The sequence below is a fragment of the Rhodamnia argentea genome, chromosome 2 (assembly GCF_020921035.1).
Source record: "Rhodamnia argentea isolate NSW1041297 chromosome 2, ASM2092103v1, whole genome shotgun sequence".
In the NCBI taxonomy this organism is placed as follows: domain Eukaryota; kingdom Viridiplantae; phylum Streptophyta; class Magnoliopsida; order Myrtales; family Myrtaceae; genus Rhodamnia; species Rhodamnia argentea.
The window spans coordinates 7,971,842-8,244,986 of NC_063151.1; the positions used below are offsets into that span (position 1 = coordinate 7,971,842).

General features: G+C 41.7%; 34 protein-coding genes, 3 long non-coding RNA genes, 1 other non-coding gene and 3 pseudogenes across 70 annotated transcripts in view; 23 read left to right on the forward strand and 18 right to left on the reverse strand.

The window, feature by feature from the left end:
* The first annotated feature begins 4,372 nt into the window (after positions 1–4,372).
* On the forward strand, positions 4,373–4,640 carry LOC125313888. The gene is made up of 2 exons (XR_007197585.1): positions 4,373–4,420; positions 4,460–4,640. It is a non-coding gene; the product is annotated as an uncharacterized LOC125313888 (long non-coding RNA).
* Positions 4,641–13,314: 8,674 nt separating this feature from the next.
* LOC115738639 (auxin-responsive protein SAUR72) lies at positions 13,315–14,019 on the forward strand. Its single transcript, XM_030671319.2, has one exon. It carries the CDS (start codon positions 13,376–13,378, stop codon positions 13,790–13,792), a length of 417 nt encoding a protein of 138 aa, XP_030527179.1. The 5' UTR covers positions 13,315–13,375; the 3' UTR covers positions 13,793–14,019.
* Positions 14,020–21,345: 7,326 nt separating this feature from the next.
* On the forward strand, positions 21,346–24,999 carry LOC115738637. Its single transcript, XM_030671318.2, has 3 exons — positions 21,346–21,350; positions 23,078–23,352; positions 24,172–24,999. Exons 2-3 carry the CDS (start codon positions 23,110–23,112, stop codon positions 24,691–24,693), a joined length of 765 nt encoding a protein of 254 aa, XP_030527178.2. The 5' UTR covers positions 21,346–21,350; positions 23,078–23,109; the 3' UTR covers positions 24,694–24,999.
* Positions 25,000–26,023: 1,024 nt separating this feature from the next.
* On the reverse strand, positions 26,024–28,400 carry LOC115738714 (putative Peroxidase 48). Its single transcript, XM_030671426.2, has 4 exons — positions 27,915–28,400; positions 27,634–27,831; positions 27,125–27,290; positions 26,024–27,019 (listed from the first exon to the last, which is right to left on the reverse strand). Exons 1-4 carry the CDS (start codon positions 28,254–28,256, stop codon positions 26,526–26,528), a joined length of 1,200 nt encoding a protein of 399 aa, XP_030527286.2. The 5' UTR covers positions 28,257–28,400; the 3' UTR covers positions 26,024–26,525.
* A 1,217-nt stretch (positions 28,401–29,617) lies between these two features.
* Positions 29,618–29,690, forward strand: TRNAR-CCG. Its single transcript has one exon. It is a non-coding gene; the product is annotated as a tRNA-Arg (tRNA).
* Positions 29,691–30,712: 1,022 nt separating this feature from the next.
* Positions 30,713–39,174, forward strand: LOC115738632. Its single transcript, XM_048275407.1, is given in 11 exon segments — positions 30,713–31,021; positions 31,793–33,058; positions 33,061–33,334; positions 33,377–34,603; positions 34,693–34,773; positions 35,719–35,871; positions 36,073–36,236; positions 36,487–36,634; positions 36,716–36,838; positions 37,684–37,771; positions 38,729–39,174. Coding segments are annotated over 10 exon segments (3,687 nt in total). The 5' UTR covers positions 30,713–31,021; positions 31,793–31,832; the 3' UTR covers positions 38,932–39,174.
* Positions 39,175–39,805: 631 nt separating this feature from the next.
* On the forward strand, positions 39,806–42,046 carry LOC115738635 (nuclear transcription factor Y subunit C-2). Of its 2 annotated transcripts, none has more exons than XM_030671310.2 (2): positions 39,806–39,975; positions 40,992–42,046. In XM_030671310.2, exon 2 carries the CDS (start codon positions 41,044–41,046, stop codon positions 41,839–41,841), a length of 798 nt encoding a protein of 265 aa, XP_030527170.2. In that variant the 5' UTR covers positions 39,806–39,975; positions 40,992–41,043; the 3' UTR covers positions 41,842–42,046. The 2 variants fall into 2 exon arrangements, with proteins under 2 accessions (XP_030527170.2, XP_030527175.2); XM_030671315.2 differs by lacking the exon at positions 39,806–39,975 and adding an exon at positions 40,107–40,882.
* A 624-nt stretch (positions 42,047–42,670) lies between these two features.
* On the reverse strand, positions 42,671–45,566 carry LOC115738634. The gene is made up of 7 exons (XM_030671308.2): positions 45,110–45,566; positions 44,944–45,003; positions 44,560–44,808; positions 44,317–44,393; positions 43,892–43,968; positions 43,509–43,641; positions 42,671–43,417 (listed from the first exon to the last, which is right to left on the reverse strand). Exons 1-7 carry the CDS (start codon positions 45,507–45,509, stop codon positions 43,262–43,264), a joined length of 1,152 nt encoding a protein of 383 aa, XP_030527168.2. The 5' UTR covers positions 45,510–45,566; the 3' UTR covers positions 42,671–43,261.
* A 1,222-nt stretch (positions 45,567–46,788) lies between these two features.
* On the forward strand, positions 46,789–50,103 carry LOC115738633 (phosphoglycerate kinase, chloroplastic). Its single transcript, XM_030671307.2, has 6 exons — positions 46,789–47,497; positions 47,856–47,933; positions 48,031–48,291; positions 48,716–49,033; positions 49,130–49,288; positions 49,648–50,103. Exons 1-6 carry the CDS (start codon positions 47,060–47,062, stop codon positions 49,855–49,857), a joined length of 1,464 nt encoding a protein of 487 aa, XP_030527167.1. The 5' UTR covers positions 46,789–47,059; the 3' UTR covers positions 49,858–50,103.
* Positions 50,104–51,291: 1,188 nt separating this feature from the next.
* LOC115738636 (DCN1-like protein 2) lies at positions 51,292–67,955 on the reverse strand. 2 transcript variants are annotated; one of them, XM_048273595.1, is made up of 12 exons: positions 67,937–67,955; positions 57,335–57,389; positions 56,852–56,913; positions 56,021–56,157; positions 55,635–55,693; positions 55,427–55,450; positions 54,760–54,842; positions 54,604–54,668; positions 54,449–54,498; positions 53,636–53,737; positions 52,201–52,260; positions 51,292–51,759 (listed from the first exon to the last, which is right to left on the reverse strand). In XM_048273595.1, the coding sequence occupies exons 2-12, from the start codon at positions 57,335–57,337 to the stop codon at positions 51,628–51,630; spliced, it is 777 nt and encodes a 258-aa protein (XP_048129552.1). In that variant the 5' UTR covers positions 57,338–57,389; positions 67,937–67,955; the 3' UTR covers positions 51,292–51,627. The 2 variants fall into 2 exon arrangements, with proteins under 2 accessions (XP_048129552.1, XP_030527176.1); XM_030671316.2 differs by lacking the exon at positions 67,937–67,955 and having other exon boundaries at positions 57,335–57,591.
* Positions 57,910–58,822, forward strand: LOC125313937 (annotated as a pseudogene).
* Positions 66,380–68,945, reverse strand: LOC115738778. The gene is made up of 5 exons (XM_030671509.2): positions 68,129–68,945; positions 67,978–68,035; positions 67,786–67,869; positions 67,545–67,680; positions 66,380–67,215 (listed from the first exon to the last, which is right to left on the reverse strand). The coding sequence occupies exons 1-5, from the start codon at positions 68,763–68,765 to the stop codon at positions 66,943–66,945; spliced, it is 1,188 nt and encodes a 395-aa protein (XP_030527369.1). The 5' UTR covers positions 68,766–68,945; the 3' UTR covers positions 66,380–66,942.
* Positions 68,946–71,905: 2,960 nt separating this feature from the next.
* Positions 71,906–75,233, forward strand: LOC115738572 (E3 ubiquitin-protein ligase RGLG4). The gene is given in 12 exon segments (XM_030671199.2): positions 71,906–71,939; positions 71,942–72,129; positions 72,244–72,328; positions 72,414–72,554; positions 72,658–72,771; positions 72,860–72,957; positions 73,249–73,328; positions 73,544–73,649; positions 74,023–74,150; positions 74,317–74,440; positions 74,911–74,967; positions 75,057–75,233. Coding segments are annotated over 12 exon segments (1,239 nt in total). The 3' UTR covers positions 75,141–75,233.
* A 3,595-nt stretch (positions 75,234–78,828) lies between these two features.
* On the forward strand, positions 78,829–84,669 carry LOC115738571 (CTP synthase). 2 transcript variants are annotated; one of them, XM_048273574.1, is made up of 22 exons: positions 78,829–78,986; positions 79,286–79,406; positions 79,501–79,580; positions 79,729–79,815; positions 79,916–79,966; positions 80,131–80,248; positions 80,316–80,372; positions 80,463–80,527; positions 80,658–80,741; positions 80,823–80,873; positions 80,952–81,014; positions 81,122–81,168; positions 81,285–81,354; positions 81,442–81,504; positions 81,934–82,023; positions 82,146–82,184; positions 82,311–82,538; positions 82,639–82,724; positions 82,890–82,938; positions 83,040–83,120; positions 83,280–83,373; positions 83,936–84,669. In XM_048273574.1, exons 2-22 carry the CDS (start codon positions 79,289–79,291, stop codon positions 84,115–84,117), a joined length of 1,803 nt encoding a protein of 600 aa, XP_048129531.1. In that variant the 5' UTR covers positions 78,829–78,986; positions 79,286–79,288; the 3' UTR covers positions 84,118–84,669. The 2 variants fall into 2 exon arrangements, with proteins under 2 accessions (XP_048129531.1, XP_030527058.2); XM_030671198.2 differs by having other exon boundaries at positions 78,831–79,000.
* A 1,343-nt stretch (positions 84,670–86,012) lies between these two features.
* On the reverse strand, positions 86,013–88,061 carry LOC115738573. Of its 6 annotated transcripts, XM_030671203.2 has the most exons (4): positions 87,965–88,055; positions 87,420–87,563; positions 86,998–87,229; positions 86,013–86,672 (listed from the first exon to the last, which is right to left on the reverse strand). In XM_030671203.2, exons 3-4 carry the CDS (start codon positions 87,188–87,190, stop codon positions 86,104–86,106), a joined length of 762 nt encoding a protein of 253 aa, XP_030527063.1. In that variant the 5' UTR covers positions 87,191–87,229; positions 87,420–87,563; positions 87,965–88,055; the 3' UTR covers positions 86,013–86,103. The 6 variants fall into 6 exon arrangements, with proteins under 6 accessions (XP_030527063.1, XP_048129533.1, XP_030527066.1 ...); XM_048273576.1 differs by having other exon boundaries at positions 86,998–87,563; positions 87,985–88,061; XM_030671206.2 differs by having other exon boundaries at positions 86,013–86,633; positions 86,998–87,563.
* Positions 88,062–92,930: 4,869 nt separating this feature from the next.
* Positions 92,931–96,853, reverse strand: LOC125313709. Its single transcript, XR_007197301.1, has 3 exons — positions 95,172–96,853; positions 93,278–93,331; positions 92,931–92,979 (listed from the first exon to the last, which is right to left on the reverse strand). It is a non-coding gene; the product is annotated as an uncharacterized LOC125313709 (long non-coding RNA).
* A 3,123-nt stretch (positions 96,854–99,976) lies between these two features.
* On the forward strand, positions 99,977–101,157 carry LOC115738575 (protein RADIALIS-like 3). Its single transcript, XM_030671210.2, has 2 exons — positions 99,977–100,329; positions 100,947–101,157. The coding sequence occupies exons 1-2, from the start codon at positions 100,061–100,063 to the stop codon at positions 100,969–100,971; spliced, it is 294 nt and encodes a 97-aa protein (XP_030527070.2). The 5' UTR covers positions 99,977–100,060; the 3' UTR covers positions 100,972–101,157.
* Positions 101,158–102,673: 1,516 nt separating this feature from the next.
* Positions 102,674–105,572, forward strand: LOC115738574 (PHD finger-like domain-containing protein 5A). Of its 3 annotated transcripts, none has more exons than XM_030671209.2 (2): positions 102,674–102,749; positions 105,176–105,572. In XM_030671209.2, exon 2 carries the CDS (start codon positions 105,198–105,200, stop codon positions 105,528–105,530), a length of 333 nt encoding a protein of 110 aa, XP_030527069.1. In that variant the 5' UTR covers positions 102,674–102,749; positions 105,176–105,197; the 3' UTR covers positions 105,531–105,572. The 3 variants fall into 3 exon arrangements, with proteins under 3 accessions (XP_030527069.1, XP_048129534.1, XP_030527068.1); XM_048273577.1 differs by having other exon boundaries at positions 102,691–102,749; positions 105,148–105,572; XM_030671208.2 differs by having other exon boundaries at positions 102,726–102,749; positions 105,172–105,572.
* A 4,663-nt stretch (positions 105,573–110,235) lies between these two features.
* On the reverse strand, positions 110,236–118,957 carry LOC115738607 (DNA-directed RNA polymerase II subunit RPB1). Of its 3 annotated transcripts, none has more exons than XM_048273698.1 (15): positions 118,642–118,957; positions 118,262–118,525; positions 117,442–117,741; positions 117,202–117,360; positions 116,883–117,044; positions 116,540–116,760; positions 116,316–116,457; positions 115,877–116,212; positions 115,486–115,772; positions 115,014–115,272; positions 111,850–114,932; positions 111,608–111,679; positions 111,027–111,080; positions 110,752–110,891; positions 110,236–110,491 (listed from the first exon to the last, which is right to left on the reverse strand). In XM_048273698.1, exons 1-14 carry the CDS (start codon positions 118,723–118,725, stop codon positions 110,783–110,785), a joined length of 5,532 nt encoding a protein of 1,843 aa, XP_048129655.1. In that variant the 5' UTR covers positions 118,726–118,957; the 3' UTR covers positions 110,236–110,491; positions 110,752–110,782. The 3 variants fall into 3 exon arrangements, with proteins under 3 accessions (XP_048129655.1, XP_030527133.1, XP_048129656.1); XM_030671273.2 differs by having other exon boundaries at positions 110,752–110,897; positions 118,642–118,956; XM_048273699.1 differs by lacking the exons at positions 118,262–118,525; positions 118,642–118,957 and adding an exon at positions 118,116–118,261 and having other exon boundaries at positions 110,752–110,897.
* Positions 118,958–121,808: 2,851 nt separating this feature from the next.
* On the reverse strand, positions 121,809–126,112 carry LOC115738694 (sugar transporter ERD6-like 6). The gene is made up of 18 exons (XM_030671403.2): positions 125,801–126,112; positions 125,342–125,404; positions 125,158–125,247; positions 124,974–125,033; positions 124,813–124,878; positions 124,664–124,729; positions 124,478–124,553; positions 123,840–123,904; positions 123,654–123,746; positions 123,484–123,564; positions 123,289–123,373; positions 123,150–123,196; positions 122,979–123,041; positions 122,838–122,897; positions 122,650–122,715; positions 122,507–122,566; positions 122,245–122,359; positions 121,809–122,136 (listed from the first exon to the last, which is right to left on the reverse strand). The coding sequence occupies exons 1-18, from the start codon at positions 125,990–125,992 to the stop codon at positions 122,024–122,026; spliced, it is 1,461 nt and encodes a 486-aa protein (XP_030527263.2). The 5' UTR covers positions 125,993–126,112; the 3' UTR covers positions 121,809–122,023.
* LOC115738758 (zinc-finger homeodomain protein 5) lies at positions 126,097–151,477 on the forward strand. 3 transcript variants are annotated; one of them, XM_048273796.1, is made up of 2 exons: positions 126,097–126,114; positions 150,264–151,477. In XM_048273796.1, exon 2 carries the CDS (start codon positions 150,306–150,308, stop codon positions 151,230–151,232), a length of 927 nt encoding a protein of 308 aa, XP_048129753.1. In that variant the 5' UTR covers positions 126,097–126,114; positions 150,264–150,305; the 3' UTR covers positions 151,233–151,477. The 3 variants fall into 3 exon arrangements, with proteins under 3 accessions (XP_048129753.1, XP_048129752.1, XP_048129751.1); XM_048273795.1 differs by lacking the exon at positions 126,097–126,114 and adding an exon at positions 144,892–144,904; XM_048273794.1 differs by lacking the exon at positions 126,097–126,114 and adding an exon at positions 149,629–149,934 and having other exon boundaries at positions 150,170–151,477.
* On the forward strand, positions 129,266–133,764 carry LOC115738669 (alkylbase DNA glycosidase-like protein mag2). 2 transcript variants are annotated; one of them, XM_030671365.2, is made up of 2 exons: positions 129,266–130,651; positions 133,442–133,764. In XM_030671365.2, the coding sequence occupies exons 1-2, from the start codon at positions 129,282–129,284 to the stop codon at positions 133,461–133,463; spliced, it is 1,392 nt and encodes a 463-aa protein (XP_030527225.2). In that variant the 5' UTR covers positions 129,266–129,281; the 3' UTR covers positions 133,464–133,764. The 2 variants fall into 2 exon arrangements, with proteins under 2 accessions (XP_030527225.2, XP_048129750.1); XM_048273793.1 differs by lacking the exon at positions 133,442–133,764 and having other exon boundaries at positions 129,325–129,437; positions 129,478–132,147.
* Positions 136,934–139,026, forward strand: LOC115738715 (long-chain-fatty-acid--AMP ligase FadD26-like). Its single transcript, XM_030671427.2, is given in 2 exon segments — positions 136,934–138,446; positions 138,448–139,026. Coding segments are annotated over 2 exon segments (2,079 nt in total). The 5' UTR covers positions 136,934–136,946.
* Positions 151,478–154,528: 3,051 nt separating the features above from the next.
* On the reverse strand, positions 154,529–156,437 carry LOC115738759 (protein RADIALIS-like 5). The gene is made up of 2 exons (XM_030671482.2): positions 156,021–156,437; positions 154,529–154,671 (listed from the first exon to the last, which is right to left on the reverse strand). The coding sequence occupies exons 1-2, from the start codon at positions 156,299–156,301 to the stop codon at positions 154,647–154,649; spliced, it is 306 nt and encodes a 101-aa protein (XP_030527342.1). The 5' UTR covers positions 156,302–156,437; the 3' UTR covers positions 154,529–154,646.
* Positions 156,438–162,440: 6,003 nt separating this feature from the next.
* On the forward strand, positions 162,441–167,594 carry LOC115738658 (pentatricopeptide repeat-containing protein At4g11690). Of its 2 annotated transcripts, XM_048274100.1 has the most exons (4): positions 162,441–162,568; positions 162,786–163,970; positions 164,789–164,872; positions 166,313–167,594. In XM_048274100.1, the coding sequence occupies exons 2-4, from the start codon at positions 162,876–162,878 to the stop codon at positions 167,357–167,359; spliced, it is 2,226 nt and encodes a 741-aa protein (XP_048130057.1). In that variant the 5' UTR covers positions 162,441–162,568; positions 162,786–162,875; the 3' UTR covers positions 167,360–167,594. The 2 variants fall into 2 exon arrangements, with proteins under 2 accessions (XP_048130057.1, XP_048130058.1); XM_048274101.1 differs by lacking the exons at positions 162,441–162,568; positions 164,789–164,872.
* A 709-nt stretch (positions 167,595–168,303) lies between these two features.
* LOC115738769 (proteoglycan 4) lies at positions 168,304–170,792 on the forward strand. Of its 2 annotated transcripts, XM_048274103.1 has the most exons (2): positions 168,306–169,784; positions 169,854–170,792. In XM_048274103.1, exons 1-2 carry the CDS (start codon positions 168,549–168,551, stop codon positions 170,643–170,645), a joined length of 2,028 nt encoding a protein of 675 aa, XP_048130060.1. In that variant the 5' UTR covers positions 168,306–168,548; the 3' UTR covers positions 170,646–170,792. The 2 variants fall into 2 exon arrangements, with proteins under 2 accessions (XP_048130059.1, XP_048130060.1); XM_048274102.1 differs by having other exon boundaries at positions 168,304–170,792.
* Positions 170,793–172,059: 1,267 nt separating this feature from the next.
* Positions 172,060–177,358, forward strand: LOC115738676. 2 transcript variants are annotated; one of them, XM_030671374.2, is made up of 4 exons: positions 172,060–172,150; positions 176,370–176,482; positions 176,618–176,724; positions 177,017–177,358. In XM_030671374.2, exons 1-4 carry the CDS (start codon positions 172,099–172,101, stop codon positions 177,126–177,128), a joined length of 384 nt encoding a protein of 127 aa, XP_030527234.1. In that variant the 5' UTR covers positions 172,060–172,098; the 3' UTR covers positions 177,129–177,358. The 2 variants fall into 2 exon arrangements, with proteins under 2 accessions (XP_030527234.1, XP_030527233.1); XM_030671373.2 differs by lacking the exon at positions 172,060–172,150 and adding an exon at positions 176,124–176,288.
* A 3,376-nt stretch (positions 177,359–180,734) lies between these two features.
* Positions 180,735–183,008, forward strand: LOC115738612 (phenylcoumaran benzylic ether reductase Betv6-like). Of its 2 annotated transcripts, XM_030671281.2 has the most exons (6): positions 180,735–181,023; positions 181,147–181,281; positions 181,568–181,805; positions 182,251–182,454; positions 182,557–182,730; positions 182,797–183,008. In XM_030671281.2, exons 1-5 carry the CDS (start codon positions 180,841–180,843, stop codon positions 182,721–182,723), a joined length of 927 nt encoding a protein of 308 aa, XP_030527141.1. In that variant the 5' UTR covers positions 180,735–180,840; the 3' UTR covers positions 182,724–182,730; positions 182,797–183,008. The 2 variants fall into 2 exon arrangements, with proteins under 2 accessions (XP_030527141.1, XP_030527140.1); XM_030671280.2 differs by having other exon boundaries at positions 182,557–183,008.
* An 812-nt stretch (positions 183,009–183,820) lies between these two features.
* LOC115738614 lies at positions 183,821–184,666 on the reverse strand. The gene is made up of 2 exons (XR_004015132.2): positions 184,474–184,666; positions 183,821–184,384 (listed from the first exon to the last, which is right to left on the reverse strand). It is a non-coding gene; the product is annotated as an uncharacterized LOC115738614 (long non-coding RNA).
* Positions 184,667–187,280: 2,614 nt separating this feature from the next.
* Positions 187,281–190,893, reverse strand: LOC115738613 (protein RER1B-like). 2 transcript variants are annotated; one of them, XM_030671282.2, is made up of 5 exons: positions 190,747–190,893; positions 190,482–190,559; positions 189,889–190,262; positions 187,824–188,004; positions 187,281–187,665 (listed from the first exon to the last, which is right to left on the reverse strand). In XM_030671282.2, the coding sequence occupies exons 3-5, from the start codon at positions 190,236–190,238 to the stop codon at positions 187,612–187,614; spliced, it is 585 nt and encodes a 194-aa protein (XP_030527142.1). In that variant the 5' UTR covers positions 190,239–190,262; positions 190,482–190,559; positions 190,747–190,893; the 3' UTR covers positions 187,281–187,611. The 2 variants fall into 2 exon arrangements, with proteins under 2 accessions (XP_030527142.1, XP_048129513.1); XM_048273556.1 differs by lacking the exon at positions 190,482–190,559 and having other exon boundaries at positions 190,747–190,891.
* Positions 190,894–194,987: 4,094 nt separating this feature from the next.
* LOC115738716 lies at positions 194,988–196,489 on the forward strand (annotated as a pseudogene).
* A 1,785-nt stretch (positions 196,490–198,274) lies between these two features.
* On the reverse strand, positions 198,275–201,626 carry LOC115738680 (proteasome subunit alpha type-1-A-like). The gene is made up of 2 exons (XM_030671385.2): positions 201,124–201,626; positions 198,275–198,980 (listed from the first exon to the last, which is right to left on the reverse strand). The coding sequence occupies exons 1-2, from the start codon at positions 201,472–201,474 to the stop codon at positions 198,510–198,512; spliced, it is 822 nt and encodes a 273-aa protein (XP_030527245.1). The 5' UTR covers positions 201,475–201,626; the 3' UTR covers positions 198,275–198,509.
* Positions 201,627–208,037: 6,411 nt separating this feature from the next.
* LOC115738536 (auxilin-like protein 1) lies at positions 208,038–214,551 on the forward strand. 5 transcript variants are annotated; one of them, XM_048274099.1, is made up of 9 exons: positions 208,038–208,592; positions 209,633–211,179; positions 211,279–212,777; positions 212,864–212,930; positions 213,166–213,263; positions 213,349–213,414; positions 213,523–213,618; positions 214,056–214,232; positions 214,401–214,551. In XM_048274099.1, exons 1-9 carry the CDS (start codon positions 208,234–208,236, stop codon positions 214,437–214,439), a joined length of 3,948 nt encoding a protein of 1,315 aa, XP_048130056.1. In that variant the 5' UTR covers positions 208,038–208,233; the 3' UTR covers positions 214,440–214,551. The 5 variants fall into 5 exon arrangements, with proteins under 5 accessions (XP_048130056.1, XP_048130054.1, XP_030527005.1 ...); XM_048274097.1 differs by having other exon boundaries at positions 209,633–212,777; XM_030671145.2 differs by having other exon boundaries at positions 209,633–212,777; positions 213,523–213,612.
* A 3,547-nt stretch (positions 214,552–218,098) lies between these two features.
* On the reverse strand, positions 218,099–220,535 carry LOC115738539 (dihydroflavonol 4-reductase). 3 transcript variants are annotated; one of them, XM_030671152.2, is made up of 7 exons: positions 220,341–220,535; positions 220,024–220,193; positions 219,503–219,694; positions 219,218–219,377; positions 218,639–218,831; positions 218,336–218,526; positions 218,099–218,302 (listed from the first exon to the last, which is right to left on the reverse strand). In XM_030671152.2, the coding sequence occupies exons 1-6, from the start codon at positions 220,456–220,458 to the stop codon at positions 218,346–218,348; spliced, it is 1,014 nt and encodes a 337-aa protein (XP_030527012.1). In that variant the 5' UTR covers positions 220,459–220,535; the 3' UTR covers positions 218,099–218,302; positions 218,336–218,345. The 3 variants fall into 3 exon arrangements, with proteins under 3 accessions (XP_030527012.1, XP_030527011.1, XP_030527010.1); XM_030671151.2 differs by having other exon boundaries at positions 218,099–218,298; positions 218,332–218,526; XM_030671150.2 differs by having other exon boundaries at positions 218,099–218,526.
* A 2,930-nt stretch (positions 220,536–223,465) lies between these two features.
* Positions 223,466–228,207, reverse strand: LOC115738537 (glucose-1-phosphate adenylyltransferase large subunit 1). 3 transcript variants are annotated; one of them, XM_048274250.1, is made up of 15 exons: positions 228,102–228,207; positions 227,251–227,477; positions 226,919–227,041; positions 226,658–226,831; positions 226,466–226,558; positions 226,293–226,376; positions 226,157–226,212; positions 225,868–225,961; positions 225,535–225,720; positions 225,316–225,396; positions 224,899–224,985; positions 224,720–224,824; positions 224,129–224,235; positions 223,951–224,011; positions 223,466–223,870 (listed from the first exon to the last, which is right to left on the reverse strand). In XM_048274250.1, exons 1-15 carry the CDS (start codon positions 228,190–228,192, stop codon positions 223,769–223,771), a joined length of 1,671 nt encoding a protein of 556 aa, XP_048130207.1. In that variant the 5' UTR covers positions 228,193–228,207; the 3' UTR covers positions 223,466–223,768. The 3 variants fall into 3 exon arrangements, with proteins under 3 accessions (XP_048130207.1, XP_030527009.1, XP_048130209.1); XM_030671149.2 differs by lacking the exon at positions 228,102–228,207 and adding an exon at positions 227,724–227,962; XM_048274252.1 differs by lacking the exon at positions 228,102–228,207 and adding an exon at positions 227,578–227,596.
* Positions 228,208–240,762: 12,555 nt separating this feature from the next.
* Positions 240,763–241,590, forward strand: LOC115738717. The gene has a single exon (XM_030671428.1). It carries the CDS (start codon positions 240,763–240,765, stop codon positions 241,588–241,590), a length of 828 nt encoding a protein of 275 aa, XP_030527288.1.
* Positions 241,591–248,257: 6,667 nt separating this feature from the next.
* Positions 248,258–252,441, reverse strand: LOC115738556 (abscisic acid 8'-hydroxylase 4). The gene is made up of 11 exons (XM_030671179.2): positions 252,329–252,441; positions 251,800–252,162; positions 250,616–250,937; positions 250,277–250,426; positions 249,863–250,043; positions 249,461–249,540; positions 249,276–249,356; positions 249,084–249,162; positions 248,878–248,984; positions 248,635–248,756; positions 248,258–248,558 (listed from the first exon to the last, which is right to left on the reverse strand). The coding sequence occupies exons 2-11, from the start codon at positions 252,099–252,101 to the stop codon at positions 248,435–248,437; spliced, it is 1,548 nt and encodes a 515-aa protein (XP_030527039.1). The 5' UTR covers positions 252,102–252,162; positions 252,329–252,441; the 3' UTR covers positions 248,258–248,434.
* Positions 252,442–253,387: 946 nt separating this feature from the next.
* On the forward strand, positions 253,388–255,331 carry LOC115738557 (protein HYPER-SENSITIVITY-RELATED 4-like). The gene is made up of 2 exons (XM_030671180.2): positions 253,388–254,539; positions 254,715–255,331. The coding sequence occupies exons 1-2, from the start codon at positions 253,580–253,582 to the stop codon at positions 255,063–255,065; spliced, it is 1,311 nt and encodes a 436-aa protein (XP_030527040.1). The 5' UTR covers positions 253,388–253,579; the 3' UTR covers positions 255,066–255,331.
* LOC115738554 (putative bifunctional dihydrofolate reductase-thymidylate synthase) lies at positions 255,198–259,297 on the reverse strand. Of its 3 annotated transcripts, none has more exons than XR_007197535.1 (11): positions 259,011–259,297; positions 257,955–258,496; positions 257,498–257,882; positions 257,344–257,391; positions 257,063–257,128; positions 256,760–256,812; positions 256,609–256,677; positions 256,335–256,500; positions 256,120–256,243; positions 255,697–255,961; positions 255,198–255,584 (listed from the first exon to the last, which is right to left on the reverse strand). XR_007197535.1 is itself a non-coding variant. In XM_048274614.1 (11 exons), exons 1-11 carry the CDS (start codon positions 259,221–259,223, stop codon positions 255,513–255,515), a joined length of 1,845 nt encoding a protein of 614 aa, XP_048130571.1. In that variant the 5' UTR covers positions 259,224–259,296; the 3' UTR covers positions 255,198–255,512. The 3 variants fall into 3 exon arrangements, 2 of the variants coding, with proteins under 2 accessions (XP_048130571.1, XP_030527037.1); XM_048274614.1 differs by having other exon boundaries at positions 255,855–255,961; positions 259,011–259,296; XM_030671177.2 differs by having other exon boundaries at positions 255,855–255,961; positions 256,609–256,665; positions 259,011–259,295.
* Positions 259,298–259,306: 9 nt separating this feature from the next.
* LOC115738559 lies at positions 259,307–263,403 on the reverse strand (annotated as a pseudogene).
* A 3,717-nt stretch (positions 263,404–267,120) lies between these two features.
* The window catches only part of LOC115738558 (phosphatidylinositol/phosphatidylcholine transfer protein SFH8-like), an 8,234-nt gene continuing 2,209 nt past the window's right edge, over positions 267,121–273,145 (reverse strand). For 2 of the 3 annotated variants that reach the window (XM_030671182.2, XM_030671181.2), the window contains 12 exons: positions 272,579–272,678; positions 272,122–272,388; positions 271,939–272,016; positions 271,710–271,811; positions 271,561–271,610; positions 271,315–271,414; positions 271,104–271,202; positions 270,870–270,983; positions 269,275–269,404; positions 268,393–268,790; positions 268,044–268,118; positions 267,121–267,935 (listed from right to left, as the gene is read on the reverse strand). In XM_030671182.2, the coding sequence (XP_030527042.1) occupies positions 267,903–267,935; positions 268,044–268,118; positions 268,393–268,790; positions 269,275–269,404; positions 270,870–270,983; positions 271,104–271,202; positions 271,315–271,414; positions 271,561–271,610; positions 271,710–271,811; positions 271,939–272,016; positions 272,122–272,388; positions 272,579–272,678 (1,546 nt within the window). In that variant the 3' untranslated portion in view covers positions 267,121–267,902. Of the gene's footprint in view, positions 267,936–268,043; positions 268,119–268,392; positions 268,791–269,255; positions 269,405–270,869; positions 270,984–271,103; positions 271,203–271,314; positions 271,415–271,560; positions 271,611–271,709; positions 271,812–271,938; positions 272,017–272,121; positions 272,389–272,578; positions 272,679–273,145 lie in introns of those variants that run through there. The other variant, XM_048274843.1, reaches the window with a different exon arrangement.

Below are 273,145 nucleotides of genomic sequence, written 5' to 3' on the forward strand. Positions count from 1 at the left end.
ACGTGTTCAATCTTGGCGAGAACCTCACTCCAAGATGTGTGTTTTCCGTGTTCCAACATCTGTTGTCTGCACTGCATTTCGCCATTGGCCATGTTTTGTTTCTTCGGTTTACGTCTTTTGGATTTAGCTTCTTATCTTTTTCGAGCTTCGGTAGGAATAGTTTTGTTCCTCTGCAAGTTGCTCATTCAATAATGCATGGGTTTTATTTTCTCTATTTTCAATCTTTTTTTTTTGTATGACTTTGTTTTGCCTGTTAAAAAGTTGTTAATCTGCGCCTTTCGTTCTGTCAACTCGTCTTCTCGTTGTATTGAAATAGATGAGGCAGGCAAAACCACTTGGTTTTCATTTTGGCCCTTTTGGGTATTGTAAACTGAGGTCTCAGGGTCTGGTCTGTTGTCTTCCGAGGTCCTGTGTTCGTTGATTTTGTGATTTGTGTTGTAATATCTGCTTATGAATTTGATTTGGCTAAGTTCTGGATTTTTTTAATTTTTGGATGGCTCTTCTACTTCGCATGGAATAACATATAGGGGTCCTTCTTCGATTCGATCAATATGTTGTGTCACATATCTATTTGTGTTTAGATCGACCTATTTCGAATTATATCTCGAATTTTCTTAATTCCATGGGCCTCAGGGGTAATCTGGAGTTTAACTCTTTTATTTTGTGGCATTGTCTCTTAGTGGGTTAGTCCTAATTTCACATGCAATTTTAATGTGCAACAGATAACATATTTAGCAAGATGGGTGAAGATTAGCCGGTCGAGAGCTCCTGCTGTCCTCAAGATATTTGTTATTGAGATTCTGCTTGCATCATTCAACATTGTGGTAGTGCTGTAGGAACATTTGGGCGTGTCTTGGAATGTTGGGATCGCCAAACACAATAATTGTGGCTGTTAAGGTTGTCCGAAGTATAAGGAAGCATCGCGCTGCAGCAATGATTGAAGTGGATATGCTTCAACACATCGCCAAGATGATAGGGGCAGCTCTCGGTATTATTTATGTGGTTTTGGCTTTCTTGAATTGCTGGATCAGATAACATGGTCTACTTATGTGCATCTTAATCGCTCTCGGGAATTTACTAACTAACGAGGAAAAGTTTCTTCACCTTGCCGATGAAACTGTCGATTTTGAGAAAGCATTGATCTTCGAAGTCTTGGTAAATAGCCTTGTCTCGGTGGAGATTCAAAGACACTTTCGTTTGGGAATCTCTCTCATGCTCCCTCATTGGCTGGACAGTTGCTCTACTCTCTTCGTTTTGCAGCTCGTGTAAATGCTTGTGAGATTGAAATTCACAAACAATGACAAACAAGTACACTACAGATTCATATATTAGACAGCATCACTCACCTAGGAATGCCCACAAGGTAACTATACGTGGCTTATGATCTCGTAATCTCTGACAATTAAACAAGTATCGTTGTCAAAACTAAGTAAAATACTACAACAACTACGAATCCCCTAAACTAAGCGCAAATACTAATAAAGCAACTCTTAAGCGCCAATAGATCGCACAACCAAAAAGATAATTTAAGCCGTTCGCAAGGAACTCACATGCGAAAGTCTAAAACTTTGCTCCAACAAAACCGTTTTCTCCAAATTGACTCGCATCAAACCCCACGGCTCCACAAAGACATAAACCACTATTTCCACGAAATTCCATAGCTCGACAACTCAAAGATCGGACATTGCGACTCGAATTTCACATAGCTTTAAGCCCTAACCCCAAATATTACTCCAAATTAGATTAAAGACTTATACGAGCACTTACCGGGCGTTGCGATTTGGAGTTGAATTGCCTTGGTGAGGACCCCGTGACTTGTACATGTAAAATCCTCTCTCTTGTCTTCTTCTTTCTTTTTCCTTTCCCTTTGCTTTCTGCTCTACTGTAGCGCAAGCTCTCTTTTATTGTTGAATGTATCTTTTCAACGTTTTTTTTTTTTTTTTTTGCCCATTTGACCTGTTGACCACTGCTTGTTACAACAAATTTGTGAAAATCAGGATGTGAGGGCTTTGTGGCTATTGTAGATTTAGTTGCAATTATTGTACACGTGCTTAAGTTGATAGTTATCTTGGACATACAATGGATTGGGTCGTGTTTACCAAGTGATGAAGAAGCGTGCGGTGGCGAAGATGTGTTGGCTCAAGAAGAACTCCTTCGTACGAAGGAGATGAAGGAGCATAAGGAGATGGCGATGAAGCCATGCATGACAAAGACGATTACCGTGAGTTCTTCCTTCGTGTAGAAGAAGGAGAGGACAGAGGAGACGGAGATGGCGATGAAGCCATTGATGACGAAGACGAAGGAGCAGAAGCAAATGGCGATGAAGCCATGGATGACGAAGACGATTACAGTGAGTTCCTCTTTCGTCTATCCGAAGGAGACGAAGCCATGGATGAGGAAAACGAAGGAGCTTAAGGAGATGGCAATGAACCCATGGATGAAGACGATTGTCGAGAGTTCCTCCTCCGTCCATACGAAGGAGAGGAAGGAGCGGAAGGAGATGGTAATAAAGCCATGGATGACGAAGATGATTACCACTTAAGACTTGGAGACTTCGGTGAAACCCGGCTGAAACAAGTACGCCTTCTCCTCATCATCGCCGCCCACATTAACTTTTGCTAGGTCATGGTTAGTCCTCCCTCTATGCGTCCGATAATGTGAAGCATAGGAAGGCTCGTCCCCGTGATCGTCCATGAATCCATCTCTTCCAACTTAATTATGTTGCAAAAGAAATTAAGATAATAATTAGGTTATATCTTAGTCATTTTACCTTTTTGTCTAGCTTTATTACCAATAAAAAGGATAGATCCATTACAGCAAAACAGAAAAAAAAAATGACTTAATAGTTTTTTCATTTTCTATGTTTTCAATTTCTTGTATGGTTACTGATGTATATGATTTTTTGTATTCCGGCAGACATAAGAGTGATGAACAAAGTGGAGGTATACGTACAGAGGGACTTTAACTCGATTGTACAAAAATTTGAGTTTCTCATGGGAATAACTAAATCGATATCAATCCTTAGATTGGCAATGGCACCTTGGACCTGCCACAAGTGTAGCTACCACTTATGTAGTACCGACACAACACGCAACACGAAAAGACACGGCATGCGACACTTGATTTCTAAAAAAATGAAGAATTTTGATACGTTAGACCACGTTGTACATTAAATGTATATTTTTATATATACATCATAGATTATCATTTGTATGATTTCATAAATAAATAAATAATAAAAAAGAGCCTATAATGAATTTACAATAAAAATAGCGATCTACCATTTGTTAATAGCAATGTTTCAAATTGAAAAATTCAACCACATCTCATTCCAATAATCTATAAAACTTGAAGAAAAAAAAATATGCAATCCACATTCCACTATTAAATTTAACATTTAACAATAAGCCAAAAACAAAAAAAAAGTCCCCATTTCACCATCAAATATAACAAGAAGCCATTCATCTTCATTATTTGCTCCTTCTAACAAAACAACGGACTCCATATCCAGCTCATTAAGTGAAAGACTCGCAACTTTAAGCACCCCAACATCTCCAAACTTGTCAAATGCATCTCCACAAATATCCCACATCTTGGTCTTTCCTTCTAAATATTGTGAGTTTTTTCTTGATATAAGACGAAGATTACTGTGAATGAAAATCAATCTTCTACGTGTTTTGGGACATCTTAGTTTTTCTCGTCTAGTGCACAAAGGAGAAAGTACTCCAATTCCTCTCGACACACGATGAAGAAGAATGTTGTGCAAGAAGCTTGTCTATGCTTTGAAGCATAGGTGTACATGCACCATGGTGAATCCACGATGCCTTAGGTTCCTTAAAATACCAATCTTGAATGGGATCAAGTTCTTGAAAACCCCCTACTTTTGCACACAAAATATACATACTCCATTTCACCTTGAGCCGCTCATCCATATTGAGAAAGTATTTCCTAACACATTTCTTTCTTTCTTGATTGATCTCATAATCCTTCTATGGAGAAACTCGAGTAGGATCTTCATTGAGCCATTGATCACTATAATACCTTGTTTAACAAATCAAAATAAGTAAAAAGAGTATTATATCATCATGTCAAAGAAAGAATAACCAATATAGTGGTAATCTCATAGGCTGTATTTGGTTATCCAGATAAAACTCGGGAAAGGACATGTAAGCTATCATGCGTTTGGTAGTTGTTCGGAGCAGGATTAAGGGGTATAAGGGGATAAAATAATCATAGGGAAAAGGGTGGGATAGAGATGGATAAGATTTCTATTATCCATCGCTCAAGTCACCCCCTTTTCGCCACGCCCAACCGCCTTTCCGGCGGCGGGTCGCCTCTCCGGTTCTAGGCCGATTCTCCAGCAGCGGTGGACAACTTCTCCGGCAAGTATTACGAGCCATAGACATCCAACCTTGAAACCGTCCAAGGGCTTTTTTGTGGCATTGGATGGATTGCTCAGAGGGTTCCCGGTGGGGCTCCTAATTGAACAAGGAAGAGGAATCTCCAGTTTTCTTAGGTATTTGCTGGAGTTGGATAAGTGAACACTCCTCTGTAAACAAACAAATTTGTAGATTGATCCTCTTTGATTTGCCTTCTGTAACTCGAAATGACAGATTTGTTTCATCAAATTTTTGTCATGGGGAAAATTTGCTGAATGAAACTCACGTTCCAGTATGTGAATACATTTTGTATTAGCTATCCATAGCTGTGATGATGTATGCATCTTAATTTTCAACTATTTTTGCCTGTATGGTCCGTTTCTGATCTCGACATTATTGGCAACCATACTGCTTGTACTGCCAGAAATTATATCCAGCAGAGACCACGATCCAGGTAGAACAAAATATATGCTTACAGCTTCATGCCATCCTTCTGCAACTCCATGCCTTTTTATGCCATTGCCAAAATCCATGTCTTCTGCGTTGCCGCTATTTCCTGTCTCCAGAATGGTTCCGACAGCAGAGTTGACCAAAGGGGCACCACCAAATAAAGCGAAGTCGGTCTATATCTCTATTTTGGCACAGCTCACTGAGGGTAGTTTGATCGATCTTGAAGTTGCCCTCTCTCGAATATGTACATTCCACGCTGGTGCTAGGATGTTCATGCGAAGAAGTATCTTTTAGGGAAGCTGCAGAAGAAGGATTTACGCCAATGTTTGGCGTTGCTAAGGGTGGCAGCTGCGAGTCTGAGAGTATTTCGATGCCAGATCACGTTTTCAAAGCAAGCGCCTTCATCAGCTTGTACTCTGCCGGTGCTCTCTTCAACGGCTTCAGGGTAGATCATCCATTCGCTGATCTTATAGTGAAATGACGGCAGAATAGACAGGGAACGGCCAAAACTGGCCCTTTTCATACTCAACAGTTATGGCGAGATCGAGCTTGATCCTAATGATAAGGATGATCTCAATAGCCAATCGCGAGCCTTCATTGAGCCTTCTTTTCATTTCACAACCCCCAGCAATTCAAGTATATTAATATGCAACTTCTTCCAAACAATGAATATGATATGATATAAAAATATCCGACTTTAAATCCGTAGTTCACCAAACGAGAGATAGGATATGATCAAATCCTTGGATTTCCTATCCAATCCTATCCAACTCTATCTTGACTAAAAATCTAAACGACCAAACGCAGCCTAACAGCATATTGCTGAAGCATATCTGCTAATCATACTTCTTGTTCTTTTTAATTAATTTATTTTATTTTTGTGAGTTATTGGCATTTTAATAACATTGACCAAGTAGCTCTACTTGTTCAGTTCATGGCACTTTCTTATTTTATGTTTCTACGATGTTTTTCATGGAAAAGGAAAATGTGTTTTGGTTTTGCATATAGAATGGGGGTCGCAACTTTTGAAACTCGAGCACATTTCATAGCTGCTTCCACCTCTCTACATCCATGTTCCACGATCCCTACAGAGCAAAAATTCTGGCCAGTATTTGTAAGTGCTACTCTTGCGACAGTGGTGGGAAGTCAAGATATAATTTCAGCAACATTCTCAATCATTAGTCAGTGCAGGGCCCCTAAGATGCTTCCCTCGTCTGAAGATAATATACTCCTCAAATGAAGTTGGCAAACAGATATACATCCCTGAGGTCAGTTGGATGTTGATGATGCTGTGCCTCACTGTCGTTGTCCGGTCTAGAGACACCCATAGCATGGGCGATGCATATGGTTTGCGCTTTTCATTCATGAATTCTTTTTAAAGACTTTCTCTAGGAGTCCTAACTAGATGGGGGGTTTGATCCTTTGATTTGCAGGTTTTGCTGTGATAACAGTCGTGTTGGTTACTACCTGTTTGATGTTTCTGGCCGTTAGTACTGTTTGGAAGCACAGAATTGCGCTAGCGTTCTTGTTCATAGCAGTCTTTGGCTCGGTGGAGTTTGGTCTATCTCTCTGCATGTCTTGCTAAAGTGCATAGACGCGGTTGGCTTCCTCTCACCTTCTCTTTGTCCTTCTTATTCCTGATGTCCATATGGTACTATGGAACTATTCAGCGCATGCCTATGAGCTTCAGAACAAGGTGTGCTTGAACATCCTTTTGAGCCTTAGGCCAAGCCTCGGTCTAACCTAGGTGCCTGGGATCGGCCTTGTATTCTTAGACATAGCCATTTTGAGGTTCCCTATGAAATGACGCATGTAACGAAGCCACTACGAAGAAGTTCCAGGAGCCTTTGGAGTTCCCCCAATGTTTGCCCATTTTGTCACCAATTTTCCTGGTTCCAACAAATGCTCATCTTTGTTACTATCTAGTTCTTGATGGTACTGAGAGTACAGGATGAGGAGTGATTCCTCATTGCTAGGGATAGCTGTGCTTTTATTAGGGCAGTGGTAAGGTAAAACCAGTGGTGGTGACTCTACATGGATCAAATTCGATAGAATAACATTAAACCATGCCTTCATCTAACGGTTTGAGTAACAATTGACAAGTGGCACAAAAAATCTCACATGATATCAGAGCGGGAGTACTAGGCAAAAAGGTAAGACTAAGCGTGAAGGGGAGAAATAGAATACTTAAATAGTAACTCACGCATTTATATTACAACTTGAGCTTTTAGAACAGTTGGCGAATGATCCACAAAATCGTAATCCCGAAACCAAAAGTTTGTGTTGGAAATATATCTCTTTTGACAGGTGGCCTGGGAATCATCAAGGCGAACTGCAGGTGACCGGCAATCGCACTGGGAGTTCCCCACACATGCTTGCTCGAAGTGGGAATGGTATATCTTGCGTGATTCTAAAAATGCACTGCGTAGGGACTGGAATAAAAGGCAAGAAACATAGGACGCCGCCGAGCGGTCAACTTTTAGATCAAAGAAATAAATGGCACCAACGGGACATGATCGGGCGTCGGCATACCTGATTGGCTTGCGGTAGATTTCAACGGACTACCACTCAAAAGTGAACAAGGATACGAGAACGTATCATGAACAGGACATGGATATCAGCAGATGAGTAATTTGTGACAGTTAATGAATGTTAACGTGGTAGGTGTGGAAATGAAGGGTAGCGTGGGGTTCTGGCTGCCTCTTTGGGGGCAAAAGCAGCAGCAGCAGCAGCAGCAGCCAGCTTACACAGGACCGAAAAAGAGAGTGAACAAAAGCTTCGACCCAAACGGATTGAAACCTTTAAGACCAATCCATTAAGATGAGGGCCTTTCTCCTTGGTGGGTGAGATGTAGCTTTTCCATATGAAGTTCGTAGCACGATACGGATGAACGAACGAATTGGAAACAGACTAAGGCGTCTTTCATTCTCGTTCGGGACACAAACTCGAGCAAAGACAAAACTCCCGTGACTCGTCTTCCCATCGGCCATGCCGATGCTGCCAAACATCGTTCCATCAAAATGAGAAGAACTTGACTTGTACGGATGCAGAAAACCCCTGCTAAAACAATAACGAAAGGAGGGGGCACAAAAAAAAAAAAGAGAGCCTTGATTGGTTTGAAGGCGGCGAAATTTTTGCAAAGTTTGGAGATGAAAATAAATGGGGAAGATGGAGAGGAGTGGCCTCTCGCCTCTTTCCCCTTTCGCTGTCATCGCCTCCTTCTCTGCACTTTCTTTCGTTGCTTCAGGCCGCACCGTGGGCTTCCAGTCGATCAAAGATGCACATCAGCGTTAGGGAAGCAAACCTCGGAGATCATCTGACCAAGAAATTGTCGGGAAATTACCTACGATCTGGACATTCAACCGATCCCGTTTCAAGGCTGTCAATCCACTCGTAAGGAAAGATCAAATGCGGTGATTGGTCATGTATTATTTCGCAACAACCACCCCCGTTGCGGCCTTAATATATCAATCTTCACGCTTGATTTTCACCCCAAAGAGATATTTCCATTTTCATTTTTCCCCTCCAGATCTTTATCGAGTCGATGAGATACGCCGGCTCGATACTCGGATTGAGCTCAATCGGGGTTCGATTGATCAAGTTCGAGCCCGACCTCGATTATTGCATGTGGGACCTGCACAACCTGACCGATGGATGTGAGCTGAATTTCCCGAGGCCTCCAAATCAAACCAAACAGAAGCCCAACGAGATCTTTTATCCTGGTCGGCGAAGAGATTGCCAAATGTCTTTTTAGGTGGTGGTCCGCAGCTATCTAAGAATCGAGCCCCAAGCAAAATCAATAATCAGAGGAGCAAACGGAGGGGGAACGTGTGGGCCCCAAGAAACATGGTGGGACGACATGTCGAAACACATTGGGGTCACGTCACGTCAAGTCAAGTCATCGTCCTTCTTTTCTTCTGTACGGCTGTACGGCGTTGAAGGAAAGGACCACCGCCCCCACTCCTCTCCTATCTCAGCAATTATTGCACCACCAAACTTATTGACTTCAATTTATTTATTATGTCCGATCATATACGATCCCTTAATTAATAAATATTTTATATAAAATATATAATGATGATATGTGAATTTACGATTAAAATTGATTTATTCGAAAAGTATTTTTCTACAAAAAAAAGGCAAAACAAAAAAATTTACATTTGATCCTGTTCGCGAATTTCAATTTCAATTTCAAACTTTGCGTGCCGTCCGGAGAGTAACCTTGACAGAGCAACAATTTTTGCCAGAATCAGAGCACGGCGGTCGTTCCGAATGTGACGGGATGATCTTATCTCATCATCACCCATCTACATATTCGGCGGAGGAAAAAACATGTTAGAGTGACAGAAAAATGATGAGGTCCCCACTTGCCAGACCACGTGCTGCTTCGTGAGACTCGAGAGGTCATCACCAAGGCGTCGTCACGAATTTCCCAAAGCTCCGTGTGCTCTTTCCAGGAAATTTCCCGGAAGCAGTGCTTCCTCGGTTCAATCGCCGAAGCGCCCAAGTCCCCCAAAGGAAAGGACGACTTGTCCCAGAAGACGAATTCTCTCGATCCTCTCTCGTTCGGCGGAAAGATAATTTGTACGGCACGCCCGACGCAAAGAATTCTCCACACGTGGATTGACTTGGGACAAACCAACCGAACAAGGGTGCCCCGAGGACTAAGACGCTGGCATCATCTCTTTTTGTTTTTTTTCCCGTCTTGATCCTTCTTGTGCATCTGGCTCGAGCTAGACATTCTAGACGTTTGGACATGGATTAGTCCCAAGACACTCCTGGACAAAACTATAACGCTAAATATTTTTCCCAAAAAATACGAACTTTCTTGTGGAGTGCATGCCAAAATTCAAAATAGTCTATACGAAGAGAAAGATCTTATCGGATCTTTTAGCTGCGTATGGTAACGTTTTTGTTTTTTGAGACATTTTTTTATAATTCTGTTCCCGGCTACGATTTCGAGGAATAAAAACGCGTTTGGAAAGTAAAAAAAAATAATTTTTTCACCAAAAAGAAGGATCTGCAACCGGCGGCGGCGGCAGCTATGCTTCAACTTCTCGCCGACAATGGTGGGCGATGGTGGCTACACGAGCTCGCCTTGGCATTGTTTCTAAAAAGTATTCTAAAACCCGGAAACAAGTTTTTTTTGTTTCTTTTTTTGGCTTAAAAAATGTTTCTTTTTTCAAAAGTTCCCCAAAACACTTTTGAAACATTTTTCAACCATACGCGTTTCTATTCCGAAAATGTTTCTGAAACATTTTCGGAACGTAAACACTTTTCGAAGAATATTACCATACAGGCCCTTTTGTGGCCGTTACGTAATTGCCTTACGCCTTTAATAGCTTTTTGAAATTTCTCATCACTTTAATATTTTTTTAAACCAAACTTTCATTCGAAGGCGAGCACCATCTTTGTGATGCATCTAATCTAACAAACAAGCATGATCCGACTGCGTGATGCGGGTGTTTTTTTTTTTTTTTTTTTGTGCTTTAGTCGAAGCTTCTAAAGTTTAAAACTCGGGGTTGCTTTCATTTCATGTGTACTACCAAACTCCCTCCAGCTCAGCTATGTGCCATTATTCTTCTTCTCTCTTCTTCGGTCTTAGCATTGGAGTTTGACTAGACTTATGCAGTTCTATATGTGTCTGGTTGTGGATAGCACATTAGATGCTCCATAGTCAATCTTGAACGCACTAAGCACCTAACACCAATACTAAGTGGGGGAATTCCCTTATTAAAGCACGTACGAAAAACTCGCACTACAAACTTGACCACATCACTTATAACAGGCCGTCCTTTTTTTTTTTTTTTCTCATGGATGAGAACATGGGGATTTCAAGTTCGTTTGTTCACTCTAGCTACTGCAATCGGGTCAAAAATCGAAGATCATTGTTAAGCAACTTCTGCGATGTCCATATGATCAGACATGAGTCGTGTTCCGACATTTTCAATGACGTTCATGTATAATTTCGTCGGGTAGCCACCGACTATTTCAAATTTGAAGAATTCGTCACAATCTAAAACTTCGGATTGGAATCTCTTGTGGGTATAAAGGCAAGGCGAAAAACCGGGGCGGGGGAGAGGAAAAAACCGAGGTGGAAGAAAGCCGAATAACAAGAATGCGAAACGGGATTGGACTAAAGACACGAGGATTGGGATGCCCCGGCAAGATGCTCCGATTCCGAAAAAGGAAAAGAAACATCTTTCGGTCCCTTTCCCAGCAACCCCCACGCCCACTCTCCTTTTTCCGGAGCGTGCGCTCCACCCGCGTCGATCGACGGCGATGCGCCGAAGCGTGAGGGTGACGCTGAGGGGGAGGAGAGTGAGGTGGAGAGGGGAAGTACATTCCGAGTCACGGAAACTGTACTCGCAACGGCAACGCCACGGCCATTACGGACGGGGACCACCCATCCCCGAATCCGTTGATTGCGCTGCCAAACATAACCCGACCCCGACGTTTTTTCCCCCCAAACTCTTGTCACTTTCCAAAAAAACAAAAAGTGGCCTCTCTACGTGTCCAAAAAATAAAAGTAAAAATGCCGCCCCCACCTTTCTTCTCTCTCTCTCTCTCTCTCTCTCTCTCTCCTATTTACTCTCGACTTTCTCTTTACTTACTATTACCATCATTGATATTACTCTTAGCTCTTTAGAACGAGTCATTTCACCGATAAAAGAAAAGGTTAGTACCACGAAAAATTTCAAATCGATATACTTATGATAAATTTGCTCTAATATATTTTCTGATCATAATAAATCTCAAATTAGTATGCTTATGACAAATTTACTACAAACTATTTTTTTACTCATCAAAAATCCCAGGCCGATACACATATGATCAATTTTCTTCAAATTAATTTTTTGATCGCTAAAAACCTCAAACTGATGTACTTTTGGCAAATTTATCATATGTTACCTCCCGTTAAATTGGGTTAATACAACGAAAAATCTCAAATTGATACACCCGTGACAAATAGATGATAAAAACTCCAAACGGATACACCGGTAATTGTTGTATATAATCTAACTAGGCAATTTGATGGTAAAAATAAACGAAAATTGACAGAGGGTAAATTTGTTGGGGTCTTTTGTGGTTAAAAAAAAATTAGTTCTGGATAGATTTGTCGTATATATATCGGTTTGGAATTTTTTTATGGTTAAAAAAAATGAATTTTAATAAATTTATTATATGTGTATCGGTTTGAAGATTTTTCGTGATATCAATTCCTAAAAGAAGAAACAAAGTAAGGGAATGGATTCTCGAGCTTATCATAGTAGACGGTTTAAAGTTATGCTCGGGACGAAAAATCGATAGAGGTAAGTCGATTCACTTGGAATATTCGTTTATACCATCTTTAAACTCGTATATTCTTTTTTCCTTTCCTTGGACCTTTCCAATAATGGGTACAATCCCATGCAAGGGAATCGAAATCGATTCCCTTGCATGCGTAATAGTGGAAAAGTACGTGGAAAGTCAGGGGCGGGTATTATATTGGAATTAAAGTTTTGGAGGCTTGGACTGTTCAAGATTTGCGTGAATACATGTGGATTTTGAATAGTCAAAAGGAGCTTCGTCGGTTATTGCGATGATTTAGATAAGATTACGCCTTTTGTTATCTTCTTCCCTTAATTATAATATCGTTTTTGAAGATGGCAATCTTGACATCAGGCCAAGAGAAGCTGGGCCCCCACCATTCCAAAAATTCATTACAGCTTTGATCGTAGGCTGCTGCTGGGTTGTCACTTCATTTTCAATATTTATGTCGTCACCGCTTTCTTTCAAGCTCGGGAAAATTCGGCACTGCTTATTGAGCTTTGGAGATCTCTCTTAAATGAGAAATGAGCTCTTTGATCTTTCTGGGATCTACTATTATTCGAACATTTAACGATGCCGGCGGTCCTCTTTAATGGGCGATCTGTGAAATCCACCACGAGGTTTTCTCCAAACATTTAATATGTCTTGTCATCGGCATGGGGTGCCAAGATTAAACTGGCAAATTGTGTGCAGTGCGAATCGGATCGCATCGAGAATTGGTTGCCGGCCTCAAGTGACCGAATTATAGGAATTGCAAGAAGTTTCGTGGATTTTGAGGTTGTTGGGTTATTAAATTAGAAAGGAATTGATGTAAAGAAAGAGAGGAGAGAAGCCAAAGGAGGAGTCTTCACCCCGAATCCGATCCCAAAGGACAAAAAGAGTAAGGAAATAACGCCACGATGCCACCATTTAAAAAAAAAAGGGAAATAAATTAAATCTTATATTTTTTTTTTTTGTAAAAAAAGGAAATAAAAATAAAATGAAAAAGAAGGAATAATATAATGAAGTGAAGGGGAGTGTACCAGCCAAGTACGCCTGCCTGTACCTCCTCCTCGTCACTGCCTTTCCATGTAATTTTTTAACTTCCACCTTTTTTTTTTCTTTTTCGTTTATTTTAATTCCTGATTTTGTTTCCGTTTCTTTATAAGGCTCTCCCTCCCTCCCCTGCTCTCCTATCTTAATCTCTCCGCCCCTTCACTCTCTCTGTCTCCCTTCAGAAATCTGAAGTACAGAAGATGAAAAGGCTGATCCGGCGGCTGTCCCGAGTGGCCGACTCCTCCGAGTACTGCCTCCTCCGCTCCGAGCCCAAGGCCGCGAGGCGCCCGCCGCGCAGGGCGGAGGACTCCTTCAGGGTGGCCGCCGCCAGGATGCGGCGGTCGGGGACGGGGGCGGCGGCGGTGCCGCAGGGGCACGTGCCGGTGTACGTAGGGGAGGAGATGGAGAGGTTCGTGGTGAGCGCGGAGATGCTGAACCACCCGGTGTTCATCGGGCTGCTCAACAGATCGGCGCAGGAGTACGGGTACGAGCAGAAGGGCGCCCTCCGCATCCCCTGCCACGTCGTCGTGTTCGAGCGCGTCCTCGAGTCTCTCCTCCTCGGCCACGACTCCCTGGATCTGCTCAGCGCTCTCTCCCTCGACGATCCTTGCTTTTGACCCTTTTGTTCCTTTTGTGGAGGATAGACCGATGTAGGAACAGAGGAGAGATCTGGTCATGCATATACAGATCTCGTTTTTTCCCTTCTTGTTTTTTTTTTTTCGGGGGGCTGGGGTGGGGTGGTGTGTGTTGGTTCCTCGTATGTACACAAACCTGCAATGTTAAAGGCAAATCTAGAGTAGTCTGATGAACGAGCATTTGGAAACTCTCTCGTTTCCCTCAATTTTAGTTCTTGGCTTGTTGGTGTTGGGGCGGATCTGCATGTCAAAAATTCATAGGCCGGAGAGGGCGGAAGAGTTGCGACTGCAGCTCCCCGACTTTCGTCATGCGTCTCCGTTTCTTCTTCTGTGTTTTGGTGTAAAACTGTGCGAATTATCTCGAAAGAGGGCATGGTTTAGTAGAGCAGAGTATGCTCATCAAAATGACAACTATTCATTTTCATTCGTCACAACCTATCTCTGCTTTGGAATCTTGCGTTATTCGAGTGGAAATGCGGCATCTTTCGAGAAATTCCCACTGGCATATCATAATCCATATGGGGGACTCTGATACTGTGCTAAAATGGGTTGGTTCTTTAGATGATGACGATGATGAAAGAAGAAGAAGAAGAAGAAGCAGAGACGGCTTCACTAGGAGCCTTATCAAAAATTGCGTATCCAAAGTAATCAAACACTTACCCACGAAATCATGCAAGAAGCACGCGCCTTTTCCAATTTCAGATTACTTGCTCTGCTGTAACAATCACAGGGGACTTTTTTTATATGGTGATAGGTAATAGATCCAGATACTCAATATGGGTTTTTGGTCTGAGAGGGAGGTCTGGTTTTAAGGGATATGCTAATCAAAGCAAATAACCCGCCCCCAAATTAATGGAGATTACATACATGCACCTCGATTAAACAAAGTATCCATTTCCTTCCCCCCCAGAACGATTAACGTCAGCCCACCTAATGCGGGTAGGTGGGCGGCAGTTGTGAGATTTGAGTAAATCGTGTGGCTCGTTGGAGCAGTTTTGTGCTGCTGGTGATGACCCTGTTGACTCTTAGCCGCACTCCGCACGCATGTGTTCAAAGCTCGGAGCTGAGAAGAGAAGACTGGCTTCGTCGGAGCAAAGACAACGGAGAGGGTTTCCCTTGCTCGGCGACGAACAAAAAAGCCTGGAATCGCTTGGCGTCGGAGTGCTGATCCAGCGTTTGGATGCGATTCTCCCGGAAGAGGACGCGTGGGACCGGACAAGTTCGAGATGATTGAGGAGCGGGCCAGCCACTTTAGAAAATGCTAAAAGGGTGCGACGTAGGGGGGGTCGGGCCACCCCTCAGCATCGACGACAAAGGGAAAGCGAAAACGGACCCCTTAATAGTCAAACGGCGTATGATTGTGCCTAGCGTCATTTGGACGTCTTTACACGATGGCCGACCCCTCTTCTTGGGCTGAACATCGACAGGGAATATTCCTGTACGCTTCTCGAATTGACATGGTACCAAAAGAAAAGCATCCGACACTAAATTCTTGAGGGAAGCAAACGCTGGCCCGGAAGATGATTAGCCACTAAGAATCGGTTTGCGACTAATCAGCTGCCGAGCCATGTTCCGAATCCTTACAACGATTTTACTTAACCTTGGCCGAAACAATGTCCCCAACCCACTGGCTCCTCTCTCTCTCTCTCTCTCTCTCTCTAAAGTTTTGCAAACTAGCATGAGACTTTTGACTTCGAGGTGGTTCATCATGTTATGCGGTGTTTGCCCGTACGGACATCCTGAAATAATGCGTCGCCTTTTGTTTCTTGTCTGCTTCAAAGTCTTCATCAAATGGCGAGCGACCGTACCAATCATATTTTCATAACCCTCGTTGGACCCAACGAAATCTCATATTCCATCGGAGAATCTCGAAAAGAAAATAAAAAAGTAAGCGTTAATGCAGTTGAGAGGGAGTACGCGTGCTAGCTAAAGCTTGGATCTACAACTGGCTCGTATGCATTTTAAAAATATTTGATGAGGCGTGACTCGACATGGATGAGATACACAAGAATGACATTAGAATCTAAATCACGCCCACCAACCACATTATTAACAGATTGTTATGGGTTGGAGCTAAGCTAGCGAAAGGCGTCGAAATGCAGTCCCCTTGATTTGCGCAGCAGCGAGCACATGCCAACATGCCAACTGACCACGACGACGACGAAGACTCCTTTTTCGTTAAATGATCACTCCTAATCCGAGGATATCGATGTTGAACTTAAACTAATGGCGGGGCATCTGTGCAGCCAACCAATGTTCGAGGGTTTTAAGGTATTTCTGCTGCCATTAGGTATTCTTTTTTTTTTTTTTTTTTTGTCGAAAAGAAAAGAGCTAGCTAGACGGAGAACCCTAATCTTGTTTAGTGGGGTTGCCCTGCCGTACCTAGGAGGCCACGTCACATGCGTCCCATCTTTCAGAATCTCAATCATTCTCTCACCAATCTGCTGATTCTGTCCTCGCCTCTTCTCTTCGCTACTAAAATCCCAATGCTTGATGTAGGAAAAAGGGACACTTTTAACGGTAAAAGGCTGTGTACATAAATCACTTGATGTCAAAAATTTTCGTCAAATTACTTAAATATTAAATCAGTAATAAAATGATCACTTTGATATTTTCGATGAAAATTTTTGACCTTTCTCAATATGTGGCATTTTTAATTTTTTCTAAATTTTGAAGTCTACATGGACTTCTTTTTTTTAAATGCCAATCAAAATTCAAAAATTAATTAAAAATGGCACGTATAGAGAATAGACAAAATTTTTCGTTAGATGTACCAAAGTGATTGTTTTGTGTCCGATTTGGCCCTTAAGTAATTCGGCGAAAACTTTAAATACCAAAGTGATCTCTATATATAATTTTTGACACTAAAAGTGTCATTTTCTTACTTGATGTCCCATGTCTTCTCCATTTGTGGTGTTACCAAGAAGAACAAGGAGAGAGGGAGAGCGGGGGGGATACCTCTGCTCCGCCACTCACACGTTTCTTCTTTGTCAGTTGACTTCCTAACAATCATTGCTCTCGGCCTGAGCTGAGGGATTTCCCGTTCAAGTGATGATTAAGAAAAGCATAAGATAACGGAAGGTTTATGCTCTTCATGCATTGAGGTGAAAGGGCAATTTTTATGATCCATCGAGAGACGGATTCTCCGATCACAACGGTTCGTTACCCATTGTATTTTATCGTAATTTTTTTTTTTCAATTAGATAGTGTAACGGACAAAGCTTAAGGCGTTTATGATCAACGGACGGTTATCGAGGGGTTAGGAAGTTATTCTCGAAGATCCTCAAGAAACACAACAAGATCAAACGAATGATGAGTTACTTTTCTCTTATTTGGCTTGGACGCTCCCTAACATCCGGAGCAAAACTAGCCGCCTTATAATTAGCAGCAACCTATATATAGGGACCCAGATACCTCAAATTGCATGATAACGTACGTAAGCAAACAATTAGAGACGCTAGTCGGCTATCGTTGCATATGCATGCCTACCTATCCCCTCATCTTCAACGTCATTTCTCGCGTAGACTCCCTTGTATCATTTGGTTGTAGGTGACTCGATTCCTTCAATTGGTTTCCTTTCGTATATTCACATTTCCTACCTTTTCATCCTATCCGATGTTTCAGACCTATAAAGATCCTCGTCAAATGACAGAGACGCAAGTACTTAACAATGCATTTTGATAGTCACGCCCTTCCCTAGCTTCTTGGCGCCTTCCGATGCCACAATCCCAGTTTTCTTACTTGATCTCCACCGACAAAGTTCAGGCCATTACATTCTTCGTTTACTTGTGCTTCTTCTCTACTCGTAGAGAGCTTCCGAATCATCTTCTTTCAAGTCATCCACTCGCGCGACATGCCTTGACTAGCGTACACAGATTGAGATTATCACATTACCTGCATACCGTTTCTACAGTATATTATGGGGCTGCCTTCTCTTTTCGCGTGGGAAAGGAAGCCGGCATAGTTGAGGCTGCCGTTAGCTACCCGCAAGTCCTCATCAGAAACCTGGAATTCTTCCTCTGATACCTCCGGCAGAAGGTCCGGCGGTAGTATTATCTCCTGCTTCTGCTTTCCCATTTCCAACTCAAACCAAAGGCGAGAACTTTTTCGAGCGTGTGCGTCTTTTTCCCCGGGCCCGGGTTCGCGCCCTGCCAGAAACCGCAATCGGGAAAAAAGAAGAAAAAAAGAAAGCGCACAAAACCACAGAAGTGGAGCGATCCTTTCAAAGAGAAAGCCCAACCTCAATCGTACCATGTGGAGCCTGGAGGTCGAAGGTCCTCTCGGTGGTTGGTGTGGCGGTCACGTCGATCGGACCGGTGGTCCTGCGAGAGGCCCAGTGTGTCAAGACAGAAGAGAAAGACCCGTGAACTCGATCGTCACTCGTGATGGAGCCTGTTTGAGGGTGTGTGTGTATACTTTTTGTCTAATTCGAATGAAGAAACAAGTTGAACCTCTTCTTTCTCTAAGGGGTGGAAAAACCGGAACCGGACCGGCTTGCGAAACCTACGCCCCGAAATAAGCAGTTCCGTATCCTTCTTCATTTTCGAGCTGGGCTGGGCTTTCTTTCGGGCCACCAATGGTGAAGCCCAAATAACCCCGACTAGCCCAGAGATGGCAAATCTTACAGTCAATATCCCTCTCACTAGTCTAAACTATCTCCAACTTAACTCACCATCTCTCGCCTGTCACTTAGCCACCACAACAAGCCGGAACCGTTTGCATCCCTAAGTTAGAGGGATAACCAGTTAATTAAGGAACACACAGGTAAAGAGTCCTGCTATGTTTGGTAATTTTCTTAAACGTAATGTTTACTAAACCCGTTTTCTACTGTTTCCCATTTCAACTCGTGCGGAGCAATAATTTTACGGTTATTACAATTTTTTTGAAAAAAATAGAAGAAAACATCAAGCAAAAAGAATATCTACTCTTTAGCACGCAATAACACTATTGTCGACTTGCATTGCAATATCAAACAACTTACACGCCTTGTTTCACAACGATTGAACTTATAACGAGCAAGAAGAAAAGGCTTCTTCTCTCAATCACACGATTGGGCTACGAGATATCAGATGAGCGGGACCTCCCCTCCTACTCGGAAAGCAATTTGAGGATGGTGGGCAGCCGTCCTATGAAGAAGAAGTGGCTACAAAGCTTCAAAAGCAACTCACCAATCACCACCATCCAACACTCTTTTTCACTTTCAACCCCTCCCAAAAGCCGAAGGCAAGACGAGGGTTGCTTTTCCTCAAAACTCGCAAATCTCTAAATTTTGCTCCTAATCTTGGTGGTGGCCCCCGGCTCGCAATTAATTTAGGGTTTGAACAACATGAATTGTATGTGTATGTGTGGGAGTCATTAAATGAATGGTGGGGGAGAGGCTCTTTTAATTGTAGTTGAACCACTCTTTAATGGCGATGTTGACCAACCCAAAGCGATTGGACCACCCCACCACTCTAAACCAAAGCCAGCCCCACCCTCATTCATTTCCTCATTTAATGTCAGCAATTGTCAATTTGACAACCTCGTCCTCCCCCCTCCCAACCCAACAGTACTCCCTTTCATCCTAAAGCTAATCTCATACTTACATCTACACATGAATGCATGCTGATAATGGGAAGGTTTTTTAACTTCCCAATAGCCCCGCGGCACGTGTTCCTCGTTGACATGGTTGGGTCCATTAACCCCCCAGACGGGTATACCGGGTCGAAAGCGGTTTTTGGATGGACGAGCGACGACGTCCACAAGTATGGAACAGCGCCGAGATGGACGAAACCGAAATTCACGAGCTCGACGTAAGTGAAAGGAAATTGAGACATGTCGAAGTTGCGCAGATGGTGGAGGTTCTATGTTGACTTTGAAAAACGGAACCGTCGGCTAGCTGATCCGCCCCCCACACATTTTGGTTGAATCAAGAAACTACTACGAATTGTATTTCTTCGACGCCCTTGAAACACACCATCATATGTGCGACCTAGGTATCCTCAATATTAGTAATAACGGGTTAGTTATAAATTAGGATTAAGGAGAAAAAAAGGATTTCGTTAACAGGCCGGCGCCTTCTGGACACTTCTCGAACACCCAAAATAAGGATAAAATTATCGTTTCCCACGCGCTATTTCTCCGGAGGCGGCCACCACGATGCACAATGGTCATCTATCGAGGGTGGCTTCACTTGTCAACGGCGACCACCACAAAACGTAAAGACAAGGGAGGGAACAGAGAGTCTGAGATCCGGCACCACCACCGCGAGAAGGTGGCCGCCGCCGGTGTGAAGAGAGAGAGAGAGAGAGAAGAGAATGAAAGGGGCATTAATGGTTTCGGTTTCGGAGCATATCATATCCGAGGTTAAGAAAAGAGTTTGGGAGGGTTGGGGTTAGGTAACCCAACTCATGACGATTGAAGAGAAGACCATTCAATGAGTCTTTTGCCTCGGTGGATGAATGACATCAATTTATGGGTTACGTCTGCTTGGGACAATTGACCGCTTTAAATGCCCGTTTTTAATCACTTCCTCGACCGGGGTTTGGAAAAAAAAAATTTGGTCCCTTTCCCACCCTTCATTAATTGATGAAAAAGCTTAGCACGTTTCTCATTCATTCATTAAATGCGCCTGCTTCGAGTTTAATTGAAATGAGGATTTGTCACCACTTCACCCCCCACCTAATCCATGTCATTCATTTTCGACCGCACAAAAAAAAAAAATAATAACAAAAAAATTCTAAGTCATTTATCATCCGATTATCTTATACATACATATGTGAAAAGAAATGCGTGTTACCATAAACACCGTAAATAAAAGTGATCGGAGATCGCTCAACCCAACCCAACCCAACATGAATCGAGTCCCATGTTTCAATTGTAAGGACGAATTGGAAAGTCATGAACGACAAATGATTCGTGCCCATTAGTTTACTGCGAGAAGTGAAAAGAGAAGAAGGAAAAAAGATTTGAAAACCAGAATGGAGTGAGGAGATGAAGATAAGGTAGGGAGAGAGAGAGAGAGGGGGTTTAATTTAAAGAGGCTAATAAATGACGGCAGTGAATAGAGATTATTAAAGAAGAGTCAAGGTGCCTAATTTGCACCGGGTCGTGTATGAATGAGCGAGCAGCTGGTAATACTTTTTATGAGTGGCCCATTTGTAGATTGACGCAGTGAAAACATTTAAAGCATAGGGTTTACCAAAATAGCTCTGGTCACTTCATCTTTTCCAAAACATTTATAGTAAACCTTGAACGAGCTAAATCCTACATCGCCATCCGTATTCAATTTCATGCAATCTCCTCCCTTAATGCAATGATATCGAGATCGAGAGAGAGAGAGAGAGAGTTGGTTAGAGAAAGAGACAAGTGAAGGAATTAATGGCGAGTAGGCGGTCCAAAGCATTAAAGGAGAGCATTAAAATTGCGTGGGGTGGATGATCCGGGTCTCGTTTTGGTTCGACCGGCAAGTTCCGTTCCCCGATAAACCTTTGTTGAAATCGATCCTCCTATCGACTCCCATTATGAAATAAATGAGAGCTTGAAATAGGCGAGTCGAGACGTCGAGCTCAAGAAGAAAAGGAGCTATGAAAAATTTACCCCCCGCTCTGCCCTTTTAAGATCTTCAAAATCACATTGTTGCCGGTCGATTCATGCCTAAATACGACGGTCTTTTACTAGTTCCCGACCATAGATAACATTAGAAGGAAAGAAAAAAAAAGCCCCCAAAAAAGTTACAAGCGACGTTTCCACTTGAAAATCGATCGAGGAGGAGAAGGAGAGAGTCGCCATTAAAAGCAGATAAAGAAGGTGGGTGGCCGTGGCTCGACGTGAAATCTCATTGAAGAGGCACCCCAGGTGCACTGGGCTTTCTTAATTTAAGGACCGTAATTAATGGCCAGGGTCTACTCCCTGGCGAAGGAGCTGCCCCCTTCTGTTCCAATTCGTTTCTATTCCTGGATTCACGAGAGCAATTTCCTTTAGATGAGAACGCCATATCTTTGCAGTTTTTAGGGTTTCGTCCACAGCTTATCGTGTTTTGTGTGGGGTTGGGGGGGGCTATGGCGATGGTGATGGGGACGTCGAGGATCAGAAGCAACACGTACATTAAGGGGCGGGGGAGTGCGTATGGTCCCCAATTTGGGTCCTTAATGGGATGTGAACGACGCGCGAGCGAGCTTGTTGAGCTTTGAATCAAATAAGGACGAAGGTGGCATTAAAAGAATGGGTGGGGAAGATAAGAGGGGGATGCGTCGGGCCAATTAATGCGCGGTGGAATTCTGCATGTCCATCCATCATCGTCATGGTCATGGCCACAATTTTTTATTTTTTTTTGGCTTCTCTTGCGTGTCAAACTTTGTTGTCTGTCCGTTGTTTGTTTTGCACGTCGACCCCACCTCGGGTTCGAGTTTTCAATGGTAAGCCCTCCCACTTTTTACCAAACCTCGCCTCTAAACTCAGACGTGACTTTTGCTAATTGGGGAATAATGAAGCTCCGCAGCAAACGTTTTCAAAAGCAAATTCAAATTTCGAGATCGAGTTGCAATTAACAGTAGTAATCTCCATTAATTGTCTCTGGAGTCGTGGGAGGACTCCATTAATGTCGAATTGGTGTGATTATGTTGAATCTTCCTTTCTGTCCAAATGAACGAATTCGGTGGCGTGGGCGTGGGGGTGGGGTGGGTGCGTACGTGGGACGGAGACTTAAGCGTTTTGCTAGTATGGACAGCATTAAATGCTGGCACATCATATTTACCGACACCTGCCCGGCCCGCTTCCCTTGAATTCCTCCTCCTCGTCCTCCTCTTCCCCGCGTATAAATGCGTCGACCATAAATGAAGCATTTAATAACCCCCTAATTGATTAAGTGGGCATTTAGAAAAAAACTAAACACTCCCCCCTCCCAAAAAAAAAAATTTATTATCTCTAATTACATCTATTTATTTATCATGGGTTTTTGTTAAATTTCGAAAATTTCCTCTTCTTTTTTTCCTGATCAACATGCCTTGGCTATTGACGAGCATTCGGTGAGGCTCTTGGGTCTCTCTCTCGACCGATACATGTGTACGTACTACGTACAACAGCACCTGGTATTTTAGTAAATGGTGCTGACAAGCTTTGACGCACCTCGTCTCTGTCTCTGTCTATCTCTCTTCGTCTCTCTCCCAAGCACCTCGTCCCAGTCCCAGTCCCAAGCCCATATAAAAGCGCGGAGGGTGTGAGAGAATCTGGCCATTTTCTTTGAAGTGGGGGGAACGACGAGAAGAGTAAGAAGAAGAGGAGGAGGAGGAGGAGGAGAGGAGAGCGACGGAGGGAGGAGGATGGCTGCGGACGTGAGCATGAGCAGAGTGGTGGAGTACTTGAAGAATACGAAGAAGAAGGACGACGATAAGCCGCAACCGGTGCCGGTGCTGATGCTCCACCACCACGATCACCCCAGCAAGGAATCCACGCCGCCTCCCATGACTCGAGACCTGCTTGGCCTTGAGTTCCAGTCGTCCCAAGAGCTGGTTGACCTCGACTCCCACGTCCCTTCTGGCTGGGAAAAGCGCCTCGACTTAAAGGTTCCTCCTTCACCAATTTCTCTATCGTCCTGATTCCTGTTCCATCCCCTCCCTTCCGTCTCATCGGCTTTCAGCTCAAGTTTGCATTTTTTTTTTTCGCTTTTTTCCCCTTTTCTTCATGTTTTTTCCGTGTTCGCCATGTCTTCTGGGCAATCAATTCTCGGGCTGTGTCTCGTGGCATCTTTTTCTTCTATTACTGGGAATTTCCTTAGATGGCCTCAGGAATATACACGAGAGAAGAGAGGCTGTGGAGGGTCGAAAGAAAAATCGTTTATATTTCGCAACTCATGTCATGTGATCCCCGAAAGAAAGAAAGAAGAAGAAGAAAAACCCCCGATCGCTCCTTAATTCACGGCTTGTTTCGTCGGTTGGGCTTGAATTTCTCCGCCCGTTTCTGCCACCGACCGGACCCCAAATTAATGAATCTTTGGACGCGTTTCATCAATGGATTTGAACAGTAGACCGAGTTGGCTTTCTTCTTATCTTCTGCAGGTGGGGTGGGGTGGGGTGGGGTGGGGTAGATTTGATTAACTCTGCAACTCTCCCATCTTTATGTGGAAAAACAGGAAAATTTTCTTAATGGGCGTCACTGTATGTGTAGGCCTTCACTAGTTAATTCTCAGTCTGCTGCTCCGTTGCCCCATTAAACCTGTTCATCCCCTGCACCCCCCATTTATGCAGAACTCGGTTGCAGTGCTGATTAAGGATTGAATGGAAATCGAACAAGGGCCGCCGTAGTTTTGTTTGTCATCAACCGTTTTAAGTGTTGTTAAATGTTGTTTATTGATTTCAAATTTTGGTTCTGCGTGACTTGTACAGTCAGGGAAAGTCTATATCCAACGTTGCAGCTCCCAAGCTCTGCCCGCCACATCGAGCCTCAAGCATCATCAACCCATCAATTCAGCGCCTCCTCACTTTCAGGACCTGAACTTCCCTCCTTCGCCCACCAAACTTGCTTTCAACGGTTCTGATGACGCGTTCTTGGACCTCAAGCTACTCACCTCTTCTTCGCCGTCTACGTCCTGCAATTACCAGAGCGTCTGCACTCTCGATAAAGTCAAATCCGCGCTCGAGAGAGCGGACAGAGAACCGTCCAAGAAGAGATCTCCGTTTTGGAAATCGCCGCCGTCGTCCCCTTTGTATTCGCTGGCTTCGTCTTCGATCAAGGAGACCCGAGAGGAGGACAGCAATCAAGAGATGTCGGCAATTGCTACCTGCTGCCCCAGCTGTCTACTTTACGTGTTGATCTCCAAGACAAATCCCAAGTGCCCCCGTTGCAATTATGTTGTTCCATTGCCGAGCTCGAAGAAGCCTCGAATAGATCTCAACATATCCATCTGAGAGATGAATGAGCAGTCGGTGCTAATGATCAGATTGTTCCCTTCCCGGACGACCCCACCAGGGCCACCACCCTCCTCTTCTTTTAATTTTGTAAATGAGATTTGAGAGTTTTTAAAAGATAAGATTTGTATCAAGTAAAGTGTAGGATGTACATACATTTTAAAGGGCGCTGACCTCCTTAGTGAAGTACAGCTGATAGCAGATCTTTTCTTCTTCAGCTTTTCTATATGAATGATAGGGTTTGTTGCATGAACAATATAATCTTGAAGACTTACTGATGGTAACAGAAATTAGTGATTACTGCCACTGATTCTTTTCTCTCTCTCTCTCTCTCTCTCTCTCTCTCTCTCTCGGGCATGCGTGCTTGAACGTGCGGGCACACGCATACACCAGCGAAATAGCCTGAATGTTGCGCCCTCCTCAATTTAGTTGAGGCCGGACCTTCAGGAGTGAATCCTGCTATTGTTCTTCTGGTATGGGATACAAGATCTGACTTTCTGCACAAGAGGGAGTTTACAACTTCTAGTAAAGAGATTCTTTGGCACCTTAGAATCGAACTGGGTGTTTGGGTGTGTGGCTCAGACTTAGATTCTAACTATAAAAGTGCCACCAACTATTTGATTGAATCTTCACATTGTGGTGCAAAATGCAACTCCAGTGCCGATGCTAACGAAGATGCTTGCCAAATGACTTGCTGTAGAACAGCAAGCAGATGAGAAGATGGAATGGCACCTCTAATTGGTTCCGATTATTGTCCATGCAGCACAAATAGGAATTTTTATGAACATATTGAGACAGACAAATTTGTTTCACGCTACTCTGTTTTTCAGCAGTTGCCGAGGACTTCAATCATGTTTGCTTCGCTCTACTTGGCATCATCAAGCCATGCTGCAGAAGCCTATTGTCAAACCCTTAAAAAATAGTTTTGCATGTTGACTCTGTCATTGCCATCGCATACATGTCTTGCTCGTAGGCACAGATAAACAAATGAGATGACCAAACATATCTCAAAGCTATTACAATTGTTCTCGATATTCACTCAAAATGCTGCATCAAGTTTCACAAGCTCCTTGGAAGATGTAGTCTATAGCTAACTCTTGATAGACTGTAATATCAAGATACTTTTAGAACTGTAAATCTGAAAGCACCCGATTCTCAAGCAAGTATTTGAGAAGTTTGGGCATACCCACTCACAAAATACATGTCCAGATAATAAGAATGCTAATATTTATATGTTTTTCACCTTAGTTGGAAGAGGTTCCAGTGAATTTTGCAAATTTTCCGGTCAATTTATTTCGATGTCCCTCGTTGGATGGCAAATTTTCAACTCCTCAGACTTTGACATTCCTCATCAAATAGAAGAGATGATAAGAAACGACTTGGCAAAATTATCGGTTTTGAAGTATCCATTAGCATTTCTATCTAATCAAAAGACACTCAAAGTGCACATGTGCAAAGCCAGAGAGGTGTCCTAGATTAAAAAGATGCTAAGCAGACAAAGGTCACTGTTTAACAAAATTGACTGGTTCTTTTCTGGCAGGATACATTTGTGATGCTGAGAAGAGAAAGTTTCACGGGTTAGAGATTGTTTACATTGCATAATAAGAGCACACAATGCTCTGAAGCATTATGACACAGTTTGTCACCGAAATGGCTGCGTATTGTTGCTGAAAACTTCGTTACCACCGCTTGATGCTTCAGCTTAATATTGGGATGGAGTTGAGGTTGTTTGTGTAAAACTTCTTGGTGTCATCAATCTCGGGACCTGAAGATGCCGAGATAACCACTGAGAAGATTAAAGAGAGCACAATCTGCCCAAGTAATATTTTCTCTCAATTGCCGTTGGCGATAAACGAGCAATTTTTTCGGATCTGACCATCTGATCCGGACAATATACCTAGACTTGACATTTTCATCATAGCACGAGCAAAGTCCAATCTGAAGGCTGATCCATCATCTGAGACATAAGCCCTTACAACACTTGCAGTTCTCTCATCAGCCATCAACTGCTGATCAGCATATAGAAGACCTCTCCCTCTAAGCAAGCTCTGGTAATAATGTGTGTCAAAGCTTGATCCGGATGATATTGAAGTCACTAACTGTGGGAAGTATGTCAAACCCAAACCAGACTTAGTGAGGCTCCTTGATTCCAGGAGCAGTGGAGAGCTGCTGGTGCTATTGCTGCTGGCCTGACTGTCTTCACAGTCGCGTCTCATCTCACTGAGAAAATCAGCAGATATGGTTGGGTCTGGCTGACCTGTCCCCAAGAAATTGTGCAAGCGTTCTAGGATGAACTCGCAACCAATCTTGCCAATATTGTGCCCTCCTTCATATTGAGATAATTTATCAATTCAGCGCCCGGTTATCCACTCACAGTTACAAATCAAGTTGATCATAAAGTAAGATAGAAGGATGGGCTTAGTTATAATACCTAAGAGACTGACTGTTTCTCTCTCGTCAAAACCTCTGAGACCGAATAGGTGGAGAGTCCGGAAAACATTATCGTCTGGGTTAGGAATTTCAGCCATTGCTTCAGCATAATAGGACTGAATACTGTCTCTCCTGCCAGTGAAAAGAGGATAGAATGGGCCACCAGCCTGTGGACTCGAACATCAGAAAAAGGGGTGAAAAGGATAAGGAGTTAAAAGGAAACGGAAACAAAGATTCTTAGGAAGCTTGAGCAAGCTAATCAAGTAGCTGTCCCAGCTGCAAGCCTGGAAACATAGAGGAAAGAAAGAAGTTCCTAGACATGGAATAGATTAAATCTTCTCAAATGCCAAGCTGACTTTCAGAATCGTTATCAAACTTTTCCACACAGAATGCCAATTCAACGCCAATAGGAGAATACTAAATTTCATCCAAATCCGCAGGAGCGAATGGCAATGACGGTGGATATGATAGTTTCTAGAAATTGGAGAGGGAAATGAGAGAAGAGTGTACCAGGACAATGCCCTCCCGGGTGGCGAGCACGAGAACATCAGCACAAGAAACAACCCCAGGGCAATGGTCTTCAAGCTCCTGCTTAATGGTATCGATCCGTTCGAAACCCTTAAGGGTCCGGTTGGGGATAGCCTGCCTTTCTATGGAATGGCTTCGGTTTCCACGGCTATCGTCCAGGAGAACTGAAGCATCGCAACCCTTTTTCAAGAAAATACACAGACCAAATCAGTCTCTAAACGAGGAATCCCCTAAACACAAAAAGAAGAAGAAGAAGGAGTAACCCTGATGAAGCAATCGTGGAAGAGGAGACGGAGGAACGCGGGGGCAACTTCGGGGTGTTGGGAGTAGATTCTGGCCATGGACGACCTCACGATCTCTTCAGCAGCGGGGCAGGTGTCGCGGTAGAAGTCGTACTGGAGGCCAAGCGCGGGGCCCTCCTCGTCGACCGCGCCATCGTCGCTCCTCTGGAGCAGGACGGGCGAGAGGGAATCCAGAGAAAAAGGAGGGTCCAAGGGCTGTTGCCCATGGTGGTCTGCACTCGAGGCCTTGCGATTCCTGAGCGAGACGAGGAAGGAGACGAAGAGGACGAAGATCACGATCCACCCGTTCAGGTACTTGGGCATGGCGTCGAACCTTCCGATCTGGCCCTTCCTTCTGCGACGTTCTGCAAATGGCGGGGGAGAGAGAGAGAGAAAGGGAGAGTTTTTGGAGGGAAAGTGGGGGGGAAAGAGAGGGAATCTTGATAACTGAATTCCACGGGCTTGCTTTGCAGAAGCCCCGCTGACCTTTTTTTCAATATCGTCGAATCGCTCCTTCGCCTTCCCAACCCAAATTTCCTCTTTCCATCTTTGGCTTTTTCATATTTGAATTCTTAAGAGTGCTTGCAAATTCAACATGAGGGCCCAATTTCCATTCTTAAGCAACCCGTGTCAATTCATTTCTAGACCGATATGAGTAACCTTGACTTAACATTGTGTCCGATATTGACTTGTTGAGTTAGAGTAATTTCTTTAATGCTGTATGATATTTGTAGTTCTTAATAGGCCTTTCATTCGATTGTCTTTCGGTATGGATATTGTTATTTCTAAACCTTTCGAGGATGGAAAAGGCCTTTAGGCATGAGCATCGGAAGCGTTGAGACATGTCCCGTTTCTTGATTTGAACATGCCCACTCTTGTCCGAACGGAATTGAACGGATAAACATGTAGAGGACCCAATCGTTGTGTTTGATTGGGACATTCGCGTAAAAACATCGCTTCCGTCTCCTTTCAGAGTAGTGTAATCATGCTGTGTTGACTAAAAAATTTTCCCCTAATTAAATCTAGTGTTATTATTTGCGCCCAACTCCATCGTCATGTATCCGAAGTTTAGAGGCAGGAATTGGTGAACTGTGATTGCGGGTGCTCGCGTAAGTTCTATGCTTTGAGTCAATTCGTGGACAGTCCTTACTTCATTTTCTACAATCAAGCTACAGCCTTTTGCGCTTTGTCCGTTATGGCTCATTGTTTAAGATAAGTAAAAACATTACGTCATACGAGTCATAATGGTATCGATGGAGAGAAATATGTTCGTATGCACGTGTGTGTTGTGTTGAGAAGTCTCACATCAAAAAATCGATGTGGTCTTGATCAATCAATGTATTTTAGTTGGCCCATAATTCATCTCGGACTAGCGATGCCCTCAGATGAAGGTATCGGTTTGGGATTATCATTAAAAATTGAAAGCTGATGGCTCCTATGTATGCATCATTGGGAGGGATAGCTTCGTGTCGTTTGCATTCAGTTATTCCGGATTCCAAGCAACCGCATATAACGATAGTGATCTTCTATTGATTCCAAAAGTGTAGTTAGGTTTCCTCTTAATTGTTAAGAAATGAACAAGTAAACAAGGAGAAGAATAGCGGGGGCGGTTGCTTGGTCAAGGGTGATTTAGCTTTAATGTTACATTAACTAATTTAATTTAAACTAGAGAACCAGACGTGTGTGATCGCGTGGCCTAATGGATAAGGCGCTCGCCTCCGGAGCGGGAGATTGTGGGTTCGAGTCCCATCGCGATCGCTTTTCCTCTCTCTTTTCCCTCTTTTGCTCTATTTCTTTTTTATTTTTGCAGGTACGCCATTGATTACATATATGTATCAAAATTAATGTGGAACGTAGAGGAAAAAAGGGTCAACTTGGAAAGCGACCCTGAATTCTTCAACTACAAAACGGACCGACCATCGCAAAGCAAAGTAAGTTTTGTTGGTCCAAGTAAACCCCATGATTAATTTTTGCGAGGAAATCGACTTACCGGTCAAACTCTAATATTAATTATCTCCTTACTTTCCTTGAAAAATTGAGGTGCTCCTCTCATTAAATGAAGCTCGCTATTTTAATTGGTCAAACTTTAATATTAATTATCTCTTTACTTTTTTTTTGATGGATTGACGTGCTCCTCTCATTAAATAAAGCTCTTGGATGGATACTTGCTTACATACATTAGATAACAACCCCATAGAAAATTGAAGACTTGATTTAAACTCTCCATTAACTTCATGTCACATTTGGTTTATTAGCCTATTCGAAACTTAGAAAAGACCTTATACATTAATTATTCTTTTGCTTTGCTCCTCTCATTAAATAAAGCTCTTGGATGGGTAAGCCCTTTGCTTTCCTTAGAAGGTTGACGCGCTCCTCTCATCAAATACGGGAGTTGATTTGGTGTCCAATCACCTTCACCTCATTTAAACTCATCGGGCTTTGACCTTGAGTTAAACTCATCAAGGCCTGGGCTCTGGGTCGGAGATGTCCATGTGATTAGAGTGGTTTGGGGCTTTTCTTATATTAAAAGTTAGTTCAAAGTATGAGACTTTTTCTCACACTTATAAATCGATCATTAGTCCGTTTCGTAATCTACGTGGGATAAGCTCAACAACAATTGCTCAACTACTCCATTCAATACAAGAGATGAAAATTACGAGGACGTACAAATATGGAAGTCCGGTAATGTTTAAAATGGACCTTTTAAGTAGCCTTGGTAATGCTCAGTATATGCTGAAGCGAAAATCCTTCGGATCAAAAAATTGGGGAATTCTACTTCCAATTACAACACGGTGCATTTGGGGGTTGGGGTTTTCGCGAACTAACGTTGGGCGGAGATAGCTGGAGAACCAGGTGGGACGTTTAAGTCTAATCTGTCCGACGAAATTTGAAGTTCAATCCGCAGCGGAAAGATGGAGATGGAGATGACGTAACTGCAGCAGGCGACGCCATCTTCGCTACTGATCAGCCGCGAGTTAAGTGAAAAGGTGGAGTCTTTGAGCTTTCGCACGCTTCCCTCCTTTGCAGTTACAGAAGTGTCCGGCTGACTCAGAGGCCCTCCTCAGCCTGGATCGGCGCTCGCTCCCCAGGTAAGAAGACTTGTAATCTATGCATTTCGCCTCTGCATTCTGAATCGCTGTTGATGTGGGTCCTGCGCTTGTCTCGAAATCGAAGCGGCTCCTCCTCTCTTCGGGCGGTTGCCTGAAGATACGAGATTAACCTTTCCAAGCTGTCGTGCGATGAAGTTGTTGTGGATTTTAACTATTGCTGGGTGCGTAGTTGTCCTCGTGAGCTGAGTGGACTTACTACCCTTTGCTCAGTTCTCGTCGTTCCTCTTCCGTCTCTCGTGTTTCAGAAAGTTTTTGTCTTTTCCCCACCCACCATAGCGGTAGCCCGGGAGAAGAAGAAAGAGGAATATCAAAATTCATTTCCATCGAGGTCGAACATAGAGATGCATTAACAGGCCGATGAATTTGAGTTCAACACCCGTTTCAGACTAGTATGGCTGCCCGAGTTCAGCCTCAGCTAACTCAAACTTTTGTCATGCCATGAATTTTCTTCAATACACTGCGAACTGTTAAGGTGATTACGCTTTAGCTTCACCCTATCCCGTCCACTTCATATCTTGGATCTTTCTATGCTCAACATGAAGTGCATCGAAAGGTCTTGGTCAGTTACACAGTAAGTTGCTGTCTGAAAAATGAGTGAAGCTTTTGGATCTCTCCAAGTCCAACCATCTCTCGGCATGCCTCCTTAATCAATCTAATAATTCTCTTTAAAAATACTACGCAACTGTGGGTATGATTGGATTTTGATGCATTGCATTGTCTAATTTGAATGTTTTCTGTGCTATTGTCCAGGTTGTTTTGGCTGGATTTGGATTGTGCTCTTTAGGATACGATGGATAAAGCGGTGAATGACGGTCTCATGGACAAACCAACAACATATGGGCAGTTCTATCACGACACAGGGCAGCCTGGCCAGGAAAACATTCATCCTGTATCTCAATCATTTCCTCTGGGAGTTGCAAGCACTCATGTAGAACATCTTGAGATAAGTACTTCCGTAGCTAAACCTGTTCTCAATTATTCCATACAGACGGGTGAGGAGTTTGCGCTTGAATTTATGCGTGATCGAGTAAATACCCGGAAACCTTTTGTTGAAAATGCAGTAGGTGATTCCAATTCAACGTGTTACCTGGAACTAAAGGGCATTTTAGGCATCAGCCACACAGGTTCAGAAAGTGGATCCGACATTTCAAAGACTAACATCACCGCGAAAGGTCCTAGAGAGCTCGAGAGGAACTCCTATCTTCATGAGGGTTCAAGTACTCATCCCTCAATTACATCAGTTCCTCGAATATCAAGCTGTGCAAGTGCACAGCAGTTCATCCCAAGGAGCACCTCTTCAGGTGCCTCTGATAGCTCATCGATGAGTATGAAGGTCCTATGCAGCTTCGGCGGTAAAATTCTGCCTCGTCCAAGTGATGGAAAGCTCAGGTATGTTGGGGGGGATACACGAATCGTACGCATAGGGAAGGACATTTCGTGGCAGGAGCTTGTGGAAAAAATGCTGACAATTTATGGCCAAGCTCATGTTATAAAGTATCAGCTCCCTGGAGAAGACCTGGATGCCTTGGTCTCTGTATCTTCTGATGAAGATCTGCTGAACATGATGGAGGAGTGTAAGGAGCTAGATTTTAGAGATGGCTCAGATAAGCTTAGGATTTTCCTTTTCTCCATGAGTGATTTGGAAGATGTTGACTTGGGTCTCGGGAGTACAAATGGTGATTCTGAGATGCAGTATGTAGTTGCTGTGAATGGAATGGATATTGGTTTGAGAAAAAGCTCAATGCTTCATGGTTTTGCTAGCTCTTCAACGAATAATTTAGATGATTTGGATGAACAGAATATCGAAGCAGAGGTTAATGCAACTGGAGTCAGTGTTTCTCCTTTGGCTGGAATCATTGTTTCACCATCACAAATTCTGTCTTCAGCGGTTCTAAGTGAGTCCTCCTATGCCGGTCAAAATGTTTCCCAGTTCTACAATGGCCAGATTTTGCAAAATGGAGATACAAAGCAGTACTACTTGCCCTATGGGCATGACCAGTCAACTTGCTCTTTTTAGGAGAAACTTTCACTACAGTGCCGTTTCATGTTCTTATGAATCAGCAGGGAGGTTTGATGGAAATGCATCAGCAGGATAGCTTGCGTAAGGTGAACTCCGAGTTATCATTAAGGGAGGAGAAACCAAAAAATGAAAACTTTGTCCAGCAAGAGGGTGACCCTAACGAAACATCTACCTTGAAGAAAGATCATTCTGTTGTTTCACAGTCATTCGAGATTGATGAGACGGGATACTTGCGGATTAACAAATTATCGGCAGCAATAGGTGCAACTGAGCAGGACACGCCCTATTTTCCTTCAAAAATTGTGGGGAAAAATAAGGATCCTGAAGAGGTTTCCATGTCTGTTGATGCTGTTCTAACTTCAAGGCAGGTTCCCAATATCAGTAACTATGACAACTGTTCCACAGCAAGTACTGTTATTGCTCCAGATGAAGGTAACTCTCTATCCATTCCGAATGGTTTGGGAAATGTTGAGACGACTGTTCTTCCTCCGAGGGTTTATTGCTCTGAGAGGATTCCTCGTGAACAAGCAGAGTTACTTAGTCGGTTTTCTAAGTCAGATGAATCACTTGGTTCTCAGTTTATGGTATCTCATTTGCGTTTGAACCTTGCACAGCCTGGTCCAAGTGCAGAAGTCAATGGCAATTTGCAGAGAAAACAAATGCCTTCCGATGTTGAAATAGAACAGTCCATTTCCAGTGAAAATCCTCCATGTCCAGAACCTCAGACAATTACTGATGGACTTGCACAACTTGAGCCGTATAGAGAATTTGCAAATGGTATAGCTCAAATAACTTCAAGAGCCACAGACTATGGGCTGGACAGTGAACTTAGGTTGCCAGAGGCATCCTTTGGTGATGATAAAGGCGTTACAAAAGAGACTACCACTCTCAACATTAATCACGCAAAGAATGCTCATTTAGATGATCACAAGCAATTCCCAGTTGTTGAGACTGTCGAAGCTGGATCTGAAGTAATTTACACTAGTTATAATGACGATGGCATATCTGTTCTTCCCGAGCATAAGTTGAAACCAAAGGAAGGAGACATTCTCATTGACATTGATGAGCGGTTTCCTCGTGATGTCCTTTCCGACATTTTTGCCCAAGCGATATTTTCTGAAGATTCATTTGACTACACTCAGCTGCATAAAGATGGGGCTGGTGTGAGCTTGAACATGGAAAATCATGAACCTAAGCGTTGGTCATACTTCCAGAAGTTGGCCCATGTTGAATGTAGGAGAAATGATATTTCTCTTATAGACCAGGATCATCCTGTTTTCCCTTATGATGTTGGAAAGGCTCGACAGGGTGATGATAGATCTCATCACTTGACACAGATAAGACCAGATGAAGATCCCATGGCCAAAGTTAATTCCCCCGTCATTTGTGCTCAGAATGGCCCTGAAGAATCACCCGAAGTTTCTGGTACCGACACATCTGCTTTGCACATGGAATTTGGTCATTCCCAACTCAAGAATTGTGAAGGGTTGCAATTTGATTCCGTTGCTGAGAATTTGAAGATACCTGAATCAGAATATGAGGTATTCTTCAGAGGACGCCTTCTTGTGATCAATCTTTCAAATAAATTTTTATTGTTATGAGCTTTCTGATTTTCTTTTAATTTATTCAGGGTCAAATAGAGTTAAGAAGTACGGGTCTGCCGCCTCTAGATCCTTCTTCTTTGGGAGGTGTTGATATCAGCACTTTGCAGGTATGATGCTTGAATAAGTGGTACCACCGTCGAACATTTTTGTTCTCCCGACCAAAATCCTCTGTGCTTGTCCATGATGTTAGAGCTACGTCTGTGGGGTAGATAACATTCGACCTGGAGCTGGTTTGCCCACCCTGATGAATAGATAGGGTTTCTGAGATATCAGCTCCAATCTGAACCTTTTCCTTTGCTTGGCAATTATGAACACTGGGTAGGTGGGATGGAAGCCCAAGACTTATTGGTCTTAATACGAGCGGCTGTCTCTCCAAGACTCTTGTTCCCCATTCAAATCAGATTCTTGTTTCCAAGCTCATATTCCCTGTAAAATTTTTAGTGACGTGAAGCTAAAAAGTCTGGTTGCCTTCTGAATTCCTGCTAACTCATGTGGCTCTAAAGATGAATCAGGTTGCCCCTTTCATTGGGGAAAGGGTGTATTGGTTATGGTGGAAGTTATATTAAGTGTGTATCTGTCTTTAGAATCTTCTCGGGTAGGCTTTTGACATTAGCTCTAAGTATTCAAAGAGTAGGTAAGCCCGAATTCCCAATGGCATAGTTGATGTGGTGGATCCCTTTTGTTGTACCGCAGTGCAAGAGTGAAAATTATGACGCTTTGTTGATAAGACAATGCTGTACGACCAGTACTGACATCCGTAGCATCTGGGACTATTTGCAATAATAGTTCCTATAGATATGACATGCATTGATCTGTACATGCTTCATCTTTTCAAAAGTATTAAACAAAGTGTCTCATATACTTCAGATCTATCATTTTACTTTGGACGCCGCCACTGGGCTTGTGTTAATTGTCACCATTTCACACGTTTATCGTTTCTTTGCTGGGTGTTCTTCTATAAAACTTTTATTTTTGGACTTCCTTTCACCTGATTTGGTTTGCCAGCTTTTGTTTTTGTCCTTTTGGGTGACCCCTCCAAATGCTTGTTGTAGGTAATAAGGAATGAAGATCTTGAAGAGCTCAGAGAACTGGGTTCTGGTACATTTGGAACTGTTTATCATGGGAAATGGAGAGGGACAGATGTTGCTATCAAACGGATAAAGAAAATTTGCTTCACAGGTCGATCATCGGAGCAGGAAAGATTAGTGAGTCCCCTTATTCAAATGATAGATTGACTCAATTGTGGTCTTAATATGGTACTGTACACGTGCTTCCAGAATGTCGCTCTGTACTTTTAAGATTACTGCTGATAGCATTCTTCTTTTCTTGTCATTTTTTCCATCTTTCTCTGGATGCATCTCTCATGCTCTATCCGTTTACTAACTAAGCCAGTTCTTCCTTTTTAGACAACTGAGTTTTGGCGGGAAGCTGACATTCTATCAAAGCTTCACCATCCAAATGTTGTGGCATTTTATGGTGTTGTGCAAGATGGACCTGGAGGAACCTTAGCCACTGTGGCAGAATTTATGGTTGATGGCTCACTAAGGCATGTTTTGCTCCGCAAGGATAAGTAAGATTTCCAGCCTCATGCTTTTCAAATATGCTGATGCATTGAATCAATAATTTTTTTTATGGTTGGTACCATCGGCATGATTAAATATGAGACCTCAGAAGGATAGAAAATGTCATTGCACAAACAGATAAGTAATTTAAATGTGTTGGCAACAATAAGCATGCCATCTTGCTAGTTCACTTCATTCCTTCATTCAATGGTCATTCCGTTCTGCTTCTCTCCAGCCTCTAACCAGCATGCTACGTAGGCATCTTGACCGTCGAAAGCGCCTCATAATTGCAATGGATGCTGCATTTGGGATGGAATACTTGCACTCAAAGAATATTGTGCATTTTGATCTGAAATGTGACAATTTGCTGGTGAATTTGAAAGATCCTTCACGGCCCATTTGCAAGGTAAGATTGCAGTTTGAATGTTGCAGCAGCAGCGAACTGTTTACTTACTATTTTTGCATAATAAGCAATGTCCTTTTTCAGGTTGGTGATTTTGGCCTGTCAAAAATCAAGCGAAATACCTTGGTTTCTGGTGGAGTAAGGGGAACTTTACCGTGGATGGCTCCCGAGTTGCTAAATGGCAGCAGCAATAAAGTCTCTGAAAAGGTATGATGTTGTCATCAGCATCTTCTCTAAATGATGACATGGGTAGATTATTGAGGGTTATCTGTTCTAAATTAACTTGATGGGATCGTGATCAGAGTTGCACAACCACTCTATTCTCTCATGATCTGTGTACATCTACCTTATTCTGGGTACGCTTGTATCCCGGATTGTGAAGTTTGGGAAACCAATTGATCCCACCATACACTCGCACAATCAAGAGATATGGTGGCACAGATTTAATAGTACAACCTCATTTTACAAGAAATATTTATCTCGAATTCTACTTTGGTTGAGCTATGCTAGCACGTCATTTTGACATTCTGGTTGATGTTGCAACTTCCCTGTAATTGTGGAAGAAATACCACCCATAAGTAATGGTGGAAGATGTACTACTAAAACGCTATGTTATTCTCATAAGTTGCAGTGAACAACCATGAATGAGAATGCTCACTAGTTTACAATGACCCAAATTAGCAGATAGCTACTCTCATCTTTATTGGCAAGTTGTGCACCCTCTTCCTATTTCTGTCTTATGTCCATAGCTTTGATGATGTGGGTATTTGTGATTTTCTTAGTTGGACATTCTGAGAATGTGTTAATTACAGTTTAAACTTTCATTGATTGACCTTTTTGAAGTGTCATTGCTGTTTATTGTTTGACTTATACAATTTTTATGATATATATTTTTTTTCTTTCTGGCTCATTTTGATAGTAAATTGGAAAGGCTACACCTAAAAGTTAAGAAGCTATGAGCATCACCTAGTGACAATTTCCTTCGATGTGTACCGTAAAATTTGTGTCCTTGCCAGTGGCTTTTTTCATCGTTGTGGATTTTTAATTTACAGGTGGATGTGTTCTCCTTCGGTATTGTATTGTGGGAGATTCTCACTGGGGAGGAACCATATGCAAATATGCATTATGGTGCAATTATAGGTGTGTCTCAGTACTCTTCTCATGACTTCTTGTTCTTTCTGTTCATTTGAGGGAGCTTTGATGGAATGTGAATGGGGTAGTGTTGCTTCTGTTCTCTGTGTTTCATGATGATCTCACTGATCAGTAAATGAAACTGATTTTCCGGCGTTGAATGGACCCAACAATTAGATGATGACAAAATTATCAAAGATGGGCATTCCTTATTTTTATTTAATAACGTGCGAATTGAATTTGGTAATGAATTTGATTCAAATTCATTGGAATGCCTTTCGGTTAAATCTTTATTTTGCACTATATGTCTAGCTAAAGCTAATTTTCTATATTAAGGAAGTGAACATGTCAATTTGGTACAAATACCGTGATTTATTGGCAAAGATGGATAGAAGCAGAAATATAGCTCTAAGAACTGATTGCCAAAGAAGTTCATGTTGTCAGGATGAATTAATCAGTCAGAAATAGATGGATAATAAGACCACTATAGTTTCTTTCATTCTGTTGAAAGTTGGCTGTCTAAGTGACTATGGTTGAGAACTTGGATTTGCTAGAAATATGGATGTCAGTGAAAGTGTAGAAGACATTTTATCAGTATTTAACGAGCTCAAATCGTTGTTGATAGGGTTATTGGCCAAGCTAAGTTATGAGACCTTCCTGTAGCCTTCATTGCATTAATTTAAGGATTACTGATGTCATTTGTAGAAACTCTTGTTGGTTATGATATGATATTGTCATGCATTGTCATCGACCTCAAGATTTTTGTGCTGTGTTTGGTTGAAGCATCTTTTTCAACATGGCCTGATGGTTTTAGTTTCTGAGAAATTTCGTTGCTATAGAGAGATAGTTGTATTTATATGTGAACGTCGGCTATTTCCACTGGGTTCTCTTTATCAGCTCAAATGTTAGATTGTATCCTATATGTAATACATGGTTGTGTCCTCATGATTTTATATTGCGAAGCAGGAGGCATAGTAAGTAACACATTGAGGCCGCCCATACCAAGCTTCTGTGATCAGGAATGGCAGAGGCTAATGGAACAGTGTTGGGCACCCAATCCGACTGCTAGGCCATCCTTCACAGAAATTGCTGCCCGTTTACGAGTCATGTCTGCAGCGGCAGCAGCAGCAAGCCACGGGAAAGCCCATGGTCCTAAAGTATCCAAATGATGCCAATCGTTGATGGCGGAACAGTATTTTTTTGCGCTCATCTGTTCTTGCCTCTATCCGTCGAAACAGAAAATTCATTTATTCAAACTCAATTGCATGGTCTTTGGAGAAAGATAGCTTGTATAATGGAGAATTTGCTGCTCCATATGTTTGGAGTTGGCAAGGACCTTGTTGAAACTGTCAAGACAGATCTACATTGACCTTATGTACATCATGGGTGAACAATCAATGGTTCTTCCATGGCATATGCTTGCTTTTGTGAATTTCTGTCTCTGAAATATGCACGCCGATTCATAGGTCGCGGTGTTATCTTCTCGTGGCATTGCTTTTCAGATGCTGATTGGGTTTCCCAACTTTTTATTTGCTTTGGTTGGGTATTCCTATCATGAGATTCAGTCACAGTGGCGACAGACAAATGAGGGACGAGTCAAAAGTGATCAAGTCGGGTGATTGATGGAATTTCATTGCTCATACGGAGCACTTGGTGGCGATCAAAACCTGTGCGGCAGTTCTGTAAGGCTGGTCATCGGTTTTCAAGGAATGAAGATGTTTTGTGGTACACTGTTTTGACAACTTCCTTATCGAGTTCGAAACGCGTTCGTTGTCCATGTCCAATCCAAACGGTGGAAGTAGAAGTGAAACAGTTTGGAAGTTGAACGAACGCCTGAGCTAATAATTTACGCCATTTTAACCCACACACAGCCTTTACTTCACCTGTCCCCTCCACTCACCTACATCCTTGTCGTTTTGTTTCCTTCCTCTGCTCCCTTTTGTTTCATGTTCCTCCAATGGATGACGCCCATGTGTGCAACTCCAGCAGCCCTCAAAGTCAAACACTTGACATCGGTGGACATTTGTCACCCCCCACCTCACCCCACTTACTGCTAGAAACCCCCCTTTCTCTCTCTCTGTCTGTCTGTCTGAAACCCATTTTTAGAGCTACTGCGGTTGCTCTTCAAAAACAAGAACTCTCTCTCTCTCTCTCTCTAGGGTTTCATGCAACTGAAGAGCACAGGACCTCCAGCTCTGCTGAATTTCTTTCCGGTAATGTTAGCTTGCTCCTCATTGTCACTTACCTCTTTCCCCTTCTTCATTTTCAAATTTTTTTCTTTTTGAAATTTCTTGTGTCTGTCTCTTCGTGTTCCCCTTTCTCCCTTTTTCGGGGAATGACAGGTTCAAAAGGGTTTTTGTAGTCTTATTAGTCGGAGGTTTCCAGATGCTCCTCAGTGTCGTGTCCAACACCATACGCTTCCATAAAGGGACTTGAATGAAGTTTTAGGTTTGGGGAGGTTATTGAATCCCCTTCTGTTCAATCTCCTTTTGCCTCGTTGAGTTTGCTCTCTTGATATCGCTTGTTTCCTGCACTTGCGTTTTCTATGTTTTTCCGGCATTTTGCTTAGTTGCTCTACATTTGAGGGGAAATCTCAGCTTTTGTCCTAGTACATGTACCACTGAATGTTTGTTTATGCATACACTAATTATGCAATATTCTCGCAATCATATATACCCGAGCCGTACAATAGGGTGCACTTAACATGACTTCCCAAATCTACCATGAATTCCTACCATTGCATCCAATCTGCTATGAGTTCTAATCTTTCATTTGGTTGAGAACCCGTAATGGGGCAGGTGGCTGTTAGTTCATATGTTCATTCGGTAATACACACTTAACTTCTCATGGAGCCCACATATTACAACAATACCTGAACAATGATAATCTTCTGCAAAGTCGCTCTTTCCTTACCAAAATCTCTTGGTGCCATGATGTTCAAACTAGAGCAAATAGCATGCATTCCAAAGATCTAGACGGTGATGCCTGCCTTGTGGATCAAAGTTATTTCGCTTTCTTTGTTAGGATAACGAGTGTTGACCACTTCGTGCATGCATTAGTCAAAGGATCAGCAGCTCCAATTACCCTGTTACTGGTTCAGCAATACTAAGGCATGAAATTGTGAGGAAGGTTTCAATAGTTGCTATGCAATGGGCCTTTCGCTTACTGTAATGCGCTATTTGAAATATTCAGACAGGATGTTCTGATATGTTTCTGGTCTCCCTTACAGCCATTGATGATAGGACACTCAGAGTAACAGGAGATATAAAACTATTCTTGTCATGGATCAGACAGAACAAACACAGCAGCAGCAGCAGCAGCAGCAAGTGGTCGGGGTTGTGGCTAGCACAAACCAAATGGCATATGCCCCTCCATTTCCAACTGCTCCAGCAGTCGCTTCTGGCACTCCTGCTGTACCCATACCTTCGCCGACTCAGGCACCCAGTACTTTCCCAGGCTCTCCTCATCAGCTTGCATACCAACAAGCCCAGCACTTCCATCACCAACAGCATCAACAGCAGCAGCAACAGCTTCAAATGTTCTGGGCCGGTCAGATGCAAGAAATTGAGCAAACTCAGGACTTCAAGAATCACAGCCTTCCGCTTGCCAGAATCAAGAAAATAATGAAAGCTGATGAAGACGTACGAATGATCTCTGCTGAGGCTCCAGTCATATTTGCAAAAGCTTGTGAGATGTTTATCTTGGAGCTGACTTTGCGTTCTTGGATTCACACAGAAGAAAACAAACGGAGGACACTGCAAAAGAATGATATAGCAGCTGCCATCTCCAGGACAGATGTGTTTGACTTCTTGGTCGACATAATTCCAAGAGATGAGTTAAAGGAGGAAGGGCTAGGAGTTACTAAGGCTACCCTTCCTGTGGTTGGCTCTCCAGCTGATATTCCATATTATTATGTCCCAACACAACACCCCATGGGACCTCCAAGTATGATCATGGCAAAGCCTGCTGATCAAGCTGCGCTTTATGCTGCCCAGCAGCCTCGACCACCAGTTTCTTTCATGCCATGGCCACATGCTCAATCCCAGCAAACCCAAGATGATCAGCAAACGAATTCATGACTTGGGTCATGCAAATTCTAGCGCTGCTGCTTAGTATCAATGGATTTCCTTTGCATGTAATTGAGAGGTAGCAATTGTCGCGGATTGCAGAGTATTGATATTTGATACTATCATAACTTGTTTGGATTTTGTAGTAGCTCCTACATCGACACATTTGGCGTTAGGTTGTTTTAATTGCACATTAGTGCTTACTTCTTCCTTTGCATGAGGCCCTAGTGAATGATTCCAGTAAACAGTGGAGTGATAACTTTGTTCTTGAAGCATTTCAACCGAACAGGATCTGGCAAGGGTCCGAAACAAACTGAAAAATGGCGATTGTCTATCAAGATCACAAGAAATGAATTGACTATTTGGTATGAAAGCCTTATGTCTGGTTATCATGTAATGAATGTCACCATTCATTTCCGAATTAAAAATGCAAGCAAATCAAACACTTCACATATTTTAGCAACTCTATCCCGGTCTCCATGTCATTAAGTAGAAGTTTGCAGAAGTACCAGAGTTGAAGGCATTTTAGGTACGACTAGCACAGTAATCATATGCTAGGCATTAGGTTCACGGCTAGCACCAAAATCGTATGCATGATCCCAAATGACAGATGATCGTTCCTGGCAACAAATCTGTTCATTGACTTTACATCCTCGATGAGATGCAACAATGAGTGCAGTTTCCTTGCAGGAGCCCAGTTTAACCATTTTCTATAGAAGACCGCACCTGATTCTGATTCGTGCTAAGTGCCTGAGATCATGCATAATTCTCTATCAAACCCTATGTGTTATGATTTATGCGTAAGAGAATTAAGCATCTCAACATTCACTTGCAATTTGTCTTTGACAACGTCCCTTGACTTTAAAATATCACAAGATTTGAACTCATTAGACAAACAAGACAATAGTCAACGTTACATGAAATGAAAGTACTGCCGAAAGGAGGTTATGTACGCTGCACCAGCCTTTTCTCCAACCAAATTTTAGTACAATCCAAGGTGGTTTTTAGCTAACAAGTAACCAACTCTAGACACTTGCTGGTCCAAGGAACAAATTTAGAGGCTTATGCAGCTTTATCATTTGATTTATCTTTTGAGAGTGCAAAATCCATGTCATCGGTCAAGCATCCCAAAGAACGCGTGGTCAGTTTCACAAAGCAGAGTTGCTCCCAAAGGCTTTGGGTGACCGAAATTGCATCTCTACAACTCCCTGTCAGACTGGCTTTCATCCTTGAGCGCACGATACGCATTTTCACTGATGAAGGTTTACGGCATGCCCATTATGTGTCCGCAGTCCGGACTCTCAGGCTTATCACTGAGACAGTGGGTATCAATAGGCCCATCAAGGAAGGCAACTGTCGATATCTTAGGGTGCCGACATGAGTTGATGAGACAGCACCACAAGTCAATGCACTCATCTCCACAGCCTTATTGTCATTTCTGAGAAGACATTGCTTCCTCAATTTGCCTGATTACCATGCTAAGACTATAGCCACTATCCAGAGCATTCACAGCAGCCCGATGGGCTTGTTTATGCCATTTGAGCAGATTATAAGACTGTAGAACCGCCCACCTGGCCTGATTCGACATCTATTTAAGTCGTTGGAGCAATGAAGCATTTCAGTGACTGAAAGATTACAATACTCCTTCATGAAAGCAAGTTTGTTCATTCAAGAAGTACCTGTGAAACTGACAATGGGGGTTCCAATAGGACACATAGGCTCCTAAACATATTCTCGTCATTTTCTCCACCCTCAGCATCACCATAGATAAGAGCTTCAGCAGCGATGCCAGCAAAAAGCACCATGGAATACCTGTCAAAACACATCAATCGCATAACTCATTAAACTATAAGTTAGAGAGAAAGCCTTGGACTAGCGGGAGTGCAACCAAACAGAAGCACAACAAAGTAAAGCATCATTTTTGGTATCTGCTCAAATCATATCATCTAGCGTTTACTGACACTCACGATTGTTAGGAATTTATTGACAGTCAAGACTCAGGATTGTTAGTTGATATCTTCTTTGGTCTCAAGATCTAAAAGAATATTTGGACGATGCAAACCTATCAAAGGCAGTGCCGCTGAGCCGCCCCTCAGCAAGTTCTTTGTCCATCTTGTCATCCCAAAACTGCGTTCCTGCCTGTATACATTTTTAGCATAGAATCCTTCTTCTGGGTTATTGATGCTAGTTAAATTGAAAGTATGCTAGCAATGCAATTAGGGCGAGCTTAAAGTTGTCAAGAAGCAAACTTCTCAATAAAGCCACAATTAACATAGTCATCAAACGACAGCACTAGCGAAGTAGCTTATTTTCTTCTGAAATTGTGGACTAGACTGCTCCCAAAATCCAGAGACAGAGAATACCCTTCCAGGGAATTAATCATCATGACATGACCTATTCCCTCCAATGTCCATCAAGTTCTCATGCATAACTTACGGAATTGGAAACACAAGCCCACTAAGCAAGCATGAATGAGACTAGCAGTACCTGTCCCTGAATGCCCATTTGCATTGCAACGATCGGATCCAAAATTACGCCACGAATTGGGCAACCCATCAGGTATGCTGCACATTCGAAATATATCATTTCATTAAGCCCAAGCTTTAAATAGCGATGCTTGGAAATGATAACGTGACAAACAAAGAGGTGATCAACTGGTGGGAAAGTGTTTGCAATGTGCTCCAAATAAGTAGTGGTGAAGCAGTGAAGTGTATTGGCAATTTGGCATGCCTGTAAGGAGATGGCCAGCTTCGTGGACAAGGATTCGTCGGCGATATGGAGGCCAATAGCTTGAAATTTGAGCTAAACAAGAGCCACCGAGGAACACCGAGTCCACGAAAGCTAGTCCAAGTATCACCGCCAGATTAGGTCTAATATCAATCCCTTGGGAGAGAAGAACAGAAACCCCGCCGAGAAAAGCCACCAGGAGTGCACTCGAGGTTCTATCAAGGCCCCACTTCTTCGGGGAAAATCTAGTGACTATACAAAAGTGGGGGGAAAAGACTCAGAACATGAATTGAGCAAGAACCGTAATGTAGTAGGATCAAAAAGGCAAACTTGCACCGGAGAAAATGAATTAGAAATTGAAACTCAGAAGAAGGAATGCTATTGTACCTTCCAACCCGGTGGAAGACTTGAGCACTGTGGGCGTAACTTCCCTCGGTCCCTCTAGAACTGCACGGGGTGGGAAGGAAAAGGCGAGTGCTTGTCATAACGTCAACGTCGGAGTCGAATTTGACAAACGATCAGCTCGAGAATCGAGGGAAGCACGAGAGATTACCGATGCTCCGGAATTTGCCGAAATTGGGCAAGAAACCCCTGTCCTTGAGAAGGGCATAAGCACTGGTGACGAGCTTCATATCGTCCGCGCTCAAGCACGTATCCAGGACCTCCCAATTCCTCTCCTCCGATTTCCCATACGGGTACATCCCCACCTCGTCAAAATCACCGGGCACGGATTGGGACTTCAAGAAGCGGAGAGCAGAAGCGAGGTCCTTGCGCTTCACCGCCTCTTCGTACTCCCGCCATTCTCGAAGAGCTCTGGAAGCAGGAGGCGCTGCTTTCCCACGTACCAATCGTAGGTAGGAGGCCCGCGAAGATGGGCGAGAGAAGGTTGGCGGCGAGAAAAGGTTCGGCGGAGGGATTGCTTTGAGGTGAAGAGAGGAGGCACAGAGCGCCATCCTGACTTGACGAATGAATTTCTCGTCTAAACAAAATCTTGTGGCATGTCCTTTAAACTTCCACCAAGCAAGAACCTGAAACAGGCATAAGACTGCCTTGAGCTAACAATTCCCAAATGAGATCTATAAATTATCTTCCAAACACATTTGCAAAGCATCCGAGGGGATAAACGGTTTTAGATTTCGTATAGATTTCATCTGGAACCTAAATATATCTAATGCTACTTTCTAACCATCTAGAGATCTTGTGGAAGTTAGAATTGCTATTGGTTGAATAGAATCCAGCCAATAGGTGGGATAGGAAAGGCGGTAGTTGTAGTCTTTCTCTAAGCCTTTTTACTTGCCCTAGGACTCTAACTATGTGTGTGTTAAAAAATGAGCCAACGACTCATAGACAGTGGCTTAGTTAAGGGAATTTACATTGTCGAAACATGTTTATCATTTTTTAGAACCTTAAACTTATCTTATATACTTTTGAACTTGAAACTTATCCGACCCATGTTCTAGATTCGGTTCAGGGATCTATACAAGTTTCATTTATATTCTTAATTGAACGATTGTAGTGAATCATCATCTTTAATGACCACAATTTACTACTACAATCCATTGACTATGAAATATTGATGAAGTAAAAGTCTCAGTTACAAATATCACCGAAAATGAAATCTCAAATTAGTAATTTCAAATTACACATTCATCACTGCACGCCATGGAATATGTAGGATCGTGCAAAAAAATATACCAAGAAAAACACATAAAACTTGTTATATGTTACGTTATAGGTTTTAGGCTCCACCTATCTGGAAATTGAACAGGTTTCGTAGTCTCTAGAACCTACAACCGGACAGATTTCCCGGTCCGTTTTTAGGTTCGAGGGTAAGACCCGGAACCATGCTCACCTTTAAGTGCGTGTTGATCCAGAGTGATCCCAAGCTGCTTCATGGGCTGCACCAAACTTGGTTGGGTATTTTTTTGTTGGGCCTGAAGACCTCAAATGAATAGAGCGGAAAACTATCTGCAACTTCAAGACCAGATGCTCGCTTGCTCGGGTGGGAGTGGGAGACAGAAATAATCTACGCATTTGGCATCAATTTGTTGGAGGTAGAGGAACCATTGGGTATTGGGGACGATTCTTTGATCTTGCTTTGTGTTGCGGTGATGCTATCGCCGGGGATCTAAACCGCAGACAAGGATGGGAGGGAGTAAAGTAGAACGAATGGCAAGAAAGGGGGAATTTTTATCAAATTACTCTCTCGGTGATGCTACTGTCGGATGTCACGGCCCCCTTTGTTCTGTAATGGGAGTCTGAAAGTCATCGAAAATCTTGGACCTCTCCTCGGCGATAAGAGACATCCAGAAAATCTCCCACTCATTTCCTTCTTCGATCTTCACGTCCACATCTTTCCCCCCCTCCCCAGCCCAGCCAGCCACATAGAACTAAACGCCAACCACACTCCTCCTTTATTCCAACCCCCAACAGAAGCGCACTCATCGACTGTTGGCTTGGCGACAGTTTTCTGGTTTCTTTCCAAGCAGGTCAAGGGAAGTAAATGGCGTCGGCGGCTGCACCCACCACATTTTCTCTCCTATCCTCTTCCTCATCCTCCTCCTCCTCCTCCTCATCCTCGTCCTCGTCCTCCGCCTCTCGCTCCGCTCTCCTCCGCCTCCCCGCCTCCGGCCTCCGCTCCTCCGGCCTCCGCCGCCTGGGCTTCGCCGCTGCCGACCCATTCTTGGCCGCCCATGTGGCTTCCAAGCTCCGATCTTTGAGGGGGAAGGGAAGCAGAGGGGTGGTGTCCATGGCCAAGAAGAGCGTGGGCGACTTGACCGGTCCTGCCTTGAAGGGGAAGAAGGTGTTCGTGAGGGCCGATCTTAATGTGCCCCTCGACGACAACCAGAACATCACCGATGACACCAGGGTCCGCGCCGCCATCCCCACCATCAAGCACTTGATCCAAAATGGCGCCAAAGTCATCCTCTCGAGCCACTTGGTAATTGATCGAGCATTTGGCCTCGCCGTTGATTCTTTTCTTGTTTTCATTTGTGGGTCCTTGTTAATTCTGTCTGCATTGAATTGTCGTTGACTTTTCATCATTTTGCTCCTCACTTCCTCCAAATTAACTACCACTGATACGATCAACATCAAAGTCGGCGGCTCATATTCACTGTACTGATATGAAACGTGAATCCCTTTAGCTTACACCCGGAATCAAGTCACCAGTTTAAGATTAGTAAGCAACCACTGTGAAGATGCTGTCTGAAAAAAATCCATTCTAGGACTAATCACGAATATGTCACATAAGAGTTCTTCAAAGATAATTTATTATTATTATTATTTTTTTTTTGCAGGGCCGACCCAAAGGGGTGACACCAAAGTTCAGTTTGGCACCTCTTGTTCCAAGGCTATCTGAACTCCTTGGCATTCAGGTAAGGACATCTTTGTTGAATACAAAAATGGTTGGACAGGAAAGTTGAAAAATTCAATTAATGACTGTTTTCTTGATAAATATCCTCACTTGAGCAGGTCATAAAAGCAGATGATTGCATTGGCCCTGAGGTTGAAAAGTTGGTGGCTTCACTGCCTGAGGGTGGTGTTCTTCTTCTTGAGAATGTGAGATTTTACAAAGAGGAAGAAAAGAATGAACCTGAGTTTGCCAAGAAGCTGGCGTCATTGGCAGATCTGTATGTGAATGATGCATTTGGAACAGCACACAGGGCTCATGCTTCTACTGAGGGGGTTACTAAGTTCTTGAAACCCTCTGTTGCTGGCTTCCTTTTGCAGAAGGTTTGACTTTTAACTTGTTAGCTATTTTGCTAAGCACAGCATCTAAGCAATAGTAATTACTTGCCGAGTTTTACGCATTGACCAAGTTCTTCACAAGAACTGATATTATAGTCTGCGGAAGATATTGGTTTACCTCTTTCTTGGACTTTTGCATGTATGGTTTCATTCTTGTTAAATGTAATGCATGGAAATGCTGGTTCTTAATTTTTATCATTATGAGCGGTTGGTTCCTTGAAATAATGCATGCAAAACTAAAGTGAACTTGAGTTTTGTACATCAAGATTATTGCTCTCCACACTTTAGCAAGATCTTGTTTTGGTATGTGCGAAGGCTTTGAATCTTCTTAGGCATCTTAATTTATCCTTTGCTCTTTGTTACTTAGTTCTTCGGTATGGACCTTCAACTTGCCTTTTTCTTTCACCAGGAACTAGACTATCTTGTTGGGGCTGTGTCTAACCCCAAGAGACCATTTGCTGCCATTGTGGGCGGCTCAAAAGTCTCATCCAAGATTGGTGTGATTGAATCTCTTCTAGAGAAGTGTGACATCCTCCTTTTGGGTGGTGGCATGATTTTCACCTTCTACAAGGCGCAAGGTCTCTCTGTTGGTTCTTCCTTGGTGGAGGAAGATAAGCTGGATCTTGCAACATCGCTCCTTAAAAAGGCCAAAGCAAAGGGAGTTTCTCTATTGTTGCCTACTGATCTGGTTATTGCAGACAAGTTTGCTCCAGATGCAAACAGCAAGGTTAGCTGCTTCGGTTCTTCTTCCTAGCCTTCTCACATTTGAAAATGTGTGCCACGATATGTGCGAGTGAAAATGCAACTGCTTCGAACATTGCAGATTGTGCCAGCATCTGCCATTCCTGATGGCTGGATGGGATTGGATATTGGACCAGACTCTATTAAGACATTTAGTGATGTTCTGGGAACTACCAAAACTGTCATCTGGAACGGACCCATGGGAGTGTTTGAGTTTGACAAATTTGCCAAGGGAACTGAGGTGAGATGCGCATGAATTTGATTTGTTCGTTCCTCGACTCTTCGCTTATTCATCAGTTTTATGTGGCTGGAATCATCTGTTCTGGCTTACCGCTCTATTACCTGTATGTGTGTTCGGTCTATTTAAGCTTTAGCATGAACTCTCTGGCCCTTCCTACCAAGGTTGTGCATGTAATTTGTTTTGAATGAGTCGTAGACAAGCAGTTAAGACTTCAAGATAGCTTCTCATTTGAGGAACCTCCAGTGTTTAATTCTTCCATTTACAGGATATGTTTTGATTTGTTCGTGGGTTCAGCCTTTGGACAGCATGGTTAACTAGGACCAATGCAAATTTTGATGACCTTGTACTTCTGTGTACAGGCCATTGCAAAGAAGCTAGCAGAGATCAGCGGCGTGGGAGTGACGACCATTATTGGAGGAGGGGACTCTGTCGCAGCTGTGGAGAAAGTTGGAGTTGCTGATGTGATGAGCCACATATCTACCGGTGGTGGCGCCAGTTTGGAGTTGCTGGAAGGCAAAGAACTTCCTGGTGTTGTTGCCCTAGACGAAGCCACTCCAGTTCCCGTGTGAGATTAACCTGAGGTTAAATAATTTTTTGGGCGGCCCACCTTTATTCAAGTTGGAATAAATTCTTGTAAAAAAGCAATTTCTGTAGGAAATGTTTTCTTTTGACATGAATAGAGTCACATGGCCTTCAGGACTCGAAATTCTCAGCAGTCGTATGTACCAATGAATGAGTCATCTAAATTGGCGAGTATCATGAACTTGTGTCTATTACATCATCAGTGAATGGAAGTGCTTGAGCATATGCTTATCCTTTCCTCTGCGCGCAAGTCCTTTGTACGAGGGACCTACTGAAAACTGGATGCCTGGCCCTGGGTGCTGCTGAATAAATCCAACCAACTCAGGTTGCTCCAACTTCTGGACAGTTGAGGAAGTAGGACTGACCATCTCTCTCTATGCTCGAAAATCTCATCGTTTGTCTCTGAAGTTGTTGATGGCAACACCCTATGGTGGACAGTGGGCACAAAGCGAACATTAAGAGAGGACCTTATAGTAAATTCTTAGTGATCATATTTTCAGGCCAGCCCCAGCAGTAGACGAAGGCTTGTGGAGTGAGATCATCAAAGGTGTTGACCAAAAACTCACGCGTGACTAGTGACTGCTAATCCACTCTTGATGAGTACGAGTAATACCCTGTTCACGTCAACCTCATTTGCTCACTTGCTCATTAAACTGTCTGACGGAATTCAAGTGTAGTTGATCAGCTGAAGAACTCACAAAGCAGATGATCGTTGACCGCTCCATTCAAAGAGGCGTTAAGGCAATTATGTCAAGCGTCATTCAACCGATCCTTAACCTCAATGGAGATAGTGGGCTGTGTGATTATGGCATGGATTACATTGCATGTCATATCACCTCTTTCATTAGACCTGCTTCATATCCCGTTGAGAATAGTACGTGCAAAGCTCAGTTGCTTGCAGAACCTGAAAGAAAGAAGCCTGCTTCCCTTCCTCATTATTTAGTTCCTATGAACTGGTAACGGTGCAGTCAAAGGCAATTTGCAGTTCCAACTCATGTAAATTCATCAAGGCCGGTGTCAGTGACGCTTCCTCGTATACCTTTTTACTGCCATTTGGGCAGATCACTTTTGGCTTCATAAATGCATCGACAAGTGCCTGCTGTCAAATAAATCAAATTTATGAAGAATACGCAAGTTGCTAACTCTTATAACATCGAGAGGTGCACAACACACTCACTGAAACAGCAAGAAGAATCCTCTCAACAAGCCCAAGAAGTTACTCAGACAATCCTGTGGCTCTGTTCTGACTGATTCACCAGCCATTCACTAATATCTCTCGTTGGACACCCCAACGATTTTCTTTTTAGCAAGTCTAGTTAACAAATGACAGCCCCACCTTGAGAACTCGAGGCTACAGTGATTAACAAAAGTAAAGATATTTCTTGACAAAGGATGCCTCCCGCATTGGTTCTACCAAGAAATTTTAAACATAATGCCAGTCATAATTCACATTATCTCACAAAAAAATTGGACAATATCAAATCTCCCATATCACATCTTCCCATCACTGCTAATGTATGGACATCAAATGGGTTTCCAAGGAAAAGAAAGTCACTTTTTCAGGAAGTGATGTCTTTCATCTCTCTTCCTCTCTCTAACTACTTTGTGTATGGGGGAAGAAGGAGACTGTAGCAGGAGAGGAGAAAAGGAGAGAGGGCTCCAGTTGGCTTTATAAAGGAATTCAATCACAATCTCACATAGCTCAATCCACAAGAAGATTAAAGATCAACCCGCACAGTCTGCACCACAGCAACCCATCATCGTCGGGCAGGATCCTCCATCTGACTCTTCTGGACAATGTTATTTTCGTTCAGGTATTCAACGAATTCATCAATAAGATACGGCCAAGCACCTTCAGCATCATAATTAGATAGGGTTGGGTCCACAGTCTGCATAAGAGAAGGGTGTCTGTCAGTTTCATCTCTGGGAAAGATACAGATTTTAAGATGCCTGTGAAGATAACAAATGCATTCTCTGGCTAGGTAAAAATTCGCAGTGAATTTTTCACATTATCTATAGGTTGAAAATTTCCATTCCCACCAAAGTTCTATCTCAGATATGTGCAATTCTTGCTCACCGAGACTACACACTCATAAGCCAAAAGCAACTTCAACCCTCCTAGATCCAAACACCAGAATAAATAACAGCCAGATTCTCCAGCAAGAAGAGAGGGACGAAAGCAAGGATGTAAAACTGACTGTGATAGGAACGAAGACATCTCCCTGTACTGCTACAAGACTTCTACATACAAGACCTAGTCCAGTAAAGACTCACATATATGGAAGAGGATATATAATCAAAAAAGAATATTTTCATTCATCATAACTTACCCTGGCGAACTCCAATAGTTGAGACCATGTGTCCCTGGAGATTGCCTTATTATGACGGGCCTGTGTTGAATAAGAGAAAGACAATAATTAATCCCATTCAACAGCCATTATATGTCAAGACAAGCTTACATTTTCCAATTGTGTTTCTGAAACAGGATGAGATAACTATTTGTTGCATTCTGACAAAGATAAATTTGCATGTGATGTCCCTACTTTTGTATTCAACCAGAACAGTCTAGCTACAGTGCAAAGGGGACAGCATTTACAGGAATGGAACCAACATAAGTGACACTGACCATCCCTTCACTAAGCTGAGACCTCAAGATGAAAATGAACAACCTCTATTCCCCACCTTGCCAGTTTATTTAACTATCAATTTTGTCTACTCTATTTAGTTTTCATTGTTCAAACATAACTATTTTCTTCTTCTTTTTTTCGGCAACAATACAGATATGTATTTTGAACATATTTCCTCCTGAAAAATAGTTCAACTCGCTTCTATGTGCCTTGAAGTGTAGATTCATCCCAATTATAGAAGAAAGATGATACTCGGGGAAACAAATACATGAAGTCCAAAGGTTCCAAACGTGCAACTATTAGAAGTGCATCTGGTCTTAAAGAAGTTCTTCAATTTCCCAAAACTGCTTCTCATTTTCAGCTCTCCACTTTTTTGGACCTACATTTGATGTTAAATCCTCGTTATTCTTCCTTGCATTTTGATCCACACAGCATTGCAAATTATTTACCTAAGTTGCTTTTCTTCTCATTTAAGTGGGGAAATGAAAAAATCTCCTCTCCTCTATTTTGCCAGAAAAATGTTAAATTACTTGGAAATATCGAAAGCCCCACCAAACGTATTTCCGAGCAATTCTCTTCTTACTAGATTTTGTTGCTTTTTTCATTTTTTTGGAGGTTGCGCGAGAGGGGGTCGGGGTGGGGGGGTTGGCGGGGTGGAATATACATAGGCTCTTTGGACTGAAAATAAAATTTAAAAAACAGAAAATATTTTGTAAGCCAAATATACCCAAAAATTTCCACAAAAAGTATGTCCAGTAATTTAGCCAAGTTAAAGTGGACACATCCTTCCCTTTTTCGGCGTAAAGGGGCTATGCTAGGATTCCTTTAGACATGCATTTGTGTGCTTGAGGGAGGTATGGCTTTAGGTTTTGACTTTTAAGCTGAACTTAAGTGTGAATAATTTTGACACTCAGACATCTCAAAATTTCAAGAGTTCAGCTTATGACCTTTATGTCAGAGATATCTTTTTTTTTTTTTTTTGGGGGGAGGCGAAGAGGCCTCCCGAACGTGCACTAAACAATAGATTCTTGGATCTACTTAAGCAAAAAATCAGGACAGCCATACTCAGAGGTGAGGACGAATAATTAATAACTCAAAACAAATTATTATGCTCAATAAGTACACAAAACAAAACTACCTGTAAAAACTGACACCAGTGATCAACTAATGGCCATTGCTTTTCAGCAAAAAGCAATTGCCACATCCCAATTGCTGTATCAAGTGCCAAGGATTTCTGACCCTGAGGTAAGTGGAGATGACATGAATAAAAGAACTGAGGTGAAAATGCTCGTGGAAGGCCCACGGAGAAAAGTAATCAGAGGTGGATATGAAAAGGATATGAAACATATTCTGGGCCCAATGTAAAAATTCCAGCACGAAGGCACTCTCTACAGATGCAAGTCAAATTCTTTCAGGAGATTGAAAGTGTAAATAATATCATACAGAATACCACATAACAGTAAGTTTTTTCGATGATATAACATTTATTACCTTCCTGTATTAATCTGTCGAACCATCAGATTTTCCCCTTCAGATTTAAACGTCAAACGGTTGACTAAGATTTATACCAACTTAGACTAGAAATTGAAATAGCGTAAAAAAGTCAGGTATCTTTAATCAACAAAGTAACTGATCATTTTAGTAGATCACCCGATCTTTACTAGATATGATTCTAGGAACCTTAGGTGCTACAACCTGACCCTAGGTTTGCAAAAGTCGAGGTGCTACTGGCTGCAAAAGGAATCTAAAAAAATGCTCTTAAGCTGCCATAATAATCCAACAAGATTCAATCAAACACATTGATAAAATACGAGAATCTAAGCTGTTGTGTATTTTACCATCAACGTGCAAAGCCAACTTAATCAGTAACAATCTTATCCTGAAGCTGATCAAGCATTATATGGCTCAGAATTGAAAATTTCCATTTTAATGTCACTCCTAAGATGCATACCTTTTCTTTTGCCCAACCAAAAGCAAAGTTATATATCTCCCGGAACTTTTCTGCTCAGTGAAAAAAAAAAAATCAGAGATAAAACAATAAGCGCTAGCAAGCAATTGTCATACTTATCAATCAAACTGTGGTAATAATTTCATTTAATTGCATACGCTCATCTTTCAACTCAGAGCGCATATATTGTATCCTTTCACGGAATTTCTCCAGGGAATCTATTCTGCCAAGAAAGACCAGCCTTCAGAATAATGCATGAGGGCAAACAGTGGGGTATCAGGAAAAGCAGAAAAAAGACAGGCAAGGAGAACTACCCAAGTCCCTGCAGTCCACTTATGAACTCCTGCTTCGAAAATTCACACATGGTTGCAGCCTTCATGTGCCATGAAAGAACCAGCTGATACAAATGAATCTCATCATTAGAAAAATCTCAACCAAGACCACAATACACATGATGCAGTCTCTAGAATAAAAAGAAAATACAAGCATTGCTGAAACTTGATTTTTAGCTTTATCTATGAACAACCTCTATCAACAATTTTCATAGGTTGCAGCCATGTTAAAGTACCTTGACACAACCTTCAGATTCCCTGACCAAAAACAAACTTTATATGTAGAACAAAATGGCAATAGCTTACGTGGAACAGAAACAGCCATTCCTAGTTGATACATGAAATCCTATTGTTTTAGTCTTCTGAGGTTCAAAGGTGAATTTCTAACTAATAAAGTCTTCTAGCTGACTAATGGAATGTTGGACTAATTTTCCTACCAAACCGAAAGATATTAACCAGAAAATTGAGGAAGATAAAACGGCAGAAAGAGATGAAACATGGAAGTACACAATCTTCGCCTTCAAGCGATTAGGTCAAGCAAAGCAGTCACAGCAGTGCATTTTTTTGTATCAGAATGTTCAAGTAAACAATAAAGCGAGTATCCTCATCCTATGACAGCGTACTGGTACGATTACGCATGTTCACTTACCATGACAATATCTTGGGGATCCACCTGCAAAATAAGATCCTTGTGCGTCATTTAACTAGGAAACATACAGAACAGGGAGAAGGTTCCCAAGCATCCTAGGAAGATGAAAGAAAATGGTAGAAAGAGAAAACTCAAGGTGCATTCTGGAAATTCAAGGAGCTGGTGCAATATAATTGAGATTGTAACTGAAAGAATCACGACTGGCCACCTGAAGATCATTGCAAAGAAGAGTAATCCCATCGACAAGTATCATATCAGCATAGGAATCTGCAAATTCAAATACATCTGCTCATCAGATAGCGTAAAACAGAACAATATCTCCAAGGTGTTATAACTCCAGTACATAAGCTTTCTTTTAAAAGTCGAACAACCAGACTTATGACACTGTATAGAACTACAGAACTGGTAACAAATCCAAAAGAAGGATCATTGTCCTGTAACTCCTGTTAATCTGCATAAGAAGAAATTCCATCCAAGAGGAACCCCCCTCCCTCCACCCCCCCAACCCCCCACCCCCCCAACAACACACACACACTGAAAAATAAAAATAAAAAAAGAGCTGTGACAATCCAGGAATTCAGAAGCAAGCCTTGCCTTTATATCTCTGATAAAGCTCCTCCAAGTGTCTTGTATCAGTATAAGTTCTTATATGTGGCTGACTGTAAAATACATCAAAAGCACCTTCAAGATGCCAGTCACTGGCCTTCAAAGCCTGAAGGGCAACTTTTTCACTGCAAGGAAACAAAAAAATTTGTATTTAAAGAAACTGATTGCAGCCTGGAGGGAGGTGGGGGGTGGTGAAGACAGCTTGTTTGCGTGTCATATACACAAATGGGCACAGCAGAAAGAAAGAGTAGACGAATAATCAAACTAAAAATGACAAGATCTACATAATTCCTGAGAAAGAGCGCCAGCACAATCATCATGGAATAAGTAACAAAGGTAAATGGAAATCAGGCATGTCAGGAGTCAACCGCTACAGAAATGTATAGTCAACAGATTACACTAATTCCCCAATAAACCAACCATCATAGAACAAAAAAGGGGAAGGGTTTCACATATGCACTTTTATGCTGCACTTGTCAGTTCAACTTTTAGTTATGTTTGTCATCAACAAACCAAAAGTGTATGCACTTGTTCCTTTAATGGCTTTGCTTATATTACCACAAAACACGATCTATCCCAGGATAAGATCACAAGCCAACAAAGAAGCCAAAGCCAAAAGGCATAGAAAAGATGTACATTGAATCCAAAATCTGAGCAAAAAAACAGCTTTCTTGAGAACCTTCACAGAATTCTCCCTTCATTCATTTCCAACAACTTCAAAATTGCAGTAAAAAGTGAAATCTATGGCCCCAGTAGACCAATTCTCGTGCCATGCTCTTCCATGGGAACGTGCTTTCATTTGGAGGATTGGGAGGCTACCTGGCTCCAGTAATTGCCATGACCTGCTGCACTTTGTCACGGTGGCTCCGTCCCAATTTGTGCTGCAAAATCGGAAGGAATGAATTAGGCATGGAATGAGCTAAAGATGGAACATGGATACTCCACGGAAAGGAAAGGAGGATACTGTCTCTCCGCCATAACTCTACGCGGCTCAACAAAGTTGGGTTCAAGAAAGTGTAACAACATCCACCGGAACAGAGATTGCTTAAAGATCAATTTGGCTATACTACCATATCATCTGATAGCGTAGTCTAACAACTGAACTAGCCATAAATTGCGCTTAAAGAAGACAAAATTGAACTAAGCCGGTAGCTTGACCGGCAGACCTACGATTCCGAAGCAAGAAAGACTCGCGTTTTCGATGATCCGACGTAAAAGCAAAGAACAACAGCATCAGCTTTCCGAGGAAACAAGAAAAAACAAAAGGGTCCAACAACAGTGCGGGGGACAAGAAGTACGGACCATCGTGAATCAGTAGCGAATGGAAACCCCCCCAAGATGTGTAGAGAGAGAGAGACAGACAGAGAGAGAGAGGAAGCTCCGAGATCTTCAGGGTCTTCGAGAATTGGAGAGATAGAAGAAGTAGGGTTTCTCGCCACTCTCTCTGTCGCGCGAAAAGCTTCCTTCTCCTCCCTCCAGTCCCCCCAGAGGCTCTATCACTCAGCAGTTGGCACCCACTTGCCCAAACTGCCTCAAAATCTCTCCTTTCGCCCTTGCCATGATACCGCCTCGTCCATGATAACCCCTGTTACCGTTTTCTATTTCCCATTTCTTTTATGGCTTTATTATGGGTAATGATATAAATAGTCCTGAACTTTGATCAAATATAATATAATTTATAAATTTTTAATTTGACTAATGTAATTTTTAAATTTTAACCTAATATATAATATGATCTATGAACTTTTGATTTAAACAATATGATATCTGAATATTTAGAACATGTTCAGTTTAGTCCATGAATTATAGAAAAAGATAAGTAGGTTCATTTTCGTTCTTGGTATTCCATTTCGACCACCGTTGTCTCAGCCAATCGCATGTGTGAGTGCGATAGTGAGCATCCGAAGCCTAACAATGGTGCCAAAGGCGACACTCTCATTAGATACAAAGTGGCTGCTATCGATGCCATCCTCCTTGCAGGAGTTGTGTGGGGGGAGCATCCCATTGTTGGCCAGGAAAATCCCCAGTTTGAGCCTGCAAAATGACGCTTTCTTCCTGATCAAGGCCTTCGCCGCCAGTGTCATCCTTACCACCGGCTTCATTCACATATTACCCAAGGCATTCAATAGCTTAACTTCACCGTGCCTCAATAAAAATCCATCGGTACATTCCCATTCGCGAGGTATGTAGCTATGTTGTTCGGAATCGGGACACTGATGATTGACTCCTTGGCGACCAGTGTTCTTGAGAGGAAGCACTCTCCACATAAGCCTCAGCAAGTGAATATTGGGGACATCAACCTGACCAACGCTGATGACCACGATGGGGATCACGGGGTTAATCGAGAAGTTCTTAATGTGAACTCTGCACGCAGCCATGCTCACACCAAACATCTCCCCGCCATGCTTTCAGGGGAGCCAGGCCACTCAGAGCTGATCCGACATCGTATCATAGCCCGAGTAGGTGGATTGATAGTGTGTACTCCATATCATGTGGTTGCCATATGTGTATGGTTTCCGCAAAGAAAGGCAGCGACTCTATATATTTCGGACCTATTGGGATGGTTAATTATCGGTTTGTTACTCCCAACACACAGGCGCTAGAGCTTGGAGTACTGCTTCATTCAGTAATCATTGGAGTGTCGTTGGGAACTAGGGAACGTGCTAAAACAATTAAGCCTCTTCTAGCTGCTCTGTGTTTTCACCAATTCTTTGAAGGCATTGGGCTAGGCGGCTGTGTCTTGCAAGTATGTTTATATGCTTCAATACGGAGGTAGGGTCTGCATAGTTACTGTTAGAATATATCTCGAGTTTGAGCCGGAAGCGAAATTGTGAATATTTCGAATCAAATATTTTTACGGACGTCCGAGATCTAGCAAAATATAATACACGTGCGATGGATATCTTTTGGCAAGAGGATAAGATTTTGTATATTTCTTGTTAGAGTCCAAGTCACATTGGATTCTTGCTTCAGATAACAACAAGAAAAAAAAAAAAAAAAAGATAAGTCCAAGGAGAGTTTTTTGTTTGACAAGTCAAATTGGGACTTCTTTTTTCTTGGCTAATTTTGGACTCTCTAGGCGGTGCATATATACTCCAAAAGAGAGTGCATCGTAGTTTTCCATGCGAAGTTGATGGGTAGAGGAGAATTTCTGGTGGGCTTTCAAGTTTCGTTAATTACATCAAAACAGTGAGTGTTTCAAAAGCCGATTAAATCTTGTCGTAAGATTTGTGTTTAATTGCTTTGTGAGATTAAGAGATTATTTCACAAGGAATTATGAGGCTAAACACTACATGAATTCTTGGATGTAATTGGAGCCGAGAAACACCGAGAGTATTTAAGTGACTTGAGTGTGGTTTGTAATCTCCATGTATCGCTTGTTCTATAGTGGAATTCGTTGCTGCTTTTTCCATGGACGTAGGTCTCTATGACCGAATCACAAACATCTGGTGTCCGATTTATTTTCTTATTTTGTCTACTTATTATTAGATCGTTTGTTCCGTGCAATAATTGGTATCGGGGTTAGGTTTGCTTGAATTAAAGCTAATCAATGGCGACAAGAAAATCGACAGATTTGAGGGGAAGAACTTTGATTTCTAGAAGATGCAGATTAATGACTATCTATATCGGATAAAGCTGCACTTGCCTTTGTCCGGGGAGAAACCAGAGACGATGAAGCAAGCTGATTGGGAAACACTGGATAGTCAAGCGATAGATGTTATTTGGCCGATGTTGGCTCGTAACGTTGCATTTAATATCGTAAAAGAGAAGACCACTAAGGGTTTGACAAAAGCACCGTCGGACATGTACGAGAAGCCCTTTGCGATCAACAAGGTCTATTTGATGCGATGTTTGTTTAATTTGAAGATGAGAGAAGGCGCATCAATTGCTAATCATATCAATGAATTCAATGTAATCGTTAGTCAATTGAGTTCAATTGATATTGACTTTGAAGATGAGGTATGTACTTTGATTCTATTATCCTCATTGCTTGATAGTTGGAATACTATTATTACTACTGTTAGTAATTCTTCTAGGTCAACAAGTTTGATATTTGATGGGATTCAAGAATTAATTCTAAGTGAGGGTATCCGTAGAAAAGAATTCGATGAATCTATATCTACTGCTTTAGTAGGTGAAAATAGAGGAAGAACTTGTAATCATGTTAGCAAAAGTAGTACGAACTAGAATAGACTCGGTTAGTCTAGGATTGGTGGTGCTGTTTGTTGGAACCGTGGCAAGATAGGACATCTTAGAAGAGATCACCTTAAGCTGAAAAATGAGAAGGGTAAGGAAATTAGAGTTGAATTTGCGGATGATGTTGTACCTATAGCTAATAATTCTGATAGTGTCGATAGTGTCTTGTCTATCATTGTGGATTCGTCATTTGATGGATGGATTATGGATTCTGATTGTTCGTTTCACATTATACCAAATAAAAACTGGTTTACTAATTATCAATGCATGGGTAGTGGTAAAGTCCAATTAGGAAACAACGTTGAATGAGATGTTGTGAGTGTTAGTAATGTTAAAATCACAATACATGATGGTATTGTGAGGACATTGACCTGAAATAAGGCACGTTTCGAATTGAAAAATGACTTAATTTCCTTTGGTGCCATAAATTCAGTTGGTTGCGGGTATTCTTCACAAGGTGGAGTTCTGAAGGTTGTTTGAGGTGCCTTGGTGATAATAAGAGAAATCAAGCATGGTAGCCTTTATGAACTTCAAGGTGAGATATTAACGGGTTTCGTTCCGGAGACGTCGGTATTTGTTCAAGAGTATAACGATTGCTCGAGGAAGACTTGGGTATTTTTGTTGATACACAAGTTTGATGATGTTGTCAAGATCACGCGATTAAGAGCTTTGATCAAGACAGAGACTAGTAAGTCGATCAAGCATGTGCTAACCGACAATAGCATGGAGTTCTTATCGGAACCGGTAAATAAATTTTGCATGAAAAAGGGCATAGTGAAACACTATATTAGTGCTAGTAAACCACAATAGTTTGCAAAATTGATAAGCAGAATATTACTAGAGACAACTCGTAAAATGATTCCTAGTGCTAGTATGGGTAGGAGAATTCTAGTGGATGTAGTATGGCGAGTTACATGATGAACAAATTTTCATTGACTGCGATCGAATATCAGATTCCCGAAAAAGTGTGGTAAGGTAACATTACTGATTATTCTATTTTTAGAATATTTGGTTGCCCATGTTATTATCAAGTAAGTGATGATAAACTCGATGTGAATGCAAGGTGCATATTCCATGGCTATGCACGAAGTGAGTGGGGCTATCGGTTGTGGTATCAAATATAAATTCAACTATTCACAGCTAGAAAGTTACTTTTGACAAGTTTCTAATACTTTTGGCTAGGAGTGTTTGTGGTAGTATTAAAATGGATTTGGACGGTGTTCAGCTTGAGATGAAGTTGCAACCGGAAACTCTTGAGATAACGAGTACTAACGAAGCAATCGACACAAATAATGCTTGTAGCGAGGTGAAACCCGTAGAACCAACGGTTTGTTGTAATCGTTGATATTGACAATGTACTATTTGGTCTCTTGATAGATATGGACGCAATGGTAGTTTTGTTTTATCTGTGGTTGAGGAGGTTATGTCGGAAAGTCCTTGTGGAGTAGTTAAAGGTGCATGTACAGTTGATGTTTTGATGAGGTCCACAATTATGGCGAAGTTCAAGCGTGATTGGACTTGCGAGACATATGTGGCGGTTGAGCCCATTGGAGGTGTTGGGAGAGTAGTAGCGAAATTCGGATTCTAGGGAAGCGATTGTGACTTGGCTCAAACGTTGAGCAAATGTGAAGATTGTTAGAATATGTCTCAAGTTTGAGCCTGAAGTGAAATCGTGAATATCTCGAATAGAATATTTTTACGAACGTCCGAGATCGAGCAAAATATAATACACGTGCGATGGATATCTTTTGGCAAGAGGATAAGATTTTGTGTATTTCTTGTTAGAGTCCAAGTCACGTTGGATTATTGCTTCAGATTAGACATGGCCACATTGGAACCGGGGCCCGAACCTGGGCCCTTGACCGGGCCCAAAACCAGCCCGTTGACCGGGCCCACGGTTTTGACCCGTTTATTATATTAAAAAAAAAAGGCCCCGGATGGGCTGGTTGGGCAAAGAGCCCCTAGGCACACCCACCCCCCAAAAAAAAGAGCAACGGCTCTTTGGGCAACGGCCCAAAGAGCCGTTGCTTCTTTAAAAAAATAAAAATAAAAAATTTTGATTTGTTTTTAATTCTTCTCTATAAATACTTATCCTCTCCCTTTCATTTTTTTCAAAAATTCTCTCAACAATTCTCTCAAATTTTCTCAATCCGCTCAATTCTCTCAATCCCGCCTCAATTCTCTCTCAATTGGATTTCTGATCAATTCTCTAAAAAATGGCAAGTGGAAGTAGAAATACTCGAAATGGCAAGACGACTATGGGAGATTCCGAGTATCCCATTCCCGAATATATCCTTGTGAGTATGCATGTTGGAAAGACAACGACGATAATATCAACGTTGTTCCGATTTCGAACGTTGAGCACATCTCAATACAAGAAATTCTTCATCCTCCTACTCGTGTAGAAGAAACATCGACGGCAAATGAGCTGGAATGGAAGGGCCGAGATAATACATCCGACTTGTGGCTGCACTTCGACAAGGTACATGATAAAGACGAAGGTAAGTATAATATAAATTGTAAATATTGTTTGCAAACATACAAATTTATCAAAGGATATGGTTACGGAACATTCCGTCGACATCCGACGAAAAAACATCCAACGCAAGCGGGGATCGACACTACGCAACAACAAATTTCTGGGTACACCAATCCTAATCCTCATCCGTTATTCCGTTATACCGACGCATTTTATAAACAAACATTAGCTGAACATGTTGCCCTTGATCATGCTCCGTTTACTACTGGTGAAAATTTTAATTTGAAATATTTGATAAATACTGCGTTGGTTCCACAAGCACCGACTATTTCAAAAAATACTTTTAAACGTGAACTTTTTCATCTTTATAAAAAAGGAAAAAAATCTTTAGCAAAATTTTTTACGGAATTCAATGGACGTGTGCATTTAGGTAGCGATATTTGAAGTAATCCTTGACAAATTCATTCTTATATGGATGTCACGTGTCATTGGATAGGTGACGACTAGACCATTCAAAAAAGACTTATTACATTTCGAGTTTTTGATGAAAAACATTCGGCTCATAATATTTATAGAATAATTAGGCAAGTTTTAGAAGAATATAATTTGATAAATAAAGTATTTTCAATTGGTTTTGATAATGCCGCCGCAAATACCACGTCCATTCCCGAATTAGAAAATATTTGCAAACCCTCTTTTGGCGGACAATTTTTCACATTAGATGTGCTTGCCATGTTTTAAATTTATGTGTACAAGATGATTTACGAACTCTTGACACTTCTCTCCCTCCAATAAAGGGTGCAATTAAATTTTTATGGAGTCGTGCCCATTTTATGAAAGCATGGGGAAAATTTTGTAAACAACATGGGAGAAAGGCAAAAAGGTTTCCAAAAGATATTCTGACTCGTTGGAATTCTACCTACGAGTTGTTTTGTCAAACTTTTAAATACAAAAATTTATTATATATGTTTATTTTGCAAAATATTCTCGAAATTACTTTACTTCCACAACATTGGGACGTTTGCAAATTTTTTTTAAATTTTTTGAAAATTTTTAATGATGTTACTAATACTTTATCGAGTATTTATTATCCTATTACGCATTTATTTTTAATAAAGTGTGTTAATATTGGTAGCGTTTTTAGTGAATATGAAAAAGATACTGAATTAGATCGGACTATTTTAGTAATGTGAGAAAAATGATTGAATTATTATTTTCAAATTCTTCTTGTCTATTTAGTTGGTATTGTTTTTTATCCACATATTAAATTAGACGGTTTACTAGATTATTTGAATGTGTATTATCATGATTGTTTACATTTAGAAGATTCAATAGATATTTCAAATATACAATGACATGTTAAAGAATCTATAATAGTATTATATGGAGAATTTTGTAGTAGATATGGTTTAAGTGATTCTGGATCTTTACAATTTATCGCCTCACGTAGCGAAACCGGTAGTTCACTTAGTAGATGGTACAATATGCTCAAGAGTAGGCAAAAAATAAAAATAAAAAGAGGCAACAAGTAGTATTTCTGAATTAGAAAAATATTTAACCACTCAATTTGAGTTTCGTGATGCAGAACATAGTACAGATTTCGAAATCCTAAAGTGGTGGAAGAGTCACCAAATCGATTACTCGGTTCTCACTCTCATCGCTTGCCGGATATTAACAACCTCTTCTTCAACGGTTGCAGTTGAATAAGTATTTAGCGCCGGAGGACTAGTTTTGGACTTTCGTTGTTCAAGATTAAGCCCGTAGTCCGTGGAAGTTCAAGCTTATGTCGACGATTGGACGAAAGCTAAATATCGACACCAAGAGCTGGATCGATAACACGAATTTTTTAGTGAGGATTGTGGAGACACCACCGCGGTACCACAACGAGTAGCGACGATTAACGATGAGGTAAGTTGGGGTTATCAAGGTAAAAGAACTACATGTACTTTGATTCTTCTATCCCCAAGAAGATATGTAAGCACTTAATGATAATTAATTAAATTCAAGCCCATTCCTCCTCTCTTTTTTTCCCCCCCATATTTTATTATAATGTACAATTTGATTATAATTTTTAATTTATTATGTTCATTTTATTATTTGTTATTTTAAAAATTAAAATTAAAAAACAGAATCGGAATTGACCCGGAACCGCCGGTTCCAAATCGGAACCGGCCCGGAACCGCCGGTTCCGATTCCGCCGGTGAACCGGCCATGTCTACTTAAGATAACAACAAGAAAAAAAAAAGGGATAAGTCCAAGGCGACTTTTTCTTGTTTGATAAGTCAAACTGGGACTTCTTTTTCTTGGCGAATCTTGGACTCTCCAGGCGGTGCATACATACTCCAAAAGAGAGTGCGTTGTGGTTTTCCATGCGAAGTCGGTGGGCAGAGGTGACTTTCTCGTGGGCTTTCAAGTTTCATAAATTACATCAAAAGACTTGAGTGTTTCAATACTCAATTAAATCTTATCGTAAGATTTGTATTTAATTCCTTTATGAAATTGAAATATTATTTCACGAAAAATTATAGAGTTAAACACTGTGAAGTTCTTGGATGTAATTGGGGCCGAAAAATATTGAGATTATTTGAGTGACTTGAGTGTCGTTTATAATCTTCGTGTATCGCTTGATCGAAATTCGTTGCTGCTCTTCTCGTAAACGTAAATCTCTACAATCGAACCACATATATCTAGTGTTCGATTTATTTTCTTATTTTATCTATTTATTGTTCGATCGGTTGTTCCGCGCAATAGTTACTATTATAGGTTCGTGCTCAAAATTGATACACACGATATATATCGGGTGGAAGAACATTCCCATAGTGAAAGGTGTCAAATGGGAAACTGGGTTCCAGTTTCCATAATTGGACAGGCTTCACCGTCAAGTTTGTGTCGAAGACTTGATTTGGCCCGAATGCGGATACTGACTGACATCCTGCAAAGTGCAAACGAGCTTTGCTTTAGTTTTGCGTGATTGCTTCGTCAAGAAGCTCCCTTTGAACCTGCTACGGATCCCACCTCTCTAATCCCGTTTTCTTGAGGTTCACGTGTCCATCTCGGCCCGATTACTTTCCCACCACGCAAGCAATCAAATTCTGTTTCAGAGAGGTGTATCTGTTGCCGCCTGAAAAGTAATCCTAGTGAATAATACGGTTGAGGTTCGTTTAATTCGATCTCCTCCAACCATCAGTGTGGTTTCATCAGTGAAGGAGCAATCATAGTAAGGCGGCGGTGAAGTGCCTCTGCAGTGTCTGGAAGTTCCTGTTCTCTCTGTTGGTTCATCGAATACGCAATATAGCAGTACCTGAAATGGACATGAAGTGGTGGCAGTACCTGAAATGGACATGAAGTGGTGGACAGTATGATCAATTAGTATGCTGACCGAGACGTTTGAAGGAACCGGCACAAACTGCATTGAGGTTACGATCCGTCTTGCCTACAGCGCAGCACTCTTACCGGAGAATGTGGAGTGCGGACAGGACTAGAAGGGAAAAAAAAAGGCATGCGAATCAAGTGGGCACATGGAGAAGATATAAGATGTACCTGTATTGATGTATCTGTATTGCCCGTTTGTTTTAATAAGGGAAGAAGCATGTGCAGAAAGTAAACAGAAGTGAAGCACATGGGGATGGGGGCAAGCAGCATCATGCCAACACTTTTAAGCACACCAAATCCAAACATCTTTCTTTTCTTTTCTTCTCTTTTCTTTTGGGGTGGGAGCAGGATGTGATATATTCATCCCCCCTCAGCCCCCATTGGGTTAGAACTTAGAAGTACAACTCAAACTCGCTCAACAAAAAGCCAGAATGCAGAAAAAAGTTGAAAGAGATGAAGATGGAAGAGAGTGGTGACTGGTGAGGCTTGTGGCCCTACTCCTCCACATGGAATACAAAGTCTTTTGGAAAAAGAAAGAAGTGGGGGAAGAATCAGACAACTTCACAACACCCACACATGACATGCCTCCCAAATTGCAGTTGCACTTCCCACTTCCACTTCCACTTGCACATGCACATATTCTTTTCTCCCTGTCCAGATCTTATCCATCTCCCACCTCTAATCATGATACATCACCATTGACAGAATATCTAACAACTCATCTTCTCCTCTCTCTCTGTCTAACTATGGCTACTCTATACACACCACCAATCTTTAATCAAATTAAAGCCAGTCGCCGATGAAGTAAACAGGGAAATTACAAGTTGGTTATAAACGGCGTTCAGTTTCTTGCGTTGACGGATCAAGCGGTGGCCTGTTCTGCTAATGCCGTGCACTGAAGGTGGCGATGGCAAGTGATCAAGTGATCATTGGTGAGGCCAGCAGCTTGCATGAAGGAGTGAACTACAGTTGGACCGACGGATCTGAATCCCCGCCTTAGCATGTCTTTGCTTATGCTCTCTGATTTCGACGTTTTCACCGGAATCTTGTGGCCCCATTTGTATCGCGTAGAAATTGGCTTGTAGTTGACGAATCCCCATATGTACTTGTCAAACGACCCAAATTCCCTCTTGATCTGCAGTATTTCAATTCCCTTATCGATGAGATTTCACATATGTGCCTATGTTACTCGTCCTAAGTCTGGTCACGAATTTGTCTAGTTCTGGACTTGTGGGGGCTAGGTTTACAATCAGATCAAACACATTTCTTCCCCGAAAAAGGAAGAAGTGAGAATAGGGAAAGTCTCTTCTGAAGAAAAGTGTCACGATAATGAATATTGTGCAATTAACAAGGACATAACAGGCGTTTCCATTGATGCCTTTACACATGCACTTGTCATCTACTTTCTTAGTGCATACATTACTGGTATTGAACAGTGAAGAGTAGGTGGTGGAAGTGAATTACCTCGAGGATGCGAAGGGAATTATCAACAACACCGCGAACTCGGGTTATGTCCACACTGTACTTAGAGCTAATCCATGTGATCTGCTTGTCAGTGAAGGTGGCGACTGTTCCTGCTTCAAATCCTGAAAAGGCATTCCTGGATGTCCATAGGAGGAAGAAGGAGAAATGAGTGTTCTGCATAGCTGCAAGTTTTAGACGTTAAATTTCATTGCTGGATTGGTTGAAACTTTGTCATTCTCACCTAAAATCTTGACGTTTCCGCAAGATTGAAGTCCAGTCTGAACCCACCTGAGCGCCACTCAGCACAAGCAATTCGAACAACACCCTACAGTTAGCATCAACCTTGATTTATCAGGATCAGGATTTTAACACGCACGCAGCACATACAGCGAGAGAGAGAGAGAGAGAGAGAGAGAGAGAGAATGGGACGGACCTGTCATCATGTACTGGCACTCCCCATTCTTGGTCGTGATAAGCGATATACAGAGGATCTGCAAGAAAATATGATAATTCCACACGATTCAAAACTAGGAATGTCATCAGCAGGAATATGTACACGAACGAACAGACACAACAGAGCAGACCTGAATTGCTGGTGATGAAGCTGCACCGCCTGTCTTCCTCCATAATCGCCATTGCTGTTGGCGGTGGAGAATCGAGAGGGACAACTCGGGCATCGAACTTAGCTGACTTACATCTCCCATAATGTGCAACCCGCATCTTGCGCTGGGCTTGTTGGAGGGCCATCTGTTCCCTCCTCCCGGCTGCTATGCTTCCGGGGCTCTCCAGGATCAGCGATGATGAATAAGACTCGACCACTGCAACATTACTCCTACCGTTGAAACTCTTCGACTTCTTTCTGTCAAGCAAAGTAGGAGTGGTGCCTCTGCCACCGCTTCTCAGTGCCGGGTCATCATCAATAGAACAAGAATTCAAGGAAGGCCGCGATGATCGGTCGGAAGTGGGAAAGGAACTGGGAGGCGGCAGTGGAGGAGGAGAGGAGTTAGTATGGTAACCAGTGGGTACCGACAGGAACACTTTCTTAGCGGTTGGAAGAGAGACCGGAGTCGGACCGGTACTACTACGATTGCAGTTGGGTTGGAGGACGGGCCTTCCGTTGATCTTGGCGACAGCAGCCACGACAGGAGGAGGAATGCCAGCGCAGGTTTCCGCGGCAGTCGCCATGGCCACCTTAGGTTTCGAGGTGTACATTGGTTGCATAATATAGGTTGTCTGCTGCAGAATGAGCTGGAGGAAGGAAATGCAGAGAGAAAAGAGTGATGGGATGAAGAGGAAGGGATGTTATATATATATATAAGAGGAAGGGGAAAGGGTGGTGGTGGGGTAGAGGAGATGCTGTAATAGCATGTGCTGAGGTTCGGTGGCAAGGGTCTCCATGGAAGGGCATGGCCTTTTTGCTCGTTCTTCTGACAAAAAAAGGATCTTATTCCTGTCAATGATCGCTTCGATTCCTCAAACGACAACCCGAGTAAGAATTATTAGATGATAATTAGGATCCGTAAGTAAGAGATTATGATGATGTCCCCTCGCCTTTCTGATGATGCCCGTTTGATTTAATTTCAGCCGTGGTTGAAAAGTCACGTGCTGTTCATAACTTGGATGTTTCGTAATACATTTCGGTCAAGCCGCAGAGCCGGGATTAAGGGATTTTTGCAAAAAGCTGTAACCGCTGCAGTTATGAGATGCTTGGCGGAATTAGAAGTTGGAGCGCGCCGAAAACTGTTTTAGAAATAATGTACCAAATAACTCCAAGGTGACAGCAATCAAGATTTATTTTTAACATGTGGCATCAAAGGCTACTTAGAATTTGGCAAATCTAACATTCTAAATTAGAAAAAAATTTCAAATAAGGACTTGAAGTGTCATTATTTTTTTCAAATAAGGTCCTAAAGTAGACATTGTTTTAAATAAAGGCCTCAAGTACCCTTATTATTTCAAAGAAAGGCCTGACCAAATAGCAATTTTCGTTATTTGCTTCTTCTTCCTTTTTTTTTTTTGAATTGTTTCCTTTTTTCTTTGCTTTTTCTTTATATTTTTCCTCCCTCATTTTCGCCGGTGGCCGGTCCCATGGCTAGCTACTGGTGAGCCACAACCTAGGCGAGGCCACACTTGAGGGCCATGTGGGACGACCTCACCTCGCCCGGGCAAGGTGGGGCTGTCAAGGCTAGGCTAGATCTAGCGAGGGCCGGCCTCACTTGTGGCCGGCGAGGGCTCGCCTCGCCCGGACAAGGCCATCCCCTGCGACCGTTAAGGGCAGCCTTGTCGGTGGCCAATCTCACGTCCAACCGCTGGCGAAAATGAGGAGAACAAAATAGAGGGAAAAAGAAAGAAAACTAGAAGGAAAAAAAATGACGAAAATGCCTTTGGTTAGGTCTTTCTTTGAAATAAAGACAGCAGCCTTTAATTGAAAGAATGTCCACTTCAAGCTTTTTTTTTTTTAAAAATGAGAACAAATCAGGCTTTCATTTAGAATTCTCCCTCCTAAATGAGTGAATGCGTGGGGGAGAGAAAAGGTAAAAGGAACATAGAGACATGACAACCACTCAGAGCCTATGAAGAAGGACATGATGAGAGGGATTTTAGCTATGCACCTAACTAGCACCCGCAGCATTAACCAAATGTCTAATGAGTGTTTGGGGGTGAATTTTGCTTTAAAACGTTCTTATTCTCTTGTTAAAGATATTTAGAGTTCAACATTTGCGGAAAAATTAATCCTTAATGCGTTTATTAATTACTATGCTTCGTACTCTTTACTTGGACTTACTGGTTTCGGCTATTAATACCTTACTTGCACTTCAAGGGATTCAAAAAGTGTTCTCAAATGCCTTCTCATTTTAATTCAAGGGCGATGCTTTACACATTATAAATACAGAGATAATGTCATATAACATCGATAATTAATTGAGAGCTGGCAAAATTTTCGACCCCAAAGAGGAATTCTCGCATACGAGTTTCCGCGCGAGCGGACAATTTTAGTGCTCCTTTCCAAAAAAAAGTGCTGGTAGATTTCTGAAACAATTTGTAAGTGTTAAAAAATGAAAAATAAAAAACTGCTGGAAAAGAAGTTACTGCTCACATAATTTTCAGTATCTTGTCATTTACCAACTTTCATATGGAGTTACCACTTTTATACTCAGTCATTTTCTTCTGTTGAGTTGCTTATAGATATTTATATTTTGTTTTTGTCATTTACCAACTTTCATATCAAGTTACCACTTTTATTTCCCTTACTTGCCAACTCTCTCAATTTACCAACTCTTAGAGATTATCGACCTCAATTTCTATGATTACCAACTTTTCTTCGATTATGTTACCAACTAATTTTGCGTCATCAACTCCTATTTGAGTTACTTCATTTGTCCTTTTTATTTTGTTTTGCACTTACCAACCTTTTTATCTCTAATTTTTTTATTTACTTTTGCTCACAACACATTAAATTGATCAGTTATTATATTAGATTGTCAACATCTTTTTTTTTTTTTTTTTTGCGACTTATCAACTTTTCTTCGATTAAGTTACTAACTAGTTTTAAGAATTGGTAACTTAATTCAAAAGTCAGTAAATTTAGAGAAGGAAAAAATAAGCAATGTTTGGTAAGTAACTTAAATGAGAGTTGATAATATAAATATGATCGGTAATTTAGTTTGATAAAAGTTTGTAAATCACTCTGAATTATGTTGGTAATTTCACGTAAGGATTAGTGAGTTTGAAACCTTGATATATTATAGAAATAAAATTTAATGAGTTAGTACAAAATATTGTTAATTTGCAACCTATCAAAAAGAAGTTCGTAATTTCATGAAAGTGTTGGTAAATTAGCAACAAGTTATCCGGAAGTCGCTCATTTTCTCGTACCAACAATTTATCTGCACTTACCAGCATCTATTGAGATTTAGTTGGACTGAGATAAATCCGTATTGTTTGGCATTGTGACACACCCAAAGTCGAAAGATGCAAATTACCAAGCTGCTAGAACTCCATGGAGATCCAATGACAAGGGAAACGAAAACCGAGATTTGCTTTATCCGATATCAAACAAGAGCTACGAGCTTGAGCTAAGTTGAATCGGACCCAACAGAAATAAGAAGCAAAGCTCATGTAAATTCTCAAGGTAGTGTAAGCCTGCGGATCTCCGACACAACATCCATTACTCGTCTTCGTACAAATAATCATACAAGGACCCGAAATACAGTGAGCCGAGGTTAGACTCTCAGTGCTAGCGTGAGCGTTAAGCCGGTTATTTTAGTTGCTGTGTGAATGTGAAAAAGGCTAACAAAGCGGGAAAAAGTCGTTTGTTCCTTCCTTTGCCTTCACGCTCACCGTTAGCCATCATCACGATTATGCCTTCAGACTCTCCTTCTGGGCAAAGTCTGTGCGAGATATGGGCAACTTCTTCTCTTTTCTCAAGAGCGGCTTCCGCCAGCAACCCCGCCGTCCTGCCACCACCCGAAGCACGAGCATAACCAGCAGTAGATCTCCTGACCATCTGACAGAGGTGAAAATGGATTCGTCTGCCAAGCAGAGATATGCCTTCATTCCGGATCGCTTCTCGTCCCTCGATCAGGTACGTTTGGCCCTGCCGAGACGACCGACTGCCATACCCCAGTAGTAAAACAGTAGGGTGCAAAACATTGATTTCTCAGTGTGCGGCGCTAAACTAAGGATGTTTCTGGTATAGGTCACGACGGCCTTAAGAGAAGCCGGGCTGGAGTCCTCCAATCTTATCCTCGGCATAGATTTCACCAAAAGCAATGAGTGGACAGGTTTTACAAGATGTGTTGAGCCTTGAAATTCGTTAATTTAGTTAGAACCCGGTTTCCATTATCTAACAAAATCGAATGCTATCAGGCAAGGTCTCGTTCAACAACCGGAGCTTGCATCGCATCGGAGACGTGCCGAATCCCTATGAGACAGCCATCTCTATCGTCGGCAAGACGTTGGCTCCATTAGACGAAGACAACTTAATTCCTTGTTTTGGCTTTGGGGATGGTATGATTATTCATCTCCTATATCATGGTTATTCGCTTCCTAAATCCTGTCTGGTGTCTCTGTATCTCACCATCTTAATCTCCCCTGCCCCCAACTCTCTAAGTCACGACTCATGATCGAGAAGTATTCAGCTTTCACAGCGATCATTCCCCCTGCCATGGATTCGAGGAAGTTTTGGCCTGCTATAGAAGAATAGTTCCGAGCTTGAAGCTTGCAGGTTGGTGGTTCCTGGCATGTTTATAGCTGTCACTTCCCTTTCTCCCTGGACTAGTCTTGAGTACCTAGTTTTTCGCTTTGTTAATTAGGGCCGACATCTTACGGACCGATAGTCGAGGCCGCCATGGACATTGTGGAGAAAAGTGGCGGCCAGTTCCATGTATTGGTTATCATTGCAGATGGCCAGGTTTGAACATGAATCGCCCCCTTCTCTCTCTCTCCTTCTCTCACCTCCTGCATTCACGCCATGATAAAAGTTGAGGCATCAATACAAATGCGATGCCCCGGCGTAACTTCAAGCCCTTTTCTAGATTCGGACATGCGAATCTTACCAATTACGCGGTATAAATTATGTGATACAAAGGTTTAACCGGTCTTTTATACGATCTTTGTATTTCCGATAGTGTATATCACAGATGACAGACCATTGAAAGATTTTCATACAGATGAAGAGCAATAACTGAAATTAAACACACAGGTCACAAGAAGTGTGGATACAAGGGATGAAGAGCTCAGTCCACAAGAAGAGAGAACAATTGGCTCCATTGTGGAAGCAAGGTAGAACTAGAACTTTGCCGCTTCTTTTTTGCCAATTGAGTCCGAAACCTTTTGCGCGAAAGGTATCGGCCCAAATTCTCCGTTCGGCCGCAGCAGAGATTTCTGCAAAATTAGTGTACAGTTTCTATAAATCCTGCTTATGGTAGAGCCTTATGCTACGTAGAGAAGTGAACGCAAAATTAGTGTCCGTTCTGATGGAGATTCTCGTATCCTAGCTTGTTCCCGCTTGCAATCGTCCTTGTTGGAGTTGGAGACGGGCCTTGGGAAGACATGCAAAAGTTCGACGACAGGATTCCTAAACGTGAATTTGATAATTTTCAGGTTACCCCTCTTCTCTTTCTCCTACTACTCCTACTCCTACTCCTACTCCTACTCCACTCACTTCTATGGTTGAGAGTTTAAAGCCATGGGATTGTCGCAGTTGTGGTTGAGGGATGGATTTCCAGTTTAGGAGCTGGAGATTACCCGTTCGGATCTCACAAACTGTGTGCAAACTACTTTAAATTGGGGCCACCGGTACAGGCAAAAAATTTAGATTTAATCGATTTACAAAGTATGCGGAATATTTCACGGGGTCTCAAGTAGCCGGGTCACCATGCCCGTGGCCCTCAAATTATTAAAAAAAATAACAATATTAAAGAAGAAATTTTCGGACTGGACACTTCATTAAAGAAAATTTTTTGGGTCTGAGCAGTTTGTGAATTTCACTAGCATCATGTCTAAAAGTGGAAGTCCATCGGAGAAAGAAGCGGCGTTTGCTCTTGCTGCTCTCATGGAGATCCCCTTCCAGTACAAAGCCACCCTCGCTCTTGGACTGCTTGGGTATGTATGTCTGCGTCCCAGATCTTCTCTCCCCGTTACCAACATTCAGCATCTTTTCACTCCATTCAATAGCAATGCATCGACTTCACTGAATCTAGTAATTTATCTATTGTTCCCTGATCCCACCGAAATCTGAATGTTCAATTCCTCTATTGAACCAAAAAAGGCATGCTAGGGGCAAAGCAAAGAGGGTGTTTCCACGTCCTCCGCCACCAGGAGGTCCGCACCGGGATGGTGGAATCAGAATGCCTACCAACCTCTCAGCCTCAGCTGATGACCAGCAGAACCAGGTAGCGAGTTTTGCTTTCTCATCTGTTAGTTTTTTGAGCTGGAAGGTACTGCACTGCTGTGCTGGGCTAGAAAGGTGAGAGGCACATTAGTAGTGTAATCTACCGGTTCGAATGTTTGTCGGTTAGACAGACCAGAGAGTAATCTGTGATATCGAAAGCATTCTGCCAAATCTTTCCAATATAATCCATCACGGGTATTCCGTTACATGAATGCAAGTTGGTCCTGCTATGAACCAAATTCACATGAAGTTATTTGAAGAAATAAACCCAGGAGTTACTTCCTTTCACAGTTGTCTATGTATTCCCTGGCTCTAGCGGATAACTAGATTCAGTAAAGACTCCTACAACATGATTTTACCTAGCAACTGGACTAATTTGCAATGTCTTACACTGCAACACTACAGATGGGCTTTCCAATACTGAGTAATTTGCTCACTACGTCTTTTCTCCATCTTCCTCTCTCTGTATAGGTGTGCCCTGTTTGCCTGACAAATCCCAAGAACATGGCGTTCGGTTGCGGTCACATGGTGAAGCTTCTCCAAAGTGTTCTTCGCTGTCGTTTAACTAGAGCTCTCCTTGATAGGATTACTGATGCAGTGAACATGATTAATTGCAGGCTTGCAGAGAATGCGAACGGAGATTGTCCAGTTGTCCGATATGCCGGCAGCCAATCACCAGCAGGCTCAGACTGTACACGTGATTACTCCACCAGGACTGAAAAAAAAAACACACACACACACACTGGCTGCACTTCTGTTGAGCCTCAGGAAGATACTTGAGTTTAGAGAGACTGTTCAATGTACAAAGGTGAACACAGAGATTTTATGTACGTATGTATGAGTACTAGATGCTGGCCCATCCCCTGAAACCCATTGCATGGCAGAGGAAGATCCCTTCATGTCAGTCTATTCATCAAAAAGAATTGATTCCATACATTCATCTCAACTTAGGGCATTTTCTCCTGTCATCAACGCGTTAAGTGTAAAGATCTTGCGAGGGACGCATCATAAGAGTCCAAGGACAAGGATTGGAAATAAGGGTAAAACTCACGGGATGATTTATAACATGCCACAAGGCTGACCAAGTTGATCTAATTTGTCGTTCGAAACCTTCAGTCTACACATGACACCACACAGATCATAGTTGATGAAATCCTGTTCCCCCTTCTCATGTTAGCTTCACAGTTCATAGTTGAGTGAACAAAGTTGAGGCAAGGAGTGTGAAACGGTTAGCGGAAAGTGTACACAAATGAATTGACAAGTGATCGTATCTGCATAACCACGGACTAACCTGAGATTGTAAAACAGATGCAAGTGAAATGACCTTCATGACAAGAGAAAAAGTTGATATACTTGAAAGGTTCACAGCCACTACATAGGCCAAATGTTCTAGCCATATTGTCCGGAAGACATTTCTCGATAGATTAAAGTTGATACAAGAAGGTGCATGAACCAAAACTGATCATTTGATCTCCATATAGTAAGTAGTACGGACATTAACATTGTACACAGAGCAAAGGCAGCGGCGGGATTGCGGCTAGTGCGGAAATTCTGATTCTCATCCTTATCCTTGGCATGATGAATCCTAAATCTTGCAAAATCCATCATCCACTGAGAACAGATGAGAGAGAAAGAATTGGGTGTTCGGGGTGGGTGGATGGGGGGGTGGAATTGACCATCAGCAGCCCCTCTTCGGGGTCACCGCAAACGCAAGGGCCTTCTGCGAAAGGGCAAGGGACTTTGACGGAAGTAAAGTTGTTTTGTCACTGTATTTGGTCAAGCAAACGCAAAGACTCAAATAAATGCATTGACTTTATAAGTTTCATGACTAAAATAAACAAACTCACATCGTAAGGGCCTGTATAGAAACTATTTTGGTTCTCAAATTTTGTTTTTCAAAATAAAAAAAAGGTGAGAATCATATTTTGTAACGTAAATGAGTCTGATTATAATTATGTTCCCAAAAATAGTTTTGGGGCAAAAACAAGAACAAAAAAAAAAATTTTGGTTCCGAGAAAAAGAATCACTTTTGAGAATCACAAAACAGAATGAAAGTTATTTTAATCGGAATCATTTTTTTGGATCGGAATGGTTACCATACAGACCCTAATTATCCCAATTAGTATGAGGGACCAAGACCAACACGAAGTTCTATGTACCTTTTTTTTTTTTTTGTATTTTTAAAGTTTAACATGCGCTAGTCATGTTGCATGTGTTACATGCGTAATTTTGTATTAATTCAGTTTTAGACCTTTTATATTTGTATCAATCCAATCCTTTCGATTAGTTTTGGCGAGTTGATGCTGATGTGATAATTTTTTATAATAATTTAACATTTTTCAAATTATTTGTTTCTTGTTTTTCTTCAATTTTCTTTTTTTCTTTCTTCTTCTTCCTTCAGGTGGTGGCCGGATCGACAATCGACTAGAGGCGGGCGAGGGAGAGGCCTTGGACTGGTTGCCAATCCGGCAATCAGCTGAAGGAAGAGGGAGAGTAAAAAAATAAAATAAAAATTCAAAAAATTAAAATATTATTAAGAATTATCACGTCAATGTCGGCTGGCTAAAATTGATCTGAAAAAATGAATTGGCGCAAAAAAAAAAAAAGAATTAGGACTGAAGTGATGCAATTGCAATAAATTTATAACTTGTTTAGTAATTTTCTAAGTTTTTTTTTTTCAACCATGTCACAAATGTGATCTTCATCTTTCCTTGTGATGTCCATTTTTAACTTAATTTTTTCTTTTGTGATAACTTTCTCGGGATAAACAATTATTGGTTAATTGAATTGGACTATAATAAAAGCTTTTTCTGCGTAGAAGTTTCTCTCCATGGACAAAAAATCAATTGCGGACTAATGTTGCACAAATAATGAAGGTATACTTTTAATGAATTTTTCTATCATTTCCCTACATTACATATTGCTCTAACTAAGAACACGTATAGTGAAAATGTATATTTTAAAAAGGAAATGAGATGAAGCGATGTTGTTATCTACCTCGCTCTGATGCATGATACGATGTCACGATCGGGATGAATATTCGAGAATTTTTTTTTTATATTTATTGCCAAAACACGTATTTTTAATATATTTTATTGGTAAAATCTATTCGAGAAAACCCTTTTTTTCCCCCTACGTACGTACTTAAGTTGAACAAGTGAGAGGAAGTTTGAGAAGGACAAATTATTGAAATAGCGCACGAGCTCTGTGGCTTGGCACGTGACAAGTATAGTCAAATGTCACGTGGGTGAGAACGTCAGCGAATATTCTTCGACTGTAATTATATAAAACAGATAAGTGGGGAGGGTAAATAGAATTACGAAAAGAGATTAAAAAATGTCTAGAAAATTAGGGAAAATTTTAAATAAGGGCTCGAAATACTATCATTGTCTCAAATAAGAGCATGTAGTGAACTTTATTTCAAATAAGGACATGAAATGGTATATCAATTTCAAATAAGGGCTTGAAGTGATCGTGAAATCTCAAAAAAGGCATAGCCTAAAAAGTATTTTTATCATTTTTCCTTTAATTTTTTTTATTTTTCTGGTTTTTTGTTAAATTAAAAGAATTGAAAAAAAATAGGAATACACACAGGCGAGAGGGCTAAGGCCATCAGGATCCCCCACACCTCGGCAAGGGCTAACCAAGGCAACCCTAGAGACCAATACCCACTGGCGACGGGGGGCGCCCACAAGTGAGGGTGTGTATTTTTTTTTATTTCTTTTAATTCTTAAAAAATAGAAGAATGAAAAGACAAAGAAAAAAATTAAAAAATAGAAATAACAGAAATGCCCTTAAAATCAGGTCCTTTTTTAATACTTCATGGCCATTTCAGATTATTTTTTAAAACAAGATTCACTTTAGGCATTTTTTTGAAATAATGTTCACTTCAAGCTTTTATTTGAGAAAATGAAGGTGCTTTAAGATCTTATTTAAAATTTTTCGAGAAAATTATAAAGTGCGAAGATTAATACCTTCATAACGTTTCAAGGAACACATGAAAAAAAAAATCAAGGAAGGGGGGAAATAATACAAGATCTTTAGGATGCGCATAACAATATTTTTAGAGCATAAATTCATTTAGTAACGTATCTTTTAGAGCAAAAATTCGTTTAATTACATAACTTCAAATTTTTTTTGCTACAAGAATAATTTCATAATCACTTGAAGAAATAAAAAAAATTACTTCTTTAAAAAAAGAAATCAACTTCTACTACAAAAGAGAAATTGCAATCAAAGTTTGATTTTTATAGCCGAAGTGTTGCCCTGCGGCCTTATATTACGGTGGAGACAAAGTCCACCCTCGCAATTTCGCAGGCACTTCGTGGCTTCTGATTTTCCTTCTGGAGAGTGGGGGCGACTAGGGGAGTCTCGTCCCTCTAAATAAGAAGTTGGGAGGAGGGACGCAACGCTCTCCCATCCCCCGCCGCCACGACAAGGAGCGAAGCCCAGCGCCCGAGCGAGCGAGGGAGAGAGGGTGTTGACTTCCTCCGCCGACGCAAGGCGGAGCAACGGTCGTCGGAAGAGGCCTCGTATCAACCGCCATTGTGAGCCGAACAAGGTTTCTTATCATTCTCTCCGTTCCCCACCCAACAGCGGCTTCTTCCCTGTCCTTGTGTTTTTCTCTCTGTCTCTGTAAAGATTTGGCATTCATATCCATGTCTACCCACTTTTGTTTCTGCCTTGTCCTTTGGTTTCTGTCACGCCCAACAAACCGCTCGCTCCACTTTCCCTCCTCCTCGTCTTTTCGACTTGTTAGTTCATAGTTCATGCCTTCCGTTCCGCATTTGACAGAGCCTCGACTGACATTTTTGGCACGCCCCATGGGTTTTTGCCTTTGCCGCAGACAATGAAGTACGTCCTCGTCACCGGTGGGGTCGTCAGCGGCCTCGGCAAAGGCGTCACCGCCAGTAGCATCGGGCTCCTCCTCAAAGCTTGCGGCCTCCGCGTCACTTCTATTAAGATTGGTAATCCCCGCTCTGTCTGCCTTGCCGTATCTTTTCCTCTTCTTTGCCTCCTTTGGCTCTTGATTGTCTCTTGTCGTTCTGTGATGCTTTTTAGATCCTTACTTGAACACGGATGCCGGGACTATGTCCCCCTTCGAGCATGGCGAGGTGTTTGTCTTAGATGATGGTGGCGAGGTAACAGTCCTTCCTTGTACGTGTCATTCGACCTTGCACGCTTGCACTTGCTTATCGAGCATACGCGCGCTCTTTGCTTATCTGCCCATGTTCTCGAGAATTTTCTCCTGGTAATGGAGTAAAAGGTCCATCGATATTTTTTTCTTAGGTGGATTTGGACCTCGGAAATTACGAAAGATTTCTCGACATCACTTTGAATAGGGATAATAACATCACAACTGGAAAAATCTATCAGGTATGCAAACTCATCAACTCTTGCATTTTGTATATGGGTTCCTTTGACAATCAAGCAATGCGCCTTCCTAAATTTAACATAAATCTTGGTATTTTAACAGTCGGTTCTTGACAAGGAGAGGACAGGTGATTATCTCGGAAAGACTGTCCAGGTCTGTTTGGCAATTTGATCTTGTAGAATGTAGAGCTTTGCAACTATTGCCTACTCCTATTCAACTTGACTTAGCATTGTCTGTGGTTTAATTTTACGTTCACTTTCAGGTTTTCTTTAGTGCTGGGTTAGATTATTATTTAACCAGATTTTGCTGTTTTCTAGGTGGTTCCACACATTACGGATGCCATTCAAGAGTGGATAGAACGTGCAGCCATGATACCGGTTGACGGCCAAGAAGGCCCAGCAGATGTTTGCGTCATTGAACTTGGTGGAACTATAGGTAAATCGCATCGGTAGTGGCTATCATTTTACTGCTTCTGGGTGGACTAAAATCATATCAAATGCAGGGGATATCGAATCTATGCCATTTATTGAGGCACTTGGTCAGTTCTCTTACCGAGTAGGTAAGGTTACACCATGTTTGCTATAAGTACATTTGCTCCTGAGAGTTTTCGCCAAAACGTTGTTCTTTACTGGCCTAAATATTCTTTCAGGAGCTGGTAATTTCTGCTTGATTCATGTCAGCCTTGTTCCTGTACTCAATGTTGTTGGTGAACAGGTATCTTTGTCAGAATCAACTTGTCAATTGTCTGATTTCTTAAGATGCTAGATATGGATTCAGTAATGAAGAGTGTTCCTGAATTTTGTCCTTAGCACGCTAACCATCATTTTATGATACTGTCCTGCAGAAAACAAAGCCTACCCAGCATAGCGTTCGAGGTCTTAGAGGACTGGGGTTGACCCCAAATATTCTAGCTTGTAGAAGTGCAAAGGTTTACCTCGTCTTTCACTTCTGTACTTCTTTTAATAATTGTGCTGATAGTAGACTAAAGTTGTCAGGTCATCTGTCACAGGTGCTTGATGAGAACGTTAAAGGAAAGCTGTCTCAGTTTTGCCATGTGCCGGTATTGCTCTTAAGTGGTTATAAATTTGTTGGTCTTTTTTGACCAATCATTAATCATTTCTAAGCAACTTGATTCCAGGTAGAAAACATCTTGACTCTATATGATGTCCCAAACATTTGGCACATTCCTTTGCTGCTAAGAGTAAGTAGTTTAGGGACTTCAAAATTCAAACCAGATGCCTTCTATATTTGTTTCATAGCATAAAGCTCAATATTGCTTGTTCGTACCTTTTTTTCAACTCATAATAGGACCAAAAGGCACATGAAGCAATTCTGAAGGGACTGAACCTAATGGGGTATGTGGTTTGAATCGATTCTCCCTTGCCTTTTGTTTTTTCATTCAATAAAGGAATGCTTGCCCCTTTGTTCTGCTTTCTTGGGCATCACTCAATATGTCGCCATTTCTTTCTAGCATTGCAAGGAACCCGGAGTTGGAGGAATGGACTGCTCGCACAAAAGTTTATGACCAGTTGTGTGATACGGTAGGCCTTGAACTTCTTTTTGGGCTGTTTGGGTTTATTTATCCGTGTGATATCAGTTGTCATGCTTTTATTTTGTGCCCGTTGCAGGTACGAATCGCTATGGTAGGAAAGTACACAGGGCTGTCAGATTCTTATCTCTCCGTCCTGAAGGTGAGGTTGGCTCACTGAAGAGTCACATTTTTGCAGGCATTTTGTATAATACGTCTCTTGGATGATTCTGCAATGCTTGCAATTTGATTACTTGCTTTAATGCCTTTCCTTTTTTTTTTTGGGTTCTTGGTGATTGGGTTCACATTTTACCCCTCAAGTCTGATGCAACCACTTTAGTAGTGTGAAAATTTTTCAAATGAGTCTCTATTTGAAAACAACTAGAATCTCATTTGTTTCCATTTCAAAATCTTTTTGGAAAATGAAGTTTCTGGAACACCTTTCTGATTGGCATTTTTTTCTTTGTCACATTATGCCATCCGTCCATAATGACAGATTTATTTGTCAAAAATATGCTCGCGGAATCTCTGTGTGCAGTGTAGTGCTTAGAAGTTTTATTGTAAATTATTCTTACAGTTTGGGTCACGACAGGCTCTTTTACATGCTTCTGTCGCCTGCCGAAGGAAACTTATTGTAGACTGGGTTCCTGCGAGTGACCTGGAGGATATTACTTGGAAAGAGGTGAAGCTGAACCTCATTTCTTACGGGACTTATTATTGTTGTTCTGCTGTATGTCGCGAATAGTAGTTAGGTTGTACACTATCAGTAGACAATAGTCTTTGACTACTTAGTTTTCGTAGCAGTCTCCTGAGGCGTATAAAGATGCATGGAATTCATTGAAGGTACATTTTGTTTTATACTTTACTAGCCTTTTGGCCCAATATGCAGTTTTGATTTCCTCATCTGCTGATACCAGCTAGTTCCATGATCACAACTGATTGAACAACTGAACTATTTTTCGTGCACAGGGTGCTGATGGAGTGCTAGTTCCAGGAGGGTTTGGTGATAGGGGGGTGCAAGGGAAGATTCTCGCAGCAAAGTATGCAAGGGAAAATAATGTCCCATTCTTGGGCATTTGCTTGGGGATGCAAATTGCTGTTATAGAGTTTGCAAGATCTGTGTTGGGCTTGGATGACGCAAGCAGCACGGAATTTGATCCTGAGACGAAGAATCCTTGCGTCATATTTATGCCAGAGGCATGCAGTACTTTCTACAATATATTACTAAAGATGATGATTATTATCCCTTCTGGCTTATTAATTTACTTTTCATCCATTCATGGGCTACATTTATCAGGTTTCAAAGACTCACATGGGGGGAACGATGCGTTTAGGAACAAGGAGGACTTATTTCAGGAACACTGACTGCAAATCTGCAAAGTTGTAAGGAATTCGAAGATTTTTAAATTTGTTTCACGTTCACGAGTGTTAAACTTGGATAAACAAGTGCGTAAGGCTTAATTTTATTCTATGTGGTCGTATCATACTTCCAAGATATGATGTATCATGAAAAGATTCGGTGTATTCATAGAAATTTTATTCCTTTAGGTATGGCAATGCGAGGTTTGTTGATGAGCGACATCGGCACAGATATGAGGTGAACCCATATCAGCATAAAACTGCTTATCATATCAGTCCTGAATAATCTTCTTTTCCTTTGCTGCTTGGTGATTAACAAGGTTAGTTGATATCACCTAGGTAAATCCAGAGGTAGTACCACAACTGGAAAAGGCCGGCCTGCGATTTGTTGGCAGGGATGAAAGTGGGCAGCGCATGGAAGTAAGTATTCGTGGTACTTTTATTATGTTTTCGGATACATTTCATGTACTTCCATTGTAGTTTGTTCATAATAATTGTGGCAGTACCAGATCATTTAGTACCATTAAGTACTTCTGCTTTCTTGTTGATTCCATATTTAATTCTATACGTCAACTGCAGATTGTGGAACTGCCTGATCATCCGTACTTCATAGGTGTTCAGTTCCACCCAGAGTTTAAGTCGAGGCCAGGAAAACCTTCTGGTCTCTTTTTAGGTAATGCATTGTTAAATATAAATTGTTTGTCGTCCCTGTTCATGCACGTCAATGTCTCCATGGTTCTCTACTCATTTGTACATTTGTCTTTCTTTCACTGTAACCATCCTAACCACTATCTAAGAGAGAAAGTTCCACTTAATTTTGCATGGGAACTTTCTTGTGCTGATGCAACCAATGATGAACCTAAATGATGACTTTCTGAGAAGCATCCACGATCTATCTGGAATAGTGCCACCGCTCGTGAATTTGCTTGGTCTGTTCAGTTGTGTTTCCTGTTTGATGGTGTGTCTTTGCCAAGATAATGCTTGGTCTCAGAGTTTTATTCCGTTAGAGTCGGGAGAATTCGTTGGTTCCTAGACCCATTTAGGTGGTGGAAGTTCCTATATTATCAGTTTGAATATTTAAATTGTCTTAGGCACCTAGTTCTACCATTTTATTTGGGAGTGCCAGTAAGATAGATATCATAATCCAGTTCGCTCTTGTTTGCTTTTAGCAGAATTTTTGCTTTCTTCTGATTAACCTGCCTTAGTGTTTTACCGTTGACTTTCAACTGCAACAGGACTTATAGCAGCTTCATGTGGGCAGTGGGACGGAGCCTTATGCCATGGAAGCAAGGCAATCACTAATGGCATGAGTAATGGATCCTCAGTCATGAAAAGTTACATGAATGGAAATGCATCCAGGTTTTTAAATGGCTCATGCAAAGCCGTACCTATGAATGGTAATGGCGTTCACTGTTGATGCATTCTGTGGCAGTCTCACTAAGGAAGTATGGTTCTCTAAGATTATCATAGCTTAATCGCCAGTTTTAGAGGGATTTGAGTCCGTTTGTAAAGCAAACAAGCATAAATACCACCATCTTGTATGGTTGAGTGAAGAGAAGGCGGCAAAGTCATAAATTGCCTCTTCATTTGATGCACTGGATTGCTGGAGAACTCCAGCTTGGAATGTGCGTAAGCTGAGGGTTCTTGCATAATTAAATGGGAATTGGGGCTGGTGACTGCTCAGCATTTTGCTGCCTGTCTGGATACAGCACATGCGATCATCAAGGGATTGCACCTGACTTGAAAGGAAAAGTTTTGTTGGCTGATGATGAGGGTTAATGAAGTTCACATAATACTGAAGCTTCTGACTACACGGAAAAATGAAATGTTTGGTAATTTAGGCTATGTTCAAGGGATTTAATCCCTCCTTTTGGAAAACCTCGAGACTACTTGATTCGTTAATGTTCTTTTTTCTTGGTTCCTAACTCGAGAGCTGTAAGTTTTCATGGAAATGTTCCTGAACGATCTACCCTCTCCTTTGTACTTTCATGTTGCATTGTAGACTTTCTTAGCTTCATGGATTCTCCAATGTTCTCCGGAAGTTCATCTGTTGATGACTGAATTTGGGCGGGATTAATAAACTGGATCTTTTACTTTTTGTTTTATACTTGGATTGATAAACACTTCTATGTATCATAGTTATTGGAGTTGTGTGTTCGTAAACATTATCCCGTAATAGGAAAGAAAAGCCAAATTACGGTTGGGCAGAATGAAAGGATGTGGAGATGGAAATAGTGCCATCATAATGTACACATGCGGATGATTATGTGATTCATGACTCTTGTTCAGATGATAGAAGATTTTTCTAAGTAACAAACGCACAGTACATTGCACTTGCTTGAGTTTTTTAACCATCAAATTAGTTCACCGAACCAGAAAAGCCACCGCCACTACATATCATGCTAGATAACACGCAAGTGCACAAATTGAGGAATAAGAATTTTATGGGAAGCTCCTCCAGCAGGCGGGTGAAATTAAGTCAAGATGGTCTCCATACACAATCTTACTATTGCAGGTGCAGGGGCCTAGTCTGGTATGAAAGAGAGAGATGCTTCGATGGCTTTACTGGCTTATAGGGTCGCTATAGTTTGTGTCACTGTTTAATATAAGGAAGTCATCCTGGAGCTTGAATCTGCAACCGTAGCAGATCTTCTGCAATTGTGAGGTAGCCATACTTCACCTCCACGCTGTTTTGATAGGAAGAATCACACCTCATTGCCTACAATTGACAGTATCAATACTGTCACAACATCACAGATGAGAGAAAGGGGAATGTGAGCACGGATTGACCTGCAAACCACATTCTTGCCTCCCACTCAGTTTTAATTCCGCAATTCTTTGCCTTCTGGTCTTGCAATCAAATGAGCATGTGAATGATGCGGAAATCTATCACTCGTTTCATTGTAATTATATATCGGGAAGCTGGGGCTCCAATCTTGAGATAAGATAGGTTTCAGTGACCGCAACGTCCGATGAATGCGTAAAGCTCCATCAAACTCTGATAACGAAAGATATTTGATTGTTTGACATAGCCCTGCTCCATTAAAACTACTGCTTAAACAATCTCTGCTCAATTTACAACTTCCATAAGAATTTGATGACACGCCATCATGAGGAGGCGCTCCATCCAATGATTTAACTTTTGCAAGACGACGATCTTAAAAGTGTGGCTAGTTCTGTTTGGACTGGGCAACTTCCTGTGAGGGTCACCCTCTTCTTTACCAAACATTTAATGTGTGATTAGATTCACGACAAAGCTATTCCCTCGGTTTCAAGAAGAGCGAATAACAAGCGAAAAAACCAAGCAACCAATTAAAGAACCTGACAAGGTCAAACCAGAGTAGCGGATCCACAGGAAACAGACAATTTTGCCAATGAACAAAAAAATTTCAGCGAACACTCTTCAAAAGTCGACAGGTGAAGCATGATGGACACAAATGAACCATTGACCATCACTTCTCTCAAACACATTAGTCACAAACTGCCCTCCCCAGCTGCTACCTTTGGTTTTAACCAATTCCACACAAGTAACGTAGCCCAAATCCCCTCTAACATGAACTCTAACTTCTCGCAGCTCAATCTCCAATGGGAACTCATAGTTTCCCCATACATGAATCCAACTATCCATAACTGATTCATAACCAGATATGCCAAGGACACCTGGGTGTCCACAACAAACATGATCCCCTTTTGACCAAATAGCTTGCATGGCAGATAAATCACCACTTTTAAATGATCTGTAAAACTCAGCATTTGCTGCTAGCACGGATGCTCTGCTATCCTCTTGAATACTATGAAGCGTATCCCTGATTTTTGCAGCTTTCGCATAGTTTTCCTCCTTAATGGCGACTTGCAGCTCCTGCTCTAAAATTTGCTGATCTAGTATAATGTTTTCGCCAGTAAAAGCACTATCCCCTTGTTTCGCTTGACAAACTGTTGAAGAGAAGAAAGATGAATGGCCTCTAGGAAAGACTGCACCAAATATTGGCAAGGTTAGAGCTGGAAAGAACTGTTCAAAAATTGAACAATATCAGCTGTAACATGCAATTTTTAATAAGCCATTTGCCAAACACAAAATTTTTATAGTCAAGGTGGTGCAAGAAACAACTAAAGAGTTTTTTTTTTTGTTTTTTAACCTTTTACCTTATTCAAGAAAAAAAATAAAAAACCTCCAAGATTAGGAACAGGAAACTACATAGCTAAGGTAACTACCACGACTTCCTGCGGGGGATTTATTTGGCTCATCTATTTTTGCAAACTTAGATGACCATGATAATGATGAGGCAGGGGAACTTACTTGGCTTACAAAATTGTGAACTCAGCCGACCATGATAATGACGAGGCTGGTAACAGGATACTACAATGTCCTCCATCTTATGAGTACAAGAAGAGGCGTAGTATCCTAAGAGGACGGAACGCTTTGATGTGCTGCACTTCCTTGTACAATTAGTACTAGTACAAGGAGAAAAAGTCAATACGACACTCACCATTGAGCTGAACGACTGCCTGACTGTCACTTCAGGTATCTGCTGCCACAAAGAAGACAACTCAACCAGCTAAAGATCTGATTTCACTGCAATCAAAAGTTCAGAATAACAGTTGCTTGGCAGCACACACATGGATACTAGCGACCCAGGTTTTGTGTGGGGATAAAATATCAGATATTGATCGACAGGAAATAGTGGATGGAAAAGGTAAGGCCAAGGGGAAACTTGTCTGTTCACGCTGTCATAGTGGAGAGACGAATTATGTTGCATTAAACATACTCCAGCTAGTTAACATACTTCACCTCTTGGCACGAAACACTAGTTTTGCCAATAACTGAGATATTACAAAACCTCGAGGCGAGCATATAGGAGAAACCTGGAGGATCACTCGTCCATCAGGAATCCAGAATTAACACGTGTACATAGACTAAATTCAGAGAGTTAAGAGAGTATACAGTATCAGTACAAACAGAAAGATGTAAAACTTAATAAGGACCATTCCAAAGCAGATGCTTTCTGGAATTTCATCAAGCAGGTGGTGGAATTGTGAGGGCGTGGGTTTTCATGGACCACAATGTCATCACCCGCTACTCAAGAAGATTCTATGGAGTGTATCAACTGTGCTATTTCATCAGAAAGCAAAAAAATTGAAATTTCTCGAATGGAAAACCGTGGTGTCTTTCTTGACACGGGGGGTAGTGATCTAAACCCAACCAGTAAAAGCGAAAAAATTGAAGAGGAATCAACTGCATCAACCATACAAGCTAGAGTGCATACCGTCAAGTCATACAAATCACTTGCTGCTAGATGGGGGTGGGGGTGTCCTCAAATCCAAGAAAAACTGAGAATATGGGTGCGCTGCAAATCGAAATCGAAATCGGAAGAAGAAGAAGAAGAAGAAGAAGAAGAAGAAGAAGAAGTTATTGCAGGACCACCAATGAAGAAGAAGAAGTGGAAAGCGGAAGGGAACGTTCTCTGCACAAGCAGAAGAAATCGCTTCGGGATGGCAAGTCAAACTCGCTAAACTCGTTGGAATCCCGAGTTGACTCGCGATGTCATCAAGTTTCTCAAATGCTGGGCCTTTTCTCCTCTTCTTCTTCTTCTTCTTCTTCTTTTTGGGCTGATCCAGAAAATCCCCACATAAAGCGAAATTTTTTGGTCACTATACTTTCACGTTTGTTCAGATTTAAGTCCACGCACTTTTCATTTGTCCGAAAAGATTATTCCATTTTCACAAAATTTTATAATCAAGTCCTTCCGATACCAAATCCGGCCAAATCCAGCCATTATGGTCATCAGACAACATCATCGTGTGACGTGAATAACATCTTACCAATGTAGATGTCCATGTGAGCATCCATGGTGTTTGAATTTTATGCACGTCATAGTTCGTGGTTATCCATTATATGTATATCCTCATCCAATGTGAATATGAAAAAAGTATCTTGCACCAACAATGGATTAAATAATAGTAATCATGATTATTTTTTTGTGGAATTCTGTAGTTTACTTACTATTAGAGACGGGTTAAACTCGTGTAGTGCCCCTCTGGCAATTTTGTTTCTAACTTAAGAGAAATAATACGGTACTATAGCCAAATCGTGGCCTTGGAAGCCATGGTTCCCAATTATATGGACGTGGCTATATAGGGTCAAGGCTCCGTAGTGTTAATCAAGTAAATAAAAAATCGGATAAATGCATTGGACGTTCTAAAGCTAGTCATGAAATGCAATTGAGTCTTAAAATTTTCAAAAAAATACAATCACGTTCCTCCGTTAACTCCGTTCAATAAAACCAGTGGAAATTACTAATTTGACCTTTTTTTTAAATCATTTTCTCTCTTCCACGTGGCGTTTACATTGCTAAAAGTGAAACTCATGACTAGAACATTTTAGTCCTAATCATAATTTTTTGGCAAATATATTACCGGGACTATATTTAAAAAAAAAAGGCTATGTTTTGAAAAAAGAATACAAAAAAGCAGAAAAATGAAGCGTCAACGCCCCATCGTAGCTGGTAAGGGCTGGTCTTATAATAAGTTTACCGTATTTATAGCCAATTCAGCAATATTTGGGTTCTATTCTTTTTATTTATTTATTTTTTTGTATTTTGTCTCGCGCCCGGTGCAAACGTAAGAAAGAACCTCGCAGTTTCCCATCGATTACTTGCTCTATTTGATTGCAGAGTGCATCCGAAAGTCACAAGGCCGGCTCTCTCACCGACACTTCGCCGGCAAGGGCCTGGGCGAGGTGAGGCAAGCTCTCCTTGGGGGAGTCGAGGTTGTCATTCACCGGCCTAGCCTGAGGGTGGCCTCGCCCGATCGAGTGAGGGCAGACATCACCGGTCACAAGAAAGCATTCAACTTTAGATTTCTCAAAAATATGATGATTTGAAATCCACCATCAACCATGAATTAAGTGCAAAAGTTTTTGCAAACATAACACTACAAATAAATCTCTCATGTTCTAAGAAGTCCTCTCATTCTTCTTCTAAACAGAGTCCTCATCATAAACCTAAAATTTACTGTTGTTATGAATCGAATGAGTGTTAGAGTAATTAAAGTCGTTTGCTAAGATCACTTACACTTGTAGTGTATGTTGTTTTTAGACTGACAGAAAATGGGTTCGATTCCCTAGAATCTGAGAGTCAAGATTTCGAGTCAACAAGTGTGCCAGGCATCGCATTCACCCGAGTGATCACCACCATCACCGTGGACGTGGCTGTAGGAATGGCCAACCGACAGTACAAGTTCGTTGCAATCTTCATCAACATAGATAGTCAGCGGGAGGGACCCATTCCCCAAGACATGTTTGACGGTGTGAATGGTAGTGATGAGGACGACGGACCAGATGACGGAGAGCACGGAGGTGGCTCGACCGCCACGGCAGCCTAGGATGGGGTCGGGAGCCAGGGAGGCGTTGGGAAGAAGTCCGCAAGTTTAGAGTCCTTGCGGCATTTTGATATAATACGTGGATAAGGAAGGTTCATGTGACCTTGTGCGTGCATAATTGGATCTAGGTGATCCCAGTTTAACCGTCCCTATGTATGATTTTGGGCACACATTTATATAGTCAATGCGCTTGGGATTTTAAGGAAAGGATTACTATGATTTTGGGTGACTCGAGGCCGTAGCACTCCCACTCTGGGTACTACCAGCAGAGCCGTGACGTCTAGATCGTTATGCTTAGCTAATTTCATTCGGTAAGAGATTATTATCATACGGTGAAGCTTATGTCGCATAAAGAATAGGGAGATCAGGTTGTAACACACCAAATACTAATATTCATATTTCACATTAGATTAGAGCCAACATAAGTCTGGCACTACACGTTAAGCAAGGTCGGCACCACATGTTCAGTTTCAGAACTACACTGCTGTATGTGCCCAGAAGGCTATCACATTTCAGTCATCGCCCAGGCATGAAAATGTCATTAAAGACTAGTAGTTCATCATCTAAACCAAAAAAAAAGACTGCAAAACGGGTTGTCGATCCTCCAAAAAGCACAGAACGCCTTATTTATGCAACAACTGACCAGCGTCATCGCATTTTTTCGCACTTCAACGACATCTGAAACCAAAAAGAACGATCCAAGAGGAAAGAAGCCACTGCCGATTCACCGAATTATAAGTTCCAGAGTAAGCTGGTAGAGCAAGCGAACGCGACCGGTCAACGAATCAATAAACGATCAAAGAGGAGCGTAAATTAGATTCCTGCAACTAGCCGGATGCTTCAAAAATCATCCGGAGAGAACAATAGAGAGCGAACGAACAGAATAGTGAGAGAGATTAATGCAACCGATGATGACCAGCTTGCTAATCCACAAGACAGCACTACAACCGAAGAAGCCTCCCGAAGAGCACAAGAATGAACGCACGACAAAGGAGAGAAAAAGGTATGACAAGGACGACATTGAATAGATAACAAGCAACTGATCTCTCTAGCCGTAATCCGATGCATTAAGACTGTAACCTGCGAAGGAAAGAGAACTCTCATATCTGGAAAAGGACGGAACAGGAGGACAAACTTCATTCAAACTACTAACCGTCTAGAATCCGAGAAACGGTAGCTTAGCCAGATTTCAAATAACTCAGCCCCAGAGAAAAAACGCAGTAGGTTACCACCTCATAGAACCCGCACCAGACAATAATCATCTCCCCACTCCCCAAAGATAATAAACTGAAAGAACAAATTTCAATCAAAACCGACAAGTGCCCAGAAGGTTTCGGTCTCGTCGCCCGATGATCAAATCCTAGTTCATCAACTCAACCAAACAAGAACTGCAACATAGGCCATTAGTCCTCCAAGATATGTCTTATTTCATGTAACAAACTGACCAGTTTCATTGTATTTATCGTCCTTAGACAGCATCCTCAGATGAAGAGATCACTCCAAGAGAACTAGGCACTGCCTTAACTGAAAAATAACAGAACTGGAGAACAAACTCTAATCAAGAAGCGGCAGCTTATCCAATTTCAAACAATCATCAACTCCGATTTCAAACAAAAATTCGAACCGTTCTCGATTGTGCTCGATTTTTTAGATCCCCTGTCACAAAACTTTTCTCATAAATTCACTGTGCAAAAACTTTTCTTATAAATTCACTGCTACACCGACCATATATCTAGTCGCATTTTACTGTATGCAATTTTTTTTCCTTGTAGTTTGTCTCATTGGCTAATTTTTTCCATCGACACATGCGATTATTTTTTAAAATTGTTTCTATTTATTTGTTTCACGCGATACAAAACCTTGCACCACAAACCTTTAAAAAAATGAAAATTCCAGTGTGTGAAGACCTTTTTGCACTTAGTGTCATGAGAAATCGGTTGGACATATTTGAATGAGCTTCGTTTTCATATTTCTTGTTCTATTTGTGATTTCTAGCTCTTGCATAGGTACATCAAGCAATTCCCGGCATGTGCTTTCATATGGGATCCCTCAAATATAGTTTGATCTGTGCTCCGTTTGTTCGATTGGGCCTCGCATGGTTCTTTCACAGAATCTTGCTTCTGCTTCAAATTTTCAAAGCATCTTTCTGGGTACTATACGTTTCCGAAACGGGGAGTTTTGAGGCAATTCCGCATCAAAAAGTGGGAGTTGCAACCATATTTTGGAATTCCATCGAGTTATGTGCTCTTTGGGTCGATAATCACCGTCGGCATTCACTCGCTCACAGAATAGTTTGATCCCGAATACAAAGCATCACCACTCCACTGCCTCATTCTCAAGTCGGACATGCTTAGAGTTAGTTATGTTTTTACCCGGTCGTTTGGGCACGGAGTTTGTAAAATCTTCAGTTTCAATTTCCATGCCTATGACCGTATCGATAATGTGTACAGCCGATCTGACCTGCAAGTCATCCTGTTCTACCGTATAAATTTTCAGAGTCAGCCAGCTTCTTCTGCATCGTGGATTAAGTAGAAAAGGCCCAACAAACATCGACTTTGAGCTCCTGTAGTTTTGCTCATGGCTTCAAAGATGTTCCATCATTCAACATGGTTGGCTAGCAACTATGAATGACCAAAATTTTTATAGGAGTACCGTTGCACTTCATCAAAATTTTCAGTTGCACATCATCTGTGATCTTTCGAGTGAAGAAAAGGATGGTTCCTGAAATTCCAACCTACCCATCAGGTCAGATCTGAAACCCCAATTCACAATTTCAACAACCTCAAGCAGCGGTACAAGGGCGAAAAGAATATCTGTTCCGTGCTTATATTTACCTGCGTCTTGTCTGATGCAGATCGAAAGGTTAGCATACCACTCCACCAGCCAAGTTTCCAACTCGAGCCTCCATTCAATTGAAATAAACATAAGTTTGGTCCTCATAGGCAGTTGGTGCCATAGCACGTGAAGTTTACAAACCAATCCACTGTGTAATTGATGACCCTTCATTGAGGCTCATATTTTTTCGTCATTTGTTAGCTACGATTTTCATAATGCAATATTATACAAATGTCCTTACTAAACTAATCTCAAGCATCAACTTTCATTTTGTAACACTCCGTGGGTGAGTGATAAAAAATTCATATTGTCAAGGAATATTGTCACGGTAAATATTGTGAGAATGAGTTATTGGAAGTGCAAACCTAGGTATCGCCTCGACAAGCAAGAATTGTCCCCATTTGGTCTAGACTCTGCACCTGAAATCACTATACAAGATGTACGTAGCTAGTTTTGATAAGTTAGCTAGTTAATCTCCAGGCACACTATGCACCGCATAAACATCACTGTCCATCCAAAAGGCATAGAATGTCATAAGGAACAATCTTATGGAGCCCAATATCAAGTTACGAATTCAAAACCAATAACTCCTTAATGCAGCCCGAAAATTTATTATGTTCCATTTTCATGTCACCTGGCTCCTCGATGTTGCTCTTCTTGTTGTCTTTTGCGTGTAACAGTTCAATGCACCTGATCAGCATAATATTAGGGCACAAAAAGATCAGTGGAACGCATAAAACACAATGCAGTTCTACTTATGGCAATCTTTCAGCTGATTACTTTACCTCCTTTTGATCCTTTGTAAAATTACTGATCTCACCATGCATTTCGAATGTGGACTTTCATGACACCAGTACCAAAGTTGGAGGAAAGTACTGTTACTCCATCACTCAGCAAAGAAAAGATCTCTCATCCTGCATATTCCTTGAGATTTGGTATCATGACAGGATGCTTCCTTTCTATAAGTAGAATAGACATAACATTCACATTCTATTCATTCATGGTTTCACTTTTTCTTTTGGAAATTATTCCAGCATAACTTTGTTAAAGGCTGAAGGTACGCAATAGGTCCCTGTAAAGAACTTTCCCATTAGTAAAGGTTGTGGCATCAGTTTCAACGGCGTCAAGTTATAAGGAATTGTTGACTGACCCTTCCCTATCATGATAAGAATCTAAGCTGGCTCATCTACCTATCAGGAGCCAAAGATGGGTTGCTCCAACTTGTAGGGAAAGGACCACATGACCAAACAGCTATATCTCTCAAGCTCAATCGACTTTATGCCATATGCCTTTTCTAGGATGATAAGGATTCGAAATATCGGTAGCATGATGGATCACGACCTCAATCGACTTTATCGAGGTGATAGGTTATTTTGACCAAAAAAAAAAAAAGTTCATTGCAGGTTGAACAGTTCCCTGATTGGCAATCACCATGGCCATTGAAACTGATGCCACAATGCTCTTACAATTGTTAACAGAATAAGACAAGCAATGAGAATTTGAAATAAGTACTAAAGTTCTTGCATAGCTATCACTGAACTTAAAAAAATCTTTATCAAAGACAAATTAACCTCATCAAGCAATGCAGAGGGATTCAATGGAAGCTCACTTTAGAAGAAGATGCAGGAAGGGGCAAAAATTGGGTACACAAAGGTGGATTAATAAACAGCATGAACATTCCTCTCTTTCCCTTGTATTCTATTTTCTTATAGTCTTGGTGAAATTTTCAAAAGTAAAAAGCTGATTCTCTTATATAGATGATACGATCAGAAAATATGAGACAAATTTATAAGTCCTGAAGTTGCCATAGCTTCTTTCTGAGCTGCATTATTTTCTAATTGTAAACACAGAGGTATCATTTTGAACCATATTATATTGGACAAATTACATGATGAAAGGCATTCTTTATTTATAAGATTTGACCAGGATGCTTCCAATGAAATTGCCAAGAAGGTTATTCTTGTTGACAGGCTCAAATGCTGACTACATGTTCTTAATCATGTTACACCTTCCCTCCAGCCTTTTTATGTACCCTATTTTTAATTGTGAAGTGGATTAACAAGAGGGGGTTTATTATCACCTCATAAGTACTCTCCCAATATAACTTTCTTCCAACATTTCCCTTTGTCAGCATCACCCCCCACCCAATTAACTTCTTTCATCTTCCATTTAAATATTGATGGATAACTAACTTGCTTGATGCATTACTTGCCTACAACAACATTTTACCAAAATTAATGGTTCTCACTTTGAACTTACACACGACACTACTTCCTCCATGTCAATTTCCAGTCATGTGATTTCAGTGCATTTGCTAGGCGTTGTTATGCTAGATCCTCCCATTTATGAACATTCCGTGTGGCACATCAATCAGAATATGAGTGCACAGACAATTGGCTTTATTGTGGAAAAGTGAACCACAAGAACATTGGACAGAATCCTTAAAGCTCAGGAGAGAGAAATGAATTGATTCTGTGACGATCAATTTGTATACTTTCTTTGGATTATCGATAAGGATTTGAAATGCAGTACGATTTATCTAGAAGTATCGCCTTTCACAGGGGCCCTTATCAGAGTACAGAAGTCACTTTCATCAGAAACCAACTTTTCCCATGGCCTGTACCAGGATTTTCAACTGCTGAACATTTTACAAGTAAAATTCTTTGCCCCTTCCCTATGAGAATACATGGAAATAAGCACCATATGAAGGATCTAAAAAGCCGGCCACTCAGTAATGTTGAACGAAACAATCAGAGGATTCTAATTACAGGAAAAGCATATGCATATGAAAAACGAATACCAGTTCATATATAGACAACTGTTGTGAAACACCCACTATCTCCAATTACTGTTGAACTATAAGGGGAGCCCATCCTGTTCGATACTTGATCTTGGTGGCTAATGTATCAAAACTTTTATTATTCAGGCAAGGGATGATTGCCTACAAACTTGTTTCAATGTTGTGTACAAAGAACCCTCTATCCAAATCCCTTAATTAACATCCCAATTGGAGCTAGCTACTTGGTTTGGTTATACCACATCTGATAATCGCAGGTCCAATCAATCTAAATCACTCTCAATGAAAAAGAAGGAAAAGGGATATGGATTCCCACTCATTATCAAGTGTTCGTGATTGAATGCATTCAGAATCTAGTCTCAGTCACGAAAAAACCACGGCAATCTAGGACATAGCTTTTGGGCTAGCAAGAAGGCGAACCAATGAGTCTCCAACTAGCAATCCCATGGCCACCCGCCACTGACAATGATAGGATGGAATCAAAGTATTGGACGAGAAAGGAGCATGTTGAAGGATCTTTAATGGATAACGGACGTGGATGATAAGTGTTCTAGCACAAGCATTTATCCAAAAGGCTCGCTCCTCTATCCTAAAAGTTGCAGGTGTTAGTTTCAACAATGTCAACCTCAATCCTAAAAGCTGCCAGTGTTACTTTCAACAATGTCAACCACGGAATTGGTAGCAAGAGAGTTCATAGGCTCATGCAAATGATTGGCCATGACTGTTATCTCAGCGAAAATCGATTTCCAAGTGATAATATTTCCTTTCTAATGAATTGTCAATAACAACCAAGAACTGATTGAGGAACAACTCTCTTCTCTTGTGAGAATCAAATCATCAAACTGTTCATATTAAATACTTGCAAGAAAGTACACCAAATACGCCAATATCAGAATTTTCTTACTCCAACTGTCAATATTGCATTTTTCCATGGCCTGTGGCCACCATCTTTTTTCGAGTGTTAATATAGAATTTTATTTTTCGTTTTCCTTAATGCTTCTTTGTTTCAGCTTGATCACAATCGATCACTGCAATTAACAGAGCAACGGACAATATTTTGGACACAGGAGGCGATCGCAGAACTAATGACTCGATTTCCTCCCAAATCCTCATCCACAATCATACTGATGGAGAGCAAACTCAATAAAAAATAAAGGAACAGCCATGAATGCGATTCGACCTGCATTAACCCATGGAGCTAGCTAAACAGCGATGCAGGTAAAAACTGAGTCATACTTCGAAACAGATCCATCCAAAACAGTCCAGAGGAACTTACTTGCCGCATTCGCTTCTTCTTCTTCTTCTTCATAAAGTCCGATCGTTCCATCACGTAATCAAATGTTGTTCTCGGAGATTCGGTGAGTCTCTGCTCGCGAAGGTTTTCAGACATTGTCGCCGTCGTTCACCTGGTGCGAGGGTTCTCAAGTTTGTACGGTTTCCTTTCCGTGCTAAAAAGATCCGGTACAAAGGAAAAAAATTAACTAACGATCAATTGCAATGATAAAAGTTCATGCAATTTTTCACTTTAGTCCCTGACAAGTAGATTTTTCACATTTCAGACGCGGTGCAATTTAGCACAGTATCTCATAACCAAGGGTACTAGGCTGATAAGTCGATTAGCAAATACTGTGCAAAATACAGATCAGTCTAGCAGGAAACTGAAGCTTCCTTTCTATGACTCTAAGTGCGGGAGGCTATTATATCTACTTACCTCTATCAAAGGCCTTTGAGTTCCCTTCACTTAATTTTCGTCCTTGGAGAGAAGGAATACAGAGAGAACTTATGGAGAGATCCCTCCATCATATCGAGGAATTCCTTCCCTATTTTCCCTTGAGCCTTTGAAGGACCGGCTCTAAGTCCGAGGCTTTTCAGACATTGTCACCGTTGTTCACGTGGTGCAAGTGTTCTCAAGTTTGTACGGTTTCCTTTACATACCAAAAAGATCTGGTGCAAAGGGAAAATCAACTAATGGTTAATTGCAATGATAAGTTCATGCAATTTTTCACGTTAGTCTCCGATAAGTAGATTTTTAACTTTTCAACCGTATGAACCATCCCGGATGTTTGGCAATGGTTTGCCTTCTCAATTTTGTAGGGTGCATTTGTTTAGAGGAAATGAGTGATTTAAAAAAAAATTTCTAAAAATGATCGCTTTTAGCACTTATAAAAATAAATGAACAAAAAAATCTTTTCATTGCTCACGAAAATATTTAGATATGAATTATTGTCAATAATAAAAATATTTTATATTCACCGATTACTACAAGCGATCATTTTTAGGAAGATGCTTTTCGAATCATTCATTTTTTATGAAATTAATGAAGGAAAACAACAATTACAAACTTTTAAAATGAAGATATTATATTAGTACACTTTATATAAGGGTACTATTAAAGTTGGAAAAATATTAATACAGTAAGGTTTAAACCACAAGAAATCAGACAAATTAGTTTTAAGGCTTTATGTAGAAACCAATGCCATCAATTACACAATTTTTTTTATTTATTGGGTTGACCAAGTTCTCTTCAATTTCATTCTAACTTTTACAATCACTTTAATAAATTGTACAGGTAGAAAAGTAAACTAAGTATGAGAACTTTCTAGTACTTGACCCGTCAACTTTTTTTTTTTTTTTGTGGTTGAACTTGACACGTCAATTAAGAGTAATAAAAATTAAGATCCTTAATACCACATTTATACAATTTTTTTATATTTGAATTTGACGGGGTTGATTGTCAAATAAAATCATCTGTACATAATACAAAGAAAAGATAGGCCTCCTACTTTTAGGAGATCTCAAAAAAAAAAAATTGTCCTCAGTCACTTTGTGCGACATGTGTATTTTACCAAATATTTCGCTTTAAATACTTTCTTCAAGTTTAAAAGGTATATTATGCAAATTTGATCTAAATGTTATATATATCTCCATAAGGTTACGCTTTTCACAACTCTAGTATTTCTGGAATACTACTTTTAAGTTGGTGATATAAAGCAATGTGACAATTATTGGGGGAAGCCCTTATCCATCTAGATATAAATTGAATCTATGTACTTAGATAATGCTATCTTTATAGTAGAGAGCCTCAAAATGTATGAATGTGCAATTAGGAGATGGGGTCGACCCTAGACCTCTGATTCTCTATCAATCTAAGGTATTTTTTCTTAAAAGTTCCATAAGATACAGATTAGAAGATACCCAATACTACATTAGGAGTTAAATATAAGTCGATGCTTATCCAATTGAAAGTGCCTACTCTTGGATTCTATGGCTAAAACATGTCTATTCCGCTGCGAGTAATTAACACTTCGCTTGCACCGGCTTCGACCGCATCCTTACATCATCGATCCCATCGAGAAAGGTTCCAGCTCCATCCCTGAACTTACGTACATGCATGTACTCTGCGTAAAGAATGCGAGTATCTGATTAAATTACTACTCATTTTACCCGTAGTTTTACAATTTTTGTGACGTGCTTGATTTAGCAAAGAAGGAAGACCCTCTCGAGGGGGGGTCAAACCTCAAGAAAACCCTGCTCGAGCTTTCGTTCAAGTATTGGAGAAACCGCCATTGAATCCAGTTAAAGTTCGATGTAGTTCTGTGGCTCGGAGACGAAGATCACGCGCAGCATGTTCTTTCTCACGTTAAAGAAATGGCACAAGTTGCGGTTAAAGAACTAAAATGAATCCGCATTAACTTCGAGAATCCCGATAACAGACCCTTGATTAACGGTAACGGACGCGTTATTATATCTAAACCCCAACTCCAGATAAGGAGCAGAGAGATAGAGAGAGAGGGGCGAGATTGTCGTGAACGTATTTTTGTCGGTTAAAAAGGAGATTTTCTAGGAGTTCAAACCTAATCCTCAGAACCCAACGACGTAGCATTATTATTCTCTGCAAAAGCTAAGCAAAAAACCACGTAGGTTTTAGCGAAAGGAAGCTCCCCCTTTTTTGCCATGAAGAAGCGAATCAACCGGTAGGGTTTCAACTCAGCTGTCAAATGGAAAAAATTTCAGCATGGTTGCTGTCGCTCGACGCGTGTGAAGATCCAATGCAGAAAATGACTGATTATTTCGAAATTCATTGCTCATTTACTCTTTTTAGATTTGGAATTTCTAGTGGATGTGATGTTTCTTGATTCCTGTATAACAACCCATTTTTTCTTTTTCTCTTTTTTTTTTTTTTTGACCTTTTGAGCCTAATATTTCTCAATACAACTAGTATATAAAGGGAAGCGATGAACCTGCGGTAGCATCACCATCTTTCCCTTCTTCACTAGAGCTTCAACTCATAATACCTCTCTTTCCACCCAAAACAAGAAAAAAGATAGAAAAAAGAAGGGAGAGATAAGAGATGACTTCGGGCTCGACATGGACGGCGAAGCGGAACAAGCTGTTCGAGAACGCGCTGGCGGTATACGACAAGGATGCCCCCGACCGCTGGCAAAATCTGGCGAGAGCAATCGGCGGGAACAAGAGCGTGGAGGATGTGAAGAGGCACTACGAGATGCTCGTCGAAGATGTGAACCAAATCGAGTCAGGGCAGATCCCCTTGCCGAATTATCGGAAACTCGGAGGACCAAACAGCAAGGGGTGCAGTGCCTTAGTGGACGAAGAGCAAAGGTATGTACATGAATATGTCTTTCAGGGTTATTCCTCAGTTGTTATTTCTAGTACCTGCAATGCACACATTGAGTCATATACGATGTTCTTTTGGTTTTAGTCTTCTTCCTTTTCAATCCAGTGATAGATGTATGCTTTTGAAGTCTAATTCGTGGACATTATTTTAGCTAGATATCTTCATTACTTGTGACAGGTTTTATCTATTGGCAATTTTTTTTAATCTTTATTGGCAATTGAAGGTAGAGAGTGGATTAGAATCAGAGGAGTTTTTCTTGGTGCTAATGTAAAGTTGCATTTTGCTTGGAAGCGGGTGCATTTTTTTTTTCGCCATTGACAAACGATTTGAAAACATTATCCTGAAAATATTTACTTATATTTCTTATAAGTATGAATAAATCACAAATATCTTCATAATTAACAAAAATAGCCATGCGTAAATTTGTTGATAAAGGAAAAAAAAATCAACCAGATCCAATTTTTCTAAAAGAAACATACAATATCAAGGAAAAAAAGTTGTTTAAAGTGGATCGCCATTCATTTCTCGCGAAACAATGGAAGCCGAGTTTAGTTTCGTTATATTTTGCAGTATATTTTCTCACTATTGTCTTATGCTCCAGGTTGAAGAGCCTAAGGATCCAGTGAAGTATTAGGGAAAAAGCCTGGTGATATTTCGGGATGGAATGATGTTCAGATGATGATCGAGCAAAGAAAAGAAATGCAGAAAAATATTTTCTTTTTCCTTTTGTATTTTCATCTGTGTAGTTCCCATTTATTAAAATAAAAGACCATGCACTTCTTTGGGTGTCATGTTGCAACTTCTAATCAAGAAAATTGCCGTAGGTTACAGCCACAACTCATTTTGAGTTTAGATCTACAAAATGCCTCCTCCTTTGCCCAAATGAAAAGACATGATCGTAAGAAATTGTGCTGAATGAATGTTAAGGATCTGAACAGATGTTTTTCTCGTTACCTGATAGCATGTGACGGTCTGGAAGCACCGCAGCTCTTTGGCTAAAATCCGGCACTCCAATGGTGTGGTGCAGGATCCTATTGGAGCCGTAGTCGTTCGTGTTCGGCCCGCCGACGATGCAGTTGATGGGGAGGTTCTCGGTGTAGGCCCCCGTCTATCTCGTTGAGAATGCTAAGCCCGTGGACCGTGAAGGTGACGACACAGGTGCCGACGCTGTGAGCCTCCACCTAGCCATCGGTGGCGTACCCGGCATTGAGCTCGTTGCAGCACCCGACGTTGTTGAGCCCGGGCTCGGCGATCAGGTGGTCGAGGAGGGTGAGGTTGAAGTCCCCCCATGGGCACGGAGAACACGTCGGCCACGCCAATCTCGACGAGAAGGGGGCGTGGGAGCTCTGAATGACAGAGGAGCACTTGCCGCTCTTCTTGGGGGGACAGCCGACGACGTGTGGTCGTTGACGTCCGGGGTTGCACGACTCCATCGGAGGAGAAACCTGATGCAGTCCATTGTCTTAAAATCAAGAGGAAGAACAAAGCTTCGAGGGAAGATAGTGAGTGCTTTGTGGAGAACACGAAGATGGTGTTTGTGTAGAGGCAGTTGCAGAGTTTAGGCGGCAGATTAGGAGAGTCTTTGGATGGCAGTTACGTGGGCTTCAACTTGTCGACTAATTTGGCCGGTTTGGAGCTACGCAAGTATTCAAAAGTTAAATCTTTGCGCAACAATTTAGATGCTCGATTTATTTCTTAGCTAAGACGTTTTTATATATCCATGTTTCTTAGCATTGACATTAATTTTATTTATTTTAATCTATTCTATTTTTGAAAAATATTTGAAAATACCAAAAAAATTTACAAAATTTGAAAATCAATTTTGAAAGCCCTGACCAAGCCTTGAGAATCAATTTTGAATAAAATATATATATTTTTCTGAATTTTTCGAAATTATTGGTATTTTTTATTATAAAATGCTTCAAAAATATAAAAAAATAACATTTGTGACCAGAAAAATATGAAATAATAGCCATTAGTCTTGTTTCTCACTTTAAATCCTAAAAATTTAATTGAGAACCCTAAATTTAAAAAAATTTGCATTTAGGTCCCTGTTTATGTTGTACGGATATTTATGTGAGAGTATTTTTCGCATGTCCGGCGCGTATCGGTATTTTAAGGGCAAAAACAATTTTTCGACACGCCGTCAACAACTGGACACGCTGGGACTCGCGTGTCCCAGGGGTAATTTGGGGAAGTTACAGTCTTTTAGGGGCGAAAGCCAAAATCTCCCCTGATCTCCGTCGCGTTCCCTTCTTCCCCCTTGCTCTCTGTCGCTCCCATATTCTCTCGCTCTCAGCTCTCTGCTATCACACAACGACGACGCCTCGACATAGCCTCGCCGCCGCCTCGCCCGAGGTCCCTCCTGTTGCCTCGCCGCCTCTCTCGCTCACTTTACCTCAAGGTTAGTATCCTCGCTCTCCTCATCCGAGTCGCCTCCCCGGTCGCCTCTTGGCCAGCTTTAGATTTGTCGTGGTGACTCTCCTTTACCCTTGAGATTCCTGTGAATCTGCCTCGAGGACTGCCACCTCCGAGATCAAACCTTGCAAGCCGAAAAGGCCTTCAAAAGATGGCAGTAAAGGAAAGAAGGTGCTCCCTGTTTCGTTTAGTACCCCGCGAACTGACAACTGAGGAGAGCTCCGAGCAATATTCTGAAAATGTGCCGACTCGATCACCTCAACCCGACGAACTTGTGCGAAGGAGCTCTGTTGATTTTTAGCGAAGTAGGTAAAGGAAACTAAGTGGAGTTCTTTAGCGGTTCTGGGTATTTTGTGGGTTGAGTGAGTTGAAGGGGCAAAGTGGACTGGTTGGTCCTATTGATCGACAACCAACAGGGCAGAATCTTTCGGGCAAAAGGGTTTATTTGTTGTGTTTGGGCCAATGCCATGTGTGTCGTGATTGTTTCATTTCTTGCTTGTGTAATTACTATGGGCTTTGTTGTGGTTCTTGACTCAAGAACGCACAGACATATTGATTTGTTTGTGATTTCTGCTAGTTTTAAATCACCAAACTGTCTGTCATTGCTTGATATCAGCTTGCCATATGAAATTGGATGATATATCACTATATTTGACTTCTACAATTATCTATTTCAGGTGATTTTGGTGAAATCATAAATATGATAATTTATCATGTATATATAAAAATATACATATAATAAATGTGTATTAACCTGTCGGAATTCTCTATTTTTTTAGAATTCATGTGTCGGCGTGTCGTGTCACGTGTCCCTTGTTGTGCCATGTCGGGTGTCCCATGTCGTGTTGGTGCAAAATAGGTTGTAACGTCTAGGTTTGTGTTCTTTGAGCTCGTTGCACTTTTCACCATTGTTCCAACATAATAAGATTAATCTGCCTCACGAGATAACAACTGCTCTTCATTGGAAATAGCTATTGATAGTTCACACGGGTCTCTATCTCAAATTTTTTCAAGCTCCTTTTGGTTTTCTACTGCTGTTCTGGTCCATTCCTCTCTTGTTCTTTCTGCTTGCATCTCTCACCTTGTCTTTCTACAGCTCTTGCTGGGAATTATAATAACCTCTTTCTGGATATGGAACAGTTTGCCCTTCAGGCAAAACTTAGTGCAGAGAAAGTTGAACCATTAGAAGGGAGAGCTGTATGCGTTACATTTTCTTTTTTTCTTTTCTTTTTTTGGTCATAGGTCTGAAGATTTTGCTTGTTTGATTTCTAGAGCTTGGTGACTCAAGACACTCCATAAAGTGTTCATCTTTTCTGTTGCAAAGCATTCTTGCATTTTACTTGCCTTTAGTCTTTATGGATGAATCGGTCCCCTCTACAATGCCGAATCCAGGTCACAATAAAACTAATAGGGGCATGGGGCAAGGGTGGTCACGGCCTAGCTTCACCTCCTCCCTGTTGTCGTCCCTTGAGGGAAAGACTTATCTAGTCTCCATGTTCTGTCACTTTAATGTCAAATGAATTTACGTTGCATATCTGTTTAGTCCATTTCACATGATTGAATCAGTTTACATTTGGCAACTACAATTTTTTCGCGGCATTGTGGCTTTGTCTTTCTTTTTCTATTGGGAGGATGGAGGGTTGTAGGGGAACAGTTGTGTCCACATAACTGAAGATTCTGTTAATTTCATTTTAATGATGTGTTTTTTTTTTTAATGGCATTCATTGCAGAAATAAGAAAGAACCTCATTTTTGTTGTCTAGCTTAGTTTGCATTATGTTGTTTCACCTAGTTTCTATCTGGCATTCTCACCTTTTGCAAAACAGTTGATGGTCACTAAACCAACTAGAGTCTGGATACCTTCTGATTGCCAAAAGCTATGTGGGGAAGACAAAACGATTCAGATAGCACATCCCATGAGTTTGAAGACAACCTCTTGAAAATTTGTGGGATTACTTCTCTTAATGCTTATTCTGTCCACATCAAGATCTAGAAGTTCAAACAAAACCTTTAGTATGTTAATTTTGGCACTATTCCAAAAATGGATTTGGCATATTAGACTGATTTGGCCACTGGTCTGGTTTAATACGCTATACAATTGGAGGTCAAAAACCAGCTGAAGTAGGTGTTTTTCTGGTTCAACTGGCAAATCTGTTTCAGTTTGAACTGGATCTTGACTTTTATATATGTTTAAGTATAAATTGTCGAATGATCAAATTAGTTTAAATTTGCTTTTTTGTCCTTTTCTATGGTAGCCTGTTCATTTTGTAGTGAATCATTGTTATTGCGTCCTTTTTCTGGCACAATTCTGCTGTACTCAACTGATTACTGATTATATGTTCAATGATGAGGAAGTATAACTTTGCATGGCTCTGATATCTGCAGCTTCCTACCGTCTGTGTTTTGCAGCTAGCTAGAGGATCGTTGCAGGGAACATGGCCAAGCATCATCCTGATTTGATCATGTGCAGGAAACAGCCGGGAATTGCCATTGGACGACTCTGCGAGAAATGTGATGGGAAGTGTGTCGTTTGCGATTCCTACGTCCGGCCATGCACGCTGGTACGCGTGTGCGACGAGTGCAACTATGGTTCTTTTCAGGGCCGCTGTGTCATCTGCGGGGGAGTGGGAATCTCTGATGCTTACTACTGCAAAGAGTGCACGCAGCAAGAGAAGGACAGGGATGGGTGTCCGAAAATCGTCAATCTAGGAAGCGCAAAAACCGATCTCTTCTACGAACGCAAGAAGTATGGTTTTAAGAAACGGTGATGGTTCTTGGATTGATGTGAACCCGTGATATTGTTCAGGTACCGGCTTCGTATTTCGCCAGAGAAAAAAGAAGCTGTGGATCTAAGCAATGTTATGATATCAGCTCTCTGCAACTATGTCTAGCCTAACCGCAATTCGATTGGGAAAGAACAAGTTTCCTGTTCATGGGAAGCGTTTGATGGGTATCCTTGGATCCCTCTACTTCCAATGTACCTAGGTTCTTCTGAGAACATATTCAATTGGGTCCCACTAATATTTAGCTATTTCAAATATTTCTCTTTTCTGAAAACGGGGACAAAGAACCACCATGGCTTCACTTTTATTAATGAACCTTTGCAAGAAAGTCTCAGACTTTCTGTCACTGATGAATCCGATGTTCCAGAACGGGACCACATTACATCCTTAATCAAACGTTCGTCAGAATAATAGGGAAACTTGGTGCCTAGAGTTTGGTTTAAAGATTCAAAAGGACTTCATTACTACTTTTTTTCGATTGCACTGCTAAAAAAGACTTCATTAATTCCCTAAAAAGGGAATTAGGCCCAGAATGATAAGGAAACTTGGTGACTAGAGTTCGGTTTAAAGATTTTTGAGATCAGGGTTCAATTAGGGATATTTGGAAAAAGAGTTAGGATGACTTCAGGCGAAAATGTCTAGATTCATGGCGCGAATAATGGCACATGACGTGTAATGGTTTGTTGTATACATGTTTTAGAAACATATTGTTTTTGAAATTTATAAGAAACAAGTTTTCCTAAATTGTATTAAATATGAAAGTATTTTAGCAATATGGGTTTGGTCGGGTCGAGTCTAAGTTGAGTATGATTTGGGTCGGTTTGGGTCATTAAACTTGTATTGAATAGAAATGAGTCAAAATGGGTTAAATCATTTTACTTGTGTCGGATCATTGGGTTGGCCCATTTTCCATCCGACCCACCCGTTTGACAGGTCTACCCTTAAGTTCCTTTTAACTCTTCAACTATAAATATAAGATATATAGGTTTAGTAATTTTTCATGCTACGTATAATCGTAGGGAAAAACCATAGAAAGTCATAAACCTTGCATGAGAAATGCAATCTAAGTCCTATACCTTTCAATTGATTCAATTAAGCCCTAAAATTTCTCAAAAGGAGTAATGAAGTCTTTTTTATTAGCAGTACCTAAAATTTTCGAGCTTCACAAAAAAAAAAATTGCCTATAATGATATTTCTAAGGTGCACTTTTCGCACTACGTTTTAATTTTTTTACAGCATTTCTTTAGTAAAATAGAACTTGATTGAACAAATTGAAAGATTTAGAAGTCAACTGCATTTCATATATAAGGTTTAGGATGTTGTGCATTTTTCGCTATAATTGTGGCAACAACATATCCAAGTTTAAGTCATAATACAATGGAGAAATTTTCAAATAAGAGCTCGAAATTTCCTCATTTTCTCAAATTAGAAACTGAAGTAATCATGGCTATTTCAAATAAGGGCTTGACCTTGCCAGCCGGCTATATATTCCTACCGATCAAGGACATTTTCGTCCGAAGATAATTTTAACCTAATTTTTTATTAAATTAAATTAAAAATAAAAAATAATTTTTTAAATTAAAAAAAAAGGTGGGAGGGATGCCCTCCAGCCTGGCTTTTTTTTAATCTATTTTTTTCTTCAAATTTTACCATTTTTTATTTTTTTGAATTTGTCTTTTCTATGGTTTTTTTAATTTTTTATTACGTAATTCAACTAAAATTTTGTGTAAAAATTAGGATTCAAATCACAACGACGTAGTGCCACATATGATTTCACGTAGGAGAGATAGAATAGTAAAAAGAATCACATGAACATTTTATGGTAGATAAATTGGATGGAGTTAGCAAAGAATCAAGCCCTGCGCGAGAGCCGACCTTGAGCATGACCGGTGAGGGCTGGCCTCGTGGCTTTCGAGGGAGGCCTTGCCCGGCCTTCTCCGGGCACGGTGGTGGCTGGCCATTGCCCGAGACCGGCCACCACTAAAAAGAAAGAAAAAAAATGAAAAAAGAAAGACAAAAATAAAAATAAAAAAATTAAATGACTAAAATGCTACTAATCGGCTAGTGAGGCTGGCCCTTTTTTAGATTGACATGGCTACTTCGGACCATTGTTTGAAATAAAATCCACTTTATTCCCTTATCTGAGAAAATGATGAAAATTTTATGTCCTTGTTTGAAACAAGGTCGGCTTCAAGCTCTTATTTAGAATTTTTTCTAACACAATGTAATCTAGGACAATGCAGTTATTTGAAGTCGAGTTCCCTTAAGGATTTTTCAACTTTGTATCGAGCGCCCATCAAGTTTGTATCGTCCACGGGTCGATCCGCCGATCGATCCTCCGTCAACTCAGCATCGTTGGTACATCGATCGGCCGGTTGAATAGGATCGATCGAGATTGATCCTTGTGGCCGACCATGGATTGGCTTGGGGAATGCGTCATCGCATGGTCGGTTGTCGGTGTCGCGGTCCATCCTCGATCGAGATACATCGTTGGTACATCGATCTACCCGGACCGTGATAATAGCACGTGAGATTTTATGGAATCTTTGTCAATCATTCTAAAAACTTAAATTGAGTGTGCGATTTAATATGTAAACATTCTAAAATGTTTGGCTTTGAAGATGAAATATCAAACACATGGCCTGCGTACAGGGAATATCCTCCTGATTCTTCCCCATTTTCACCGACCCCAATCTGTTTGAACAAAATGAGAATGAAGGGGCTCGTCGTCTTGGAGCATCGTCGGTTTTATGTTGCTTTTGCAAATGTGGATCTCCGAGCAAATGAGAGTAAAAAGTGAGATTTAGTAAATTCGGAGATTACGGTTTAGCTTAGAGAGTTTGGGAATTAGGGTGTAATTGGGGAAATTAGGCCTCTGCCCATAGCACAAAAAACGGCACGTGCCACACACGTGGTGGTCATCCGGCAAAAATTTATGCCGCTAGTAAAATGTAAAATGTTCTTTAAGCGCTTTTCACTAAACACTCTTCCCAGAATTTCCTTTCTTGAGTGCTAAGACTTAGTAAGGCGATTCAAGATAGAAATGTCGCACCCATCTGTGCTCTCTATAGAAAATTTTCCCGAAGTCTCACGTGTTGTGGCAACTATCTTTTTTTTTTTGTCGTAGTGGCAACTAAATTAAAAAGTTCTTTTCAGACTTTATAACCAGATAATCTCAATCTCAGCAAAGGTTTCCTTATCTTTGCCATAAGCAAGCTAGCGTTTTCTAAACAAATAGTAACTCCAAAAGATACCGGAAAATTATCAAAAAAAGTCCTAAAATTATCGTACTTTTGTCAATTCAATCATAAATCTTTTAATTTTATTCAATTCAATCATAAACATTTTGTATTTGTGTCAATTCAGTTATAAATATTTTGCATTTGTGCCAATTCAGTCCACTCGGCCAACCTTGGCCGGCCGGCGCAGACGTGTAAATTGATCGGCACCGACATGGTAATTTTTAATGATATTTTAATATTTTTTGTCAAATGTTTTATTCCTCCTTTTTTTTTTTCTCCTTCTTCCTTCAGTCGTTAGCGACTAGTCACGATTGGTCAGAAGGATTGAATTGACACAAATACAAAAGCTTTAGAGCTGAATTGGAATAAATACAAAAGGTTTAGGACTAAATTGACAAAATTAAAAGGTTTATGACTGAATTGGCAATGTGCAATAGGTTTAGGGCTTTTTTGACAAATTTTCCTAGAAGATACAATTTAATTGGGTTATGAGGTTCAAAAACAGAATCTACAATTGGCAATTGTTTATTCGAGTTGATACATTGATTGCTTGAGGCAATCAAGATTACAAGAAGACATTCTGTCACTCAATACAACAATTATAAACTCTCAAACGGTAAAAGAGTATTCAAGCTGGAATGTTTTTTTTTTTTTTGTGGGGGGGGGGGAACCCCCCCCAAGGAGGAGGGGGGGAGAGACCCGGGGAGAACCCCCCCCCCCCCCCCCCACCCACCCACCAAAAAACCCCCCACAACCCCCCGGCTAAAAAAAACACGACCATAAAGGGGGGGGGGGGGGGGGAAATAGTTAATTCCTAAAAAGTCATAAATCTGTTATATTTTTATCAATTTAGTCATAAACCATTTAATTTTTTTGTTAAATTTAATTGTGCCGATTGCATTTTGAACATTTTCACGTTTTGTCGATTGAATCCATCTAGCCAACTTTGGCCGAAAATAGCTAAAGTGGAAGACAGTAATCGTATGTGACACAACTTATGTTAACATGGACAATTTTTAGTAATATTTTAGTGTTCTTTTGAACTTTATTCAATTATTATTTTCTTTTTGTCATTTTTTTATTTTCTTTCTTTTTTCTTTTCTTTCATTTTTGATAAAAATAGGTCATAGACCCATTTTTTTGCCCATATTTGATTTTCGGGAAAAAAAAATCACATTTGATAGGTTTGATTGTTATATGGGCTAGACATATTCACTAAATGAATCATAAATAGATTTAGAATGATAAAATATAAATAACATGTATGTTAAGTGGATTCACAAATTACTTAAACTCAACCCACCTCTATAACTCTTTCATGGCTCTCTCACACTTTTCGATCTGGCACACGCACTTTGTGCTCTCACCTTAATTTTGGTATAATTTTTTCTAGAGTGTTTCAACAATATGAATGGCCTCAGGTGTGAGTATAGTTTTAGTTAAGTCAAGTCAAGTGTGGGTCACTAGATTTTTATAACATTGAAATGAATCAAAATGCGTTAGATGAGTCAATTTGGATCGGATCATTTTCGATCCAACCCACCTGTTTAACAGAGCTGCTCATACTAACAATACATGTAATTCCATATGCAAATTGATGCAATTATAGCTGATGGAACCAAAAAAGGTTTCACTGTCAACGATTTCCACTGCCTCGCCAAAATTCGATGACCAGACGCTCTCTCCAGCGAAGGTTCAGACCACCTGCAGATCGATCAAATAAACAAAGCTTACCATCAGCTTTGGAGATACATTTACTGATAAGCCGGAAATTCTACGCATTTGCTTTTAACTCTTTTTGAGATAATATTTTGCAAATGGATATGCCGGCATCTTTAACTTCCAAAAGTATGTCACTAGCAACAAAATGATGAAAAAGGAAACCAAAAGCCACCGCATATGGACATTTGTCATCCACGGAAAATCATTGCAAACCTCATTTGTACTAAGGAAATAAACATCACCTATTTTGAGCTTTCGTAGAAATAGTTCGCATCAGCCACTACTCCTGTCATCCTTCTTACTCCTGTCATCCTTGTTGCTCGGAGTGTACTGGCTGGTAGAAGCCGGTGAGTAGCCAGGTGCACTTGGAGAATATCCAGCACTCGGGCTGCAGATTAGTCAAAGATTAATCTAATTAGGACCATGTGCTATCCACATTTTGCAATACCCGATTACTCGGGTCTGTTTTTTTCCGCATAATAGGTCCTGAGCCAGCACCCTAGGCTGGTAAAATCACCTGTACTGAGGAGAACTTGGGCTGTAATCTGGGCTGACACCAGAATTGTATGGGCTGAAGGAAAAAAATCAATTAGTTGACTCATTAGACAATGGTGCATGAACTATGCATGTGCCTACTCAACCAAACTCTTTTGGGAAAGAGTACTCGACAATAGCATAGCATCAGATAAGCACAGCAGACCATTTGAATGGACTAAGGCTTCGTTTGTTTCGTGAAAAATACATGATTTGAAATACATCTTCCTTGAATTAATCACTTGTATTGCCTGAAATAATTAGTCAATGGAAAATGTTTCATTGTCGACAATAATTTATGTCTAAAATTCTCACAGAGGATTAGAATACTTTACATTCATTAATTTTTGTAACTGATACAACCGATCATTTTTAGGAAGATGTTTGTCGAATAATACATTTTCTGCGAAACAAAAGGAGCCAAACCAATATTTAATTTTCGGCAAGAGTATAAATATTAGACAATTTGACTTTCACATTGAAAGCAGACAGAATGCCATGTCCAGATATTATTACTACTTGATGATATCCCAAAGACCGAAGATTGAAAAGAAAAATCATTACCTGCTAGGACTGTGTGTTGGGCTTGATGGAGAATATGACGGAGATGTTGGTGAGTACGACGGAGATGTGGGGCTGCAAGAAGACAGACATATTCAATCATACTAAACATAAATCCTGCATTAACAAAGAATAGCTTGACTGATACGACTACAGGAAAGGCACAATGATAATATGTCGAAAACATGCAAAAATTAATAAAATCAGAGGAAAGCTTCTCCTGCATGCGTGCCAACATAGTTTACCTGTAGTTTGGGGATGTAGGACTGTAAGGACTGGATGGTGACAATCTTGGACTGCTTGGCGAGTACGCCAATGAGGGGCTGTATTTCGCCGACTGAGGGTTGTAACTTGGAGAAGTAGGGCTGTAGCTCGGTGAAGTTGGGCTGTAACTTGGTGATGTTGGGCTGTAGCCAGGAGATGTGGGGCTGTAAGCTGGCGAAGTTGGGCTGTAGGAAGGAGATGTAGGACTGTAAGAAGGTGAAGTAGGGCTGTAGGATGGCGATGTCGGGCTGTACGAAGGGGAGGTTGGGCTATAAGAAGGCGAGGTGGGGCTGTATGCAGGGGAGGTGGGGCTGTATGCAGGTGATGTGGGGCTATAAACAGGAGAGGTTGGACTATAACTAGGCGACGTAGGGCTGTAGCTTGGAGAAGTGGGGCTGTAGCTGGGAGATGTAGGGCTATAAGATGGGGAAGTGGGGCTATAGCTGGGAGAAGTGGGTGAATATGAAGGGCTTGTTGGAGAATAAGCAGGACTTGTTGGGCTATAACCAGGAGAACTGGGACTGTAAGTTGGAGACGTGGGGCTGTACCCAGGAGATGTGGGGCTGTACCCAGGTGATGTGGGGCTGTAACCAGGTGACGTTGGGCTGTACCCTGGCGATGAGGGACTGTATCCAGGAGAAGAAGGGCTATACCCCGGAGATGAAGCAGGCGAGAAGGCCATACCGCCAACATAGGGAGAAAACTGGGCATCTGTAGTTGGAGAGAGCCGGAGGTTTGGGCTCAGCAAATAACTTGGAGACATCATACCCTCATGGTAAGGAGTTCCAGAGATTGGTGAACGTGCAGGCGTCATGCCAAAATCAAGACCATCCATATAACTAGGGAGCTGAAGTTCAATGGCATGCTTCAACATCTCATCATTGAGGTACAATGCGCAGTCTCCTGTGCCAATGGGTGCAAGCTGACCCAACATAATGTTTTCTGTAACACCCCTCAGATGATCTGATTCGGCATAGACAGCAGCATCAAGAAGAATGTCCACAGTTTCTTCAAATGAGCACCTCATCAGTGGCCCAGTATCATTTCGATTGATGCCATGACGTGTAATGGCCATCAAGTGGCCTCGATAAGTCATGGTATCACACAAAATAGCCAAATGCCGATAATTCACATAAGATCCATCAAATGATATGACAACACGCAGTTCATCCAGTAAGGAGCGACGAACTGCCTCAATACCAAGAACTTCAATGATTTCTATTAGATGATTGCTCGTTGTCCTTGTGGCATCAACTCCTTCATGACACATGACAGCTAATAGGTTAACACCTTCGGTATCTAACATCCACTCAGTTTCTGGCTTGAAGCCATCATTCTCATTGAATTTGTTTACTTTGCCATTCTTGATAAACACCTTGTTAATATCCGGGATCCCTCGAAGAGCCATTTCTGTGAGCATGTTGCTCTCAATCTTCTTCAAGAAGACATCATCTTCTGCAGATTCATCATTGAGCTCCCCTTTCGGAGCTTCATCATTCATGATCCGAATGCGAAGAATGAGCTTATCAGCATTGTCATCATTGAATATACAGTTCAAATCATCATCAAATTCCAAATTGATCTTCCCCGCAATATCAGCCATGCTGAGCTTCTTATCCACCATCATTTCCCGATTCAACTCTATGCGAAGCAACCAAGGAGAAATCTTTTCCGGGGCGATCTCTTCATCCGGCATTTCATAGTAAGATTTGACAAAATCAACATCCTCTTCAATTATCGTGCTCGTAGGGTCTGGATCATACCATACTTCAGTGGCTTGAGTTACACTGCGGAGAGTAGTGTACTCTAAGGCACATTGAACACTCTTGGCAGTTTCCTTTGTCTTGTTTACCTCAGGTTTCAGATAGACAGAGAGGGAGGGCGTCTTAATTTTTTTGGCAACGTTAATGATTTCTCTCAACCTAGGAACACCAAGAGTGACGTTCTTCGCACTCACACCAGCATAGTGGAAGGTATTGAGAGTCATCTGGGTGGCAGGCTCACCAATAGATTGTGCAGCAACACAACCTATCATTTCCCCTGAAGCCACTAATGATTGCAAGAAACGCGATTCAATCTCACCAATTACCCAGTCAAAAGCTTCACGAGTAAGCCTATACTCCTTCAACACTCTCTTGCTAGCAAAAGTGCTGCGAAGTAAGATATTAAAAAAGAGAGTTGCATTCTTTTGAGCTTCAACACTCAATGGATCCTCACCGGGAACAACCTTAAGCCTCTCTTGAAGCTTATCAATAGCCTCCACAACCTCCACGGGGTGAATATCCGAAGGCCTCCTTAAGTCAATTTTAAAAGTCTTCTGGGCATTCCAAATAAGCCTCTTGAGGTTGACAGGTAATGGCCAAGTATTATCACCTGTAGTTGCAATCTCTGTTCCAAGCTGGAATCTATCAGCTTCAAGTTTTTGAACTTCAGCATCAAAGACATCTCTCAATTCTCCGATTGATCTCAGATCCTCAGCATTTTCAGGCAACATGTAATCAGGGTTCCAGTTCTCATCATCTATCTCATATCTGAAAAGTCTATCAAATTCTGACTTCTTCATCTTCAAAGAATCCAATTTCTGAGATTCAATCCAGACAGAATCCATACCATCTTCACCATACAAAAACTGTATAACATCTCCCAAAGAGTTCCTCACCGTACCATCATATTTGACCATAATATCCTCCATAGCCTTCACTAATCGCCTCTGGATATATCCAGTCTCAGAAGTCTTGACAGCAGTATCAATCAGACCTTCCCTACCACCCATAGCATGGAAAAAGAACTCCTGCGGAGTCAACCCACGAAGATACGAGTTCTCGACAAATCCACGACTTTCTGGCCCATAATCATCTTTTGTGAAATGGGGCAGGGTTCGATCTATGAATCCAAACGGGATCCGCTTACCCTCAACGTTCTGCTGACCAACACAAGCAGTCATCTGAGAAATATTGATGAAACTTCCCTTAGATCCAGCAGTAACCATTGCTTTGAGATTGTTACTCTCAGATAAACTCTTCTGAGCACTACTTCCAGCATCATCACGAGCCTTGTTCAACACCTGAAAGATCACAAGTATGTCATTGTTTGACTTATAGAGCCTAAAAAGACAAGAATATGGGTGGGGGAAAAATATAAAGACCTGATTCACTTTGTTTTCAAAGGATTCCATCATTGTTCGTCCAGGTTCAGGCTCTAACTTTTTCTCCTGAGCATCTTTTATAAGCCTTTTCACTTCATCTTTAGCTGAAGATATGGTCTCATTGATTTTTTCCATTGTTGCTGCATCAGCGATTGTGTCTCCAATACCAATGCTGAAACCATTCTGCAAAAGCCAGTAGTTGACAAGCCACTGAGTATGTCCCAAGAATTTCCGGGCTGCATCTGGGCCAACCTCTTCCCTGTAAAGACAGATATTGCAATCAATACTAAAGAACTAGCCAGCTGAGTCTTCAAAGAAGTTCTACTGTGGACAGAAAAAGGAATTTGAGTATCTTGAACACAAACATTATAGCAAATCCAAGTTCCAATAGCTTTCACGCAGGTAGAAATTTTCAAAGAGAATTCATCTGCCAATAAATCATCCAGCTGAAACAAAAGTTGAGAGTTTGCACCAGATGACATGTATGAGACTTCCCGTAGATGTCCCAAGCGCCTTCTTGCAAAGAGTTCCTGAAAGTAACTCCCCCTTCTCAATTCGAACTTGGGTATCTCCTGGAGTTATAAATCCCGTTTCAGACTCTGAGTGCCATGCAGAATTTCTCAAGAGATTGATCTGTTTGGGGATGATGAGATTGAACACTTGCTTTCCTGTCCAAAGAGGCCTGGGCTTCAAAATAGCAGGAGTGGGAACTTTCCCATCAAAATCCTCCCACCACATCAAGACGTTCATAAAAACATCCTGTGAGAAAAAAAGGCAAAGGAATTCCAAAGTCAAACTCAAACAGGAAAAAAAAAAGTACTGATAAATTTGCAAAACTATCACAAGGCATTCTGCAAAATCACCTTCTCAATAAAAGTATCCCTCTTTGTGATTTTACGACAACCTAGGAGTGTATCCTGGACAATTCCCATTACTGGTCGATTAGATTGAGGCGAAACAATACACTTCGGCACCATCATTAGCTCCAAAACTTCTGCTCTGGTTTCAAAACACTGAGGCACGTGCATGTTCATTTCATCTCCATCAAAATCAGCATTGTAGGGTGAAGTTACAGATAAATTCAGACGAAAAGTCGAGTATGGCATGATCTTAATTCTGTGACCCATTATAGACATTTTATGAAGACTAGGCTGGCGATTGAACAGCACAAAATCTCCATCATTCAAGTGTCGCTCCACCTGCAAAAGAGTATTCAAGTTAGATAAGCTGTTTAAATCACAAAATCCTTCTTAGTTATCCAAAACAAAAACCATGAAGAAGAACAAGGATAAGGGAGGATGCCTTGTAGCCTAGTTCCAAATGATGATCACTACTTTTCTTCAAATAGCGGAGATCAAGTCTCTGTCCATCATCCCTTATAATATATTTAGCCCCAGTTTTACCAGGTGGCGGATGAGGCCCATATTCAACAAGCTCCTTCAACCTGTTTTAAGAGAAAAAGTCAATATAGAAGAACAAGAAGAACAAGAAGGAGAAGGAGAAGGAGAACAGCTAAGTCTATGAACCTCTCAATGTTATAAGGAGTCACGGTTTCTGGATATGTAAGATTCAAGGCAATACTCCAAGGGACGCCTAGTTCATCAATATTAATAGTTGGATCAGGTGTAATGACTGTTCGAGCAGAAAAGTCGACTCTTTTTCCCATGAGATTCCCTCTAATCCGACCTTCCTTTGCCTTAAGCCTGCTGCAGATTGACTTGATAGGTCTCCCAGACCGTTGGGTAGCCTGAGAAGTAATAGAAGAAATGCATGCATAAATAACTTTGACACTTAAGGCATGATACAGGATAAAAGACAAAATTATTGCCATCTACAAATTCCACAAATGTCTTAAAAGAGTCAGCAGACCCTTGGCTGTCCAGGCAACTCATTGTCAAAGTATGTAGCGATGTGGAATTGCAACAACTGTGCAAACTCTGATATGATATGTGCTGGTGCACCATTCCTCTCCTGTTGCCTTAGATTCTCATTATGTCTTATAATCATTGCCAATTGATGCGTTAGATCATCCTGCATGCAAAAATGGGAAAGATGTAAGTTATATCCTTCTGTTTGCATAAGAGTTAAAATCATCAACTTGATTCCAACAAAACATCCAGAAAAGAAAGAAGCAAAATGTTAGATAATTGTACATAAGGAAGCCCAAAGATGAAGAAGAAATGCTTGCCTCACTCCTGGAAGAGGTATCCATCATCACAGAGGGTCTCACAGGAGGTGGAGGAATAGGTAGAACTTGTAAAATCATCCAATCCGGACGAGCATATTTTGGGTTCAAGCCTAACAGCTGGCAGTCTTCATCGCTTATTCTCTTGAGAACGCTGAGTACCTAATTTTCATAATAACAGTCTTTAAAGCTTGTCAAAGTAAGAGAAAAAATTAGTTCTGTTCATGCAAATAAAAATATTACCCTTTCAGCAGAAAGTGTTTGTTTCCTTTCCACCGGTTCAGGAAGCGGATCCTGATCATCATTTTTCTTCCGCTGGGCCTTATACTCGGCTATCATTTTCATTCCTTCAATAGTAAGCTTTGGCTGCTGGGCACCACAGCCTCCGCGACTCTTTTTCACCGGCTCTTCTGAGCCTTGACCTTGTACATCAATCTCATCTCCACCTTCACATTTTGATTTGTTTTTACAAGCATCTAGTATCTTCTTCAGCTTATTTTTAGGATTTCTTATTCGAAGGGCCTGTTTGAACTTGTGGTCTTCCTGCAAGAAGTCCAAAAAGTAAATACCAATTACCATGACATAAGCTTGTATTTTTGATAGGTTCATATGTTCTTGAGACAACATCAAATTGGCATCCAGAGTGGTGTAAAAGCAATATTCATCTATAAATATAACTCCATTCAACCCTGATTTGTCCAAAACTCTCCCACTAAGATCCACAATACTACAGCTTCAACATTCACATGAATCTGAAAGCTCCTCAGCTAATTCTTACATACACTTAGAGTTGTTTCCACGTCAAGAAATAGTTTCCGCACGCCCGCCCCCAAAACAATAATGGATCAATTGGGAAAAAAAAGAACAAGTTGCAATTGTAATTTCAACATTGAAACTTGGGGAACCTTAGCATTTACTTTTTCTATTTGCAAGTCCAAACACTACAAATCTCAAGAGAATAAAAGTAAGTTTCAGATTGCCTAGTATTCCACTAATTGGGATTGGATCCGCAGATGTTTGGCAAAAAGAGCATGTGCTTAATAAGTCTCCCAGTCCCAAGTACCTCATCTACGAGTATTTTGGAGCAATTGAAGCAAACGCAGCGCATGATACTCAACACGGTCTTCAGGAACCCAATATGAAACATTGGCTTCGCCAGCTCCAGGTGCCCAAAGTGCCCGGGGCACTCGGCCATGTTTGCCGTGCACGTCTCGCACTTCAGTTTCCTATCAATCGTGCCGAGACGAGGATCACTCAGCCCAGCAATCTTCGGCTTGCCCCTCTCTGTCGTCTCGCCGTGCTCAATCTGCACCACAGACATTTGCCTCTGCACAACCAAACGGAACCAACAGCACGATCAGAACACACAGAAACCCCAAAACCATGTGGCCCCGAAAACAAACGGAAAAATCGCTGAGAAAGTTGGAGGGAGAGGGAAATTACGATCTCGTCGGGGCTGAGGATGCCGAACTGGACCAGCCGGACCTTGGCGACCTCCGCCGGAGAGAACGGGAACCGAATATCCATGGCCGATCAAACTCCGCCACGCGGAGGCCTAGGGTTTTACAGTAGCCCTAAAAATTTGAACTGAAGAATTGAGGGTCCGATACAATTCAAGTTCCAATTAGTTCGTTCTTGACCTTTCCTCTTTTAAAATTTTGGCGGTTGCAGTTAGAAGAAGAAGAAGAAGAAGAAGCAGAGGGCGCTCAGATCTCCCCCTGTAGAAACTCTCCGTGCAGAGAGCGATTTGAGAAGAGGGTTAAACCAAGGGGGGCTGAGGAGGTATTTATAGAGGAAGATGCAACCTTGACTTCGACGAAACCGCCTAGGCTTAGCCAACGACACCGAGTTTGTTTGGGAATTGGGTTTACACTATCCCTGTCCTGGTGGAATGCCAGAGCTTGCGCAAGCAGAGACCGAGTATGTTTGGTACGTTGTTTAAGCAATCGGAGATCGAATCTACTTGGCACTCCGCTCTCAAGAGTTTCTATTCCTGATCCGGCTGGGCCAAGATTTTTATTTTTTTTGGTCTACCGGCTGGGCCAAGATGAAAAGTTGGAAAATGATGTAGGCTCGGTGAAATATTATTCGAATTTTTCAGCATTCGGTTCACCAAAAATAAAAGAATCAAGAATAACATTTTCCATCCTTGAAAAAAAATACTTTCATTTGATAAAAAAAATACTTCCGAAAGTAGAAAAAATGATTTCCTCTTTTTGGAAAGAAAAAATTTTTTTTTTTATCTTCCCTTCCTGTACTCTTTCACATTTATTTTTTAATTATTTTTTATTTTATAAAAAAATTGAAATTTTATTTTTTTATTTTTTATTTTTCTTTTTTTCCTTCTTCTTTGGTCGTTCGGTGACCACGGTCACAGTCGGCAACCAACCGCAAGCAAGTGAGGTGAATATTTTTTGTATTTAAAAATACACATAATAAGGAGTAAATAAAAAATTAAAAATCAGATCTATTAAAAGGAGGGCATAGAGGAATATCAAATTCAATTTTCCATACCAAATGGGGAAAAATAATTTCCGACTCATTTTCACACTAGAAAATGTTGTCATTTTCTTGAAAAAATGACTTTTTGAAAAGTATTTTTCAAAAACACCTCATTTTTTCACGAAATAAACGGAGCCATAAAATAGGAAAGTTTTGATATTCTAGTGGACAAACTAATTTCCTAAAAAAAAATCCAAATTTTAGGTCTAGTCCAAAATCTGCCTCAAACTGTTTTTCTAAAAAAAAACCCTAAACTTTATATCCAGTCCCAAATCTATCAAGAACTTTTTTTATCTCAAAAAAAACCTTTTAGGTCTAGTCTCAAATCTACCCCTAATTTTATTTTTTCTAAAAAAATTATAAACTTTCAATCTATTCTTAAATTTACCCATGTAATCCAATCCCAACTTGAATATGAGACCAAAAAAAAAGTTCGTGGTAGAATTGAAATTGGACCTAAAGTTTGGGGATTTTCTGAGATACAAAAAAAAAATTAGGGCAAATTTGATACTGGACCTAAAGTTAGAGATTTCTAAAGCAACTAGCCATCTAGTTGACTAAAGTTATTTTCATGGAAAAAATGTTTTCTAATGAAATATTTTCCTCCAAACAAGCAGAGCCTAATCCAAGATAGTCATGTATTGAGGTTCCTTTGAAAGATAAATATGATCTACATTAATTTAATTAATGATAGAGCCACAAATCATGAACAAAAAACTAAGAACACGACTAAGATCACAATTTCAAATTAATGACAAAGAACTTTAGTAAAATAAAGGGATATGTTCACTTGAAATCATAAAATTTATCACAAAAGTGCAATTGAGTCCTAAAATTTTTAGAAAATGCAATTAAATCCCGAACTTATCAAATTGGTGTAATCGAGTCCTTCCGTTAACGTTGTCTAATTAGGCTAACGGAAAATGCTGATATGTCATTTTGTTGTTTCTTTCTCTCTCTTACATGGCGTTAACGTGGCTAAAACAAGAAATATAAACCCAAAACGATGTCGTTTTTTATTCAAATGTGTTTTTTAATATATATTAATTAAATTATATTTAAAAAATAAACTATAATAAAAAAAAATCAGCAACAAAACTAGCTAGGGCCATCGCCGCCCCCACCACCGCAAGAATATCGATGATGGTGTGGCAAGGGTTGGCCGGGACTCGACCAATGGCCTCCGACCCTAGCCGACGGTAGGTGAGGGCTTGCAACTAGGCAAGGATGCCGACCCTTGCCCAAATCGGGCTAAGGGTAGGTCTCGCCGCCCCACTCCAGCTAGCGGCAGCCCTTAGCCTGATTTGGACAAGAACCGGCGACCCTCGCTTGTCATGGGTTAAGGTCGCCAACCACTAGTCGAGTTGCGTTGACCTTGGCCGTTCCTTGCCCAACCATTGCCGGCTCGTTTGGCAATGTTGAGGGCGACGGTGGCGAGGGCTTAGAGGGCCCTCCTTGGCTTTGCTGCTGAAAGTTTTAGGACTCAAATGCACTTTTATGATATATTGAAAATCAAATTTGGATCAAAACGACATCGTTTTGGACTTATCTTTTCTATTTAAGCCATATTAAATAGGCGAGAGAAAGTAATAAAAAATGACATCTTAGCATTTTCCATTAGCCTAATTAGACGGAGTTAACGGAAGGACTCGATCGCACCAATCAGACAAATTTGAGAACTTGATTGCACTTTCTGAAAGTTTTAGAACTCAAATGCACTTTTGTGATAAGTTTTGAGACTTATGGTGGACATATCCCTAAATTAAGTTATTAATTATTTAAGGAGGAAATATAATCATTTATTCAACAATAGTGTAACTCATTTCAGTGCACTTATTCCGAAGATAACATTTATCTTTTCATGATTCACATTCCAAAGCAATTGAGAAAAACTCTGTTTTTTTTTCTTTTTATATTGGGAGCCGAAACTCTCTTAAACATGATTCGATAAAATCTTGTGTATCGCCCTATCAAATAGCACCCTTTGATGAGATATATGAACGAGAGGCTTCGAGAAAACTAGTGTTTTAAGGCTAAAGATTATGCTAATAATAACTGTTAAATGAATATAAATAAAAATAAAAACTAGTCATAGGCAGTTAGGCACGGAGAAAGTAGTCACGAGGCCATATTTATGGACACAACTTGTAGAGGCCAAGTGAGGAATGGAGGCAAAAAATGAACATAAAAGGAGGGTCTATTAGGACATGATCAGGAATCCAGAAAATGCATTTCCCCTTTGGCAAGAACCATAATGGCCTCTCATGACTAGGCAAATACATGGCTAACAGTTGCTGAACAGAGTGGGAAATGAAGCAGAACATCATCTGAAGGACCATTGGATTTCTTCCAGGGTTCTTCCTTTTGTCTCAGGGACCCAGAGGCACACAAATGCCAGAGTGAAGGCGCTCACAAGGGTGTACATGGTGAAGGTACCTAAATACAAAGTGAGATTTGCCATGAGAGATGAGTTGAAAATTTCACCTAATTTCAGGGGAGGAAAACTTTTCAGTAGTTTTTGCTCTGAGAGAGAGAGAGAGAGACCTGCAGCGCTCCAATGTAGGAGCAAGTTCGCCGTCATGGTGACGAGCCAGGCGACAAACCAGTTGGCAAGTGTGGCTGTGCTTCCAGCAAGTCCCTTGATGTTCATTGGAAGGATCTACAAAACAATCAATAATAAAGAGTAATCGGAGACGGACCCAATTCATGATGTTGGAACATGAATTGTCAAACAAATTTCTGCAGGTTTGGTTATAGCAGGTGAGTTGCTGGTATTTGATGCTTTTGCAACATGGGCGAGCCTCACCTCGGACATTATAACCCATGGGATGGATCCAATGCCAAGCGAGAACGAAGCTCCGAAGCCCTGAAAAAGGTAGGGCAAGTATGATTATGGAATGGACATGTAACTGAGTGTCACCTGCCTAATTTTCGAGATTTTGAGCATACCACGACTCCGATGACCGATACAATCCCAAGAAAAGCATGCATATCAGAGCCCTCCGTTACAAAACCCTGAAACCGTTTAACAAGGCACCAAAAGTTGATTGAGAATACTCAACCGTTACCAAATGTGTTCATAGGTTTTGGAGCGCGTAATCTGAATTGAAGCTGGTCGAGAAAGTCCACTTCAATACCTTTACATAGAATGCTACAGCGACTGTGAGGAGGCTAGCGGTCATTCCGGAGCTAGAAACCTGCATGCTCAATTATCTGCTTAAATTTTTTTTCTTAAAAGCTATGCAATCACCAAGTCTAGAAATCATTCTCAAACTCACAATGAGGAGAACCCGGCGGCCTGCTCGATCCGCCAACCAAGTACTAATTCCAGTGGCTACAACCTAAACAGCACAGAGTCTTCGCTATCACCATGCCCTGGGCACATGATTCATTGACATCCATTTAAAACAGATACTATCCACTTCACAATGAGTACTTTTGAGCTTTACCTGAATAGCACCGAGTCCAAACGTTGCTATACTGGTCGATGAAACCCCTATCGATGATTACACCAAACCAAAAAGTTCATCATGTCAGCAATTCAAAAAATAGAACTGTTCAAGTGCAATTACTTGCTTTGAGGAGTACCTGCATCTTGGAAAATGATACTCGCATAGAAGAGAACGCCATTTATTCCACTAAGCTGTTGGAGACCTAGTAATCCTATTCCAATCTGCAGATTTTAATTTTGCAGATAATTAGGTCCGCTGTTAGCACTACCTGTCAAACATGCCAACTGAGATAGAGGGAAAAAAAATGAAGTATAAAGAAAAGGAATGGTACCGTCAGAGGAAACCAATATCGTTTCTGTTTAAGCTCTGCAAATCGAATTGCAGTTCTTTTGGTACTTGAGGCTACAGATCTCTGCAGAATGCACATTTCGAAGGAATTACCAAACCCTAGAAAAAATAAATTCGTAGCACGTCTACAGACCAACTGTTCGAAACTCTTACCTTGATCTCATTCACTTCGCTAGTTATATCAGTCTCAAAACCTCGGAGAACTTGCAAAGAAGCCTCAAAATCATCGGTCATGCCCATTTTTGCCTGAATAATTTAGGGGCATATAGCATGAGAATGAATACGGTATCAAAATGTTGGAATAAGAACATGAGGGGCCGTGCACTATAAGAAGTTTACCAGCCATCGCGGAGATTCCGGAATGAAAAACAGACCAGGTATCAGAAGCAGACAAGGTAAAGTTCCTGGAAAATTGAAGAAAATGAAGTTATTATCTCGTTGTGATGCTTGTTCTGACTTCTGAGATGTTTTAATAACCTCTCAACATCAATCTTAAGATACTATTGGCAATCACCATCCAAATCTGGCATCTGGACTGAAAAAAAAAGGAGAAAAAGAGACCTTGAAACACTAATCAACATCGACCAGTTTGGTGTCAGTGAAAAAATCAAGTTTAAAGTTAGGCTTAGTCAAGTTACAAAGAAGTTTCGACAACCCAAATGTTCGTAATACAAGTAGACAATCCAGAATAGATTTAAGAAGGCAAATATTACAAAAGTAGTAATGCAAGAAATCTACATGATTCCTCTATACATGTAATCCCCAGTTCTTTATTGTTGATCCTTTCGAAAGTCCAATCTCAGCAATCTTTACTAAAATGCAGTTTGTTATACCAGCAAAGAATCACATGCCAAGATTAAGCAAATGATCAACTTTGCAACTAGAATCACCTCTTTGGAGTGATCCCTGCAAGAAACAAGACCACTAAAAAGCAAGCAAACAACCTACGAACGCGAGTCGCATAAGATGTAGAGTACCTATAACTGCGAGTGGCCTCCACTCAACGAATAGCCCCAGCAGATAAGCAAGCATTATACCGATAGTCACAGAGAGCTGTACCGAATAACACATAAATTCAGAACCAATTCTCATAGTAGAAGAGTTTAAGGTTTCATTATATAACAACATAACTCGAAAGACGTTTGTTACCAAATAAAATTCACCTGATTCACTGATCCCAAGCTTCCCCTCATGTTCTGGGGTGCTATCTCCGATATGTACACAGGGACCTAAAAATCATTTAACAAGTTTTGCAGATGGCCCAGGAAAATGTAAGAGCAAAGAAGGGTTGGACAAGGTTCGGAAACCATACCGTGTATGATATAACCCCCACACCAAAACCTTCCAGCAGCCTTCCCAAATAGAGAAAAGAGTAATCCTAAACAGACAAAGACATAAGGTGTTTATCTTCCTATGTATTTGCCTTAGACATGAGCTGATTTTGGAGGCCTTAGGATGATAAGGAACACTCACTTTGGCGAATGATACGGCCAGCCATCCGAGGATGTTGGGAATGGCAGCAATCATCAAAGACTGTATAATTGAATCAAGAAATTACAGAAACACAGCCAGCTCAACTTGAACAGATAAACATGGAAATCAAAAGAGCAATCCTTGATTAGCATTTATAAGAGAAACAAACTGAATTCTTGCCTACCCCTTTTCTTCCAATGTATTCGGAAATCTGACCGCTTGCTATAGCCCCAACCATCGCGCCAACATTGGATAAAGAGCCGAACACAGAGAACTATGAAACACACAATTTACGAGCGAGGATGATGAAACTAAGGGCAGAAAGCAAAGAAGAGAATGGATCCTTAACAGAGATGTGAATGCAACACCTCGGAGACAGAGAGCCTGAGATCCCGTGTGATTGCAGCTTGGCAAGGTGAAGAATAGCCGGACTGTCAGCAAGACAAACGAATCAACAACAGATCATGTTCCCATGAACGAACCTATCTATTTTGCACAGCCCACCAGGTCACACAAGGGTAATTCAGCAGCTTTTTTTCATTTTTCTGATGAATTTCAAGCACCATTGCCCTGAGAAATCAAATAAACCACTAATGCACGCATCATTTCATGATTCCTCTGTTCCACTTTGTGATCCCTTGGCTTATTTCATCTGAGCGTGTCATTTAAACATGCACACAAGAAGAAAACGAGAAATACTTCTGGTGTGTTCACAGGATGAGACTCTTGCACGCAGTAGGAATTGCGTATTCGTGTATTTCCACATCGAGTGGATATAAATTAATGAAAAAAAAAAAGGACAGAAAGGGGAGGAGGGTGGTGGCTACGGTGAATCCGAATTGGATGGGGCCAAGGGCGACGATGAGGACGCAGGCAAGGACAGAGACGGAGGAGTCGCGGATGGACTGAGAAGACGCCGTGATGATCGACTGCCGCGAGCCGAGGCGGTACCAGCTGCCCGTGTGCAGGAAGGGCTTCTTGAGGTCCCTCCCTTCCTCATTGTCCTCCCTGAAACTCATCTCTCTGTCTCTCTCTGTCTCTCTCTCCCTCTAAGTTCTGTTCGGACAGAAGCCAAACCAAGATCGGAAAAATCACTACGTGAATTCTCCCCGCAAGAGAGAGAGAGAGAGAGAGAGAGAGACGGAATGAGGAGAGATCAACGACGCATGACGTGGAGAAACCAATAATAGCTATTTGCGAGATGGAATGGCGGTAGAGATACTGAATCCCCTGTTTTCGGGAGGATGTGGCTTTGAATGAACCTTTAAAGCTGGAAAAATTGGGGATGGTGCTGACGAAGACGACGCTGCATGGTTTGCTTTTGGCACTTACGTACGTGAGAAGCAGCGATGGACTAAGGTATTGCTGCATCCGATGCATAAAAATTGAGAAAAAAATTACAAAGAAGAGCATAAAAATAGAGAAAAAAATTACAAATAAGAGCATAAAGCGTGATTGTTTTCTCATACAAGATTGTTTCAAGAAAGAATTTCAAACAAGTGCATGAAAGACTCTCATTTTCTCGGATAAGTGTTTAAAGTGAACCTTATTTTAAATAAAGGCTCGATCAAAAGCATTTTCATCATTTTTTTTTCATTTGTTCCTTTTTTTCTTTTCTTTTTTCTCATTTCTTTTCTTTCGCTTTGCTTCGACCAATGAAGGTTGCCGCCCTCGCCGGCTGCGACGAAGTGACCCTCACCCAGCCATCGAGGCGCCCCTTCTATGGCTTCTTCACTGTCTCTGGGTTTGGGCTTGAGGATGATTTTCTTGAGCCTCTCGGACTGCTGCATTTGCCAGCAAAGAAGCAGCTTTCCCTTGAAGAAGAGCTCTTTGGCAGTCCTCATCTTGTGGAGGGAAAATTTCAAAAAAGAGCCCCAAGTACTCTTATTTTCTTAAATAAGGATATAGAGTTGACTTTATTTCAAATAAAAGCATGAAATGCCCTCATTATCTTAAATAAGGGCTTGAAGTAGCTATTATTTCAAATAAGGACCTGAAGTGGTCATACCAATCTTAAAAAATGGCTCGACTCACCATTGAGTAGGGGCATTTTCGTCATTTTTTCTGTATTTTTTTTTTTTTTTTTCTGTTTTTTCAAAAAGTAAAAAAAAAAATTGGGAGAAAGGAGATACATGCGGGAGGGGCCTCCCTTTTTTTTTTTTACTTTTACATTTACATTTTTTATTTTAATTTAGTTTAACTAAAAATTAGGTTAAAATTGCATTTTGACGAAAATGCCCTTAATCAACCAAAATTTTTAGCCGATCGATGAGGTTAGGTCCTTATTTGAGATAAAGAAGGCACTTCAGGTTATTATTTGAAACACTGACCACTTCATGCCCTTATTTGAGAAAATAATGGCATTTGAAATCCTTATTTGAGATTTTTCCTCTTGTGAGGGCTCATGTTGGTGGCCAAGAACTCAAACTCACCATTTCTCGACTTCTTCTCAAGGTCCATTGTTGGGGTTTCTTTGGCTTTGGTTTCTTGGTCATGGGAATGGAAATGGCCATCTAGGTTGATGGAGATCAAGTCGCTCTCATCAAGAAAATTTGTAGAGAGTGAGATCTTGGGGCCATCACTACCGCGAGGGCGGTGTTGCCCTACCCAAGTGAGGGTCGCCTTGCTTGTGGCCATCGAGGCGAGCTCTTGCTGACCAAAACATAGGAAAAAAAGAAAAGAAAAAACATAAAAATGAAATGACGAAAATGCCCTTGGTTAGGCCCTCTTTATAACAAAGAGGGTACTTCGAGCCCATATTTGTGAAAATTAAATAAGGGTCCGACCAAGAGCATTTTAGTCATTTATTATTTTAATTTTTTTCTTTTTCCCATTTCTTTTTTTTTTCCTCTGTTAGGCCGGTGAGTGCCCAACGACCCTCGCCTATTGCCAATGAGCGCATCCCTTATCAGATTGGGAGAGGCCAACCCCGACGACCACAAGTAAAAGTCTCCTCACTTGGGCGAGGCGACCATGGCCTTCAACGACCACAACCGAGAGTGGGGCCATCAAGGGCAACCTTGCTCAGCCCTTGTTGGTGGCTAGCCATCACTTGAGACCAACCACTGGCGAAAAGGAAGGGAAATAATGAAAAAAAGGCAAATGACAAAAATGCCATTAGATAAGCTCTTCTTTGAAATAATGAAGGCACTTTAGACCCTTATTTGAAATAATGACCCTTATTTGAAAAAAATGAGAGCACTTGAAAGCCTTATTTTGAACTTTTCCTAAAAAAATGGGTTAATATCACAAAAAACCTTAAATCGGTATATTTGTGACAAATTTATGGCAAACTAATTTTTTGACCACCAAAAACTTCGAACTAGTACATATGTTATAAATTAACCCTTTATTATATTTTACCGTCAAATTGATGAGTTAGATGACACGTAATAATTAAATGATGTATCGGTTTGAGATTTTTATTCTACGTTTGTCACAAGTGTACTAGTTTGAGGTTTTTCATGATAGTAACTTAATTTAATAGAAATTAACGAGTGGTTAATTTGTCATAAATGTACTAGTTTGGGATTTTTGGTGATCAAAAAATTAATTTGAGGTTAATTTATCACATATGTACGGATTTGGGATTTTTCATTGTATTAATCCTAAAACTATATATGTCAATCGTTCTAGATCGCCTAGGTTTCATGTGGGCCCACTCTATCGCGCAAGAGTTAATTGAGGCGGAGTGAGCTCGCATGCTTCAAAACCGGAAGCACACTGGAATTTTTTTTCAATGAGGATCTTGTGGTCGTTTCAAGCACATGTCCTTATTCATTCAAGATATTGAACGGAGCCCATGTCACCGGCATGCTAATAGCCCAAGCCTAGTGCTTCACAGGTTTGTCATGCCGCGGCCGCGAGGGCGAGGGCGGGTCGGGACGCCGAAATCGCTGTCTCTATCTCTAGCATTTCGTAGGGATGCTTAGTTCGTAATGTCTAAACTATTATTTAGTCAAGGAAATTCAAATCGCTTGGTCTAACTCCCCGTTTATTTTCGCATTTGTATTGAATTTCTTACTGCCACTGGTCAATAGAACTGTCGACGGGGAACAGAACCGTCGACGGGAATTTCTTCGTCGGCAATTGGATGAATTATGACCGTTGATTTTTTCGCCGGCGACGCGTAAAAGCTCTGCATATGTGGGTCCCGCCCGATGCTGTTGTGATTCGCTTGATCCACTGGGCCGAGCCCAAGAAAGTCTTTTTCCCACGGTCGACGCTCAAGGCCCCTCATAAAAGCCCAAGAAGGGAAAAAAAAGAGTGAATCCGCACGCGAGGCACGCGCCATCGAGGAGCGTGAGGATGGCTCCCCTCCCTGAAGCGCTTCATTTTCTCCTCGGCAGGAGAAGAAACGAACCAACTGATAGAAGGAAGAAAAGCCAGGCATGGCGGCTCGTGCAGTCTCTCACACGCACAGTCAGCTTCTTCTGTAGTCCACGCTTGCCCTCGATCCCTCGCTCCTCCAGACTCGGTACCACCTGGGAACCGCCCCCCTCTGCCTCTCACGCCACCGTCGCATCACTCGTCCGCTGTGTTACTAGTCTCACCTCGAGTCCCGAACTTATGAGCGACCAAACCCAGACCCAGACCCAGAACCACACCGAACCCCAGCCAAGCCATGACCCAGCCTCCTCCTCATCCGCCGCCGCAACCACCCCTGAGGTAATCAACGCCCCGCCGCTGCAATCCGCCTCTCCTCCGTCCAAAATCCCCCTCCGCCCGCAGAAGATCCGCAAGCTCTCGCCCGAATCGTCCACGCCCGACCCGAAGCCATCCGCCGCCAGTGCTAGCGCTAAATCGAAGACCGCCAATGCCTCCTCCTCCTCCTCCTCCTCTTCCGCGAAGCCCTCCAAAAACCGAATCGTCACTCCGCGAGCCCTCGCTCTCCCCCGGATAGTCGCTCGCTCCCTGTCCTGCGACGGTGAGGTCGAGGCCGCCATCCGCCACCTCCGCGACGTGGATCCCCTGCTCGCGACGCTCATCGACCACCATGCGTCGCCTACATTCGACTCCTTCCTCACTCCGTTCCGTGCCCTCACGAAGAGCATTCTCTACCAGCAATTAGCCTACAAAGCCGGCACCTCGATCTACACGCGCTTCATTGCTCTCTGTGGTGACGAGGCTGGGGTCCTTCCCGAGACTGTGCTCGCGCTAGACCCGCACCAGCTTCGGCAAATCGGGGTTTCGGCTCGCAAGGCAAGTTACCTTCATGATTTAGCTAGGAAGTACCAGAATGGGATATTATCTGACTCCGCAATTGTAAATATGGATGATAAGTCGCTGTTTACGATGCTCACCATGGTCAACGGAATTGGGTCTTGGTCGGTTCACATCTTCATGATTTTCTCGTTGCATAGACCAGATGTTCTGCCGATAAATGACCTCGGAGTGCGGAAAGGAGTACAGCTTCTTTATGGGCTCAAGGAATTGCCCAGGCCATCACAGATGGATCAAATGTGTGAGAAATGGAGGCCATATCGTTCAGTTGCGTCGTGGTACTTGTGGAGGTTTGTGGAGTCGAAGGGTGCACCTTCGAGTGCTGCAGCTGTTGCAGCCGGTGCTAGCCTGCAGCAGCAACAGCAGCAGCAACAGCAGCAGGTAGAAGAGCAGCAACAACACCACCCGCAGCAGCCACAGCTGCTGGATCCTATAAATAGCATTCTTAATCTTGGGTATAATGCGTTTCACTTCAGTTCCTAGTGTAGCAAATGCTGCAATGCAAATTATTAGAATTGTTTAATATGTGTGCTTTTATGAAATTATCTGGTTCTTGGTTAGAAACAGATCATTTCTTTGTTTATAAATGTCATTTGTCATGCTTTGTCATTATTGGTCCTGGTGGATCTCGAAAGCTGAAATACTGGGGGCAGTGTGCGCTAGTTTGTTTGTTGAGGTGGTTTTGTACAATGCAATTGTATTACACTCCAGTATTAGTCTGAAGGAGGACCTTTTATATTTTAAAAAGACAAGTGTGTTCTGTTGATCTGGATGACTGTCGGATTTTTTAAGTTTGTCGAGTACATGCTGTAGTGTTAGCTGTTATGTTAGTATCTCTCTCGATGGTGTTGGATTAGTAGCTAGATCTGTACAATCGTGCTCTTTGTACTGTTAAGCCAATGACTGCAGATTTGAAATAGGACCCAAGAATTGCTGGGTTGGTTCCTATCTTCCCCCTTCCCCTACTTGCCTATTGAAGGATGAAACTGGAAAGCTTGTTGTATGCACTCATTGTACATGATTTTTGACAATATATCTAGATCATCTGAGCATATAAATCATCTTAAATGTATTCTAAGTGCCTATGTCATCATCCTATAATTTTTTTGTGTTCTTTGTTTCGCTTTAAGGTAATTATGCTTCTGTGAGTTGGTTATCACATTGGGCAATAGATACGATTTTCATCAGATGCTGTTTTGCCAAAGCCTTAGATTGATGGTGGAGATTTTCTGGTAGTGAAATTTTGGCTAGTTAAGAATATGCAGGTTCATAACCTGCTATTTTTGCACAGGAAGGGGAAACAATAAGGATTTACACATTTAGTGTTGAATGTGTTAATTATCTTCCATGACTACTTATGTATGCCCATTGCCATATCAAGTAGGCGAGAAATCCTCCTCTGGAACTAACATATGATGTTTTGTCTTACGGTTTTAAGATGTGGAAACCGCAATGCGTGGCAGATGTTGAAAGGTTCAGTATATACAGTTTGGGCTTTGTCCTTTTTCAGTTGGTTATAACTTTCTTAAGTCTGTTGCCAACTGGTGATATAAAAATGTACTTCAATGTGTGGTGTTTGATAAGAACGGTCTATGTGTACCGAGTGTCAATAGAGTTCTATGGTGTTTCCTGAGATTTATGTTAGGAAATGATGTGTCCACAAATTGCTCTGTGGTCATCCTGCATGGGTTTTAGGTAGCATGCATAGGTGTACCTTTGTGCTGCCTTTTTTAATATGATGCTTCTTTTGTGCTCATAGCCATGCTTTTGGTCTTTTATGGTTGCACATGAGGTTTATTTGAGTTCTATATGCTTTTTGTTAGAAGTACGTGATTGTAATTGATTTTTGTCAACCATGCTTTCCAGCAAGCAATCCTGCTATAAAAGATACAGGTGCTTAATTCTCGGGATGCGTGCAAGTCTGTGGGACAGAGCTTGCGTATAGAAAGTTTCAACTGTTTTGGAGTTTTTGAAGTTGGATGTATACTATAGTTTTTATGGAGGAGGATAAGACTTGATTGAGTTTTTGAAGTTGGATGTATACTATAGTTTTCCTTTTGATCAATGGAAAATTGAATTCTAAATCACTATAAGATGATGTGCTTGTGTTATTTCTTAGAATGGAGAATGACCGTGTTCTAGTATTGTTGTAGCATAGGTTACCACTGAGTCGAGCTAAATTTGACGCAATACATATAAGTCAAAAATTTGAGTCAGACCAATGGTTGCTGTCAGAGTATCAACTGAGAACTAATCATTTGGGGTAGCATGTACGTGGTTCGCCTGTATGAAGTGGTCTCCTGATTATAAGATGCTTAGTGCAAGTGCAACCTTGTGGATGAGATGGACAAAGTGCAATGCAAAGTGGTTGAAGTGTCTCATTTTTTTACTCATTAAACGAACCCGTGAATGATAAAAATTGTAGAAGATGATGCTCTTTGAGTTGAAAATGGAATTCCATGTGGTATACCTATTCCCCCCAGTTGAAGGAACTAGGATACCTTCCACCCCTAGAAGTAATTGTGACTCCTTGGCCATTTTTTTTTATACATATTCAAGCATGCTTTTGGTTTTCCCTTGCTCATTTATCTCCATTATAGCATAACAATTACGATTTGTGTCCTGTTGTCTCATCCATTGAACTTAAAGAAGCTTGTCGAGTTCAACTTTTTCGTATGCCCAATGCCTTAGCAATCACCATTATGATATTCATAGAACCAATTGATCTGCCAATCTACTAGAGCTTGAGTTGCTTGCATAGAGATTATTTGATTTTTAACCATTGTAGCGAATCTCATCTTCCATTGTAAAAGGAAGTGGCAAAGCCAAATGTGGATATTTTCCCTTGCCCAACATGGGACAGTCTTTAATTGATGCTACTGCTTGGTTAACAGTCTTTAAATGATGCTATGCATTTCCAAATATGTTCTCTTTCCTTTGTAATGAGTTTTGGGTATATACTACATCTTTTTTGGGGTTTGTTAGCTTTTTTGAGTGTTGGTGTTTGTTCCAGTTGGTTGGCGAGACTCTACATCTTAATTTTTCCTTGTTCAGTTTGCACATGCATATATCCAATAATTTTCTAGCTTTGTGCTTTCTTCATCTATGAATTTTATATTTGTGCGGCCTCATGCTGCTAAAGTTCAGTGCTTTTGCATTATTCATAAATCTGTTGCTACATGAATTGAATTAATGCGCTATGATTGTCATGATCTCTTAGTTATAACACAGCTTCTTGGATTTAGGGCTTATACTTGGGGACAATGACTGGGGAGGTTTCTTTGTGGTCTCTTGTCCATCAATTGATAAGAGTTGAGATCCTGGAAAGCAACTTGAAGGTACTCAACTCGGGTGCCAGAAGCTTGAATTTTTCTGAGTCTCGAAAGATGAGCTTTCTGTACCTTGTAAATTGTCAGTGCAGTTCCATGAGATCCCCGCTCAAATTCTGTTAAATATTGCATGATAGTGGTTCCTAGGTGTTATATCCCATCAGTCATAACTGGTGGAAAGAAGAAAGAATTGAATGTTATTGTTCAACAATTTATCGTCTGACAATTTCTTTGCTGCATCTTTTTTCTGCATTCTCCCCATCCCCCTGGGGCGAACATTGAAAAACATGACAAGGAATTGTCCTTTCTGTGTGCATTTTTGTACTTCTGCTGCATTCTGGCCCTGGGTGATCATCCGCATGAATCATGGTCTCCACATCTGCGGTAGTGCAGTGGCGTGGTGGTGAAGCGTATACATTACTCTTCTTTCTCTTGGACACGTTGCAGTTAAGTTGAATCCAGAGTGAACTGTGCAAAATGTTCCAATCGAGCTTTGCTTTTAGGGGTTCATGCCGGGTCTCAGCATGCTGTTAATCTCCATACTGATACTGATGGATGAACCTTTACCCTTCTTGAAACTGTGATTTGTTATGCCTTTATTTTGGGAAACTAGCTTCAACCTGCCTAGTCCGTCGTCATTTGGCGAGATCACTGCAAAGAACGGGTTTCTTTGATGTCACCCTTTGCGCTAATCCTGTGTCATTATGACGAGATGGATACTGGGAAGGTGGGTTGGGTTTCCCCTGGTTGTCCTCGCCATTTCCAAAGCTGAAAGCTGTGCATCTCAACTCTATTAGATTTCTCGTGACATCTAGAGTTGTCCATAGTTTTGCGAGTAAAGAAAGTAGAGCTGCTTTGTTGTTCGATGCTTTCGCTGGTCAGTCTAGAGTTGGAATGTTATGGCACTGGGAAGTAATCTTGCTCATAATTGAAAACATTCCATAAGTGGGAAAGAGGAGACGACCCTACAGCCGTTCGGCAATGAAGTGGTAGTGCCATGTGACTGTGAAGTGCCGATATAGAGAAAGAAAACTAGGCAATGACATCCGCTGTGTCCACAAAGAAACGGCTTTGCGGAATGCAGACGGCCCCGGATACGGAGTCCATTCCTTTGTTCTCTCGGCCAACCTCATCCGTGCGCAGCTCTATACCTTAGTGATAATCTGACTTCCAGTTTTGTATTCTAGCACTAGATTATCTGATTGATGAATATGCGAATCTTTATTATCAAGCATCGTTTTTTCGTCGAAACACGAAGCAAACGACCCAAAATGATTGAAAATGGTATTAGTCCAATCGACACTATTTCTGAGGTAATACATAACTGTTTGCGAGGACGGGATGGCCGGTGGAGTCTCCTCTACGAGACTTTCAGTCGAATATTTTTGTTTGCTCGAATCGAGTCATCGCGAACATGTGATTTCTGTATAAATGGGTATAATCGTTGAGAGAGGTGATTTGACAAGTTCGTATCTTTTTGCGATCGCGCTAGCATCAGCACTTTCATTATTTAATACCACGGCAAAGACCGAACAATCTAGTTAGTCTCATGCGAGGTTTCCGAATTTAATATTGTCTTTGCGATAGATCATTAACGACCTATAAAGTTAAGCACTCTGTTATTGTGTAGCGATGCAAACCAAATGCACGAGTACTTGGTGAAAACTTTCTTTCCCCGTTTACTCCGGATTAGCGATGCAATTGCTCCGTTTATGAGAGAGATGCCTTATAAATTCGCAGCGGATCCTATGACACAACACTCCATGGTCAACCCTCGAAACCTTGGGTAAAAAAGAAAAAAGGCGCACGGGAGCCTTAGCGGGAAATCGCTTGGCGGGGGGGCGGGGGGGGGGGGGAGAATTAAGCTATGCTTTTTTAAGGCAGTACTTTTCCTTGAAGATTTGACTCCATTCTTTCAGTAATTTTCTAATTGCTAATCAAATAATAGACAATTCGTTCAGTTTAAAGGATCAAAGGTTTTTGTTTTTTTGGAAAAAAATTGTACTTTTGGACATACGAAAAGCATTTGAGAAGTTTACTAAAAAAAGTCTTAAACCTATTGTAATTGTGTCAATTCAGTTTTGAATTTTTTTTTCAATTCAATCCACCTGGCCAATTTTGGCCTACTGGAGTTGACATGAACACCGAACATCCAACGACATAATATTTTTTAAAAAAATCAAACTTTTATTATGTTTTATTTTCCTTTTCATTTTTTTTTATCTTTTTTATCCTTTTTTTTTTTCTCTTCCCTCTTCTTCTTCTTACTCTGGCCGGCGACTGGCTAGAGGCGACGGCCAATGGCCTTAGGCGAAACTCGCCCCCATTGGCCATCGGCAGCAACGAGAGTCGCCGCAAGCTTCGCCTCACGCCGGTGAACCGGAGGAAAAAGAAGAGGAAAGAAAAATAAGGAAAAAAATAAAAAATATAAAATATATAATATTATGTTGCCAAGGGGTCAAAATTGGATGGATAGGTTGAATTGGCACAATTGCAAAATGTTTAGGACTGAATCTACAAAAAAAAAAAAATTATGACTAAATTAGCACAATTGCAAATATGTTTAAGACTTTTTTGGTAATTTTTCAAAAGAAAATATTTTCATGATAATCTGATAATCTTGTCGGATATTTCTGACCGTATATCCACACATCATCACCTCATGTTTTGCATAAAATACTCGTTAATTAGAAAATCATGAGGTTAGAAATAATTACAGTATGTCGGGCTAGCGGCTTCCTTTTAGACTTTTTCAAATAGCAATTAGATAAGGAAATCTTGCATTTTCCAAATGCGATCACCGTTTTCGTGATAGACACAATCAATACTTTGAAAAATCGAATTATTTTTCATTAAGTGTGCTTAACAAATACTTCAGGACATTCGTTAATTAGACTTAAAAAAAAAAAACACAACAAAAAAACAAAAAAAAAAAAAAAACAAAATCGACCAAGTCAACGAACCCCAGAAATTCTCTCCCCCGGCTCCAGCTAGAGCACACGAGGGAGTTTTCTACCTCAGCATCTGCGATAACACTCGGGACGGGGACGGGGACGGGGACGGGGACGGCTGGGGTCAAGTTGGACGATGTCCTCACAGCATAGGCACAAAAACCGATGCGTGGACGATCCCCAAGTAAGAATACGAACATCAACAAGGGGACAACCTCAGTTGAAAAAGTATTCCCTCGAACTCGTCGAAAGTGGGATATTCTGGTTCAATCGAAGGTTTATTCCCTCCCCGAGTTTTGATAATCTACACTCCGAGACAATGAGGGGATGTCGCAGTGATTTGCATCGAACAAACCGGTATTTCTCAACTACAGTATCCTCCTGAGGTCCTTCTGCTCCTATAAAGATGTCCTCCTCGGCACGGTCTTGTCATTCCAACGCACCCCGAGCGTCACAACCTACACACCACCATGAACTGGGAGAATTACGACCCTTCGTTCCCTGACCAACCCGTGGTCGACCTCTACCTCCCCGTGTGGGCCAAACTCCCGGCCTCCCGGTCCAAACCGGCCTTCGTTTGGGTCGACGGTGGCATCGGCAGCGGCGGCGGCGGTGGCACTGCATCGACCACCCTGACCTACTCTCAGCTCAATGACTCCGCCCGGTCCATCTCTTTGCAGTTGCTTCTTCCTTTGCAGAGAGGCGACACCGTGATCGTTTTGTGCCCGCCGGGGCTTGAGCTCATAGAGATCATCTTCGGATGCCAAAGAGCTGGACTTGTGAGCATACCCATGTTGCCACCTGATCCATCTTTCGCTAAAGAAAGCCACAGCCACCTTACCAGAGCCCTCTCTCAGACGAAGCCCAAGGCCGCCATAGCACCCCTTGGTTACATCACAAGGGTCAACCGCTACGTCTCTCCCAATTCCGTAAACCGTGACGAGAAGTTTGCCGCCATGTTGCAGAACCTCAGGTGGATTTCAACCGAAGAAATTGGGATTAAAACGAATGAAAAGTTAGGGCCTTCCGCGCCTTCTCCTTCTTCTTGTCCGTATAATGGGTGCAAGCCGGAAGATGTGTACTTGATTCAGTACACTTCAGGAGCCACTGGGATCCCTAAACCAGTGCTTGTGACCGCCGGCTCGGCTGCTCATAACGTCAGGGCAGCAAGAAAAGCGTATGATCTTCACCCGAATAGCATGATCACCTCATGGCTGCCTCAGTACCATGATTGTGGCCTCATGTTCTTGTTGCTCACGATAGTGTCTGGTGCAACGTGCGTTCTCACATCTCCTCCTTCATTCCTCAAAAGACCGAGGCTTTGGCTTGAGCTGATCACAGACTTCAGAGCCACTTGCACTCCAGTCCCATCTTTCACCTTGCCACTGGTGGTGAGGCGCGGTGGCGTCGAGAGGGGAACTTCGCCCATAAACCTGGTCTCCATGAAGAACCTGATCATAATCAACGAGCCCATTTACAGAGGCCCGGTAGACGAATTTGTCGATGCGTTCGCGCCTTTCGGCTTAAACCCATCATCCCTATGTCCATCTTACGGACTAGCGGAGAACTGCACTTTTGTGTCGACGGCTTGGAGACCCACCAGTCACGATTTGGCCGCTTTCCCAAACATCCCGACTCACAACAAGCTCTTGCCAAGTGCGAGACTCGCTTCAACAAATGATGATTCATCATCCTCAGAAGAAGACATGCAGATTGTAGTTGTAGATGAAGAAACTTTAGCGCCTGTCCAGGATGGAACTGAAGGAGAGATCTGGGTCTCATCGCCAAGCAACGGTTCTGGTTATCTCGGCCACCCTTCGTTGACAAGAGAAACTTTTCATGCAAGACTTAGCAACAAGGTGAGCAGTTGCTTCCTCAGGACAGGAGACAGAGGAGTAGTCAAAGGCGTAGAGAGGTTCCTCTACGTGACCGGTCGGTGTTCAGACATCATCCCAATAACACCACCAAATCGATATAGAGACGTCATCACGTGCGCATCATGCGCATTACTTGGAAACCGCAGCTTACGATGCTTTCCCGCAGTTTCTGAGAGGAGGCTGCATAGCCGCGTTCGAGTGCGGCTCGAGAAGAGTGGCCGTCATTGCGGAGCTGCAGAGGAGCGAAGGACTGAACGGCGACGCCTTGAGGGGACTGTGCGAAGGTGTAAAAGATGCGATCTTGAACCGAGAGAAGGTGGAAGTCGGGCTGGTGGTTCTGGCAAAGAGCGGAAGCGTGCCTAAAACGACGTCCGGGAAGTTGCAGAGATGGCTGGCCAAGGCGAGGCTGGTCGGTGGCGAGATGGACGTGGCGATGGAGATGGAGTTTGGGCTCGATGACAATGGAGGGTCTTGGTCGAGTTTCACGACAAGCGACGTCAATGGCAGTGCAGCCAGAGATGGAGGAAGAGGGAAGAGATCATCATCATCATCACCATCGGCCGTGGAAGTGAGCGGGAACGCGGGTGGGGAGAGATTTGAGAGGGAGATCGCTTCTTCGTTGACCAGCAGCGACAGTGATTCCACTCGTCCGAAGTTGCTCTCGATGTTGTGAGGATCTGCGAGAGATTGTCTTCTTCTTCTTCTTTTTCTCTTTTGTGTTTCGCGCTCTACTGCCATGCATGCAATGCATCAGCTCTGATGTTTTAAGATGTTCTTGGTAGACAATAAACAATTTGTACAGTATGAAGTTTGAATGTGAGATCAAATTGTGGCCCTTAGATCAATCCAAATAACTCCAATCAATTTTTGATGACTAGGCAATCTTGATGGCCAAGCTTTGATGAGCAATGGACGGTTGAGATTTGGTGAGGTCATTCTGGTAACTTCATTGATGGCGATTTGGTAATTTTCGCAACCGTGAGGGTGAGGCCGTGGGGGGGTCGACGGCTTGTGTGGGCTGGTTTCATCGGCTCATTGGGCAGAATCGCCCAATAATGGTCCGGGCTTGATCGGGCCCGGTCGGGTCGACCCAAGTTGACCCGGGTTCCTCCATTTGTCTAATTTTTGGCTCTAATTTTTGTAAAATTAGGTTTGACAGTTTAATTGAGGCTTGGCCCAATTTGAGTCTAAGTTCAAATTGGGTTGACCCGGCTCAATTGCTTTGGTCCCAAAGATTTTTATACAAGGTAACGCTAAAAAAGACACTCGTATAGCAATGCCACTCCATGTATAAACTACGACGAACCGAGATGCAATCATATCGACGGGAATGATTGCTCCTCGCGAGACCACAGAGGTGGCCACGACTCTACTTGAGCTCTAAACCCAAAGAAATAGCATTGGTGTACCTATGGGGTCAACAAGACAAACGCGACCCACTTTTTTACACTATCTTGTGTGATTTTTTGGTCAGCATTGTTAGTTCATTTAGTTTTGTGCAAAAAAAAAAAAAAGAAGTTGTGTGTAAAGATTTTAGGAAGATACACTTGAAGTTGTGAATTACTTGAATTTTGCAACATGTTCAGGATCTAAAAATAAGCCCGAATTTCTATAATATAGGAGAAAAGAAAAAGTAAAAACAAAAAACACAAAAAGCCCTGATATTATATTTACTTTTCACTTTTTTAGCTGAAGTTTTAGAAATAAAAATATAAAGGTTGGCTTGCCCCATGTTTTTCCAATGGGCACTTGCTCATGTTAGGCAAAAATTACGTCTATGCACAAATCGAATTGGTAATATTAACACCATAAGCTAATGAGTTTGGACGAAGAGAAATTGCAAGGGAGATTTGTAGAGGTTCGAATTGGCCGTGCACACTCTCTTCCAGCTCTAGCAGCCCAATTAGGCTGGCTTCCATTAGTTGTAAGTATACAAATATTGTCTTGTTGAAAGTGTCGAGCAAGTTGCCACATTGTGCACACGGCAGGGTGAAATCCTTTTTTTCTGAATATCGTCTCTCATCTAGACAATCGTCTTCACTCTAAGTACGGTCATTTCCCTCTCATGTTATTAAGCTATTGTTAAAAATTTCCAAGCCAAGACCGGCGAAGACGGCCGGCATCCCCTTCAGCGATTTCCGGACAATATGATTGAATTAACGAAATGGGAAGGGCTTTAGCACTGAATGGACAAACATAAAAAGGTTTAGGACTGAATTGATAAAAGGGTAATATGTTTTGGGGCTTTTTTTTTTTTTTCCTTGACAATTTCCCCCTTTGCTGCACTCAAATATGTATTACAAGCTCACAAAAGAGACCTACCCAAGAACCTCTCGACAATGCTCAAATGCTCTTATCTTTGGTCCTTCGCAACTATTTATCTTCTGGCTGACTTTTCACCAATTTATGGAGCTCCAAATTCGAACACAGCACTTGAATCCTGTGGCCATCCGAAGTCTACTTTGGTCATTAGATTATTCAAACGAGAGTGTTATAATAATCGTGTCTCTTAAGTCACAAGAACACCAAAGTGGAACCAAATCATATACAAGTTTGTCCGTAAACCCTCCGATCGAGAGATGTCTAGAGCAATAAGATTGACCGGATCCGTAATACCATGTTGATCTTTGGTGTTGTTAGTCCTCTGAACAGGACTGGGGGGAGGGGTCATCATCGAAAATTGCTTTTCTTATTCTCTCCAGGTTGCAGTTCGATCACATCAGAAATTCGAACTCGGATCAGGGCTAGGGGGGCAAGACCTGACGAGAGACGCTAGAGTGAGTAAACACTTTGGTCTTTTTCGTGCGCGAAGGTAAAGGCGTGTAGTGTGTGGTATTTTCGATAAGGCTGATTTGTCCCTCGGCATGTTTTTCCTTTGGAAAGAAGATGGGGCCCGGTTTGTGCTCTGTTTGGGCACTCTCGAAAGGTGGTGGGAAGCTGCTGCGACGGAGACCCAACAAGCTGGAAAAAGGCCACGGACCACACGTATTCTCTCTCGCTTTCTCTCTCTCTCTCTGGTCCCCATTTGACCCAGAACATCGCGAGAAAGGGAAACAGAAGAAAGAAGGAGCGAGAGGGAGAGAGGAGCTAAGCCTGGTGCCGTAAATGCGACATCAAGGTATGTGAGCCATTTAATCGCATGAAGAAGCTCCCTCGATTCGTCGCCGGGGCCTTCTACGGTCCGGTGGCGAACCGAGTTTTCCGTCATGCCTCATGTTCATTTCGTCGTGATTCCTATGCAAAGAGCGTGTGAATTCAAATAATTTTTTGTGATAATGACATAAATGGTCCATGAACTTTGATTTGATATGGGAAAATTACCAAAAACGTCCTAAATCTATAGCAATGATGTTAATGCAATCCTAGAGTTTTTTTTTTTTGTTTTTTTTAAGTCCTACACTCTTTGCATTTATCCCAATTTAGTCCTTCCGGCCAACTTTGGCCGGCCAGCACTAACGTGAGCGCCGATTAGCACTAATGTGGACACTAATGCCGACGTGAATAATTTTTAATAACATTTTAATTTTTAAAAAAATTTCCCTTTTTTCTTTCTTTTTGTTTTCTTTTCCTCCTTCCTTTAGTTCGTTGCTAGATCAGCAAGAGGCCAAAGCCGACTAGGGTGAGGTCGGCCTTGCCCAAGCCGAGCCTCGCCATCATCGTTGGGCGAGCTCAACCACCATGGCTGCTCGAGCCCGAGCTCGCCTAGATATGCGATCACACCCCGAACAAGAAGCCGTGTGGAAGTGTTCTCAAAGTGGGTGACCCAATGAGTGACTTCTCGAGCCTTTCTAGGATCGCCCTAAGGGGCGCAATGGCGAACGCGAGCGCCATATTCAACCACGTCAACAACCTCACCCGTGTGACAACCCCTTTCATGCGGCAATGCCCGGCGTACGGCTCCAACGACTACCGAGACACGATGGACCAAATCGAGGACACCCCGGTGGTGCTCGACCCTCGAGGGTACAACTCGGCCTTGCCCGGATCCGGCGAGGCCGAGCCTCGCCGTCATCGCCCGGCTCGCCCGGCGACGGTGGCAAGGCTTGGCATGGGCGAGGCCCACCTCGCCCTTGCTGGCAACTGATTAGAGGTAGATGAAGAAGAAAACAAAAGGAAAGAGAAATAAAAGAAAAAATTTAAAATTTAAAAAATATCCACATCGGCATCGGCATTCACATAATCACCGGTCAGTATCCACGACAGCGGCGGCAAGCCAAAGTTGGTTAGAATGATTGAATTGACACAAATACAAAAGGCTTATGACTAAATTGAGGCAAAAAAAATATTTAGAACTGAATTAGTAAAATTATAATAGATTTATGACTTTTTTGGTAATTTTTCCGTTCAATGTGTAATGTAGTCTCCGAACATTTAATTTATTTGATGTAGCCCTTAAACTTTTAGTGCATATTCAATTTGTTACTCGAACTATATGAACATGTTCATTATTATTCACATGTACCAAAAGTCCAAGGATCATATTGAACAAATTCAAAGTCCAAAGACCAAATCGAACATCAGGCCAAAGTTCACATATCATATTGAACAGATTAAAAATTCGGAAATCGCGTTACATTTTGAGTAAAAGATTAAGGACCGTTTATGTAGTTATCCCAAAATTGTACGGGCGGGGGGCGAGATGTGTCCTACTTTTGATGAAACGGTGGCCCCAATTATCAACCATCCATGGAAAACTACTTTAGGATTGGGCTGACATGGGTCGGGTACGGGCCACGATAGGTAGACGAATGTGGGCACTGGTAGTGGGTGGGGACACGAGAGTACGTGCACGAAGGAGCATTTCGATGCGAGTGTTGACTAGAAATGCGTCCGAGAGAAGAGACAAGGTGGCTTTAGTTGGGTTGCATCCTTTGTCAAGGGCCTGCGGGGCAAAGAAGGGATCTGTGGGATTCCCGCTATCAAAACTGGCGATGGGAGAGAGAGAGAGAGAGGATGAAATGTCTTTTTTGCTCTCACTTTTATCTGTGCAAAGAAATTGCCTCCCCTGTCCCCCAAATCAAATATGTAATGTGGTTCCTAAATTTTAAATTCGTTCAATAAGTTCCTCAAAACTTATTATACATGTTCAATTTAGTCTCTAGATTATATGAAAATTGTTCGATGTCATCATTCCATTAATTTGAGTTCGAGAATAACATTTTCATGTTTTCATATAATTCGGGGGTAGATTGAACATGGGTCAAAATTTTAGGGACCATATTGAACAAATTAAAAATTAATGGATGAAATTATGCATTGGAATAAAGTTCGAGAACCACATTGAACAAATTAAAAGTTCGAGAACTAGATTGAATATGGACCAAAAGTTTAAGGACCACATTGAACAAATTAAAAGTTCGTGGATGAAATTGCATATTGGAATAAAGTTCAAGAACCACATTGAACAAATCAAAAGTTCGAAGAACACATTGTCACGTAGACCAAAATTCATGAACTATTTGTGTTATTATCCCAAGAAAGGATGTTGCTCGATCTTCTCAACGTGGAAAAATAGGTTGCGCCAGGTCTACGATGGATCCAAATCCAAATGATCGGGACCATAACACGTAGCGAGGATTGCAAGGGGCAAGGACCGCCCTAATCTGCTTAGCATACAAGGACCGTACGCATGAAAGCTGCTCTTTTTTCTTCGATGTGGCCTCTATGGACTATGATTCCCGCATGTGCACTTTGGAAGCCGATCGAGTGGGCAGGCATGCTCGAGCTGAACCCAATATCAATCCTAAAATAAAACCTTTAGGCTAACGGCCCCCGCAATTAATCGAAACGGAAAATACCACAAAGATGCTCGAGTTTTCACTCTAATGTCCAAAACACACCTCACATTTCGATACTATCGTATGTTTATTTGTAATCTTTCACATTTCTTCTTTCCCATGAGACCCCCCACCCTTCTCTCCCATGCACCAAAAATACAAACCGGACCGCAAGAACTAATGAATTATAAAAAAATTTGTCTAAAAATAATTAAACGACATGACTTACTACATTAGGCATACATATTTTCCGAGTAGAATGAATGCTTTAACCTATGACCTGAAGGCTCGGGATAGATTTTTGACGACGAATGAATCCACGGTAGTAGAGGTAGAGCCTAGAGGCATGGGCTAAAAAGCGGGGAAGAACAGTGAGAGGCCCTAGACCGGCCCAACTGCGCAAAAGAGATTCTTGTTTTCTCGGTCCGGTTTAAAAGGGAAACGAGACAGTCGGACCACAGTATACGAGAGAGACACGTACGGCTGAAACACGACAACAACCCCACAACGACAGTTTTGCATGCAAGAACAAAGACCCAGAAAGGAAAGGAAAGGAAAGGAAAATTAAAGGAGAAGAAGAAAAACTCCGAGAAGAAGAAGAAGAAGAAAAGAGGAAAACGACAGCTTCGCTCACTGTAGCATTACCACAACGCAGCAGCGGGGAGGGGGGAAACTCTGGCCTCGGTCTCACGGGAATCGGAAGCTCAAGTTGAGCGAATTAAGATAGGCAAGGAGTATTCGAAAACAGCTCATGATGAGAGAGAGAGAGAGAGAGGAGACTGCACCTGATTCTTTGCTTTTGATCAGAAAAAAATGGGGGAGTATTTGGTGTGAAGCTGTACTGCACCAGCAGCAGCAGCACAGCAGAAGGAAGAGAGAGAGAGAGAGAGAGAACAAGTACCAAAGCAACAAAAGAAAGCCGAGGATGGTCAGACAACACCAAGCCCCGCAGGTCCGGTTCGTAAACGAAGTAGAAAAAGCATTCCACTTTTTGGAAAATTGCCGGTTTCATCACCCAACACTAATAATAATAATAATAATAATAATAATAATAACTTTGAATTTTCTTTGAAAAAAATGAATTTTCCGAGTACATGAGTCTTTGTTTTCGAGAGAAATTTCAAATAAGGATTTGAAATACTCTCTTTGTTTCAAAAAAGAATCTCACCAAGCATTTTTTCGTCATTTACTCTTTTTTATTTTTTCATCTTTTTGCCTTTTTCCCTTCTTTTTCCTTTATTTTTTTCCCTTCATTTTCGCCGGTGGTCGGCCTAGTGAGGTCACCGCCCTTGTGGCCGTCGAGGCAAGGCCACCCTAGATGGCCGCAAGAGACCGCCTCACCCTACCCAGGAGAAGTCATCCTCGCCGTCCGCAGTGAGGCAACGTGGGGCGACCTTGCTCGGGTAGGGCGAGGCCATCTAGGGCTCGTGGCAAGCCACTTGCAAAAATGAAAATAAAAAAAAAAAAAAAAAATGACAAAAATATCTTTAATCGGACTCTTTTTTAAATAAAGATGGCACTTCAGGAATGTATTTGAAATTTTCCATTGTTTTGACATTACTCTACGATTTATGCACTTGGATGCTACAATATGTTACGATGATGACTCAATCGAAATGCTGTTAAAATAGGTGTGCAGTCACAAAATGCTTCTTGAGATGGATTTCGTCTAAAAGAAATGCTTGATGAAGCCCTTGTTAAATTTCATATTGCTCCATAGGTGTGGGAAATATGTTAATAGTTTAGCGTATGTCTATTTTACTGAAAAATTCACGATAAAAGAAAATATTTTTCGTAAAAATCATTTAATAAATGGCTAATTTTTATTTATTTGGCGGTTTAGGGTGATTTTTTTCTTGTCGTAAGAGGAAAACATTTTCCGCCTAATCTAAACTTATTATTTTTAATCCATGAAGAATATTTTTCCATAAATCATTTAATTTTTCATCATCTAAACATAAGAATATCATATCCTAGAAAAATGCCCCTATTTTAGTATTCCGTCGCGACACGTGGCTTCCCGACCAGGGCCATTTATGGGACAGGCATTTCTAGATTTCAACTACATCGGTATGGCATGTATGCTTGAACCGATTAAAACCTAGAACCTTAATCCATCAATCATTTGCTAGGACAAAGGGAAGGACAAAGCCGCGCTAGAAGCTCGTTTTCGGGAGAACAGAAGAGGGTGGATTCTACTTGTATATTTCGAGACTTTGCACCAACTTGATGAGTCGTTTTTGGAATCAATACTCGCGAAACGGTGATACCCCCATGTCACGTTGATGTAATAACATTCGACAAATCACGTCACAACATTCGAAATTGGGTGATTAATGAGATTCCGTTGTTTGTCTTTTGCGGAGAATGAATGATTTGAAATATCAAAAATTGTATATGACTAATGAATTATGGTTTCCAAGTCCGACGTAATTAATATCATTTCCACGATAACGCGTCTCGGATCCGACTCAAGTAGGTAGAGTAGAGATGGTGACGGGACAAGGTTGCACGAGGCAGCGCCCCCACGAGCTTGATTGCTTCGCCCCATTTTCCTGTTCGATTCATTTCTTACAAAATATCAAGTCTTGAACAAAGTCCTATGGTTAAAAAGGATTAGAGATTGTCGTGCATGGAGCAAAAGGTCTAGCTTAAAGGGCATATTTGAAATGAGTGATTTAATGACCATTTTGACCGGACAAAAAAAAAAAACCCATATAATTTAGCTCTCAGGACATTCTTGGCACGAGTAATGGTAACATTGATAATAAAATGGCCACGGCTTGTTTAAAATTTATCAAAAGAATAAATTTATGTGGAGATAGAGCAATAGCCAGGCAAGACCAAGGTAATTCTCATTTATGTCACGCACCTAGCACGGTGTAAAGTTTCGCCCACATCCCTTGTATCCCCCAGAGAATGTGCTTAGGGGACGCCTATCAGGTCGAGTCGTTGTGGGTCGCTGCCCAATTCGTATTTTGGCATCGTTATGGTAGTGGGGCTATTGAAAAACGAGTTCGGGAAGAAAAAAATGTGAGATCCAAACGATAGTCAAATTTGAGCAATTATAACATTTAGTGGCCGATGTTGGTTGTACCTTTGCACCTTTTTACTTGTTAAAAAAAAAAAACTATAGTACCTATGCGAAATTTTACTACTATGCACTTAATTTTTGTTTTTCTTGACCAACGCAAAAAATTCTTAATGTCCTATTTGATCTTGCATTTTGTTACGAGTGTCCAATTGGATTTTTAATAATTTCACGATTCAATCTCGAAACCCTGAGCAACATCAATAAAAGGTTCTCTTACAACATGTCCAATCATAGTAATAGCTACTCCATCACAGGTTGATTGTCTACCACACCGTTTGCTCGAGTCCGATAACTATTCCGAGAATACCTCGTCTCTTTTTATTGCTCACGAAATTGCAGAACATTTCTTGTTGACTAATTATTTTAAGTGATCATTTTTAGAAAGATATTTTTTAAAATTATTTATTTTTCGGGAAACAAATAAAACAGTGCGGATGGAATGATAGTTATGTGACGTTCTTTCTGAGCACTAGTCAATATCCGTTGCGTAATGGATGATAAAATGTTTAATCACAAAAATTTAGGCAATCGTACCTAATAATAATCAACTAATTTTATGTGAAAGAAACAAAGCAGCTGGTCATAATCACAGGTTCCCAGGACAAGCAGAGAGGGGATGATAGCTGATGGGGCACGGTCCGATTAAGTTAGTGTTTTGATTAGTACCACGTTTAAGGGCAGACAAGGCAATGATTGAGGCCCATTAAGGGGAAAAGCTGAGACTTGGGGAGGGTGACCGGTGGCCAAAAAAAAGCTAGAGACCGAATCATGTGGACCGATGATTCTTCGAGTACCTGAAGATCCCTGGTCAACTTGTGTGGGGTCAATGGAAGATATAAGTTGATGTAAAGCGCTCCGCTGCATGTGAATTTATGTTAGCAAATTATTTTTCCGGACACGCTCATTTCACATGCCTCGACAAGGTCGATTTGTTCGTTTTGCGAGAAGGAAAACTGTTTCGAGGAAATTAATTGTCGATCATTCGGTGTCTAGATAGTGGAGAACTAATCGATACACAGAAAACGTTCTTTCCGTGGATCGAAAATAATAAGTTTAAATTTGAGAAAAACCGCTTTCCCTCGTGGAAAGAAAGAAATCACTGGCCTTAAACTATACCAAACAAATGAAGACTGACAATATTTTTCATGGAAAATGTTTTCTTCGTTATAAATTTTTAGAGAAACAGACGCGCCATTTATTTCAAAGTGCCGATCACCCAAACAATTCAACACTCGAGAATTTTTATTCTTGACGAGTGTCCACCCGTCGATGAGATAATACTCGTATCATGTGACGCATTGACTCGATGTTTTCATTCAGTTAGCTATATTTGTTATTATTCATTACGAATTTTAGGAACGTACCGGTCACGTCTGTTAGGTTAATTAATAGGATGACAATATGGTGTCGTACCATTTTGGCACGAGCGAAACGCATCATTCCTTGGGAAGTTATCTTCAAAACATTCGCAAAAAGTATGAGGACCGAAAAGGCAATTTCTTTTGTAAGTATGTGGCGGTAGGCGTCACATGTTGATGCACTAGTGCCGACTCGGCATATTTCGTCCTTATGATTATCATTTAGACATGAGTTAAGGCCACTAAATGTGCGTAAAATATAGCAGCACTCGGATCAAAATTGAATTTGAGTTAACTGTTTCAAGGACATTGTTTTGTAATTATTCCCCGATAAGTACATGACTACGAGGAAATAAAGTTCTCCAAAATTAAGCACGACAATCAATCTGAGTTCCTTACATAGATTTCAGCGCCATCCCATCACACGAGAACGACTACTATTGCATCAATTGTCTAGAGTACTGGACTTGTGCGTAAGACCGGCTTGTCGATCCGACCAAATGGCCGTGCGCGAAATTTTCGCACAATTTCTCGACGCACGTCACGCGCACGACTAAGATTTTGTTCGGATCGACTTTAATCGTTGACTTCATTAACTCGGAACATTTCGGTGTGAATAGTTAGACTTTTTTTTTTTTTTTGGTGTGTCATGTCAACAAGGACTACTTGTGAATTTTTGTAACGTCTTACGGATTTTGCGTACGAGTAAAGATTTGAATAATATGTCGATAAATATGGGGAAGGCAGACATACTTCTAAATCTATAACACAAACTCATGTCCAAATCGAATGGCGTGGACACGGAGTTGGGAATTGAATGTCTGGGTGGGGGGGGGGGGGAGTGCGAGGCACTGTGTGTAGATAAGGAACAGAAAGGGACAATTATTAAGGGAGGGAGGGGGAGTGGGGCCCATGTTTGCAGAGGGGGGCGTGGGAGAGGATGAACATGACTCTGTCGGTTCTTTTTCTATTTCTTCCGAAAAAACCACCACCCAAAAAAAAAAAAAATAGAAAAAGAAATATATTTCACTCTCTCTCTCTCTCTCTCTCTCTCTCTCTACTCTCTATCTGGGACACCGAAAATAACAAAGCAACTCTTGTTGGGCTTCACCTCAAGCAACCAACCGGTCTCTTGTTGCTGCATATGGGAGTCGCTGGTTCGCCTTGTTGGAAGCACTGAAGCACACCCACAAACCCATCTCTCTCTCTCTCTCTCTCTCTCTGTGTCGCCATTAGAGATGCTCGAGCTCGAGCTCCAGCCATGAGGAGTAAAAGCTGCTTCTTGCTTCTGTGTTCTCTGCTCTCCTACCTCCACCCACCCACCCACCAGATTCAGAGCCCCATCTGTGCGAGTCACCCTTAGTTTGTTCCTCTCTTTCTCTCTCTGTTTCTCTGGTCTCTCTGATGCAAATTACCAAGCTGCTCCTTGTTGTCAGTCTCACATATCCCCACGCCAAACCTCGCTGACTCCTTCCATTACCAGCGAATTCTGTACTTTCTTGTGCTGAATTTTGCTCTGCAACACAAGGCCTACTTAGCTTAACCACCCCTACTCTCTCTCTCTCTCTCTCTCTCTCTCTCTCAGAGGAGAGAGCTGGAAATCAAGAACGAAAAGGTTTTTGGGAAGATTTTGTGAAACCAAGGACTAAGTTTGTGGGATCGAACACCAAGGAGAGAGACCGAGAGAGAGAGAGGAGGTGCAGTTTTCCATGAAAAGAGAGAAATGGAGCTCAAACCCCAAGAAGATGACGTCACAGCTCCGGTCTCCTCTCTGGGCTTCGCTCACTTCGCTCGCGACTCTAGACGGATCGAGGGCTTGCACAATGGTGCACCCATTCTCGGTGCTTCTCCTCAAACCCTAGATCACCCCCTACAACAACGCCCCAATTTGCACCGCCACCTTGACGATGAGGTCAAACCCGAGCGCGAGGACTCGAATCCGGATCCCGTCTCCTTCGCCTTCTCCAGGTCCCCCGCCCTGCCGGCCCCCGCCGGATCGAAGCCGAAACCCGCGCCGTCGCCCGCCGTCAGGTACCGGGAGTGCCTCCGGAACCACGCGGCGAGCGTCGGCGGGAGCGTCTACGATGGATGCGGCGAGTTCATGCCGGCCGGCGAGGACGGGACCGCCGGGTCCCTCAGGTGCGCCGCGTGCGAATGCCACCGGAATTTCCACAGGAAGGAGGTCGACGGCGAGGCGCTGCAGGTCTCCGCCAGCTTCCGGCGGGCCCTGGTCCCCCCGCTCCAGCTGCCGCCTCCGCCGCTGGCGTCCCCGTATCAGAGGTACTCGGTGGGCGTCGTCCAGAGCCCGATGGTGACGCCGATGAGCGTGGCCTTCGGCTGCGGCGGCGGCGGGGGGAACGAGTCCTCGAGCGAGGATCTGAACCTGTTCGGCTCCGACCACCCCCGCCGCCAAGCGGCGACGGCGCCGCCGTTCTCGAAGAAGAGGCACAGGACGAAGTTCACGCCGGAGCAGAAGGAGAGGATGATGGAGTTCGCGGAGAAGGTGGGGTGGAGGATCCAGAAGCAGAACGAGGAGGAGGTGGAGAGGTTCTGCGGGGAGATCGGGGTGAGGAGGCAAGTGCTCAAGGTGTGGATGCACAACAACAAGAACAACGGGAAGAACAAGCAGGCATCCGAAGAACCGGCGTAGTGACCCATCTCTGCAAGATCAAGGATGAAGATAAAGATGCAAACTTTTTTTTGAGGTGAGGGACTCCAAACTGATCACTGTCTCGCGTAGCAGTCGATTTATCGATCTTGATGGGTCATCCATGTTTAGCGTGCAATCTGATGAACCAGTTTAATCTTGTAGTAGAACCCTAGCAAATCCCTTTGCTTCTTGATGGGGTTTTAGTTCTTAGCTAATATTTCGGGTCTCTCCGCTGTGCTTGATGACCTTGATCTTGAGTCTGCAAAATCTCTCTCTCCTGCATCCAGTTACTTCTTAGCTTTAGGGAAGATGCTGTTTTCGACAATGAAGATGCTGTTTTCGACAATGAAGCGAAGGGCTCTGATCATCCATGGGTCATGTTCAAACCGATTCACAAGGGTGTGTGTCGAAATGCATCATTAATCGGGTAAACACCGGATTTAGTATTCACTTTGTAGAATCTTCGACATGGTTTAGGTTTAGGTTTAGGTTTAGGTTTAGGTTAGGATCGTAAATCCTTCAGCTTGTCTTCTGTCTCTGTCAGGGCTAAAACCATCTCTCGTCTTCAATGTTGGGAAATCGGCTCGCCCCACGCACGGATCCAATGTTTCATCGTTTATGCTCGAGCCGTACCTTTGCAAAAGTCCTGAGATCGATTGTGAACATTGTCTCTTTTCCAGACAGAACATAATACGGGCATATGGCTTAGAAAAGGAAAAAGAGTTAGGCTGTTTCCGCCAGACATTTAAGCGGGGGAAATGCTTTTCGGATGATACTATTTAGATCAACATATCATCATCACATGTTTTGCATAAAACATTCATTAATTGAAAGATCGTGTAGTCAGAAATAATTTATAGTACTATCAGACTATCATTTTTTTTAAAGTGGTGTTTGGAAAAGAAAAGAACAACGAGAGGAACCAAAGCCTTTTTAAAAAATATGGGAATTTTTTTTTATTTTGGACTTTTTGTAAGGAGGAGACGGGAAAATTTAAATTCTTATATTGAAGTTCTCCAAATCGCTTTATCTATTGAGCTTATTTATTTTTTATGTACATATGAATTCCTCGTTCATCGATTTGAGTTTTTTTGGGTTGGATTTTTTCCGGTATCGGAATCGTGTCATATGGGATTCCTAATCTTCGAACTTAGTAGTTAGTTTGGCGCTAGATGAGAAGTATATTAATTTGTCGATGTCGTAACGGACGATTCTGATTTCCGCGGCATATGACTAGAAATTCATGTTTCGTGTCTCGCAAAACACTGAACAAGTGAACGCGATAAATAGATAAGGGAATTTATTTTATTCAGCTCGCCAGCAAAAGGCCTTCGAGTACAAAATCAGGATCGACATAATTTCCTTACGGTATTCATTCTAGCTACCAAAGGAGAATTTAACTCCGTCCATAGGATGCTAGCTAGTTCGCTAGAGACATCCCTCAGGCAAGCCTGGCAATAATTGACCTATTAGCTACACAAGGACTGCAAAATTAGGCATAGAATTGCAGATTATTCGAGACGTAAATGCGGGTGAAGTGATTGCCCACGTTCTTATGCTGATGCGGGCGCCGCCGCCGGTTCGTTCTGGTCGCCATCCGAGTTATAGAGGCCGAAACCCCTGAAGTCATCACAAAGATGGACAAAAGTTAAAACATTAGGAACGAATAAAGCCATATTGCGGAATAAGTAGCGAGGGGAGTGATCAAATTCGGATTGCTGATCGGGGGTGGGGGGAATGTTTAGGATCGTACTTGAGCTTGCCGGTGAACCAGTCGGACCAGGAAGAGGCGGTGTCCTTAGCGTCCTCTGCCGCCTCCTTCGCGGCTGCGCCCATGCTCTGGGCCGCGCCCTTCGCCGAATTGGCGGCCTGGCCCAATTGGTCCGCCACCGGCGAGGGCGCGTCCCCTCGCGCCGCGGATTGGATCGCCAAGACCAGGAGCAGCGAGAGCACAAGGGCCAATGCGATCTTTGCCATCTTCACTAACGTTTTTAACCTCCGGAGAAGGGCGGAAACTCGTTGCGACGGATTGCGAGAGCTAAAAAAAAAAAACAAAGTGCTCTTTTCGTGTTTTTCTCTCTTTTCTTCGATAGAGTCTTTGAAAAAGATGGGAGGAAGTGAAGGCAAATTGATTTGGGAAGTGGTGAGATTTTGGCCAAGTATTTATAGGGCAAAGTGGGGGGGAGCTATTCTTAGGGGCGAAAGTGGACGTGTTCGGACGATGAGGACGCGACCGCGAGCGAGCGAGAGAGCGAGAAGTGGGAATGGCTGAGAGTCGATTTTGATAAATTTTACGTGTCTTTTGCATGTGCTTGTGGCCTTCCATGCACGAGAGTGTTTCGGGTGGATGGCAACGCTCCATTTTGGTCGCCCATTGAGAAAAATCCCCTGGTAGCCCAACATCCTCGACGGCAACTGATCTATTCATTCACGTACATAATTAAGCGCAAAATACATCTACACGTAATGCGAATGCGATCTTCTTTTCTAAATGTCGAAGCCGATAGAAGTGGATGCGTAGCGAAATCAAGAGCTGTTATGTTGATTTGATTACAGCTTGCGCTTAATTATTTTTTTTTTACGAGAAGGATGTATGATAAATAATCTGTCTTTTGGACACTTCTAATTATCCTCATGGACACGGGAAAGCGACCGAAAGCGGAATTATAGGCGGCCAGGAAATTATATCGTAGGGGCCATATCCCATATGTGACATAAAAAGGCAGACGAACAAGGACGGATCTTGAAATATTATGCTATATATATATATATGATTAAAGCGTAAGCCTACAATTAAAGCGTAAAGTGGCTCAAATGGCAAAGCGCTTGTTTTGTAGGCGAGAGTTACAGGATCGATACCCGGCAAATGGATTCCTTTCACTTAAGTTTTCTAATCTTTTCTTTCTTTCTTTCTTTTTTTTTTGGTTTGGTGTATTTGCCCTGTTTAATCATTCAAGCAAAAAGAAGAGGATGGCGTTTTGATTTTCCCAAAAGACCTCCCAAACATTGCGAGAGATCTTCGATCTCGCACGGAATCGCTTTTATGTCTGCCGCAACATGTTTTATTCGAGTCAACCATTTGTTTCTAGATGCATAAAATGTCTTCCGCAACATGTTTTATTCGAGTCAACCATTTGTTTCTAGATGCATAAAAGATAAGTACGAGACAGAGAGCACCATAATATTCGTCTTTACGAAAGAAGATGAAATTGAACATTGCATCGTAGATACAGAGCTTGACAGACAAACAGCGAGTAGTAGTAATCACACCAGTTGGCGGCATTAGTTAGGGAAACTTTTACGAAACCTGAGGAAAGAGGAAGAGCAGAATCGCGGCCTTCACGTCGCCCGGCTGCTTGATTCCTTCCGTTTCTTTACGGTTTTACAGATCTTAGGGCGGTTTGCGATCATGCATCAGAGCTTGAGGTTCTTCAGGAGCCTGCACAGAAGCAAGGCAGCAACTTGAATGAACTTGAGAATATTTGAACTCCAAGATTAGTAAGACTGGGACACCATGCGGTGAGCTCACTAGAACGCCCTGTCTTTTGTTAGATTATCGCAGAAGAATGAATTTAATGCATGACCACATTATCGGTTCAGATTGAATTTCCACGCCTCAGTACAATTTTTCTATGCATCGAGACTCAAATTGCCCGTCTGCACGAGTCTATCATCCGCGACAGCTAATTCTTAATTTATTGGCAAATGTTGCAGATATTGTTTTCTTTTTTCTTCTTGTTTTTTAAGGTACAAGGAACTCTAATCCCCATGTCCTGAGGATCCTAGATGAGTCAGGAAGAGTGCCATGTATCTATAAATAAAGTAAAAGAAGAACAAATGCTTTGGGATACTAGACCACCATCTTGAACTGTATGAAACATGTACTTCAGTTTGGCCAGAGGACAAAAAATATGGGAGCATGTGCAAGAGATCTAAAAGGAGGCAAGATCAGATTTCATGTGACCTTTCTCAACACGAACTAGAATAAGAAAATGGGCAGACAGTGATGGAAATCTACATAAAGTAATGGAAAAAATTCATCTTGTTGGGTATGCTGGCAAAGGCTTTGAGCCTGAACTCTAGGCACCAGAAATGGGGAAACAAATGGAACTTGGTGGCATCCTCAGGAAACGTGGACAACTTATAAGTCCTCAAAAACAGTTAAAAAGTAAAAGAAGCGCGTAGATTATTGTTGGTTCTTGCCCATTCCGATGCATCACACCTGTGTGCTTAAGAGTTAAAAAAAACCAGATTTGTACTTGTCTCATTGTCTGTCACAGATAACTTGGACAATTTGGTGCTGAGTCAATACTCCTACTTTCCTAGAAGTTGGTGAACCGAACCAGTATTACAGAACAAGTTGCAAAGAACCTTTCCGACCAGTTCAATCGCAAGAAGCTGTTCCTACTGGCGAGCCTGCACTTATGGTTCATGGCGATGAAAGACAACACACCTACCACAAAAGATCTGTCCACATTATATTTTCTCAGAAAATTTCTTCCGCACCCTCTTGTAAAGGGCAGGGACGTTCTTGATCTTGTGGGGTTTGCAGAAACAGAGTAGGGCTACGGTCATTTACTTCAAAAGCTGATATGTAAAGGGAAAAAGAAAAAAAAAGCTCAGCCCTTTGACGACCCAATTCATCTAAAACCCGTCGGATCCTTTTGTGGACCTCACACTTGGACCCGCGTGATCTTACATTGGGGATGGATTGGGCGCATATGCACCCGGACAGCTCTAGGAAAACATCGGTTTTATAAGGAGGGGGGTGGGGGGGTCATACATTACCTCTGCTCATCAGCAATGGCTCTGCTGGTGCTGAAGGAGGCAGAGGGCGCTCGGTACCTGGGCAAGGGGACTTGGCCGGACTCGATGTGCATGAGGTCCTGCACGAGGATGTCGTAGTGCCTCTTCACTTCTTCCGCGGACTTGTTCCCGCCGACGGCCCGGGCCACGTTGTGCCACCGGTCGGGTGTGTCCTTGTCGTACAAGGCCAGTGCCCTCTCGAACATCTTGTTCTGCATGGGCGTCCATGACGACGAGTTGTGGGAGAGTGAACTCGATGCCATTTCTAAATCGTCGGTTCAAAGGGCCCAAGAAAGCGAGAGGAAGAGAGAGAGAGATAGAGGATGTCGAGGAAAAGGACCTCCTTTTTCTCTCTCTTTCAAGTTGGGAGATCGCGTTCTGTGTTCTTCTTGGGGAAGAGATGGTCGCCCTTGCTCCTTTTTATACTGGAGAAGGATAGAGAGAGAATGGAGGGATCTTGCAATTTGCAGAATCTCTTTTTCTTCCCTCCCTCCCCCATTTTTTTTTTTTTTTGTCTTACTTTCCTGGAGATAAATATAAGATGCAAAATGCGATTCCTTCCCATAACAAATGAGTGGGTCGTTTCCAAAGTCCGATATGAATTCATCGATTCGCTTGTCATATCTATTCAATGAACCGATCTTAACACGCCCGGCATTTGCCAATAACCCAAAAAAAAAATGAACTTTTCAAAGTCCCTGTCTGGCCATTTCATTTCAGCAAGTGGGGTTTTTTTTTTTTTTCCCCTCCTTTCAAGCATTTTAGCAGATGGTGGGGATTAGATCCTGAAATTCCCAGAATCCAACGCACGCAGTGAGAGCCCCCGAAAGATGTTTGCCTTTATTACCAAGAGAAAACATTGGTCAAAAAACGTGGGTGGAGGATATTCTGCCTCAAACTTGTAAGCAACTTGACCCAATAACCCTAGTTTGTTTTAACCCAGACAGTATGAACTGTTCTTCTTGTGGCGATTTTTATTATTATCATCTTTGATTTTTTGGGAGGACAATCTTTCGGAGCGAGGATAAGGTTCAGCAGCAGCAGCAGCAGCAGCCGCCAGATGGGGTTCTCTTATCATGACGTACTAAGGGCATATAATCTTTGCCCGAAAAAGCTGTCACTTGGACTCGGGGAAGATTTACTGGCATCAAAATTTGTGTGGAGCAGAGGAAGTCAAGATGACCATGCGTGATGTCAAAGACGGAAAGAAAAACCCAGATTCTGCATTCCAGTGACCGGGTCTGGATTCTCTTCTTTTCTCTCCCTATGCTTGAACAGAAGTTTTCACATCAAGTCTCCATGTAAAAGGCCAAGTCCCCCCCGGGGGCGTCGTCATCGGGGTGAGGTCGTATCGAAAGGCAGATTGCGTTGGGATCGCATTTCTCGCCGTTTCTTCGAACCGGATTCTTCGATTTTGACCCTTCTCGTGTTGTGTCTAGCACAGATTGCCACTATCGTTTTGTTTCTTCTAATCTTCTGAATTGGAATGGAACATGAACCATTTTTTTGAACTGGAGATGCTGCCTTCAAGTCACGTGTGACTGCTTTTCTAGTTTTCCCATCACCACTGAAAGCAATCCCAGAGAGATCTTTCGGGCAGCGGCCACGAGCCAGGGGGGGACTGGACAAAAAGGTCGTTCTGGTTTCTGGGATTTGGTTCTTCTCCACCTGCGGAGTCAAACTGGCGCGCTTTGCTCCTTCTTTAAGGTGCATCGTTCTGTCCTGTTACAACTTGTCATTTTATGCCTTTTTGTCACGGAGCAAGTCTGATGCTAAATTCGAAATTCTACTTAGTTTTTTCGCAAGATGAATGGATCTGGGCGGGCTCAAATTCGCCTGTGTGGGTGGCCTCGGGCCCAAGAACGAAATTGCTTAACGCACTTTTCCAAGAGTTCCTCTAAGTTTGAATGTAGGCGTATAACGTGTTGCTTTGAAAACCAAGTAGCAAAAGGGTATCTTATCTGTTCTTTTTCTATGTAGTGAACTAAATCTAGAAGTCTTAAAGCTTATATCGAAGTGCAATCAAGTTCTGAAATATTTAAATAAAATGACAGAATACTAAAACTTATATAAAAAATGGATGCAATCAAATTTAGCTAGCGGTGGTCCGATCGACAACTTTTCAAGAAATTTCTCGAGGATGGACACATCAAGACAAGTTGCTTAGATCCCTAATGCTGAACTTCCACAAGCATAGTATAACATTCAGGTAAATGCGCTAGGAATCTGCCCCAAGAAACAAAGAATCAAATTGTGGACTATTTAGAATCCTTATCAAGTTGTGTCGTTTTTAGGAATGATCGGTTCCAGAGTGAACCGGTTCGCACCTGAAATAGGTTCCGGAGTGATCACTCTGTACATGTTGATGTGTCACTAAAATATCAATTTTGAAAAGTAAAAAAAGAGACAAATGACATAATGTATAATGTATATATGTATGTGTGTGTAGATGTAACAAGCCCATGCTAGGTCGTCCCTTGCCTAGGTGAGGCCGGCATCGCCCAAGGCTTGCCTGTGGTGGGCAAGGGTGACCTTCGCCCGACCCTTTTCGGCAAACCGGCCATTGATGAAAAGAAAAGAAAAATTAGAAGAAGGAAAAAAATTCGAAAAACTAAAAGGCAAAAATACTCTTGACCAATTGAATGTTAAACCCTTATTTGAAAAAACGATAGTACTTGAGGCCTTTATTTGAAAATTTTACCCTTTTTAAACTCAAAATCACTCTTTTATCTCACTTCTACTAAAATTTTCCTAACATTTCCTCAGCAAAATGAGAAATTATGGATACTAGCATCGTGTAAATTCCTAACTTATGCTTTTGCGTACAAGGGTACCTTATCCCTTGTAGTTTATCGACGGACGGAAGAGGCCATCGACCATCAAACAATTGTAGAAAAAGAAGTGGCGGAAAACGGATTCCTCAATCACAAAGGCGACGGGGGGGTTTTGACTTTTCACACCTTATTCCCTTCACTTTTCCCACGTTTTGTTCTTCACAGTGATCGTGTACAAAGAGAGGGATGGATGTCCGACGAGTTTAATGAAATCAAAGATCTAATCAATGAAACGGAATCGGTGGTGGATTGACAAGGCCTCGTAACTAATTGGTTTTGACCTTTGTCCTTCCTTTTGTATATAGTTACCCTCCACGATCTCATCGATAGGCACATTTCGCACAGGACCTCATCTTCGAATCGGTATAGATCGAGGTCAGAAAAAGAAAAAGTTCGATAAGTGTACTATTTCGAGTCCAAAAGGCATTGGATTCAAAGGGCCACAATTCAAAAGGAATCGTGGAATAAAGGAAACTTTTAGAGAAGAAATAGATTTTGAAAAAGGTTCATTCTACTGAAAAGCAGTGACAAGGATCATTTTGGGGATAATAGTGGAATATTCCCAAAGATATGGACTAGACAGCACGAATTTTGATTGGCTCGAAATAACGACAACACCTGATTATGGGCCGGGCGATTCATGGGCCCAGTCGAGGTAGTGCACGCCGCGGAGGTTAAAAGATGGATTTGGAGATTCGAAAAAATATTTTCTCAAAGAGGATCACTTACGTTGCTCGAAATAATTAATCGATGAAATTTTTTCACTTTCGACAACAACTTATGTCTAAACATCTGTGTGGACAAGGAAAGTATTTTTCGTCCATTGACTTTACTTTGGCCCAATGTGCAATGTGGTTCGTGCACTTATAATTTTTTTCAATGTGGTTCCACGAACTCTAGCTCGATGTGCAATGAATATAATTTCAGGAAGATCGCCACCTTCACACAAATTTCAAATCTCTCGTGAGATGATCTCCTAGCTTAGGCCTAGAGATTTTATTTACCGAGTTTAGAGTTACCCTAAAGTATCGGTGGAGTTCAAAGTTAAGGAAGATCTATATTTTTTGCTTCCGAATATCTCTTCAAGGACTGGATTACAGCGGGTTGCACAAGTGGGTGTGTATCTGTGCATTAAGTTTGATCAAATTGAATGGAAATTTAAGGTCTTGACATTTTAAGCAAACTTTGACACAAAATTCATCGTTATCTTGGATTATTGTTAGACTATATCTTCAGATTAATTATAATAAACCCTGAATACTCTCATAATCTAAACGAAGGAAGAAACTGATTTGAAATTTTTAGGGTTCATCTTTAAATCTAATCGATTTTTTTTATAGTAATCACGTTAAGCGTATACATTTCGTGGATTGAAGTCAGAAAAACTAAAGTTGACCTCAGCCATCCATTTGATTATGCATTTCGTTTTCTGAGTTGGAGTTGAGATTGGCAATTTTGAACGTGATCCATTTACAAAACTCGTAGTTAAGTATGCTCATGTCAAGTTTAATGGCTTCGTGTCAAGAAAAGGTTAACCTGCAAATACTAAATGTATCGAGTGCAGTCGAGCCTTTTAATCCATTTACGACACGTCTAGACACGTTTAACTATACAGTTAATTGTACAGGTTAGCATGTTATTCATATTGAACAATACATTCAGATGCAAACGTTTCTACGCGCGTTTTATACATTAATATATGAGAGTTTATTTCTTAAACATGTTAAGCGCGTGACGTGTAACCCACTTAATAAATATATTGTGTTTGAATTTCAAAAATTTGATATGAGAAATAAAAAAATTTCACTTAGGTTCAACTTATAATTTGGCGTGACGGAAAAACCAAATTATTAGCCTTTAGCCAATGACTAACCTAATTTTGTTGGAGGGTGATTCACACTCCCCATCGACAGGAAGATACGGAACTTATGTCCATGTATAGCTACTGTTATTATATATAATTCATTTCTCTTGTAATTGAGAGTTGTAATATAGAGTTGTGAGATGCTAATTATAGTGAAATTATATTCTGAGTGTAGCCATAGTTTAAGGATGAATAAAGATAAACCTTTATGTTCGATCTTTTTCTCGCTTTTATTCTTTATTTTGTTGTGATTGTGCGTGTAATCATAACATTCGACTTATTTGCTTAAACAAGTTATGTGAGTCGTGTTTGGGTTACTTGTTCATAAAATCGGTCATATTTGGGATGGAGATTTTTGACTTGATTATTAAAAATTGTTGTATTTAGATCCACATGTTTATGTCGCACGACTTTAAACAAGAATTTTCTTTGGCAAAATTTAAAAGTGAATCGACAACCTTACTCTCGAGAGTAATTTTTCTCTTTAAAATAACAAATAAAAAATGAAATTTTAATTCAGGTGAAAAAGTCAAAAAGGAAGTTGAAATAAATGGGTAATATCACCAAAAATACAAAGCTAAACCACCCGTGATACATTTTTGCCGAGTTAATTTCGGTAATATTCGAGTCGCCAAGATTTCCAAAGCGATACAACCATGACTTGTTTACCTCAAATTAATTTTTGAGAAAAATTACTAAAAAATCCTAAACATATTGCTATTGTAGTGCCAATTCGGTCGTTCCAGCCAATTTTGACCAGACATTACTAAAAAAAAAAGTTTATGACTAAATTGGCACAGTTGTAATAGGTTTATGATTTTTTTTTAGTAATTTTCCCCTAATTTTCGTATCACAAAAAATATCAAATCGACACAACCGTGACAAATCTACTCTTCCTCGGCTTCGGTCCAACGATAAGTGAAATTGCCGACATAGAATATACACACGGTAGGCGGCTGATCCGACGCGGACGACTCTTTAAACGATCGTTGTCTTAGGTAAGCCGGATTTGAAGAAAACAACGAGATTTTCAAATTAACGAAAACTTCAAATTTGCTCATTTCTCTATCTCTAATCACGAAAACCTCGAGGTAAGATTAGGAACCTTTGCAAAAATTTCAAAATACGAGGGAGCTCAAAGTCTGGAAGGGAAGCTGCTGGAGACACCAGGATCTTCACAGATCCTTTGCCGGAGGCTGAGAATTTTATGGGCTTTGCCAATCTTTCGTGCTAGAGCCCGCGAAGAGAGATACGTTACCGGCCACCTGACCTGAATGCTCGCCGTGAGACGGCGGAAGTTCCCGAGTTATTTTCTCCATGTAAGAAGAGCTTGAATTTCTGAGGCGAAGTCAATTTTTAATAGCCATTTATGCTAAATTTTCGCAACTACATGCCGGCGCGTGTTTTTCCCAATCAACAATTTGATCTGACGTTGGACCGAAGTTAATGAAAGGAAAATGTGCCACGCGTATAAAAAAAAATTAATTTTTTCGAAAGGAAAATTATTATTATTATTTTTTGAAAAATTAGTTCGAGATATATCAGTTTGAAATTTCTATAATATTACAATTATATTGGGGCGAGGTAAATGTGTTGGCCGAGTGCTATTTTGAGATTTTTGTTGTTGTTGATATTATCCCAAAATAAACTAAAATAAAAAAAAAGGAAGAAAAATGGGGGGGAAATGAAAGCAGCCGTCGCCCCCTCGGTGGCGAAGCCCTAGCTCAGTCTCAGAAGCAGCTCTCTGCCTCCCAACTCTTCTTCTTCTTCTGCTTCTGCTTCTTCTGCATAGCCAAGCTCGCGTTAATTAGAGTTCACGCCATCGATCAACGGTCAGTTCTCAGCTTCAAGCTTCATCTTTTCGCTCGTTTGATTTCTCTGGAAGGTGCACGCAATACTCGCTTCGATGTTTCTCTCGCCTATATCGTTAATTTTCTTTTTTCTTTTTTTCATGTCTTTCAATCATTCGATAAGTCCTCATCTTCAAGAATGTTTTCGATGAAAACTCGCCTCCATCGTAGTTACCGTCGTTTGTTTCTTTCTGTGCAGATACTTCGGTCGTCTCTTGGCTTCCACTTATTAGCAGGTCGGTATCTGTTGCTGCTGCCGCAAAATTTCATCTTGTTCACTGTTGGGGATATGAATTTAAAGCACTTAGTGTCCAGACGAACGATCAATAGTTTATCTAGACTGAATAATGCGAGAGAACTATCACAAATTGGCTGTTCTCAAGGAAGCGTCTCTTGCATCCATTCCCCGGTATCTCCTCCTAGACGTGAACCGTATGTTGGGAAGAAGGCTTCCTTCGATGACCCAACTCGCCCCGGTTTTAGTTTCACGTTCAGTAGAAGCATACACGCTCTGCAAGAAGCTAATGTGAGCGATTCTGAGGATGATGATGGAACCATGAACGAGTACTTGTCCCGTTTTGTCTGGATCATGCGAGGAAAGCTCAATGAAGCTTACCCAGATTGCGATAAGCAGACAGTCAGTGGGATGCTATTGATCATTGTGGAGAACGTGTTCATTGAGATGGAAAAGGGTGGGCTGCAGAGTAAGCTCAGTGGCGATGCGTCCCTTCCTTCCCAAGATTTCAGCGAGGATTTGTGGAAAACAGTGTGGGAGGTCAGTAATAAGGTTTTGGAGGATATGGAGAAAGAGAGGAAGAAGGAAAAGATGAAGGGGTTTATGCAAGATGAGGAAGTTAAGGAAATGTGTAGATTTGCAGCTGAGGTGGGGATTCGCGGGGATATGTTGAGAGAGTTGAGGTTCAAATGGGCACAAGAGAAGATGGACGAGAGGGAATTTTACCGGAGTTTGGAACGTTTAAGGGAAGAAGCACTGAAGGAGGAAAAAGAAGATGAAGAGAGCAATGACAAGGCTGAAGCTATTGGAGAGGATATTGCGGTTGGTGAGGGTAAACCTAAGGTTGTTTCTCTTCCAAAAAGACGAGGAAAGTTCAAGTACAAGATATATGGACTCGATCTGTCAGACCCAAAATGGGCTGAAGTGGCTGACAAGATCCATGAGTCTGAGGAGATCACGTGGCCGCAGGAACCTAAGCCAGTTTCAGGTAAAAGCAAACTCGTGACTGAAAAAATTCTTTCGATGAAAGAGGAGGATGACCCTTTCCCACTTTTGGCCGAATGGGTGGAGCTTATGCAACCTAATAGGGTTGATTGGACAGCTCTCCTTGATAGACTGAAAGAACAAAATCCACATGTGTATTTGAAGGTGAGGATTATGCATCTTGGAATATTTAGTTCATAGTAATGGTATGCTAGTACTAATGCTAGACCAAATATTCACAGTGGGATAGCTTGCAGATCGTATTTTGGATTACCTGTTTCCTTGATCTTTCTGAGAATATGCTCTGTCTCTACTGTCTGTGGAATTATGAATGCATCTTATATTGTCTTATGGGTCTTCTGCTTAAATTCCATATTGCTGATGAACATGATTTGCAAATCTGGTGATTTGATAGGACATGTAAACAGAGAACTTGATTTTCACGGTCACCAAAGGACAGTATAGGGCTGTTGTGACCAGACAACATGCAATTATATCTTTCAGTGAAATATTTGGCTTGGTGCATAGTTATTTATTCTGAAGTACATTAAAGAGCGTCAAGGGGGTGCCTTCCATTTGCAACCTAGGCTTAAAAAAGAGATCTAAAAGATTCTAGGAAAGACTGATTGTTCGAAGAGCTACCACCACAATGCAAAACAATGAGGTTTTAGCAAATTGTTATTTACAAAAATTGTAGAACTTTCCACATTTTTGAAAGCCCTTGCATATCTTTCCTTCTGTAGAACCCGAAAATCTTCAGATTTTCTACCTAGTTCTTTCCACTGCTAGATGCATGTGAGTCCAAATGTTCAGCTTCTGCATTTACCTCACGTCCTTATATGTAGCAGCACTTTTGCACTGGTTTGTAATAATTTGTGAAAGGGAATCTCAAGCATCATTCAAGAGTACTATCTGGTTTTTGCTCTGAAGGCTAGGACTAGTGCTCATCTGAGACACGGTTTGTGGTACTTCGTATTTTGTAGGTTGAGAGCTGCACACTTTCTGCAGTGCTTGGTTCCTGCCGATCCTCCTCCTCCTCCCCCCCCCAAAAGTGCCAAGTAGAGTCTGCACGTATCACTTGAGATAGATGATAAGTACCGACTTATGCTTATAATAGCCGAGAAGTGAAGAATATCCATTAGGATGCGCTGTTCTCTCGGACAGATAGCCTTTGTACAAATTCACCTTTTGATATTTCATCAGTAGAAAATACATCAGAGAGCAGAGAGCATCTCCTGGAGAAATTTGTCACTGCTGTGGTCCGGTCATTGGTTGAATCTTATTTTTCTGAATATTTACTTAATGGGGACAAGGTTTGGCCTTTTTGGCATCCATCTTTGTGATTTTAACGATCCAAGAGACCTTGGGTTTGATTCCGATCTTCCCCCTCTCCCTACTGGCCTCTCAATCAATAATCAGGTAGAGAATGCTTCTTCCATGAAGGAGTGACATATTCTGAAGCACATTGCACGTGGATATTAGTATATTACCGCTAGCTTGCTTGCTCAAGCTGCCCATGAAACTTCATTAACACTATCCATTCTATAGAGACGTTAGAAAGGAAGAAAAGAGCATGTCAATAAGCAATAGTCTAAATAAATTTTCCATTTTCCCCTACCAGTCATACTTCAAATTAGTGGTAACTTCACATGTAGAATATCTAGACTTGGTAGGTTGACTTATTGATGACATTAAAAGTCTAAATGTAAATGATAAAGTGATTTCGAAAGCACATTCATACAAGAAATTGTGACATCTAATGAAAACCAAAACCTTTGTGTTGTGACAATTAGGGAATTCTGTCTTTCTTTTTGGTTTCATTTCGTTAATTTTGCCAACCGTTAGAGGTTTTCCTCTTAAGTGTTTCAGTTTTCTGAATGGTAATAACTTAAGGCTAATCAAAACTTTAGAAGAGTACCATAAGCGACTTTAGTTTTCTAACTTACCCCCTTATTTATGCTTTAAAGAAACCTTTTTTTTTGTAAACTTTGAGGCTAACTTTGTTCTTAAACCTCAAAAACTGGAAGCGTGTTTTGCTATTTATTTTAACTTTTTGATTTTCATTGATTGCTACATCTTTTAATCACTGCGAAAGGTGAGGGAGCGGTCACAAACTGGGAGGGCCACGTGTTGACTCCCCAGTGGCTTTCCACTGTGCAGCAAAGTGCATATGTAGTATTACACAGATTATATTAGTTGGAGCAAAATTTCAGTTAGGGAAATGCCTACTTTTGCAACTGTTGATTGTCTATCTGACATCACTAGGTTTAAATGAATGAAATTCGAGAAGAAACGTTCAGTTGACCTCCACTGCAATTAAGCTCATCCACTGTCACCCGTTTGCATCTTACAAAGCTTATCCTTGCTAGTTGAAAAATTTAGAGCTTTATCAAGAGCCAGATTTTCCTTTCAGTTACAGTACTGCAGTGCGATTTGCTATCAGTGGACCTGCTTATTTACAGTTCAGGGTCTCTATCTGGTAACGTTTTGTGTATTTTGGCATGTAGGTAGCAGAGCATTTATTGAATGTAGAGTCTTTCCAAGCAAATGTTCGCGATTATACGAAGCTTATAGATGCCTATGCCAAAGATATCAGCCTTGAAGATGCGGAGAGAATCCTCAAGAAGATGTATGAAAATGGTATTCTGCCAGATATTTTGACGGCTACCATTCTTGTTCACATGTATTGTAAGGCAGGGAAACTTGACCGAGCTAAGGAAGCATTTGAAAGTTTAAAGGGTCAAGGCTTCCAACCAGACATGAAGGTCTACAACTCGATGATCATGGCTTATGCAAATGCTGGCAAGCCAGCGATGGCTGAGACATTAATGACAGAGAGGAGAGACATGACACCCTCGGAGGAGATTTACATGGCATTGCTTAGGTCATATGCGCAAAGCGGCGATGTTGCTGGTGCCGCCAAAATCACTACTCGCATGGAGTTTGCTGGGTTCCAGCCAAGTTTGGAGTCTTGCACATTAATTGTTGAGGCATATGGGCAGGCAGGTGACCCGGATATGGCAAGAAACAATTTTGATTACATGATAAAAATGGGAATTAAGCCTGACGATAGGTGTACAGCTGGCATGATCTCAGCTTATATGAAGAAAAATCTTCTGGATAAGGCCTTGAATCTTCTATTGCAACTGGAAAAGGATGGTTTTGAACCTGGAGTCCATACCTATGCCGTTCTTGTGGATTGGTTGGGAAGGCTCCAATTGATCGATGAAGCAGAGCAAGTATTGGATAAAATAGCACAGCAAGGTGAGGCTCCTCCTTTTAAGTTGCACATAAGCCTCTGCGACATGTACTCAAGGACCGGCATGGAAAAGAAGGCTCTTCAAACTCTCGGTGCTATCGAGGCTAAGAAGGAGCAGTTGCGATGTGATGATTTTGAGAGAGTTGTGCGTGGGCTTATCGCCGGTAACTTCATTCAGGAAGCTCAGAGGGTGCATGCATTGATGGAATCACAGGGTTTTGTGCCTTCAGAGTCACTTAAGGTCGCATTGATGGCATCTCAATCTTTTGGCCGCAATAGACCCGGCATAAGATGAGAGTGGCTGGTGTCACTGTGTATCAAGTGTTTTGCCAGACTACGAAGCACGCTCAAGACCCCTTAAAATGGCTGGATTAGTTGACAGGTTTTTGTGTTCATAATTGCGGCAGGTTGTTTTGGCACACTCGTATGGGGCTCGAAATATCTCACATGTTGCGTCTCTTTAGGGAACAGAAATATTCAGATTGATATCTCTAATCTCTATACAAATTCATGCTTGAGCTTTTCGTGAACTTTCTTCTTCTCATTTTTCCTCGTGGCTGCTACAGATGGATATATGGTTAAGCATGCAATTGTATTGAATCTGATGCCGCAATGCAGTTTGCATTTCACCAACTGTTGTGCCAAGCAGCGAAAGAGACTGTCGAAAAATTGTATGAACTCTGCTTACTCAGAAAAGAATGAAGCTTTATCACATAGGATGCGGTTGCCAACAAACATTGTGCAGATTAGAGCGATTAGAGCTGATCTACATATATGAGTGGTCCAGTCTGACGAGATCGATGATCGAAGCAAGTTCCTTTCTTGGATGACTGGATGGAAGGAAGGAATATTGCCAAAAATGATTCAAGAAAAGAATCTTTGAGATACAGGACACGCTTGAGGACATCGTGCAGGTGAGAGAGATTAGAGCCGATCTACATATATGAAACAGTCCAACCAGACAATGTCGATGATCGAAGCAAGTTCCTTTCTTGGATGACCGGATTGGGGGAAGGAATATCGCGAAGACATCGAGCTGATTGTCAAATATGCCTTTGCTATTCGCGTGTAGCGGATGATTCCTGGTGATAGGAGGATCGTATGGTGTCTAAAGCAATTTGGGGATTAAAAGGAATGAACTTTTCCTGTTTCTATCCAAATTTTATTTCACAGAAACCTGAAGGCAAATCCGAAGCAAAGCGGTTAAGATGCTAAACCTACTAAACAAGGTAAAAAAGAGGCAAAGCATCCCATATAACTCAAAAACCAAAAGAAGATTTTGCACATCTGAGACGCAAAGAAGCCGAGGGTGAGTGTGACCCAAGAAAATTGCACCACCAATATCCCCAAGAGTTTTCTCAAGTATCCTGAAAAAACCTATATAAATGAAAGAGGAAGACTCCCCAACCCATGTGCATCTGGTCTGCAGACCAAATACCAATCTCTTCTCGTTCAGTAGAGCTTGGTCACCTCTCTAGTCATTCATGGCCGAACAACGACAGCCGTTCCGCTTCCGCATCCCATGGCTTTCAGGGACTTCCTCCGCTTCCCGTGCCACGACAGGAACCCAACCCCCTCGCCCCCCGAGTGGAAGTGCGGCCCCTTCCCAGCCCACGGCTGCCACTTCTGTTCCCCGTCCACCGTTTAGACCTCCTGTAATAGCCGAATCACCGCCACCATCTCCACCTCCACCTCCACCTCCACCTCCACCTCCACTGCCGCCTCCGCCCCCCCTCCCCCCTCCCAGTCCACCTACAGCCCGAGTCCCAATGCCGCCAAGGCCATTATCTCCACCGCAATCTCCACCAATACCACGTGCAGCTCCAGAACCCGCCGTCACTCCTAAACTCGAAGAGCCAACCCTAGCGGCGGGTCGACCACAAGCCGCATTCTCGCCACTGAGGCAGTTTTCAGCAGTGCCCCAAAGTCTGCCTACCTCTCCCCAAGTCCAAAAGCCGCCCGAGGTGACGTTCCAACCGCAATTGCCGATTCTTGTGTCCCCCGTAGCTACCGCTGCTTCTCAGCCGACAACACCAACGCCGGCAAGCCCTCAACCAAAAGCCCCGTTCTTGCCTCTGTCGCCTTTGCCCAAAACTTCACCTCGTGAACCTTTCCTGCCCCCTTCAGGAGAGGAAACAATGGCTGAACCTCAACCTTCTCTGTTGGCTCCCGAGCCGCCCAAAGAAACATTGCCACAACCCTCTTCTCCAGCTCGGATGGCAATTCCGCCGCTCCCAGAATCGGCATCTTTGCCTCCACCGCTTGCTCAAAAGAGCTTGCCGCAATCTCCCATTTCTCAACCGCCACTGGAACCTCCACCTAAAGCAGAAATCAAAGACGAAAGTATCTCCAGGCCTGGAAATGACTATGCCATCAAGGCTCCAGCAAAGCGTGATGCAGCACCGATGCAGGTGGCCCCTCTCACCACAAGCGCAACTGCTGACATAGGCCAGATTGAGCCACCAGCCCAGCCGGAGAGACTCGATCCCATGAGTGCGAGAGGGGTTCACCCCGGTCTGTCAGGTAAAGTATCAGAAGAAGCCAAGGAAGCGAAGAGCGACGGGGAACAATTCCCGAAACAAGAAAGGATTAGAAGCCAGGACAGCGAAGAAACGCTCCAGGGCACACCAACAGCAGGATTAAGGCTAGATACGCAAACCAGAGAGCCACCAACTGTTGCATCACCAGAAGAGCAGAAGCAGAAGCAAGAAACTCCCGAGGTGTCATCAGCGACAACCACTCCCGGAGAGCAGAAGCAGAAGCAGAAGCAGAAGCAAGAAACTCCTGAGGTGGCATCAGCGACAACAGCTCCCGGCTCTCGTGGAAAGCACGCTAAAGCTCTCAAAAGCACACAATTTCCTAGAGGAAGGCACATGGTTAGTGAGTCTCATGACAAACCTGTTGCATCCATAGAGGACCAATCTTCCTTACACAAAGAGATAAGGGAAGAGATATCGAAGCTAGTTCACAAGTTGAAGACCGGGCAAACGGAGAAGACCCCACATGATAAGCTGATCAGCATAACAACCATGGCGGGTGAGAACAGAGGAGCGTTGATGCAGTTAACTTCGGAGTCGGCCAAAAAGGAGGGGTCAATTCCCATCCACCGCGATTACAAGTCCGACCCGGATGAGACCCTTGAAGCCACCACCGATGCGGGGGGGTCATCGGAGCAAGAAAGGCAACAAGGCCCGCAAACTGAACGAGAACCCGGGGCAGAGGCTTTCATTAACAGCAATGTCCAAACTGTCATCAACTCCATGGTGTTCGAGAGCTCGATTTCCGAGAGGAACCCCGGCGTTCAGGTGGAGCTCTCTCTCAGCAATGCAGAAGAGGTCGAGCCGAGCAATCAGACCGACACCCCAGAGACGCACAAGGCTGAATTTAGCCTCACTCCAAGCGAGACGCTTACCTATGAACCCACCATAAAGCGAAGGTGCCTGAGAGGCCTCTTCCTAGAATCAGGCGACTCGGACCCTGATAATCCCGCCAAGCCTCGGCGTCATGGCTGCCGTTACAGCTGCGAGGGGACAACCAAAGAGAAAGATGCCAACGTGGCCGAACCGCGCTCTACCCCTTGACTGAGACAGGCGCACCCCATCAAAAAAGAATACAATACAAGTGATGTAAATAAGACATGGACAATAAGCATGCAGAATCTGCTCCTGATTCATGCAATGTATCGGTATAGATCACAAGCCGAGCGACTCTGCGTGTATCAATCATATCATAGTTGATGATTCTACATACTTATCAGAGATTAAACTGGTAACCACGGAATTACGCGAAAACCGATAATTTTCTCGTCCGAAATCCTTGAAAATGGCAAGCACGTGCGGTCCTTAATCCATATTATACTGCACATTACAAGAGCAATCGTTTCTAAGTTAAATGTATGATGTACTGTTAATTAAGTTTCAGAGGGCCTTGCTCCGTTTTGTGCCTCCCTGCTTGTCTCTTATGTCTGGTTTTAGGGTTAAGTACAGATTTAGTCCAAGAAGAAACTTATTTGCCTGAGTCTGCTGGTTTGTGCCCTGACCTTGTTGGCTCGCACGGATGTGGGCCGCCAACCCCGTGATCAGGTCTATTTTGCGATATCTCATTCCCTTTGCTAGGTTATTCCGATCATTTGTCTCTCTCTCTAGACTAAGTTTTTGTTTCTACCACCGTTTATTATAACATATCATTTGGCCCTTTCAAGCGGTGAGGCCTTCCGCCCGCGCGCCCTTGCCTTTGCCTTTTAGTTGGTGTTTTTTCCTTTTGTTTTTAAATTCACTTTTCAATTTTAACTTTACTTTATCACGATTATGGTTAACAAAATAGGATTTAGGTCAAAACAATATCATTTTAGTTTTATATTTCATGTTTTAGTAAATGTGCCATCCACATAAGTGGGTGGTTTCGAGTTCCACAAACCGGGAATCGATCTTTTTGGTCCGATTCTCGATTTCTAGACGGAAACCGATCTATCCCGAAATCGATCACCTCTAATGAGAACTCTTCAACTTAAAATCCTTTACATTCACTCAAAAAAATTTCTGATATACTAGACCATAGGCAGCCTAAATCATAGAGTCCTCTATTAATGTGGACTCTGAAAGCTGATGATGTGCCTCATTTTGTATACATAGGCAAAACTCAAAGGCCGCGCGTCCAGTGCAGTCGGCTCAAGGAATCCGATCCGTTGGATCATATGAACCTCACACACGATCTAACGAATGACATGCACTGCGCCTATATGCCCAGGTGCAGCTAACAACTCTCCCTGCCTAAGAAACCCCGGAGGACAAACGTCAGATGCATATCAAGCACAAACAAAATCAACGGTCAGATCACGTCATCATCGTCCCAATCTCTTTCAGCTGGCTTTTGTTCTTCAGCCTTCCCCGTGCAAATCTGTGGGATAGGAACAAAGTCGCAGATAAGAGCCAGCCATCCCATGTATAAAAGCCTTCACAGTCGCTTTGTTAATCAATACACAGAATCGCAGACAAAAACAGAGAAGTGATCACCGAGCAAAGCTTGTGAGCAGCAATGGGTTCTTTAATGGCGGGTTGGGACTCGCCGGTCCTTGATCCTAAGCATTGTAAGCCCGTCTTCCTCATTGCCACTGCCACTTTAGCCAGCAGGGTAAGGCCAAAAATTCTGAATCTTGAATCTTTTTGCAGTGGCTTACCAGAGGAACAGATCGTTCACTCAAGGACAAATAGAAGCTTATTGGAGGTCGAGGAAGGAGAGAGCAGAGGAAGAGCTGCGTAAAGCCCCATCCGATGGTACTCGGGTAAAAATTTCTTCACTTCATCGTTTTGATGTTCTACCGTTTTGTGTGTAGACACGGATGTGAGAATTGTCGAACTTGTGAATTGGTAGTAAAGAACGGTTCTTTCTGTGGTTGGTTTTGTTGCGACAGGAGATGGTGTTCGAAGAGTGTGAAAGAAAGCACAAGGGATCGGACTCGCTGCCGGCGGAGCTGGAAGCTGAGACGACCTGGGCGAGACTCTTCAATAACAGAGGCTGGTGAGTCGAGTATTGCATGATGCTCGGATCGCCGGGGCGTCCTGAGAACCCGGCTGTTCATAGTGATAGCGGCGGGTGTTATTTCATGCATTGACTTTTATACGGTGTGCATGTGATAGAGAAAATTTACGCATATTCGTTCGGATTAACTGCGTTAAGACCTGAACATGAATTCATCTGTCTTCTTTTTTAAAATATCAGTTTTTAGTACTCACTTTTCCTTTTATATTATTACATTTGAGGTCGTTAAGCTTGATAGAATTTGAACTACAGTCAAATGATTGGCAGGTGGACCAGAAGCAGTTGGGCATTTCTGAATGAACCGCCGGTATTCGAAGGGAGCACCAACAGCTACCCCTCTCAATTCCACATTGCCAACCTCCACACAAGTCAAAGGCTTGAATCACGGAACGAGAAAGCTAATCGGGGCTTGTTTGCACAGAATGAGTTTGCTTTGCAATCGTAGTTTGTAACTCTGTAGGTATGTATATACATATGTATGTGATACACATAAGTTATGTGTATAATGTTGAGGAGGCGTTGTACAATGTTGAGGACTTTCAATGTATGAGAGAGTAAAAGGGTTTGGATAGAGTTCGGATCTGCCTCACGTGCTGTCGGAGTGTTAGGTTTAAACCGCTGACGAAACGCCAACTGCCAATAGGCGAGCGTGTCGTTATAGTCCTACTACCAAGTGCTAGTGGAGAAGCCTACTATCGGCCATACACCTAAGTCCAACCCCGTTCTCTGCAAACTAACTGAGGCTTCCTACGACCTAGGATAGATCGGAGAGTCCAACCCATAACATTTGGCTTACAAATCAAGTCTTGAACTACTCAAATAACTCCCTTGGCGGTGACAAATTACGTTTCCTATATGGGTGTTCTGTCCATATTATTTGTCTATTCAATAAACGGAATGACAGATAAATATGTCAATGACACTGAGGCTCACACGAAAAAAAAAAAAAAAAAGGAAGTTATGAGAATTGCTACTAAGGGTGAGCAAAAAGAATCGATCGAATTGAGAATCGGCGGGTTTGGTCCGATTCCTAGAAGCGTCAATCTGGTTCTCCGGTTTCATAAAAACGAAACCCGATAATTCTCTATTCGATTCTCGGTTCCAAGGGTGGAACCGACCACCCGGACCGGATCGACAAATTTTTTTTTAATTTTTTTTAATTTTTTAAACATCTTTGAAAAAATCATTTAAACTCTTAAACTATTATGGGAACTTCTACACATTTAAAATGTGAATATATGTTTCAAGCAAATGGGACAGGTTCCACTAGACCGCCCGAGAACCGGAACTGGACCCATTAAGGCCCATCAGCCCAAAATGAACAATGATCGAGCACGGCCGAGCTTCTCCTTTCTTACGTATGGCCTGCTTTAAGCCCATCCAAGCCGAATAATATAATAAAAGGTCACTTGATTAACTTTGAAGTATATTTTGATAAAAAAAAACTTTGAAATGGGCTTTTTGGTCCGGCCCATCGCATTGATCGGGTCCAGTTACTCCTCGAGAACCCGCCCGAACCTCCTTCGAGGTCAAGATCGACCATCATTTCAGTAATTGATAACGAAAAATGTGTCGTTTTGGAAGGAACCAAATAAAGTCTCAATTATGAACAAATCAAGATGGATTTGAGAAGTCGACAGTATAACAGTATAATGGTGCAATCTCAATCGCAAGTGTTATGAATGGAAAAAAATACTTAGAAACCATTACGGGACCTATTGCCGATGTAATGCCTAGCATTCTACTGTTATCTTGTCATACCGGCATGTTAGCAGGACCCTCCTACAAATTTCTGAGGATCACAAAATAATTTTTGGATGGTCGATCGATTTGATGAGCCAAGATAGAACGCATTTGATGGTATCAAATCGTTGTGTTTGGCCACGCATGCGATGTCGATTGCCGGGGAATGATTCTAACATTACGATCGGATTATAACTTTTCCTAAATATAGAAACTTTAGGATTAATAAACTAAACCTTTCCCCTAAAAAAAGGAAAAAAAATAAGAAATGTCGTATCTTATACTTGTATTTTTTTCTACAAAACCAAGTTACTTCGAAGCATGTGTGAAGATAGAGCAAAAAAAAAAAAAAACTCCATTTGAATGTTTCAAAGTAAATTAATAATACCTAACTATATCAATATTTAAACATTTGAGTAAAAGTAAGTCGAATAGGATGTACGAAGAGGCTCAATTTTATTACCTCATCTTAGAACTCTCTTTGTGAAGATCGGGGCTTCACATTTCGTTTCCCCAACTATTGTGGAAGTCGTGGCCACAATCAATATCAAATTACTAGGGTGGCTTACGAAAACGCCCAAATCAAAAGGGTAAATATAGCGTCAATAGAGCAGAGGCTCCTCATAAACGAGCAAGCATGGTCCAAGAGATTAATCTAAGGGAAAGAATATTGTAATTCTAGCATAATATTGTCATATTCAAACAACAACAACTTAACCACTCGGTCAAATTTTTTCCACATCAACTAATCTCTCTCTCTCTCTCTCTCTCTCTCTCTCTCTCTCTCTCTTATTCGACAATGCTGCTTCTCTCTTTGAGGTATAATTTCTCATGCCAACATACACACCCCATAATCATGGGCCTCACCAACACTTTGTTGGGCCTCCGGTAGGCCCATATTCGATAGTCATCTTTGCCCTCTCCTACATGTCCAGTGCTGTCCTCCCCCGGGATGGGATGGGATGGGATGGGATGGGATGGCTGCTTCGACCCATCCAAACAGAGGTATATAGTAATAATCACAATAATAATAACAATAATACAATTTAATTATTTGGAAAATGACTCTGTATTGTTTATTTAATTTTCTTTTTTTTCCCAGGACGGCCTACTATGGGCAATCCGAATGTTACAAATCGATGTTTGGCACGTTGAGGAGGTTTCCCTGGTCTTGCAACCTTAACTAGCGAGGATGCGTTGCCCTTCTAGACGATGGATATGGTTGATCGAAGCTAACGTCATTCCAAACAACATCGTCGAAAATATTAGATATGAAGATAATCAATTTATAATCGAATTAATATGCAAAATGAAGCACATTAATTGTAAATTTATTGAAAATACGTGACGGTGAAACTTTCTCTCTCTTTTTTTAGTGTAATCTCGACCGTAAGCTGAGTTTCCTACTAATATGTGCATTTACTTAGATGAATCGCTAATGAAGATGTCTTAATAAAACATGGCATCGTGGATAGACAATTTATCTATGATTTTTGCTTGAACATCAAGCTGATTGGGAATCCATGACATATGCCAACCTCGAGAAAAATCATGGGCGCCACAAATGGGATGGAAAGATTTCTTCTTCTTTTTGTTTTTTTTTTACTTGGTGGCCTTGTTCTTTCAGCCTTCTCGGGCAAATCTGTGGGCTGACATGCAGCTCCGACATTCGTGTGCTAAAGAGTTAAAGTGGGGATCAAACAGAAAGAGCTTTATTTAATCATAAATTCTATTCTTTGGATAAGAACAGAGTTGCCGATAAGAACTTATCATCCTCCCTCGTATAAAATAAAAAAAAAAACAACCCTTTCCAGCCGCTTTTGTGAAGCGATCGAAGAATCGCAGACGAGACCCAAAAGGGTGACCGCTGAGCAAAGCTTTGCGAGCAACGATGGGTTCTTTAATGGCGGGTTGGGACTCGCCGGTCCTTGATCCTAAGCACGGTAAGCCATCTTCCCTCGTTGCTGCGATCGCTTTAGCCAGTAGGGTAAGGCTAAAAAATTTGAACCTTGGGTGTTTTGCAGTGGCTTACCAGAGGAACAGATCGTTCACTAAAGAGGAAGTAGAAGCTTATCGGAGGTCGAAGGAGGAGAAAGCAGGGGAAGAGCTGCGTAAAGCCCCATCCTTCGGCGCTCGGGTAAAAAATACTTGTTCCATTTCTTCCTTTCGATTTCTACCGTTTCGTGTGCAGATATGATCATATATGTATGTGCGAATCGTCGAACTTATGAATTGGTGGTTGGTTCTTTGGCGAATGGTTTTGCTGCGACAGGAGACGGTGTTCGAAGAGCGCGCAAGAAAGCACGAGAGATCGAACTCGCTGCCGGCGGAGCTGGAAGCCGACACGGCCTGGGCGAGGCTCATCAGCAACAAAGGCTGGTGAGTTTAAGTACTACATGATTTAGGAACAAAAAAGAAGTTACTACTAAATACTCCGAGACTGATCGAGTGATTAACCCTCTAATTTGAATGACGGAGATGTCTTGCTTGAACTATTGTGATTGCCGTCGAGACAAGACAATTTACCCACACCCATTCAGGTTAATTGCGTTAAGATCCGAATGTTAATTTACTTTGCTTTTTTCGATCATTTTCAAGTATTCGATTTTTTTCGTTAATTTGGGGCTATTAAAGCTGGATAGAATTTTGGTTATAATCAAATACTTGACAGGTGGACCAGGAGCAATTGGGCATTCCTGAATGAACCGCCGGTATTTGAAGGGAGCACCAACAGCTACTCCTCTCAGTTCCACGTTGCCAATCTCCACAAGTCGAACGCTTGAATCACACGACGAGAAAGTAAATATGGGCTTTGCTTGCACCGAAATGGTTGCTTTGCAATCGTAGTTTGTAACACTATGGGTATGTAAATATTTACGTATTCGATACGTGCAATCTCGGAGTGATGTGTATAGCGTCTCGAAGGCGGTGTAAAATGTTGACGACTTTGAATGTGATCTTGTATGAGCTCTTGTTCTCTGCTAGTGGTAAAGAAGTGAAGACTCTTCGGCTATAATTGGCAATGGCTTGTTGGAATATTAAGTTTAAGCCGCTAATGATATAAAATATTTCCATTGGGAGAGTGTATCTAATGCCACCAGGTGCGACTGGGGAAGCCAAAGACCTGCCTTCGCAAACTAATCAAGGTTTCCTAAGATCGATGGCAAATCTGAGAATCGAACCGATGACCTTTGCTTGCAAACCAAGTCTCTAGTTGACTCAACCAAATACCTAGATGAATGGGTACCTAATTGCTACCTCCTTGACTAACGGATTGATTTTCATCATCCACTGCTAATTAAAGGCGTCACGGCATTATCTTGTCGGCATTGCGCTGGGCCCACTTAGGCCCGCTATCCCGAAATGAGCGATGAGCGGGCTCGGCCGAGGTTCTCCTTTCTTGGATCCGGCCCGATTTAAGCCCGCCAAGTCCTGGCCCATCGCATTGATCGGATCCAGTTGCTAATAAGAGGACAGCGTAGACGTCAATCCTAATTCTTTTCCATGTAGAAGTGGAATCACGAGCTCCAACCGTAAATTTGGGGTTTAGAGATAAGTATAGATGATAGTAAAGAATATCTTGCTATGCATATAACGTTTTTTTTTAACAGAATAAAAAAGTTTGATCTATGAACGACCTATCGATTGTCATTCGCACGAGATAGATTACGTACCCGGAGACTTCGTAAATCTCCGGAAATTAGAGATGAATTGGTGGCCCGTTGGGTCACAAAAGAAATAGTTTTGATCGATTAATGAAAATCTTTAAAGTGTTTGTGAAATGGGATATCTTAATTAGGCGTATGATAAAATACAATTGTATAGATTAGTTTTCCACCGATGGATCGATCCCGTGATCAACGTTGAAATCAAACATTTAGCATGCAATATGATCATTGGTTGGTCCAAAGCCCATTTTTTGGGATCAACACTACAACGCAATTGATGGTGCGTTTCATCAAATCATTGTGTTCGGCCACGCCGGCGTGCTGATTGCTTTGGGAATGATTCTAACACTAGGCTTATTTATCTTCCCACCCCCAAAAAAAAAAAAACAAACAAAACAGAACATTGTGTCCTGTAATTAGGCTTTCTACGCAAAATCAAGTTACATCTAAACGCGTGTAAAGCTTGTACATTAAAGTTCGAAAAAGAAAAATGGACGGCGCCATGTCTGTCCATAATCAAAGGACTAAGCATTTGAATTGGATGTGTGGAAAGGGTTCGAATTTCCTGTCCCGTCTTTGAACCCCTCGCGAAGATCACGGGTTCTCGTTTCGCCTTTCCCTCATGTTTCGGAAATGGTGACCACAATCCATATCAGATTTACTCAGGTGACCGACGCGAAAATGTGCCGAGTCAGAAGAATGAACTCGGCAGTGATGAGACAACGGCTCTGCATAAGAGGAGCAGGAACGTAGCTCCTGATGTTAATCAGCCCTTTGGGGCCCAGTGATGGAACGACGGCTCTACATAAGTGGGGCGACAACGTAGCTCCTAATGTTAGTCAGCCCTTTGGGGCTCCAAAGCTTCTTGGTCAAATGCAAATTGTTGTTTGGCAAAATTTTTGGAGAGTCGTAGGGAGATGAAATGCATCTCCAAAGGCATTTAACCCACGAGAATTCCCGTGGGAACTTTGGAATCCTCCAATTTCGAAACGCAAATACAATTTTCCTTCCAATTTTACCCTCACTCAACTTTGATAATTCATAAAATGTCCTTACCTAATGCGATGTTGCCAGTAAGTGTTTGGACAGCCGACAAGGCCAAATGTGGCTGCCTGCAAGCCAAATCTAGTGCCGGATTCTCACATGAGGTTCGGCGCCTAGGGCACCATCGCTTGCGTTTGTTTGACCCGAGCCAAGTCATCCGGGGTTGGGCGGCCTCATGCAAGGTCGCCGGCGACTAGATTCAGCCTCCCGTAAGTCGCCGAGTCCTTATCGATTTTGAGTCCTTTTTTTTTTTTTTTTCAAAGCGAAAATTCTTTCCAAAATGCGATTTCGCTAAACACCATTTAAGCCAAAGTCTAATTTTTTCCCAATGGACTTTACAGTTATAATTTACCGAAACGTTATTTGCATTTTAAAAAACTCCTTTGATTCGAAGGCCTTTGTATTTTGTCAAAGGTATTTTTCCCAAATGGTGTGATGTCGGACTTTGAACGCATGACTTGTCGCATTCGAATCAAACGCTTTAACACTCAATCTGATCCTCTTAACAACCGTCAGACTTTCTCTGTCTCTCTCTCTCTGTCTCTCCTTGAGTTTTAACTTTCCTAACATGCCCGCGAAACCGTCGTGATTCAGGGCCACCTGTCCGAGCAATCTTCTAGACCCACAAAGCAAAAGCATGCCCTCGGTCCCACCCACCAACCGCCCTAAAGGGCGACTCCTTACCAACCCCCGCCAAATTGAGCCCCCACCATTGCTCCCAATCCAAGCTTTTCCCTCCTTAGTCTCAATCACTCCCTTTCTTCAATTTCCTAATCTTTACCCCTCACCGTTCGCCAATGCTCCCCACCCAATCCGCGTCGGCGGTCCTTCACCGGGGTATCAAAAACGAAGTAAATACCAAAAGGATTGAGGGGATGGGTGACCTAATTAGAAGGAAGACTGTTTGGCATTTGCGGTTTGTTCAATACGCTCTCGCCAACCTCTTTCTCTATCACCAATCACATCAACGATTTTGGGGTCCCAATTAAGAAGACAAATTGGTACATCCTTTTGCGGCTGGACACTAGGGAATGTATTAAAAATCATCTTCGGGCAAAAAGCTTACGTCGGGAAAAAGAACTTCGTGTGAATTTTCGTATGGCGCGCGTGTATTTAAATTATGCCAAGTAATGATAGTCGGGGGAGGAGTGAGCGTCTTTGGTTCTAGGGGCAATCAATTCACATGATCCCCGACGACGTCGAGGAGAAGTCGTCGAACGGTCTCAAAAGACTATGCGGTCCACCTACTTAATCAATTTATTATAACAGAAAGTACGGATGCTCAGCTCAAAAATAGTAGAGTCTAGATAAAAAATTCAGATCATATTAAAATCGATTCTCCATGATTTTTTGAATCGGGAGTCGATACCAGGTCGTTCCATGATTGACCCGAGAACCGGACCAAGCATTAAGTAGTATAGAGATTAATTTGGGAGTGTGAAAATTCGGATAATGGTCATGGCATTGATATCTTTCCTAGGCCTTTCCAAGGTTCAAAACCATCTTCAAGGACCAGCCCCGAATTGGTCGGGTAAGATCGGTTTGGCCTTTTGCATGTATACCGAAGAGCGAGACACTTTCATAATTGGATGACGACGACGATACGACGATCTCCCCAGGAAGGGCATCTTGGTAAATTCCGTTTCCCTCCCTGCTTCGTTCCATAAATAGAACTCCGACGTTTTCCCAACACTCCACCTTCCAACACTCTCCTCGTCACTAGCCATTTCCTTCTTGTTCCAACTGCTTTCGTCTTCTTGTGCAAGGGAATCCATCGACAACAATGGCCGAGAAGAGCAAAGTCCTGATCATCGGAGGGACGGGCTACTTCGGCAAGTTCATCGTCGAGGCGAGCGCGAAAGCAGGGCACCCCACGTTCGCGTTGGTGAGGCAGAGCACGGTCGCCGACCCCGTAAAGGGCAAGCTCGTCGAGAACTTCAAGAACTTGGGCGTCACTCTGCTCTTCGTACGTAGTAATAAACCATTGAAACAATCTTGCTTCCTTATTGTTCTCCGATGATCATTCGGTAGCAGAGAGTCTTGAGGATCGACGTGTGTTTTTATGCGTACGTGTGTGTGATTGGCACAGGGTGATCTGAACGATCATGAGAGCTTGGTGAAGGCGATCAAGCAAGCTGACGTGGTGATATCGACGGTCGGGATCATGCAAATGCAGGATCAGACCAAGATCATCGACGCCATTAAAGAAGCTGGCAATGTCAAGGTTTGTTTGTTGGTTGGTTCATTTGATTTTGGTCGGGGGTGCTCTGCTTTCGTTTCATTTTCTCGGCTTTCTTGGTTTCTTTTCACGGATTCTTTTCAGAAACTTTATTTTGATTGCTTTCGCTTTTCCCGGAAAAACAGAGAAATTAGAACTATATTAGGTGGAGTAGGACTGACAGTTGATCTGTACAAGAAAAGAATTAGAGTGAGTCTTTTGTGAAATCTGTTCTTGTCTGATTACATGTCGAGAATGGAGCAATGATGTGATCGATCACACATGAATGCAGAGATTTTTTCCTTCCGAATTCGGCAATGATGTGGACCGGGTGCATGCTGTGGAGCCAGCAAGGTCTTCTTTTGCAGTGAAGGTCCAGATCCGCCGTGCCGTGGAGGCGGAAGGGATTCCTCACACCTACGTCTCATGCAGCTGCTTCGCCGGCTTCTTCCTCCCTACACTGGTGCAGCCAGGACTCACTGCTCCTCCAAGGGACAAAGTCGTCATCATGGGCGACGGAAATGCAAAGGGTAATTGACTACTGCTAATAGATCAGTTGTTTCTGCATCGAATCAAATGGATATATATGCATATCAGGGATCATAGCAGCTGGGTGCTGTGACAGTTGCATAGGATTAGGAGCCATCGAATTTATTTACGTTAGCAAGAAATGTCCTCGCTAACAGCGAGTAATTCTCGCACTCTTGGTTGATGGTATTTCACTTATCTACGAGGAGTTGTTGCCGGCAGTAGATTTCAAGAAAATGTGCTAAACACAAAAGTAGCGTAACTGAAACCTTTTCTTCGTGCCGCCCTATCTCGATTGGTCTTGCATCAGTCTGCTATAGATGAATTAAGTAGAGAGAGTGGATCTTCCTCTAGGCCTTTTTGAATTTGCTACCCTAATGAACTCGGTTTTGCTATAGCAATAGTGAGTGTATTTTTCGTGGGCGTTGATGTCTGGTACTTCTGCAGCGATTTTCAACAAGGAAGAAGACATTGCGGCCTACACCATCAAGGCAGTCGATGACCCAAGAACGCTGAACAAGATCCTTTATCTCAGGCCTCATAAGAACATTTACTCGTTCAATGAGCTCGTTGCCTTGTGGGAAAAGAAAATTGGCAAGACCCTCGAAAAGATTTACCTTCCTGAAGAGCAAATCCTGAAGCAAATCCAGGGTATGCTTTCCCCTGAATTCCCAGAATGCATTGAAGCCAATTCTTATATTCTTCTCATGATTGAAATTCACGACATGGGGTGATTTTCCAATTCTTTCGCAGAGTCCCCGATTCCCATCAATGTCATATTAGCAGTGAACCATTCAATCTTTGTCAAGGGCGACAATACCAATTTTGAGATCGAGGAGTCGTTTGGTGTCGAGGCTTCTGAGCTGTACCCAGATGTGAAGTACACGACAGTCGAAGAATACCTCGAAAACTTTGTCTAAATTAAGGGCATGCGTCTCCTGCTCTTTTATGGAGTTACTGTGACTCCGGTGAACGGTTGATATGTATTAAAAGGTTATCTACCTAAAGAAAAAAGTACCAAAGGTCAGGGTCTTATTTCAAAGTCTCTGACGTCATATCCTTCTTGGTCTTCTTAGACAAGTATTTACTTGTCGTTGCTGTGAGGTCCATGAATTTCCCAGGTTGTTGAGAAGAACTTTGGTTGTCTGAAATAACTCAGATCTCATGTATGGCCTGTCGTGTATTAATGGGGGATCTTTACCGGCGGTGCGGCCCCCACGCTTTACAACTTGGATCATCATTCTTCTGAAACTTCTTAAGTAACGCGTTGCCGATATGTTCATCAGGTATAACTCAAAAGGTCAACTCAGAATCCTTACTGAACTCAATGCCCAGTAAATCGTAAACCTAAACAAGCCCTTTAGATCTAAGGAAGTAACTGGAGGAACATTCTCATTTTCGCAGAAATTTCAAATTTCGTGTGTAACATACATGGAAGCATAGTATAACAATTACAGTTCAACCCATTGCTCATATGAACCCTGAAACCTACCTTATGCTTTTTTCTTGACAACCATCTCCTCTCTAAAGTTGAAAACAAATGAACAAAATGTTTATCTGTAGACTTCTTGCGCCGTGTACTGTCATCTGCATCATGGCCAATTCTGCATCTTCCACAAAGCAAATGTACACAACCCGATTGCCAGTTCAATACTACAGCAAATAGATATCGAGATGCCTTGAACAGATGCAAAGCGAGCAAATTATGGATCTGAAATGCCGAAAATCCATAACGTTGACATTGTCATCTTTGTCATTGCCGATTCTGCGTTTTGTGGAACCCAACTCTCCAGGCAATCGCTAATCTCTAGAGCAGACAAGGCAAAAATCACATCCAATGCCTGTTTAGAGCTCTATACAGCTTTTTAGCAGCAAAAAATATATATGTAAGTAGTGCCATCTATCTTGACATTTGACTTGTGGCAAAACTGGGAATGCTCGAGGCTGCCTTCTAATTTTGGGTGGATAAATATATTCCAATTCTTATTACAACGTTATATTACAGTGCAAGCAAATATATCGGAATCTTTTCAACAATTTAATCTCTCGGTCTATGTGCATCAGTGACAGATTTGCATGAAGAGCCATGCTGAAAAACAAAATACCTCAGTTTAAAGTCGGATAATTTCTTTTTCTTGCTAATTCACTTAAGAACTCATCCTCAACACCTCTGTCAAGGCTGTGATGATGAATGGAGCTCTGTTCCAGGAACGCGTGTCGCAAGCCATGAACACTTCGCTTCGCCCTCCAGTCTCTGGCTGTTCAATCTGAATCGATCCACAACCCACTTATATCCAAGTATATAGCTCAACATTGTCCAATGCGTGGCAGCTTCAAAGCTGAGAGATTTTGCAGGATCAATCCATGTGACACTGAGTCGATTTCCTCATCCAAAAATCTCATTGAGGTCGATTTCTGTCAACCCTCGAAGGAGCTGGCTGAGGTTCTGGTGATGGTGATGGTGATGGCGACGGCAACGGCGCTGGAACTGGTGCGTTGGTGCGTGCCCTGTCCGACGGTTTACTTGCTAACTGTTTCTTCAGGAATCCAAATGCTTTTCTGGCCCTCAATGTTTCATTATCTGCCAAAAACACCACCAGAAATGGACTTATGAAGATCAAAGCTATGTGAGCAGAACGGTCGTCCCTCATGGAAATAATCACATGCAACTCTTACCATCTAGACGCAGCTTGAGTTTGGAGGACTCAGACAGATGAACTAGCGTTGGTGTGATGATTGTCAGGAGAGCCCAGAAGAAGAATATCACCACATAGGTTCTTCCACTCATCTGTCGGAAGGGAAAAAGACAGGCTGATGCAGTTTGAGAAATTCCTGGAAGGTTTTAATCATGAGGAAGGAGAGAGAAGACCTCAACACCCTTAGCTGGCCATGTTTAAGGTGCGGAGTGATGACAATACTTATTCAAAACTCTGTTGGTTGGGATTCTTTCTTATATATTCCCACAAGGAAAGTCGAGTATTTTAAACAATGACATCCTCAGTTCCACTGGTTAGTAGTTGGAGAGTTGTTATACCAAGTTCGATTGTCTAAAGATCCCATCAATCAGGCTAAGTCAAAATTTCATCTTGTTGCTGTCTTTAACTTCTCATATTCCTTGATCCGGATCAATTTGCAATTGGTGGGTAAGACAGAGAAATTGATAGGATCGAATCATCTTATCAGAGTTTGAACAAACGAGGCTAACATCATCCCGTGTTCTTGTTCCGGGCAAAACTCTCCTGGCTAATGCACCGACAGCTCACGATTCACGGCGCCATCGATGCGAAGGAGATGCTTCCGGTAAAATCAACGGTGAGATCACATAAAACGGGGTAGTCCGCTCTCAAGATGCTCCAACAGCTGTTTCTGCAATTAAAAATGACAACTCGGCGAAACCTTCGTGCTAAGACTGCAATGCCATAACTCCTCAGACATAATGCCGAAGCCCCAAATTACAAGTGGACAGACCAGGTCTAGAGGATCTAGAGTTGGTGTATTTAAAGACTCGGCGCAAATTATTGTGCAAGAATGGGTGCGCCCGCGCTACTGCTCTGTCCGCCTAGAACGTCAACGATTGAAGCTGCTTCAGCTAATACAACTTTCTTTTGGCCCTCCTGCTTCGTGAGTAGTCAATTAGCCGAAGAACCTAACATTGATTACTGCAGATTCTTGCCAACGGTTTCGGAGTCTCCCTTGTCCACATCAATTCTTAGTCCCTACAATGCCTTTTGTTTCAAGGAGAGAAGCGTACCACATTCCCACCATTTTGATTGGGTAAAAACCTTCGGAGAAATTTCAAATAAGGACTCGAAGTGGAGCTATTTTCTCAAAAAAGAGTCTAGGGTGGATGATATCTCAAATAAGTGCCTTGAGTGACCAATTAGTTTCAAATAAGGGCCTGAGTGAGAATGTGCATTTCACATGCCAGTTTCCAAAGGCACGATGGGGGCATTTTCGGATTTTTGTTTTTTCTTTTCGTTTCTCTCTTTCATCTCCTTCTTCGTTCATTCCCCCCAACACCTTCGTGATCGTACAGCCTCGCGAGCCCGAAGCCACCGAGCCTCCCGTTCAATTCCTCATCCAGCAACACATTGCTGGCTCTTCACGTCCCTTTGAATGACCACTTGCTCATACCCCTCGGCAAATAAAGGAGCCCTGAAGCAACACCCTTCAGTACCCGAAACCTCTGTTCCCAGAACAGAGTAACCTTAGGCTCGTCGAACAGGAACCTGTCCAAGCTCCCGTTCCCCATGTACTCGTACACCAGCAGAAGATCACCCCTCTATCCGGCGCCAGCCCTGGAGCTGGACCAGGTTCCAGTGGCTGAGCCACTGGATGCTCGCGATCTCCGACACGAATTCCCGGAGGCCCTACTTCGACTTGTGCGAGACCCGCTTCACTGCAACCTGGATCTTGGACAAGGTCCCCTAGTACACTTTGCCGAACCCGCCTTGCTCGAGAAGCTCTTTCTCCTTGAACCCATTCGTGGCTTGCTTGAGTTCTTGGTAGGAGAATCGCTAGGGACCGATTTTGAGCTCCCACTGCTCGACCACATCGGCGTTCTTGATCCTCTGGAAAATCAGGACCATAAGAAAAATAGCAGACACTGCAAGAACAGCTAATGACACTGACACTGCATATCACACGCCGCTGCCTGGTTTTGCATCCCCGCTGAAATCTAGCTTGGCCTGATTGTCGGGTCGACGGTGTCATCACATCTTCTAGCTGCTTGCCACTAGCCACCCCGCAAGCCCAAGTCATCTCCATTGATCAGCTTGTGAGATTGATAAGAAATGGTCATGTTTGGCCAAAAAGAAAGTCAACCAGAGAGTTGGCCGGAAGAATAAAGAGGAAGAAGGGGATGAACCTAGAAAATTAGGAAAGAAAAAGAAAAAACGTGTTCCGAGACAAGAATACCCTAATAAAATGGCATGCGAGATGCATGTTTTTGCTCAGGCCGTTATTTGAGACCAAGCTAGTCACTTCAGGCCCTTATATGATACAATGCTTGACTTTTGACCTTTTTTGAGAAAACGGCTACACTTCGAACTCTTATTTTGAATTTTCCCAAAAACCTTCAGGAGTCGCGAATAAAACTCCTAAGTATTCCCTTCTCTAATGGACAAATGACTAATTCACACTGGCGTGTAATTTTTGTTGTACTACTCGCGAACTCGAAAACAATACGCAAAGAAATCCTCAGAAGAAACAAGACAATCCCGTAGCTTGGAAACGTGCGGCTAAAATAGCACCGAGTGCGAAACCAGAAAATGTGAAAACTGCCAGGAAAAGTCCCATAGGTTAGGTCTTTGGAAGGCTGGGTAATCCCTCTTACTTACGCCATCTAACCACAAAGTCGGTCAGAAAAAAATAACATTTTGAAGAAATCTTCGCATTTCCTAGAACCCCATCGCCTAGCTGAGTGCTATGGCTACTCATTGTAAACGAGATAATAGCTCAAACTTATTCAAGAGACGAGAAAAGAACCAGTAGTCAATCATCATCAGCTACATTTCTATGACAAAAGAACAAGTAGTCAATCTTTGTCACCCAGAAATCTGTCTAAGATACAAAGGAAGAAAAAGGTAGTTGGCAGTCCATTAAGACTATCTAAAGAAAAGAATACTAAGAGATGCGAGTTACCACCGCCAATAACGAGAACAGGTGTAACATCAGAGGATAATATGAGAAGCCTTTAACTACGTTTGGACTGGTTGAGAAAAAGGAAAGAAGCATGAGTATTGATGCCATCAGTCTTTGATTATTTCCTCAGCTTCTCGCTTCCTAATAACAGATTTGGCGAGGGATTCAGTCCCTAATTGAGCTACTGCTACTTGCACCTGTCTTCTTTCCCTTATACCTCTGTTCCAGCAAGATAAACAGAAATTAGTGCTTCATAAGAGAAGAGGGGTTAGCGAGAGAGAGAGGCAGGAGATTTTTCCAGAGAAAAGTGGAATTGGTTCATAAAGATAGCGGGCATAAGGCATGCTAGTTTTGCGAAGAATACCCACACCACTAACCTGTTTTCCAATGCTGAACGGCACATATTTGTACTTAATCATGTGCATAATTTGGCGCTTCATCGTGAGGACAAAGAGTACAAACCAGTAGCAGAGCAATATTGGCCAGAACACAGGAACGTCAAATACTGAAAAGAAGGTCATCAGAAAAGCCACGCAGAAAGCTTTTGTGATTGCATACCTGAAATCACCAAAACAAAAACCTTTCAGATCACATTAGGAGCTTGATGGCAGGATATGCGTGCATGTTCAAGAATAGCAAGTTATACAGTGAACAATCCGTGATAAAGAAAAAAAGCTATACAGTGAACAATAGTCAAGCTACATTGAGGATATTCATAAAGTTAAGACAAAGGAATGGCACTAAGATTGCAGAAAAAATGTGCAAACTTCCCTAAAAAAAAACAAATGTTGCATACTCCCACAATTAGTCCCGACCAATGTAAGGCGCACAGAGCATGTTAGGGGTGGGATGCGACTCGAATGTTTCAACAAGAAAGTTCAAACAAGGTGATAAAACAGTGACTTGTGCTCAAGCAAGCACCAAAACTTTCATACTCGCTCTAGTAGTCCCGACCAATATAAGGCCCACAGAGCATGTGAGGGGTGGGATGTGACTAAATATTAAATGATTTAACAAGAAAGGTCAACTTGACCAAAACAAAAAGAACAAGAAAGGTCAACCAAGATGATAAAATGGTGACTTGTGCTGAGGTAAGCACCAAAACTTTCATAGCTTCACCCGAAATGATCTAATTGACATGGATTAAGCTTGTTCTGAACAAAACAAGTACCAAATCATGATTGCACCTTCCATCACTTGCAGCAGTAATTCTATTGTTTACATATCAGAAAGGCCTTCCATTGTTCAATTTCCAGGCATCTTCACAGTAAAGATAGCGCGACAATACAAGTAAACTAAAGAAGCGATATAATCAATTCATGCATATATCACTTATGATTTCAGTGTTCTATGCGATAGTGACGTCATTCTTTTAATCATCAATTGCTCATGTCAAAACTAGAGGCCATCATTGGCCCCAGGTAGGACCATCTGGTTGGGCCTAACTTGTTGCTTTGGTGGGCCTGACCATTAACAACAAATTTATTGTTTTTGGGCCTAGCTCGGCCCATCCCATTGGACTGGGCTTTTTAACTCAAGGCTGCCCAGGAGCACCTAACAATTTGGCCCAGCAGGCCTGCATGGCCCCCTACGCCACCACACCGTGTTCAAGTTTAATCACAACATCATTTGATCGTCATTATTAGTGCTCCTATTAACAGAATTGTTGATCTAACTTATATAGCACCAGATAACAGGAGAGACTTTCTAATGTCTAAAAAATGGAAATAAGACGCATTTATCTACCTAGGATTAGTCGCATAATTCTCCATTGCTCATTTTATTCGTAATTGAGATGAGAACACATTGTGAGCCATTCCGGATGACCCATCTGTTAGAAAGAAAAATCAACAGGTGTTACACAAGCATCTTATTTATCCCGCAAGAAGATATTTTAATACTCATAGGTCTGTTTTAGCATCAAGATGAATCTGGCTTCTTTAATAAAAATATTTTGGAACATTTCCAACACTTCCAAGCGGTTGATTTGGCTCAAGAGAGCTGGTCCCCAACGCAACACATGTTTAAAACCTAAAATATTTTCATATCATCTGACCGTGATAGGCAATGAGGTTTTATAACTATCTTCTGAATGCAATAGCCAATTTGATTGCCTAATAGTCACAGGTATAAACTTTGATCTTGCTTCTCAATCACCAGACAATTACTTACAAAGGGATGAGGACAAAAACACGGCCACACGTATGTATAATGAACACGGACAGAAAGACGATCTATAGGCAATTCGTAACCTACCAAACTACATCCAAAGAAGATAAAGTGGTAAAGGTCCCCAATAGAATCAGCAAGTTCGAATGTTTGCAAGAAGTTATCTGAACACGAGTACTAAGATTACCCCGAGTACCAGTAAAGTCAGAAGAGAATTCAATATCTGAGAAGCAAATGATTTGAGTAAACCACAGCAGTGGAATTTCAGATTACCAGAACTTGAATTCAGGAAGGCGGCGAATGAAAGGCTTAAACTCATCTGATCCTTTCGTCGGCAACGAAGCCCCGTCCAGCACTTCTACCTCCGGATCAACCTTTGGCGAAAGGAACCCGATCAACAAGTTCAAGATATAGATTCCGAGACCATACGAGACAATGTAAAACCCCTGAACATAGTAAACTCTCAACATGTAAATCAAAGCAGCAGCAAGAGTTCCCAGCCACCGCTGCACCGGGTGAGGGGTTGATCGATCCAGATAGTATTGAAACACCCTCGAGAAATCGTTTCTCCACTTGGCCAGAGGTGCCACGGTTGCGGCACCATCACCCCCAACTCCTTCCATAGAATTTCTAAAGTATACACCTTCCTGCAGGTCTGCAAAGAACACAATGTTATGAGGCACGCCAATCACTTCTACTTTGATAATTAGCCAGTGAGACTGAGAGAACCCTTTTTCTTTCCCTTTTTAGTTACTACTATTAAACCGTCGATTTGCAGTGGTGTCTCCAACTCATCATCAACTCCAAGAAGGGCTCAAGAAAACTAATTATCGGCATTAAATTCTACGAAGCAACCAACCCCGAACCTAAGCTTCCACAATCGCCAAAGAGCGACAAGAATCGCTAGTCAATGCGAGCTTCCCGTCGACATCGCCAACGAAAACCTAACAAAACCCGCGCACGGTAGGAAAAACACCGTACAGAAACATCTTCGAGCTAATCTAATACGGAGAAACACCCAAAGAAGGGCCCGCACAAGGAGATAATGCATTTCCGTACGTAGACCACAAGGAATCGCACAGGGCAAATCAATGGAAATCGAAGAAGAAAACGAAGACGGCAAGATTGTACCTGCAGATGCAAAGCGAAGTTTCGGATTATCGCGAGGCGTAGGCGTTCTGCGAGAGAAGACGAATACGGAGAGGCGATCTGCGAGAGCCGAGGCGATCTAATTAATACCGGTCGTCGCTCTTCGTTTCCATTTTTTGGCGAACGAGAAAGACAGATATGCTCGAACAAGAAGTTCAACCGAGAAGAGGCAAATTTTTGCAGACTTGCGAAACGCGTTGGTGACGTCGTTTTTAGGATGGATTTACAGGATGGCCCTTCAATATCTATTGGATGTTCGACCCTGCCACTATCCCGATTTTGATGGGAAATGGCTAGAAAAAATTTCAAACCAACACGCTCTTATTGTCTCAAATAAAGGCAGTTGCTAAGGTGGCCTTGCCCTTCCTAAGTGAGGGTTGCCGGCCGAAACAAAGCAAAAAAATGAAATGGGAAAATATAAAAGAAAAAAACGATAGAAAAATCAAAAAAGAAATGATGAAAGGGTCATTGGTCGGGCTTTTTTTAGAAATAAAAAGGGCACTTCAAGTTTTTATTTGAAATAAGGTTCACTTTAGCATTTTATTTAAGAAAATAAAATCTCTTCAAGCTCTAATTTGGATTTTCCCAAATAGTTATTAGGGTGCATTTGTTTCACAGAAAATTCCGTAAAAAAGAACAATGGTTTTCCGAAAAAGGTTTGCTTTCCTTTTTTGGTGAAATGTGACCGAAAATATTTTCTAGTGTTTGATTCTCATTTGAAAAATTATTTTGATCACAACACTATATCGTAGGTATAAAAAAAATCAAAATTTTAAATAATTTTTTTTATAGTTTATTAGTTTTTCTTTTTTTCTTTTGTCCTTTTCCTTCTTCCTTCTTTCTCCGTCGCGACTTCCTCCGCCGCAATTGGTCGGTGGCGGCCATAGGCCAGCTCGAGGCTCGCCGGTCGATTGCCGCCGCCGAGGCCCGGCAAGTGGTGGCGATAGGGGAAAAAAAAAAGAAAAAAAAAGAAAGTTAAAAATAAATAAAATTAAAATTAAATATCAAAATAAATTGAGAGAAGCAAATTCAGAAAGTGTTTTTCTCTTTAGATTTAGAAAATCACTTTTCTAATTTTAAGCATGAGTTTTTCGTTGATCGAAAAATATTTTTTGTTAACTAAATCATTTTTAATGAACCAAACGGGTGAAAGTCCCGAAATTTAATTCTCCTATAATAATTTCTAAAATATTTTATATTTATTTATTTTCTATAAGTCCAAAACAAACTATTAGTCTTATAATAATCAATGACAGCCACATAATTATTTTTCATTAGAAATTTATAAGTAGAGGTAGCATATATAAACTTGGGCTTTGCTGGCATAAATGCCTTTGAGAGACTATGAAAATAATAGCATGTTATGTGTCAATGTCACAAATTTTCAAAGGAGTAAATTCCATAAAAATTGTAATTATTTTTTTACTCCAAAATAAGCTATTAATTTCACGGTGAATTAAAAGAGTCACATAATCATTTCTATGTACCCTTCAAAGTCTATGCATTTTCTCGTCAAAAAGGGCGGAGACCATTTGTTTCCATGCATGAAGCTGGGCTTGTCTGTCAGCGGAGATTTCCTTCTGTTTCCCGTTGCTGTTGTTTGGAAGCAGTGGATCTCTTCTTGAGACGAGCAGTTCATGCCAGAGGCCAGCAGAGTCCGATGAAGCAAGCACCCGTTCAGCTCTCTCAGCCTTATGATGACTAGGGTTCCCAAATGCTGGCTCGCTGAGGCGGCTCTGCTGCAGATTCCAGGCTCTCCGTATCAGGCAGTGAAGCCATGGTCGTGCGAAGCTTTTTTGAGGAAACTTGGAGAGCTGTTTGTGCATCTACAGTAGCTTTTACACCAACTCTGACTTAGCGTAATACGTTGCACCGTTGGCCGACCGTTGAGGTTAATACTTCTATATAGAAGCTTTTTGGAAGCCAAAATTCATCACGATCGTCAGAATATATCATGATCTTGATCTTCACTATCAATTTCAACCAAAATATAGGGGATTAAAAGGAGCCGTGAATAGGTTTAACCATTTCTGAAACATGTGCATTGCTTGACCGCGAGTAACGATCGCGAGTAATGAGGAGGGCGCAACCCTGCAAAAGTTCTGAGAAAGCTCACTGATGAAGAGATGCCTTTCGTTTCTCGATGAGCAACCACTTAACTGCAATGTTGCTCAAGTCCATGCAGGTGAAAATGTTGAGCCCTTTGATGAGAGTGAGTTTGAGAACGTAAAAAACTTGCTCATCGCAATGAAGAGGACGACCGAATGCTGCAAAACCTCCCACAGAACTTATTCTCATCGACAGGTGTTCTGCCAGAAAAAGTAACACAGTTGCCTTTAAAATCATGTCTCGAAACACTGATGTCGATCAACAAGATGTTTCACAAGTGCAGAGCAGATGCATGATTAGGATCAGTTGCTTTCTTACCAGTAAGTAATGCGTTTGACTCATTTGTATGCTCCTTCTGGCCTCTGTCCATCTTTTGTGGTTGGGGAGTAGTCAATGGAGAAATAGACATCTATCTTCTTGAATGTTTAATATATCTACTATCCAAAAAGCAGCACATGCTCTCGAATATGGAGTTTTTCGCATGGACCAACAGAGCTCCCGATTCGAATACAGATGGCCCGGCTTTGGGAAAGCCTGGCAAGGTCAGCGGATCATTGCTCGGACTTGCTTCCCCGCAGCTTCCGAAAATTCGCGTATAACAAGCTCCACGAAATATTTAGAAAGATCAATTCTTTGCTTTGAGAAGGTTTTGTAATCAACAAATATGTTGTAACGAATCTCTTGGATGGATGCAGCATTAGCGGTGCAGTCTTCTTGCAACACTAATGATTTGGCTAACAATTTCAGTAATTTTGGTCGTTTTCACTTTGCAATGAAAAGGTTTATCGTCGCTCGATACATAAGTCTGAAGTCGCAGCCTCGGCTTTCTTTGATCTATCATTCAGATGCCGAAGCCAAAGTTTATACCCACTGAATCAGCTGGAGCATGACAACTTTCTTGCATCCGCGCGAGCCACCGGAGGCAGGCTAAATCTGAGGAGGCAAAGGATGTCCTGAGAAAGCTTCTCGGCAGCAGGCGAACAGCTCGGTGGATCAGATGGTTGTTCTGTCCGTGAATGATGACCTCGTCTCTCAAGCGTGTGGCTTGAACGAGAGATGTTGGAGCGCAGGAGCCTCGGCCCACCATATGTTTTTCATGGAGAGCTGAAAATTTGCTCAGTCTGGTTTAGACAGAGGGTTTACTTCTTGAACTGGTTTGCATGTTTAGCTGTGCAAATCTGGTGCGGGATTGCAGATCAATTTCCGTGCGAACGTTTGGTTTTGGATTAGTTTTCTGCATTTCATTGCTCATCTTGTTCATCAGTCAAATGTCATTTGACTCTGAATAATGGTCCGCGTAAGACGACTTCAAGTCCACGTTCTGAAGGGCAAGGCCAAAATATAATACAACAACTAGTTTCAAAAGATATAGAATGAGAGAACACAATTTTATAAACCGCAATTTCTGTAATTAAATAATGATTATCTCATATCATGTATGGAAATATTTTGCATATGATATAAAATGGCAATGCGCATGGTTGTAATTTCATGTCACGAATTGTTAAATTTGATCAATGCTAAAACATGATAATACTGCATTAGTGTAGGTGCATTGGCCGAGATCAATTACGGTTTGATTATGCGTAACCTAAGCCTAAATAACCTTCTAGAAGTTGCATTATGTTATCAAAGGCCACAACTTTCATGGGACTAGAAGAACGAGTAATCATATTCTATAGCAATAGTCACATGGTCCATAGCATATCGTCACTCTAAAATATGTGGTACTTGGTAGGACCGTCTTGCTCTCTATATGTATAAAACATTATCAGAAAACAAACTAGACGCAAAATCGATACGATCTTTATCGAATTGAATCATACTCAACACACGATGTAGTGGATGATATTTAATAAAGATGTTAGTCGATTACAATTATAGTTTTTTTTTTTTTTGGTCGGAGATTACAATTATAGTTATACACACAGAATAGAGCATGTCAACTAAACCATTTTTTATGACCCCCCCCCAAAAAAATAAAAATAAAAACAAAAATAAATGAATTTTTTAGTAGGCTTGAGATGAATATATATGCTTATATATTGTGTTATTTGAAATACGCTTTGTTCACCAAAAGGCCAATCCGAGCATCCACAAACACAACCCACAAGATGGCTCCTCCTCAATTCCTCCGATTCATCTCCGACTGTTTCGTCAAACCACCCCAACTTCCGCCGCTTTCCAACCACCCTCTCCACTTGCCGCCGTGAGACCTCGCCATGCTCTCTTCCCACTATATTCAAAAGGGCCTCCTCTTCCCTCTCCCTCTTCGCTGCCTCGACCCCGGGTTCTTCGACCGCCCCGCTTTCCTCCATTCCTTCTTGAAAAACCTCAAGCGCGCTCTCTCTTCCGCCCTCTCCCATTTCTACCAGCTTGCTGGCCGCCTCGCCACTCTCAAGAGGACCGAACCCCGTTCTACACCGTCTTCATCGACTGCACCAACGGCCCTGGGGCCCGGTTCATCCACGCCACGCTCAACATGACTATGGCCGACATTCTCTCCCCCACATACGTCCCAGCCATCGTCCAGTCCTTCTTCGACCATGACCGGGCGGTCAACCACGACGACCACGCCCTGTCCCTGCTGTCCGTGCTGGTCACTGAGCTTGCCGATGGCGTCTTCATCGGAATCTCCATGAAACACGCCGTCGGCGACGGCACCTCCTTCTGGCACTTCGTCAACTCATGGTCCGAGATCTTCCAAGCGCAAGAGAAAGGCACCGTCGACGTTGTCCAGCTGTCGCATCCCCGGGTCCTGACCCGGTGGTTCCCGGAGAACCACCCTGGGCCGGTAAGCCTGCCTTACACTGACGAACCCTCGTCGTTCCGCGTCCGCTACGAAGCCCCAGAGCTAAGGGAGCGAGTCTTCCACTTCTCGACAAACGCCATCGCGTGGCTCAAGGCAGAGGCGAACCGGCAATGTGGCAACACCAATATCTAGTCCTTCAGGTCCCTGTCTGCCCTCGTATGGCAGTGCATCACGCGCGCCCGCCGCCTTCCACCCGGCCAGGTCACAAGCTGCCGGATGGCCTCGAACAACCGGGCTAGGCTCGACCCACCTCTCCCCCCGAAATACTTCCGGACCTTCATCTGGCGGATCAAGGGGACGGCGACGGTGGGGGGGAGCTGCTGGGCGGCGGCCTCAGGCAGGCGGCGTGGCTGCTGCATGCGGCGGTGGCGGAGCTCAGCAACATGAAGCTGCGGGAGCTAACCGAGCATTGGATAAAGAGGCCGCAGGTGTACCGCCCGGACAAGACGGCCGATCCGTACGGCAGATTGGGAGCTCCCCGAGGTTCGACACCTACAGCAACGAGTTCGGGCTAGGGAAGGCCGTGGCTCTGCGAAGCGGTTACGGGAACGAGATCGACGGCAAGGTCTCAGGCTATCCGGGCAGCGAAGGAGGCGGGAGCGTGGACCTCGAGATCTGCCTTCCGCCGGCGACGATGGCGGCTCTCGAAGGTGGCGCGGAATTCATGGCCGCCGTGACGGTTTCGTAGGTAGGGTTGGAGGGCCATCACGACACGGTGCCACGTGCAAGTCGAGTCAACGCCATCGGGGAAATAGGAGGAATAAATTTGTTGTTTGACTTGGAATTTTAATTTGACTTTATTTCGTAATCGAAGTTAATTCTTTTGTCCTTTTCAGGACAAGGACATGCGATGGTAGCGGGCACCGATCAACTGTCCTTTATTAGGTCATCCTTAAATGTTAACCAAATAAAACGTACTTACCTAGTAGCTAATTTGGATGGTGAAGGACCCAATTCTTCTTTTTGTGATTTCGGATTCTCAAATCTTCTACCGAGCTGTCGTGAGAGGAAGTACACTCTTGAAATTGTCCAAGGAGGTGAACATTTTGGGAACCTCGGGCACTATAAGTGAGATAATCATCTAAATCTAATGATGAAACTATTGAACACACGATGGGCTATGAGAAATTAATTCGATAGTTTCGACATATGATCTTGTTCGATTATATCATATTCGACTTTATTTCCTGATAGCCAAACCCATCAACAATTTAGTTTTAACCGCCAAGGATTCGAGCCTTTGGGTATCCGACCTAGTAATTACATCATTGGTTATAATCTTTGTACATATCCCTACAAAAGTAACATTGTCCAATCGCCATTTTAGCTGTTCCACAACCAAATAAGGCTGTGGAAATAGGTCCGACCTTGATGATTTTTGGCCGATGTCCGTATTTAGATCAATTCATTGCGTGCTTAGGAAGTTACTAACGAACAACTAAAGGTCAGTGACATGGAATTTACTGAACTATTCGAATAATTACCATCACTGAGAAATGTGGGTTTGACTAACCCCCACCAAGAAGCCTTGTCCCTTAGCATGAAGTTGAGCTATAGATGGAGTCTGTGGGAAACAAGCTAAGAATGGCTCCAAACACAAATGCCCTTCCCTGCACCAAGGCAACTCCAACTCTGCAACAACTGGAACGAACAACGCAAACTCGGTCAAACTAGAACAACCTCCGGCAAACCCGGCGCAGATGAATACCCAAGCTAGCACTGGAGTTCCCAATTTCCACAGAGATCAAGAACCTCCAGAGGAATGGAATGAGAGCCGTTTTGCAGAAGAGATTCAAACGATATTCTGCGGGAAAACACAACGCTAGCGATCGCTCTCTGTAGTTGAGGATCAAGCGCATCATGAAGAGCCTTGTTCCTTCCCTTCCATAGAAAATAAGTAGCTAAACTAAGGAGCGCACCCAACTTTTTACCTATTCCAAGGAACTCACTCTCCCGTTCACCAATATGCCTCTAGATTCACCACACAATGGAAGGATACAACCCCAAGCCAGCCTAAAAAGTTGCAATGGTATGACAGATGCTTCTAGACTCCGGATGCAATTTACAAAGCTGACCAACATCATTCGCATCACACCGTCTTTTCATCACATCAGAAGCGAGCAATCTATTTAGGATGATTAACCAGTTAATAAAGCCAAATTTTTGGGGGCCACTTAACTTTAGCACCTAGATTCCTCACCAAACTCCAGGCATCCTTTTGATTAAATTCACCACTCTTAGGACAATTCCTGGAATTTCAGCACGGTTTGAATCAATTTGATAAATTGGGTTAAGAACGTAGCATTATCCCGTTGAGGCAAACCTGCGGTGACCTCGAGTTGATCTCTAGCAAGGGTGAGCGCTGCTTGTTATCGACATGAAAGGGGATTCTGAAGAAAAGAAAGCAAAGGTTTCAAATGGAAGCCTTCACTCAAACTAACCAAATCTAGGACTTGTCCCAAGTCAGACAGACGAAAAATGCCACAACCAACTTGCATTTTCACAAATTTCAGCAGCTCCCGCAGCATTTAACAAGCAAGGAGGGGGGACCTTCATCCATCAAAGGCTTAAATATATGTTTCCAGGCCGTCGCTACCAAGCTCAATGAGTTCTTCAAGAGATGAAAATGTAAAAATCGAGAATTCATACAGAAGAGGGCAACATTACCAGCTAAGGAAGGTGGTGAATTGGATAACAGTCCAAAGACAGACAACCGAAAAGCATTGATCACAAATTGCCATCCACATTTCCTTGTCTCATCTCTAGGAAGACATGGACGCAAGGCCTCTAACATAAGACAAGCGATGTGCAGACTCTGGCAAGGTTAGATATCCATGGGAGCAGCACCTTCCTCAGCGGGGGCACCTTCTCCTGCAGCAGTTTCCTGATCCCCAGTATCCCCCGCTTCTGCAGCAGGTGGTTCTTCCTCCCCTACAATCTCAAACGCATCAATTAGTTGTTGTACCGTGTTCTGGTCCAATATATGGAACGGCTCGCCCACTCCAACCACAGCGACAGTGCATATGGTACTCTTCAACCTCTCTCCTTGCAAAGTTTCCCTTATGGCAATGAGGGCATCTTTGACCAGATCGTCACGAGAGGAGTCCGTGAAGTTCTCGAACCTGCGTTCCAAGTATGTTTTTGCGGCTTGTGAGCGGGACCCAATGGCAAAAGCCTGATATTCAAAGTAGTTTCCGCTTGGACAATTGTAATAGAGGTGAGCTCCAGATTCATCTAGTCCAGCTACCAAAAGACCAACGCCATAAGGTCGTTTCCAGGACCGCTGGGTGCAGACCTGCCAACATTGATTAGGCTATTACTGTCCAAGATATCTTTAGTCTCAAGAAATGCTAAAACCAAAGTTAATAACCACAGAGAAACCCTGTATCCTGTAAGAAAGTGACTGCAGTACCACCCAAAATTTAAACTGAGGGATTAGATTTGAGTATTTTCACAACAATATCCGTTTCAATAGTTCTGATTGTCAAATAGCATCTCCAGCGCTTTGAACTTTGATTTAAAGTTGGTTGGGACTCGAGGCACAACTACGCAGCTGGACTTCTTTTCCATCATTTATCATGTCACTTTAGCATTTCTAGAAACATGAAACTCTGTAAGCATCCAAGTTAGAGCCATCTCAAGGCATAGTCAGTACTGCACAGCTGATCATAACAACCCAATGTGCACTGCACAGCTGATTCTAAAACCATAGTCTTTACAGTCAGATTCTAAGCACAAAACTAAGGATTCTATGATGAAGCCACCAAGTGATACAATGAACTGCAGGATATTGGCTCACAATCTTTAAAAGCAACATTTTCGCCCGGAAGTAGCAAGGCAGTCATGCGGATCATGCCCTTGAGATTGTTTTGGCATAAAATTCTGCATGGCAATATTAGTTAAATGATGACAATGTCTCGAAATAGAACCAATCACAATGTGAGTGTGAAGGCATTGCCCTCTAACAGTAGAAAGGGTAGTCCATCAAAAGTGCATGCAAAAAAAAAAAAAAAATGAGATAATTGGGACAGTCCAGAAATGAAAGCAACAATCTTATACTTAACTATATCCGAAGGCAAAGCTTCCAGAAATGAAGCAGTCACCCAAATCTCCAGTAAAGGAGATGACAAAGCATCCAAAACTAGGAGGTACTAGAAAGTCTGGCGTAAAACCCGTTTCTCAAATTCAGTTACTTTATGATCCAATCAACAAAAGCCAACAGATCCAGTATAGGCAATCAAAAGGGTAAGTTCAAGAAATGAAGGTAGAAGCGACCAGTGAAATAAGATGAGTTAGTTTTAGAGAAACCTAAGGTTAGACACAAATTGGAAACTGCTTATAAGGCTTCCAATGTAGTCGTCAAAAATGTATGAAATCATAGAAGTAGCGAGGAAATACTACTGACAGCTGGAACAGAATTCGCTAACGTCAAGTGCACTTTAACTGCTACAGTTTTTTAACAGTGTAAAAGCCCAGGACCAGGGACAAATTTCAGAATCACGGCTAAATCGTGTTTATAATGGAAGCACTATTTCATGTGTCGCAAGCATTGCAGACAATTTAAAACACGAGCACTTAGTAAAATTTTCGGTTACAAAGTGACAACCAAATTGCATAATCATTACATTTCTTCCTTTTTCACTGCATGTTTAATTACTTTGGCCACAAAATGAATGGATCATTCGTGAAAATGTGAAGTCAAAACAAGAAAGTCATGTCATTCAATGAGAATATGAAAGGATCATTTGCTTATGAGAATGTGAAGTCAAAACAAGTAAAACTCCTGTCATTTCCACAACAAGAAGAAAATTATTGACATGTACTGAGGTTTCCAATAGAATCCAGGTGTAAGGCACAAACAGATAATAGGTCTTTCAACAGTCAATGAAGGAGATATAAGCTATTTCCTTCAACACAACAAAGTTCACACAGAGCATCTCCTGAGCTGTTTGAATCCTTAGTGAACCTTCTCTTCTATATCTGTTTCAACCTATACTACTATTGTCCAATTCACTCCTCATACTTCTGAAGCAAAATCACAGATAAACAGGAAGCGGAAATTTCTATGTCAAACAATTAAGAAAAAAGAGCAAGGATTAACCTAAAAAAGAACTGCTTTTTCCACACTAGATAGGCTTCAGTGAGGACATTATGACACAGACTCCTAAAACTAAGCTCATGCTCTTAAACCCCTTCAGAATCCCACCAAGTCCACACTTCATACTCCTGGAATCAGCAATCCCCAATTCCCTAACATCAGAACAAATTGCACGCTCATCACAGTTAATTCCGACCCACGCCGCTCTAAAACCCTAATGCCCCAAAGTCTCAATTCACGAAGAGTCACACGAATCAGTAAACTGTAGAAACTATCTACGCAATTCCAATCGGCAACAACAAATGAAATTACGACAAAGGAATCAGATGAGACAAATCACCTGAGCCTTGTCAGCCAGCTGAACCACCAATCTCCCGACGGGGAGCGGCGACTCGTAGGTGAAGGCGTGGTTAATGCACTCCGAGCGCATGTACCGCGAGAGCACGCGGCCGTCCGCGGTGAGGCCGGCGATGGCGACGCCGATGTGGTCGTCGACCTTGAAGATCTTCTTCTGGTGGGAGGAGAGCTCGTTGTTGGCCTTGTTGACGCAGGCCAGGACGACGTGCGTCTTGGATCGGAGGCCGATCGCGGCGGAGCCCTGCTTCACGGCCTCCATGGCGTACTCGACCTGGAAGAGGCGGCCCGCGGGGCTCCAGGTGGTCACGTCCGTGTCGTACTGGTTCCTGAACATGGTTCCGAAGACAACGCCGCTTGGAAGGAGTGAAAAAATGTGAGAGGTTTCTCTCGCTCGAGGTGTGAAATGTTGCGCGTTAATGGAGGGGGGAGAGAGAGGGGAGTGAGGCTTTGGTCTGTATACTTTGTGGTTTTCTTTTTGAGCAAGGCAAGAGGAAGAAGAAGATGCGAACTAGGGAGTGAGGTCCGAGAGAGGGTCTGTGATGGGTCGGATCCTGAAATGGGCTTGCACTAATGGGCTTTGCTGATGACTATCCTATTGGGCCTGTGAATACTCAGCAAGATTGGACTTGGTTGGGCCGGGCTATTTTAGTTTACTACCTTCCCTCAGCATTGAGCAAGTCCAAGCACTGCGGGCCCAATAGAAGGAACAATTCCAAGTCTTGAGCGCACGAAATGTCAAAGAAGCAATACATTTTTTTGGTCCAATAAAAAAAAAAAAAGCAATACATTGAACACCGCAAATTTTATTTATTTCTTCACTTGATGGAGAGCGTTTCAACATACACATTAATAAAATTCTATTAAGAGACTTACATTTTATTTAGGCTCCATTTGTTTCGCGAAAAATAAGTGAATTGCAAAATATTTTTTGAAAAATGATCGTTGATATTACCTACAAAAATCAATAAACGAAATATATTTTCATTGCCTGCGCAAATATTTTAAACACAGAGTCTAATTGATAATGAAAATATTTTTCATCGGCTAATTACTTCGGGCGATACATGCGACTATTTTTAGGAAAGTGTTTTTCCGGATTACTCATTTTTCGCGAAACAAACGGGGTGCCGGTGCGTGTATGGCGTCCTCGACGTGTCTTAGCAATTGCGTGCGATGGGCTCCAAAGCTCGACTTAGGTTTTATGGACGCACGTACGTTACAACCGTTAAAGTGATTGACTTAAAAGTAAACGTTGAGATCATCTTGTGAACTTTTTAATTGAAAAGCGATTTTCAATTAGTTTGATCTCTCGATACGCTGTTGATTCTCTAGTTGACAGCACGTACATGATTTTCATCGAGAACCAAAAGGCAAGGCCTATGTGTACGTATATTCCGGGGCTTTAACACTTCGTTTTGGGAAGTAAAGATCGATCTGAAATGATCTGTCGATCGCAAAGCAAAAGACCCTTGACAAATAAAATTAAAGTTAAGAGGTAAAAAAAAAGGCTCTCTCAAGGCCAAAAAGCGACGTCGTTATATAATGCCTCCTGCTTTTTAGCTTTTAGATCTTCATCCCATCATCATTCGGTAGATCCGATGGTCCAAAGATTCTCCACTGGAAGGAAAAGGCAGTCACTTGATTTAAAAGTTTTGGTGATGATGATCAGTTTTTCAGCTGTTTCTTTTTAGTATGAACAGGATATGTTAATCGATGAACGTCTATCGATACTACATCTTAACTACGTTTCGAGATTTTCTCATAATTCGATTTTTATATTGCATGGAATATATGAGATCTTTTAGTTTTGGCGTTTCGAATTTGTATGTCTAGACTCGAGGCGATTCCATGATAGTCAATTATAGGTATGAGCATTGTTCTAAGATAGAACCGGACCGATTTTTAGGTTTCGGGATATGTGGGGCATGTTCCCGATTTCAAAAATTAGGGAACTAGGTGGCTTGGAACCCGAAACTTGATTTTGTATTTTTCTTGTTCTATGTTTTCGTGTGATCCCGCAAATTTTTCATAGTGTTTGATAATATGCGTATAATTTAGAACCATTACTCTAAGCTCTCATGTTCCGGCTATATTCATGATCAAGACTTTTCTTTTGTTAATAATTTTTTTATTATTGGTGTGTCCACATATGAGTTATGGCTAGCAAACCGCAGCGGCAAATGGTAATCATTAAAAATGATGATTCACTACGGTCATTCAAATAAAAATAAATGTGGACCCGTTGATAGACTGTGTGACAAGATAGATTCCAAGGTATATAGGGTAGTTTTAAAAGGTTCTAAAAATAAGGCAAAAAGCTTCGAAGAGTAGGTTACAGGTGGAATCCGAATCGACCTTGAAATCGCTCGCCCCTAGTCATATGGGATTTCTTGTGAATTTGTTATCTTTATTGGGTGGAGCAACATAATGGCCGAGCCGGTTGCCTTTTTCTTTACGTATATTACGTAGTAAGCTATAAAGATAAACTAGAGTTAGAGGTGAGACGAGTGGTATTTAAGGAAAGTACGATTAATTTGTCAAATATCGAATGCAAACAATACTTCACGAAGATTTGCGTGCAAAGCAACCCTTGAACCTATTCTTTAGAATCTAAGGGTTCGTTTGTTTCACGAACAATGAATTGCTTGAAAAACATTTTACGAAAAATAATTGCTTACGTCTTTCGGAAAAATTAGTCAACGAAAAATGTCTTTTTCATCGATATAATCCACGCCTAACTTTTTTCATAGTCGATGAAAAAAAAAATCCATTCATTTATTTTCAAAAAATAATTTTTGAATAATTCATTTTTCACGAAATAATTTCACCCCAAATGACAATATTCACCATCCCGACCATACGGATGCAAGGCAAAGCATGCTCGAGTCCAAACTCGAGAAATCACGTTTGGTTATGAAAGTTAAAGTGCGCGAGTGAGTCGGCAGATTTGCATCAAGATAACAAGTCAAAACATATCCTCAATCAAGAAGGTTTCTTTTTATTTTTGATTTGATTTTATCATATCATATTTTACTATATAAGACATTGTGTGTGCGGGTTGCGAAACTCCGCTCCCTCCTCAAATGTACCCACCCACTCTTCCCCGAAGGTGGGGGTCGTCTTTTCAAATGAAAAGAGTGGTCACTGCCTTGCTAGAGCAATCTCCAATGATTAATCGAGAAAGTTAATGAGTTCGAAATTACGAAAATTCACATCTTTTTGTTTCCTTTTCTTTTCCTTTTTTCTCAATTTTGCTTTTGGCATCATCACCGTGTGCCTTGGGAAAGCGAAAGCAAGCAAGCAATTAAAAACGAAGGATGGCCATAACCTTCGGGTGGGCCCCAATGGCAAAATAATCTTTCCCGGACTATTGTAAGATGCGCTGCAGAGGATTTTAAACTTGTCATGCAGAGCGAGAGCTTTTGCAAAGGACGGACAGGAGGGCCCCACTTTCCTGCTTTTACTTTCGTAGGGAAGGAGAGGAGAGCTTCATCGAGAGGGCCCACCGACTTCATCGATGCCAGATTTTTTTTTGGCCTTTAAATCTGAGCTCATGCCTTATTTGGCTCTCCAATTTTTGTTTTCGATTCCATCGAATCTTCTGACCTTTTCTCGCATCCGTGCGATTCGACGGTCTTAAGTCCGATTTCGTGCGCCCGAGTCTCTGTTTTTTTTTTTTTAATCGATTCGTGTAGCAAATCGTTTGGTAGATCAATCCACATTTCTAACTAAATGATCGAGTTAATTAATGACGTGACGTGGCGTTGTGTTTGTGCGATAATAAATGATGTGAATTTGGCCCCAAATGAAAAGAGAATAAATGAACATAGAACCAAATTTACATGAATCCTCGGCCTTGGAGGGCTCGATCACACAAAACGAATATTAAAAGACCAAAGTTGCACGAATTTTGACAATTAGAAGGCTAAAACTATTATTAACCCAGTTATTAAACCATCGTTCCTTCAAAGTGAAGAAAGATATCATCGAGCGCGCGATTTTTTTTAATTCCTTATTTGTCTATATAATATGTCCGAAATAGGTAAGCAAGCATACTTTCTGCCAATTGTGCTTTAGACTATGACGATTGGCTTTTCAATCTTAAACCTTAATATCTTGATTAACGCCGAGTCGTTATAATTCAAGGAAAACGTGGGCTCTTGCTGCACTTGTTAAAGGTCATTAATTGTGATTTGGAGTGCATACATGTATGTTGCACTAGGAACGAAAAATATTGTCATATTATGTATGGTAAACAAGCAGGCACAAATTTTTTTTTTTGGTCGTAAAGCAGGCACAATTTAATAGACCCTTTTTGAAATGTATTATTGTTCAACTTTCAAAATGTAGTGATATGCGGCGATAATATTTGTAGTAATTTTAATTAGTGTTTTTGAGGCAATTATTGATTTAAAAACATTATCCGATCGCGATTAATAAAACTTTTTATAATAACTCAAAAGGATGGCAAAATTGATCGACCCTCATCATTATTGTCGAATTATCCAAACAAACATAAATAAATAGAGAAAGAACTAGCCTTTAAACTTGCAATCGACATGACTTGCGATAGGATGCTACCAACGGAAAAAGGTCGCTAAGTCTCGATTTCTCATATTCCTACGAAAGCAAAAACTTCCATTTTTCACTTTGATTCTTAATTAAAGAATCCCTCGCTTGGCGGCACCACCTCTCTCGCCTTGTTTATTTCCTCCATCTTGATTCGATCCATTCAACCAAGATGGCTAAGGAACAAGATGTTCGTCTCGCTTCTTCGTCCGAAGCAAGCTCCTCTTTCTATTTCCGCGTTCATCTGGAGGTCGAAAACCATCCACCGAATCGCAAAGGAACGAATTAAAAGATCCGATGCCTTGTGATCGAACTTGAGATCAACGGAAAGAGCACGTTACGCAGGTTCGACGGGATCTACGGATTGATTTTAAGATCCGGCGTCGTACTGAACGTGCTGTAAAAATCCTAGCCTTTTTTTTTTTTTTTAATCTTTTGTCAAAGAGGGATGAAAAGCCATGAATGATTGGGCTCGGTGGTCCCAAAATGTATCAGGCTGGCAATGAAGCATCTCTCTCTCGCGTCCATGTGAAAAAACCCTCGTGGGGATTTATCATTTGCCTAGAAACCGACGTTTCGCGATGCAAACTGTCAACGACTTTAGGCGTTGACTAAAGAGAATACAGCGAGGCAAGCACCAAGACCGAAGAACATCGTGTTTTACAATTCCCTCCTCCGACGTCCCTCATTCGCATGTTTTTCCATAAAAACAACCCAGTTGTCCTGAAGAAGAAACGATTTTTCATGTCCCCGATTTGATCACGTAACGTGGTTTAACGAATCAGTTACGATAAAGTGGTTTCGAAAGTTAAGGATGTGCATGACAACACTTCTGCTTTAGAAATAACTTTAGAAGGCGAAGGTGCTTTTCTACTTTTACTTCAGAAGTTGATTTCTGATCAAAGAAAAGCGTTTGATAACAGGACAAAATATCTACGAAAAATTATTGATTATAACCTAAAATGCATTTTATTCAAGAAAAGTTAAATGTAAATACCAACTGGTTTTCATGCAAGTCGGAAGACTAATCCTACCAATTACATTCAATAAAATAAATGCGTAATCAAGTGCACAAACAAAGCACATCAAACACAAATCAAGGCTTCCCTAATATAGTCATAAGGGTTTAGAGAATGTGTGATTAGAGTTCATCGATGAATTGGGAGAAATTGGGGACAATTTGCCAATAAGGGCAAAATCGTCAATTTGAAAAGATTGGGGGGTAAAAAAATCCAAAATAGGAATTTGCTGGTTGATTGTGGCTATTTCTTATTTTTTGAATTTTTTTTTGGAATTTTCAAATTTTTTAGATTTTCAATGATTTTTAGTAATTTTTTAATGAATTTTTTGTTACTTTTGGAAATTTTTATGAAATTTGTATACTTTTTAACGATTTTTTATTTTTTTATTTAAATATATTTTTATTTAAAATATTTTCTGGACCGGGTCAATTCGGCCCTCACCTCTCGAGAGTGAGTACACAGCGAGAGAGAGATAGAGCCCCCCGTGAACAAAAGAAAATGTGAAAAGGGAGGAATGAAAAGAAAAAAAAAGCTTTTGATGGTGAGAAGTAAGTTTTTTTTACTTCTTAAAAGTGCTGCAAAAATCACTTCTGAAGTAAAAGGTTGTTTCAGAAGTAGAAATTTAAAGTTGTGAACCAAACGGATTTTTACTTCAGAAGTTACGTTACCAAACGGATTTACGTTCTAGAAATACTTCTGAAGTAGAAATTCTGCTTCAGAAGTGTTATTATGCGCACCCTAAGTGTCACGAGCGATGATAAGCACATGACACTAATAAAGTGTTTTGTCGGTCACGTCATTATCGCGATGTCATTTAGGATAATACGGTTAGATCCGGTTATTAGCCCAACTCGATTAAGTTTGCCCGTTCGACCGGTATCTCTTTTTATTTATGAGATTTTATGAAATTACTATTAATAAAGGCCAACATGTAATCTTCTTCCCGATAAGATCTTAGTATGCTCAGCAGTTCTCTTTGCTTTTTCACTTTCCCCAATTCAAAACCAAATGACATGCCAGGTTGTCTGAACGGCAACTTCCACAAAATGCCAAGGCGAGTCCTCGCTGGTGATTCTGAATTTGTAGTGGTCCTCGGCGACGCTGATTCGCACCTCTTTTAATTCGTTTTCAGCGACAAACCGACGACAGAGTAGTCCAATCATTTTTTTTTTTTTTGGTATCGATAAATACGACGCACCGTATCTCCTCCGACTACGGAACCGTCCACCGTCTCTGCCGGTGACCCAGCTCGGGGTCTCCCGTGAAAAAATCGCCGATTCCTAAAATCACACGGCCGGTTTTTGTTTCTCTTCATTTTCTCGCCAAATAAACAACGAAACTCTCATTTTCTCATCTCTCTCTCGCTCTCGCTCGCTCGCTCGCTCGCTCTGTGCACGGACAGAAGCGAGAGGGCAGAGGAGGAGGCGAGGGAGGAGGAGGAGAAGCCCGGACGACGTCGCATTAAGCCGTGCACCGAGCCGTGACGCCTCTGGGAGCTCACCATGTCGACGGAGTACCAAGCTTCGGCTCCTCCATTCGCGAGAAAGCTCGTGAGCGGGCGGAGCTTCAGCGGGACGAGCATCTACGACGGGGTCTTCGCCGGCCCGGGAAAATACGGAGTCTCCGGCGTCTCTTCCCGGGCGGAGAACTACGCTGAGATCTTCGGAGGCTCCAGGGACGCGCGCCGCTCTTCGATCCCCGTGCTCGACTTCCCCGGCCTCCACGAGAGGAAGGTCTCGGTGGATGTTCGGAGCTCGAAGCTCGATTACTCCAAAATATTCGGCGGTTTCGGCGATTTCGGTGATACGGCGTCTTACGAGGAACTGGTGAATAAGCGCACCGAGAGCAGGAGTTTCGCGAGGCAAGTTCGCATTCCTCTTTTTTTTGCTTGCTTTGCATGTGGTGGTGTTTCTGTTGAATGGGCGCTGGAAGGGCACGTAGTGACTCCAGTTGCTGGGGTTGATGTTATGTTGACCGGAATATGAGTGCGTTGTTGGGATCGACTTTGAATTGCCTCCGTGTGCTGTAATAGTGCGCAAGTTCTGTTTTTTATTTCCATTAGCTTTATCCAGTACTAAGAATCAACTTTCAGTAAGTCAAAAAGCTGAAGAATGCAGTTTTGCTGGCTAAAGAATGGCTGTGTTTGCACATTGTTGATAGCCTTTCTTTAGTTAGTGGCAGAGTTGAGAGTGGGCTATTTTGGACAGGGATGCGTTCGTTTTGTGGGTCGTCGTGTGAAATGGTATGTGTTGGACAGAAACATTAGCTTAGACATTTTTACGAAGTAGGAGTTAAAGAGCAAGGAACCATGCAGATGTTCCAAGAGTTTTTGCAAGGTTTTGAGGTTATGAGGTATTGATTAAGCACAAGCATCCGACACATCAAGCTGCTTCTTTTTATTGCCTCCCCTTCAATTTTGGGCGCTCTGCCTGTTTAGGAAATTTGAATTCTAAAGCAGGAGAAGAAAGAACTCTGGAGATAGAGTACTCTGGCAAAGGATATTTCTTGTTTAGGGATTAATTCAATGTTTGTCAATGGCAGCTTAATTAGTCTTTCTTTGATAAGAATCTGTGGAGAGCTTATGAGGTTTATAAAAAAGTGAGCTGTTGGGTTTTTTTTTTTTTTTTTTGGTCCAAGAGCTGTTGGGTTTAAGAGAGACGATTTTCGTTAAGTAAAAGTTGGACGCTGAGTACTTGAAATAGCTCATGATTCCATTTGCTCTTCCTTCATCATTCTTTGTGACCCAGTTTTGGACGCTGAGTACTTGAAATAGTTCATGATTCCATTTGCTCTTCCTTTATCATTCAGTGTGACCCAGCTCACCCTTGACTGCATCTTTGTTTGCGCTTGAGCTAAACTTGTGACCATGTGATGTGACTATTTGTGTTTCAACTTGTCTAGGACACAAGATAGCATGAGGTCCTCTTCAAAATTGTCTTCCAGTAGCTTGAATGAGACTCAGGTGTCGTGTCATGAAGCATCATACCATTCACGTGATAGGGAGAAGAAGTTCAATGTCTCCTACAGCAAAGTAAATTTGGAAACCAATGGCGAAACAAATAAGAGAGTGCACATTGCCCAGCTTGGAGATGTACCAGGATATGCCCATGTAATTGAAGAAACTGCTCCCTTGGAACAGTCAAAAGGCAATAAGCCACAGTCTGTGGTTGTGAATGGTTATGCTAGTGGAGATGCTGGTGATGGAATGGTGAATGCCAACAATTGCGAGAAAGCCATGTCAGGAGTCTCGGCTACCGGTTCTGACAAACCTTCTACAAAAGAAGGGATCTCCATTCAGAAATCTGATCGAAATAGATCGTTTACAACTGATCTGTTTTTTGGCACATATGAATATGGGCTTAGAAAAGAACCTTTTGGATCTCAAACTCCGATTGACGTCCCATCTAACTCAAAAATATTTGGGGTTTCTCCAAGCAATGCTTTTGAAGATGTTGCTGGTGTTTATTCGCCACCTGACTTTGATGACAATGTGGATGCAAATTCAGTTGCTGCTGCCTCTGCAGCTGCAGTGAAGAAAGCAATTGAGAAGGCTCAAGCAAAAATTAAAGTTGCAAGGGAACTAATGGAAAGACGGAAGGAAGGTCTTCAAGGCCACGTAAACTTTAAGGAAAAGATCGGGGCCGAAGACAAGAGGGCACGGAAAATGGCTAAGAAAGCTAACAGATGCAGTGAGAAGGAACCTCAGAAAATAGGTGAAACTGATAATCGTGCACAGTTGGCTGCAAGGGCTAGAGGGGCCAATAATGAAAACCTGGGCTTTGTAAATGTAGAATCTGGTGACAAGGAGAACGTTTCCAGTTCAAAAACATTCTCTGGAAGCATACTTCAGCAGGCAAACAAAGAAATTCATGCAGATTTGAGGCTAGGAAAGGTAGGGGAAGAAGCAGAAAATTCTTATGAAGCTGCTCAAACAAAGCAAAATGGATCAGTGCCAATAGAGCAGCAGAAGGAAGGGATAGGAGTGAATGATATGATGCCATCTTGTGATGAGTGTTCAAGTGAAACCCTTGCGAAGATAGATTTTGAGCGTTCAACTGTTGAAGAGGCTCTTGATGAGGAGAAAATTGATGAGAAACTGCTTGGCGTAACAGGGGCACAAGAAGGTGACAAGCAAGAAGTCAAGGTCCAATCTGCTCAAGGATTGACTCATCCAGAAGAGAGTGAAATTAAGGTAGAAGTAGCACTGGAGCAAGAAGGCAATCTGTGGAAGTTCATGAAATTTTTTAATCCTTGGCAAAGTCAGGGTAAACCAAAGGAATTGAACAAATCTGAGTTTGATCAAAGGCTTGAAGCTCAGGATTTGGACAAAAATAATTTACGGAGTCTTGGGGAGGAGTGTGATTGGGAAGGGAATAAGATGAAACAAATAGAAGCTCACAAGAGAGAACTGACTAGTGCACATAATCATGAATTTGATGGTGAGATGAGCAATTTCACATGGAAAGAGATGAGTAGCCAAGAAGTAGATGAGGCACTGCGTGATTCATGTGAGAGGTTGGTAGTTTTGAGAGAGCGAGAGGAGACTTGCAACCCTAAAGAAAATGATGATGAGCATGACAACTTTGGCATGGAGCCAGATAGTGAAGAAAGGCTGGAGACACTCCATCAGCAGGAAAGGTTGAAGGAGAGACCTAATGATTTAGTCGAATCCAAGAAAGACAAAGGACTCGAAGAAGAAAAAGAAGCGGGAGATATTCATGAGATTGCACGAGCAAACGTGAATGAAGAGATACACGAGGATACTAAACAGATGAATGCTAATGCTGGACAGCAAGAAGCTTTTAATAGCACAGAGACTAATAGAATCGAGGAAATCACTGGAATGGGAGTTGAAGATGAAGTAGAAGAAAGTCATGAAATTCAGAATAGCGATGATAATGCAATTTGTACATGTGAGAGGGAGGCATGTGAGGAGTTTACTGGGACTCCAGAAGGTGATGAACCCAATGAGTCCGATGAAAATATTGATGTACTAATGGATGAAATGGAAAATGAAAGGGATGAAAAGATGGTGGAAATGAACTCTTCTGTTCGAGGGGAAGAAAATGACTGCAGCTTAGGAGCCTCTGCAAATGATTATGACTTGGAGAAGAGATGTAAAGTTGAAACAAGTGATATAACCTGCTTCATGTTGAAAGCCGATGAAATCAATGAGGAGGTAGGTGAAGGTGAAGCCACTGCTGCCCTTGAATTTACGGAGAATTATGTGAACTTGAGCGATGCAGGAATGAGTAGTGGAGGGAAACAAAATGGACAAGCCATACCAGAATTCAATGCGATTCCAAATTTGGAAGTGCCTGTGCAAGGATTGGCTCCTGAATTCAACAACTACAGTAATGATCTGCATGAGGCTGAAAAATCCATGAACTGGAAAGAAGAGTCTGAATTCTCTAAATCCGAAGAAGTGAATAGTGATGCGGGATCTTCTGATAAAGGTGGAAGTTTTGATGGTGAAATGACTATGCAACCTGAGCAGATTAATGGTACCATCGAACGGAAAGAGAGAACTCAGGAAGCACATCAAAGTATTGAAACTTGTCAAAATACAGAAAAAATAGAGGAGAATCATTACACAACCCTGACAATGGAAGAGGGGATATCTGAAGATTGTCAACAAAAGGAAATAGGGCTGGACAAAGAATTCCTTAAGAAAATAGATGAAGCAAAAGAGAGGGAAAGGGCACGCGAAAAGGAAAGATTAGCAGTTGAAAGAGCAATCCGTGAAGCGCGTGAAAGGGCTTATGCTGAAGCGCGGGAAAGGGCAGAAAGGGCTGCTGTGGGAAAAGCAACCATTGAAGCCCGACAGCGAGTAATAGAGCAAGCTCGGGAGAAGATAGGGAAGGCTTCTAAAGAGACAAATACTAAATTAACTGAGAAGAATTCTATAGAGGCCAGACTTAAAGCTGAACGTGCTGCAGTAGAAAGAGCAACTGCAGAAGCACGGGAGCGTGCCCTTGAAAAGGCATTGGCTGAAAAGTTGTCTGGTGCTGGCAAAGATCACAAACTTGGACAGACATCATCACATGTAAGTATTTTCCATTTATGATGCTCTATTCTCTTCTTTGCGGGATATGATACATGGTGGAGGAGCTCATCTTACCATCTTTGTAGGATCCACGACATAGAGGCTCATGCCCTTCCGGTGATTCAAGACATCCCAAGTCTTCAGATACTAATGGTATGCCTCAAAAAATTTCACTACCTCTGATGACACCCACTCATGTGCTGGGTCACGGTGTGTTGTACAATATGTGGCCAAGCAAAGGAAATGGGTAAAACCCTAGATGAAACTCCTAATTGACGTTTCACTAGATGAAAATTCTTCATGCTATTTCTTATATTACCTTTCAAAAAGAGAGGAATCGTTCAAGTCCTGCTTAGTAACTCTTAGCACTTTCCCTTGTCTCATGAAGCTACGGGCTCAGGTGAGAAATCTGATGGGACAAACAGCGAATCAGCTCAGAGGCGTAAAGCTAGATTGGAGAGGCATCAAAGAACAGCAGAACGTGCGGTACGGCTCCTGCTTTTCTTCACACTTTACAATAGATAAATTTTCTGACCTGTGATGAGCTTAATATTGTGCTCTCTCCTCTCAGGCAAAGGCTCTTGCAGAGAAGAACAAGCATGATCTTCTTGCTCAGAGAGAGCATGCAGAGAGAAATGTAAGTCTTTTCGACTTAGTTTGATAAATTTTTGGTCATTTAGCCAAGAGGACAGAGATATCCTCGGTGAAAATTTTTTTGCCTTACTTTCTTTGGCTTCCACGGCAGAGGTTAGCGGAATCTCTTGATGCTGATATTAAAAGGTGGTCAAGTGGGAAGCAAGGAAACTTGCGTGCTCTGCTGTCAACGCTACAATATGTACAGGCTAATTTCTACTCTCTCTTTCTACTCTTCATTTGATAGATAAACTTACTTGCTTAACCTATTTTGACTTCCCTAAAAAGAAGGGTGTGCCTAGATACCCTCATTTGATAGGTTTGCTTTAGATCTGATATTACAAACCAGTAACTTTTACTTGAAAGTAAAATAGCAAAACAAAAAAAATTTCTAACGGTGAGTGTTAACATGATTAAATAGGGTGACTTTGACTTTTACCCCTCAGGAGGATCCACCCCAATTATGCTAGTATCAAGATCCCTTTTTACAGCATTTTTCTCTACTATCCTCGAGAAGCCACTTGAGAATTCACCTCCTATGCATATGCACCTTCGGCTTCTTGCCCAGAAACAGATGGAGATGTTCAGTTTACAGTTCGGTTAATACCGCCACATATCTCAATGATCTTTCGTCCTTAATTGCAGATATTAGGGCCTGATAGCAGTTGGCAGCCTGTTTCCTTGACAGAAATTGTAACTGCGGCTGCTGTAAAGAAAGCATACCGGAAAGCCACCCTTTGTGTCCATCCAGACAAACTGCAGCAACGTGGTGCTAGCTTGCAGCAGAAGTACGTCTGCGAAAAAGTTTTTGATCTCTTAAAGGTCCGTTGCGGTTACAATCTCGAGCTTTCATCACCTCCATCACAATAGTGGAGATATACTTTCATCTTTCATTGCGACAACTAACCAACTTCACTTGAAAGCAAAATCCTGGTTTTCCTTTCACACTCTGTAACGAGGATGTTTTTGTCGTTGATTCTGTTGTTCCAGGAAGCGTGGAACAAGTTCAGCAGTGCCGAAGAAAGATGAGATTTATTTGAAAAATGCTCTTCCCAGTATTTTTTCCTCTCTTGTGAACAAACTAACCTGTAATTTATGCTCTGAAATAATTATGAGTAGAAAATTTCTGAGCAATTCTTTTCGAATGTCTGGCTCTTTCTAAAGATGGAGGTGATGAACATTAATTTCATGGAAAATGTCACCAATTCGGATTTCAGAAGATTGTACAATCGGTAAACTCCATTGATAGCCCCTGTTGGTCACCTTAAATATCAATTGAGACCAGCAGGGAATAATTATGATTTTTCCCCCCTTTTTTTTTTTTTTTTTTCCTTTTTTCATTTCCTTTTCCCTTTTTTTTCTTTCCCCTTGCCAGCGGCCGTGGGCTGGGCCTCACCGGCCATAGGGGAGAACTGACCTTGGCTGCGGCCGTGAGGGGTCACCTTCCCCAGCGCAGGCGAGGGCCGGCCTCGCGGCAGCCGCGAGGGCTTGCCTTGCAGTGAATCAAAACATTCAATTATTTCCTTTCTCGTACTCGTAATCTCATGGAAGCTGATGTGATTATCTCACTCCCCATCCACTCTGTCTGCCTTCTCCTTGCGGGAAATTAGGGTTTTGCAGCTCCGGCTTTTCTCTCCTTCTTCAGGTCTCGATTGATGATCATCCATTGGGATTCCGAATCGCCCTAGTGTGCTGGGCGTGCCCTTGTGGCTCGCTTTGTTGGAATTTACCTGTACCACGTCGGCGAACGGGGTTTTGATCGGCAACAACGTCACTCTCCTTCACTGTCCTTGCCCGATCTGGCGAGGGCAGCCCCGGTGAGGCCACCCAACCCATGGCTACCGGCGAGGGGAAAGAAAAAAAGTAAAAAGGGAAAAACAGGAAAAAAAATAAATCAGAAAATGTAAAGAAAAGAAAAATCAAAATAATCCTAGTCATGGTTTTTTTTAGACAAAGGGACGAGGCCCTTCTTTGAGAAAATAAGAATAAGCAAATTAGATGATCTGATAGTTTCAAAAACTGAAAATCAAGTATTTGACCCAAAAAGAGGTTACGCATTTTACACCAAGTGACGCAAAACCTTCTAAGGTGGTGTGAAATTCGTCTTCTTACCTCGTTGCGGTTTTGTTCGTAAGTTCATAACAACAAGGTCTAGTGCTCACTGCTGACATAGGTATGGCCTGTTTGAAATCCTGGGAAAATTACCAAAATAAATCCTAAACCTATTGTAATTATGCCAATTTAGTCCATTTTGTCGGCCCACGTCGACGATGGCATGGTATATTTTAATAATATTTTAATTATTTTTGAATCTTTTGATTATTTTTAATAATTTTTTTGTCTTTTTTTCCCCTTTTGTTGAGGCCACCAACCCTAACCAAAAAGAAAAGAAAAGACAGAAAAAACTAAAAAAATTAAAATTTCAAAAATTATTAAAATACTATTAAAGATTTGCTACGTCAACGCTGGCCAGCTAAATAGATTGAATTGGCACAATTTCAAAAGGTTTATAACTAGTTTGGTAATTTTCCGAAATCCTGTAATGGAAAGCTCTCCCATCTCTTCTTCCTCGTCTTCACTCTTCACATACTGCGCAGAGCCCATGTTCGAGTTGCAGAGGGTTTGCATGGCATCGCTGTTCATGAAAAGAAAATAACCTGGACAATCCAACATACCTAACAACTGTATGACCATGTCCACATCTATGGTCTTAGGTTCTGGTCCAAAGTTTGACTTATGGGTCGTGAATGTTGGGTCCAGAATCAACCTATCAGAAGAGACGAATTTTTTGTTTCCTCAGGTTCTTCTCTTTGACTTATGGATCGCGGTGCATGTTGGGTCCAACACCAATCCATCGAACGAGATGAATTTTGTTTCCTCAGGTCGTTCTCTTGTAATGTCGATGATTTCGCCGGCATCGGTAGGTTTTCTCGTTGTATCTCTCACGGTCCAACTCTATAAAGTATTGGGAAGTGACACTTCTCTCCTGCTACCAGAGGACGCAGCCTTAAACTACAAACCAATCCATTAATATATCTGATTAAATAATGAATTGATCATAGGATAAGAATTCTAAAAATCTCACCATAAGAATGTATACATCACTAATCTCAAATACTAAATCTAACAAATTCCATCTCGGACATATATATATATATATATATATATATATATATATATATATACACACACACATGACTCATATCCAAAATCTAATTATAAAAATTACATAGATAGCGTTCTCATCCTACTTGCCACTACGTGAAGAATCCGAGGAAGATTTGAGATGAATGGAGTGAGCGATCACATCTCTGTAAATTATGCATATCTCTTCTAAGTAGATTGAACAGATGATGTGTATATTTATAAAACAATACCGTAAGCTTATTTACCCAAATCCAGTATGTTATCTACATACAGTACCAAAATTGAGTTATATCATTTCAACAACCTTTGTACATAACAATATCACATCATCATACCATTGATCAATCTAGTGCTCAATATCCAACCATGCACAAAGGTTAACTAGATCCTCCTTGGCTAGATCTCCGCCTATATCAATCGGTTGCCATGCCCACATGGACACCCTAAAAACAATATACATACTCACAACAGCTCGATGAATTCAGGACAAAGCGACAATGAGCATAAAATCACTTACTCATCCTCTAATTACACACAACTCAAATTCAGATTCCAGTTCACTAACCAAAATAGACAACCTTTCGCAATGCAATTCATCGAGCAGAACACATTTCATAAATCAAAATTCATGAATCAACGCAAATATAATTTTTCGCAATTCTTTTCATAAAGAATTTCTCAAACCATTTACACAAATACCAAACTTCAACTATTTTAAAAATTTTTTTTTTTTCTCATTTCAAATAGCCAAAATGATAGTAAAAGCTCGGGATAAGTGTCAAAAAAGTCCTAAACCTATTGCATTAGTGCCAATTCAGTCATCAATCTCTTTTTTGTGCCAATTCAGTTCTAAACCTTTTGCGTTGATGCCAATCAAGTCCTAAACCTTTTATTGGTGCTAATTTAGTCCTAAAAGGACTATATTGTTGCTAATTCAGTCCTAAATTTTTTATATTTATACTAATTGAGTTAATTCAATCAATTTTGACAGAAAATCTCCGACGTCGACATCGATTGTCCTACATGGCACGGCTAGCGTTAACTTGGACATTTTTTTAATGTTATTGTAATATTTTAAATAATTTTTAAGCATTTTTTTGGTTTTTTTCAAAATTATTTCTTAAAAATTATTTAAAATATAAAAAAATTAAAAAAATTCACGTTAGCGCCAACCGTGTCACGTAGGATAATTGACATCCATGCTAGTGATTTCCAATCAAAATTGACCGAATTGACTCAATTGGCATAAATGTAAAATTTTTAGGACTAAATTGGCATTATTGTAAAAGGTTTATGACTGAATTGACACTAATAAAAGGTTTAGGACTTAAATGGCACTAACACAAAAGGTTTAGGACTGAATTGACACAAAAAAAGGTTTATGATTAAATTGGCACTAATGCAATAGGTTTAAGACTTTTTTTACATTTTTCCCGTAAAAGATCGATCCGACTTTGTGCGTCAAATGTGATCCAAACACCATTTTTCTTTTAAAATAAATCATACTACTGATAAAAAGTCAGTTGTCACAGTAGTACCCATGAAGAAAAGAGCATTGGACAGCATATTGTAACACAATTTATTATCCAAGTTCTTGAATCAGCAGTACAAGGTGCATTCTCTCCTCTATAACTTTTTGACTTTACCATAAACGAGTGAATGCCATGTGGGAATTTAAAGAAGGGGGGTTAAATCCAATCCATTGATCGGTCACACACAACACGAGATGACGAGGAAAAAAGACGAGCACGGCAGCGGTGGCTGCAGCGGCAGCGACGGAGAAACGTCTCAGTGGCAAGCGCCGTTCGTATGCTTCTCGCGTGAAAGCGGAAGCAGCTCTTTCTCTCTGCATGTTTCCACAGCTCCGACGAACATGTCCTCCAAGGTGTACTTGTACTTAAACCCCAAGTCCAGCAGCTTCTGGGTCGAGAAAGAGACCTTCTCCATCCCCTCATCCATTCCCTCGAACCTGCAAAAACCATCATCACTGTCATTATCATATGATGTCTCTAGGGTTTTGATCTTAGCCGAGCAAATTCCCTTGTCCAGGACTAGTCCTACTCCCGAACACGATTACGTACTCCGTGGGGACATCGTATTCCGGGTATCTCTTCCTGAGCAAATTCGCGACCTCGAGGAGCGAGGCGTCGTGGGAGGAGCAGATGTACCGCCCCTTGGCTTCCGGGTGCTCGAACAAGAAGATGTGGGCTTCGCAGAGATCGTCGGTGTGGACGCAGTGACCTTGCATCATGATGGAGTAATGAGCTTCATTCCCTGGTTCACAAGCGAGAAATTGTGCAAGATGGTCACAAATGAGGAACAAGGATCTGGTGAATAATTCATGGACGTTTCCCACCATGAAAGCTACGTGGGGTTTGAGGTAAATCTTGGGCCGTAACCCCCCAAAAAGGCCTATTCTCACTTGGGCTGGGCTCGGCCCAAAAGAATGACAAGAACATCTTATCCGACAGCTTAATTATGTTTGGCTTTGGCATTTTAGTGTCGATCTTTTCATTTAACGTGAAGTCTTCCTTAATCACTTTACCTCAGGAGTTAGAATTTGTCTGAAAAAAAAAAACAAAAAAAAGGACATCTTCCCTCCTTCTTTTTTTCCTTATCAATTTACAAAATTTTGTGTCCACTAGTGTTTTGGACCTTACTTGTGATTGGCGATAGGCCGGTGATGAGACTAGGTGGCATCGAAGACATGATGAAGGGGCCCACAACAAGACTTGGTATGATGCTGATGAAGTCAATGTTGTTCTCTTCCGCAAATTTCCAAGCCGCCTTCTCTGCCATCGTCTTTGATACGAAATACATCTGCGGGGAAAAAAAAAAAAATGACGCCTTCTCCTTCATCGAAATCAAATTCACTTTGGAAGACGACGCTATAAACAAGGAACGAGGCCGAAGAAAATGAGCAATCGAAGCGCCGGTTTACCGACCCATCCGGTCATCTTCGTGGCTAGCACGAAGTCCATGTCGCTCCAGTCATCCTCGTAGTAGACGGGCTTCCGGTGCGGTTGGACGTCCATGGTCCCGGCCGAGGAGGTGAACACGAGCCGGCGGACCTTGGCCTTGGCGCACGCCCTCATGATGCTTAGGACACCCTCCACCGTCGGTTTTATCACTTCATTCTGAGGGGGAAAGGAGAAATTTGGAAATTAGACGTACTGTTCATTTCTCAAATTTAATTGCATTGAGTCATGGAATTCATTTTAAAAATAAAACGAAAAAACAAAATGCTCGCTCTTCCTATTCTTGCCCTTTTGACCACGTCCTTCCTCTACTACTCTTAACGTGCCCGCAGGCGGCTGCAGCTTGCAAGCTCCGGCGGCCGGAGAAAACCGAAACCGTTAGGGCGAAAAAGAGAAAAAAAAAACGAGAACGGAAGCTCAAGCACGCGTGCGCGCGCCCGTGGGTTTGTATAATCGACCATCCACGAAGTAGGAGCGGAATCGCGAACCTCGGGGTCCTTGGACTCGAAATCCATGGGAGTGGCCACATGGAAGACGCCGGTGCAGCCATTGATGGCCTCGTCGAAGCTTCCGGCTTCGGTGAGGTCGGCCTTCCACAGCGAGAGGCGCGTCTTGGCCTCGGGCAGGTCCAGCAGATGCTTCACCTTCTTCATGTTATCTGTTCCCACACCAAAGGCACACGCACAAAAAGTCCAACATCATTCAATACAGCAGAAGAACCATTTCAACTCTCCCACAAAACATCATCGGCCCATGCTAAATCGGGCAAGCCGAAAGTTAGGAGCGGTGTTCGACGGGTACTAACTGGGGTCGCGGACGGTGGCGCGGACGGTGTAGCCACGCTCGAGCAGCTTCATGACAAGCCACGAGCCGATGAACCCGGCGGCGCCGGTGACGCACACGACTTGGAATTCCGATCCCATAGTTGTCCCTGATTCTTCTTCTTCTTCTTCTTCTTTAATTGAAGGTGATAATGGTTTGTTTTTTACTTCTTTCTGATTTTTGCAAGGTGATAATTTAAGGGGAGCGAATCAGCTGGGGCGGAGCTTTCGGGGAAGCGAAGTGAACTAGTGACCTACCGCTCAAACCACACCCCTTGCTCACGTGACCAACCGACAGATATGGCACGTGCGTGGTGGCTGAAAGCTCCTAACCCCACCCACTTCCCAAACCCTAACATTAGCATCAATGTATTAGGCTAGTACCATCTGACCAGTTAAAAAAACAAAAAATGTTAGGCTAGTACTAGGATCAGACAAAATTGACGAATTAAAGCGTGTGTTAAGTGACTAAGCAACAAAAAACTACAATTTGTGATGCAGAAGATTTCTCCCACGACACGCGTAATCAACAAAAAAAAAAAAAAAAAAATTCTCTGAGTCTTTGAGCCCCTCCTCCACAATCCACAAAGGTTTTCAAGAGCAGACACGTACAAAAATACGGAGCACATTAATCATTAGATTAAACTTTATAGTCTTCAACGCATCGATCGTCCTCATGTTATGCGCAATCAATGTCTTGTTGAGCGTTAATCATTAGATTAAATTTTATAGTCTTCAGCGCATAGACCGTCCTTGTGTTCTGCTCAATCAACATCTTGTTGAGTAGATTTAAGAAATGTGGTCGGAACCTTTATCGGCAAGACCTATAATTTCTAGAGTTAAATTCGCTTTCGATGCAAGAAACTTAACGATAGCCCCACTAATTTGTGACCCCCATAAGGTTGGTCCCCCGGGAATTCCCATTGCGTAGAAACACTTCAACGGAAGAAGAGGGAGGAAAGGTCTAAAAAACAAGAAATAATTTTCCAAGTTTTTTCCCTCTCTTTTTTATTCTTAGTGTCTTGGGTTTGTAGATTTCTCATAGTGAAAGAGATATATACTTCGGTATAGTATCCGTATAATCCCCATCGGGTACGGTATTTTGTCCCTTACTTTCATGCCTTAGACGAAATGATCCAAACCCACACGAGGGCGCTCCTAGAAGTAAAGAACGAACATCGTGATTTGAATATAGGCCTTGAGCAACGGTGGTAGCGATTATAATTATTAGATGTGAGAAGGGAGAATTACCAAAAAAGTTTTGAACAATATGTCAATTCGGTCCTTTCAACCCATTTTGGCCGGAAAATTGCTGACGTGGCATGACTGGTGTTGAGGTGGATAATTTTTAATAATATTCTACTATTTATTTAATTTTTATTTGTCTATATGTTTTTATTTTCTTTTTTTTCCTTCCTCTTCCTCCGGCACGGGCGAGCTTCGCTAGAGGTCGGCGAGGTCGACCTTGTCGGCCCTCCCATCTGGTTAGTTATCGAACTTGGCGACTACTTGGAAGAGGGAGGAAGGGAACAAAAAAAGAGAAAGAAAAGAAAAGAAGAAAAAGGAAATAAAATTTGAAAAATTTAAAAATTAATATATTAGTAAAATGTCCACTTCAACACTTGGCGTCAGTGATTTCCATCCAAAATTGACTAGATGGATTGAATTGGAGTAAATGTAAAAGGTTTAAGACTCAATTGAAAAAAAAGGTGGGGTTGATGACTGAATTGACACAATTGCAACAGATTTAAGACTTTTCTAATAACTTTCTCGGGTAAAAAAAGTTAAAAAATGCTTGCCTGACAAGACTCACAGGGACGGTACGATACAATCTCAACATTAGATTCTCACACCATCATCACATATTTTGCATAAATAACTTATTGATTGGAATATCGTTTGATCAAAAATAATTGACAGTACCAGTATCTTCCCAAAAAAAAAAAAAAAAAGAACTCAACATAATTATGGGTAGCTAAGGCAAAACCTAACGGCCCCATCAAAGTTAGGAAATTTTCACCAACCAGCCTAAATTCCTATTCTCAAGCGGAGCTCCCGAAGATGACAATGAAGTAAAGAACAAAATGTACTGGTTTGACCAATGCAAATGATGGGTAGCTAATTGCAAAAACTGCAAAACCTAACAGCTCCCTCGAGATCAGAAAAAAACTTCACCAACCGGCCTTTTAAGTTGCTAACCTTCTCGAGTAGGAGGCCAAGGGTCAAGATGAGCTCCAAGCCAAAGTTCCCTCTCTCTTGGGGTCGTAATTGGAGCAAAACGTGCCTGCCAGATTGGTGTTTGGTCTTTGTGGGGGGTCATGGAAATTGGTTAGGTTTCTTGAAGAAATCACGCGATGGCCTGAAGATCACCTACCCCTCAAGTCCCACTTCACTTCTTGATTCTTTGGTTTGTTCGGCTCGGCTCGGTTCGCTCGGTTCGGATCCTTGTTAATTTAGAACGATTCGAACATGTTCCGAGCTGCGAACTGGAATTTCGAGAGATGGGATCTCTATCGCGAGACCGACATGTGTATATTGACTGGAACTTCTCTCTAAGACCAGGGGTGAGCGCGAATAGGTTGGCGGGTAAAGGGAGCCAAAGCTCCCCGCGGTCAACGATGTCAACTGTCAAGTGTGAGAGTAACACGTTCCTGTGCTAAACCAGTCACCAAACAAGAAGACCTCACGACCCGCGACTTGCAGCTTTCACAGATTGCTAGACATCTCCACGTCTTGGACTCGGGACATCTACTTAGGCTTAAAGTTTCAAAGACATTAGATTAGCAGTATACTGAGAAAAGATTCAATGGAGGGCAGCTTTGGAGGCGGAGACCTAGGAGCGAGGAGACCCTACAAGTCTCATCCGTCAATCATTTCTCTTGTTTATATGTATTCTTGTCGAAGTTTGTGAATCAGCAGACAACAAAAGGCAGAACAAAGAGACCGAAATGAACAGCAGAACAAGGTAACAAAGAATGGGAGAGAGAACTGTCACTTTTATCTTACCGAATCTGCTAATTTCGAAGGCGTAAACGGTACGGCGATCACCAGAACGCAAGGCATGAGAAACGATAAGGACCTGAAGAGAGGGTGATGCATTCATGGCGGGTGTTAGAACTGTCTCATTTTCATGTGGTCCTAGTCTCTCTACATATGATATGTACATCCCATTGCACACGGCAACTGTGTTTCTCTTATTCAGCATATGCATCTCACTAGCTTCTCGTGTTATATGCATCTCACTAGCTTAGTTACATAACCGACAGCTACTTTACAACCGAGCATCGAGTTTCTCCGGACTCAGGAAAGCCGCGAAAACAGCAAAGTTGTGTGCGGATTTAGCCAGCTTTGTTCTGAATCAGACACATGCTATGATGTCCAAGACTCCCACCGGTCTTGTTTTGTTTTCTTCTCAAACGACGGTTCCATCTTTGATAGTTGCGTTTTTCAGTATGACTGTTATCCCCGACCTGATGTAGAATCCTTCTTCTGGTCTATCAGCTTCTTCAACGCCCTGTAATTGGAAAGATCGCATCCATTCATAAATTTCAGAATGGAAGTGAAGTATCAGAATCGCAAAAGGGCAATACTAACTTCGGTGTTGTGAATAACCACATTTTTTCCTATCCGGGCATTCTTGTCGATTATGCAGTTCCTTGAAAAAGCAGAAGAAAGGGAAATTGTCAGTGGAAGGATTAAGAAGTATTCTATTAATAACCTGTCGACTCAAAACTTCCTGTAGACATGCCCTATTCAAAGAAAGAAAAATTACCTGATTTTAGTATTTTGTCCAACCCCGATAGGAACCTTCCCTTGTGCCAGAAGAGATGCAATTTCAGCTTCAGTCTGATAGTAATCTGCACCCATCATCATGGTATCCTGCAAATTCAAAGGCGTCTCAAAAACCAGCACCCATCATGTATGTTGCCATTGCTACAGAAATTGGCACACAAACTAACCCGAGTTACGAAGAAAGTTTAGCGAATTTAATGTCTATACTGATGACTTGCTTATTACATTACCTTGACAAAAAAAATTACGACCATCGAGTAATCAATTGGACTCGTATCAGAAGCATCCTGATTTTGTTCAAGTCTCAGCTTCAACTTGAAGAAATACAACCCATGGATGAAGATATCAAAGTTCAAAAATATCATACTGGACACCAGACTTATATGAACAAATTGAATGGCACCATTTGCCCCTGTTAAATATGGTCCACCACCTCCAAAGTTCTATTGGGATCTATTAACCAAAATGTCAACATCCCAACAGCATCATCAAAGAATCTGAAAACTAATTTTCTCAAGCATTCCCCATTATGATCTTCAAAAGTCGAAGAATGCATATGAAAGCAGCTCACCTTAAACTCAACACCATAGTCTAAACGCGAGCGCACGCCAACAATGGAGTGTTCAATGCTACATTCTTGCAAGAAGCAACCGTGAGAGATTATTGCATCTACAATCTGCAAAACAGTTCACATAAGTGACAGATTTAGACCAAAACAACATCAGAGACTGATCGAGTTGACAAGCTTACCTGGCATTTATCAACTTTACTGGGGGGTAAGAACCTTGGAGAAGTGTAGAAAGGTGTTTGAGGATCATAAAATTCAAACTTCGGAGGCTACATTACAGGAAATCAACCCGCTATTAGAAAAGCCACTGTCTCCTCAAAGGACAAAAGGTATCACTTTATGACAGCTAGAGTTTGAAGCTTGAAGCTTCTATGATGTTATAAGAACGTGATTGAGATGAAGCCCCAGATTGACATAGAAATTGCGGCCAACAAGATCTAAAGGGTAACTATTTTTCCAGCCCTAAGGTTAAGCCAGCATATCAAGTGATTAACAAGTATAAAAGGTGATGACAGAATTAGCAAGATGACGCTGTCATCTCCACCTTTGAGTTATCGACCAGAAGAATAATAATTACAGATGCAATACCATACACACACCTGCTCTGTTAGGGCCAAGTTAGCGTCAAAGAATGACTTGATTGTTCCAATGTCCTCCCAGTAGTCATTAAACAGATATGCCTGACAAATCAACAAATTCAGATAAGTCAGCATTTCCGTTAAGGTAGCTTACAAGTACAAATTGCATAAAAATACACTTCTCCAAGGAAGGAGAGAGAGAGACCGCGACTTAGTCTATGTTGAAGACAAGGTCCTGACCTGGACATTATGCTCTGTAACAGCTGACGGAATTATTTCGGAGCCAAAATCATTGCATGAGGGGTAGCTCCACCTCAGAAGCTTTAGTAACACATCGGTTTTGAATACATAGACGCCCATTGAGGCAATGTATGGGAAGTTCACAGCATCTTGCTTTGATAGTCCAAGAAGAGTAGTGTCAACTTGCTGTGGGCACACATTTGTGCAGGAGACAAGAACCCAAATAAGAATAGCAACTAGTTGATGCAATTCGTGCAGAGATGATGTCTGCTAAGGAAACAGTCAAAGCAGTCACGTCAAATTATAGAAAGATGTTTATTTCATTATTGATACCATTGCCTTCAGCTCATTGCCCTTTGGTTTTTCGGCAAATTGGATGATCCGTCCAGTTCTGTCAATCTTCATCAGTCCATAATCTGATGCACGACTGCAGCAACAAAAACCACAAAGGGTTAGTTGCAAAACTGATAAGTAGCACTCCATTCAGTACAACTGAAAACAGATGTAAGAACAGTATATCAAGAAAATTTGGTTTTCCCAAACATAATTGGAATGTCAAGGAGAACTGAGCTTAACATGCCCTTACATCTTCGAACGCAATATACTAAACCACAAGAAGTACCTGTCATCCATCGGGATACATGAAACTGTGATATCGGCATTTGTATCAATATGCTTCTGCAATCAAGCCACAACTGGTCAGTTGAAACTTACAAACATATGAGATAAAGGACTGGATGATGAAATCTTCAAAGTACCTGCACAAAATCCATGTAATTCATCCGGTACAGGTGGTCACCGGACAATATCAGGATATGCTCCACATTCTTGTTCTTGGCATCCTGAGAAAATAATTGAAACCAACATCCAACTTCAAGAGGAACTTCAAAAAACTTTTGCACAGGTAATTGCCAAAACCGTATGCACTCACCTCAAAGACCCATATGAATTGCCTGACAGCATCAGCAGTTCCCTGGAACCACCTCTTCCCAGCTTCACCAGGAGTTTGAGTTGCCGCAAGGACCTGTTTCCGTCACCAATGTTTTTCATATTAAATTCGGTCTATTCTAAAGTCGTCAGGAATCCAGGATAAACGGATAGTAAATCGGAAAAAAATTTATACCTCCATAAATCCATCGCCAAAACTGACTCCATTGTCAAAGTTGTACGCCCGTGAAAGGTGGCGATTGAGGGAAAAGGAATTAAACTGCGTTAAGATGAATATTTTTCTGATACCACTGTTAATGCAATTGCTCATTGGAATATCAATCAACCGGTAGCATCCTCCTATAGGAACCTGCAGATTTGACAAAATCACACAATTGATTATACAATTGAGAGTGTCATGTGGGTAAAGAACGGGCATATACAAATGATCACTTACTGCTGGCTTGGCCCTTCTGCTAGTAAGCGGAAACAGTCGTGTTCCAGCACCTCCTCCCAGTATAATTGAAGCAACACTCTTCGGATCTGCTCTTGGAGTTTCCAACACTGGAGCTTGAAAAGCCTGAAATCATAGTTCAAGGAAAGTAACAAGTAACCCACACGAGGAAATTTTTTGAAAAAAAAAAAAAAAACCGAAAATCAGCATATTGAGATCAAAACTAAGAACTTGCCCTTTTTACACTCCCCCCCGTTGAAACATCAACACTGAAATGTAAAACTACGGAGCCATAAAAAAGAACAAGAGGCTGAGAAATGCAACATCCATCATACCGTGGTCTCTTTGTCAATGTCTGAAGTAAAAACAGAGTAAGCAATCCCAGGTTTAACACGTCCAATCCTTGTTTCACTTCTCAAGCTCTTACATAACTGAGCTCCAAATTGCTTATTAAGAAGCCCAACCCTCGTGTTTTCACCCCAGAACCCCCTACAATCGAGAATGCCTCCTCCTGGCACAGGTCGCGCACTGACCTTCAAGCTCGCAAAGCAAGAATCCATCACTGCAAAACAGACCCAGAGACGAAGAAGCAGGTACCAGATAAATTTCGGGCTCAAGATTCAAATGGGCATCGCAAATTTCGAACGAACCGAAGAACCTACAAGCTAAAGATCACAACTTGCCATCAATACGAACGATCTGAGAGAAAAATATAAAAGCAAGAACACTTTCCAGTGCACTTCTGATCAAGAAAAGCTACAAAAATATGTAAAAAGGTGATGTGAATAAAGAAAGACTTGTCACCGACCCGGACGATCTCTGCTCCGGAAAGCGATCGAAACAGTGCTTGACACGAAGATCTGTGAAAAGTCCTCCGACGAAGGTGGTGCAAAGCCCAGTCCACCAAGATTTCTAGGAAGGAGCGAGAGCGAGGAAGAGAGTGAATAATGTGATCAAAGAGAGGACGCTTTAGACATGCTCAAGACCCATGTGAAGTTGGCGTGAAAGCTTAGAGCTGTCACTGGTTTAGCTGCGACGGCTTCGGCGAGTGCTTTCGCTGCGAGCCGTCAGAAACTTCGAATCCCGAATCGCGATCACGGGTTTTCCTTTCGCTAACTGGAAATTATTAAGTTAAAAATCATATCTTCGCTTGATAGTTTGTAAAGTTCAGAGCGATTAACCATACCAACAGTCGGAAAATCCATGAAGAGCGGGGGTGACACGACTGGCCGTTCAGATTTCACAATCAAGAAACTTTCCAAAGATAAAAAAGGCATTATTAGTCACTTAACTATAGTGGCAGAAAAGTTAACAGAGTTGAAAAAAAAGTGGACTCCTTAATCTAGCCCAATAAAAAAAAACTGTCGAGCCCATCAATTATACTTTTTAAATTAAGTATTTATCTTTTCAATTTCTCTAATCAAGTCATTTTATTTGCACAAAAAATCGAGTACTCAAGCACCAAATTCAGTTCACACAACCCTCAAAAGTCATCGAAGCATGACTTGAATTAAATGTTGCCACGTAGACAACCATCGTGACCGCTGAAAACTCAATTCAGAGCTTCATTCACCATTTTTTTTCCCTCTCTCGTTCATTCACTAATATGGGAAGTGTCCGTGTAAGTAATATTTGATCTATGTTACGATAAGACATCTTTCGAAGGCCATGTTAGTAGGATTTGGTGTCTAAGGAACTTGATCAGACATGTATAAGTAGCGCCACTTGCTTATCAGAAAAGGGCAGAAATGAAAAGTAAAACTAAAAGCTTTAGTTGTTATAAATATAATGGTAAGAAAAACAAACAGAGTCAAATGTTGACTTGCTAGTCTGGCCAATCAACACTGTTCTCTTCTTTTCTTCCTTATGGGTCACCCAATAATATTTAGCCTTGCAAGATGATCCTGCGGATTCACATGGGATTTCACATGACTCTTGCTACTCGGGTCAGAGCGTAAACTAGTAATACTTTCGGCTCTTGGACTCTCACCATCTAAAGTGCATCATTTTACTATTTCGTCTAGCAGCACGATACTTTGTATTGCTTTCCCATAATCTTGTTTTCATGGTTTAGGCTGCTCTCATTTCGCATGCCGATATTATGGTAATCGTTTTTGCTTTCTTTTCCTCTTGCTACTAAGATGTTCGGTTCACAAGGTTGTCTCTTGCCTACCCATAGATTCAGTAGCAGTTCGAAAGATTGACATATTCGGGAATCTTTTCGTTGCTTCCGTTTGGCATGGCGTATATGTGGTCTAGAATTAGAAGTGGAAGATTGTGCTACAGTGGGTCAAATTCAAAAATAATCCGTACAATTAATTAAGCAAACACGATCACAATTTTACAAAAAAACTTCCATGAAGAACTCATGGATATAAATATAAACATTTAAATAACTCTATAAGGATGGACAAGATCGTAATTTACGATAATCAAGATAAATAGTAAGTAATCAATAAATCTCTCACCTTTTAAATCTAAATTTAACAAAATAGTTGTCAAAATTCGTAAATATGTTGTCTTTACGACAATTGAAATGATGTTCGAAAAGGGATCAAAATCTGTTCATTATTTGTCTCTATGACAATTGAAATGATGTTCAAGCAATTGAAATAATGCGCAAGAAAAAACCCTATTTCATTTTTCCTCATCGAATATATCATATGTATGGCTTTTTAAGTACTTTACAAGTCGGAATTCTTGTTGATTTATTGAGGTAAAAAGCTTCATTTAATCTCGGGAAAGAAATCGATAAATCCGCTTCAGTTTTGATCCATTTTCAAGTTTGGAGCTTTAAGATTAGAAGTCGAAGCGACCATTGTCTCTTTTATTAAGTCTTAAGACGACATGGATATCCAAACAATTTTTTTGGCTCTGTTTGTTTCATTGAAAATGTTTTCTTTCCCTAATTTTCGGTGTTTGGAGGACGGAAAATGAGTGGTCAACGGAAATTATTTTCTGGTCAACAGAAAACCTTCTAAAATTGAGGAAAACGATTTCCTTTTTTGAGAAATGGAAATCATTTCCCCCCTCTATCTCGGGAATCCATGTTCTCTCTCATCGTTCTCTCTCCTCCATCCCCGATGAAGCTACGATCCTCGATCTTCGCCTCCATAGTGAGGCAAGCCATGATCTCGCCATATTTGGCAAGGTTGAGGCTCACCTCACCGTTCTCAAGCTCTGTTGATCCTCGCGGCCTCGCCCACCACCATGAGAATGTGCCGGTGGAGCCATTCCTCGACGTTGCCAAGTCTGTCGCCAAGGTTGCCTCCGCCTTCAACCTCCTTGCTTGCCGGCCGTGGTCTCTCGCTCGAGCTTGGGACTTGCCGGGACCAGCCGAGCCTCGAGCTCATCGGCTTGCATCATGGCCAAAGGCTAGGTGGAGGGAGGAGGAAAGAGCGGTGGAGGAAGGAGCAGTAGGGGAACAAGGAGCAGTGGCGTAGGAAGGAAGAAGGAGGAAGAAAGAGAAAAGGAAAAAAGGTAAAAAAAATTAAAAAATTTAACCAAAAAAATTTGAAAAAAATGAAAAGAAGTAAAAAAACAATTAAAAATTATTTAAAAAATGGATGGTGAGGGCGACCCTCACCTAGGCGAGGCCATCCCGCACCAGATTTGGCGAGGAAGACCCTCATCCATGCCAGGCCAACCCTCTATGGTGAACTAATGGACAATCTAGTCCTCTCAGTTCACTAGCTTCATTGTCTATTTTGTTGAAAGAAAAAAAATCAGAAAATGAACAAAAAATTATGATTCAATTGACATAATTGAAATGTTTAGAATTGAATTGGCCAAATTATAATAAGTTTAAGAACTTTTGATTAATTTTTCCCTTTTTCAAGCGTCTGGAGCGGGGTGTGGAAATTCAGGAAATAATCGACATTTTCTGGAAAGACAGTGGCAATCTTGTCAAAATGGGGAAACAAGGGTTATTAATGCGAAGGTGTAAAGTGGTCTCCAAAGACAAAACTCGAGCATGCATTTGATGTCTCAACGAAAGAGGTGCTAGATGGCGAAATCTTCATAAGTACATGCATATTATACTTCCACGTAGAAGGAGTAGCACTCCATGCGCATGATCGCATGGATTCCAAAAGTAAGGAATCTGTTGCATTCGTATCGAGCTCTTAATCGTCCCATTCACAAAATTAACAGCGTCGCTATTGCTTTCGATGGCTTGGATCCTCGGATACACGGGACTCTCATCGATCAGCAGCCTTACATCGTATTCTGCTTATCGAAGTGCATTAGGAGGATTACAAAATCCAATTCGAAAATCTCAGTTGGACTTGAGATCACACTAAATGAGCAAACATGTTAAGGAATGCTTCGAGATGACTTGTTAAAGACTATAAATGTCGGCATGACATGGTAATACTTTCCACTTTTTTTTTCTCTTGTTTCTTTTGTCAATTTCCATCTTTTTTTTTTTTAAGGCTCGCGCTTTTTCCACTCCTTTTATAGCTGTGACACTCATTTTTATATGTGTTTTGACCATCCTATCCTCTGTGTATGACCCACCAAATTTGTTACAATTTTACATGATTGTTTTTTTTTTTTTAATTTTTTATTTCGTTTCCTTTTTTTCCTTACCGGTCTCACCTTCCTCTTTTTCTTCTTTTTCCTCCTTCCCATGCCTCCCACTTGTCTCGCTGTTTTCTCTCCTGCACGACGTTTGCTTCGACACTCGCTTCGACGCCTCTCTCTCCTTCTAAAAACCCTGACTTTGTTACGTCAATCCCGTCCTCCACCACAATTTCGCCGGCGTCGGCATTGGGCTCACCAGAGACCTCCCCAATGATCCCCTTTTCTCCACACAAAGGTAATATTGAGAAGCACGAAGGTAATGACATTTAACTCATGTTGTTGATAATGGAAGTTTCTGTTTGGAAATACTTCTGCAGGAGGACCAAAAAGGGATGCTTAAGTTGTTCTCTTTTCTTCTTGCCATCCTATTTTGGCGAAACAATTGTCTATTTACCTTATACTCAGACACTGGATGATAGAAAAACAAATTACAGGGGGAGTAGGAAGTAACTTAATGCAAAGTAGCTATATTCGCTGCGAAATTGTACGCCGTTATGATGAACCGTCTGATATTTCAGCTGAAGAAAAGCGAACTGCTTATCAAATTGAGCTATACACTACCAAGAAAGATTCTTTACAGATTTATGCTCAGCTTCATGCTTGAAACTTAAGAATCAATGAGCTATCATGCGGATTGTGGCCCTGGCGGCCTCCCTTTTCCTATCTACAAAGAGCACGTCTTCGATCCACGCACTGATGTTGAATGCTAGACCTTGCAGGACTCTTGAGTAGCTCTCTAGTATTGCTTGTCCCACATCTTGCATGATATGTTTCTAGCTCAACACACCCATGAAGGACTATCATAGAAAAGCAAGGACATGGATCCCAAAGATACGAGGTTCTTTCTTTCGGATTATTGTTATGACGTGCTTTTGAGCGAGATTTCAGCGAATTTCAACGATTAGCTTCGAAAAAATGTCGGCAGGAAGTTTTGCTCTCCCTGTTGTATTGGAGCTTACAAAAAAAGTCGGGTTGTTGGATATAATTGGAGTTTCCTATTTTAATACTTCGTGCTTCTCAATATTACCTTCGTGCGGGAAAAAAGGTATCGTTGGGAAGGTAACTGGTGAGCCCAATGCCGGTACCGGCAAAATTATGAAGGAGGACGGGATTGACATAATAAAGTCAGGGTTTTTAGAAGAAAAGGGAGGTGTCGAAGCGAACGTTGTGCGGGAGAGAGAGAGAGAGGCGTGGGAAGGAGGAGGAAGAAGAAAAGGAGGAAAGTGAGATCCGCAAGGAAGAAAAACGAAATAAAAGAATTAACAAAAAAAAGAATCATATAAAATTGTGTCAGATTTGATGGGTTACATCACAAAGGATATAATGGTCAAAACATACATAAAAAGGAGTGTCAAAGTCATAAGAGGAGTGGACAAAGCGCGAGCCTTTTTTAATGGTTAGACTAAGTGACAATATGATGTCAAAAAGCTAGGCAAACCAAATAGGTAAGGGCTTTTGGAACTTTACTCCTAAATACTAAATTGTTCCATGTTTTCTTGCGACCTCCGACAGATGGAATGCTAAAGATCGAAGCTTTACAGAGAAAGATCCACGCTTACCGCTCGATTGGACTCCCCTTCCGAGACCAGATCTGAAGCTCAACGTAGACGCTTCGGTCGGAGGAACTACAACAGATGGAGCCGCCTTGGGTGTCGTCTGAGACTCAAACGATGTCCTCCTCGACGGTTTCGTGGAAAACACTGGATCTTGCTCGCCGATTCTAGCAGAAGCGACAGGGATCGGAGTTGATGATGAAATGTCGAAGCACTAATTACAAATATCACGAGAAAAAAACAACAAATTAATATTGCTGCATTTCCTGTTACTATTCTTTTTTTTTTTTTTGAAAAAAGCATTTTTTCCGAGTCCTAATTACAATTAACAAATACTAAAAATGCCGAAAAAGGGCATGTTTAATTTCTCCTGAGGAACGAATTTGTCAGGTTTAAGAATATAAGCTTACTTTATACGAATCGCATAATCAATATCTTCAAGCATTTATTAACACAAACACTAATTGTTTAATTTTGTTTGTTTCGCGAGGAATGAATGATTTGAAAAACATTTTCTTGAAAATAATCGTTTATATCACTTGAAATCATTAGTTGATGAAAAATGTTTTTCATTGTTGACAAAAATTTATGGCTAAATATTTTCATGAATGATAAGAAATTTTATTGTGTATCTATTTGCAAGCGATCATTTCTAGAGTTACTTATTATCGAGCATAGTTACGTGGGTAAAGATGAAAATGGAATTATATAACGTGGTGAGAAGGAGGCAAACAATGCTTTGCCGTCATATTGCGGTGAAGTTTTTCTTACTTATTCTGGCAGAGGTTTTGGTGGATGAATGATCGTGGAAAGAGAAATTGACAAGTCCCTTCTGGTGGTCCTAAGTTCACACTTCACAAGACCAATTGCTAGTCTGTCTGCCGCCATAGACAGTGACTGGGTTTTCTCTCGAGTTGGCGATACATTCAATTTAAGCACATGGAGAGACCCGCGAGATTCGGACGGAGCCTCGCCCGGCCCGGGCGAGGGTTCACTGGCCCTTGCCAAATTCTGGACGAGAGGGTTGGAATGCCCTCATCGGCAAAGGAAAAACGAATGGCTTTTGTTCAACCACATACCACCTAGTGTCAGCTCAATTGAGATCCGCGTGCACCACCCGATGATCGAACAACGACAAGGTGTTTGAATCGTGTAATCGAGGTAACACCAAATCAAATCTAATTGTCGCTCGATGGCTCATCGGTTCGTCCGAGCTGAATGCGCCTGAAGAGCATTTTTGGATCGGCCCGGGTTAGGCTAATTAGTTAAAAAGCTCGTCCCGATTAGACAAAATTTTACGCGAATATTATCGTGATGGGCAACGCCCGGACAACGAGTCAAGTCCGACCTGTAGGCACGCCGGCCCTGTCAAATGATCGCCTCGACATCAATTGTGACCTAAACACTCGTGGCCTTTTGGGATAGGGCCCATGTAGCGATGAGGCCCAAAATAGAAAAGCCCACCGCCGCCGCCATGACAACATTCAAGCCCAACTTAGCCGAGGGAAAGAGAACTCTTGAAGCCCATCGAGTCGCAGCCAGTCGGCCCGTCAAAAGTCCATTTTTCTCCAACTAGGGCTCACGAAATTCCATACATCTGACATTGCCTAAAGTCGCTTATGCGAGAATGCGCGTCAACTATTCTCACATTTCGGGCTCCGTTTATCTCGTGAAAAATAAATAATTTGAAAAATATTTTCTAAAAAAATAATCGCTTGTATCATTTGAATTTGTTAGTCAATGGATAAAGTTCTCATTATCTACAAGAACTTATATCTAAATATTTTCGTGGACGATAAATATATTTTTCATTCATTCATTCATTTTCATAAGTAGCACAAGTGATCGTTATTAGAAAAATATTTTCGAAATCATTCTTTTTTTTTTTTCGCGAAACAAACGGCGCCAATGAACAAGACAATCTCATTTTGTCACTTTTGAAATGTATTGTTGGTCGTCTTTGGCACCAACTTTGTCGCATTTGAATAAAAAAAAATCATCCCTTTTGATAATACATTCGCCTTAAGTACAAAATGTTAAAAAAAGGAAAACAATTTATCACCTTAGGCAAAGGCGATGGAGCGGACATAACAAACGGTTCACGATCAAACGGGTGACTCGGGTTAAAAATGATTGGACTCAAATTGACCCATTTCGAAAATGACATTCCTTTCTTTGCAGGCTTTTTCACTTTCGAATTTCACTCTTTTTATTGATTTGGGTTAGCAAATTGGTCTATTTCATATCCGCTTCAACTCCCAAATCCAAGCGAGCTTCAGTTTCTTTAACTCATCTAGATCCACAAATAAAAAATTCAAGAGACCCATGTACCACCCGACGCATCGGAAAAAAGTTTAAAGAAACGGGGTTTACAACTCATGCCGCCACCTCCATCCGGGGCGATAAGGTTTGGACCTAAAGCGACAAAATATACATATTGATGCATCTTTCACTATACTAATTTTGCTTGTCATGTAAAATAATGGGGTCATGTAACACAGCACTGGTGATTTGATCAATCATGTCCCAAAAACATTCCATTCCCACTTTAGACACACTGAAATAACACAAGGTAATAATGGCAGGCAAAATGATTTCGGGGGGGAACATTGATTGAGACCCAAATTCACAGTAATGTCGCCTCGGATTAAACGAAAGACATTGCCATTGCTCGTCCAGCTTAGGCTTGATTTCCTGTTTTTGTCATTTTACTTATTTTGTGGGCCCACCAGACATAAATCTCAAAGGCACATTATTATTACCCTTTTGATTCTGTGGGGCCCATTTGCTGGCGTGTTCTTTTTTTCTCTGCGCCCTCCGATGCATCACGATCGTCGTTAGCTTATCCAATCACGTCCTTAATCATGGAAAACCCAAAAGGCTTGTGGCATAAAAGGACACTTTCACTGCATGAGCCTGCAAAATTTGAGACGCTTATAATAATCGGTATATTTATAATTTTGAAAAAAATATTTAAAAAAAAAAAAATCTCTTTAAGCTTTAAGGCGGGGCCTGCATTGGTTGACTTTCTTTCTATTTTAAGAGTTGGGAGCGAAGGAACCGACGGTCTTCCCAATTCTGCCTTGCCTTTTGCTTCCCCAGTTTCCTTTCTTTTGTTAGGAATCGACCTAGTTGCTTCTCCGGTTTTGGTGGGTTAGGTTAGCGGGGGCATTCTTTTTTAGAAAGAACTCCGAGTGAAGAAGAAGAAGAAATCGCTACAGGAGGCACAATTAGTTTTCTTTTAGCAGAAAAAAATAAGCCCGTAAAGTCTTTTCTGTTGTTAGGTTTGGGGAAAGAAGCGCGGCGATTGGCGATGAAAAGGCGAAAGGCCTAGCTCTGACTCAATCAGAGTTCAATGAGCTAGTGAAGGCACCCGATGGGTTAGAATCAGTTCTTTATCGCACGGCTTGTGCTCACCTCCGATCTTTGCATTTCTTCGCATTTTTAATTGTTGACGCAGCAAAAATTTTCCTCAAAAAATACTCTTGACGGCTTCAAAATAACTAATTGGATCGATCCGACTTTTGAGTAAATCGGGGGTTCGACCATCAATTCGAGAGCCGGATCAAACTTCATCGGGCCCCAATCTTTTTTACCGAGAACCCACATCCCTGTTCTCGCTTAAATTGGCCACGGAACGCGAAGCCAATGTCTCGAGTTGAATTCGGATGTTCCGCTCACCCCTAGTCACACTCTTGTGCCGCACTGGACAAAGTTTGAGACTTCGGCTCATCTTAAATTATTTACCTCGAACATGTCGTGACAAGATTCCCGATTAAAATAAGCCAAGGTAGATGAAGTAATGACTGCAACTGCTCATCTACCCACTTGCCCATTTTTAAACTTTTTGCCTTCTCTTTTCCGGGTACCACCATCCGTCGTAGCCCGTGTCAAAAACATTGGCACCACATTTTCCCTTACACAACATTAAAATATTACAAGGTTATGGAACAAAGCTTTACCTTACTTTATGCAGAATCAATGGAGGACAGTCCACATCCCGTGTCGGACGCCTTTCTTTTTCTCCAGCTCTTTTGTTCCTTTTCTCTTTTACCTTCCTCTTATCTCTCTCTCTCTCTCTCTCTCTCTCCCTCTCTCTCTCTCTATCTGCCATGTAATTAATCCTCCTGTTCGGAGAAGAAACTGAAAAGTGGAACGTGGGATTCAATGGGGTCATCTTCCTCTTGAAGTTTCTGTCAAAAAAAGTTGCTTGCTTTAGTGCGGTTAGTTTCAGAAGTGTCACGTGTTCCTCCGGAGTTTCTGCGGTACAAAAATGGACCAGTTCCGGCATAATTTTGTTCCTTTGGCATCTTTCTTGCGGGAGGGATTGCTTTTGTATGACTGAACGTATGTGGGTTTGAATTGACGCCATTAACGAGGGTTTCATGAGTTTCATCAGGTCATCAGATCGAAGCCCCGAGTGCCGATGAATCTGTGGATTTTGTCTCCTTTTCCGATTTTCAACTTCTCGTGTCCTTTTTGGGGGGTGGAATTTAGTCATGATCCTCCCATGGAAAGCAGGCCAATATGCAGGGTTCACGTTGACGTTATCGGGAGCATCCACCACCTTTTCCTGCTTCATTCCTTGGCCGTTTGGCTCTTTCTCTTGAACGACCAAATGACCGATCAGGAAATTGTTCGGGTGCCCATGGCCTCTGGGTTTCAAAATTTTGTTCATCTTAGAATTAGAACGGGGTTTGCCAGGAATAATGACAGGACAATCCCATCACTCAGGACTTTTGTGTTTGCCACCAAATGACACAGCATATGCAGTAAGAACTCTATCACTCATCTCGCAAGGTTTCACTGATCTAACCCGGTGAGCGATGAATTTGTTTTGCGCTCTGTCGACGGCATAATCACTAGACTTGTCAAAATGGGCCATACGTCCATAATTAATGGGTTAGTTATATTCAGTAAATGAATCATATAGAATTGTAATGTTCAAAATAATATAGGTATTTGATGAGTCCACAACTTACTTGAACCCAACCTACTGCTATAATTCTCTCTTTGTTCTCTCTTAATCTTGCTCGATCTCTTGCTCGCTCCCTCCGTGCTCTTGCCTCGGTTTGGGTAGGAGTGTTTCTGAATTGGGTAACATACAAAAAGATTTTAGCAACATGGGCCCGATTGAGTATTGATCATGAGATAATTAATCCTCCTGTTCGCATGAAAATTGTTCAAAACAGGCTGAATGAGTCAATTTGAATTGGATCATTTTTTATCCGATCCACCTATTTGACGGGTCTACTAATCTCTATGCTCTCTGTCTCCGCCGCACGTGTCCTGTGCGGTGGGTGGCACTGCTAGTCTCTAAAGAACAGCTCAATTTGGACTTGCCCTCCAGTCTCCAATCATGTCTAGAGCTAAACTTCTTTCTTTTTCTTTCTTCGTCGCGCCTAGGATTTTGCATTATAGCGACCGGCGATAAAGAAGGAATAAACGAAACCCAGCACCTCGTCCTTCATGATTACAACCAGAATCCAGCCAACGATGCCCAAAGGAAAAGAAAACAAAGACAAGACGGGCTCCACGTTTCACTCGAAACAACAGATAACAAAAGGTACGCTCATCGCGAAGGCCAACAGAAACGAAGAGAGGGCACTGCTCGTTCATAGCGATTCGATGTCGGAAACAGTGGCGTGCAGGTCTTGTAAACACGAACATCCTTCGGGACGAGGCTCGTCGTGTAACATTATGGTACGAAACGTGGGTGCTTTCGACGGACCAAAGAAGACCCAGTAAAAATTTGTTGCAACCGTACCAGTTGGAGCCAAAAGGAAGTGAAGAGAGAGAGAGAGAGAGATGGTCAAAGAGGCGTAGCTGAGAAATAATAGTCGGGAGCGAACAGCAAAAACCAGAATGGGACGTGCCCCAGACGTCAATCCCTGCACTGCACGCCTACTTTACCCCGTGCGTGGGGGTGGGGTGCTGTTCGTTCCCAACACGAAAGAGATTCTACCGACCCGACCCGAGTCCTTAAAAGCGACAATGTGGAATTGCTACGGTTGATGTTTGTTGGTAGGATGTCCATTGAGTTCCTAGAGTCCTGTTGCCGTCGTCGAATAAAAGGAGAAGAAATATGGAATGGACCACGGTCCGAAAATTAACCCGAAAGCTTGTGTTTATTTTCTTTTATCCCGGATTGAGCCGGCGTCTTATTGGCTCCTCCAAGTTTTGACAGGTTTAATCTGCTGAACTGAGTCCCCGGAGGGATCGGGAGGCGGCCGACCTTGCGGAAACCGATTTACAAATTCCGGTTTACAAAAGTGGTGTGATAGACCAATGCCCGGCTTTAGCCTCTGTCATATTGCTTTGACAACTTTATTTGATGTGTTAATAATCTGAGTATGGTATCCCCTAGCATCTTTAGAGGGGACAGGTTCATTTTGGCACAATACCCAAAAAAAACCTCCAACTATAGCGTTTATGACAATTCTACCCAAAACTTTTTTTTATCTAATAAAAAACCTCCAACTTTTACATTTATCATAATTCTACCTTCAAACTTTTTCTTTTTTCCCAATTTTACTGGTCTAGTATCAAAAAAATCCTCAATTTTAGCATATATCCCAATTATATCCAAAACTCTTTTTTTGTCTCATAAAAAATCTCTAATTGTTACTTTTATCCTAATTCTACCATCGTTAGCCTTCCATCCATAATCACCATTAGTTAATTTTATATGGCATTTTCACGTTGTTAATGAATTACACCTCAATAAAGCTTACATGAAAAAACTTCTGAATTTCTCTTTTGTAGTTTGCTTCCCCTACATATTGCAATAAGATATAGAATCACTCAATACGGCACGTTTCATACTCTCTTCGGCACTCAGCAGCCCAAAAAAAGGTTAGATATGGAGATATTTGGATGAAAGATCTAAAATCTCATCGTCCCTAAAATCTATTTTTCTAAATTTCGAAGATTCATTGATAAGTTCGGCGAGAAAACTCGAGCCATGCAGGATTAACTAACGGTGATTATGGACGGAAGACTGACGGTAGTTGAATTGGGATAAAAGTAAAAGTTAATAGTTTTTTTACGAGACAAAAAAAAATGGATATAATTGAGATCAATGCTAAAGTCGAGGGTTTTTTTGGATATTAGACCGATAGAATTGGGACCAAAGTAAAAGTTGTGGATTTTTTATGAAATAAAAAAATGTTTTGGATATAATTATCACAAATGTTAAAGTTGAAGATTTTTTTTTGGGTATTAAGCCGGTTCATTTTGAGTTGGCTCTGGACGAATCATGAGCCCTAATATATATATTTTTTTGGTCGAATCACGAGCCCCATTGATTAGGACATTCTCTTCCCCAATATAACGTAGCATCTCCCCTCACCTAACATCTTCATTATCCAAACCCTCCTATTAAAAAACAAAATAAATAATAAATAAAAAGTTTTGAAAAACCCTAACTTTATGAAACTCCCTTTTTTCCCCCACTCCAATTATATAAGCCCACCACCAGATCCACAGAAAACCATCACTCTCTCTCATCTCTCTCTCTCTCTATCTCAACCCACAGCAAGCAAGCAAGCAAGCACTCGAAATAGAAATATTCACCGATGCTATGTATTCAGAGAACCCGTTCTTTCTTCTTCGTACTATAAATGCGCTGCTCTGATCCGACTCTCTGATCCTCTCTTCCCTTGTAGAAGCGATCAGAACCAGCCACCACCACCTTTCTCACGAAAAGAAATGGACTCGGTGTCGCCCCATGAGTTCGACGTCGTCAAGGCTGAGAAAGCCAAGGCCATGTGCAGGTACCAAAGGACCCGCAAGCTCAGGATCCTCGCCCACGCCCTCGAGCTCCTCCTCGTCCTGGTCCTGCTCTCCTGGTACTATTCCGGGCTCTCCGCCGCCGCGGGCTGCTTCCTCCGCCGCCTCGCCGGCCTCCTCGTGAAGCCCCTCGTCGTCTTTCTCATCAGCAACGGCATCATCGTGGTCATCGTCTTCTTGGCCAGGAAGAACGACGACCGCCGCCACGGCCCGGAGCAGCATCGCATCTACGACGAGTACCTCTCCGCGCGGAGAGCCTCCGGCGGAGGAGGATCTTCGGGGATGGTGGCTGCGCCGGAGGAGACCCACGTGGACAAGCAGATCGTCCCGTACGAAACCCCCCTGCCGCCCGAGAAAATCATAAAGGAAGTGCCGCTTCCCGTGCCGGAGTCCAACCCTCCTCCGATGACCGCCGACCCAGTCGTCGAGAAGGGCGCAGGGGAGGAACATGTCGTCCGCCCGGCTGCGGCTGCGGCAGCGGCAGCGGCGGAGAACCGCTACCGGAGGACGCGGTCGGAGGTGACGGGGGAGGAGGAGCCGCGGGCGGAGCTGTGCCGGTCGGCGACGGACAACGGGAGGCCCAAGCCGTTGCGCGGGGAGGGGAAGCCGTCGTCGGTGGAGGACTTGAGCAACGAGGAGTTCAACCTGACGGTGGAGAAATACATTGCGAAGACGAAGTGGCACCTGAGGGAGGAGATCATGGCCGAGGACGCCGTTCTCAGCTGCCACTCGGTGGCAGTTAATTAGGGGAAGAGGCCACCCCCCCAAAAAAAAAAAAAAAAAAAAACATAAGAGTAAATAAATATGTGAATTTCAAGGTTTCGAGTACATTAAGAAAAAAAAAAAAAGAGCAATTCGAGGAGAGTTATTTCGTAATTAAATTAGCTTTTTTTTTTCTCTGACATTTTAGGTCGGTCGCTAGTCGCTGCTGCTGCTGCTATGAGATTGTGTACTTTCTTGGCACAGTGATATTATTATGGTGATTTTCATGCAGATTATGATGATCAGCAGCGTGTCAGCCAGCTCCAGTTTCTCTGAATCACAAGACCCAATTTAAGTAAAATTAACGGCTCATTAATCATTGATTAAGATCAGGATAAGCCAAGGTTTGTCCCCGGAATTACGAAATTGCCCTCCGGATAAAGCTGCTCGGTGTCTCGTTTTTTCTACTCCTCCAAAGACCAGAGGGAACGCTCGCGAGCGATGCCTCCGATAGAGATGCCAAACCGTAGGCACTTAGGGCGCGAGACAAACTTGGCTATGGCGAGAAAGCGACCCTTGATGATCCTTCTTTCTTCTTCTTCTCCTTCTTTTTCAAATTTAGAAATAAATTATTTCCAGCAAGACCGGCATTGATTAGTGTATTAATTACTTAATTAAATTTCCCCTTAACTTTGGCTCCATGGTGATTGGCGAGTCGTGAATGGATTTAAAGACCTTCATCGTTGAATAACGTAATATTGACGGACCCAGCCGGTCAAGATTAAGTTGGCCATTCATTAGACTAATCACCGACCCAGTTGGAACCCTGGAAAGTCCGTGCGACGGATTGACCGCACCGAATATGACCCTATTGGAACCGTAGAAAGTCCGCGTGATCGATCGACCGCGCCGAATATGAGTTTACAACGACATTTTCTTTTTTCAGCCAGCAAAAATCGATTGAAATTATTAAATCGTATCTCCAGTTTGAGCCGCATACGAAACCCCGATCCCGGTTGGAGGATGTAGATCGATTTTGTTAAGCCTGTTGTAACCCCATTAAACTCGGGTTCATTTTACAAGTATTAGGATACAAATGAGAAGGCTCTCTAGGCAGCCAAATCATTCGTGCACTCATCTATGATGAATTCATCCCTGCAACCTCACGTTTAGATTTAAAAGCCACGGCGAAATCTGTGATTCCGTTTGTTTAGCAGAAAAGTAAATAATTTGAAAAATACTTTCAGAAAAAATGATCGCTTGTATCGCTTGAAATAATTAGTCAATAAATCTAGGCCCTTTTGTTCTATGTACGTGGCACCGACCCCGAAGCAATTTGCACGCGGTTGATGGGAATTAAACCTCCGAATTCCAATGCTTAAGCTAAAGATCTCCGGACACTCTAATCGAATTATCAAAACGCCGGAGAAACCGACACGTGCAGGCACATTTTTCTCAAAGCAGTGAGAGATCGCGACGCATTACAAAAATAGCAATAGACCACGACAGGCAGCTTCATGTGCGAAGCCAATATCAAGAGTCATGCACATATTCCTTCCCCGAAGTGGGTCGAGCATTCTACGTGCAAATAATTGCTCAGCTGTTCCCAAAGGTCGCTACCCTTTCTTGCTTTAGCTCCATCATGGCTCATGGCGTAGCTATCATGGAGTCAAAAAGAAGAAGCTGGTAGCCTTCATCATCATTCCGTTCATGATCGAGGAGCAACACTTTGCGATCATCGCTTTATTTTGGCACCTCCTTGTACGAAAATTTTTGCTCGCTCTCTCGTTCTCGTTTGTCGAATTGGACGAGTTGCCGATATTCGGCATGGCCTATGGATGCTTTGAGTCGTGGAGGATATCCCGGAAAATGTGTGTGGCAGTAGGTAGAGGAAGAATTACACCCTCAAGGCATTGTAAAATTATTCCCTCTGAAACTTTTCCTTTTGAAGCAATGTCTTTTGGTTTTAGAGTCCAAAACTTGCAATTTGTAATTTGTGTTGCGGATGCCGGTACAGGGTTTGTTTCGATTTTCCGGTACGAGCGTTGAGTGTTCGTGACTTTCCTTTTGATCTCAACCCAATGATGGAAGGACATTAGAAGTGTCAAAATTTGCGTACGGCGCTTACTCTGGTGTCAAAATTTTTGGCCGGCTCACTTAAGTGCCAAATCGGAGAAAAAACGATAACTTAAGTAGCAACTGCTAGAAATTCTGGCCATTATTTAGCTTATTAATTTTTTGTCATCTTCCCAATAATATCCTTTAAATTCGTAAGCTCGATCACTTTGTTTGTTCTCCGAATTGCATCTCTTGTGCCAGATTCACCGCATGTCAATTTTAACACCAACAACTAGTTACTATAGTCTTTTAAATTTTTCATGATAGACTTGCATATTATCTCAGCTCCCAAAGCTTAAATTCTAAAATTTCTTAGTTCGTTACCCTCATGAATGAAAATCCTCATGCCTATATACTTTTCTTGTTGTTGCCTTACCGTTGATACGATAGATATCGAGTTTTAAAGCTGTTTTTTCTTTCGATAACGGTCCGCTGGAGTTCGACCCAAATTTGCCCCACCTGGACTAATCCACCCTCCGCGTGATCTCAACGGATGCCTCCCTCCATCGGCCCGATGCACAGTATTGTCCCACATGGCTTGACCACGAGCCTTAAATGCTCTTTATATTTATGTGGTATCATTCCCGCTAAAAGCTTAAGTTTTTACGAATAGTGCAAGAAGTGCATTAAATTAAGAATGAGTGCTTCCCCCTTTCCTACACACACCAAATCTTGTCCATTCTTTCCAATTTCTCCATGCCAACAAGTCTCCAATTGACCAAAAGAGGAATTGGGGTGGATCGTGCACACGATTATACGAAAGGAAAATGCTTTATGACGAGTAATAATTGATTGGGAGATCGTGTGGTCGTAAGTAACTAACAATCTTGTCAGGCTAGCGATTCCCTATATAAAAAGGACCCTTCTTTATGAGTATTTAGGAACATAAAAAAGCAAAACTTTAGGTTATGTTATCCACTAAAATGCAAAGGAAGAACCAAAAAGTGTCGTTCTTTTTTTCGCCTTGTATCTTTCTCTACTAAGGACACTAGTACCAACCTCCTGCTTGATTGTTTATTATAGATTTGCTCAATTATTTGCTCCGGGTGTCTTCTTGTCCGTACACACTTGGCCCATATTGAAAACTATAGGGTGGCGACAGTATTATATGTTGAAAGATAATAAATGCGGACGGAATATTTGCGTGTATACATGGATACTATTGGAATTTAATTTAGGATTTCCTCCCTTTTGGTATATTTCTTTGAGATATACCGGATGAAAATGGAAAATTATCCAAAAAAGTCTTGAACCTGTTGGACTTTTGCCAGTTCAATCATAAATCTTTTCAATTTTACCAATTGAGTCCATTCTAAAAATTTTGACTAAAAATTGCTGACGTGGAATCCGATTGTCCTACGTCATACGGTCGGAGCACTAACGTGGACAATTAATTTTATTTTAAATTTTTTTTTTCAAAGTTTTTATTGATTTTTTCTTTTTCTTTTCTTATTGGTCGTCAAGGGTCATTGGGCCCTCGTCGGCTGTAGGCTAGGGCCACAACGCCTTGCGTAGACCATCGTGGTCGCAAGCAAGGCCGTGATGGCCTAGGCGAGGCCATAGGGTCAACCTCCTTGTGGTTGCTATGGCCTCACCCAGGTCCGAGTGAATCCAAACGACCCTCGTCGATTGCTGAGAAAAGAAAATAAACAATAAAAAAATAATAAAATTCAGCAATTGACAAAATTTGAAAATGTTTATAATTCAATTAACAAAATTAAAAATTTTATATTTAAATTGGCAAAAGTGTAATACGTTTTATGACTTCATGGGTAATTTTTCATTTATGAAAATAATGTGGAAGTTTATTGAAAAATTAATTTCTCCATGTTCTTTTCCCGATGAGGTAGCATTGCATCTGACCCCAGTCAATATCTTGTGCCTGTCATACAAAAGACAACATAAATTTAACAAATCTAACAACCTATTATCGTATTCAGTTGGACTAATCTTATTCGCGAAATTTGAGTCGCGTTCATGGATCACCACATTAAATCCGACATATCATCTTCCTCGTCCCATCAATTATTAGATGGAAGAGACTATTTGTCCTCATAAATGCACCTAGCAATGCACATAAATATCATCAACGGCCGTGGTGTTTGATTTGACTTAGCAAAGATTAGACAGTCTAACAGACAAGATCGGTCAAGAAATATTTGTCGTAGCTGTCTCCATTATCAAGCAATAATACTCGTGTCCGTCTCTCTAGGTACACATGAATGTCTACGAGGACTAAGTTTATATTTTAAAGATGTGAATATTGACCGTTCTATATAGAGCACGGCCAAAAATCGTTGATGTGAATGCCCGGCTATACTTAAATGGTAGAATATTAAAAATGCTGTTAAAAGATTATCCATGTTAGTACCGACCATGTCGTGTAAGCCGGTCAGCGTCTACGTTAGCGACTTCTGGCCAAAATTGGCAAAATTTAAAAAGGTCTGGAGTTTAATTGGCGAAATTAAAATGTTTATGATTGAATTGACAAAAATGCAATAGGTTTGAGACTTTTTGACCAATTTACCCCTACAAGGAGCAAGTTTCTATCTTGAAGAAGCGAAGCAAGGGAAAATCTCCGTTCAATCTCTACCAAAGCAGGGGCATAGCCATGAATGATTGCTCGCACTTTCTTTCTTCAACAAGTCATGCTTGATCATATTCTATATTCCCTTAACAACATAAGACAACAACTCAATCTTTAGCTTCCCACTTTAGTCTTCATATCTTGGGGGATTTATTTACAATTATTTAGACCCAGTTTAGTCCAACTTGAGTAAACGAGATTAGCACTCCATTAAGATCTAGTTGGTGATAATCAGAGATCATTCCAAAGAAGAAAAGTTCCATAAGCTTAAGAAAAGTTTGCTCATTGATGGATGGGTCAACATCATGGCTTTGCATGCTGGTTGTAACTTGTGACATTGATTTTTGCGGAAGGTGGAGATAGTGAAAATAATCTACCCATCATTATCCCCACCACCTGCTTTTCTAGATATCCAATTTGATCTTTTCTTTCCTGCTCTTGCAAATGTCTTGGAACATTGCTAATTTTTCTGTTCGGGTAGGCGATTTTGTACTCACAATGAGAAAGAAAAATAAAAAAAATAAAAAATTGACAAGGTCGTTTGTTGTCAAACAAAAAACGTGGCCGCCCTTTATGTCCCTTCACATTGTCATTTAGAACCCCCTCCAACTTTGCAAAAGACAAGAGAAAAAAGGGTGATGGCAAAGGAGGGGATGAATTGACAGGAGGGTTTTTCTTTTTCTTACGTCCAAAAATTGTTGTTTTCCCTCGCTTTGATTGGATGTGCTTTTGAAGCTTCTTAGAAGATTGCAATTTACTAGCACGGATCTTGTTTGCATCGATTCGATCCGTGGATTGTTGTTGGGAAGGTAGATGATGAAATGATCTTTCTTTTTCACACAAGTATTGTTGATCTCATGACGAAAAAACCGACCAAATAGCTTCTCGAGCTCTAAGTTTCGAAATACCTAATGATGCTGACCATATGCACAAAATGGAAAGACATTAATATACATGTCTCATGAATCGAAATTGACACAATCAATTATTCTCAATGCAACCAATCCCTAGATATTTAATTACTGACATGAATGCTGGGATGGACTGTGACAGTGGGTGGTCAATTTCCAAAGGAACAGGTGAAAAAAGAGAAAACCAAAAAGCTCATGCTGCTTTCATCCAAAATGAGCCAATAATGAGCCACCTATGACTTTTGCAGCTGTAGGTACTGCCTGATCCTTCCAGCCTACCCAGGATAAATGCAACACTACTCAGGATATGATATGGCTGATTTAGGATTTTAATCCAAACTTCACATCCGATTAAATACATGACAACCCCAATGAGATCTTATGTCGCCACGATGGTATGAAGAAATAATCATCGTTAATGTAGAAACGAAGCGGGTTTCATACATATTAGTGAGGGCGGGCAGGGTACGGCATGTATCCAACATGGTCTTAATATATGATAAGTTGAGTTTATCTTAGCTTTGAATCTTGGTGATGATTTCTTTATATGAAAAATACGGGTGCCCCCACCAAATGTGTCGAATATTTTTCAAGAACTAGATTTGTCTTTTTTTTCTAGACCGCGCCAGTTCCATGTCTAGCTGTATTATAGTCTTAAAACTAAAAGGGTCGTATGACAAATTTTCTATGCATATTTACGATTCTACCACTGCCAGTTCAGAGCACTGAGGGAGAAATGATTGGGTCAAATTCAGTGGTCTTGTCCCTTGCCTCAAATTTGGGGGTTTTCTCCGACTGTTTTTGGTGGAATGTGGTGGAGCGAAGTTGGTATCCATTTGAGTGTTCTGTTATTTTCTAAGATTTTATTTTGTCTTCCTTTTTCAAATCTGAGGTTAAGAACTCTTTCTCAGGCTTGAAATGTGTTCACAGCACACAACCATGTCATTCCCATAGTTCAAGATTAGGCTAAGGCTATGATGTTCCCATTAAGGTTAGGCTAAATTTTTAACCAGAGACCCTTGCGATCGGCGCCGGCTTGTTGGAACATCATTTGGGGTCAATCGATTCGCTAGAAGTACGGCACAATGACGAATGCATACTAATGAACTAATGACAGATTGCTTCATTGTTTACGCACTGTTGACATGAGCTTCCTTTCATCAATCAAAATGTTGAACTCAAACAAGTAACTAGCATTCCAAACCTACATCGGACTTGGAATAGGAGCTTTTTAACAGTACAGGTAGCACTGATCTGCTTGACTAGGGGCTCTTCAATCTGCTAAGGGGTCGGTTGTTTCCTCCGCAAGGCGTGTCACGAGCACGGGACAACCGTTTTTCAATCGCGAAAAGAGCGCCCACTTCTCTAGAGTCGGGTCGGGGTCGAGGACCCTCCACCTATACAAGGTTCACGGGTTAACCAATTAATCACGTGTAATCGCAGATGCCGGGCCTGTCATGAGGGAGAACTCACTTGTAGGTGGTGACAAGCCGGTGGAGGAAGACCAGCATCATGGCCTTAGCCATGTTCATTCCCAGACAAGTCCTTCCCCCGGCCCCGAAGCCTAAGAAGCTGCATGGTAATTTCGACTCATCCTATTGCGACACAAAGAAGGGCTGAGTCATCAATAAGCATAAAAGCAAAAATTTAAGGATCGTAATCCCTTTCTTCTGCATCTCTTATAAAAAAAAATGAGGTAGAAACATAGAAAATCACGTCGAATCTGGAGGGATTGAACTCGAAGGGGTTGTCATGAACCATAGGATCGAAATGTACAGATTTTGCATCGACATTGATGTTCCATCCTCTCTTGATTCTATATCCTGCACATCGGCGAAGATAAGAATGTGAATACGTTCTCAATTGAAAAATGTTCCGTTAAAATGACTCGAGTGGGTTTCGGGCTTTGATTTATGGACAACCTTCGATATTGGAGTCCTGAAGCACCAGCCTCGGAAACCATGGCACTACAGATGCCATCCTCAAGGATTCCTTGACAACCTACTTCGAAACCACTAGTTAGAGCATTTATGGCGAATTACCGTGATTACAAATGAGATGGAACTCTTAGGAAGAAATCCAGAAACATGATGCACAGAACCTTCCACATGTACCTTGGAAGCATATGACATCTCGCCAATGTCTTCCAGTTTCAGACTTCCCGACATTTTCTTCGCGAAACATACTTGTTCAGCCTGCTCAACCAGAATGCCCCTTGTAAGTCAATCCTCAACTGGTCATCGTTCAGAATCGATTCGAAACTGGCAAAGAGTTCTAGTAATGGCATTAAGTTACTTACTCTTAGTTTGTCTAAAATTGTCTCGTTCTCACCCAAGTACTTCACCATCCAAGTTATAGCACTCGCTGTCGTATCATGACCTGCAAGAAATTTCTCCTGAGCAGGTGAAATAATATCTCTAACTTCAGGAGTGTCTTATAAACTTGAATCGAACATCACCAACCGGTTAACGCAGAAAATGGAAGTCTGGGGAAATTAGGAGCAGAGAAGGGCTTATTATGAAGACTTAAAACAGGAAAATGCCCCTTCCTCAGTAGAAGCTCGTTCATAAGTTCTGGACTAAAGTCTTGGGTCACCCATTGATTTCCCTTTTACTGTCTTAAGTACTTTTGATGCTTGCTAAGGGGCGAAGAGGTCGAGCGGTACAATAGAATTCTGGGTTATAGAGCAAGATTGGCTCACCTGCAATTATCATTGTCAAGATGTTATCTTTTGTCTCTCCAACGGTTAGCTTTGGGCCTTTCTTGCACTCTGTTTCATCATCATTTGAGAGCAGGTGTTGAAGACAATCCTCGTGAGAAGTTCCTGAGAGTCTTCTTTGAGTAATCAAAGTCTCCAATGCACTCATAAGTCGCTCTCTGGCCTGCATAGTACTCACCATAATTAAGCTCGAAAGGCCAAAAAGTTCTTCCAAATTCATAGCACGGGGTAGCGAGACAACTTGTTTTTCTTTGCCAAACTAGATCTTGAGGAGCAATCGGATGACGGAGATATTGGCTCAATCGGTGGCGTCATACGACACTGTCCTATGAGTCATTTTCCTTTCCGCAACAAGAATCACATACAAAAAATAGACGCTCTAGGATTAGGGGATACCTGAATGCCTCTTTGGAATCTAGTCCTGGGTAACCTTAGAGGGAAAGCGAGCATAGCTTTGCAAACAATACCGACGTCCTCCTGCAACATTTCTAGCTGTCGTCCACTCTCTAGACTCAGCAACATCCTGCACATTATTTTGAAAGTGATCTGCACCGAAAAATCAGCAAAGTAAGCACATCAATGTGACATGAATAGGTACAACGGTTCATGAGTTCGGCCAATCGTGTGCCAAGAAACTGCAATATCTCGGATCACAACAGACCCGCCCCAGCTCAAACTCTTCTCAAGAGAATAATCAAAGTTTCTCATGATATCCTCTGCAAACAATGCAATTACCTTAAGTGCTTCATCGAGAACGACCACGGTTCCTCTGTGTTCCCAGCCAAGTAGAGACTTCACGATCAGCTCATCAAATTGCTGGATGAAGGCTGATAGAGAGCATGTGGAGAAAAAGTTGCTCAGATGTCCACGGATATGCCTGTGCTGTTGATGGGATGCGCACAGTAGGCTTTGATCGCCCACTAACTGTGCTATTGATCTTATGTATCTCTTGCTGAATTTCCCGGAATCATTATTTAGGATCATCTTTGCCGATGTGGCAGTCGAGACGAAAACATGGGTCTCTCCAAAGATGTTGGTCTTGAAGCATCTTCCATACCTGCAGATATTACATCGCCATCTTCAATTCCCAAACAGAAGTTGAGTTTCGAAGCTCGTTACAGTTTGGTAGTCTCATGTTATGATAGAATGAACTAATCAATACCATACAAAGCGGGCGAAACCAATTAACACAAACCCCATCCGACCTCCAATTAGTAGTCATTGTCATCTGCACTATTCCAATCTAATATATCCGATAGCATCATAAGGTTTATAAGCTATCAGAATGTCAAAAGGTCAACCGGAATCATGTCTGAAGCAATAGTAGTGACCCCGGAAACCTCCCACAATGCGGTTGTACGGCAAGAACACAAGTTACTGAGACATGTTATTAGGAAGTTATGCACCTGTAAGCTGTCAAAAAATGCTTCAGAGCGAAACATCGAATCAACCACGTGTCGCTCCATTAAGTGTACGAGTACGAATAAATCAAGTACGCAGCATATGTGCTCTTTCGAATTTTTCTGGAAAGGTAGTGACGGTCGATCTGCATGCATATACACGACTAGCTGTAGCATCTCTGTCTTTGCATCACATGTTCAACAGAATGCGCTCTCCGGTCTACCTCAATCTCATGAACAGAAACTTCCTGTCATATTTCAGGCAGGGATTGAAAAAGGCGTGCCTTTGCCGTGATTACTAAGACCGTAGGAAGTTGCGGAATTCGAAGGGATTCATCTTACTTTACCATGGTTATGTTGATAAAAGTCCAAGACTAGCGTACCACATGAAAAGCAACAAAATCCTATCGAGAGGAAGTATCATTTCAGGGATTATGATCGACTCCATCTACCAATCATATGTACACAACAGAGTTAGTTGATTCGCTCATCATAAGAAGAAAGAAGCACGTCGCTTACCGGAGGCAACGGCTCTCCACAAAGCTGTAAAATCCCCTGCCGCTGTTGATGGCAGCCATGAACTGAACTGTCTCTCCGATCAGAAGCAGTCCGAGACTTCCGGGAGGGACATCAACCTCGGACTCCTCCTCGTGATCTCTTCGCCGCCGCACAAGCACGAAGCTGCCGAGAACAAGAGCGGCGCAGAAGCAAAGGCAAGCCCAGGCATGATACAGAGGTACAAGCATTGTTTGTTTCTCCCTGTTCTTGTTTCCCTCTGCTGAACAATGCAATGAGGTTCTGAGACTTGTCCAGCCAGACATTCTTTCTTCAACCCAAAGATCTCAACGTTGCAGTGCAGGAGGACACGTGTGCGGTCGAGGGTAGGGGTTGTGGTTTATCGGTTGTGGAGGCTCCTCGTGCAGTGCTTGACGTAACAAGTCCACTAAACTCCATCTCCACAGTAACCTAAAGCTCATCTTGGTCCCTTCTGCAATGGAGGCGGTTCAGTGGGCGGGTTCCGAACCTTTTCTTAGTCAACTTGTGGGTGATAAAGATCAAAAGGGTCTTTGGTTGAATGAGTGCATTTCAGAAGTGGAAGTAGAAGAAAAGCTTCGATTCTGAGCTCCTCCCATCGCAAGTCTGCAAGTTGCAGAACGACCCAGCTGAGGTGATCATGACAAAAAAAAAACCTGTCTTGGACACAGTTCACTGTTCAGACATGGATGTATTTAGTTTCTTTGTTACATGACCCACCACCTTCTCAAGCCGAGAAATTCCCAAGTGCAAAGCGGCTCTTTTGATTATGGAGGAAGAAGATTTAAGGAGAGAAAGCAGAAAACCATTTGAGCTTATTTTGCCATTCGATCGCTCACAAGTTTTTTTTTTTTTCCTTCTTTTGCTTTCACTACTCTTCTTTGCTATTGGAGCTCTTGAGAGCCTTCCAGTCAATAAGCCCCGTTTGATTTCCCATCAAAGTAAATGATAATTTAGTCCTAAAATGTTAAGAGTGCCCTCAAATTTTGGATCCGGATTGCAATGTTATGGGTGATATTGATCAAATTGGGCCGTCCAAATCAAAATGGATGATCCGATTTGATCCATGTCACATTTTCAAAATTTTTAAAAATTCCCGTCCAAAATTTTTTCCCCATTTTCAAGAGGTGACATGTATCAAATCAAGCCGTTTATTTTGATTTGGACGGCTTGATTTGATCAATATCACCCCTACTTATATATAGAACACGCGCGCGCGCACATATATATACTTATGAAAATAGGGCAATTCCTTTAAGGAAGAATACCGTAATCAATTCCAAGTCTTTTAATAAGTGCAATCAAACCTTAAAACTTATTCGATTAACTTCAATCAATACAATCGAATGTTTCTGTTAACTTTGTGCAAATTAAGTGATCGAAAATTACCAACGCGTTATTTTTTTTTAATATATTGCTAGGACGCGTGATGCTGCCAAAAACCCGTCCATTCATTGAAACTTATGGAAATTTATAAATAATCAAATAAATATGGACATTTTGATGTGAAAATTACTGGTGTGTATATAAAATGGGAAATTTCTAGTGGGGTCTATCCGGTTTTTGTGGGCTGATTCTAGGGGAACGATTTGTTCACGTGGCGGTCAAACTTGACCGACTCTGCAAGGAAAAGGTCGGTTTCTTCTTCTTCTTCTTCTTCTTCTACAAGTTTACCGTTAACCCCCACAAACCCTAGCATGGCTTAAACCCTCCCGTTCTCTGACATCCCCAGAATTTCACAAACCTCGCTGCAGAAGAGGCAAAAATGTTTCGCTCAGCAGAGACAAACCTCCCCTCGTCGAGGACCATCGTCTCCGTGGCCGCGTCGGTCACTTTCTCGGCCCTTGCCCTCCGCCTGCTCGACAAAATTCCCGACGCCGTCGAGTACTGCTTCCTCTCGCGCCTCCGGGTCCTGTCCACGAGACTGTCTTCTCGGCTCACTGTGGTCATCAAGGACTCCGACGGGCTCGCCCCGAACCGGATGTTCGAGGCCTCCCACCTCTACTTGGGCACCAAGTTATCCCCATCCACCAAGAGGATCGACGTGCACAAGCCGCTCCAAGAAGAGGAGCTGGTCCTCAGGATGGACACGGACCAGGAGTTGGTGGACTCCTTCATGGGCGCGGAGTTGAAGTGGGTCTTGATGTCCTCGACCCATGAAAACTCGGCGTCCGAGAGTAAAATGTCGAGTCACCGAGGGGTATTGAAGGCGGAAACAAAGTACTTCGAGCTCAGTTTTCACAAGAAGCACAGGGGAATGGTGCTGAAATCCTACTTGCCCTGGATTTTAGGCAAGGCAAAAGAAATTAAGGAAGGGAGGAAGATGGTGAAGCTTCATACAGTCGATTACAACGGATCGGATTATTGGGGGTCCATCAATCTCAATCATCCCGCGACTTTCGATACCATGGCAATGGAGCCCGAGATGAAGGCGGCCTTGATGGATGACCTCAATCGATTTGTTGCGGGGAGGGAGTACTATAAAAGCGTGGGAAGGGCGTGGAAGCGAGGATATCTGTTGTATGGGCCACCTGGGACGGGGAAATCGAGCCTGGTCGCGGCCATGGCGAACTATCTTAAGTTCGACGTGTATGATCTGGACTTGAGTGAAGTACAGTGCAATTCCGATTTGAGGAGGTTGCTGATCGGAACTGGTAACCGGTCAATTATAGTGATTGAGGACATCGATTGGTCGAAGGAGTCTAAAACCTCAGATGAGGAGAAGGTAAGCTTTTGTTTCATTTTTGTTGGGATTGGCTTTTTGGCGAAAAACTAAAAGGATTTGGGATCAAATTTTCCTGGGCAAAATACTTTACAGGCACGAAAATTCAGAACAGGAAGAGTAATTGTGAGACATATAGATGAAAAGCTTAGAGTTCGATGCGTTTTGGCTTTTGCAGATTACTCTATCAGGGTTGCTCAATTTCATCGATGGCCTGTGGTCGTGCTGCGGAGACGAACGCATCATCGTATTCACTACGAACCACAGGGACCGCCTTGATCCAGCATTACTGAGGCCCGGTCGTATGGACCTGCACATCCACATGTCTTATTGCTCGTTCGGCGGTTTCAAGACACTGGCATCTAACTACCTGGGAATTCAGGATCATCCACTGTTCGGAGAGGTCGAGGAGCTGCTGAAGGTGGTTCAAGCAACACCCGCTGAAATTGCAGGCGAGCTCATGAAGTCTAAGTATCCGGATTTTGCACTTCAAGGCCTGATCGAGTTTCTCCGTTTGCAAGAGAGCTGAAATTCCGGAGGACATGTTCAGCTATAGAAATGAACTATTAGTGAAGAAGAAGTGCAAGACAGAATGCTGATCCTTCGTTATGTAGATAAGACAGCATTTGGGTCCATTTTCCAACAATAAAAAAAAAAATTTACCAGATTAACTTTCTGCATTTTATGCACATGTATTCTCACAAAAATTGAGAGAGCACACAAAGTTGCTCCTCCTACCTAAGTATGAGGACTTGTATAGAACAAGAGAACGATAGCAACTTCATAAACGGTAGGGGAAAAAAAGTAGTTTCAACCTCAAGACACTAAAAGAGACGAATAACTGTTCAAAGTTTGTCGCTCCAGCTTATAAGAGAGACGACTTTACATTGCACTTGAGGAGATGGTGCTTCGAATTCTCTTCGTACCCCTTCTTTCAGCTCTACATCACCATCTTCTCTATTGATCCGAGAGAGTGCTAGTTTGTAAGTTCAAAGTCCGATACAACAAATGAATCGATATCCTTCTTTCTAGGGTTGACCCTCAAAATCTGCAAGGCAGGAATTGTGGATTGCATAAACCAGCATTTGTTGAGCTCCAGCAGCAAATTACACAAATTGGAAATTTGGTGGTCATAGGACAGTATCATTCCTAAGGCATACTGCAAATTCTGTAGCTCACACTTCATCAGTGTACACATGACCCAGAATAAAATGCAGATGGTTTACTTCTGGACGAGCATAATGAGATCATGTAACTTCCAGGAAACACTAGCATATCTCACGTAGTAAAGAATTTAGCCTGACTCAGCATTCCTTACAGGGAAAGGTTTAGGATGTCTCCGAAGCTGCTCTTGGAGTGGCTTGATATGAGCTTCTTGAACATATGCTTCCCCAAGTTCGGCAGTTAGGTCACCAGGGAGAAAGCCTGAAACATAAGAGATGTGGAGTTACAGAAGATCCAGCAAACAATACATGTCATTTTCTTCTATCCGGGTCGTGTTGGAGGGTTACTCAACATGGTGGAAATCGGAATTTCAAGTGCAAGATTTTCAAAATTTCCATCAGAGAGACAGGAATGCATACTGCAGACATGAGCGATCAGGCAGGTCAAGAGAGCATAAGATGCTATATAATATGGAACCACATGACCAACATCAGCTGATGCCCAGCATATTCGACAGGAAAGTTCCCCCTTCTCCACATAAAACTGCACGTTGCCCAGGAGCATGGATTAGATTATCGTGTACATGTAGCAAGTAAGGTACAAGACAAAAGTCGAAGCACACTTTAAGTCTGACCTGTGCAAACGTGTAACCAGGTGGACATTCTCTGACTTTCGGATCCAAGGGATCATATACTGAGAGGATGACAAGTGCACTATCCAATCGTTTATTGATATTGTCAATAACCATAAGCAACTTGTCAAGCCCTTGGCCCTTGTACTCAGCATGCTCACATTCAAATCTGCACATGTAAAATAAGTCAGCATTTTCCGCCAAAAAGAAAAACGACAAGGTAGCATTGGACGAAAGAGAACGTAATTGTGTTATCTTCAACCAGACACTAACTGACCTTGCACATAATTGTCTATGCTGAAATTTGAACATTGCCTCCGAATCATCTTCTTCCCTATATGTCAAAATGCCTCAGGGAATCGTCAAGAATGATATTACATTGAATGGATCGACTCAATGATAGTGCCTTGTGGTGGCCATGCACTTGCCTTTTAAGGTGTTCTCGGCCACCCCAAGTGTGAACGATCATCTCTGGTGGAACCTATGGGCGACAGTATCTTTCTATTACCAATGTTTGCAGAAGCAAAATTTCAAACAAACAAAGGTCCAAGTAGCCATGTATCCAAGACGGGCACATCATGATACTTCTGGACAGAATCGAAATAACCCAATGGAGTGACTTGTTAAAATATTAAACGCTCATTTTTAACAACCTATTTGGTGGCGGAAAAATTAATTCAAACTTCAAAAAGATTGTGCCAACAACAGTCACAAATGCCATAACTCTTTACCTTTGCACCAGCTGAACCACTGACTGACCAGAGGAGTTCTTCAACAATTTCACCCCATAACAGCTCCTGCACTAGTAAGAGTCATAAGTTAAAGCCTGGCCCACTAGTACAGATGCACACCCCAGATCAATCTGGAATACTTCCGATTGAGCATGCTTAGCAGGAAATTTAAGCAGCTATGGTGATTATAACTTTATAAGAATCTTGTCATCAGGAAAAAACGCTTGTGCAATGGTATCACAACGTGGGTTTACAAACCCAATAGAGAAGAGGAATAGAACCTTTCTCGTAGTAAAGAGAGGAAAAGATTTCCTAAGATTGAACCTCATCTGCAAAGTGTAAAAGAAGTACTCAGAAGTGCAATCCAAAAAAGCTAATATGGTATCTAATCAACTCAAGAAAGACAGAACCCTAGGGAATTGGAAATAAGAGTACCTGACAGCCGAATTTTGACAGAATGCCAGTCCCACTCCTGTCAGTTTTATGTTTCCCGCTTGATATAATTTCTTGAATCAGATTCAAATACACGTACTCCTCATGTCTGTCAAGAATCAGCTTTGGAAGGAAGTCAAAGCTTCTGAAATTTGAAGCATCACAAAAGTTGGTCGTTGTGCCTGATGCAGGGTGCTCCAGTTGAGAATCCCTCATGCGAACATAGGTCACAAAGGAATGTCTGATATCGTTTTCCACCATTGGAGGAGATGCGCACCATGGCCGAAACACAGACAAATCGATAGAGGGAATGAAGGTGTCACAGTCAACATGATCCTCAATCTCAGTAATATGTATAGCAACACAATCCGGAGCATTTAGCGCTTCCCTGTATCAAGATTCATCAATAAGTATGTCGCAATTGCAAAGTTCCTGTACCGGACACCAAGAAATACATCACCTCAGTAACTGGCCACCTCCTATGACAAACACATTCTCTATTGCTGAACAATAGCGAGATGACGCAAGCAACTCAAGAGCTGATGCCCTGCTTCCACATAAAACAACATCCTCAGACAATTCAGTCTCCACCCTCCCGGAGCGGGTCAATATGACATTCAACCGCCCAGATAGAGGCTGAAACTGGAGAGGGATGCTCTCCCAAGTCCTACTACCCATCAATACCGCGTTCTTCTTTCTCGGATCCGAGGTAGTAGATGTAAGCTCCTTGAAGAACTTGAGATCCGAAGGCAACTTCCATGGCAACTTCCCATCCTTCCCGATGCCCATGTCGCGAGTCGCGGCCACGACAACTTGGTAACTTCTCTTGCTCGCATCACGCACATTAGCATCTCCACCGCCATCAATTTTACTAGCCATAACTGAATACTGCCAGCAGGAGGACTCGCGCTTGGCTACAGCACTACGAATTCCGAACCAAGTCGAGGATCTCAACACGAGACTGGTGACATAGAAGCCAACTTTATGAGAAGAAAGGAGAACCTGAAAGAAGAAGCGCACGCTATGTGATCCTACAACTCCTTTACCAAACGAAAAAGGGCCATTCTGATGAAACATCCAATCCTACCGATAACTGGTCGGGAATGTTCATGCCTTTTTCTGTGTCCTGCTACAATCTAAACGAAGCGCATATCCAAGTGCGAGTTCTTTACCATTTCACACCACAATGCCGCAGTAGTTCCAAGGAAATCGTAAGGTACCTCTATGTTAGTTTCAAACATTGAGCTTGAACTTAAAGCGCGTAGTGATATCAGGTGTCGGGTGACCGATCGAATGCACGCTAGCACAATTCAAACAGAATTTTGACAATCCAAACGCATCGGCAAAAGAATCTTATACGCTCTGTTCCAACGCGAATCATCAACTACGGATTTGTCGCTAGCTCGCCAATGAATACACGACCCGCGAACCCATGCTACACCCACAAAGAAGGAAGCAATCGCACACGAGCGTCTCGAACTAAACCGAGGGAAATGAGAAGGAAAGCAGGAATTACCATGACAATGGAAGCGATGGGTACGACCAGGGAGGGATGAGATGTTGAGTAAGCTGCACCAGTCTTGGTGAAAGAGAAGGACGAGGCCCGAGATGCGAATACTACCGTCTGCGTCTGGGAAGCGACTCGAGCTTCATTCGAGGGAAGATCGTTTTCCCACGGGGGGCGCTTGAGAGAGTTACAGGGGTTACAAATGAAGCAGCAGCTGGACATAACACAGGTCTGCTTATTAAACCAAACCTTTACAAATCTTAAAATGCTATGTGCAATAATTTCTGGCACTTCATTAGCCAATGCTTTTTGGCGTAGTTGTCTATTGTGATACTCATATCTCTACTAGTATATTAGACCAAAACGATTTGAAAATCGACTTAGCACAACGCCTTATGAAGGGTCATCTGAACTTTAATAACAGACGATAGAATGTTTAATGTTTGATGTAAAGGTTAAAGTAACAGTCAAGGTAAGCTGTCAACGGGAACTTGACGCATGCCGATACAGATTTAATATGAAAGAAGATAGAGGAAGCTATCAATAACATAACTAATGTCAAATGGCGGGTAACAAACAAGACACTTCGCCTGGCCTTAATGTTCTGGTTGCAGACACCTCCTTAGTCCTTTGCATCAGCTATGCCTCCTGGTGTTATCTGAAAAACGTGTCTTTGTTAAGTTTAACACACATGGATACTTAGAGGTATTCTCAATATCCACTTTTCTTTTGTTTAATACCTCCGCACCAGTTTCGTATTCGACATATTCGTGGATCTCCTAGCAACACCAAGTATGCAGTAAGTATCATGCTTAAAATCCGGTCCCCACCTATCCATATGTAGACTTAGTATCGACTTTCTCTCCAATTTTCATATAGATTTCTAGATATTTCGTTAGTTCTCTGCAGTGTAATCACGTAAATTACGATAGATTTAAGTTTATAGCTAGATGAAGATCCGGCGCAAAAAGGATATAGCTTCAGCTTCATGTAGGTTTGGGGCATCGAACGCCTTGCAAATGCGCTGCTCACCTTTGCCTTTCCTAAACATCAACCTAATTGTGGCTGCATGAGCCAATACATGCCCACCTGCAGGTTTCTTTGGGTCTGATATGAATACGCCACCACCTGGATCAGCTACGACTGAAACAAATATATCAAAGACAAAGTTGTAAAAAAATCATCTTTTTTCCAAACTCATGGACTGCAGCTACTGTATAGCTGGTTATTGAGATTTCACGAATTAGTATGAGCCTAGTGCGGTCTCCAAGTTGCTATCTTTCAGAGTGCAACCATCAAAGGGCTGAACTGGATAAGATCTTCTAACGGATGCACGACTATATGGGAGAAATGAGATGTGATGCGATACCTTGGTTGGTCATGTAGACTGCGACATTGAATTCCTCAGCTATCTTAATTAAACGTGAGAGCATTTGTGCCAAATTTTGCTGCAATATGGAACCTATTAGTGTTAGACTAGATGAGCTGAAGGATCTCAAATTCACACGATTTGATGGTTTCAGGATCAACGTGGCGCTCTGCAAGTTCTCCTCTTCCAGTAAAATCCACTCGGAAGAGAGCGATCACTGAATCCACAATCTGAAAATGGTGCTCACTTAAGATCAAGCATCGACACCTCAGAAAATCTGTACAGTTTGATTCTCAAGCGGTGTCTTACCAATAACCTAAATGGTTCTTCAGACATTTTGGCAGCCAAACCAAGAAGCTAGTTGTACTGATGCTCATAAGTATGCATGGGCATAAATGATCTGAAATTCACGGAAAGACTCGATTATAGTAAGTACACTACCCACAGAAGAAGGAAGAGTTGCCACCAGTATAAAAAGCTTAGCTTACATTATCTAGGACTGCACCAGGGTCCATGCCAAATCTCTCAGCAATTGGTAGGATTCGATCAGCGCAACTGCAGGTGTACTAAGTTAAGAAAGGGCGAATGCACTCACATGGACATAAGACGATTATGAAACACAAACAGCTTTATCGAGGTCAAGAAAATACAGACAGATTGCATAATAGGATACAAGGTTCCTTCGGTGTCGATGTAAGCTACCTTTAATATCGTCCTCTCATGTGAGTTGGCAGCTGAAAATTTTATACGCACATGTAATCCACTTGTCATAAGTAAAGAATGATTGAAAACAGGGTAAATACTGTTGTAGAATTTGCAAATAAAGTAGGGTGTCTTCAAGCATCACATTAAACAGATGATCAACCCGAGTCCGAGTCTGACAATGATTAAGGTTTTTACTCAGTTATGACATAGTACACACTCTTCTGGCCTTTTTTTCCTCCTTGGTGTGAGCCCCCGTAATATGCGTTCCAGTATACTGACCACAGATTACAGCTGGAACGCATATTGCAGAAAATGAGAGTGCCATACTTCCTGAATCACCTAATACACACTTTCTGATGCTAAGATCACTCACATCTTTATTCTTTGTAAAAATTGAATCATTATTTTACTAATTGGCATTAAAAATGAAACAGAAGTTAACTACGAAAACCTAATACGCAATTCAGACCAACCTGAGTAGAAACACACAGCATTTTCTGAGTAAGCCAACTAACAAATGTAAAAGTTCTTCAAAGGTAAGTTGTTGGACTGTGATTTTCACCGAAATTCGCCAAATGTTTCTGTAATTGCCATAGTTTCAATACCACCTGTTCAACATTGCCAAACCCGTGAAAGTTGTTTTTGTTGAAACGCATGGAGAATAATATACACAGTCCCCAAAGAAAAGTTTATTACCACCTAAAAGCTCATCGAGGGCTTGGCTTCCAGTTGTGATGCGAACAACAGACTTTCTCTGAAAACAAAGCCATCAAAAGTACTTTGTGCTGTGAGGTCAATAGAGTTTCGGGCAAGTGCAGCTATCTGCAGTCCATAAGCTAATTTGCAGGCTTTGTTTCAAGGGCCAATGATACATTGAGGTCTTCCGAATCATTTTAGCTCAAAGTTTGCATAATTAAGAACTTACTCTGAGCAGAGCATCGCTTCCGGTAACATAACCAAAATTCTGATGAAAACAAAGATTAGTTAATGCGAGATGCATAGAGAAGTTCCAATTGCAGCCACCATCTCAGCACAAGAAGAATTTAGACTAACCACTATCTTCTCAGCTGCTTCACATATCTTGTCAACTTTTGCTTCAGATAAACCTTTGATTCCAGTGAGGTGCTATGGGAAATCAAAACCAAAGGAAAGGAAATTGCCTCAACCAAATCAGCAAAGGTGCTTCAACTTAATTTCAAGAACTGAAGATCAGATACCTTCTTTGTATGCATCATCAAGCCATTGCAAGTGTAGATTCCTGCATCTTGTAGCTTCTTCACATCCCCAGCATTTATTCCCTGAGATACAACTGCAACCCCCCCCATAAAAAAGGAGAAATATTTCAGAGGAAGAAAATGAAAACAACTCGCCATCGTGTTTAACCTGATGAATGTAGTATTTCAAGCGTTCCAATAGTGATTATCGACGAATTTAGCTTAGGAGATTCGTTATTGATTTGATCCATCTATGCCATAAAATACGTGGAAAATAGACGTACCATGGTGCAATTTTCTCATGCGGTGTAACATAACAAAGGCCGAATTGCTCTCTGTATGATTTGGAAGACATGCGTCGAATAGGTGATTGACGTATCATATTCAAGTAGCAGCGGAAATTACTCCTCGTCCTTTGAGGAAAAAAAAAACTGAAACTAGCCTATGCACCGAAAATCACGACAAGTTCAAGAGAAAGGTTGAGATGTAAAATATTCATGGATGCGCGGAAATGTTCCGGAAAAATCGAGCTAAAAACTGACCAAGCATATTCAGAGTCACTTCATATGGATAGTCAAAGAGATTTATAGCTCGTTCGAGCCATTTGCACTCTACTTAAATTTCAGAGCAGCAACCGAGCGCACTACGTCGATTACAAAATTAAGTGTCAACGACGAGAAACTGAATGCAACAAGGTCACGAAGCCAATAACCACCAGGTGATGAGAAAATCACGATAATCATCTCAGAGTCAAGACCGAATATTCGCTCGCAAGCCTAAGGACGACGCACCAAAACTCATTACGAAGCGATGACACGAAAAGGAGAGCAGTTGCTTCGCGCTCTGTTCTGCTCCTACTTACGTTTGTCGATCGTTTCGAACAAGTCGTCTTCGTCGTCCACGGCTTCTCTTTCCACGATTTGCAGCTGGCTCTTGCTCTTCGGCTCTGAAGATCATCAACGAGAAACACAAGCCGAAACTCAGAATCATTCTTCCGAACTCGCGAAACTCACTTGAGAGATGAAATCATCTTCGGCGGTGGAGTGCGACGGTCGGCGATGAATTTTCGCTGCGTCCGTGTGATTGCAGGTTGGCTTGCTCCGTGAAGAAGAAGAGACTTTCGAATATTTTTGTGGATGGGAAATGATCAGAAATTGGAGCGTGTTCACTGTTCATATACGAAGGCGGGAAGCGGGATTGTTTTGACCGGGTTAATTCGAGTTGAGCAATGATTTGAAGTCCACTATTCAAATTTTTATTTTTATTTTTCCTTTTAACGAAATAAAAAGGGCTCTTTATTCAGAAAAAGAGGTTAATTAATAGATAACTTTCAAGAGTTTATCAATTTTATAAGAGGTAGTCAGCAAGTTCAGTTTGACATTTTCTTTTCCGGGTGGAATAAACCAATTTCAATCGGGTTCTTTTCATGCTCAGTTTCTTTTTTTTTTTTTTCCTCGATTTATGATTTTCTCAAACATAACCGAGTAAAGTCTGTCTTAAAATAAGAAAAAAAAAACGATATACATTGTGATCAATTTTTTTTAAACTGCATTGTGCTCAAACTCTACACCCTTCACATAAACATATCTATGAAATTTTCATGTTAACTTATGTAACAATTGAGATTGGCCGATAGACAATCCCACTTAGACATGGCCGGTTCGGCTGAACCGCCCGTTTCGGTTCCGGGCTGATTCCAATTCCGTTTTTTAAATTTAATTTTTAAAATAATAAATAATAAAATAAGCATAATAAATTATAAATTATGATCAAATTATACATTGTAATAAAATTTGGAGACAAAAAAGAGAGGAGGAATGGGCTTGAACTTAATGAATTATCATTAAGCGCCTACATATCTTCTTGGGGATGGAAGAATCAAAGCTCATGTAGTTCTTTTACCTTTGATAATCCCAACTTACCTCATTGTCAATTGTCGCTACCCGTTGTGGTACCCGTGGCGGTGGTATCTCCACAATTCTCACTAAAAAATTCGTGTTCTTAATCCAGCTCTTGGTATCGAAATCTAACCTTCGTCCAATCGTCGCCACAAGCTTGAGCTTCCACAGACTCCGGACTTAATCTTGAACGGCGAGAGTCCAAAACTAATCCTTCAGCGCTAAATGTTTGCTCAACTGCAATTGTTGAATAAGGGGTTGCGAATATCTGGCGAGCCATGAAGGCGAGAACTGGGTAATCGATTGTGTGACTCTTCTACCACTCCAGGATTTGAAAATCTATACTATGTTCGACATCACGAAACTCAAATTGAGTGGTTAAATATTTTTCTAATTCAGAAATACTATATGTTCCCCCCTTTTTTTTTGTCTACTCTTGAGCATATTGTACTCTTTACTAAGTGAACTACCGGTTTCGCTTCGTGAGGCGATAGATTGTAAAGATCCACAATCACTTAAACCATATCTAATACAAAATTCTCCATATAATACTACTATAGATTCTTTAACCTCTCTTTGTATATTTGAAATATCTATTGCATCTTCCAAGTGTAAACAATCATAATAATACATATTCGGATAATCTAGTAAACCATCTAATTTAATACGTGGATAAAAAACAATACCAACTAAATAGACAAGAGGAATTTTGAAATAATAATGTAACCATTTTTCTCGCATTACTAAAATAGTCTGAGCTAATTCAGTATCTTTTTCATATTCACTAAAAACACCATCAATATTAACACACTCTATTAAAAATAAATACGTAGTAGGATAATAAATACTAGATAAAGTATTAGTAGCACCATTAAAAATTTTCAAAAAAATCTAAATTTTTTTTGTAAACGTCTTAATGTTGAGGAAGTAAAGTAATTTTGGGAATATTTTACGAAATAAATATACATAATAAATCTTTGTAATCAAAAGTTTGACGAAACAACTCGTAAGTAGAATTCCAACGAGTCGGAATATCTTTTGGAAACATTTTTGCCCTTCTTCCATGTTGTTTACAAAATTTTCCTCATGCTTTTATAAAATGGGCAAAACTCCATAAAAATTTAATTGCACCTTTTATTGGGGCAAGAGAAGAGTTCGTAAACCATCTTGTACCCATAAATTTAAAACATGACAAGCACATCTAATGTGAAAAAATTATCCACCAAAAGAGGGTTTACAAATATTTTTTTAATTCGGGAATGGAGGCGGTATTTGAGGAGACATTATCAAAACCAATTGAAAATACTTTATTTATCAAATTATATTCTTCTAAAACTTGCATAATTATTCTATAAACATTATGAGCCGAATGTTTTTATCAAAAACTCGAAATGCAATAAGTCTTTTTTTAATGGTCCAATCGTCACATATCCAATGACACGTGACACCCATATAAGAATGAATTTGCCAAGGATCACTCCAAATATCGCTACCTACATGCATACGTTCATTGAATTCCGCAAAAAAATTTGCTAAAGATTTTTTTTGTTTTTTTATAAAGATGCAAAATTTCGTGTTTAAGAGTACTTTTCAGAATATTTGATGCTTGTGGAACTAACGCAATATTTATCAAATATTTCAAATTAAAATTTTCACCAGTAGTAAATGGAGCCCGATCAAAGGCAACATATTCAGCTAATGTTAATTTATAAAGTGCATCGGTGTAACAGAATAAATAATGAGTATTAGAATTGGCGTACCCGAAAATTTGTTGTTGCATAATGTCGATCCCCGCTTGCATTAAATATTTTTTCGTCATATCTTGACGGAATGTTCCATAACCATCTCCTTTGGTAAATTTGTATATTTGCGAACAATATTTACAATTTATATTATACTTACATTCGCTTTCATGATATACCTTGTCGAAGAGCAGCCACAAGTCGGATGTACTCTCATGGCCCTTCCGTTCTAGCTCATTTGCCGTCGACGTTTCTTCGACACCGGTAGGAGGATGAAGACTTTTTAGAATGGAACAACGTTGATATTATCGCCGTTGTCTTCCCAATATGTATATTCACGATAATCATATCTAGAAATAGGATACTTGGAATCTCCAATCGTCGTCTTGGCATTTTCAGTATTTATGCTTCCATTTGCCATTTTTGAGAGAATTGATTGGAAATCCAATTGAGAGAATTGAGACGGGATTGAGAGAATTGAGCGGATTGTTGAGAGGATTTGTGAAAAAAATGAAAAAAGGAGGATATGTATTTATAGAGAATGGGAGGGTTATTTAACTTTAAAAAAAATTGATTTTTGTTTCTTTTGGTGCAGCAACGGCCAAATTTGGCCGTTGCAATGCAATGACCCAAAGAGCCGTTTGTTGAGGGGAGGGGGGGAACCGGGGAAGAGCCCAACGACTCTTTCCCCACCAGGGTGGGCTCTTCCCCACTTCCCCCACCCCCCACTTTTAAAAAAAAAAAATTAAACGGGGTCGGGCCGGTTCCGGTTCCGGACCCACGATTCCATTTGGCCATGTCTAGTCACACTCATTATGTAGCATGGTAATTTCATTAAAATGGTTTTAATATACCCGACATTTTTCTTGTGAAATTTAGATTAAAGCGTCCAGCTGTAGACGAGTTTGTGACAAAATGTATGAAATATTTCCTGATATTGTTTTTCTTTACTTCTTACCTTTATCAACAATTTTTTTTTTTTCAACTCAACTAGTTGCTGTATCCAGCATACAACTTGAGAACAAAGTTGCTCACTCTACACATCCTTCGATGGTCAAGGCAACTTCATTTCACCCTAGAAGGAAAGGTTGAGTATCATTCTCAGACCGAGAAGATGGATGGAGTGGGATGTATTTAGCATCACCCTCACATGCAAGTCGGAGGACACCGGTGCAACTTACGAGCAGAGAATTTCGCAGGTGAAATATACCCAAGGCAGAACCTGACTGTAAATATAATGTCAAACATCTCAGGAGACAACTCCCGACTATTTTAAAAGCTTAAATCTCCATGTAAATAGAGATTATATGAATGTAGCGTCCATCTAAACCCGATTGACAATTCACTATTTGAACAGATTACACATTTAGGAGAAGACTGGACTCAACACCAACCGATAGAAAGGAAGCTGAGCCAGTGGTTGACAACGCGTTGCAGACGAGGAGGTACCCCCCAGTTTCTCGAGTCCATGACTCGTTTGGATTTCACCCTCTTTGCCATATTTTGTGTTGCGTGATGGTGCATACTCCTTCCATCCGTGACAGCACATACTGCTTCAAATCCTTCACAAAGGTGCTGACTCCGGGAGGGCAGATCATCAAATGCAGCACGTCTAAATAGTGGAGAACTAGAAAGAACGTACTCTTATGACAGTATCCTTTTATTTGCGATAGGACAGGCAGGAGAAGTTGTGCTTTCGGTGAAACAGATGAAAGGTTGCTCTAGGATATGGCGATAGCATCAGCAGTTTCACATGTTAATGAAGCAGCACTCAGAGAAATACAGAATGCTAGAGAACGATAAATGGAGCTCTTATTTGCATATATGTGACCAAAAAAAAGGAAAAGCAGTGCTGGTAGTGATATGAGCGTGAAAAAAGCCTCGTTGTAGTAGACAATAGTGTGTATCTCGGTGTGGGACCGTAACAGTAAGTGTCCAACCAGCTCACGCTTGACTAGGATGCTGTCCATACGTTAGGAACGATCTCTTCCCCAGCATGAACTTTTCTGCATAGCATACAGAAAATGTGGTTAACCGAAATTGGTTGCCTCAAATCCTTGACAGACAGCAAATCAGTATTTCCATATTACCGCATACAGGATTACTGATCTAACCTGCGCCTTTGCTGCTGATTGACTGTCTATGTATGCGAGGAGTTCTTCTTGCCTCGCTAGCGCATCATACAAGGCCTGCCAAGCAAGAGGGGTCACAAAAATTGTGCAAAAATGTTATCAGCAATGATACATTTATCTCATAACCAGAAAAAGACATGAAGTTTGCCTATTGATGAAGTGGAACATTACGCTAAAGCACAAATTCCAGGCTGTAACAACAAGAAGTTTGGTTTTATCCTGATTAAAGATAATCTAAAACTGGTCGAAACAACTATTTTGCATCCACAATGGCTGTAAGCTAGCAAACCTAAACCACATGTTATCACGCATGAGCAAGCTGCATACCAACCTTTTTCGTAGTAATTAGCTCTGCTTCTAGAGCATCTACACGGCAAATAGCAGCATTCAGCAACTCCTCTTTCTCATGAGGCATTGCATGGGGCTTTGCCAGAAGTATGTCTACCCTCTGCTCAAGTCTGCCCAGCCTCTTCCAGACTGATGAGAGTAGCTCTATGTTCGCATAGGTTAGTGCAGTAGAAGGGGGACGTGACACCTCACTGGGTTGAATGGTGGAGACGAGAATATCGTGAGCATTACGGGACATGCGGCTGGGAAGTTTCTTAATCACCCAGTATGGGACTGAATGGAAAAGAGCAAACAAGGCTAACAAGAAGGACATGATCACAGCATAAACACGGCCATTAAACCCCTCCACAGTTCTAATTTCTGCCACCAGAGGATCCATCCCTGCAATATATTTCAAAGATTCTGATCAGGTAGATTCAGCAGGTATTTACTTCAGGCAGTGGGCGCCAGTGAGGTCATTAAAAAAAAAAAAGATGAGTCTTGGTTGACAGGGAATTGCAAAAATGGTCCTTTACTACACTGGATAGAATATGCAGGGTTCTGATAAATTTAAAGGACCAGACAGATCGAATAGCATTTTTTCTTTTCATGGACCTAGGGTTACTTGCATCTATTTTTTAGCTACAAGTAAACTTACACTACAAAAATGTCAATACTCCAAAGAAGGCAAATACCAAAAACTTTCCCTGTGCTCTAAAGTTCTGCACTTTGGTATGCTTGATACCACACTTCATAAGTAACCAAAATGGGAATGAGGAACTTCATTTACTTAAATTAGGCAATAAAGTGATGAGGTTCTTCGATATCAGCTATGTTAGGATAAGCAAAGGTCATAACCGAACAAACATGACGAAATATAGTTGACCTGAAACATGTGGTTCCTGAAGTGGCACTTGCTTTTCACAAGCCGTATCCACAGCTTTGTCGACCATTGGCACATACTCATCATAGACCATGCCATGGCTAGCGTAGCTTGGCCTATTCCTCATCTTTGCCTACATAAATATCACAACGGATCGTTTGTGAGCACATTCAATGAGGTGAACCTAAGCCTGCATAGTTAAGTCCATGCTAAAATGTTTGTTAGGTGACACATCAAGGGTCGGAGAAAATCAATTTGACAGTCCAATATTTCCTCTCTGCCTGCTACTCACTTTTTGTATTCTTCGAGACTTGACAGGCATACAAGTGGCCCTACTTTCTAGCTGTGAAGGTAAACTAGCTGGAGATGACCAATCTAGTCTAGGAGACATATCATTTGATAAGTTCAACAAAGACCTAAGAAATAGACGACTTCATCATGACAAGTTCAGCTCTCACAGTCCTTGAAACAATTTAGATAAGGGATAAGTTTAATTGCCACGGGCACATAGAACACAAGTGATAAATGAACCCTACAAGACATGATATACAGGAAATATAGTCCACATTAATGCAGTTGATATCATAAAATATGTAAATTTTCCACCAAAAATATCACCATGCACAGATATATATGTCTTAGAAGTGCTTCAAAAATTGACTATGGTATCTGTAACCATAAGTGCGAGAGAGAGAGAGAGACAGAGACAGAGACAGAGACAGAGACAGAGACCCAGAACCTTACAAAATCAGCCGATGACCAAAAGAATAGTCATGTTGCATTTATACATTTCAACCAGCCCCATCTTGGTGCTGAACATTTAAGGAATTTCTTATTTACACTTCGTGCACAGAATGAGTTGAGGATCATTTTAAACTACTAAGCATTCTAATGTTCTTTGACACAACCAATCACAGTGATGTTTGACTCTGTAAAGTGTACACAACACAAAAACCGCAAAAAACAGAAAGGCTACAACAGAAAATTTCTGTTGCATGAATCGCTAAGACTATTGACACATTAGTTGAAGAAGTGATGCATATTGAGGAAAAATCATGAACCGCCATAGGTCTCTCCCCTTTTTGTTTACTCCTTTTCCAAAACTAATTGAAAGCTGAAGGAGAAGACCAAGGGTATGTACATTTCTCCAGAAAAAGAGATCATTTGACCAAAGAAATTCCTTTTATTCAAGGAAAAAATTAATTCAACAGTCATTTATTAACCTTGATTTTTCTGTAGCTTACAATTGCATTTTTGCATGCATTCATAGCTTTTCCTTAACAATTGCACAGTGTTAATACAAAGGATGCATAGTCAGTGTGCACACTATATAATACGAAGTATAAAGTTTGAAAATATAGAATGCAGAGGATCATTATTACCACACTGCAGGACCAAAAGATCAGCTTTTTTTCTAGTTAAAACTTAAATATGAGATTATGATTATTTTTTCTTTTGTATTCATATCAAGCACTACTTCAATCAAATAAAAGCTCCCAAGTCAAAAATGAATAGTCCTTCATTCTACCACAATAAAATTCTGTTCACTAACTCTTTTCTCTTATTTCTGTTCTGTGCACCACTTGTTTAATACTTACTTCTTCACAGACCGGGGTCAACATTGGAAGTGCATAGCTCCCGGTTGCTTTTGGAGACACAATTTCTTCCACTTCAGAGCCTGACTCGGCAGTAGATGTATCACTTGTTTTAATCTGCATCCAAAGGTCATTCAAAATAGTTAAAATCGACATTGATACTAAACCCTGATCTTTCCATGGAGAAACTAAACATCTAGTTCAGAGGTGCATCATAATACATTCAGTAAATCATACCATTGGACGAGTTGGTTTATCACGAGCAACAATTCTACCGTCACAGCTTGAGACTGTCACAATTTGTCTAGAACACTGTGCTTCACCTTTAAGAACCATCTACACATATATTGCATATAAATTTCCCTGTTAAATCCATCAATCCGACTAATCGACAAAAGAAAGGCGTCTTTGAATTCTAAGTCAAATGAAGCAAATATTACTATATGACCTTGGAAATGCTGGGATCTTTCCAGGGCCCCTTGTCAGACCTTAGGCAACCCCCCTGCCCAGCACAAGTGCAGCTACCACCGAGAAATTCTGGTAGTTCACTGAAGAAATTCGCGAACTTAAGAAAACTCCAAGGTCTAGATGAATAATGATACACACATAATAATAGTTGGCATTTTGACATGGACACAACTATCCAAGGAAAAAACAAGAAGAAAATTGAAAGAAGCAAGAGAGTTTCAATTACCTAGCATCAATTATTTCCAATAATTTGGTCTGATACTTGTTGTTGAGAACCTAAGGAGAAATTCCAAGTGAGTGCATCTGAAAATGACATTTACAAACCATGCATAGTGCTTTGAAGGGTGTGAAGAATATTGACAAATAGCGACATACATGTATCTTGGAAGTAGTTTTGGAATCAAGAAAAGACTTCACTGTGTTCCAGACAAGCTTGAAAGTAGGGCCAGCATTAATGATGAACATTCTGGAAAGTGTCTGAAACATGTAATATAATTGCATAAGACAACCTATAAAATAATAAAGACCAAAGTTGGAATGTTAAATGAAGATGTGTGTAATGCCAAAAGACAAAAAATGACAGTTTCATTTCCTCGAAACATACTTCTGGGTAATTGTCACTATCAATCTTCTGCAACCGCATGATAAGTTCTCGAGCAGGCTTGGTTAAATTCTTGAAGCCCTGTAATCGTCATTACCAAAGAGTATTATGGTTCTGAACAAATCGAGATGGTTTGCCACAGCACTCTTAACAGTAGAACTTGAAGTACCCTATGCAGCAACATACCACTCCTTGCACATCCAATATTGTTGTACTTGAATCAATGTGCCTCTTAGCAGCGATCGAACAAGCTGGGAACTTGATCGCAAAGCACTTTTCAAACTCCTGAACATGGTATCTGATATATCTATCCATGGTAGTTACTTGCATTAGTTTGCTAGCATCAACTTTTCCCAGTCTTTCTATATAAACAGGTCTTCCCTCCTTATCAACTCCATGATAAGCCTGAGGATAGTACTTTAGGACTTCATTCATCTCAGCGAACTCAAACTCCTGAAAAGATGCAGGGACATTTTAAGCGTCTTAAATTCAGTAGCAACAGCCGAGCAAGGAAAAAAAGGCACGCAAAACAGCAGCTTAGCCTCATAAATTTCCCCTGTTGGTGACGATCTAAAAGAAATAACATTAACGAGAATTTCATCTTACAAAACAAGAGATGTCATTACAAAGACGGCCACAATACCTCGAGAATGGTGTCTGTGCCAAACTCTTTCCTCCATTTGATCATGTCAGCCCACATGCATTTTGCCTTCTCAACATCAAATTTCCTTGCTTTCACGAATCTGAGAAACAAGACAGATGACTTGAGGAGTTCAAAGACGGCAACACCAATAGTACATCATCTATTTTTCAATCAAGAAATAAATGAATGGAGATGATAATCGAAGATCAACAGGGATGTAACCAAGCAAACTACAATCTACTGTGCACATAAAGAAATTCGAAGAAAATGTAGACAACGAAAAGAATGTGACCAAACTGCACCAATCATTTCAAAGACAGTTCACGAGAAAGAGCCAAACTGGAGCAACAAATGTCAAGCATCGTGACAGTTCTGAAAGTGAAAAACTCCATGTCTTACAGATTCCTCGAACATTAAAACATTCCGATGCAACTTCAACCTCAATAAAGAAACATGGAACTTTAACATGACAAGATATCCACAAACTATCATGGACAATGACGGGAAAAAAGAGTTCCCCTGAGTACAAATTCATGAGCAAAGGGCTGCAGGTAATAGTTTTGACAG

What these genes read in the sequence shown, in the direction of transcription:
- LOC115738639 (XM_030671319.2), top strand. Translation starts at nt 13,376, where the DNA reads ATGAAAAGGCTGATCCGGCGGCTGTCCCGAGTGGCCGACTCCTCCGAG.
- LOC115738637 (XM_030671318.2), top strand. Translation starts at nt 23,110, where the DNA reads ATGGCTGCGGACGTGAGCATGAGCAGAGTGGTGGAGTACTTGAAGAAT. An exon ending in AAAAGCGCCTCGACTTAAAG is followed by an intron (nt 23,353 to 24,171) that starts GTTCCTCCTTCA and finishes TGACTTGTACAG; the next exon opens with TCAGGGAAAGTCTATATCCA.
- LOC115738714 (XM_030671426.2), bottom strand. Translation starts at nt 28,256, where the DNA reads ATGCCCAAGTACCTGAACGGGTGGATCGTGATCTTCGTCCTCTTCGTC. An exon ending in TCCACGATTGCTTCATCAGG is followed by an intron (nt 27,832 to 27,914) that starts GTTACTCCTTCT and finishes TTCTTGAAAAAG; the next exon opens with GGTTGCGATGCTTCAGTTCT. An exon ending in AGAAACAGTCAGTCTCTTAG is followed by an intron (nt 27,020 to 27,124) that starts GTATTATAACTA and finishes CTCAATATGAAG; the next exon opens with GAGGGCACAATATTGGCAAG.
- LOC115738635 (XM_030671310.2), top strand. Translation starts at nt 41,044, where the DNA reads ATGGATCAGACAGAACAAACACAGCAGCAGCAGCAGCAGCAGCAAGTG.
- LOC115738634 (XM_030671308.2), bottom strand. Translation starts at nt 45,509, where the DNA reads ATGGCGCTCTGTGCCTCCTCTCTTCACCTCAAAGCAATCCCTCCGCCG. An exon ending in CGGCAAATTCCGGAGCATCG is followed by an intron (nt 45,004 to 45,109) that starts GTAATCTCTCGT and finishes CACCCCGTGCAG; the next exon opens with TTCTAGAGGGACCGAGGGAA. An exon ending in AAATGGGCATTCAGGGACAG is followed by an intron (nt 43,969 to 44,316) that starts GTACTGCTAGTC and finishes AAATGTATACAG; the next exon opens with GCAGGAACGCAGTTTTGGGA.
- LOC115738633 (XM_030671307.2), top strand. Translation starts at nt 47,060, where the DNA reads ATGGCGTCGGCGGCTGCACCCACCACATTTTCTCTCCTATCCTCTTCC. An exon ending in CTGGCTTCCTTTTGCAGAAG is followed by an intron (nt 48,292 to 48,715) that starts GTTTGACTTTTA and finishes TTCTTTCACCAG; the next exon opens with GAACTAGACTATCTTGTTGG. An exon ending in CTCCAGATGCAAACAGCAAG is followed by an intron (nt 49,034 to 49,129) that starts GTTAGCTGCTTC and finishes CGAACATTGCAG; the next exon opens with ATTGTGCCAGCATCTGCCAT.
- LOC115738636 (XM_048273595.1), bottom strand. An exon ending in GCTTTATCAGAGATATAAAG is followed by an intron (nt 55,694 to 56,020) that starts GCAAGGCTTGCT and finishes TTGAATTTGCAG; the next exon opens with ATTCCTATGCTGATATGATA. An exon ending in ATCCCCAAGATATTGTCATG is followed by an intron (nt 54,843 to 55,426) that starts GTAAGTGAACAT and finishes CATTTGTATCAG; the next exon opens with CTGGTTCTTTCATGGCACAT.
- LOC115738778 (XM_030671509.2), bottom strand. Translation starts at nt 68,765, where the DNA reads ATGCAACCAATGTACACCTCGAAACCTAAGGTGGCCATGGCGACTGCC. An exon ending in GTGCCAGTACATGATGACAG is followed by an intron (nt 67,870 to 67,977) that starts GTCCGTCCCATT and finishes TGCTAACTGTAG; the next exon opens with GGTGTTGTTCGAATTGCTTG. An exon ending in CGGAAACGTCAAGATTTTAG is followed by an intron (nt 67,681 to 67,785) that starts GTGAGAATGACA and finishes ATGGACATCCAG; the next exon opens with GAATGCCTTTTCAGGATTTG.
- LOC115738571 (XM_048273574.1), top strand. Translation starts at nt 79,289, where the DNA reads ATGAAGTACGTCCTCGTCACCGGTGGGGTCGTCAGCGGCCTCGGCAAA. An exon ending in AAGGGACTGAACCTAATGGG is followed by an intron (nt 81,169 to 81,284) that starts GTATGTGGTTTG and finishes ATTTCTTTCTAG; the next exon opens with CATTGCAAGGAACCCGGAGT. An exon ending in ATGCATGGAATTCATTGAAG is followed by an intron (nt 82,185 to 82,310) that starts GTACATTTTGTT and finishes TTTCGTGCACAG; the next exon opens with GGTGCTGATGGAGTGCTAGT.
- LOC115738573 (XM_048273576.1), bottom strand. Translation starts at nt 87,190, where the DNA reads ATGGTGAGTGTCGTATTGACTTTTTCTCCTTGTACTAGTACTAATTGT. An exon ending in TTCACAATTTTGTAAGCCAA is followed by an intron (nt 86,673 to 86,997) that starts GTAAGTTCCCCT and finishes TATTTGGTGCAG; the next exon opens with TCTTTCCTAGAGGCCATTCA.
- LOC115738575 (XM_030671210.2), top strand. Translation starts at nt 100,061, where the DNA reads ATGACTTCGGGCTCGACATGGACGGCGAAGCGGAACAAGCTGTTCGAG. An exon ending in TTAGTGGACGAAGAGCAAAG is followed by an intron (nt 100,330 to 100,946) that starts GTATGTACATGA and finishes CTTATGCTCCAG; the next exon opens with GTTGAAGAGCCTAAGGATCC.
- LOC115738574 (XM_030671209.2), top strand. Translation starts at nt 105,198, where the DNA reads ATGGCCAAGCATCATCCTGATTTGATCATGTGCAGGAAACAGCCGGGA.
- LOC115738607 (XM_030671273.2), bottom strand. Translation starts at nt 118,725, where the DNA reads ATGGATATTCGGTTCCCGTTCTCTCCGGCGGAGGTCGCCAAGGTCCGG. An exon ending in ATTTGGAACTAGGCTACAAG is followed by an intron (nt 116,213 to 116,315) that starts GCATCCTCCCTT and finishes ACTCTTTTGCAG; the next exon opens with GTGGAGCGACACTTGAATGA. An exon ending in CCAACACACAGTCCTAGCAG is followed by an intron (nt 111,081 to 111,607) that starts GTAATGATTTTT and finishes TTTTTCCTTCAG; the next exon opens with CCCATACAATTCTGGTGTCA.
- LOC115738694 (XM_030671403.2), bottom strand. Translation starts at nt 125,992, where the DNA reads ATGAGTTTCAGGGAGGACAATGAGGAAGGGAGGGACCTCAAGAAGCCC. An exon ending in TGGGGGTTATATCATACACG is followed by an intron (nt 124,730 to 124,812) that starts GTATGGTTTCCG and finishes AATGATTTTTAG; the next exon opens with GTCCCTGTGTACATATCGGA. An exon ending in CTGTAGCATTCTATGTAAAG is followed by an intron (nt 122,716 to 122,837) that starts GTATTGAAGTGG and finishes AAACGGTTTCAG; the next exon opens with GGTTTTGTAACGGAGGGCTC.
- LOC115738669 (XM_030671365.2), top strand. Translation starts at nt 129,282, where the DNA reads ATGGCTCCCCTCCCTGAAGCGCTTCATTTTCTCCTCGGCAGGAGAAGA. An exon ending in AATAGCATTCTTAATCTTGG is followed by an intron (nt 130,652 to 133,441) that starts GTATAATGCGTT and finishes TCTTGGATTTAG; the next exon opens with GGCTTATACTTGGGGACAAT.
- LOC115738758 (XM_048273796.1), top strand. Translation starts at nt 150,306, where the DNA reads ATGGAGCTCAAACCCCAAGAAGATGACGTCACAGCTCCGGTCTCCTCT.
- LOC115738759 (XM_030671482.2), bottom strand. Translation starts at nt 156,301, where the DNA reads ATGGCATCGAGTTCACTCTCCCACAACTCGTCGTCATGGACGCCCATG. An exon ending in GCCATTGCTGATGAGCAGAG is followed by an intron (nt 154,672 to 156,020) that starts GTAATGTATGAC and finishes GCTTCTGTGCAG; the next exon opens with GCTCCTGAAGAACCTCAAGC.
- LOC115738658 (XM_048274100.1), top strand. Translation starts at nt 162,876, where the DNA reads ATGAATTTAAAGCACTTAGTGTCCAGACGAACGATCAATAGTTTATCT. An exon ending in ATCCACATGTGTATTTGAAG is followed by an intron (nt 163,971 to 164,788) that starts GTGAGGATTATG and finishes CGTATTTTGTAG; the next exon opens with GTTGAGAGCTGCACACTTTC. An exon ending in AAAAGTGCCAAGTAGAGTCT is followed by an intron (nt 164,873 to 166,312) that starts GCACGTATCACT and finishes TTTGGCATGTAG; the next exon opens with GTAGCAGAGCATTTATTGAA.
- LOC115738769 (XM_048274102.1), top strand. Translation starts at nt 168,549, where the DNA reads ATGGCCGAACAACGACAGCCGTTCCGCTTCCGCATCCCATGGCTTTCA.
- LOC115738676 (XM_030671374.2), top strand. Translation starts at nt 172,099, where the DNA reads ATGGGTTCTTTAATGGCGGGTTGGGACTCGCCGGTCCTTGATCCTAAG. An exon ending in CCCCATCCTTCGGCGCTCGG is followed by an intron (nt 176,483 to 176,617) that starts GTAAAAAATACT and finishes TTGCTGCGACAG; the next exon opens with GAGACGGTGTTCGAAGAGCG. An exon ending in CTCATCAGCAACAAAGGCTG is followed by an intron (nt 176,725 to 177,016) that starts GTGAGTTTAAGT and finishes AATACTTGACAG; the next exon opens with GTGGACCAGGAGCAATTGGG.
- LOC115738612 (XM_030671280.2), top strand. Translation starts at nt 180,841, where the DNA reads ATGGCCGAGAAGAGCAAAGTCCTGATCATCGGAGGGACGGGCTACTTC. An exon ending in TGGGCGTCACTCTGCTCTTC is followed by an intron (nt 181,024 to 181,146) that starts GTACGTAGTAAT and finishes TGATTGGCACAG; the next exon opens with GGTGATCTGAACGATCATGA. An exon ending in AAGAAGCTGGCAATGTCAAG is followed by an intron (nt 181,282 to 181,567) that starts GTTTGTTTGTTG and finishes ACATGAATGCAG; the next exon opens with AGATTTTTTCCTTCCGAATT.
- LOC115738613 (XM_030671282.2), bottom strand. Translation starts at nt 190,238, where the DNA reads ATGGAAGGAGTTGGGGGTGATGGTGCCGCAACCGTGGCACCTCTGGCC. An exon ending in CTTCCTGAATTCAAGTTCTG is followed by an intron (nt 188,005 to 189,888) that starts GTAATCTGAAAT and finishes TGGTGATTTCAG; the next exon opens with GTATGCAATCACAAAAGCTT. An exon ending in CGTTCAGCATTGGAAAACAG is followed by an intron (nt 187,666 to 187,823) that starts GTTAGTGGTGTG and finishes TTGCTGGAACAG; the next exon opens with AGGTATAAGGGAAAGAAGAC.
- LOC115738680 (XM_030671385.2), bottom strand. Translation starts at nt 201,474, where the DNA reads ATGTTCAGGAACCAGTACGACACGGACGTGACCACCTGGAGCCCCGCG. An exon ending in AGCTGGCTGACAAGGCTCAG is followed by an intron (nt 198,981 to 201,123) that starts GTGATTTGTCTC and finishes CAATGTTGGCAG; the next exon opens with GTCTGCACCCAGCGGTCCTG.
- LOC115738536 (XM_048274097.1), top strand. Translation starts at nt 208,234, where the DNA reads ATGTCGACGGAGTACCAAGCTTCGGCTCCTCCATTCGCGAGAAAGCTC. An exon ending in GAGAGCAGGAGTTTCGCGAG is followed by an intron (nt 208,593 to 209,632) that starts GCAAGTTCGCAT and finishes CAACTTGTCTAG; the next exon opens with GACACAAGATAGCATGAGGT. An exon ending in TTGGACAGACATCATCACAT is followed by an intron (nt 212,778 to 212,863) that starts GTAAGTATTTTC and finishes CCATCTTTGTAG; the next exon opens with GATCCACGACATAGAGGCTC.
- LOC115738539 (XM_030671152.2), bottom strand. Translation starts at nt 220,458, where the DNA reads ATGGGATCGGAATTCCAAGTCGTGTGCGTCACCGGCGCCGCCGGGTTC. An exon ending in CGCCACCGTCCGCGACCCCA is followed by an intron (nt 220,194 to 220,340) that starts GTTAGTACCCGT and finishes GTGTGGGAACAG; the next exon opens with ATAACATGAAGAAGGTGAAG. An exon ending in TCGAGTCCAAGGACCCCGAG is followed by an intron (nt 219,695 to 220,023) that starts GTTCGCGATTCC and finishes TTTCCCCCTCAG; the next exon opens with AATGAAGTGATAAAACCGAC.
- LOC115738537 (XM_048274250.1), bottom strand. Translation starts at nt 228,192, where the DNA reads ATGCCTTTTTTATCTTTGGAAAGTTTCTTGATTGTGAAATCTGAACGG. An exon ending in GCAGAAGGGCCAAGCCAGCA is followed by an intron (nt 226,832 to 226,918) that starts GTAAGTGATCAT and finishes TCAAATCTGCAG; the next exon opens with GTTCCTATAGGAGGATGCTA. An exon ending in GGACAAAATACTAAAATCAG is followed by an intron (nt 224,012 to 224,128) that starts GTAATTTTTCTT and finishes TGCTTTTTCAAG; the next exon opens with GAACTGCATAATCGACAAGA.
- LOC115738717 (XM_030671428.1), top strand. Translation starts at nt 240,763, where the DNA reads ATGGACTCGGTGTCGCCCCATGAGTTCGACGTCGTCAAGGCTGAGAAA.
- LOC115738556 (XM_030671179.2), bottom strand. Translation starts at nt 252,101, where the DNA reads ATGTCTGGCTGGACAAGTCTCAGAACCTCATTGCATTGTTCAGCAGAG. An exon ending in GATTCCAAAGAGGCATTCAG is followed by an intron (nt 250,044 to 250,276) that starts GTATCCCCTAAT and finishes AGTACTATGCAG; the next exon opens with GCCAGAGAGCGACTTATGAG. An exon ending in CGGCTTGTCACCACCTACAA is followed by an intron (nt 248,559 to 248,634) that starts GTGAGTTCTCCC and finishes AACCTTGTATAG; the next exon opens with GTGGAGGGTCCTCGACCCCG.
- LOC115738557 (XM_030671180.2), top strand. Translation starts at nt 253,580, where the DNA reads ATGTTTCGCTCAGCAGAGACAAACCTCCCCTCGTCGAGGACCATCGTC. An exon ending in AAACCTCAGATGAGGAGAAG is followed by an intron (nt 254,540 to 254,714) that starts GTAAGCTTTTGT and finishes TGGCTTTTGCAG; the next exon opens with ATTACTCTATCAGGGTTGCT.
- LOC115738554 (XM_048274614.1), bottom strand. Translation starts at nt 259,223, where the DNA reads ATGTCCAGCTGCTGCTTCATTTGTAACCCCTGTAACTCTCTCAAGCGC. An exon ending in GGAGGTGGCCAGTTACTGAG is followed by an intron (nt 257,883 to 257,954) that starts GTGATGTATTTC and finishes ATCTTGATACAG; the next exon opens with GGAAGCGCTAAATGCTCCGG. An exon ending in GTGGTTCAGCTGGTGCAAAG is followed by an intron (nt 256,813 to 257,062) that starts GTAAAGAGTTAT and finishes TGTCGCCCATAG; the next exon opens with GTTCCACCAGAGATGATCGT.